Here is a 209,102-nt window from a genome sequence, read left to right as displayed (position 1 = left end):
TTTCAATAATTCCGAAATCAAATATTTTTGATTTTGATTTCTGTACTTTAAAAATGTAGTCTGTCATCTTGATCAAAGGGATAATTAATGATTTTTAACTCCAAATAAACTCCCATTGATTTTTGTTAATTTAATCTCCTCTGTCATCAAAAGTTTATCATTGTTGTTTTAATTCAATACACAATTTTGTTTGTTGAGAATAAATACTAATATCAGCCCCCTTTTTCATGTGATTCTTCTGTTCCAAGAAATATTCGATTAAACGATATTTTGATTAAATAATTTCTTTTTCAAAAAGTAGAATTGATGGGGAAAAAAAAACAGATTTGTGTGTGTGTGTGTTATTTCACTAATATCATAAGATGAAGCAACATTCTATATTACTTATTTTCTTTGAATGAATAACATTTTATATATATCAAACTATTTAGAATGTTTAAGTAGGGAATGAATAAATTATATCGCCAAGATATATCACAGTGAAGAATACTTCAAATAAAATGGGACACAACAAAAGCCCTAGTATCTAAACATTTGCTTTAATAAAATATTGAAAATCTTAAAGTACAACCATAAACTACAAATGTTGCACATGTAATAAAATCCAAAATAAAATTCATTAGAAAAAGCAAATTCAATTCTAAAACAATAAAAAATTGAGATAAACATCTTAAGAAATGACAAGACAATTATAAAAAAGCAATTTTGAAAACTAAGCATATATTCTCAATTACATATTATCAAATATTAGAGCTATCAATATCCAGTGCACATAAAATTTTATCGGTGAAATCTGGGTCTAATAAAATTTCTTCTAGATTCCATCTCTGCCATGTCTTTCCCAAGGAATTTACAATAATACATAAATTATCATGCAGATCACTATCAGGCTGCAGAACAATATGATGCACACCAGAATTTTTTTCTAAATAGGCAATCACTTCATCTCTGTAATTTTCAATCACATTCTTTAAAACTTCTGTTTTAACTGGAATTTTCAATGGACTGCCTTCCTCAAACATGCCGGTTAACCGTTCCTCTAAACAAGCACTTTTTGTAAAATTCTCAGTTTTGAAGTTTAAACCGAGATAATATATATTGCGAGTTATAGCTAAGTATGAAAGAGTTTGAAGCGATAATTCTTGGAGATTTCTAGCTATAAAGCCATCACAGTTTTCACTACATTTTCCAATAGTGCTATTGATCTTCTTAATGAAAAATTTCAGAAATTCCAAAATAAGTTTAGTTGGCGAACAAATATCAGAGCATTTACAAGCCTTTTTATCAGATGAACTGCAGCAATAGATATTGGAACTCGCATGGAAGTAAGCAATGATTCTATCAAAACAACTTTTGCATACAAATTGTTTTTCGCCCGAACCAATATTTAATTTTGAATGAGAAAGCCATTTAAACAAAATGGATTCAGTTAAATATCTACATTCACATGAATCTGATAAATCAAATGAATCACATTTTATAATGCCAGATGAGACACACGATTTAATATCTGAATCAATATCATATACAAAATTGCTATATTGAATTGCTTGGGTATTCTTATTTAATTTTATTTTGATAAGAACATCACTTACTATCCAAGGAAAACTGAGTGCTGTCTTTTTTGCCTTCCCATAAACAATCATATACCAAGCAGACGCTCTTTGATATTTTTTTATTTCAGCATTTGATTCATCATTTTCCATATCCGTCTGCACTTCTTTAAGAAAAATACACCTAAACCTCTGCATAATACTTCTCATGTAAGACTTAATTACTTTTACTGCATCAGACTTTTCTTGTCGCCATTTTTTAGCAAATTTCAAATCTACAAAACCAGTAAGTGCTTCAGCCTCAGTACTAATACCGTATCTATGCAGAATTTCATTGACCATATCTGTGTACATTTGTTTGTGCTTCTCTGCTGATGACTCAAACTGTTCCCAGCCTGGATACATCAAGTCAGAATCATATGGAGTTTCAAAATTGGACATGTCTGGTAAAGTGATTTTACTAGAGCAAGCATCCAATACCCTTGAAGAACGATAAAGAGATCCAAGGGCTCTTTTTGAGTAATAGGTATTGGCAGTTAAGCCTTTTTGCATAAAATCGGGATACTGATCAGGCCTTTCTGATTTCTTCAAGTATTTTGTAGTACCATGCTTGGCAAAATCCAAAACATAGGGATACTGCTTTGCAATATTCATACATTTCCGTGAGAAAATACCATCTTTAAGATAATCGGCCCACATTAGATGTGCATTAGCAAACGAACCAATGCAATCATTTTGAATATATTCACAAAAGAAATTCACCATGTCTTTAAGCTGAAAAAAAAAATTAGGATACTGAAAAATATGTTTAAAATTTAAAATACAATATCTACACTTCAAAAAAAAATAAATCGCTAAAGTGCGAGATTCTAAAAATCGTACTAAACAAAATTTTAATTTGCCCTTTCTCTGCATCAGAATATCTCTATATCTTGATATCACATTTTATATTTATTAATTTAATGAAAAAAAATCTAATATCATGAAATTGACTGTTTAATCCATTTAAATCTCTTGTTCGAAAAAAGAATTATTTTAACATTTAAACTTTCAAAGCATGCACTGCATGCATCTTCAATTTAAAATAAAAATTTAAAGACTTTTCAAATACCAAAATCCTTTTAAGCAGCTATATGTTATACTATTATAATAGGTTTTAGATCCGTAAATATCGACTTTTTGTGTTAATGTGGATTTTATAACTTTTTTCCAAGTCAGCTAATAAAACCTTTTTATAATAATGTAAAGTACATCAATCCCGAACTTAAGTATATTCAAGAATTGATGAAATATGTTATTAAAAATACCCAAAAAAGCTGGGGATATTCAATTACCTCAATTTTATCAGAGATGAATGTTTCTTCATAAACTGGATAATCCATAGGTTTAAAATTTTTTCGTTCAAAAATCAAATCTGGATACCACAGAACAACAAATTCATCTCCGTCCAAATCTGAGCCTAAAACAAAAAGGATTACAAAATTATACAAAATCAAAAAATCGTACGATTCAAAAATATTTTATCTCACTTTTGTACTTTTCATGTAAATAGAAAAATGCTAGAATAACACTTACACAGGTAAAAATACTAAGGAAAGAGAAATTTTTCATGCAAGTATATAAAATTATGTACAAATAATTATTTCTATTACTCTGGCTTTAAACTTCTTATCCCCAAAGAAAAGTTAAAATAAAAGTTAATATATTCTTTTAATTAGTAATCTTTAACAGTTGAGAATTTAATTACTTAATGGCAATTAATGTTTTTCCTCTGCATTATATATTCATGGCTTAAGAACTGGTACTAATAATAATATACACTTAATTCAGAAAAAATATATGTATAATTACTTTCAACCAAAATACATCCTAAAGTAATTTGTGTTTGCATCTTTTAGTCATCTATTTGTCTCTCAAGTTCAATTATTCAATTACATTGCCTCAAATACATCTTACTAATAATGCCCTTTTATTCTAATTTTTTCCCACTAGAACTACCTATCATGATGTAAGTAGCAAACATAAAATTTCAAAAGCATAGAATTGAAGATTTGAATGTATTGTAAACTAGAGTAATACGAGAAAAACAATAGAAAATGTAACAAATAATAGGAAATGTTTGAAATGAGAAAATATAATCAAAGAATTAGTATATTAAATTGTTTGTACTGTGTTGTGCAATTAATTGAAATTGGTTTAATTTTGAGGAAGAAACTAAACAAACTTTAGTACAGCTTACAAAAGTGAATTTACAGTCTCTAAAAAAAAAGGCTTTAGCAACTGCATTACTTCATCAATTTTTTCTATCTAGAGTGAAATCTCATTAAAATTTGTCCAAGAGTTTCCAAGCATCTCAAAATATTTTGAAATTTAAAAAGTCTTTTAAACTAAGAAATAATTTAGAGCTTAAAAGCTTAAAATATTCTCAATAAAAAGGAAAAGTATTTAGAACTATTTATTCTTTTTTATTTATTTATTTATTTATTTTACCAGAAATTTGTGAATTTCCATAATAAATGAATAAAAAAATTATATGCCACTATGATAAGTACAGACAAATTTATCAAATCCAGCACAAAATGATGTGCATCTAATATAATACCTGCCATTTCATCAGGATGTGGTCTTTTGCCCTCAGCAGGAAAAACAATACAATCCTTAATATGATGCAGAGCTTTAACATCAACAGCAGTTAGCTTACGCACATCACCAGGATGAAGACAAGGATTTTTTGTGATTATCACATCACCTAAACAAACAAAATATACTGATGTGTGTATTCATACTTATGTATGGCTTTATTAATTGAGAATCAACAATATATTTGCTCACAAACTGCATGCTTTCATCCCTCTGTTTTTATGCATGACATTATTTTTATTCCCTCATTAAATTCTATTAAATTCACTCATATCATTCTATTAAAAGCTACAAGATGAATTATGCAACCAGCTGTTCTTCCATCATTGATACATCTAACATAATATAGAATAACCATATATATAGTACTAATTTTGTTAATTTTTATTTAATATGAATTAAACATTGACAAATTAATATGAATTAAACATTTAATATTTACTAAATGAAATTAATATGAATCAAACACTGTAAATGTTTAAGAATCACAACTACTGCATAAATAATGTACCAATTTTGCCAAGTTTTATTCCGCATGAAAGCTCGTGACTTTTAGAAGGTCAACAATGGACATCTGCTTCTTCATCTCCAAAATGATAACATAGAAAGAAATATTATATAGGGCGATTCCAAATTCATGGTACAAATTTGGAAGGGAGGTAGAGAAGAAGGATATGTGAATAATATTCACATAAGAAACACAGGACCGTAAACATTTCTTTAGTCATAAACACAGAGTTCCTTATGACTTTAAAAAAAGAAATGCAATCAGTTTTACTATGAATATCAGATACATAAAAAAGCAAAAATAAGTCATCACACTGATATATATGAAGAAATTTGTTTAAAATGGCCTACCGAACATATGAAACCAGCTGAAAATGTCTCTCAAATACTTCACTGCAAACTCCCTAATAAAGTTATTATCACCCCTCCCTCTAGCATAAAAAGTAAGACCTTGGTCAAAGCCATATAGACCACAAGAACACAGATTTTTATATATCTTTCTGGCTGGGAAATCAATTTCTGACAGAACTATAATTTTAGATAACTTATTACATTTCACTTACCTAAGCTGTGTTATATATATATATATATATATATAGTGTTTACATGTATATGAATGTACAGACCAACAGATGGTTAACTCGTTGAAAAATTTGGTTCTAATGTTTGATATGGGTCTATACTTTAACTGCTAAAACTGTGCACCAAATTTTACTAATGCAGGTCCTTTGCATTTTGAAGTTATCATGTTCATTTGTACTTGGATAAACAGAAAAAAAAAATCATTCTTGAATCTAAATCATTTTTGAATTAACATATTCGCAGACAGACATCCTTCCAAAAATGTGTTATTTGAAGGTTTGAATCATAGAGATTGGGCAAAAGCCCAATTTTGAATTTTTGGGCAATTATAGTTTTTTTTCTTTGAACAGTAAGAATACAAAAAAGTAAAAGAATTTTGTTGGCATTAATTTATTTTTGGTACCTTTTGGCAAAAGCAACAAATGCTGTATAAGTAATTTCAGATCATTATAAATATTTTGCTTTACTTTTATCTTTAGAAACTTTGAATCTGTCAGTGTATTCACTTGAAAGTTCACAATTTATGAAATACATATTTTTTGGCATATTGTTAAGAAATCTTAACTTTTGCACAAAAATTGAAATAAAAATACTTAAATAAGTTCACTAATGGCAAATCATTAAATGATTTTTAAATATAACTAACAAATCACTCAACAAAAAAAGCAATCATATGTAGAAAAGCAACAAGGAGTAACTGCCTAGTTGCCATCAAGTTTAGAGATAAAAGCAATAATTTTAGGATAATTAATTTGATTTTTTTTTCCTTTAGATTACAAAGGTTAAGTACTCAGACTAATTCAAATAATATTGAAGAATTATTTACAATTCAAAGACTAATTCATTGGATGTCTTCCCTGCATTGAAATACACTTAACAAATCAGTACAATACAAATTAACTCTGAAGCCATGGCAATTTTGAATGAGAATATTTATTTAAAAGAAATTATTACACAAGATATTGAATTAAAGTTTTCTGAAGGTAGTTTGCAATTCCCATAGAAACAAATATCTATTTATTAGGAAAGATTGAAAATAATTTAAAATGATCGGTTAGTACAATATTGTATGTAGTGTAGGAGTATTGTATGTTGTATGTAGTATGGCTATTAAGGTATGAATAAAAACAGAATATATTTTCATTCAATAATCATTGTAATAGTCATTTTCCTGTATTCATATTTCATTCCAATATTTTCATGCAAAAATATCTTTCCAATATGTTATCCAAAAAAATAACCATGGTGTAGAAATCTCTTTGCATTTAACTTCTAAGAAACAGGCAAAGTTTTTTTAATAACCACTGAATGTTATTTTATCACAAACAATACAAATAGATAATATATAATGGAAGTAATACATTAATTACTATTCACATTATCAATTTGGTGTATTCAACAATGCAACAAAAATAATTATATAATTTTTCACTTTTTTTCCCTCCTTAATCATCAATATACTTCTTTTTTTATTATTACCTTGAAAGTCTAAGCAACCTGACTCTAAATCCATGCCTTAATGTTACAAAATCACATACATAAAAATTTCTAGATTATAAATTAGTTTTTGAATAAAAAGACCAAAGCATAAAATATTACAACATTATTACTCAAGGTAATAAACATGGATTTATTTTAAGAATTTCTCATAATAATTTATCTTTAGAAAATGAACTGTGCAAATAAATATATACAAACTACACCTATTTCAAAATGAAATTTTCTTATTACATACATTATAAAAAGAATTTTAACATACTTTCATAAGTATAATTTCAGACAGAACAGCTTAATAAAAGCCATTTGTTGTTTATATATCAAATCATAATGCAATTTAACTTTATACAATAAGACTTTTTAAACTTATACAGGACCAACACAACTGAATAACAAAATGTAAAAGAAAGATATGAATTACAATATTATCATGCTTTTACACTTTCCAGAAACAAAAAGAATAGCGGCATAAATTTTCAGGGAGAATAAATCATGAGAAACTGTTTATAACAATTCAGCTTAATCTGGGAGGGGGGGGGGATAAAAAGTATCTAAATGTTGGGAGAAAGTTTAAAATGGGAACAAAATGGTATGGTAAAACTACACTAGTTTTAAAAAAAATACAAAAAAAGACAGCAAGAATTATTCAGTTAAAAACAAAAGTTAAATAACACAGTATTGCTTTTACCTTTAAGAATTTTTACAGGTGAATTTGGGTAAGTAGTACTAACACTATATTGGACAAAGACTTGGCCGTATTTTAAAGATCCAGTTTCATCCAATACACCTAGCATATTCCTCCCATACTTTTGTGGAATGGCAATTCTCATACTGGATTGCAATTTCGCTAAAAAATATAATGAACAAGTTATTCTTCATAAAACTAATTTTTCAAAGTTGGAATCTTCACTCATTTTCAATATTCAATATTCAATATATATATATATATATATATATATATATATATATATATATATATATATATATATATATATATATATATATATATATTCTGTATTTATTCATTTAAACACGAAGTGTTCAACTCCTTTGAAATGTTTTGCTGCATTTGAATGCTAAGCTTATTTCATTTATAATAATGAATGTTTAAATACTTAAATGATTATTATAATGATAAAAATTAAGTCAAATTTCAAAATTATTTTAACTGGGCACCTTCACTAAAAGATGTAATTAAATTAATATTTACAAATTTGAATTTTTATCAATTTAACTGAAAATACTACAAAGAGGATTGATAGCCGCCAAATGATGAAAAATTCTTTCATGAATTTTGAACATTTCTTATTGTTGATTGCATTTTAATCCAGGGAAAAAAATATGTAACTATTTTTACAGAAAAACGTTTTTATAACTGTAGGCATGCACTAACACAGAAAATAGAAGAAACCACACAAGGCATTATTCAAACATGGAACAAGCTTGGACATTTTTTTTTAAAGACGAATTTCATCAATGAACAGTGCCATAAAATTAACAAACAGTGCCAAACATTAAAAAGTCAAATAAATTATTAATTAGAAAAATACCTGAATAAATTTATGCAGAAAGTATTTGAGATATTAAAAGTATTGCAGAATTAATACAAAACAAAATTTACCTATTAATAAATCTCAAGAATTATAAAATTCAAATTTTGAAAGCACTGAAATCTGTTTGCCCAGAAATGTCTCATGTATGATTACTTAGTGACAAATTTTTTTAATAAATATTTTCTTAAATATGATTTCTTCATGCATAATATTTTACTGTAAAATTAAAATAAATAAAACAACATTAAATTATATTTTATAACAGTGGACAGGATCATGATCCTTTAAAAATCTCTATATTAAGTGATTATATAACATATTTATTAAAAACTGAACAATTACTTACCAGAATAAGATTTGAAAACTAAAAGCAATAATGATCTGAAGAATGGTTCATTAGTGAGAGAAATGCCAGCTTTATGCAAATCTTCAAAAGGAAAATCCATCTGTAAAGTCTTAGCCAGAAGTGAAGCAGCAGAACTTTCATTCATTAATGAATCTAATAAATGTATCATCATGTCACTTTGCAAATCTAGAAATGTTTCTTTTGGGATCCCCATTTGTTCCAGGATTGTTATAAGGTGTTTATTCAAAAACAGCCTTCCTGCAAAAGTTAAATGAATAATTAGAAAGAAGAAAAAGAGGCAATAAGTGCTAAAAAATATTTAGTAAAATACAAATATATTTAATTAAAAGTAAGTCACTTCTTTTCATATGTTATTTAAAAAAATAATAAATAATCTTCTATCAAAAAATTAATTTTAACAATTTATTCTTACTAAAAGGCTACATGAAATCATGAGCTGAAAATTAGTCAAATATTGACTAAACTGTTGAGGCTTCTTTGAGGTTTGGGGGCTTGTAATACTATATTGTTACAAAATTCTGGAATAAAATTCTGAGTCACTAGTGAGATAATTTATTCAAAAATGAAATGCTATAACTTTTAAGATAGAAATTTCTTTACAGCTATTTAAAAAAAAAAGTAAAAATGGTGAAAATAAGACACAATAACCATAATATCAATTTTTTTATCAGTTAACTTCATGTCAATTACGGTATTCAGGATCTTCCCAAGATTTAAAGCAATTTTCATTTTAATTATTAAACCCATAATGCCAAGATTTAATTATATTTTCTTTTAAATGGATTTCTTACAAAGCTGATTTTAACTAAGAACTTTCTTTAGTTAGCTTCAAAAATTCAGTTGGATTATACACATACATAAACATATATATATCCATGCAACATAAAATGCACTGAAATATGCACGGAATAAAATGCACTTTTAAATATGCACTGAAATCTAAAAACTACAAAGTATTAAGAAAATTTGATAATGGTAGACTTTAGGTTAAACTTTAAAACTGTGTGTGTGTGTGTGTGTTTTATGCATTTTTGGTCATTTATATTCTAATAATAATGAAAATTAAATGTAAATTTTCTTTGATTTATATAATCCTAGCTTAAAGCAGTAGCTGGATGCTTAATGATCAGTTAAAATGCAAATATCTGATTGTCTTTGGGTACATACTTCTTATCAGTATAAAAAAATGTAGATCTTGGTTTACAAGTTACAAGAGATTCTCCTTAAATCAGCAAAGAAAAAAAAATTTTAATCAACTTTTTAAAAAAAAGAATAAGTGAGAATCTCACCACTCATCTATTTAAACACCCACGCAGAAACACTTTTTATACTATTGGTTGCTACGCCTTTTTCTGTTTTTATTGATGCTAAATTTCATCAAAAATTAAGAAATCAAAAATTTAATATACTTCTACTTTTTTTTCTTATTTTAATGAAAAAAGCTGCAGTTATGAAAAGTATTTTACCACATAGAGTTGACCTGAAGAGCACTTTTCTAGATACACTGTCAAATTTTTATATTTCATTTATTTTATTACGCTTTGTAAGTTTTTTCAATAAACTATAGTATAAAAGTATCAGCTTAATAATAATCTTATACTTGGCACTCTCTTATTTTATCACACAAACATCAATTCAACACAAAAAACAAATCAATATGAAATCGTACTGATTTTCTATATGCTTATAATAACATATTGCAATCAAATAAAGGGAAAATCACTTCACTTAACCTTGAGCAAGTGCCATTTCCACTTTTTTAACTACAATGAGTAAGTAAATGAGTAATTTTACAAGTAAATGGGTAATTTTTATAGCATTATATTATTTACTAAAGAAATAAGCAGAATTGCACATAGCAAAAATAAAACTTTTACAAAAGGATAAAGAATTTACTTCAGATCTTTTTTGGAATTTATTCAATTATAATACAATTAGGCTTGAATTAATAGTACTAGATTGCAGCAGGCAAATATAAAACAACAGCTGGAATGAGGAAACAAGTGAATTACAATTACCTACTACAGTGAACTACATGCAGACATGTAAACTTCAGTAGTGTAAAAGTTTTAGAAATGCAATGTACAAGCTGAAAAGCTTTAAATCTCTTCATTTTCAATCCCTTTTAAAATCCTTAATACGTATGCTATATATGTCCAATTAATACAACAAGTATGAAAGTTTTTACGGTTTTAGAAGGAATATATAAATGACTGAGAAAAAAAAATTCCTTAGCAAAGTAAACTAAAAATAGAAACAGTAATAACAATTAAAGCCAAATATTATATATATGTAAACCTATAATTTTTGAAGCAGTTTTGACACTTTGAAATTTTTAAACTTCATTTTTATTCCATCTCAGGAGGCATAATTTATGTACAAGCAGAAGCGACGAAATACATCACACAGAATGACACAAGAGCAAAATGAGGAAAAGCTAATGAAAGATTTATCCCCACAATCATTTTGATAGAGATTTCTTTACACATGTCGATTTTGGTAAGGGAGTTATAGGGATCTTTTAAAAGAATGTGCTTAGTTTGATAATTTTTTATCCCTTTATTCCAAATGTGTGAACTGCTGATTTAAGCACTTTTACAAAGCTTGTTGAATTAATTAAATAGAAAAAAATGGAATTGGATCAGGAAAGAAGAGAACATTTTAGAATGAAATTACTATGGGCTAAATTAAACTAAAAATCAGGAAATTAATTACGTTTAAAGTAGATTTTAAAATATCATTACATACATGCACACACACATATTATATATATATATATTCAATCTGCATTTATATCTTTAAGATTAATTTTCAAAACTGTATGTAAATTACAATGCCTTATTAAGAATGATATTCAACACATATGTAGAAAACAACTGTTAAAATATGGCTTACGTGGTGCACTTGTCTTAACAATTTCCAACTGATCAGATGTTTTACATTCAAATTTGTTCATGCTTGGTCGTATTCCAATAGCTCGCCCTTGTAAATTGGAGTATTCAGCTACCATACCCTTGCAGCCTTTGTAACGAATTTGAAAGGCTGAAGGCTTATAAAAGTGAAATTCATCTTCATCAAGACCTCGATTTTTCTTTAAAGCAGATCGAACCTAAAATTATATACATTTTAATGACATACATGCAATAAAGTTTTAAAAAATAATGAAAAGTAAAGCATGCAAAATTTGAATATATTTCATTTTGTATGCTTAAATAACCTAATTATCATGTAATTTAAAAAGTTTTAATATTAATATGCAATAAAAATTTCATTATTTGACCAACATTTAAAAAAATAAAATATAATAGTGTTGAAAAGTAAATTAAATTAGAAACTAATAATATCATAAAAATTAACTGTTTTTTAAAAAATTCAAAGAAAATTTTAAATATGGTAGAAATGGATATTTTCACCCTTTAAAAATATAGTAAAACACATTTTATTCTACAAACTGATGCAAAAATGAAGCATGAAAACACAATTCATGAAAATATGAAACATGAATTTATTCCTCTAATTTCAATGCTGAACATATTAGTAAAAAAAACATTTGATGAATTTAAAAAAATTAAATTTACAAATAATTTATACCACTAATTTTTATAATATTTTCATCATTATCAGAAATCTATGATGCTACTATTTATCAATAATGTAAATGGAAACTTTATTACATAATGGAAAATTATTATATAATCTTATATAAATGGAAAATTACTATATAATCTTTACAACAAAATATAGTAAAAACTGCAAATAATAGGAAAGAAAAAAAATTGTCTCATGTTTAAAAAAATTTTAATATTTACATATGAAATAACTATTTCATCAAGATGTGGGAAAGTTTAGACCAGTGAACAAAACAATCCTTTGTGTAAACATTTTTGCAGAGCATTTACAAAATCAAGTAGATTAAATTTCAGATTTGTATAACAAGAATTGAATTATCCCTGTCCTGCCTAGGAATTTGGGATAATTTGGAAGACTCACTGTGAAAACATTCCATTATTATATAAATAATTTTGAACAATCTATAACATAGAAAAAGCTCTAACAATATTTTGAAATCAGATTAAATAAAAAAATAATAAAATGAATTGTCCAAAAAAAAAAAGCAAAGTTCCAATAGAAAAATAACTAAAGAAAAAAATGTACCTCATTAGCCAAGTCAATCGATATCATACCAATGCCATCAGAGAAAGTATATCGCTTATTTCTTGACTTTATTTCATCTAAATGGACCTCACTGTCAGCATCTAGACTAACTTGAACCCCTTCTTCAGTAGTTGACAAACACTGACCCATTCTGGCCATGTATTTGGGAACATTTTTTATTGCACTAAAATCACCCATCCACTTCCGAATGGTTGAGGCAGTATTCCCATGCTTGTCCTTAGCATACATCCATAATCCATGCTCACGAAGTTGACTTGACGAACAAGCTAACACCTCATAATTTCTAGACCCAATTGCTATGCCACTATTCAAAATTTTACTGACCACTTCTTTCATGATAGATTCTTTTTGTGAATTGTACTGAACAGCAAAGGTCAATTTTTCGAAATTGTCATCCTGAATAGATACACGGAGCATATATTCAACACCAAATTTTCTGATGATACGATTGTCAAAATGTTCATAGGGTCGAAAAAAAATAACTTTAGATGGCGTAATGATAACACGGCGAACATAGCACATACCTTTAGGAAGTTTGTTTAATTCAATAAATTCACAAAAGTAATTAAATTTCTTTTTAAAAACTGAGTGGAAAATGAACATTATACCTTTATCTACCATATCAGATAAATCAAGTAAGGCCTTAGCAACAGCAGTTGGATTCTTAGATGCACAACGTGAAAGTTCATGCTTTAAATCACTAACATAATTTGATACAAGTTGACTTTTTAGTACTATCTGATGGAAAATAAACAGAGATTTCGAATTTAAGGACCTCCAAGCATATTCACAATTAAACTGATCATCAGAGTCAGCAGAATTTTGGGTACTTGAAAATAAAGGAAATTTTTTAAAGTCCTTCAAAGAATCGTGAATCTTTACAGTATTCATTGACGATAAGCATATTTCTGTCTTATCTGCACGTCTTAGAATCAGTTGATTTATTAACCATCTTGCTTGAAACTTATCTTGGATGACAATCTTTAAAACAGGAGCCTTGCCTATCTTTAAACGACTATCACAAAATGTATGGTTACAAGTACAGCCCAAGCTAAAAGTTCTCTCAAATTTATCTGTACTGTATTGCATTTCTTTAGCTTTAGATATACGACGAGACAGAGGTTCAGAATCTTCCAGGCTAATGTTATCTGGTATAGACTGTTTTTTATTTCGATGTGTTACATAAATTAATGGTGGATGTTCCATGTGCAAAAAAAGTTCTGCAGCTGGCTTAGAAGGATCAACATCAGCTACAATCCTTAAAAGAGAATCGTAATTAATTCTCATCTTGTGGCCCATCTCTCCAGTGTGTGTGCAATCACTCTTGTGCTTATTAGATATATAAAGAATAAAATGTCTTTGTAAGTGTGAAAACGAGCATAAGATTGATGATGAAGATCCTCTTTGACAAAAAGCATAACACTGCACAAAATTCTTCATATCAGGCATAGTTCCAAATGCAAATTCTGAAGCTTTTGCTTCACCACAATGACTTTTGTGACTTAAACCAAAACTGTTGCTTCTCTCAGGTAAGAGCCAATGCAAATATTGATTACTTCTTGCATTGTCACACCATTCCTTACTTATGGATGATGCAAAGCTTTCAATATCACTATTCTTTTGCACATTTTTACAAACTATAGTAAAATTTATTTCATACAGATCACTATCATAATTGAATTCTCGGGAACATTGTTTAACTTCTTCAGAAATAACAGAATGGATAAATTTGTTTTGTTGCAGATTATTAAAAAAGTTAGTAGCTTGAGAAACAAATTCAGGTCTTGATCTTCCATCATCCATAAAACAAACAGTATATTTTAATTTTACTTCAGACATGGTGATTAAAAAGATAGCTAATTACAATTCCCAGATATCTACATAAGATCAGACCTAAAAAAATTATAAAAAGTCATTATTTTAACAACAAATATCCATCACACAAAATTAAATAAAAATTAACATTGGCTACATTTATATATAATCACTAATTATATTAATGCAATGAAATGAAAAGAAAATATATAAATAGAAAACATTTCTGTTCATAAAATATCTTGATTATTATACTATAAGGAATATAAGAGTGTTACCAATTTAAACATTTCAAGAAATTAAATGCTCATAATTTGATATCAACAATGCATTACTGAAATACTGAAGAAATTCAAAGCATTAGAGAACTAATAAATTTTAATTTTTGTATAAAGCAATAAAAAGAGAAAATTATCAATTGAAATTTCTTATATATAAAAACCTTAATATATTTACAACATTATTAGAAAGAGTTTTGATGACACTAATACAAAAATTAAAGAAAATTTTGAACTGTCAATGCAGTTAAAAATTTATAAATTAGGAAGCTTTTACAATCTAACTTAAATTAACTATAAAACATAAAATTAATATAAAAACTGATAATTTCTTTTCAAAACTAAATTTCTAAAAGTTATTACAAAATTCAACTCTACCACAATTTAAATTGAATAAACAAAGCAAGCATGTCAAATAAACCTAATATTTAGGATGTATACAATAATTCTACTTATGATATGATATGATAATATCTACTTTTTAAGAAATATTGAACAATATGACTACTTCCTTCATCTTTTAAGCTTTTTCAAGTAAATTATTTACAAACCAAATACATATACAGGTTTCTTTTCGATTCCTTGGAATATTTCCCTTCTAGTTTCTTAATTTTAATATCTTAGTTATGTAGATTTGATATAAAAAAAATGTCATATATAATTTTCATAATGCTCACCAGTTTTGAAACAATAGCCATTTATAAGTAAACTTTAAATGCTAGAGATAAAAAATAAGTTACAATGATAAACAGACTATATAATAGAAACTGATGAAAATTTTATTTTTGTAAAAGTAAAATTTTAATTAAGTTATTATTTAATTATTAAATAATATTATATTTAATTAAGTTACAAATTATATAAAAGTTCACACATTTAAATTACTAAAATATCTAAGTTAAACTATATAACTGTAATGTATATTATAATACTCTGAAAAGAGTTCAAATGTAGATTTTATTTCTGTTCATTATACAGCAATCTTGCATTTCTTCCATATTACATATTGATAATGAGCTGTTCACTACGAGATAATGATTATCACTCTTCGAACACTATACAAATTACTAAAATTTAACCACTGCCTAAAAGCTAATTTCTAAATCATTAGAAATAAGTATATATATCAGTTTGAAAAATGTTCCAAATCACAAAGAATATATTATTTAGTTTGATTTAATAAAGGAAATCAAATTTATAATTCATAAAAACAAGATTCCCTAAATAAAGACTTCTCCTCCTATTTAGTAAAATAATTTAGCTATATATATCTTTAAAAAAAGTTCAATTCTTCTATTATCAAAACTAATCAAGTTACAAACTGCAAATTTTATTATTTTAGGCCAACCAACAAATGCTTCAAGGAAATTCCATTCGCTGATTGATAATCCCCCTCAAGATAACATTGAAATGGTTTATAACTGTCAAAAATACCAGTATTTGAAGATTTATAGATAGCTGTTTTAGTTATAAAAACACTGCAATTTTTGTTTAAATTGCTTATATATCAAGAAAATTTTATTGAACATCACTAATAGAAGACTACATAAATATTTAGACTTTTTTTTTCAAATATACATTGACTGACTCCAGCAACATAAAATTGAATTTATTCTATTATCAAGCTAGGAAAATATGCTTATCTCTGACAATTTCCCTCTAACTGCTATCTCTGACAAATTCCCTCTAACTGTTGTCCAATTTCTATCTCTGACAAATTAGAAATTGGACAATAATTAGAGGGGGCATTTTGTATAATATTGTGCTTTTAGTTTTAAAATAGGTTTCTGTTATGGGGAGGGGGGGTTGCCAGGATTTATAAGAAAAGCAATTATAACACATATTTTAAGATTACCATAAAAGCATAACAAATCAGAATCCTAAAACTTAGATAGTTAAAAGTTATGTTTAGACTTTTAAAATATTTCTACATGTTACAAAGATCTAGATAATAAAAAACAGTTTTCAGTTCACACCATTTAACAAAATCCAATTCACAACTTTTTATCATCAAATGCTCTATGTTACAGAAGAAGAAAAATTTTTTACTAAAATTAAGGGAATTCCCCCTTGCCGATGAGGAGGGTATTTTCCCTCTTACACCAGAAGGAGATTCCCCTTTCTTGAATAGCCTCCCCCCCCCCTCTTGCTCATTCCCTTTAGTATTTTCCACGGAATAGTCGTTAGAGGCTAATGTGTAAAATTAATTACTTTAATTAATGTTAACTATCGTCTTCTTATAAATTTTGAAATAGTTCCAATTTTAAATCAATATTAAGATTGGGCAGAAATTTAAATGTATACATGAACAGTTTTAATCCATTTCCGCATTTAATTGGGTTTTTTTAACATCATGAATTAAATTTAACTTTTTATAATACATTTTGAATTATATGTCTTTGCATGTAAATAGGTAAAACACAATAATTAGAAATTTTTAGAAATCAATATAATTATTCAACAAACGAAAAGGATTTCAAGCGACTGTAATGGTTACACATCAAAACATCGTTTATTTCTAATGAATCATACTGATATATTGCATTGTATACTTACAGTCGTTCCGCTTCCTGTCATAGATTTATCCATATTCTGATAGTTTTAAGAAAGTAAATATTAATTTTTTCATGCAATATCACTAAGGACATTTAACTACGTACCAATCGGAAGATTTAAATGAAAACATGAACCCTTATAGATAATAGTACAGAAAACAGATTACATCAAGAATATTACTCAATGTTTACTTAAGAATATAACATACAAAAAGAAATTTTGTCATAATATGATATGCATAGAAATAAAGATAACTTACAAAATAAAAAAAGGTAACTTACAAAATAAAAATTAACTTGCCCAGATAGACACTAACCTAAAATGAAACTTCCGAACCGAAACTAGCGCGAAGAAGTTAAAGTTGAGGTTGGTCTTTTACGCGAGTGTTTTTTACTAATATTATCAAAGAATATTTGGATAGTAATTTTAATTGGTGAGATTAATTTTAATAGTAATTTTAAACAGTACAGTAATTAATAAAATTTAAATAGTTTAGATGTAAATAGTGACGTCTTTTTTCTCCCTTCATTTATTAATCCCAAAAGAAGAATTAATTGTATCAGAAAAAATTTATTAGAAAAAAAAATCTGTTTTTAAACATGTTCCAGGATATAAATAACGAAATATAAGATAAGAGTGAAACATCAATCTGAAATTTATTAATATCCTCTATATATTGATGCTTTCAAGATGATAAAATGAGTTAAAATGTTACTTTACTCATTGCAGAATGTCTTGCGATCTTTCTTAAATGATACGCCACAGATTCGTATTATTGATTCGATTTTTTTTATCTTCTTATTTTTGGTTTTATTCTTCTTATTCTTCTATTTTTTTATCTTCTTATTTTTGGTTTTATTCTTCTTATTCTTCTATTTTTTTTATCTTCTTTATCTTGGTTATTTTTCGTTCGAGGTAACTAAATCATAATTCACAAATTTTTATAGAAATAAATATAGAAGTTATTTTTTTTATTTTATTTGTTATTTTATTATTTTTATATGATTTTTTTTTTTTTTTTTTGCATTTGTGTATTTATGTAATAAAATACGTATTTTTTTCGTCCTTCAATTTACAAAATAATGCAATTATTTTAATTTTCATTTAAAAAAGACAATAAACATTTTTTTTTTTTTTTTTTTTTTACTTATGCGTTATCTTGTATTCGAAGTTCGCAAAGAGTAAGTATTAATTATATTCTAATTATTTTGGGATTATAACTGTACACTTAAAATATGCGTCGTCAAAGAAAATTTTATTTTAGAAAGTTTAAGAAATCTTTTCACTTTCGAAATTTCCTTGGATCAAACAAAGTAAATGAAAATAATAAATAAAAAAATGAAGGAAACCTGAACTTATAAATTTGAAATATTATAACCAAAATAATATTTCATTTTAAATTTAATTGCATCCGCCTTATCATTCTTATATAATTTTTTACATCACTTAATCTAGAGGCAGAATTTCAGTTTTGAAACAGTATCATATTTTTAAAAATGTTCTGAAATGTGTTAAGAAATAAATAATGAACTAAAAAAAATCTGATATTAATTGATTCTTCATGAACTTATCATTTTATTCCTCGCGGTGATAAGGAAAATCATTTTATAAATAATAATAAAATGGACATCATTGATCAATTAATTCTTAAAATTGTAAATTGATTCAAAAGTAGAGTTTGTGCGTCAATAAATTCTAGAGGCGAGAAAAGTTTTATATTTCAACAAACTTTTAATTAATTAGAAATCTAATTTAAAAAACTTTCAAAAACACTTTTTTAGCATATACTACCTATAAGTAGTATATAAATCAATATATGTTCTGATTTATTCAATTTTTATTTCATATCAATAGTAATGACACCTTAATGTGCATCATCAGTATTGTCTATTTTCGAGAAAAATCTCAAAATCCTTACTTTATTAAGTATTGTAAGGGGAGAGGATTTTGACAAAGTTTTCCAAACACAACAATTGAGTAAAATATTTAACCACCTGATTTTAACTTTATATGCAATTCAATGACTCTTAAATGCATCATCAAGGATTATATGCCCTATCACTCTCTATTTCTGAAATATATATACGTAAATAATGTAAAATAAAATGTAGACCGAATCTTCAATTTCAACAAATGGAGTGATTCTACTACATTTCAAGCATAGCTAACCAATCAGAATACGCTCTGTTATGAAATCATGATTTAAAATAGAACCTTTTTTTTGTTTTGATGAGATTTATTTATCAAAATAAGTCATAATAACTTTAATAATAGCACTTATATGGTCACCCAAAGCAGTAAGCATTAATGAGATCAATACAATTATGTCGATCAAATTTTATGAGCTGCGTTTTATCGCAACAAAAAATTTAATGAAAATATAATTACTACAATATAAACAAACAAAAGTATTATTTTAAATTGTACTTACACAAAGGTCAGAGTATTCTGATCGGTTAACTATACTTCAAACTGAAAAAATGGTTAAAATCAAGACAAAAATTATCAAAATCTATCCAAATGTTGAGGTTGAGAGTTCGACCAAAGCCTTATTTTCCAATATCTTTGTAAATAGAGGGATAAGGAATAGCATCTATTTTTGATTATCTAGCATCAACAACATTCATTTCAAAAACGATATATCATGGTTGTGGCTTGTAAACATTGTGAGTTTTCTCCACTAAGAATGAAAAGTGAAATAGTGTCTTTTCAATTTCTTACGAATTAAGGGGAGTTTAGGACAGGTGACCACTAACCTTGAAAGTTATGAGTTTTCATATGAAATAAAAATTATCGAAACTTGTTCAGTAGTTGTGGTTTGCGGAACTATGCTGCTGATTTTCTCCATAAAGAATCACAATAAAGTTTTTTTTTTTTTTTTAGATTATTCTCCAAATAATATGTTATAAAAAGAAAGTAAACCCTTGATAGCATATCTAGAGGTCATGAGCTTTCATATAATACAAAAATTGGGGAATTCAGAACTGTAGAGCAGATCATATTTGGGACTGAGAGTTGGTAATTTTTGGTTTTCCTTATTATTTTCAATATATATAAATGATTAGTTTGTGACGTCCATTGTAACGCCACTTTTCATTGCTATTGCACAATTTCACTATCGCAGTCTTTTACTGTATGGTACAAAACTGTTAAATTGGTTTAAAATTGTGTTTCTGAAACATTTAAAGCTTTCTCGTTTGGATATGAAAGGTAATCAATCATATAATGATATGATAGTATTTTTTTAAATAAATGCAATAATAATTGCAATGATTCCAAAAAAATGACACTCTATAACTCCTCTTTTTTAGGGTATGATCTTTTAATTGTAAGAATTTAAAAAGAATACCAAATTTATTTTTTTTAAGTTGAAAAAATTTTATGTAAAGATAATACATAGATTTAATGATAAAGGTTATCATTTTTATTTTATAGATTCTATAATTTAAATTGTATCAAATGAAATAAAACAACAAATGAAACTTACTAACAATAGAGCACGCTAAGGGAATGAATAAACAGTAAGTTCATTGCTTGGTGTAATCCGTTACAAAACTTGATGAATGCTTTAATTAGAAAGATCTTAAAATTGTTTATAACTCATCTTTCAATAAATATAATATATATATATTTTTTTTGTTTAAAAGAAAGTGATATATTAGATTCACAAAGATTAAGCTTACTAATATGATAAATGTATATTTTTAAAGAATTATTCTTCATTTTCTTCAATTTATACACATAAAATCATTTCTTCTTATTCAATAGTGTTTTAAATTAAAAAAAATTATCAACAAAGTAAATTACTTTAAGTAAATGCTAAAAATATCTGAAAAACAGATATTTTCTAAATTGTGATTTTTTTTTCCCCTATGCAAATTGGCTGGATTGACTTTTTTTTAAAATTGGGTTTTAAAAATCAAATTTGTCTATTTAATATTGATAGTATTAGATAGACTTTGTTTAAAATTGATACAAATTGTATTATGATTAATGATGATTTTTTTAAAGAAAAATACCCCCCCCCCAAAAAAAAATCAAGGCATTCTAACTCTGATATCTATGTTAACAATTATTATTTATCTTCTAGTTTCAAATCGATGTTCGCTCTATATGGCATTTATCAGGAAAGCGAGAACCAATTAACATATCGGAAGTTTCTCATTCTTATACTTAGAGAGTAATATTTAGAGGCTGAAAAATATCGTAATCATAAACAACAATTCCGGGCCCCCACGAAAAAAACTGAATGACCGGACCCACGACAATATTGGCGAGAACTTAATCTTAAGGGGCTAAAACTCTCCTGTAGGTGACATATCCTGTCGTCGGTAAGGGGCTCGCTGTCCCTGCACCATTTGTGTACCCGCTAAATCTGCAAAAACCAACCACCGGTTTTGAAGTTTTTCATTCCCATGTGTGAAGTACCCCCTCCCCTTCCTCCTGGTGGGAATGAAAAATATTTCAAAAATATCTAATAATATCATTGTACTTATATACTCCCATCAGCTTATTAAACTACTCATAAAATGTTTTTTTTTTCATTAAAAATTCTTGTTTTGCGTCCTCTTAGTCATTATGATGATAAAATTAGCGAGAGTTTTAGAATTTTTATATCAATGATTATCGTTTATATTTGATGATGTATTCGATGAAAATTGATAAGATGATTGATTGATTGAAATTAAGATATTTTTGATGATTATTATGATGGAATTTTTTTAAAATTCCAGATGCTATTTTACCAAAAGCAAAGACCGGAAAATGATCCATTTTGAAGAATTTTAAAGAAAATTCTGATAAACCTTCTTTAATTTTTTCTAGTCTGTTGTATAGGCAAAAAAAAAAAAAAAAAAAAAAACTAATTTTTTTTGTTTTAAATCTTTTTCTGCCAAGAACTATTTTGTTTTAAATTCTGTTCTGTGATTGTCTTATCTTTGCTTTCACCAGTATTCATCTCCTTTCCCAAGTTTTTTCTGTTCAATTGTATGAAAAATCTTATTTTGAAAATACATTATGCCTTTATAAATAAATTCATATTTTGATTAAGAGGAATGGCTTCTTGATTTTGTTCAATTCTTTATAGAGTATTGAAGCACACATTTCCACAAAAAGCACACATTCCATTTGTATTTTATATGGCGGTCGATATTGAAATGTCTCACTCGTCACTGTAAAAGTTTATATGAATGCTAATTTTCGGTTAAGATGAGGAGAAATATTCAATACAGAACAAATAGTTTCATTTTAATTTTATTGCTATTGCTTCGTGTATATTGTTTATAAAATAACTAGTTTACAAGCAAAGAAATATTACGTAATTTTATTAATTAACTAATTAACCGGATTGCATTTCCATTTTTAGGATAAACAACTAATGAAAGAGAGCATTAATGAAAATGTTTTTGGTTTACCAATTTTTTTCTTTTATCTTTTTGTGTCCGCAAGATGTACTGAAATTTCGCATCCTTTCCTACTAATTGAATTTTAACATTTCAATAAGTGAAAAGCATTTTCTGTTGTTAACTGTTCCACTCTGTTAGTAAAAAAGGACTGTCTAGATAATTGGAGACTTTCCATATTACAGAGCGAAAACCATTTTTTTACTGGCATATCTCAACCAATAATAAAGCAAAATGTGTATCGATGTATATGTTGTCGTTCTGCAAAACAGATTATTGGAACTCCAGTTATGAAATTTAGTTAAAACATACTTTGGATTGAGAAAGCTGAAAGTTATTTTTTAAGATTTCAAATTAAAATTTCAATAAATTGAAAATTAAATGAAATTTTTGTGTTTATCTTTGATAAGTTCCAAAGATATTAATGCCCAAAAATAATTTTTAAGTCATTTTAAAATCCAAAAAATTATCTTTTTAAGATATTAACATAATTGCCATGCTATTTTTTTCTTTAACTTCAACAAATATTTAAAATATTTTTATATGATTTATAACAATACATTTAATTGTAGTTTTAAAATTAAATCTATTTTCAGTGTTTTAACAGACTGTTTAACGGTATTATTTTTTTCATTGTTAAAATTTTCGCTGACAAAGAAATTTGGCTTCTTTGAAACGCTAATTACATAAAAGTCAAATTAAAGTCCATTTGATGGAAAATTTTTCATTTCATTTGATTAGTTTGTTCATTGGAAAAAATTTTCACAGCAGTTTTAAATTAATATTTTCACAAGATGATAAAGGACATTTTAGAGATTCCTTTGGAATAGATTCCACTAGAAAGTTTTATGTGAATAATAAACAGAACACGTGCCAAGCTATGAACAAAATTTCATAGAACTATGAACAAAATTTGAACTATGAACAAAATTTGAACTATTTCAAACTATGAACAAAATTTCATAGAACTATGAACAAAATTTGAACTATTTCATACTATGAACAAAATTTCATAGAACTATGAATAAAATTTGAACTATTTCAAACTATGAACAAAATTTCGTAGAACTATGAACAAAATTTGAACTATTTCAAACTATGAACAAAATTTCAAAGTGTCTTGACAGATTTGGTTCAAATTTGATGCGAATCTAGATTTCCTATGCTAAACTTGTGTACGAAATTTTATCTATCTAGCTCTTTACATTTTGTGAAATTTTGATTTTACTTGTACTTGGGAGTCGGATAGACAGACTTCCTCTGAATGGATTTCGTTCAAAATGTAATAGAAATCTAAATATTTAATGTGAAGACTATATATCAAATTTCATTTGTCGATCTCATTAAAAATATTTATAAGTTATCGTGTTCACAGGCAGAAATAGATGCGCATAATTCCAAAAATGTGTTCCAGAACTCAGAGATATCAGAGAAGTGGAGATTCATCAAAATCTCGAGCTCGAGTCTTTTGATTGTTATAATAATTTCTCTTTTCTATTTCGAAAGTAAAGACGCGAATAAAAAAAAAGAAAAGAAAAGATAAAGAAAACTCAGTTCAGTTTCTTGCATAGAATCTTTGCAATCTTTGTGCCCTTGTTTACAGGAAAGAGCAGTTTTCATCCCAGGTCAAGTCAATGAGGCTTAAGATATAATCTGAGTTTTTTTTTTTTTTTTCTTTTCGGTTTTCTATGTTTATATGTTTTTCAAAATCTTTTTTAAAAATTGCACTGTACGACTAGTATATTCTAAGGAATTTCAATTTTTTTAAAGGAAAACATTAAATATTTTTCGCGGAAAAAAAAGTAGCCAAGAGAAATGTAATTTAATATTTATTGATTATTTATCGCCTCATTTAGCATTTTTCTTTAAAAAAATAACTTTTGAATATAAAATGATAAAATTAAATTTATAACACAAAACTGAAATATTTAAAAGTAAATTGTTTCCCACAGAGGGAAAAAGGAAGGGAAAGAGGGGAAAAGAGCGGCTTCATATTGTGCATTGGTTAGGATCGTAAAGGATTTAAATCTGCCACTGCACTCAACCTACTAATTATCAAGTGTATTTGACTAAAAAAAAGGGGTCGAGGTGGCCTGGTGGTAAGGTCTCAGCTTTGGAATCAGAGGGTTTCAGGTTCGTGACCCGATTCCACAGAAGAACTGTCGTGTTAATTAAACCTCCAAAGACAATTCTTAAATTTTGAGCATTCGGTTTGTAATATACCTATTTTCTGGATACAAGTTAAATCGAAGGGTTCATTATATTAGCAGTTTTTGCTTACACTTATACGAAGTATATACAAAGAGAAAGTATTACAATGGTCGGAAAATACGAACTCGAAGTGTTGGCAAATTGCCAAATCAAACCTTCCTGAGTTCGAAAAAAAAAAAAAATACATTTTTATAGTTATATCTGTCTAGTTATGAACAAGAGAACAAGATAACTCAAAAACGGCTTGAGCTAGACGGATGAAATTGGGTATATTGTCTCTATTCTAAATTTGAAAATTTCTATCAAGTTTTGAATCAAATCCATTCAGAAGAGGAAAAAAACTGTAAAACAAAGAAAGCTAAATGGATAACATTTTATGCACACATTTAACAATTAAAAGTAGATATAAATCTAATTTAAAATTAAATCTGTCAAAGAGCTTACTGACTATCAGTTTTTACTTTCACGGGAATGTAAACGAGATATTTCAAAAACGCAGCGACTGAAATATATGATTTGGTGATTACAGTTCTAGTTCTCTGTGAAAATTTGGTTTTAGAGGGTTGGAAAAACAGATTCACAAAATACGCATTTGATTTTTTTCTTATACTTGTGCATTAACCGCCAAATGACGATTAACCAATTAATTGCCACAGATAACATGTTTTTAAGTCCTCTCGAAACTACTGATTACAATTTAATATGGGTATTAATTATATAATATTAATACATTAATATATTTAACATTATCTATATTAATATATTTATGGAGAGCACGGGAAAAAGTGTCGCTTTAACCATTCCAGTCTGTGCTTAAAATCGTTGCAATACTGGACCACATGGTTTCGATAATTATAAAAATATAGAGTTCTTATTTTTAGAGCGACACAGGTGCGCAATTTATAAAATATGTAAGTAAATACCTAGATTAGTTCATACACAAATAATGCTATTGATACACTCGATTTTCTCAAATTACATATGTAAACACGATATGCATAACCATTCCCGCAGTCGATTGTTATTTGTCTTACTTTGCTATGCCGTGAATGATTTGTTGTGTTATAACGATTGTGTAACATGAATCGTAATGAATAAATCTTATTTGATACTAGTTTTTTGTGTTAAAAATAAAAGGAAAATTTTCAATTTACGTTACTCATCGGAATTATGGGTTTCAATTAAAGCTGGTGTACAACCGATCACAGCAAATTCAGTTTTAAAAATTAATTTAAATATTGGAAGATATAATCATCTATAATACAACTGCGTTTCCTGCATATTTCCACACTTTTAGTATGAAATGGACAAGTTTAATCTGTCCTCACAGATTAATTATTTTTACGTTTATGTGCTAATAAAATGTAAATATTTGTCTATTCGGAAAAAGAATGATGATATTTCTAATAATAAAGTTTTTGTTTTATAAAAATGTACACCACTAAAATCTTATGACTTACATCTTTTCATTCTCTTTTTCCCTGCAATTCTCATATAGTGTAATTTAAATAGAACATTCTCTCATTAAAAAAGTCTTCTTTTCTTCAACGAATTAAAATAAGCAAGATCTATATTTGGCATTTTTGTATTTGAAGTCGAAAGTTCCAAGCCCGCAAAATGAATCGTACCATTACGTTTAAGTAAATAACTTGAACATTGAAATATTTCCCCTCTTACCAAAAGATAAACATCAAAGACAATGTTTTATGGTTGATGCTAGAGGGCGTCCCGGTGAGTCACAGAACCAGTAGCGTAGCAGCGCGCATTCAAAAGGAAACAAAAGCGGCAGTCTTAGTAAGATCTTTCCATTTTCATCCATGTCTGAGCGTACGATGGGAAAGCCAACTTACCTGCAATTATCACTTAGGAAACTGCTCGAGTATAATGTCTATGATGACATACTATCTTATAGTTTAAGAAATGTGTTAATTAATTAAACAGATTATGTTTATTTTCGATGGTGAAAAAAGCATTATTGTGAAAGATCTGGTAATATTTATCTTTCTTCTAATTTTAGCCTAAACATTTAAGTTCTAAAATGTGAAAATCTTTTTCATAGTAGCGGAAAAATAAAAGAAAACGATATTAATATTTGTTTAAATAAAAATCTTTTCAAACTATTACTAAAAAAAAATGCAACATAAAATAATTCGAAATATTTATATAACGAAATTTACTGGAAGACAATCAATTTTGAACTTATGTTAATGATACTCGCCGTGTATTACTGTTTTATTCTAGTAGGTAGATAAAATTTTATTCATTTTGATTAATGATATTAGCAACATTTTGAATGATAAAAAATTGAGAAATAAATTTTTCCCAAGAAGAATATAAAACGTATTTATAATATTTTTAAATTTTCTTCTGATGTTAGAATTTATTGTGTTGATGTACGTAATTCATTTAAAAACAAAACAATAAAAAATATACAACGCGCTACAAACTAAAAGTTATAAAAACCTTTAATATTAAATAACACTCATAACAGCTTTCATAATTATATATTTATGTAATAAAGGACAAAATAGTTTGTTTGATTGCTATCAAAAAGATTGCAAGAAATTGAATGATTATATAGAATCAATATTTGGAATTTTATTAAATAGTTGAAATAATCATTAATCTTTAAAATGAAATATAATGATGTTCTAAAACAATATATATAATAAATGTGACAAATAGATTCGAAAAACATTTTTGAATGAGTTCGTTTCAACTCTTTATTCTAAGAGGTATTCAAAGAGATTAATAATCAAAAGTATGCATATTTCTGATTAATTTTCAACAGACAAGCAATAAACACTTGTTAATATGATCAGATATAAGAAGAAAAACCAAAGTATAGAATTCCAAGCGAATGTTTAAAATTGTTTTTATTGACTGTAATACAACACATTTTATAATCGTCACAATTTAATACAAAAAAAAATCTGAACATGGCAGATACTCGAAACATGTCAAAATCTACAAAATGTAAGTACTATTGTCGTATATTTTTAACACATCTCTTTTCTCACGTCGGACTTTGTGGATTGGTAGTTGGATATGCTATAGTTGGTGCTCTTACTTTTGAATCTCTTGAAGCTCCGTATGAAATAAGTCAAAGATCTACCATTCAAGGATACAGGGAGAAGTGTTTATTGGACGTGTGGAACATAACAGAAACTATGAATGTTCTCTACGAGAAAAATTGGACTCTTTTGGTTGGAATGAGATTAAAACAGTTTGAAAATGATATAGTCCATGCTGTTAAAAATGAAGGTTACGACGGAAAAGAAAGTTCAAGTACAGAAGTGCAGTGGTCCTTTTCTGGTGCTCTGCTATACTGTATAACTGTTATTACTACAATAGGTAAGTAAAGTTTGTTCTTTCTTTTTGTAATGAATTTTGATGAATTTAACTACGTTCGGGACGAATTTTTTTGAAAAACGTTGTAAGATGGAATATTATATTTTTGAATTTTTGCCTAAGAAATATAATAGAAGCATTTATGAAACCAAAATATTCTAGTAAAATGCCAAAAGTTAAAAAAAAAATTGAAAGAAGTGGAAATTTTTTTGATTAAGATAATATATAATGAAAAAGCATGTTAACTTACATTTTTATCAAATAAGTTGTCTAAAATCTTGTAAGTTACTTTAGAAATAATTACTTAGTTCCTAAACTAAAAATAAAGTTGTATTTCTATCCAATCTTTGAACATTAGGGTTCTTCTGATGTTTAACATGAAATTTTTAATTTTTGTTTGCGTATGAAGCATTTAACAATATTTCTAAACAAACAGTTTGCTTTTCCCTTGTTCAGGAAATGAAGAATATACTCAAAAATTATTGCATTAAATTTGAATAAAAATATACATTAAATCTTAATTTATAAAATTTTTCGTAAGAAAAAATCTACCAAAATTTAAAATTTGAAAAAATAGCATTGAAACATGTATTATAAAAGCATAAAAATCAATGTAGCTTCCTAATGAATGGATTTAGAAACAAAATTCAAAGTTTTATGAAGAAAACTGTTCAGAAATCAAAAATGTTAAATAAAATAAAATTTGATATTTTCACAAAAAAAAAAAAAATCGGTTTTTCAACGTAGTCATAAGCTTTAGAACTGAATCTTAAAACTTGATAATCTGTTTGCAATAGTGAAACGCAATTCTAGCATCAATAGGCTCTAAACTTTGTTGAAATCTCTATTCTCAAAAAATGACCAATTGGCATCAATAGGTTTATCCGATGTATGACAATGTTTTTTATTCATGGCAGAGAGCTGCTATCGTTGAGTTTGAGTTATTTTAATTGGTTATTTTATATAGTTCGAGTTATTTTACAAGTTTTACACATTTATGTTCATTATGTTATGGACTCTCTAATTTATTGTCATTTCACTTAAAATGTGAACTTCTTCAGTATTGCCACAGTATTCATAAATTTTTAGTAAAAGCACATTTTAAACCAAAATCTGGCAATATGGAAAAAAGAAACTAAGCCGGATCTTTATTCTCGAACACCAACAATGGAAGAAAAATTCAGAAAGAAATATTTACAGCAACAATGAAAACGATTTTTTTTTTCATTGCAACAGTGGAAGTACGGTTTATAATATACTTAGAAAAAAAATTTATTAGAAAAAAAATTTATTAACTAAAGTCAGACAAAAAAATTTACAGCACTTAGGCTGGTATCGTTGGGGAAAAAAACACAAGACAGTGTAAAAATCAGTTTTATTACTGTTATTTTTTTGAAATTATGTCGGTAAAAAGATATTTCTTTTAATTTTTAATGAACTAAAATTCTAAAAACAATTCTTCAATATATACATTCTAATCTTAAGTATATATAAGCCAAATTTGAGTCTATAATATCTAAAGGTATGTCGTGTTGAGTGTCAATACAAAAGCACAGACGCAATTGTTCAACGTAATAAAATAAATCAACGTATCAATCAATTTACGTTTCAATATATCAAACTTCACTTTTGCTGTTTGTGTAAATGTGCATTCGGAAACGAAATCAAAATAACCAGTTTCTTCAATTTGATCAATTTAACATCTCGTGAAGTCAAATGAGACCTATTTTGTGATTGATTTCTGACTCTCGGATACATATGGATATTTAATCTCACTAAACTTTTAGCGGGAGAGCATATCACTCTGTTTAATTTAACCTGCGTCAATTCCCAAATATTGAGGAATCAGAAATCGAATCTGCTTCGGAAACACTAATTTAATATTGTATTAATATCAAATCAAAATTTCTGAAAGCAATAAATACCTTGTCTTGTAGAATCTACCTTATTCAATCGCGCATTTAGAAGTTTTGGGGCCTTAGGCTGCATACATTATGAAGCTTTGATAAATCGGTCAATTTAGTTTTACATTTCAATACATTTTTAATGTAAATTAACATATTATGAATTTAAATTAATTCTCATTTTAGTAACTTTATGAAGATGTATATACTTTTATTTAAATATTATAAGTCGCCTTTGACGACCTGTTGTTTCGACGGGAATATTGATTATATTTAATTTCAAGTACATCGTTTGGATATAATATCATGTTTATAATTACGCCAAACTGTCAGACATTAAAACCGTGTTATTTTAAATGTATTATTTAACATTTGTTTATTGAGTACATGAACGTTTCTAATGGAGATCTATCTTATAACATTATATTGATATCGGAAATGTGAATGTGCCGTTCATCTGTCTTCTAAATTTCGCTATATTGTAACTTTATTTTTTTTATTCGTCTTCTAAGCTACATATATTTTAAACAGAATATATCTTCTTTAGCTTTCAGCGATGAAAGAAAAATCCCTCGATTAAATATTTAATGAAACAATGAAAACAGTTTGAATCTTAGGGAAACAATATAATCTATTATTAAAAATTAAGCAAAAATACATTTATAAGCTTTTTAAATTAAAAAAAAATGTATAGCTATTAAACTGATATCATTAAAAAAATGATTTAAAAAACGATGCATTCGAAACGATGCAGAACTTATTTTGTGCAATAATATTTTTGAAAGTTATTGCGAGAAAACGTCAACACTCAGCTTAATTTTTATTTAAATAAAATTCTATTAGAATTTCAAAAAACTTTGTCCCAGATGCACATACCCACCCTTCAAAGTAATGTATGTGTCGAATGTGGTAGTTGTCAGTTAAACGGTCTGCCCTGTAGAAGTCCAACACATACACATTGTTTGATATTCATGTTTGTACAAAATTATATTTATTCAGATTTTTCATACATATTATACATGACAAATAAGCATATTAAAGAATATTACCTTTATATTGTATAACGTATTTTTGTTTACAAATTTATTTATTTAGTTTGTTTAGCAAGTAGCTAATAACACTTTTTAATCAATATACTATACTTGAAGTTCCCATTCATTCTAGTTGCTTTGTTTGAAATCCTGCACTAATCTTATTATCACTTCTAATTCAGTTAAATTAAATATAGTATTATCCGTATTAAAACTATATTTATAAACATCGTTATTAAATAACTGAATTCGTTCAATAAAATTTACCTTATATAAGGTACCTTATCTCAGAATTTATTTCATAAAATTCATAAGCCATATTTCAGATTTCAAATTTTCGTATTAGCAAACTATTCAAGTCAAATATATTTATTTTTGCCGAAATTTCGAGTCAATAATTATCAGAAGAAACTGTGATATAAATTAGCTTTTCTAAAAGTAATACGTTTTTTTAAAATTATTTTGTCAGTTCATTTTGATCGCAATATCTATAAAAACATTATTCATTTTTTAAGATAAAAAAAAATAGGTGAAAAATCAAAAATAAAGATGATTCATTTCAAATTTCGTTTCAGTTTTTTTTTTTCTTCTTTTTTTCCGTTTTTTTATAACCTTGATATTTTTGTACATGGATAGAAACGAGATAAATGTTTTGCTTGAATTATTTATAAAATGTTTAAAACGAAATACTTTATCTTAAAACCACGCTTAAAAGGTATAAGTTGTCAGAAGAAAAAGAAATACACATTTCTACAATTTTGTTTCTATTTTTAGTGTATTGAGCAGTCATTATTTGTAAACAGAAAAACATAGCATTTTTATCAATATTAGAAATTTATGTTATTCTAAGCAAATGCTTAGGAAACTGCGGAATCTTTTAAAAGGGCATGGTCAGATTCTATAGGTCAGGTTCAATAGCTAAATTTTAATTTATTAATTATATTAAAATTCTACATCCAACGGGATTTAAATTTATAAATGACGTCTGTCCATATTAACTTTTATTATCTCTGAATCTAATTATATGTTTTTACAAGACGCAAAAAGACATTGTTTTTGTAAAAAGTCATAGGTCTTATGACTTTTTACTTTCTTCTTTTTCTTCATCAGAATAGAAAATTTTTATGTTCTGTTTTTATGTTCTCTGAAGTTATAAATTTTAGTAACATGAGTAACAAATTTGGAATCTTTCATATTCATTTTAGTAAAATATAGTTATTCTACAACTTTAATAATATAATTAAAAAAAAATGTAATATTTTAAACAAAAATATTGATGTTTTTTTAATATAATTGTAGACAGAAGAATTTAAATCAAAAAATTCTTGATAATTTTTACTTGAATTAAAGAAAGAATGTTCATATGTGTCTACTTACAATTCAACTACGTTCTTTTTTTAGATTTATTTCATTTAAATAGCGCGTTTTTTAATCCTTGTAAAGCAATTAGATATTAAACATACTGACTTAATAAGATGGAAGGCCCCCGATTGTTTCATATTTGGTTTCCCAGTAATTCAGCTATCTCTCTCTCACTCTCTCTCTCTATATATGTGGGTGTGTATATATTTACTTGTGTGAATTTATATTTGGATAGCCGGATGGACAGACTTCGTCACGATGAATTTTGTTAAAAATGTGATAAAAATTTATGAATTCTGAGTAGAGATCATATATCATATATCATGTAACCAAGTTTCATTCGTCTAGCTCAAGTTATTGTGTTCCCACACAGTAAAAATTCCAAAAATGAGTTTTTTTGACTCCGAGAACTCTGAAACATGGAGTTTCGTCACAATGTCGACTTTTTTTTTTTTTTGATGTTTAATATATTTTTTATGCTAATATTATTTATATCATAAAGCAATCAAAGCTATTATTTAGTTAGCAAAATAATTATAAATAAAATTAATTAACTATGATAATATTTATATGATCAAAAATACTTCCTTCGAAATAAAATATATTTCGGATATTAATGCAGATCTTCCTTGCCACTATTAAAAGCAAGGAGCGGCGAGCACTTTAGTAGAGGGCGTTGGCGAGATTCGCGGTAAACTGCCAACCTATTCAAAATAAAATCAAAGTGACGTGAAAGAGCAAATCTTACCCTTCAGATCCTCTTCTGCTTAGTGTTAATGACGAGACGATGCGATGATTTTTCTGTCCACATAAGATGGAAGATTGTTTTAAAACAAAGCATCGTAATTAAGTTTTCTTTTTAAAAGAAATGGCACGTAAGTGAGTTCTTACTATTCCCCGACATTTACAAACAGCACGTGGTGAAGGATCCAAGGCTATCTATTTTATGCTGCTGTAAGTAGGATAGTGGATTTTTGACAATTCCAAGATCATTGAAATTTGCAAAAAAATCTGTACTTCAATATTGCTTTCAAAATGCTTTCAATATTGCTTTCAAAATGCTTTACTTATAATTTGGTTTATGATTAGCAAAGTTATTGTTTCGTTTTCTTTCATGCTATAAAGTGGTTTAGAAAAAAAAAAATACCATCGAAAATGGAATGGATAATGCTACTTTGCTTACTAAAAATCCAGTGCATTTTATTACACTTTTAAATGCATCAAACTAATCTCAAGGAAATAATAGACTTTGTATCATATCTTTTCTCTCTATTTAGACCAAAATCTCTTAAGTTTCTTAGCGCACCGATGACTAAGATCTCTGACACAAGCTAGATATTTGGAACAATGTCAATTTTTTTTACACTTTAATTCGCCGTTTACTTGGCAGTAAGTGGAACAAGCGAAACAAAACTGGGGAAGTATGTCTACATGTGTCTGAAATTTGTAAGATGCTTCCATTACAGAAGAAAATATTTTATTTTCTTTTATTCCTATATCCAGATTTTACAACATTTATCAATCTGTTTTTATTAAATTTATATTAAAAGTAAGCATAATGGAAGAAATTTTGATACGGGATGAAAATTTTGAAAATAATCCTCTTCCGTCAGCAATTTATAAAATGTTTTCCATGAATTATCTGTCAGTATAAAAAAAAATAACTGTCAGTAATGTTCAGTACCTGATCCTATAATCTTTATTGAAACATAACCCATAGAAATGAATCGTTTAAGGAAATTGAAAGAGAATTTCAAGGTGGACGAAACAATCATCAAGCCAAAGTTAACTACGTTCAAGCACTACTGCCATTCATTTTTTGTGTACTTGTACACCAATATTTATACACGATCTTGTGGAATAACACTTGGATACATGATTGTGGGTGCTCTTCTATTTAAATCCCTTGAAGCTCCATACGAGACTTTTCAGAAATCGTTTGTCCAGAAGTATAGAGAAGATTGCCTGAAGGATTTATGGGTCATAACAGATTCCATGAATGTCCTCTATGAGCAAAACTGGACACATCTTGTTGACATGAGACTCAAACAATTCGAAAATGAGATTGCTGATGCAATCGAAAGTGGTATTTACTCAAGAAATAAAGATTCCAATGTTGAACAACGATGGACTTTTTCTGCTGCTTTACTATATTGTCTTTCCATTATCACAACAGTAGGTAAGAATTATTTTTTTCATTTCATTTCGAAAATCAAAAAGCAATTAAATATATTTTAGAACAGATCTTTTAAGTTTGAAAATAATCATTTAAGTTAATAAAGGTTTTAATTTTTTTTTTTTTCGGATTCTCTCCGGCTTTAGAAAATTTTGATTTGTGATTAGTTAAACTTTTATTGCATTTTTAATAGAATGGTCAGTTATTAAGAAACAACTTATTTGTTTTAATTTAGGATAGTACTGATTATGGTAATAATTTTAATGCTCTAAAGGAGAAATTAAGATTTTTTTGTCATAACTATATAATCTATTTTCAAATTTTAAAAAAATTTTTTGGTAACCTTTTTTTTTTTTTTTTTTTTTTTTGAAGGGGAGGGAATGTAAAGGTCAATTTTGATTGATGTTTTTTTAGCATCAAGACTTTAGATTAAATTTTTTTAAAAAATTATAACAATAAAATTTTTTTATACACCTCCAACTCTTTGCCACCAACTAATCTGCTAGAATTGTAATCTTCTATCAGGAATATGAAAATGCCGTTATGGTACTCCCAATAATGTATTTTTAAGCTTCAAAATCTGACAAAAATTTAACTCTTACTACTTTAGATGCCTTGAATCTGTTGTGCTGATTGTGCATCTATTTTGGTGCCCCCATGAAAAGAAGGTAAAATTAACATTTATTTTCAATTTAAAATATCAAATTCGCGACATATTTGGCTATTATATTATTATATTCATATTATATTGATATTTAATAATCAGCCTTGATCAATTTCATAGTTAACTTGTTTTGAAGCAAAATATTCTCCCTTTATTCTTCAGTTATTACATTAGAACTTGAAAAATGCATATTAATAAATATTAGAAATAAGAAACAAGAAAAATGGTTCATGGAATAAAAAGAAAAAAAATTAAAAAGTCAATAAATTATCCCTGAAATCGTTACTAGTATTACCTGAAGATGAATTTTCTAACTTTAAATTTGATTATTCTGAGTTTTAAATTCGTTGAAATGAGTCATAAAATTAGAAAGGAGATATAGCACAAAATGATCACATTTTCGTTAGCTTGTTCAGACAACTTTGACTAGTGTTTCAATTTTGCAATGAGTTTAAAAGTTTCAAATTTATATCGTATCTAAATATTATATGTTTGTTGTGAAATAAAATCTGAGGAAATGAATGAATTTATATTTCACAAATCCAAAAAATTAAATATTTAAATCCTAATATAAATTCTTAAATATTAAATATAGAAATTCTAATATAAACCCTTAAATATTAAATATTTAAATTCTAATATAAACCCTTAAATATTAAATATTTAAATTCTAATATAAATTCTTAAATACTATATTAAAATAAATATTCAAATGACAAATTAAATATTTTAAATTCTTGGATACCTGAAACACTCCAGGTATTCTTAATTTTTCAACGAAGGAATTAATTTATATCTAATTTATAAAGCAAATTTTGCAACAAAAAATAAAAAAAAATCACACACAAAAAACAATTTAAAATAATAAATTTAAAAAATAAGTTAAAATAAAAACGATAAATTATTACATTATTCTTTTACTTCAAAGTTTCTGAGTATTAGATTTAAAATTGAAATTCGTGTTCTTAATTTTAAGTGCATGCTTTTTAAAACTCTCTTCAAAAAGGAATTTTTTGTTATCGCGTGTGTGTCATACATTGAAGACTAAACATGAAACGAAATGTTAAAAAAAAAAAAATAATAACTTCATTGATCTATAAGAATAAAATACTTTTAACCTGCTTAACAGGGACGTTCTAGCAGAATCCCAAAGAAAGGAAAATTCTGCACTGAATATGAGTCTTACGAATCCGAGAGGTAATTCAACGAACCATTATTCTGGAATCCGTTAATCTAAATGAATGTATTTTACTTGATGCTGGTAGAGGGCGTTAGCGCCGGCTCCGGAAATATGCCAACGCATTCAAAATAAAATCAAAGTGGCGTGCTGGAACAAATTTTCCTCTTCGTGTCCCTCACAGTTCTAGGTTTATGTGGTGTGGAATACAAACTTCGCCTGTCTGAGTAAATAGGAGAGAGTATTTTTAAAATAATATCTAAGGAGTGTGGATTATTTCTCATTTAAAGAAACTATGGAAAGGAAAAAAAAGGTCGCACTTTGGAATTTTTTTAGGTAATCAAGAAAACACGTGGGGAAAGCTTTTGGATTACTTGTTTGCTTTGCTATTGTTTGCTGAAAACTTTCTTAACTGAAGTGGCAACTAAGTAGTGATATTCTTAAAAAATAACATTGCATATTGGTTCATTTTAACCATACATAACTATAGATTTTTGGACTGTTAAAGACTGGTTGATATTTAATTAAAAATTGACTTCCGAAAAAAAGAGAGGTTATGCGTTTTATGAAAAATGTCAAACTTGTTCTATATGCATATTTTATATTTTTCTTTAATAATTTAAGACAGAATGTATTTTAGAAAAGCTGGTGTTACAAAAAAACTTTAACACATTATTTATAAAACCACTCTTAGATTCCGAAAGTTGAATGGAACTTTTTATAGTAAAAGAGCTGTTTCTGCTAATTAAAAAAATTATGTATATTTCTTAATGTGAAAAATTACAAGTCCAAAAAAAACCAAGTAGAATGTCATGAAAATCTAAATTTGATCATTCCTTATCATATTAAATTCAAGAAATCATAAATGTAGCAATCATTTCCATTTTGATTTAAACTGCAAATGAATCATTTATAGAATCTTTTGAAAATTTCCTCATGTCTTTATTATTATTTATTAGTTATTAATCGAAGAAAAATAAAATTCAAAGAATTCAGTATTATTAGACCATTACTATATTTAACGTTGAATAGAAGCATAGATTAGTTTAAAAAAATATTATGAATAAAATGTAGCTATTTCGTTATAACTATTCTTCATGAACGAAAATTTATTACTTGATGGAGGACCAAAAATGGCTGAAGGATCAAAACTAGCCAAATGTAGACGCTGTGTTCGAATATTTTTCACTTATTTATTTTCACACGTTGGACTTTGTGCTGCTGTAACAGGGTACGCTGTTCTTGGAGCTTTTACTTTCGAATCTTTGGAACAACCGTTTGAGATTAATCAAAGAAATACTATAATAAGGTTCAGAGACCGATGTCGGGAAGATTTATGGAACATAACAGACACTCTCAATGTGTTCTATGAAGAACAATGGAAGTTACTTGTAGAAAAGACATTGAGGCAATATGAATTGGATCTTATTCATGAAATCAAAAACGAAGGCTATGATGGCATGGCTTATGCGGAGGCGGAACTACAGTGGTCCTTCCCTGGGGCTTTGTTGTACTGCATTACGGTTATCACTACGATAGGTAAGAAAAAACATAAAAAAATGTCTTTGTGCATATTAATTTAGTTACATTGTGCTTATAGAAAAAATTTTGCTAAAAGGAATAAAATAAAATAGTATATTCATTGAATAATGTGTTTTAAATCATGGTTTATGAAAGGATAAAAAATAAAATATAAAAAATGTCAGACATTTTTTTTTATGAATACTTCTTTATTTGGAGCAGGACTTGTTGTAATCCTAAACTATATAATAGTTTTCCAAAGGCTATTTCATTTGATTTTTCCTTTTCTTTCTTTTTTTTAAAATTTTTGTTTTATGCTTAAATCATCGACAAAATATGTTACTTTTATTATGAATGCATTTAAATGAAACTATGTATATCTTAATTAAAATGTCTTCGAATAAATATGTCTATAGGTTTGAGAATAATTGATAATTTTTTCAGAAGATTAGTCTTTTGTAATTTTTACTCTTAATTCTAATATTTAAAGTGAACAATTCTTAAATGTAATTTTGATCCTTAAATGAGTTTTTTCTTTCCATTCTGTACTAGTATTTATTTTTTAACTAAAAAAGAATAGAAAATTTGCATAAAATAAATTTATTTATTTATTACATTGAAGAATCATGAAATAAATTTATTTATTTATTACACTGAGGATTCATAAAATAAATTTATTTATTTATTACATTGAATCTATTAGTCATGCTATTGAAAAATAGTCTGCAAACCCTAGGAAAGAATTAGCTCATTACAAAAAAAAAAAAAAAAAAAAAATTGCAGAAATAAGAATGAAATTTTCATCCACTAATTCAGCATTAATAAATGAGCATAAGTTATGCATTATCGTATTTCAATGAAAATTATTCATTTCAACATCATGCAATTTGATTGATACCAAAACATTACATTGAAATTTCAATCAACTCTTATTCTTTCATTTATATTTTTAATTATTATCTCTCTCTACCTTGTCTATAATAAAAAAAAGTTTATCTATTGCTCCATATCGCTCAGCTATTACAGATGTTTGTTTCATTTGATAAAAATGGAAGACTACTTTAAAAAATTTCAAATAGACCCAAAATGAGATTTCTATAATATTTTTGCATTATCACTTAAAATTAAATGATTTAAATATCTAATAAATTTAACAGACGTTATTTATATTTACAATGATGTTTCTGCATTATAAAGTGTAGTATTTTTTTCTTTTTTATAGCATTTATCTAATTTTCTTAATCAATGATATTGAATGGAATCTAAATTTAAATTTAGGAACTCCTTGCCTTTATTAATGCTATTTCGTAATTTAAGAAAAATTAAAACGATGATAATTATTTCTTTACAAATTTCAATGCATGCATTTTTGTTATAGATCTGAATTAGCAATGATTTTTTTTTTTTTAATTTCTGGATTTTCTACAGTAAATTTACTGTAGAAAAATTAGTTATGTTGAAAAATTACTTATAACTATTTAATATTTAATATCTGTGTACATGAAAGAATGAACTGAATGTTGGGATTTCTTTCGCTATTATTACATACAAATAAATTATCCGTTCTGGTGATATGTAGAAAGTTTGATGAAATTCAAAATCTTCCTTTATCAAATTTTATACTCACTATATTAAATTAGGAATGACCATTTCTCAAGATGATATATATTCGGATGACTTATTTTAATTTCAAAATCTACTCTTTTAAAATGAGTTTTCTATAATAATTACATTATTTGAATGAATCTGGAGAAATTATTGTTTTTAAATATAATTTTTATTTATTTCTGAAATAAGGAACTGGTATCATAGCGTTCCATCTTTCCTTTTTTTCTCAAAATTAAAATTTTTTATATTTTGAACATGTAGATTTTCTTGATGTTATTTGTTTAATGTGCTCGCCTTTGATAAGTAAAATTTGAATAGTAATTAACCCCCATTCATAAATAAATCATGTATTTCAATCTTAACTTAAGGAAATGATCAAAAGAATTGTTCCAGAGATTTAATATTACGAAATTTTTGCAATTCTTCTTTTCATATAGAAATAAGTTTCTGAAACTGTATTCTTATATCACTATTTCATTTTGATAAAATTATTTACATATAATTTTTTTTATCTGAAGAAAATTAACTTCAGAAGTATGGTAATACTTAGATGACAAGACAAGCTTGTTCCGTAAGTTCAACATTTTAATCGATGAATTTCTAAAGCGAATTATGGAAGTAAAGGAAGTTGATGGTAGAGGGCGTTAGCGGGGCACCCGGTAACATGCCAAAGCATTCAAAATAAAATCTAAGTGGCGCGTGCTACGAACTAATCTTCCCTTTCACATCCCTCGCGGTTCTAGGTTTATGGCGGTAAGAAATATTACAAACGTTCCCTGTCTGCGTTAATTGGAGAAAGTATTTTTAAAGTAATATTTGCGGCTGCTGTGGAATATTCCTTTAATTAAAAGAAATTTCAGAAGAGGAAGTCATTTGTACCTCAGCCTCTCTTATTTTTTTTAATAATAGAAAGACCACGTGGAGACAAATTATGGATTCTTTATTTCTTTTTCTGTATGTAGTTTCAAGTTTTTCTCTTGTGAGCGTCTATTAAAACAGTGGCATTTTTAAATATTATTCGTATCCAATACGAATACAGTAATGAAACTAGTTTTTGCTGTTATTTAAGTAGATTAACGTATATCCCTTATCGTATGCGTGCTAATATACTACAAAATAATTTGTTGAATTTAGTTTATTTAACTTCAAAAATGATAGAAAAAGAGGGGTATGTTTTTAAAAAATGTCAATTGAAAAGCAATGAAAAATTTTCAGATATGTAAGAATGTAATGCTATAATCAGTTCTTGAAATTGCTTATAGTTAGTCTATAAATTCTAAAATGTGTGCAGAATTTATTAGAAATATAACTGAAGGAATTCTAAAAATTAGTGCTTTTCTGTTATGAAATTATATCGATTCTTAAAAATGTATGGGAAACTTTTCATCATATGCTTTATTTAAAAATACGTTTTAATTTTATTTCTTATAAAATTATATTAATTTAATATTGATGTTGAAAATAATAATGCAATTCAGAGTTTAATTTGTGCATATAAAAATTGTCATATATTAATGAACTGTGAGTGAAAACCAAAGTTAAATAATCTGTAGTATCAGAACATAACAGTTTTGGAAATTTTAAAGTTTAAAAAACGGCAGGATTATATAAATAAAATGATGTAATAATCTGCTTCGCAATTCTAAGCAAAAATGGCAGAAACGGACAACACGTCGAAAAGGGCAAAATGTAAACGCCTTGTTCGAAAATTTTTCACGCATCTGTTTTCTCACGTTGGATTGTGTGCGGCTGTAACTGGTTATGCTATTTTGGGTGCCCTTACTTTTGAATCGCTTGAACAACCATTCGAAATCAATCAAAGATTTTCCATACAAGGCTTCCGACAACGATGCCGTGATGAACTGTGGAATATGACAAACTCCTTGCCTGTTATTTATGAAGAAAATTGGACGTATCTTGTAGAAATGAGACTGAGGCAGTTTGAACTGGACCTTATCCATGCGATAAAAAATGAAGGTTACGATGGAACGACTTACGCAGAACCTGAACTGCAGTGGTCTTTTCCTGGAGCTCTTTTGTACAGCATCACGGTCATTACTACGATAGGTAAGCAAAGGCATGTAAAAAAAAAACATGTTATTAAAGTTAACATGGATAATTAACTTAAGAAAATTGATATTGCACGTCTAACTGAAAAAAAAATCACATAGCTTAATGGTTGTCTTGATCTGAATAGAAATTTTGCAAAAGAGATGCTTATTCATCCAATCGTAAGATTTTTCTTTTTAAATATGTTAGGTTAAATTTGGTTAAGTAATTACTAAAATAAACAATAATTTTGTATGAGAAAAACTAATTGAATTCACATATTTATAAATTACTGAGTTTGTGTAAAAACGTGAAGAAATTTATAAATGTTTAGGGAAATAATTCCAAATCTCATTTAGGGTTTTATTTTATTTTGTAATCTCGTTGATAGTCTTCTTTTTATATATATATAATTATTCTCGTAAATTCAAATTTTATGACAAATGCATTTTTCATAATGAATTTATAAATAATACTTTGTTTACATATCTTTTGCCGACGCAAACAAAATAAATCGACTTTTTAATGTGTTTAAATTTAAAAGCTAGTCAAATTCAACTAATATATGCTCCATATTTTTGTACGTTGTTTCTAGGCCGTCACCTTTCCTTTATTCTATCTTTTACATAGAATTAAAATTAAATTCAAGTATGCCTTTAATTTGGAAATGATGCAATAAATTAATGACGATGTCCCTAATTGCCAGATTTGAAAAGCTCGCTTCTGCATATTTGTTTTAAATGCAGGATGTTTTAAGTGAGATTTCTGTTTTAAATTCCGAAATCAGTTTTTAATGTTTGTATTTGGGTAAGATAGAAGGAAAATAAAGTATTATATTCTTAACGAAATTTTTTTCTGTATATCAGAAATCTAATTTTACAGTTTCCGGTATACAGAAATATGTATAGCTTCTTAGAAAATATTGATTATTACGTATTTAAAGATTAAATTAACTATAATAGATGCTATTCTTATGTAAAAAATCTCTAAAAATTCTTATCTGAAGCATTAGTCAATTTAAACATTTTTAGCGAAATCATTAAATTTGCATTCATGCATTTGCTCTTAGTCAGGGTCACATGAAGAAATATATGTGTCCTAATTACAGTTTCCATGCATGTGTAATTTTCAAAGCACTCTCTTTTTCATTTTTGAATTTTCATATCCTTAAATTTGAAATTAATTTGCAATTAATTATTCCGTATCCGATCTTCTGTATTTTATATATATATATATATATATCCTTTCTCGGAATAGTTTAATTCGTGGCTCTATAATTACATTTTAGCACTAAAGATGTCATGTTTTAAACATTACATCTTCGTTTAATATTGTAGCATTAAAATAATTTTCAAGAAATGTTTCCATCTTTTCTTCAGCATAAATATTTTTCTTAAAATTAGCAACATTTTAAAATCTGACTGTCATTTGTATTCTTTAAACAATATTTTTATATTTCACGTGTTATCCCACTGATTTTGTTGAGAGTTGTAATCTTATTACACTGTTGTTCTCATTTGTATTAACGTAACATAAACGCAATGTTTATCGAAGAAAATATAATGCTGACGTTTGCTGTAGAAAAATAACCAGAGTTTTACTACATTTATAAAATAATATTCTATGTTTTTCACACATAAAGAGTAAATTGTAACCACTGTGTCTTGCAATATTCATAGAACAAAACTTAAATTAATGATGTGTAATATTTGATAAGTGAAATTCCAATATGTAAGCCGATTCCATGGTATATTTCAGAAAACTGAAATGAAAAAAAATATTTTTTAAATAATAAATTAAGAATATATATATATATATTTATAAAAAGATAACTGTTCTCTTCCTGTTACAATAGCGATCTAAATTATTTTTAATGATATGAAAATTACTTTTAATAGGGGCTCTGATCACCTTAATTAACTTCCTTTACATAACAATATTTTTACTTTTGAAATTCAATTATAAAAATGATGAAAAATAGCTATATAAGAGTATTCTTGATGAAAATTCTATATAAGAGTACTCTTATATAGAAAGAGTACTCTTATTTTTTTAATCGTTTGGTAAAATTAATCTTTAAATTATAGGCAAATATTTGTTAAAATTTGTTTTGATACAATTAAAAACATTATATATTTTTTAAACAATTTGTAACGAATTTTGTTGTATTAATAATAGTTAATATTCTTTAAAAAGTATTTTATGTTCCATTGTTTCATATTTCTTTTATGAAGTCATTTTCTTACATTTTCCAAAAGATTTGTAACGTACTTCTCTCTCATGCGATCCTTTTAACATAATATTTTTAAAAAATCATAATTAATTCTACTTTTTAATTGCGTTACAAAACTTGATTTGCAGAAAAGATACATTTACAGGCATATTGAGGAAATCTATTTATATAAAACGCTAATGTATGTGGCAGAGAAATAGCGCTGATTACTTACTTTAGAATGGCAACATTCAAATATCAACAAACCATCATATAAATTTCAGACTGTTTCATTAATGGAGCTGCAAAGTATTAATAGAAATATTCTGGAGATGTTTCGCCATCTCATCGAAAAGTGCATTAAAAAAAAAAAAAAAAAAAAAAAAACATTTGATGGACAAACTTTATAAGCCAATCATATACGTTATCCAGATAATAAAAAGTATTAAAACAATATCTCAGAGAGATGTTTTGAAAATGCTGACTATTCCTTATAGAAAAGTGCACTGACTTATTGAGATTAAAAGAAAATTTAAAACTCAAAAGTAGACTAATAAAAACCTTTTCTTTTTCTTAAATATGGTTAAAAAAATAAGACATAGTTTAAATACGTTTGTTTAAAATATAAGTGTATTTTAAACTAATTTTGCATATTGTTACAATGCTGCTGAAGAATTGTGAAATATTAAGATTCATTCATTAATTTCTTTAAAAAATATATTTCAACAGTATCATTATTTTATTAATAGTAGGTAAAAATGCGATGTAGGTTTCTAGAAATAGTACCTGGTTCAACTGTTCGAATAATATCAGCACGAATTAAGTTCGATTTTAATTGGAGAAAAATAATCACATTCTTTTTTTTTTTTTTTACTTTTTTTTTACTCAAGTTTATTTTCGCTCAATAAATTTTCTTTCTTTTTCTCTTTAATAACAATAAAAGCAACCGAAATATAGCATATTAAATATAATCATAGGTATAAGTTTAGAGAATAAGTTCAAACATTTTTAACGATTTAATTTTATGTTCAAACGCTTAAATGTTTTTCACGACAGAAAATAATTCCTTAATAATGCATTCTGCTTTGATTTTTTTTAGTCTTAGAAGAGAAAAAAAACTACTTTTGTGATAATGTATTAATGCGTTGGAAAAAAGAGTCCATGTACGCATACGCCTGAATTAAATTTTTGTAACTTTTCAGCTTTTAACTAAAAATTTTTAATTAATTAATTTCTGTTTATTGCCGTCTATCGAGAATAGCGAAATTTAGATTTAATTAAAGGGCTTTGCATTAATGTATGTTACTTTTCTAGTGAATTACAAAATAGTCAAGATAGAGATTTTGTAAAATTTATGTCTTGTTTTGGTTTTGCAAGAAAAAGTCGTACTTAATCATTTTTTTTTTTTTTTTGCAATTTTTTAACCATGTCGAAATTTGAATAACTGATTAATATTAAAAGACTAGCTTAGAACAAAACAAAGGAAAAAGATATAAAAAATTCGATATTTTGTTAAAAAGATTTTCTAAAATTAAAGCTAAAAAATGTAAAATAAATAAGAATTAATTTTACGATTATATTTTTTTTAAAAATAATTTTAAAATTTGGATAATAGTTTAAAAAATCATTTGTACTAATGTACATTTCTCTTTCAAAAAGTGATATTTTGTGTTTTATAAAGCTCTTGAAAAAACATTATCCATCGGAAAAAATGTGAATCCATTTCAATTTGAAATCTCACAATTATTAATAAGGGAAGTTACAATTTTCCTTATTAATAGGAAAAAAAAATTTGAGGACCATGGGAAAATCTTTTGTGTGGCATTTTCCCCCTCATTTTTTTCAGTTTGTATTTCAGAAGTGAATAAAAAATACAATATATACTCTTTATATTGCGAAAAATAGAACAAAATTATTGCATTTTTATTTATTTATTTATTTTGTCATTAATTTTACAAGAAGAAGCAGTTAAAATCTTCTTAGACAGATTATATTTTAATATTTTCAAAAATTAATAGAATATATTTGACATTAAGTGAAATCTGCAATGGGTACTTTTTTCCATAAAAAAAGTACAAGCATTGAATTTTTATAGATTTTAATAAAAAATATTAAATTTTAAATGTAAAAACAAATTTGTTTTTAACTCATACTCATACTTAACTCATACTTTTTAATTCATATCTTTTTCTTCCTTGCTATATTCTATTTGAAAAGGTATATCATTCTTCCTGCAGAAATTATTATTTAGTAATAACATTTCCGATTTACATACGTGATTAATGACGTATTTGGAGCAAATTCATTAATTACAATTAAATTTTTATGCGAACAAAATATAGAATTAACTGCATAGTCTGTTCCTAAACATGTGCAATAGGTCTGAATAAGCTGTTTTATTTCATTAATGTTTTTTTTTACAGCAAGTCAATGTTATTAACTTATTATGTTATTTACAGCAAGTTTCATTAATGTTATTTTATTTATTTTTACAAGTATATTTCTGTTACTGTAAAAAAATTAGAATTCGAAAAGGCATATTCTTCCCGCTCTATTCTATCCAGTCTTGATGAAAAACAGTATAAAGTATGTTTCGTTATTTTATCTTCGATATTATTATTCTTGGTATTTCACAATTACTTTTTTCTCCATTGAATCGCCATTGTAATTCAAGGGCTCTATTATTTAAAATTCATTTTTCTGTAATATCGAGTCTAATAATGATGTTATTTAGTTGAAAGAAATTTCAATTTTTTTCCAAAAATAAACAACGTAATTTTTTTTTTATTTTTAAATTTATTTCCGTATTCTTAATTTAAATGTATTATATTTAAATGTTAAATTCTTAATTTAAATGTATTCTTAATTAAATGTTAGCGTATTCTTAATAAAATTTATCTTTAATTAAAATGTTTATTAAATATTTCAACACAGAAAATAAGGTGTTGATTCTTTAATTTCTTTTTTTTTTAATTTCATCATCATTTAATTTAATTTAATTCAAACATCGAATAAATGCTTCATTGAAAACTAATGATGGAAACAAAATTGATTATAAAAGTGTTTTTAAAACAAATATTTGAAAAGACTTGGTAATAAATAATTTTTGATAGATTAAAGTATTTCTTTCTGACTTTGCAAATCGATTCTATTAAAAATCGTTTTATAGCAATGATGATATGATGTTTTATAGCAATGATAATATGACGTTTTATAGCAAATATGATTTTGCAAATCGTTTAGTCATTAGGACATCTTTGAAAAGTTTTTAAATCAAATATTCTTAAAACTGCAGTAGTTTCAGTTTTAAATCAGAATTCCAAAACTTATTATTTGCTCAGTTTGAAACGTTTTTAAATGCTTCGCTTGAAAAAATATTCTCGTAACATTGCAATACAGTTAAATTTTATTTTAAATCAGCAGCGAGAATATTCGATGTTAAACAAAAGCTGTAGATCAAAATAAAATTAACTTTTGATTTATTCCAGTGAGCTGGATAATTTAATATGCAGAATGCATACGACTCGGTACATGTATGAAATCGATTTCCAGCTGCTTTGATAAGGAATAACTTCCTGGTCTAAGCAGTTAAAACAATTTTATATTCTTAGTGCATTTGTGACAGTCATTTGCGCCACATAAACCTGCTAAGCAAAAATTTTCATTACCAAAGCAAAGCACTATTAACTAAAAAGAAACAAAATGTGTTTTTGATATTATGAAATAGACTGGTCCTATGCGTTAAAAGTAATATTGTGCTTGGAATTTAAATTATCTAAAAAGAATAAACTAAATTGGCACTAATTGTAACTACTAGTTTGGTCATAGTTAACTATTATGACTTATCATATCTTAATTGGTCATAATTTGACTGCGCTTTTAAAAAAAAATTTAAAAAAATTCTTTCGTATAATTAATTCAGGGGACTTTCGTATAATTATTTTCAGGGGACTACTATATCCAGAATTAATGTGACTATCATATAACTGCAGAATATTGATAGTAACTACAAACATATTTCTAATTTCAACAATGCATAAGTGTTAGGCAGTGAAAATGTTCGTTCTTAACCTACTTTCTTTCACGGTCTTGCATTCTGAAGTACGCAGTAGATTTATAAAACGGATCATCAAAGTAAACTAAGCTGAGAGGTGTCTTCCTTTCTTGTTGGACAAAGTGGCATCACGGACTCCAGCTTTAAACACTGCTAATTACTATGATTTTCCTCCTGGAAAATTTACTTCGTCTGTCTAGAAGGTCATAAATTCATAGCTGTTTTAAATAATTTAAAAGAGTGTACTTATACAACATTCAGGCTAAAGGCTTTTAATTTTAAGCTTCTTTAAACTCAAAACTTCTCATGAAAGCTCTGAAATACTATACTTAAAAGCATATCCTCGAAAAGAATTAAATTTTTGACATTACTGTATTCATATGCATGCATAAGCACAATTTTGTTTTTGTTTGAATGTGTCTTCAGAATTTTTGCTTTTCGTATTACAATAATTTTTATTATCTTACTTAGAATCCAGATCTACCAAACTATGACAGAATAATTCGTATCTCGAATTTTAATGAAATATATAAGAACCTTTCTGTCCCATATAATAGTAGCAAGTGCATATTTAAACGGGAATTACTTGCGAATGCAACTTAAACCTTGCAACTACGAAGCCTTCTATAAAAAATCAATGTTCCATGGCTTCTATATTTGTTTTGATACGTCTTTCAGTTTTCAGATTAACCTAATGATTACTATTCTGTTTTCAGTTGAATACCAATCCATAATAAAAGTAAGATGGAAAAAAAAGATTTTTTTTTCCGAAGCAAAGATTGAATTGCGACTGACTAATTTTGATGCATAAAAAAAATGAAAGTTTGCAGAAAGGAGCAATTACGTTCGCTGCAAAATAATTTAAGTGCTACAGAATGATAACATCAAGAATTTGGAAGCGTGGTATTAAAATAATTGTCAAACTTAATCTTATGCTGATGTTGATACTTTGAAAAAAAAATTGTGCAAATGCAAATATTATGGGGAAACACTTAAACATACTCCTCTTAACAGAAGAGTAACAAATTTGAAAAAAAAGAAAAATCCATAAAACTAATTTCAATCACTATCAAGCGTCATTTTTTTACAGAAAATAATAAGGAAGCAAAGCTTAATTCGCATCCAAGGGATTCTAAGGTTTTAACTATCTACATGTTTAAAATGCAGTAACGAAATTATTGACAAATCCAGAAGTCCCCTGAAAAATCAAAATAAAAAATAGGTGCAATATTTTTAATTTATTGTTTAATTCAGGCTAGGTTTTTATAAGAAATGTCACGTTCTTGTAATCGTTCTTATTTGTTTAAAAATTACAATTTTTCCGCATTACTTTCTTTTCTATGATTATTCCCATCTCATTTTTGAAACTAAAAGCATTAAATATTAAAATGATTATCGATTATCTAACAAAGAGTTAGGATTTATTGCGGATGCTGTAAACATCTGGAATTAGCTCTCTGATATCTTTTACCACTTATATCTTGTGACTTTCATTTCAGAAATGTTGAAATACAAATACTATATCAGACTTTTACTCACCCGCCTGCGACTCAACCATCAAGGCTATAGAGCTAACAGTAATCTTTCACCCTTGCGAATTTTTTAAAGTTGCAATTACGTTTTTTATATAATTTACATATTTTCCGAAGAGTTTGATATTTTGTGCTTACTTTTTCTCTGCGAGTTTCGATGATCAGCGAAAATTGGGGGTGGGGTGGGATTAAAACGTGAGAAGAATGCAGAAAAAGGAGATAAAATGCAAGAGAAACGCAGATTGGGGGTGATCGTTCGGAAACCAGTGAGGTTCACTGCCCACAGGACTAATTGATTCATTTGAAGACAAAAAGCAACCTTTTCTCCTTTTGAATTTTGAGAAATAAAAGCTGCAATTTGATCAGCAATCTTTTTTTTTTAATTCACTTCCATCCAAAGTTCACCTTCGTTCTCTAAGTGTTTTCCTTTCTTCTTTATTTTTCTTTATATGTTTTCTCTCATTAGCTGCTTATGAATCCCGATTTCACTTCTTTTTTGACTAGTCAGAAATATATTTGGTTAAATAAATATTCATTTCCCTTTATTAAAGGTCTTCTCCGAAAAAAAAAAATGGTTCATATATAATTTTCTGAAATATTATTCAGAGAAAGAGGAATCAATTATCATTAATTATTAAATATAGAAAACGGTGAATATTATAGTTTTTTTTTTTTTTTGAAAAAATTGAATTTTCACAGCTTTAACTGACTGAAAAATTGAACACAAAAAATACGCGTCACCATATGCCATTTTTGAATACTGTTCAAAAGTCTCCAAGCAGGAAAATCCATATTAGAAATAAGTTTAGAATAGGTTAAGAATAAGTTAGAAATAAGTTCAAATTTATTCTAAATGTAATTGGTTATATGACTCAATTGTAAAGAGCACTTTCATTTCCCATGTTTACTTTGCGACGGAGATGACGTACATATGTACTATTAATGGTGCGAATTATTTACATCATTCTCCTGCAAATTTAAAAAATAACTCGGAAATTCTTTAAAATTTTTTTAAGAAATGATAAGATATAGCGATGTTTCGTAACAGCGAAGTTCATATCTAGTTCCCGAATTTAAAAATCTAGTCTTTTATCAGTATAGTAGCATTTTTTAAAAAATTCAATTTTTGATAAATATTTTTAGCAGCCCTATTAATTTCTAAAATAACGAGCTACCACTGTGTTACTCACCGTTTAGTGAATAACAGGCTGTAAAAGAGGCTCAATGCTTGATATAAGAAATATTAAATGCATGCATTAATCTCTGTCCTCCCCTTGTTTCTTTTACACTAGCTTAGTAATACTAACTCGAATTAATCACTAAAGGAATTTGCAGAAAATTCATTTGTTGTGCTTTTTATTTATTACAGATCTTAAATTGCATAGTTTTGAAATGATCAGAAACATTGAACCTCCATTCAGTTTGGGATAAAAGTTTATTCATTTATTTTGAAAATATCCTCTGTAGTCGTGTTCTCTATCGAGTTTCTCTCTACGAAGAAATATGAACAGTTGCCAATGAATCATACTCTGCATTATATATAAACTTTTAGATGAAATACTTCTGTGTCTTTTACCGCAGGTATTTTGTCGGTTTCATTTAAATATTTTGGAAAAATAAACATTATATGAGACTTGTATTAAATGCTCATTATATGAGCATTTAAACATAATATGAGACTTGTATTAAATTTCCTTTAGTTAGAGATGCATCGTTGTGTCATATGTCTTACGATCTCATTAATCATTTATTTCGCTTGTAATATCTGGAAAATATTAACTGGCATCTATCATTAAGAAAAATATTTGAAACGAATTATTTGTATATAAAATATTTGAATTTATTGAAGATTTTTATTAAATTATAAATAATAATAATAATATGATTTTAACAATATTTAATAATAATGAAATTTAAGATTAAACGCAGATCAGCCGCTTTGATCAGCCTTTAATAATAATAATAATATTTTATTGACTTAATAAATAATAATAATAAAATAATTATAAAAATAGTATATTCATATTTACAATTGTTGCTGTGTAATACTAGAGTTTATCTAGTTAGCTTTGTCATTAGCACTATCCCCATCTAGTTATATTTTCGTATTACCTAAAAGCAAATCTGCTTGAAATATTTTTACATATTTTGTTATTTGAATGTCATTGAAAAAACTCAATATTTCCTTTACCATGAACAATAATAAAAGTCCTCTAAAATCCCTTAAATAGGCTTGAAGCGCAAACTCGATTCTTTATTATGTATATGTTATGTTTTACTTTCTCTTATAAGAAAAAGAAAAATTGAATCCACCAAAATTTAGATATCGGATATTTTAATAAATATCGATAGATTTCTCTTTGTCTGTGAATATCACAACTCAAAACCGCAACAAGCTATACAAATGAAATTTGGTATATAATCTCTACAATACAACGAAGCTGAAATCTCTCAATGGGAAGTTTATCAAATCGTCCGTCCGTGCATCTGAAAGTGGTTGATTAAAACCACAATCAGTTATATGATGAAATGAAGCACATGATTTTTATCGCTAAAAATGTAAGTTTTTTTTTTAATTAAACTTTAAACCAAATTCTCCACGACATAGACTGTCCGTTTGTATGTTCGTGTGTTTATAAGTCCCATAGTTAAAAATTAATGGAAGCCAGCTAAATAAAATTTGATATGTGTTTTTGGTATTACATTGCAAAGCTTTATCAATTTTTAGATAAAATCGTTTAAGGGAAGATATCCAAAACTTATAATGGACTCTTTTTACTAAACAGTGTCTCTAAGAAGAAGTATACAAGAAAATCAGTAATATAAAGTTCTAATTAATTTATTCCTTACCCTTTTCTTTACTTTCTCGTATATGAACTATAGAAAAAATATTGTAACTGACCAAAAAAATTTGAGCTCGAAATTTTGACGAATCTCCACGTTTCGGAACTCTCCAATTCAGAAAACGCATTTTTGGTATTATTTGTCTGTCTGTCCACCTGTCTATATATGAACCGCGATAACTTAAAAACACTCTGAGCTAGATGAATAGAATTTAGTGTATGAATTTTGGACCAAATTTGTAGAATTCTATCAATTTTTGAACGAAATCCATTCAAAGGAAGTGTGTCCATCTGGTTGTTTAAAAGTACAAAATCTATAAATGTATGATAAGCACAAGATGTTACGAATTTGATAGATAAAATTTGGCACACATTTAAAATGTAAACTCTTATCAAACGTTTGACCATTTATTGTTCTGTACTTTCGCATGCACGTAGATAAAATAACTCGTAAACGTAATAACTGAAATGATTGAAGTGGTCTTACGACCTTAATTGTAGTTTCATATCAATTTTTTGTTTCAATAAATCGAAAAAAGGCGTCTAAAATACATATTCTCATGATAGATCCATTAAAAATGCAACATCCATGCCAAAGATTTATATTTCATAATTATTGTTGGTCAGTTCTGTTCAAGGTATTTCCGGTCTTAACCAAAGTTCACAATTTTATGCGGTGAAAAGGGAATAAGACTTTTATTATATAGTATGCGAGAAAGTTTCAGGGTGACCATTTCCACTGTATACTTTCTTTCTTTTTTAACTTTTCCTGTTATTTTATAAAGAATATTCGTTGATGTAATAATTTAAAGCAATAGAAAAAAAACTACAATGGCGTGAGTTCAGAGAAGCGAAAAAGTACTCATTATCATTTCATGGAAATACATGAAAAGTAATTGTTCTACGACAAACCTCTTGTATGCCATATCAGTAAAAGTCTGTGAAAGTGAGCGGGCTCTGCATAATTCTGAACGTTATCATTTATGTTCGGAAGTTCTTATCAAAACAAGTTTGTCATTTTCGGGTAAAATTTGATGCAACATTTCTGAGAAGTGATATGACCTCTATAATAGCAGAAATAAAGATAAATTAAAATGCAATAACTTTTTACAACTCTTTCCTTTATGATTTGTGATTGAAATGTCGTCAGATGTGTGACCAAGATATTAACACGAAACAGTATAAATAATTAGATTATAATTTAAACAAAATGTTCGTTTTCCGCCAATTTTAACAGTGTACATGAAAATGCATTTCATAATAATGACATAATAATGTTGACATAGTGAATAAAAAAATAAAAATAAATGTAACATTTAAAAACTATAGTATAATCTGTATAATATTTTTAAACTTTCAAAAGAATTCAATAAATACTTACAGTTTCCTATTAATAATGTATTTCACTTTTTAAAAGTTCTTTAGTACGTCTTTCAACGAACCGCAACATAATGACGTCTTATCGAGTCTTAATTCTTCACACGATATCTTGTAACTTTTAACGAACAATTCTTGCATATATATATATATATATATAATTCTGATCCAATTTTATATTTAGATAAGATTTTGCTTTTTCAGTTTATCTAAGTAGGTGTCTTTCTTGAAAAAACGTGATTTTACACAATTTTTTTTATAAATGATTATTGAAATAAGTATATTCAAATCCCCCTTCGAAATGTGCATAGTGCATTATAGTGGTCAAAATAACGGAATGATGCGTGTGTTGTGGGTCCTCGATTCGATTCGCGCTTTTTTGCTTTAATTTTTTACTTATGTATTTATGTTTAATATTTTTGCTTTTTAAGTTTGTCTCTATATGCGCCTTTCCTGATAAAACAAACATTTTTATAATTAATTATTAGGGTCTTTTTCTAACTGCTGTCAATGTCATATAGTGCATCTCGGAGCCGATTTCACCATGGTTAAACTGAATGTAAGTTCAAAAATGTAGTTAATGATAGATAAACTGTAAAATGAAAACTCTAATATCGCTGATTGTTTCAAAAAACGTGTTAAACTAAATGCATTCATGATTTTTTTTTATTTAAATGACAAGTTCACATGTAGGTGATATTGAAAAATATCCATATATATTCAGTTTGAAATTCGTATCTGAATATTTTCTCCAAAAAAACACGATCGATTTTACAAAAATAAATAAATAAATAAAAATGTTTGATAAAATTCTGTTTTTTAAGATGTTTTTTTACTTAAATAGGGCAATGTAATGACATAATTATACATATTAATTAGATTTAATGATAATTTCAGTACATATTTCTCTATTATTAGAATTTCAAAAAATTTTAATAAAACATAGGATATTACAAATTCCTATTTTTTTTTTCAAATAATTGAACATAACGTGATGACGGAAGCATTTTTTAGTGCAATGTTCGAATCTGAATTTTAATCACATAGCAATACTAATTATTGAATAAATTGCAATAATTTAGAAAATTTTATTGAAATAAATATTAGTTAGAACTATTTTATTGTAGTAATCTTTTCGCACTTTTTTCTTTTATTTTTGAGAATTTTGCTGGGAAGCACCCACATTTTAATTTTGTTTTGAAAAATGTTCTGTTAATTTCTACTACTGTAACGTTTGATTTTAGATTCTGACCAAATCATCCTAAATTTAATTTGTATTCTTAAAATTTTTCACCTAGGTTTATCGATGAATCATCGAATGCATGGACAATATTTTCTAAAATACAATACTAAAACGAATACTGATATACATTGCATCCTAGAACTTCGCTTGGTTCTCTTGCGAAATATTAAAATTGCTTCTTACAGTAGTTTTTTACCTTTGTAATATCGATTTTGGTTCTGCATTACTTTTGAAGCAGCCAGTTGGATTTAAAAACATGTAATAAACTTTTTATTTCCTCATATATGTAGTATAGAGAAAGTAAATTTGAACTCGAGATTTTGAAGAGTCTCCACGTTTTAGATCTCCCTGAGTTCTAAAAACACATTTTTGAAAAATTCGCCTCTGTCTGTCTGTCTATGATAAATCAAAAACGCATTGAGCTAGATGGATGAAATTTGATATACGAATTTTATACCAAATTTGTAGATATCTATCAAATTTTGAACAAAATCCGCTGAGTATAGTCTGTATGTCCGGCTGTTTGAATATTATTTAACACGATAGCTACAAAACGAAGAAAGCTATATAGATGAAATTTGATACACAAAATTAACAAGTATAGACTAAACACCTGTCAAATTTTGAGCCAAATCCAATTAGGGATTGACTATCTGTCCGTCTGTACTGTCAGAAACATGTAAACGTGATAACTCAAAGGCGCATTGATTTAAATATATCAAATTTGGTATGGGATATTTTGACTACATTTGTAATTCTGTGTCATATTTTTGTTTCAATAGGTTGGGAAAGACCCTTCTAAAACACGGATTCGATTTTCGAATACTTTTAGCCAAATGCCAGGGATTAATCGCCAAATAACTCGCCAAAGATGACACGATAGGTCCAGCAAAAATGCTATATTCACATCAAAGTTTAATATTTCGTAACTATTGTATACCAGTATCATGCAAGGTTTTCTCTGGGATATCACCTTTATTAGAGAGTATGCGAGAAAGTTTTGGGAAGACCACTCCCACTGGTTTAAATTTTGAAAACAATAAAAGCGTCGTCGAAGTCTTAGCAAAACCTTGTTAGTAAAGTTACTCATAAAATTGGAAAGAAAATTGCTACAATAAAATTTAGCATGCCATTTTGTTTCGCAAAACAAAGTTCTTTTAAAAAATAAAAAGTTTTGACTTGCCTTTTATTATTTTTTTTCTTGGCTTCAACTGAAGATTGCGCAAGATCAACACATTTCAAAAAGGTAAACACTTTTAAAAGAGGTTGTGATCGAAATTTAAAAATAAAATGAGAACTTGAAGATCGCGTGGGTCACATCCAAACACCTATCAGTGTCAGTGCCCCACCGCAGACACAGCAGATCCAAAAATAACCGAAACAATGACTCCGCCCTTCACAGAAGACGTGCAAGTCAAAATAAATGGATTTCTTTGAATTTAAAATCTGTCTTTCACCTTTGCAGAAAATCTAAATGCCAGAAACTTAAGTCGTCTTTAATCTTTCTCCTATCACTCGTAGTGTAAACACATGCATAATGTACAAATGCTAACGCGTTGCGTTGACACTTCTCTAGGCAGCCATTCAGAAGGTCTTCCAAACAGACACGTCTCATAAAACAGAAATAGTTTTTATGGTTCACTCCCGACTACAAAGTTCTAGTTTATGAACACATTTCTTAGAAATGTTAAATGTGTTTCTGGAAGAAATGTTTAGAACAAACAATTTTTTTAAAACCATCTCCCGGCAGTGATTATTTGTCCCACTTATGAATCAAGAATACATGAAAGAAAAAGAAGTTATTATTCGTAAAAATATTTTCGAAAGGAATATAAAATTGTTATCTTAAGTAGAATTTTTTTTTCAATCATAAGTACCAGTTCTATGTGACAAAGGCGACTGAAACAAAATGTCAGACACAAGTATATTTTCAGGAAACATCAAATACATATTAAAATGTTTGTCAGAGACAGTTTTTCGGAAGAAAAAAACGGATTAAAAAGAAGAAAGAGCATAAATGGAAATTTGGGATTAAAAAGAAGAAAGAGCATAAATGGAAATTTGGGATTAAAAAGAAGAAAGAGCATAAATGGAAATTTGTGATTCAAAGAATTTAATAATAAGTGTTTCAGCCGATACTTTTACACACAATTTTTTTTATTATCCATTTATAAGCATAGAGTATATAAATTTGATCTCCATTACATGTTTTCTCAGAAAATGGATAATAATTTCTATCTCTACTAATAATAAAGATGTATGTGTGTGCGCTCGCGCTTTATGGCTCTCTATAGGATAGGCTGACAGTTTTAATTATCAAATTTGGTACATATATATTTTGGAGAATAAAAATATGCACCTCTGAGCGATTTTTTAAAAATTTTAATTAATTAAAAATTAAGTGAAATTTTGGCTTTTTTACCATAAGGTCCGAAAATATATTGCAGCACAAAAAAAAAAAACCATTTTGAAACGTTTCAGCGTTTTAAAAATTATGTTTTCAATTATATTTTGTGTAAATATATAGTTTGGATAAATAATTAAAAATTTTGTATCTATAAATATTCAATATTTTTAAATTTTGTCAATTTTTAAAAATATTTCTTTTGCCTGATATTCAACAATAAATTACTCTGACCTCTGTATTTCAAACCATTTTTATCATTTCATCAAATACTTAATCAATGATTTTCTTCCATTGCTCAAAGCTAAAAAAAGAAGGATTCTGTTAATTAAGTATGTAGTTTACATGAGGAATAAATTACATGAGGAATACATGAGGATGTTACTTTAAAACAAAAAGAACAGATGAATGAGGAATCGAAAAATTACATTATAAAAAACGCTATTAAGTCATAGTATCAGTTTCTATTGGGAAGGTTGATGAACATAATATACGTAAGGCAATTTGATGCTTATATATATAAAGTATATAAGATATTCAATGACATGAAGACATTAGAGATCCAAATGAAATAAATTGAAACTATTATCGCTGGCAAACCAGATAATGGCCAAATATGAATATTAATTAGAGATTAATGTTAATAACTAATAGCTGTAATTTTTTAATTATGTTTTAACTAGAAATATTTTGTAAAGAAAACTACGAAGGGCACAATTTTCAATAATTAGGCATTAAATGCTGGTCTCTATTCATTAGAAAGCAATTTTTAAATTAGATTATTTCTTCATTTTTCTAAAAATTCATATTATAGAGCTTTTGTTATGTTTACCTTACGGTAATTAATATGCTCTAAGTTTGGGTGTCTTTATGTGTGAAAACGAATTCTGGATATTTTCTTACATAAAGTATCATACTTTCGAATTGCGTGTTTTCTACGAAATAAATCATGCCTTTCCTTTTTATTTTTTACTCTACAAATTACATCATTCACTTTGCACGAATGCAATGCATGTAACTTAAAAGAAGAAGGGGATTATATTAATGAATAATTTACGAAACGGGTAATCATTAATTATTATATTAATGACTTAATAATATTATTCTAAATCACTTATTGATGGAAAGATAGAATTTCTTCTATTTTTTTCAATATTATGCACAGGTTAATACTTGAGATGAAATTTGTAATGAGAATAAATATATAAACAACTTTTCGTATTTATGAAGAGGAAAGTCCAGCCTAGTGTTACAAATCTGTAATTTTGCTACCCGGCATGAATAGTGTCATCCTGGGAAAAACCGTTAAAACCTTTGTAAGATCTGTCCTGCGTGTCAATGACCTGAGAGCTTGGCGACCATTTGGCGACTTGGCGATGAATTTGGCGTCTAAATGGATCATACTGGAAAGTTCGAGAAGTTTCACGATCCATCCAGTAGGAACTGAGATACACACAGATACACCCTGATTGGTCTGAAGATTCTAGCCCTGGCTCCCGGAACTATAAAAGACGGGCACTCTGAAGCTGCAGTGAAGTGTGTGTATCGCCAGAAGTGGTGTGTGAGAGGAGTCGGAGTCGCCGACACGTAGAGAAACTGGAGGATTAGACAGCAAGAAAGCTGCTGAACTAGCAATTAAATGTGCCGCGTCATTACGATTTATTGGCGATATTTGCAGCAGAAAAAAATTTTGTAACACTAGAGAGCGAATGAAGGATATTGTGAAAGTATCATCTAAAAGGTTGGGATAAGAATTATAACAGTTGGTTAAATTGAGAAAAAAACCTAAATGGCATCTTAAATTTTTACATTGTTAAACATTTAACTAACTGTCTTATGATAAGCAATACATATAACATTTCATCACACATATATAACATTTTGTTACAATAAATATTGTAAATAAATGAAAGAATTTTCTAAAGTAACACATACGTTTTGCTGCAGTAGATGGAAGTTTTCAAAAATATCTTTTTCTAAGAATCCCGTTTATGATTGTTTATGAACATTTTTTGGAATTCATAAGTGTTTGTAAAACACATGGAGCTACTGTATTATTAAACATCATAGCCAAATAACACCACTGTGCGTTGTTAAGATAAGAATCATGAAAGTCGATTGCATTCATTTGTTACCTTGCACCTGCACTCTTTGTTACTGTTGCACTTTCATGATCAGATAACACAAGATTTTGTGTCATTTCAAGGAGTTTTGTTATTCTTTTAAAGGAGGAATATATTCTTATAGGTTTTACGATATATCCTTGTGTTCTTTCTGACCGCATTTCTGTCTTACAAAAATCAGAGGGTTTGTTTTTCGGCGGATCATAGAATTTTGAATTCTAAAATCAAAAGAAATTTAATTAAAGTGGAAAATTTTATGTTTTGTGTTTGAGTGTTGATTTTTATGTTGAAGTAATGTGAAAAATCGTGATTTCCATTTTGATTCTTTACAATATTAAGGGGCGAAACGATAAAAAGGGAGAACATTTGTAATCATAAAAAAATTCGATTTCAAGACTTTGATGAATTTTAACTCAGTCATGTCTCCTTTTCAGATACAAAAAACATATTTTAAAAAAATAAAATTTGTGTTCTTGCCTTTGTACCTTACACCTAAATTATAGCTTTGTTTCAAACTTCATATTATATCCTTTCACTAACATAGTTATTTTCCAATAACAAATACTTGATTTTCTTCTCTATACTATAAAACAGTGGGGAAAAGGCAAGATATTTTAAACGATTATTTAATATACTTAATGAACATCTTTAAATAAAATGAATGAATGCAAATGAAATTTATATTTTTAATTGTTAAATTTAAATATTTAATACATTTGTTCGTATGCAAATTTTCCCGTCTAAAACTAAATTAGATTGTAAAAACCATGGAAATCTCATAACAAATACTTTTCAATAAGCACACTTGCTTGATTGAAATATTATTATTATTGGAATTTTAGATGGCAAGAATTTTTTTTACATCAAATAATAGATTCCAAAAAATACCAAAATTGTAAAACTCGGAGAAAAATTTTATAAGCCATTATTGGAGAAGATAATTTTGGACACTTACAGAGGAATTTTATTGAAGCATATTATTATTTTATTACTCCTTATAAACATCTTTATTGTAAATTATGCAAGAAAATCCAAAGGTGAATTCTGTCGATATATTTACTTGTGATATTGGAAACACTAATATCTTCTGAGTATCATTCTAAGATAGAAGAATAATCGTTTGCAATATTTAGTAATAATAAAAATGAATGTGTATATAATTATCTTTATCTCTACTAATAATTTCTATCCCTACTAAAATTAAAGATGAATATGTCTATCTCTAGATGTGTTAGCATGCTACAGGAAAACCCGTTAGATAAGACGACCAAATTTGGCACATATATATTTTGGAAGGTGAAAATGTGAACCCCGGAGAGACTTTTTTAATTTAATTATAATTTTGATTATTTAAAAAAAAATTGGAAGGAAAATTGTGACGTTTTTTCACCATAGCATCCGAAAATATTACAGCACAAAAATGATCCTTTTCCCCATTTCAAAATCTAAAAATTTATCGTTTTAAGGATACCAATAAAAAATTCTCGTAAAAAATTTTTCTAAATTTTTGAAATTTCTTTAAAATATTTTTATTTTTATTTTCCAATTGTATTGTTGTCCTGATATTCAAACATTTTTAAATGTTTCATCAGACATTGAATCATAGGATTTTGTATCATTGTTGCACGTTGAGGAGGAAATATTTTGTTTAGCATTTGGGTAACATTTTGTTTAGTATTTGAATATAAAAAAGTTAAGTTACAGTTCCGTGAAAAGTAGAAAATAGATTATTTCGACAATTACGTTTTTAATAGCTTTATGATGTTATGGGTTGTGGTTTATATTAGAAAGATTTATGTACTCAATGAATATAACATACGTTAGATTATCAAAACAACACACGACTTTAATATCTGTAACAACTTGATATTTAATTATAATTCGTAGGCAGTATTATGGACATGAAAATATGTCGAAGGAGTTTAATAGAAATTAAGTGCAATTAATATCATTTGAGAATCAGCTGGTCCCCAAATGCAGCTAGTACTGAAAACAATTTGATAAACAAGGTAACAAGCTATTTTTTCATCAGTTTTCATCTTCATCATCTAGTATAGGGCGGTTACAAATCAGTATTTGCTCTTGTGCTGTTTCATCAGTTTTTTTTTATTTTTAATCTTTAAGCATCCCTAATGTTATAACTCTCTTCAAATATCCCTTTGAGTCAAGTAGCTTTGATTAATATCGTTTAGGTTAGTTAGATTAGGATTCAAATTATCAGGATTAACTTAATAACATTATAGAATTTATTTTTAGTTTTTCATTTCATTCCATTTTTATAATACCACTACTACGCATTGGAATATTTTCATATTTGTCTTAGGATCAAACCCAACACTCATATCATCAATTACTCATATTGATCATCGAATATTCAGGTGTCAGACGATTTCAATCGAAGTTTTTGAAAATGTGTTTTATAAAATTATGTTTTTAAGGAAACACGAATAATCCGAAGTTTGGACCTGCGTACCCTTATTGGATATTTATTTTTAATATGCGCGTAAAACAAGGCAGATCGTTGAACAAGTTGTGTTTTAATGAAAGGCATTAAATACTTCATTGTTTTTACTTTCCCATATACGTCAACTGCTGTGATCTAGACGGGTAAAATTTGGTATTTAGGCTTAAAACCAAATTTCTATATCCCTATCAAATTTTGAGCAAATTCAATTCAGAGGAAGTCTGACTGTCCGGTTGTTCGAATATAAATTAGCGCTATAACTATAAAACGAAGAGGACGAAATAGATAAAATGCGGTACATAGATTTAACACCATTATTATGGACGTCTATCAAAGTTTCAGTCAAATACAACAAGGAGTTGATCATCTGTCGGTTTGTACCTTCCAAAGCATGCAAAAGCAATAACTCGAAAGCACAATGACTTAAATATATCAAATTTGGTATGTAATTCTGATACTACAAATTTTGGTTGACTCTGTCTCGATCGGTTTGAAAGAACGCGTCTGAAACCCAAATTTAATTTTGAATGCTTTTGAGCACATGCCATAGATTAATCGCCAAAACACTCGCCAAGGATCACATGACATATTCAGTAAAAATGCTAAATTCCAAATGTTAATATTAAGTAACTATTGTACGCCAATGCCATGCAAAGCGTTCACTGGGATAACATCTTTGTTAAAATGTATGCAAGAAACTTTTGGAGAGACTACTCCCATTAGTGTTTTAGTCAGATTGCTACAAAAAATTAATCGAAAGTACAAGTTATCTTTCTCAGAAATATGTAATTTATCAGCTTCTTAAAAAAAATAGTTCTTTGAACGGAATTATAATGGACTTATCTGCATCAGTATTTTGTGAGTCAGCTTTTGTATTTGCTTATCTTTCACATTGCACACGAGTTGGTTAGACCAATTTATGTAACCGTCTGTTTATTTTTTTCGCTTTAATTTTTTATGTTTTGTGTGTTTCCGCCATTATCAGTATCACTTTCACGAACTGCTAACTGATACGTCGCGTACTACAGTCTGAGGACATCTAATCTAGTAAAATATACTCGTCTGCACGAAATGGTGTAAAAATTTTAACTATATGTCACATAACAATAAAAAAGGGCAATGTTATCGATATTTTTCTAAAGCTTTTGAATTCACCGTATAGCACTATTTGTATATATATATGTTTCTTTTTTTATTCATGTCCTTTACAGTGTTGTACTAAAATATCAATAATTTATTTTTACAAATATAGGTTTTATTTTACTATAACTTACAACAAATATGGGAAAAAAGTGTACTTCAATATTTATCAGATTGAACCGATTAATGGCAAGATGTAATTTGTCATGAACTAATTAGTTAACAAGGCCATGAATATGAAAGCACTCCGGATTAAATTGTTTATTTCTCAATTCTCAGAAGATGATTTAATTATGTTCCCATTATCAAATTTCTCTAATTGCATTTCTCATTAAGTATAATTGCTTTCAAATATAATGAAATAATTCGTTGAATGTTAATGTTCATTGGTTTTATTGAAATTCTAATTTTCCAAAATTTTATTTGCACTGTTTATTTAAAATGACATGGTGTCTATTTTTAAGGGTTTTTTTCTCTGTTCAAACCGAGCTAAAATAAAAACTGTCTCAAAGCCAGTAACCAAATGAAAATTTATTACTTACTAGTCGATGCGGCTATAATAAAAATTTATTTTCTTGTTTTATTGCAATATTGTCACGTAGGTTCTTTAGTGTGGAACTCACTGACACACACAAGAAGTAGAGCTAAGCCAATTTATTAACTCAACTCTGAACTGAGAACACAGTGACTGACAGATCTTCTGCTTTTATACTAGCAGGGAAAGTTCTAGAATACTTTTCTGGAGACAGAAAGAAAAGTCCAGAACACTTGTTTGGTAAACTAAAGAAATGTCCAGAATCTGCTGAAACATGAAATAAAGGAAAACATAAAATCAAGGAATTAAATATTTACACAGACTGTGAATCGCATTGTCTCTAGCGGACTTAGATCTCTTGAATAAGAGATCAGTGCTATGACCATTCGGATATGGAGAGTCGATTGCCTCTTTTCAATGCGGCAATATCACTTGAAATGAATTCTCAGTATTTGCAAGATGCAAAAGCACTATTTTCTTGCTCTAAATTTTTATGATCGTTAACATGAAAAATGTCTCTCACCATCGAAGATTAGTTTCTTGCATTGACATTTATTTGATGACGGTTTCAGAGTGCAATAATAATTAAAATATAATTCAGCAGACAGGATGTGAATAACTAAAATTGTATAATTAAAATTATTATAATGTATTTGCTTTATATTTACATATTTAAAAAAGTAAAAGGGAATTTGAATCGAGTATCAAGGCATAATGACGTTTGAGATTTAATTCATCTATCCTTATTGTATTTTTTTTAAAAAAATTTAATTATATAATACTGATAACGTGCAAGCAAAAAAGTATTTAATATCTCCCAAGGGGTGTAATTACGAGTCCATCGTTAAATTAAAAAAAATTTAACATGTACAAAAAAATGTATAGAAATAAAACTGGTATCATTAAAAACGCTTTCTTTTATAAAGCGCCGGTGTAAGAATTATTTTTGGAAATTTACAGACTCCGATCATTATCGAGGAAAAAATTAAACAATTCTCAATTAATATTTCATTATAAATTCAATTGAATTTACTAAAATTCCTTTCTTTGAGGGAATCTACTACCCTAGAAATAAATACGCATTGAATTTGGTAGTTCTAGACCAACTTTCTACCATTTACGGGATTTCTAGATGATATTTTTCATTACGTGTGCATTTGATGCATATTATGCTAGCCAAAAAATATTATCATGTTAAAAATTAGAGTTAACTTCGTTATAGTGTATAGACAAGCAATTTCCATGAATTTTCAACTTTCTTTTTCTGAATATATATATATGTGTGTGTGTGTGTGTGTGTGTGTGTGTGTGTGTGTGTGTGTGTGTGTGTGTGTGTGTGTGTGTGTGTGTGTGTGTGTGTGTGTGTGTGCGTGCGTGTATGCGTGTGTGTGTGTGTGTGTATGTGTGTGTGTGCAATCGCATGTTTTTGAAGAGTTTCGTGACCGAAGAGAGAGAAGACACTTTCGAATTTTAAACTTCGCTTTATTCCATCCCAGGAGGCATAACTTATATACAAGCAAGAAGCAACGAGGTACGTCAATCTACCACACAACACAAGAGCTAAAAGAGAGAAAAGCGAACGAAATATTTATCCCCAGGGATTTCTTTACACGTGTCGATTTAAGTAAGGGAATTATAGGGATTTTTTTAAAAGAATTTGTTTAGATTGGCAGATGTTTATCCCTTAACTCGGAGTGTGGGAACTTGTCGATTTCAGCAATTTTACAGAGCTCGTGGAGCATTAATTAAATAAAAAAGGGGGAATTGGATCAGGAAATAAGAGAACATTTTAGAATTAAGTTGATACAGGTTAAATTAAGATAAAAATTAGGAAATTAATTAAGATTTAAATTAGATTTAAAAATATTACATATATATACTATTTTCTATACATCTAAATAAAATTTCTACAATTAATCAAAGAAGTTTCATGTTTTTGTTTCAAATAATAGCTAAAAAGAAAAACACATAGAAAGAGCACAGAAGTACTCATAAGGAGCTTCTAGTTATCAATTATTTTTCTATTGAAATTCTATTATTGGCTTTTGAAAAAATATTGGCGCCATAGACAAGTGTAAGGCTCAGTTTGGCTCTCAGTAAACCATTACAGTGAGAAATGTGTTGCCATTACACGCTGAGTGATTATCTTTATTTCTATGAAGTCTAACCTGACGCAGCGGATTAAAAGCTGTTAATTTCTTTGGACAGATTTAGTGGCGGTCATGTTGTTCTGAAAAATCTTTTAAAATAATGAATGGGTGACTTTCTTTTCTTCTCATTTGGGATCATGCCAGACATAGTTAAGTGTTTTCTATTTTGTTTTAAATGAAGCACAGGAATTACAAGTTTGACTTGTAGAATCTTGAGAGTATTTGCTTTCTTTTATTAGCGAATATGCCTATAAAAATGGATGATTTAATACATTGAACTGATAATTTTCTATTTTTAGGACAGTATAACAAGAGATTTCTATTTAATAAAAAATTTAGTAAACTGATGTCTTTTATCTCAAAAGATATAAACGAAAGTAAGCTATATTTATCTTTAACTGAAATATATAGCAATAACTAGAAATAATATCTTATCGGTAGCAAAACAAACCATTTCCCATAATTTAATCGTACTCTCAATTTAAACGAATACCAAATGGGGATTGTCCCTTTACACGAGAAATCCCCATTTGACACGCGCTTCTAAAACAGGGTTTTTGACTAATATTGATTAAGAAGCTGGAGAAAACTTTTATACAGCAGAGTATCTGAGAATATAATTTCGCCTTAACAAAGTATGAGAATTAGTAAAATTTTGGAACAATACGGAAACCAAAAAAAGAGCTTTGAAGAACTAAAAAAGAAACTGATAGATGAGAAAATATTATTGTAGTGTACATAACATTTTCAATATGGCAACTAATTCAAAATATAGCAGTTTAAATGTAAGCGAAATGGTTAAATCTTTTATTTTAAAATAAGAGAAGAATCTGAATGTAATTCAATAGTTAGAGATATATCTCTTTAACGACAAATATGGCAATAGAAAAGGAACTAGGTGTAAAATTTACAAGTTTTTAGCTCAACATAACGAAAATTAAGAATATCTAGATTAAAATAATGAATTAAAATAGTATATTTTTAGAAATAAAGCGAAATAAAAATCACGCTGTCGTTGCAACGTTTTAGGGGTATAAAGATATCATATAAAAAAGATGCTGAGTAGTGATGACAAATCCATAATTTAATTCAAATAATGCGTCCTATTTTTGAAGAAAATTGCTTTAAAATGATATCATAGAATATATAAAGCAATTATTATAACTTAAATCTCTTTTGATTCTAGTTCCCTGTTTCATATAACAGAGATTCGCATTACACGATTGTTTTTTAGGAATATAACCATATAACAAACAATTTACTTGCATTTTAATATAGTGTAAAAGAGTAGTAAATGTTGAAATTCATTTAATTGCCTTTGAAATTTTTGTTTGGACTCAAAATCTCTTAGGAAGATTAAAATTTAAAAATGTATGTACACTAAAAGCAATGTTAAAAATGCTACACTTAAAAAATTTAAATTAATGATGAGCACTAACTTTGCCCAATTATTCGATACTTTCTTCTTAGTATAATGAAAATCTTTGAAATACTTTGAGCAATGGTCGGTCATCACTAGCTTGTTGTTTAATTTCAAATCTTTTAACTGCTAGAAGATTTTATTATTTAATTTTTCAAATATTTATAATATTATTTTGATTTAAATCTCATTTTTCGTCCCATTTCTTAGGAACGAAGTTTATAGTATGTACGATCGATTGAACTACTTACTATGCACAACTTTGTACCATGCTCAATCGATTGAACTACTACTATGTAAAACTTTGTACAATGTACAATCGATTAAAATGCTTCTGTGTACAACTTTTTACTGTGCACAATCTATTGAACTACTACTATGCCCAACTTTGTACCATGCTCAATCGATTGAACTATTACTATGTGAAACTTTGTACTATGTATAATCGATTGAACTACTACTATGTGAAACTTTGTACTGCGCACAATCTATTCAACTACTGCTATGTACAACTTTGTACTATGCTCAATCGAATGAACTACTACTATGTAAAACTTTGTACTATGTACAATCGATTGAACTACTACTGTGTACAACTTTTTACTGCGCACAATCTATTGAACTACTACTATGCACAACTTTGCACCATGCTCAATCGATTGAACTATTACTATGTGAAACTTTGTACTATGTATAATCGATTGAACTACTACTATGTGAAACTTTGTACTATGTACAATCGATTGAACTACTACTATGTACAACTTTTTACTACGCACAATCTATTTAACTACTACTATGCACAACTTTGTACCATGCTCAATCGATTGAACTACTACTATGTACAACTTTTTACTACGCACAATCTATTTAACTACTACTTTGTACAACTTTGTACCATGCTCAATCGATTGAACTACTACTATGTACAACTTTTTACTGCGCACAATCTATTTAACTACTACTTTGTACAACTTTGTACCATGCTCAATCGATTGAACTACTACTATGTACAATCGATTTAACTACTACTATGCACAATCGATTAAACAACTACTATGCACAATTTTGTACTTTACAAAAACGACTGATCGCTACGTATGTTCATTTGGAAAGTACTTAGTTAAAGAAATATAAAACAAAGATTAAATGAAAGTTGCTCTTGAATTGGGAAAGAAAGTAATTGTAATAATTTCCAAAGGCATATTTCAAGAAAATATGCTAATTACGAAACATATATAAACACCATCGATAAAATTATTCAGTTATTATTCCAACTTTCCAAGTAGCTTTTTGGATCAAAGATACCAAAACTGCACTTCAGCTTCAATATATATCTCCGAATTCTTATTGTAATAGTATATTTATTTTTACTATTATCTGAGTAATTATCGGTCAAATTCGGCATATATTTATTTACCAACTTCTCAAATTATTCTTTTAAATCATAATTCCACACACCCACACTTAAGTGAGCCGAGAGAAAGAAAGCTCCGAAAAACACTCCCCTCACTTTGTAAATCAAACCGCTCCCTTCAAACCTAAAATAAAATCCTGCACACTTTTAGTTCTTTCTTCTGCAAACTTCCGCATAAAACTATACAAAAAGGCGTGACAGGGGGAGTCAAAACGAAGTTCAAAATAGCAGTTGTACCGCTCTGAAGACATTTCTGCTGACGAAGGCATTTGATGCTGCTGTTTGCTACTGGGGAGTGAATTTGGTATGCATTTATCTCGCAAGGAATATTTTGTGGAAGCAAATGACTTCTAAGCTACGAACAGATTAAACTGTGATAAGAACATTTTTTGTACTAGAGGAACTTGAAAAAATGCTTTGAATAGCTAGCTATATGTCATTTAATTTCTAATTTTTTTTTAGTACTTAAAAGACACAATTAGTAGGTACATAAAATATGATGAGAAAATTGTTAGTCAGAAGCGTATCGATTATCCATTCTTCCTCTCAGAGAAGAAAAGAACGTTTCGGATTTGTGCTCTATTAAATGTCTCCGTTAAATTGAATTGATTTCCATTTATCCAGCTATTTGTTTATGAATAAACAGTTTAAATTTTACAAAAAATAACTGGATTTAACTTTTTTCAAAAAAATTAGCTTTTGAATAAACTTTTATTATATCTTTACTATAGACTAGTAAAACCGTACGAAATATCCGTCTATTTGATAATAATATATGATCATCTGCCTTTTTTATTACATTAGTATTTCACACGACTGAATACTCATTCTCGACTTTTTATAATTTCCGAGACATGACACAAAATGTTTTACAATAAATACGGGAATTCGAGTTGTCGGCAAAATTCTCGAATATTCTGGATCCTTCAATTTGGTCACCAGAATTTGAGAGCATGCAACCAGATGATTTCCAAGGTTGTCGCTAATGCCATGAATCATTAATTCGGGAAATATTACTATATTTTTGAAACTATCTTTCTTACCAGGAGACTTACTGCTCAGGGACGTAACATTAGAGATTCCAAATAGTATTTTTCTAGAACCTGCTGAAGTGCCACTTACAAGTTCATTTAGCGAACCGTTTGTCAAATTCTATTTCCTAATGACACTCTTATGTGGGAAATTGAGGGGACATAAATTGATTATTAAACTAATATAAGTCCAAAAAAATTTTATCAAAGCCATTTAAAGATCCATAAAGGCATCATTACTCCTAATGCTAGCGGAAATCATGTCAAACAATATGTTGTTGATGCTTTCTCAAGTTCAACAATATCAATTTTTACATCAGTGTTTTTTTCAGGCATTTTATATCCACATAGCGAATATCAACCGAGTTATTTTTATTTTTCAAACATTTATTATCTTCAGATATAATATTTTAATCATGTTTTTACTTTCTCGTATACGAAGGATACAAAGAGAATGTATTGTAGTCTTCAACAAACTCGGATTCGAGATTTTGACGAATCTCCAAATTTTAGATCTTCTCGGGTCCGAAACACGCATTTTTGGAACTATGCCTGTCTGTCCGTCTCTCAGTATAAACATGATAAATCAAAAAAAAAAAAAAATTGAGATAGATTAATAAAATTTGATGTATGATCTTTACATCGAATTTTTATATTTCTGGAAAATTTTAAGCGAAATTCATTCAAATTAAATCTGTCTATCTTTCTGAAAACAATAACTATAAAACGAAAAGGGTTAGATGGAAAACTTTTGGGACAGTGATTTATTCTGAAAAGTTTAGAATTATATCAAATTTTGTATCATCAAACAATTGACTGTCTGTGTTTTCACAAGCATGTAAACCCGAGGGCTTAAAGAAATGAAATCAAGTATATGATCTTGTGGCTTCTTTTGTAGTTTTGTATCAAATTCTGGTTTCAATCTATTGATAGAAAGACGTTCAAAATGCATATTCGCTTTTTTTTTTTTGTACATATGTATTAATCGCATTCCAGAGATGAATTGCCAAAGATCGTACGCCGTTAGGCTCTTTCATAACTATTTTTCGCCAACGGCATGCTGTTAAAACTAAACGAAAAAGCCTCGGAGAGATTACACCCATTGGTTTCTACCAGTTGGCCAAAAGGCCAATTGAACATTTTTTTGCTTATTTCTTTAATTTTCATGAGTGCAGTGTTATTTCAGAAAATTCTTCATAAAATTCCGTGCTTCATGGAAAAAGTTACTCAGTTATACGCAAACTAATAAGTATCTGTTTGATACTGAAATTACTATGGACTAAAATTACTGATTTCTAGTAACTTAATTTATAAAAATGTATTAAAATCCTGATAACTTTAAAATAAACCTTAAAACATTAAGAAACCGCCAATATGAATTAAAAACATACATAATAATTTACATTCCTCTTTATTTAGCTGACATTTGTTACAAAAAGATACGACCTATTTTTTGCAATTTTTTTATGTCGCCAGTAAATTAGATTTTGGATTAAGATGTAAATAATATAAAAGTCTGCAAACTTTACTTCTGCTTAATGAATTATTATGGTTTATATTCATTCTATGCAGTGCATCTGTGACTGTTTTAAATAATTTGAAATCAAAATTTATTCTAAAATAACACAAATCTAAATGATTCATATTTGATCTTTAAATATTTTCTAGTTTATTATTGTTCATCAATATTCGAAAATTTCCTACTGAAATCTTCCTAACTTTCACTGAAAATTTATATTTAAGAAAGTGCAATAATTTATTGACATTATTTTTCTAGATAAATTCATAATAAGCTTTTTCCATGTTGCTTATATTTTTTGGTCATAATCATTAATTCACTACTACAAGGTCACTCGCGAAAATTTAGTATTTTCGAACACGCACTATGTCAAAATACGCTAGTTATGCAATTAAATTTACATGCTGTAGACAGCACTACTGAGCTGAAATATTTGTGAGTAGCATATTAATACAGTAGAAAAATTGCATGCAATTTCTAAACATAATTTTTGCTAACATTTAAATAAGAAAATAAAATTCTCAGAAAAATAGCAAATTATCCTGGTATTATTATAAACAACTATTTATCAAATGCCTTAATTAAAAGAATTTAAGAACAAACGAGATAAATTAAATAAAAGTCACTGCCAAATCAGTTTTAGAGATATAAAATATTTTTGAACTTATTTGCTAGGAAATGTAAACTTAAGAATATTTTACATTTTGTAGGAAAATTAATGTGAAAAAAAAATTGACTAATTTTATGTGTAAATATTGCTGACAATGAACAAAACTAATGATAGAAATTGTAAATCCCTATCAGTTTTATCAGTTTTCTATGAAACAGAGCAACTCCAATTATTTTCTTCTTTATCGATTTCTCTTCGGTCTCCTATATATCTTTATGTTACTGTCTTGCAAGAACTGTCTTCACATTATCGATATTCCAAGGAAATTCTTCAGCTTTTTGAAGAGAAAAAATAAATCCGAAGATATTCCGATAATTTTGATTAATTAACATACACTGCTTGACAATTTCTAAGGAACAGTTACGTTTTTCGAAATAATTAAGTATAGACAATGATTGAAGAAATGTACATATTTAGTAGGGAGGATGTGCATTTATTATAGTGCAAAATGGTGCAGATATCGACACATCGAAGAATTAAAAACTTAAAAATAAAAAAGATGCTACTTCGATAATTTCCAAACAGCCCCACAAAAATTAATCTTCAGGTCAGAATGATGCAGACATGAGTACCTTAGTAAGATGTCTGATGACCAGGGGTACTATGCGCATTTTGCATCTATTCCACTAAACTATCAAGAAGTTCTTGGAGGATATTGTCCCACTCCTTTCTCAAGGCGATTTTGAGCTCTTGCACTATTCGGGAAGGGATGGTTCTTTGTGAAAGATGGAGCATCCAAGGCATGTTCAATGGGATCTAGGTCGGGAGAGTATGCAGGCCATTGCATACCGACAATATTTTCACTTTGCAGTGTGCCGATACCTCAACGCTTCTGTGTGGCCTCGCATTATCATCCATAAACGAAAAGTCTGAACCTGCAGTACCCCTAAAAAGACGAACATGATCCAGAATTTCCTCACTCAAAGATGTGAAGCGGTGTTCTGCCATTGTGCATCAAGCCTGCCCACACCATCACGCCTGGGAAGTACCGATCACGTTCACTAACAAAATGTTATGCATAACGTGTTCCACGCTCTCTTCACAGTAATTGGTGGATAGAATCACTTGTCATACTGAAACGAGATTCGTCTGAGAACATCACTCTAGACCAATTTTGGATATCCCAACAAACATGTTCCTTACAACAACGTAATCTCTCACGACAATGGCGTGTTGAAGCGGGATGCAACGAACAGGTTTCCGTGCATACAAACCCACTTGATTTAATCGCCGTGAGATGGTTCTTGCAGAAACATGCATACTGGTAGCAGTTTCAAGGTTTGCAAATATCTGGTCAGGAGTTAAATTTCTGTTCCTTTTTGCCACGAGGGCTACATAGCGATCCTCTAAAGATGTGGTGTTTCTACCACGACCCCCGGCATGCTTTTGCAAAGCATTTCCACCTTCAACGGCCTTCTTAAATAGGGAGATGACACTCTTCACTCTTTGATACATCCATTGCAGCGGCTACAGCGGTGACACTTTGACTTGTTTCTGTCGTCCAACTGCTTTTCCACGATCTTAGGCACTCAAATGACGTCTTGCTGACACTTTACTCTTAATTATTGCAAGAATCAAGCAGAATTTCAGAGAAAAAACTTTTATAACATCCTGCACTACTTTGGGTCAAAATCAAACAACTTGAATTTTCGTGTGAATCATGAACTTGTATGCAATATCTTTTATACAGATAACGAGTCCTGGTCCACCACGCCTTCTAAACTTGAATTTACTTTTATTGGCCAGCTGTCTGAGACGCAATTTTGTATAAATCACTTGTTCCTTAGCAATTGTCAAGCAGTTGATATAAAATTAAATAGAAATTGAATGTATTGTCTGATCTACAACCATCTAGAGAATATATGAAAGTTTACGAACCAAGGAATCTACATGTTGTTACGAAGATGTAATAAACTAAACCGTTAGCTAAAAAAAAACAGTTAAATTTATTAGGATCAAGACACTCACAATAACACGAGACTGAGAACTTATCCATCATTGATGGGACTCAGCTTTTATATATATATAGGGTGTTCGAGAACAATCCAATTCGGATATTTAAGAAAGATCTAGAATCTTCTAAAACTTAGATAAACAATAAATAACATTTTTTTAAAAAAGAATTCAAGTCTTTAGATAAAACATCGTGGCTTGGATTCAAACCACGGATCGACCAAAAAAAGCTGAGATTCTTGGTCAACTGAACCACGACGATTGCTAAGTATTCGTATTTCTATAACAATATTTAAATTTTTTAGACCATAAATGATTATCTAGTGTCGCCGCAATAATGGTGTGATTATTTATAAAAAAAAAAGATTGAAAACTCGTCGGAATTCGCTCCTCATAATAAATATTAAATCTCTTCCTGTATTTTCGCTTGTGAATAAGTTATTAAGAATATTAATGAATTTTAGACATCTACGGAAATTAGAATACATTACAGGTAGGGATTGCAATACCGGACCAAAATTTCAATACCGGTATTCGGTATTTTTTAAATCTTAATACCGGGATACCGGTTTTAATACCGGTATTAGAAATTTCAGAAAAAGAAAGAAAACACAGGTGTTTTATTTGCCAGTTTTGTTAGAGAGTGTAAATATCACAAAAAATAATTTGTAACTTATAAATTATAACAGTATATAATAACAAAAAAGTAAAGGAACATCTTATTTATTTAAATCACAAAAAAAATGTAAATATCACTATTCAGTGTGGTACTATTACAAATTTTTGAAATGTGATCTTAAAAAACAATGCATCAATTGTACTGTCATTAAACCTGAAAAGTAATTTTGTGTAAAAATTACCAGCTGTCAAAAACGCTCTTTTCGGCATCTACGCTAGCTGGTGGTACTGTTAGCAATGAGCGATATATTTTTTTCAAGTATTTGCATCTAAATCCCTCATCTTCAAATAAATCAATTTATCGTCGGATTGTTTTGGATATAGCTGATTTCAGTATTGTATTTTGGTTCGTTGAAATTTATCGCTAATTCTAATTTTTGTTCAAAAGAAAATTCCTTTTCACTATCGACAGTAGTGACATCATAATCTTCAATAATTGAACCGAATTCTTCTGAATGTGGATAGGTTTGTGGGTAAAAAATTTTAAGAAACTTTACTCTAACTTAATCAGATTTGAATTGGTTATTTTGTTTTCTTCTTTTCATTTTTAAAATCATTAGAATTATGTAAATACCATAAGACATTTTCTATTTCGGTATGCCTTTCTTTTGTGCGAGTTTTGAATGTAATATATAATTCTTCAGATAGTGATGTGTGCTGTTCTTTCAGTGACTGCAACATGAAATTTATTGTTGCATTAGCTGTTAATAAATTAAAATCTCTCAGACATAATGTCTCAATTGTCAGTTTTATTGGAAGTAGAGCTGATATAGTTCTGGATATTAAGTCGAATTCACTATCTGAAAAAATAATTTACAAGTTTAAGTCAATTATTGCTTTTTGGATTGGATTTCTCAGTTTCAAAAACCGTTCCATCATTAGGAGTAAACTGTTCCAACGTGTTTTAGAATCTAATATTAACATATCTTCTATTTTATTTTCAGTTAGTATATATTTTAGTAATATATCCTTTTTTATAGGGAATCGTTTAAATATCTTAACAATTTTTCGAACTTTATAAATTATAGGAAGCAATTCTTGATAGGTTAATATTTCATCCTCATTATATCTCAATATCTTCTTCAACAATTACATTGTCATTATCTTCATTGTCAATATCACTCTCACATTTATTCTCTTCTAAGTTGGAATCCGAAGTTTCAATATCCACAATATTTGGATTCTTCTGTTCTTTATTTTTTTTGGAATAATACATCTATTACTCCTAATTGAATTCCATGTGCATAGCGCAACTGCTGATTTGCACCAATCAACTTTCCAACTTTTTTCATAATTGTTGCTCTATCAGTCGTTATGGATACAATATTTTCTTTCAGGGATAATCCATGTTTTGCTAATTTAGATTTAAGCAATTAATTAAGCCATTCATTAGCTAATTAATTTCGCCCGTTAGGGAGACATAAAAACCAAAACGTATACTACATTGCTATGTTCGCGATACCTGAACATATAGTGGAGACAATTTTAAAAATTTCTAGTAAATACCGAAAAACCGGTATTTAAACTTGTGAATACCGGTATTACAAAATTGTACAAATGGCTCAAAATACCGGTATTCGGTATCCCGGAATACCGGTATTGCAATCCCTAATTACAGGACATTATTTTTCCTTTTTCTAGAATTTCTATAATGTCACTTAAATTTTGAAAAAAAAAGCAAACTTTTTTTTTCTATCAGATTTATTTGCACATGACATGCGAGTGCGCAAGCACCTTGGGGATATGTAGAATTTCTTTTGTCTAAGATCCACAAATGCTATGCTTAAACCCTGTTAAAATACAGATTTTACTCTGTTCCATTTGTATCACCTAGTGCAAAAAAATATGCTTGATTTAGGGAAGTTGTATGATTTCCATTCAATTTTTCACTTTATAAAATACGTACTTTAAAATACAACTTGTGTTTGGGAGCATCTCAACTATTATTGTACTTATATTTTTATGTATAATTTGCTTATGTGCTTTAAACTTTTCTTCGTAAAATTTCTTTCCTATGTTTCTTGAATTTATATTATCTAATGCAGGAAAAAATATTTTATCTTAAGTCTCAGAAAATAAATTCAAATCATAACCATCTTTAAAAATAGTCCAAACATTAGTTTTCCAATCACCTAAAAAAATATTCTTTTAAAATTATTCTTCGCTTTAAATCATTAATACCACAGAATGTTTTGGTCAATAGCTTTAAAATACTTGACTTATAATTTTAAAATTCGCTATTTCATCAAATTCAAGTATGTCTTAAATATTTCTTCACTTTAATGGCTGATAAAACAATCTATATAAATAAAACTTGCCCACTTAGATGTAACCAAAGCTATAAACATCCCAAACTACTGAAAGATTTCCAGAATTTCCTTATAATTACTGTGAATCATAAGAAAGATTTAGCAAAAGTTTGAAACGATTAATTTACTTTTTGTTAATTAAACGCTTTGTTTCCATTGCTTTTGCTTAGTATTGTGCAAATAAACAGAAAGGCAGAGTCAAAGATTTGACTATTAGTAAATTTAATTTAAAATTTCCGAACTTTAAGAAAAGAACATTCACCATTTTTTTTATCTTATTGATATTGAACATATCTATTTAGATTGATATTGATTTAAAGTTTCACATAGCTTAAAAAATTACGCAATATTTGTCTAATTGCTTTTAATGGTCAATGAAGATTTTTAAATCCATGATTATATGCGAATGTTTACTTTCATATTCTATGCTTTAAACGCATATTTAAATTGCCATTCACAATGTTTTATTATATACTGCATCATTCTTTAAAACGTATTAATAACTTATGAATAATTCCTGCCGTTTTTAAAAACTGTTTGAGACAGATTTTAACTTTTCTGAAAGTTACGCAATTTTAAAATTGTTTGATGCAAGGAAGTTTTTTCATTTTAGTTAGAAATAATGCCGCTGACGATAGAAAGATTTTGTGTATTATAATATATTATTTAAAATAATCTTTTGCTTTGTAAACGTGATGCTTACAAATAAAATTAAATGCTTACAAAATATAACGTGATGCTTACAAAATATAATTAAAATACTTTTGTTCACGGAGACATTAAGATTCCACCAACTATTAATACTGAATATATTTTTACTTTCTCGGCATACGATATTTACACCATGCAGCCTTCATCAGTTAATTTGATAAGTGATAGCTTTGATCTTTGCTATAATTATTTGTTTACTTCAAATCTTATTCACAAATATTAAAAACAAGGTCTTAATAAAGATGTTTAACGTTTAAAAAGTGGTTAATTATTTAATTAGTAAGTAAACATAGAAATAATGTTTCTTTAAACAATGTCGTATTTTCAGAAAAGTATAACAAAATAAAGCACATCCAACTATTGCTAGCTTTGTTTATGAAAAATAACAACGCAACTCTTAATTCTATTTGCTTACATTTCAATGGAAATTGAATCACAGAAGAAAATAAATTTCTACAATGTTGCGCCTTTTAAACTCTGAAGTATGAAGTTTTTCATGCACGACTGAAGTAACTTCGGTTCTGTCGTCTGCATCGAACGTTCTTCCACAGTTCATGAAGCTCTAAGGTAAACAGAGAGTGATGGGCCGCTTTAAAAATAGAGAATCAAAAATATTGTCTAAAGTATTTAAATAACTTGTCAGTTAAAGGATTCTATTTCTGTATGTCACAAAAGAATTGTTGACTTAAGCAAACTTCCAGCTGGACCGAAGAAGGCGCCGGGCGTTTGCAGCCCGTGTGAAAACTCTCACGTGATCCATCTTAATTATTGAAAATGTTGCTTTCTTCATGCGGTCGTTTGCCAAAACACTCGCTTGATGGAGAGAACATTTCTTAATGATCACTCTTCCTGAGTGAGGAAAGACAGGAGAAGACATCGAGTTTGAAAATACCTCGAAAAATGTCAGACTTCATTCGACAAAATGGCGTAAAAAACGAGTTTGCCAAATGCTGAAAATTATAACCAGACACATTAGCAAAACTTGAAAGAAGTAAGATCTTCAAATGTGCAATGCAGCATGTGAAATGTAAAGTATATTCAGATACGCAATAGTAACGATCTTAAATGCTAAAACATTTTTTCGCGGATTTCAACCATTTTGCATTAAATTATGACATTCCACAGTTCAGTCAACACCATCAGAATAGCGAGTTTGGGACCAGGAAAATCCCTTTAAAGAAATCCATGTACTTTTCTTCATGTCCCAAAGCAGAGTTTTTATTGTTGTTATTGTTTTTTTTATTTAAATCAAAACTGCATCTTCAAATGAAATTCCAAGTTTGTTTTCTCTAAGTTTTGTTTGTAAAGCGAATATTGGGTCTGATTCTAATCTCATTCTTTATCCCATTCTAATTTCAGTATGAATGACTTTAGTGATGTAATCATGTGGGTGCTGTAACATTTAACTTTGATGGTGCTGTAATGATTGTTGCCTAGTTGAAACACTTTTATTTAACACTAGCCGCCTTTGGCGACCAGCCGGTTCGCCAATCTTAATGCTCGTTAAAATTTTAATAATTAAATATTTTATGTAATTCCTACTTTAATAGCTTCTTCATCAAATATTTTAAAGCTTCAAATTTTGAAAGTCATGTAATTCACTCATAATAATATAAAGTCCTTCAGCCATAACATAATATGTATCTCTCTAATTTTCTGTTAGTTCCGGTAGAATTTATGCTTAAAATTAAAATGGAAATGACTAAACTGCAATTAATATAATAATATTTTTTACTGAAACAAAGCATCTTTTTAATAATATGATTACTGATAATAGAGTCACTGAGCGTTTAAACTTTATGGTCACTAAAGAATATCTTTCTTAATTTATGTATTATCTCAAGAATTTGTCAACAAAATTTTCTCAGATTCATCATGAACAGATCGATTCATTAACAATGTTTAATTTTAAATCCATCAAATAATCAGAAAATATAATGAATCGTTTAAAATAATCGGTCGAAAACAGGTTTAAAAAACTACTTAAAAAACGATGTACTTAAAACTATAAGCATATACAAAAAAAATATATAACATAAATACAATTTAATTACAAAAGCATGCAATTGACCTAAAAATAATTTAAATAATTGAAAACAGGTTAAAAAAATCTACTTAAAAAACGATGTACTTAAAACTATAAGCATATTTAAAAAAATATATAACTAACATAAATACAATTTACTTACAAAAGCATGCAACTAACCTAAAAATAATTTAAATCATCCGTTGATAACGGTTGTCATGGCAACAATCAGAACGCGCATGCGTGAATTTTCTTCGCCAGCTCCGGTAACGCAAATGCGTGAATTTTTCTACGCCAGTTGGGGTAACGCTATGCAGATTATACATTTTTAATTTCCTTTATTCTGTGTTATTTTAATTCAAAAGTACTTCAGAATGAATCTGAAACATAGATTAATTAACAATGTTTAATTTTAAATGCATAAAACATTAAGAAAATAAGCAGAATCGTTTGAAATAATCCGCCGAAAAATGTTAACCCTAGCCTCATTACTGTTGGGAGAAAAAAAATTGAAGCCTTACTCATTTAGTTTTTAATTAATAATTAAAATTTCAAAAAAGGGACCCCAGGTGCACGTTCCCGACCTCTAAGGTATACATGTACCAAATTTGATAGCTGTATGTCAAATGACCTGGCCTGTAGAGCGCCAACACACACACACACACACACACACATTGAGCTTTATTATAAGTATAGATTACTTGTTTTAAGTTTGCAAAATTGGAATTTTATAATACATATTTCTCTCGCTTTCTGATATGATATATAATTTTATAAGTTTTATAAGGTGATGTAATATCTTTTATAAGGAATTTTCTATCAAAATTAACCTGTTTATACTTGTTAAATTATGATATCTTAGCAATAAAAGATATCTTGATATCTTTTAAAATCCCCTTTTTTGTCTTTCATATCAAAAAGTACACACATATTGCATTCTTTTTTTTAATACGTGTGTATATCATAGTAAACACATTAGTTACTTTTATGTTAAAGAAAGTATTCACATTCCTCTTCTGATATAAAAATGAATACATTGAACAGTTTTCATAATACATTTAATTTGTTTCAAAATGACAGTTATAATATTTACTATATATTCATAAATTTGAAAAATCAATATCGCTAAAGTCCTTTCTGGTTACATATAAACAAAATAATGACTATCTGCTTCAAGATTATCCAGAACGGATAAAAGTTTTTTTTTTCGAAGTTGCAGCATTCCATCATTCAAAATTAACTAAACAAGATTAAATCTAGGCAAAAAGCGCTATATTTGAAAATATAATAAAATTAGTATAATGCATTTTATGTAAAGATGTCCTGTAGAAATTTTTAAAAGCAAATGCAGTTTTAATATACTTTAAGAAGTTTTGTGCCTTTAAAGATGCATGTGTTTTATCCTAAAGAGGTAATATGAAAACTGCCATGAAATTGCTGGTCAAGTAGTATAGTTTCTTCTATAATTTCTGAAAATAACTACAGGGCCGCTATGTACTGATGATAATATCTCTATTAAGAAACTGAAGAGTTCCAGATTTAAAATCTAATTTCACAGAAGGCATGTCTTGTAAATAGATTGTGAATTTTAAATCTTACGTCAAGAGTCAAGCATCATCCTTCTGTTGGCGAGGGACTGAAGTTTGGAGAGAGCGGTACAAGATAAGGTATCGCCCTCGAAATTATTTGCTCCCACTTTCAAATTTCTCCCAATACCAAAGTACTCTTCTTGTTACTACAAAAAGATGCATTGATATAATATAATAGCTCATTATGTTACTATGAGTCGCAATTTGAAGAACATATTACTGTAAAAAAAAAATCTTACTTGATTATTTTTATCTTCAGGGAGTAGCTCATTTAACAAAATTACTTTATTTAGTTGTGTTAAATTAAGCATATTCGGCTATTGATGACAAATGTAAATATTGTGAAAAAAATTCGATAAACCAGTAATCAAGTTTATAAATTGAAAAAAATATTGTTGATGCTGTTGAGCAGTGCCTGTGCTCGCCATCTTTAATTACTTTTCCATTTATCGCTCCAAAGAATAAACATCTAATCGATATTCAATGTCTATTTTATGCTAGAAAACTTTTCAATCATTATCAGTCATCCCTATATTTTATTCTGTTTCGTTTGTATATCTTATAATTAAATCCAAAAATGATTTGAATGTCTGAACAAAATTCATTTTAAAGTTTCATTCAAAATCAGTACCATTTTTTTTTCTAAAAAGAGGCTACATTAGTGGAAATCGAAAAGAATTTTACTCCCCTGTTTCAAGGTCAAACTAAAATAAATGGTCGTGCCTGGAAACATAAGTTAAGATCAGAAGAGATTTCGTGCCTTATTGAAGGTGGAGCCCTGAAATAAAGTGTGTTTTCTATACTAATTACAACATGCTTTATCTATAATCTGAATGCAAATTTATTCGTTGGCCGATGAAATTTTGTTTCATTTCCTGTCACGACACTTAATAAATTTAGAAGCGAATCTTCTGAAGTAAACAGTTCAAGTTTGAAAATCTTAAAGCAGTAACTCACTGGTAAATGGCATTCGTTTGTTAGGTGAATGCATTTACGCTACAGTTGCTAGTAATCAATTGCAAATCTAATTTGGAATTTTTTTAATTGCTTCTATTATTTCTTACTCATTTTTTTATTGCTTCTATTATTTCTTTGAGTTTAAAAGAATTTGCTAAAAATTAACCTCGTGAATTTTAATTTATTTCTAGTCAGCACTGCTCAGGCAGACAATTTATTTATTTATTTTTTATTTTTTTAGTTTTAAATGGGGAAATTGATATAGATTGCAAACACGCACAGATACACATCATATTTTGTGATTAATAGAGCGAAGACAATATCCTGTATAATTTTCAATAATATTTGTGCAATCAGTATAGGTGTTCTAATAAAATACGCTTCTAAAATAAATCTCCATTAATCCGATACTTAAGCTTACCTGGTTGTCCTCTTGTCTGATATCTGTCGCTTTAATAATAGACTTTCTATTTTTTGCTACTTTAATGGTTTTTTAAAAATAAAATTAAATAAAACGTGCTGATAGTGTAGATTTTTTAAATTAGATTATTATTTTAAAATATACTATCTGATTTATGAAATTTATGTTTTTATCAAAGTATATGCAGTTATCCATAATTCATTGCCAGATTTCCAACTTGGAAATAATATTTGCATTTTGGCAACAAAAATAGAGGTGGGAAAAAAGAAAGAAAAAAAAAGAAACATTTCTAAAGCATAAAAAAAAAGATTCAATGCAATTTCTTTCTATAATTCAAACCGTTCATTGCCATTGAATGTGAGGAATATAGTGTTTGAAATATATCTAAAATACTCTTTACAAAGGAATAAATATTTTGTTCTTGTATGTGGAAGCATGCTTTAATATAAATTTTATTTAAATGTCTTATGCTAGTATTTAAACTTTGCTTTTTTAAAATTAATTTTGAATTATTTCATTATTGGGCATTAAAAATTAACAAGATTTTAAAATTAATGCTTAAAAAAGTTTTTAAAATATAATTCATTTTTATTAATTTAAATTAAAAAGGAAACTGCACTGTCAATTTTTTTTTAAAATCTGCTCAGCTACTGCTGAATAATGAAAGTTCATAAAGCCTTTAATAAATTAAAATAAATACATGTGTAGATATATTATTTTAATATTTTTTAAGAACAAATTTAGCTGTGCAATATTTTTAGCTAATTCTTGTATCTTTGTCTTCAATTTATAATTTATATTCGAACTTCAGGCTCGCGAAAAAAATTTTACATCACATAATATTAAAATTCTGCTTTTACCAGCCGTGAACGGCAGAGAAAATAATGTATGCGGAAAAATGTCTACTTGCTTTTGTTACTCCGCATGAATTGAATTAAATTCTATTTCTTTTTTTAAAAAAAATCATCTCTGTTAAGAGCAGTATACCGTTTCCCGCTGTGTTTCCTCTGATTACTTAGAGCTATAAAAGAAAAATTATTAGAATGTTGACTGGATTTAGATTTTACGAGTAAAATTAAAAAAGCAGGTGATTTTATTCATGTATTAAAATCCAGCGACATCAGTCTTCCAAAAACTTTCTCTCATACTTACTTTCTAATAAAATAGTCACCCTCCACCACCGCAAAAAAATGTGTACCTTGGGGGATGCAGAAAATACCTTGCATGGCACTGTGGTACAACAGTTACAAAATATTAACTTTTGGTGTGAATCTAGCATTTTTGCTGTGCATATATAGTGTGATTTTTGCAGGATTTTTGGCAATTAATCCCTGACATCCGGTTAATAGTACCTCAAAATTGAATTAGTATCTCAGATGCGTATTTACCAAACGATTAAAACCAAAATTTGTCATAGAATTATAAGAGTAATTACAAAATTACATACCAAATTTGATATATTTACGCCTTTGACTTTTCAAATTATCGCGTTTGCATGTTTCTGAAAGTACAGACCGACAGACATTCAACTCCTTGTTGGGTTTGGTTCAAAATCTGTAAGATGTTTGCACTATAGCCGGACAGATCGACTTCCTCTAAAGAAATTTTGCTTTTATAGAAATCTACATATTTGATGTAAAGACCGTATACCAAATTTCATTCGCCTCGTTCAAAGCGTTTTTGAGTTATCTTTTTCACAGAAGACAGAGTGACTGACATTTTCTAAAAATATGTTTTAAAATAGGTCTAAAACATGGAGATTTGTCAAAATCTAGAGTTCGAAATTTTAAACGATTGCAATATTTTCTCTATACTTCGTATACTAGAAAATAAAAAGTTGGACATGTTATAGTTACGCATTGCCAATGAACGAGTTTGTCCTGCTAGTGCCTTGTAATTCTCAAAAAAAAATTAAATGTAAATGATTAGCTTAATATAATAGATTAATTGAATTGACTTATACGTTACTACTCTTAACTATGTGATTTGTGAATAAATTCTTTTTTCAGATTTTTCAAAGGTTTCAAATGCAATTCAGTAACTAAAGTACTAGTGACATAACCTTAGAGTTAAAAATTCCATTTTCAAATTAGAAATTACTTGACCGATTTATAACACCATAAATTGCATCAATATATGGGAGAGCATGTCATGCGTATTTCTTTAAAAATAAATCAACAAATATTTAAATCAACAGACATATACAAATGCGCCAGCATGCCAAATTAATGACTTGTCGGGAAACAGCTCCAACCGAATGTCTCCTTCCCTTCAAAATTATGGTTAAATTTTGCTAATGAATTATTTGCTTTATTTACTTTATTATTTTTTCATAGTTGTTCTCGTTATTTTGCTTTTAGCTACATGTCAAGCGCTTTGCTCATATTTACTGAGCGTAGAGAAATATGATAATAAAATACGAATGTTGTTCTTCCCATATCTTATCCTCGAGCATAACTAGTAACTACGAAACAGAATTGTTTTCCAAAAATGCAGATTTAGTTAGCAAGTTGTTCATATAATATAAATTAAGAAAACTTAATGTAACGTAGTTATTATAGTTTAATTACATAATAGAAAGGCAGTTTTTTAATTATTAAGGGAATGCTGTTTTAAAGCAATCACTTTTTCATGAAATTTTACTATGTGAAAATATTGTCACGTTCTTGAAATGACAAGAGGGCATATTTGGGAAGGATCACTTAAATTTGAGTCATGATGAAATAAAAAGGACGGCACTTGAGCCACATCCACTTAAAAAAACTTTCGCACCATGACAGAAAGAAAGTTTGGCAGATTTCATATACACCAAGCCCGAATCGGATCGCGAACAAGCAACTCTTACTGCCTGATTGAGAGGTCATCACGGCCCTTAAGTATAATAGAGAATATTAAAATATTATTTATATCTAAAGTGAAAATTATAATACAGAACAAATGCTTTTTTATTCAGCATTTTTGCCATTTATATGTTATTTAAATGGAAATTTATATGAAAAGAGAATAGAGTTTATGATATATTATATTTTATATTTTAAATCGAAATTACTATAACCAAAGAATTTTATTTCGCAATAATTCCATTTTTTACTATTCAAAATAATTAATAAAAATATACTACAGAGCCATTAGTGGTGAATTTTTAATTTGTTAGTTGTTTATGGCCGTTGAACCGAGGGAAATCACTAACAGGTCGATTGAAAAGATATTATTAACCAAGTTCTCAAACAAACAAAAAAAAGGCAAAAATTTCATATTTTATTAATTATATATTAGAATAATATCAACATTTTCTTTTCAATTACAATAGGTCAGTTTCTTATCTGTTTCAATGCAGTACTTGATTCTTAATCATCAGAGATTTGGAATTCAAGATTTTGATGAATTTCCAAGGTTTAGAACTCAGAAAAAAATTTCTGAGTTTTCTTTCTGCTAGTCTTCGAACACAGTTATATAAACCCCCGTAAGATAAATTAAATAAATTCGCGCAAATTTTACACCAAAATTAATTCTATCAAATTTTTGACCGAATCCAATTATTGTAAGTTTGTGTGCTCATCCGTGTATGTGTGAGCATAACTGAAAAACTCAACAGGTTAGATAAATGAAATTTGGCATATAATCATGTTTCTAGAATTTTAATTCTAATAAATTTCGGACCGATTCAAAACGTAGACGATTTATCGATCTGTCCTTTCGTGTATATGTTGAAAAGATAAGTCAAAAACGAATCAAGAAATATAAATGAAATTTCGTATAAAGTCTTGAAACTAGTATTGTAGATCTGTATCCTTTGAATCCATTTATTCCAAGGCTCATTTGGCTGATGATTTCTTCGAAGAGATGATCAAAAATTCTATGTACCGATGTGACAAATGCCTAAGACTTTACAAGCACTAATGATTGTACATAACTTCTGCTAAAATATTCACTTTGTTCTCTACTTTTAACTTTTTATGGCCAATAAGACTTGAAAGAAAATGTCCCTTATAATTAAATTAATTTTAAAAATTGAACTTTACAGCTACGGTAAAACGCAATTGCTAGTATTTAAAAGATACTGTAGTGCAAAATTAAATAAACAATTAAAATAATGCTGAAATAATTAAATAATGAACGTAATAGCAATACCACAAGCGCTTTGAAGAATGTCTAGTTTAAAATTGTTAGAACAAAACAAAACAGCACCAAAAGGAAAAGAAAGAATCTATAAAATGCTGTAAAAAACAAATCGGAAAAGAATACTGACTTACCCGATTTTCTTTTTATCAAAATATAAGCAACAGAAAGAAATTTTATTCTACGAAATAAATAAAAATTCTATCCTGATAAAAAAGACTACCTCATTCGATGTGGTAGTGTTAATAAAAGTAAGCAATGACAAATAGTTCGTGCAAACGATTTTCATTTTTAAAAAAATAATTGAATAAAAATCATTTATTTGCAAGTTTAAAAAAAACAAAATAATTAAATTTCAGTTTGTTTTTTTTTTACAATTTTTATGTAAATAATTCTTTTTACTATTCGAAATTATCCTATTAAAAAGAAATTTTATTCTTTAAATAATGTGTACAAATTCTTTTTAGCTAATTATTCATATATAAAAGTCATAAATATCAAAGAACAATAAAAATTACGGCAATAATGAAAACGATATTTTGCTAGCATTAATATTTGGTTTGATTGAATTGGCATATTGGCGATAAACTCTGCGGCACCAGAATGTTAATCAGAAATACAAAATGTAATTCATTCAGCTTTAAATATCGAAATTACTGTAACAAACGGTATCTGAATCACTTTTGTTTTATGAAGTTATTTGATAGTCTTCCTAAATGTGGTTAAATATGTAAATGATTCAATTGTTTAGAATTAAGATAGTGCACGATATCGTATATCAAATTATAGTTTAAGATGTTATATAAACAAATATTTTAATTAGTTTCAAACTACAAGAATAAATATGAAATTCACAGAAGAATTAAAAAGGGAATATTTACTTCGGGGCCTATAATATGTATACACCTACATGTAATTATTATTACGAATAGTGAGTGGAAATTCCTCCCAATACATTAGATGACAAAATCCGAATTGGTATTTCAATCATAAATTGCCAGCTCACTCTAACATTATCTATGATCAAGCCTGTATAGTATTCCCTGCTATAAAGCTAAACACAATATCGTTTCGATGTATACATGAAAGAAAATGGGGAAGATAAGTTGCTAATTCAATTAAAAATGCTCACTCAATATTGAAATTCGTAATAAGTTTTCGATTGAGGCCAAAATTTATGTATATAAAAGGCCTATGCGGAAATGAACTCATGGACGAAATTATTAATCGATACTTGGCAATGGCTCTCGCGTTCAAATTGTTTACATGCTTACCTTGGCATTTTTTTTTTTTTTAGTAGTTGGGTAACACGAAAAATGAAAATGAATTCGTGCAATTTCGAATACAGATAGAAACTGTCGAAAATGAAAAGTTAGGGTAAATTTTAAAAAAATCATTTATAAGAAGATTCAAACAGAATAGAGATATAAAGTGTTTAGTGTACAAAGCGAAATTTTCTTACACAAGAAAATTGTCAATTAATTTCTCCATTTTGAATTAAAGCTGGCCACTCAGAATACTCTATCATTATTGCTTAAGTATAATTTCAAAAAATATGATAAGAATAATTAGATAACTTTTTGCAATAAAATATAGTTCATCAATATTGCTTGACATTATTAAACGAATCTTATTAATTCTCGTTTATTAATTATTTCAATATTATTAGTATCACCAATTTTGATTAAATACACCTTATTAAAATAGAAAAAAAGAAGTAAATTCAATTTTAATTTTTGTTGTTTCTAATGACACTTGGCTTGGACGTCGTCAGCGATTTTAAGCCAAGGGAGCGTCCCGTGTTTTAGTAGCGCCAACTAGGGCCAAGAGTACGTCTTAGCTACTCACGCATCACATTCGCTTGCACAGCCCCTTTTTACAGGTCACACATCTCACAGATAGAATAGATGAAGAACAACCATGCCCGAACCGGGACTCGACGGGGAAGACGCGCTACCCCTATGCCAGGACGCCGGCATTTTGATTTTTAAACACCTTAAATATACATTTTTTTTTTTGTTTTTTTAACATTTACACACACATATATATATAATGTATTCTGAAACAGTTTCGTGGCCGAAGAGAGAAGATAATTTTGAATTTTTAAACTTCACTTTATTCCATCACGGGAGGAATAATTTATGTACAAGAAAGACGCGAAAAAATGCGTCAGTCCACAACTCAAAAGAAGAACAAAAAAGCGAAAAGAGCAAAATATTTTCACCCGTGACTTTATACTATGAGATTCTGATAGAGATTCTTTGACACGTGTTGACTTAGGAAAAGGAAGTATAGACATCTTTTAAAAGAATTGCTTCGAATGACAGATTTTTATCCCTTCACTTGAAGCGTGTGAAAATGCTCATGCTCATCAAAGCAGTTTAATGTATTTAATATCATTACGTGTATATATATATATATATATATATATATATATATATATATTATTAATTTTTTAAATTTTAATTTTAATGAATTAATTTTTAGTAATTGGTGAAAAATTAATGCTCATGCAATTTTAATCATGCAAATAAATAAATAATTTAACTTAGAAATGAATGTATTTATAATATGTTATTACTAGCAGAAAGGCATAACTATATGGCAAATGAGCGAAATGGGCTGGGATGACGTAATGATCCCAAAAGAATAACAATGTGATTCTTGGGGATTGATGAACGGGATAAACAGGGAAAGCAACCTTCTAGTAATTAATTTTGTATAAATGGCGAGTAAATAATTTGTATAAATGGGGGATAAATTTTTTCAGACAGCTCAAGAAAAACTGAGACATTTAACTTAGTAAAATATTCTAATCGCAATATGAAAAATTTATACAAAGTTGCACAATAACAACATTGAACACTATTGTAAAAATATTACATAATATCTTTTTGCTACTAAGGCAACAATGTATTTTTGGCGAAAAAATATTTATTTCTTTGAGAAAGATTTGTACTATTGCAAGACAGTCAAACTTTGCCAGCTTAGATCTTTATCTGTGACGTAATCCAATGCAATCTATTGCACTGCACAAATTTCTTGGAAATTTCAAAAATAGGGCACATTATTTAAGGCTCGATAGAATAAACTTGGCCCCTTTCCGTCAGGTGCGCGTTCGGTGAAATCTTAATTCAAAGTGAATGATAGACACAACCCGTCAACAATTAAAAGAAGCTATTACGCGATGTCAGAACGCGAAATTTCAGGAAACAGGTGCCATCTTTAACTTTCACTTCGCAAGTTGTCAATTAACATTATTCTGAGGCTTGGAGCCCGGCCAAGGCCATGTGCGCGACTCTTTGGAGTATTTTGTGATTACAAAAACGTTTTGCCGCCAAACGCTTTCGGTTGGATTGGACTTCATGCCCTACTGCCACATTTAGAATAAATCGGCGATGGACGAGCTATCAGTTGGCTTAAAGAAGCTATATCCGGACCGTCACTGATTTTAAAATAATAGTGCGAGATGTCCAATAGTTCTTGATATATTTTCAAAATTAAATATAAAAATCTATTAGTTGGTGAATATAAGAGGGACTCACATTTAAATTTTTTTCATGGTGTAGACTTTTTATCCACTAGTAAAAATCTTCCAAAAGTAGTTCCGAAATCTTCACATAAATACGTTGTATTTTCCAAAAACAGCAGATAGAAACAATTTATTTTGCCTCAAAAACTTGCTAAATTATTTTTTACAATTAGCCCCTATATTTCATTATGTGCAACGCTCTTTATAGCATGAACCACACACATTTGGTCCACCAAATTAATCAATCTATTTGTTAACTCTGTATAATATGCGAAATTCATATTAAACTCGTTCTTACTCCATGTGAATTCTGTTTATCGGATATCTTAAAAGACCATATTTATTGTAAAAGTCCTTTTTCTTTAATGTTTAAGGTATTTTTTAAAAATTTGAATTGTTTGTAGGTTTATTTATTTTTATTTAACAAATGGCAATCAGATCACCTGAAATCATTTTTTCGAATTTCATATAATTTGGATTAATACAATATCTTCCACAACCGAATGAGTTGTTGAAGTTCAGTTTAAATAATCTTTAATACTTAATAAATACTTTAATACTTAATAAATACTTTAATACTTAATAAATACTTTAATACTTAATAAATACTTTAATACATTTATATTTTATTCCATTTTCTTACAAAACTACTACTTCATCGCCAAATCGAATGAAAACAGCGTTAATTTGGCATTAATTTATGAGAAAAACTAATAATTACTCATTGTAATATTCAACTATTCGAACAGAAAATAATTTCAAATTTATACTTAAGTTTCTTTTCCATGAATCTCAGTTTCATAAAACTAGATTAAGTCAGGTATTATCAGATTGATTGCAGCTAGGTCAAGTTAAGATTGTTGTTGTTAGTAAATATACAAGATGAGAATGTTCTTTGAGTAAGTACTGTGTTTGTGAAAAGTCTAAATTATTTTCTTGATTTAACATGACAACAAATTCTATGATTTTCTTTTTATTTCAAACCCTCTTGTGTTATATTTTCCTCCGTTAATAACATTACTTTCTCAAATGCCCCACTAATCTGCAGCGTACCCCCAGGAGTATGTACACCAGGTGTTGGAAACTTCTACTCTAAGGTCTTATTCTATGTCTGACTCTAAAATGTATGTCAGTATATAACTCTGTAACGGATCGTATTTCTAAATAATAATTATAAATATCTTAATAAATTCCATCCATCAAATTGAGTCAATTTTCAAAGAACTGTAATAGAAATTATTTGAGTCAGAGGGAATTTGTACAGATCATGTAAAGAGAAGCAAAGAAAAACATAGTTTCTTAAATCGAAACTAAAAAAAGTAAATAAATTAGAATCATCAGAATTATCGTTTGACAAACTGATAAATTATGATAGAAACTAAAATGCAACAAAACAGGCAATGTTTTGTTTTTAGTTGAATTTAAAAGATAAAATACATAAGTTATTCAAAAATGAGTTGCAAAAAGTTTATATATCTTTCCACTTACCATTCATTCTTTCTTCACTTCTTTCTGGATAACATTACGCTTGCAGCGAAAATCGTGCTAATCTTGAAAAGTATGTGTTGACTGTTTGATTGAGTAAGCTTACTTGATAGTACGTTTTAGATTAACCTCTAAGTGAATTTTCTATAGATTTTCACTTATATATATTTAAAACTATAATTTAGATTCCAAACTTGACGCCTTGTAAAGTTTTAATAATTTTTTTTTAAAAATGTGGCAGTTGGGTCTCATGCTTTATCATCGAGCGGTAATTATAACTTAGAGTCCTTCAATGAAAAGTGATGATTTCTGATTATAAAATTATTTCTCGTAATTTGATAATTAGCTAATAAAAATTATTATTATATTTTTCATCTAGTGAAAATTATTCTTAACAAAGAATTTTTTTATTAAAATATTCATTTCTAACTAAGAATTCCGATTTAAAATAAACTATTCCTATTATTTTGGCTGCTTTCTTTGCTTTTCTATTAATATTTAAATAATTGCGGCTAAATATTGAAAAAAAAATGATGAATATAATATTAGCATAAATATGCAATGCGGGATACAAGGTATCCCAGAAAATATGTATATAGTTTAAATTATCAGTTTTCATTCACATTTAAGTAATATTAAAATTTCAAAAGAATCTATGTAAAATGTATAACTTTCCCTCCTACCGCAGATGCCCCAAATTATTACTATTATTTAATCACAAAATTCAATAAACATTTCATTTGGCACTGTGGAACATTCTTGGCCAATTACACTTTTAATTACAAGGGGTGTTCAAATGAAAAGAAACGAAACGACACTGTGGGTATAAATGAAACTTTATTCAAAGTATACACCATAAGTCTCAGCACAACGATCCCATTGATTAACGAGCCGAAGGATCCCTGTTCTCAGAATTCCTGTGGCCGTGACGAGACCCAGTTCTTCACAGCGTCCTTATGTTCGCCGTCCGAGTTGAAACGCTTCCGTTTCAGATTTTTTTTCAGGGGACCAAACACATGGAAATCGCAGGGTGACATGTCCGGGCTGTAGGGCGGAGGGTGGAGCTGCTCCCACTTGAACTTGGTCAGTTCTGCGTGTGTGTCCGTGAAGATGAGTGGAGGCGCGTTATCATGGGGCAAAACCACAACCTCCGTGAGTAGCCTTGGTCTTTTTTCTTGATGGACTTGCAGTCTACGGAGTGTTTCACGGTACACATCGGAGTTAATGGTTCTTCTGTACTCGAAGAATTCAACAAGTAGCGAACCTTGTACGGCGCTCTTTATAAGAGCCTCTGCTCTCTCCTGCGCACATGTTCCGATCTACGCCGGAAACTTCAATCGCATCCCTAGATATCTCGCTACGTTCACCCATAGCGGCATAGATAAATATGTTAACGGTTACGTTGTTACGACGTTTCGTACCTTTTCATTTGAACACCCCTTGTATTTCAATGTCGTCGGGTTTTTGGCATGGATTTTATTTTTAGGTTTCGCCACAAGAAAAAGTCGAATGTCTTGAGGTCTGAACTAGGGTAAGATATTCAATGAGATATCTTCGTCCAAGTCATCTCATCAAGATATGCCCTTACACCACAATCATAGCATTGAGATTCTCCGTCTTGTAAGAAATAAAATTCGTCATCATACCTCAGTGTATACATTTTTGAAATACTCCGTATTATTTTTAAATAGTAATAAAGACTTAAAATGAAAGCATTTCTCCTAAAATTATTCCCAGGGAAAAATTAATAACATTTTCCTTCATGTTCGCACAAAGATAATTCGATTCAGATCCACAATTTTGTTGCATCTTATCGAATTTCATTCTTCTAACTTGTTCGTCTTGAATTTTTAGGTTGATATACACATGAACAGATAAATATAATTCCGATCTTTTGACTGGAAGAAAAGAAAATTCCGAGAGTTCTAAAAAGTAGAAAAATTTCAAAATCTTGATGGCGAATAATTTGGCAATTGCAAGACTTTCTCTTTCCATATTTCGGATTCTACGTTGAACAAAAAAATACCGTGATAAATATCGATAATATTATGGTATTATACCTATATGTAGGATTTTGATACCTTTTTATTGTGAATGCATATTCGGAAGATTTTCAAAAAGTTCATTGAAACTTCTTCTATATTTGATATTTTTGATAAAATTGTGTTCCTTGAAGTTATCACTGTTTAATGAGAACTTCTTCTAAGGTGAAGCAAAATAGGGGGAACAAATGTTGAATTTACCACCATTCACATCTTTCAACATATTTAAATAAAAAAGCCACAAAAACAAATTATTGTGAATAGGAGAAGTTTTCATTCTAATTTATCTGCGATTGATTTTTAATGAAACTTTTTTATTTATTATTAATTATTGTTTCCTTTTCCGTTATTATTTATTTTTCCAAAATTTCATCTCTCAAAAAAATTCTGCAATAAGAGAAACATTTAAAAAACAATTTTTATTTTTTCTGATAGTAATACTAAAAAAGATTTTTATTTTTTCTGATAATAATACTAAAAATGATTTTTATTTTTTCTGATACTAATAATGATCGCAGTGATTTGCTTAGTTAAAAGCTATGCTTTTTATATATAAAAAAGAATTTTAATTGCATTTGCACCAACAGAAGGAAACTAGGGGAGGGGGGAGAGAAATTTACAGTTCTCGGATAGGGAAAATAATAAAGTAACACCGGATTTTCCCTACTGTTTGTTTCAAAATCTGAGACAAGTACTTTCTGACGATTTTACTTCGCCAAGGGGTAGTGCGTAGAAAGATGTGCGATTATCTTGGTTCCTAAATTTACTAATAATCTTTTACCCTATTGCTAAAAGTAAACATCTCCTCCTTTCATTTATCCTCCCATTTTACTTTCTCTTATACGATATATAGAGAAAATATTGTAGCCGCCAAATATATTCGAACTTGAGTTTTGATTGATCTCCACGTTTTAGACCTCCTTGACTTCGAGAAACACATTTTGATATTTCTATCTATCCGTCTGTCTGTCTGTGACAAAGATCATTCAAAACCACTTTGAAGCCAGAGAGCTAAAATTTGGTATATAGAATTAAAACCAAATTTGTAGATTTTTATCAAATTTTGAGCAAACTCTATTCACAGGAAATCAGTCTGCCCGGCTGTTCGAACACGATAACTAAGAGATCCAGATGAATAAAATTCGATACAAATATTTAACATATACAATGTTGACCCAACCAAATTCTACCAAATTCTGGGCCAAATAAACAAAGGGTTGAACATTTATAGGTATGTACTTTTAGATGCATATAAACATAATAACTCAAAAACGCAATGGCTGAAATATATCAAATCTGACATGTGATTTTGTGACTATATTAGTAGTTCTGTGACAAATCTTCGTTTCAATCGATTGGAAAAAACGCGTCTAAATAATAAATTCGATTGTCGGATACTATTAACTGCATGTCGGGGATTAATCGCTAAAGTACTGTCCAACAATATCATAAGTTCAGCAAATTCTGTTTTCATGACAAAGGTTAATATTTAGTAACCATTGTGCGTCAATGCCATGGGTAAGGCATTCTTTGCCCTACCCAAAATCCACATTTTTTTTTTTTTTTTTTTTTTTTTTTTGTGGAGTGGGGGATAACATGTTTATTAGATAGTATAAGAGAAACTTTTAGGGAAAGCACTGCTGTTGGTTTGATGAGATAAGAGCCTCCTGACGCACGGAGAAAAGCGTGAAGGGAGGGGGGCTTCAGAGAATGAACAGTATATCTATTGTAAAATAAACTAAAAGTAAAGTATTATTAAAGCTTCATTTTCCTGCTATTGAAAGAAAATTGCGTTAAATTGTTGTTGGATTAGATATTATATGCAAAGCAAAATAAATTAGTGTAGTTAGCAATACTACAATACCTATATATGAGTTATTAAAGAAATGGAATGTCTTAAAAATTATTTGTTTTTATAAATATTTTAAGTCTTTTATTTTTTATCTTTTTTACACGAGTTTTGTAATATGTTTTTGTTTCTATATTTTATAATTTACAAGATGCACAATAAACCAGTCATATCCTGAAATGCAGTTCGGCAAGTATTTAAAAAAAATAGATGGTAAATATTGTTACGTAGATACTCTAGTGTTGAACTCAATGACTCACACAAGAAGTAGAGCTAAACCAATTTATTAATTCAACTCAGAACTGAGAATACAGTAACTGACAAATCTTCTGCTTTTATACAAGCAGAGAAAGTTCCAGAATACTCTTCTGGAGACAGTAAGAAAAGTCCAGAACACTTGTCTGGTAAATTAAAGAAATGTCCAGTATCTTCTGGAACATGAAATAAAGGAAAACATAAAATCGAGGAATTATGTATTTACATATTTACGTATACTATTCATCGCATTGTCTCTAGCGGGATTCGAACCCAGGTCTCTTGATCATGAGACCAGTGCCACGACCATCCGGCCATGGATATTCGACTGCCTTTCTTCAATGCAGCAATATTTCCCTTTCTTGAACATAACTTTTTAAATAAATCCAAGATGAAATATTTTGAACTTATTTGGTATAAATATAAGTATAATTATAGTAAGTATACTTATATTTATACCAAATATAATGTATATGTTTGGTATAAATATAAGTATACCAAATATAAGTATACCAAAGTAAGTAAATATAAGTATAATAAATTTGGTATAATTATATTTATACCAAATATAAGTATACCAAAGTAAGTAAATATAAGTATAATAAATTTGGTATAATTATATTTATACCAAATATATGTATATATTTTGTAAAGAATATATAATATTCAGGAAAGCTGATATTATGAAAATAAAAATGCTTTTTCCTAACTTCGCATTAATATTGTGAATAAATTGAATATATCTTTGCAATTATTAAATAACTCTAATCATTTTGAAATAAAACTATTTTCATTGAGTAAAACGAAAAGAAAATCCAAGCCTCTGTTTCTACAAAATCCATTGTTAAATTACATAAAGTAACCTGATGTTAAAAACTGGAATTGGTCTAATTTTGCATGGCAACCTATAATCCTAGGCCATGTTTCCAATATTAAATCCAAAATCCACAGAATGGTTTTCAGTTCCAAACTACATAACTAAATATAATTTACAAATAATAATAACAATAATTTTTTTGTAATCATTATTTTTTGCGTAGCAGTTTTTGGAAATAATACAATTATACAGAAATGTCACACTATCGAAAACACTTCATTTGAAGAAATATATTTAGAGAATCCAAAATTTAAATTATTCTTAGATTTCCCAACAAGCTACATTTTTATAAGTCATTTGCAAGTTAAGTATGCTCTGTTAAAATAGCAGATATGATATCATATTTCAGAACTCCCCCCCCCCCAAATTCGTCCTTGATCCATTTTATAAGAATTTGTGATTCATTTCGGAAATTCATCGTTAAGCATGGGTTTGAAGCCTTATCTACGTCATTCTCATTTAACCAGTGTCCCATCCTCCATTAGCTAAATGATTTCCGCCCGTCTAAAGGAGTGTCAGGTGTCGACCTTTGTCTGTCAAAGGAAGATTCGCTGTACTTGTCCAATATGAAGAGTGTTGAGGGCGTAGTTATTGCCGCTAATCAAAATATTAAGATCAATAATCGGATGTCTTATGCTTGTTTGGGCTATGAATTATTTTTGAAATAATTGCTTATGTGTTTTTTCATTTCGGACGCCATTTTGTGTGGTAGCCATCAGAAATTATATACATATGATTTATTTAAATTTTCGTAAAATATGTAGGGAGATATATTTCAGCTTTGTTTGTCTCTTGAGATGACGTTTAAAAGCACTCAAGAAATAACAAAGATATATTATTAGAAAAGTAGCCTCCTTCGACGACCATCTTGTTCTCCCTGATTGAATTTTTAGGTTGTTCAATATTAATGCGAAATGGGCTCTTCACTTTATTATTCGACAAGACTGAAAAACATGAATTTAATTAAATAAGTCAACCCAAATTATAATGTACTTATTTCGAAGGATGCATATACTACGAAATAAAAGCGGAACTGTAATATCCTACTTCGGAATTAATGTCCAAAAGAATTTTAATTTTAACATTTATTTAATTGGCAACAGCATGCGACTGAATGTTTTGATGGACGAGCTTGAATTTCATCTTAACATTAAAAATTAATTATTAAAAATAGTGCATTAAAATTTAAATGTAATTTCTTGAGTTTTAATATAATGTGGAAATCGTGTTTATGAGGCAGAAGTTCTTAAAATTAAGATCATAAATTTCCATAAGTAAGTCAGAGCATTACCTAAAATAGGTTAACCCAAGCATTAGTTAAACCTATTTTAGTCACTTCATTAAACTTTATTTCATGCCTATTTCTCAAATCATTTTACATCTTCTTTCCTCTGAGACAATTGAGTTTTTGATGAGCCCTATTCAGAACATGTCTGATGATATTTTGCAGATTCATTTATTAGCGAAACTTTGAATTGAATGCAAATATAAAAGCGTTGAATTTTATCATTCAAATTTTTCAGACTACTGCGTATATTGAGTGATTTTTTTTTTGCATTTGATTGTTCCTATGTAATAAAAGAGATTTCTTTATCACGCACTTTAGCATTATATATATATATATATATATATATATATATATATATATATATATATATATATATATATATAGAGAGAGAGAGAGAGAGAGAGAGAGAGAGAGAGAGATGGCATGATTCACAGCAATCTACCGACAATTTTTCATAGTTATTAAAAAGAAAGAAACTGTGTCATTTCAAACTAAAAAAATAATAAATTTTTGAACACTTATTATTTTTTGCCATTGTTGTATACATGATATAACAAAATATTTCAAGACAGTAAAAAAAAAAAAAAAAAACTGCATAATATTATTCAATTCTTTTTACTAAATTATCTGGGTCTGAAGAAGAATTACTGTATAATTTCAAGGTTCAATAGTAAAATGCGCTTTTTTTTTTCAGAAAAATGCTTTTAAAAATGAATTTTGCTTAAAACTTCAAATAGTGCAAATTAATATCTTTAACAATTATAGTTTTTTTCTGGCATCTCATTTACTGTTCAATACATTAATAATAAATATTCTTAAAGCAATAAAAAATTGTTTTATTGCTATGCTGGTCGTCTTTGATGACAGCTAGTTCGCTAAGAAAATAAATTGCGTTTAATATCAATTAAATCTGGCAAGCAACATTTCCTCAATGAAATATTTTCATTGAGGAAAATCAAACTTCAATAGATATTAAAACCGTTTTAATATTAATTAGTTACTAATAATCACATGAGTGGTGTTTCCATGCTATATAATTACCCGTCATAAGGGATAATATGCGCAAACGAACCATCTAAAAATTTATTATTTTTTTTAAGTAAATTGTTTGAGTAAAGAAAAACTTCTCTCATTTCAAAGTAATACTTACAATTTCTGGAATATTGAAAATTGGCCGGTGAAAAACAAATATTTTTGCCTTTCAATCTTAATGAATTTTTATTCATGTTAAAGAATCTTAAAGTTGAGGTACCCTTTTTAAAGAAACTCACACAAATGTGAAGGCTTTTGGTTATTGCTATATACCTTAAAAGCTATACGACAAAAAGGGATAAAATTTTAAAGAGATATGTTTTAGTTCTTGTTCTTTTGATTGGCATCAAAATTTTTGTGAGATTCTATTCATAATTTTTCCTGTGAATTTCAAAATTGATTTAAAATGTGAAGCATTTTTTCATAATTTTTAAAATACACAGTTGTTGCTTTTTTTATAAAGCCTTCAATTATATCTAGAAATATATAGAAAAATAGGAATTCTTATTTAATATTAAGAATCCGAAATTTCAATTGTTTATTATTCATAACTCAAAATTATAGAATGCTTTATGTATTCGAGTTATTTTAATCTGAAGAATTTAATTATGCATTCAAATTCTTCAGATTTTACTGGCAAGAAAATATAACCTGCTAGCTAAATTAATGTCAATAAAAAAAAATTCTTTTTTTTAAAAAAAGTTTTTAAATGGAGAAAAATGTGTTTTTCTGAAGTTATTTTTTGGAATACGGTCAAGAGAAAAGCCCAAAATCTCGTTTCATTTTAAATTAATTAAAATTTTATAAAAATCTTTCTATTTCTATCCTCCAAAATATATTTATACTTTGTAACTGTCTAGCCTATAGTGAGTCAAAAAATGCAGACATACATTCTCTTTCGCTTTTAGTAGAGATGAAAGATTTTAAAAGTTCGGATCTGTAATTGAAAATTTATTTGAAAATTCCTTAATATAATAATAAAGATTAACTATAGTAATTTTCAAGTGCTTCATTATTATCAGTTACTTTCATATCACCTTGTTACTTCCCAAAAAAATCTATAAATGAATAGAAAATTAATATCAATAAATACCCATTCATATGATTTATTGAAATATTGAATTTATATTTTTAAAAAATAACATGTTTGATCTATTACTAATATCAAAGATTGAATTTAAAATGATGCACAATTATTATAACTCTAAAGAATTAAATAACTCATAACATTAGTTTAATAACCCCAAAAGAATTAAATTTCAGAAAACTCTATCGCGTTAATGCTCTAAGCAGGCTTATAAATTAATGTATCGTATGAAATTCAAGCTTACTTTTTGTTAATAAAATTCTTCAAACAAAATTTCATTATTCTAAAATACAAAGAAAAAATTTTTTAAAGGAAAATTTTAAAACGATATCGCATTCAGAAGAATATATTACAAATAAAACATTTTTCTGCTAAAACTAGGAAAACTGTATACACTTTGAAGATAAATAAAGAAGGACATTAAAATTTTTTTAGAAATTAGGATTAATTTTTGTAAAAATTATTATTAGTCTTTTTCTCCCAAAAGTAAACAAACTATAGTCAAAATGAATCATTTGATTCTTTTACTGTAAGGAATCTGCAATTCGTTGAAACTTCGATTAATGGAGTTAGAGCTGTCGAACATGCTTTGAAAAAATACAAAAAAAAAAAAAAAAAAAAGGCATTTCAAAATTTCAGAGAAAAAGCTTATGAAACGGTAAGTGAAATTCAAATGCGAATCTGGAAAGCAAGAAAAATCACAAAATAACGCTTGTGTTTACGAAAAAAAAAAAAAAAATTAATGCGTTTCCTGTGTTACTGCTCTAGTACTTATGAGATATGCAATGGCAAAAGAAAGACACTGAGTAAAATTCTAAGCCGAAATCCTACATGTTGGGGAAAAAAAAAAAGGTTACTCTCTTTCACTCTCGCGGTTGTTGTTGTTGTTGTTCCCTTCTTTTTCCTCACAAAAACTAAACTGCCATTACTCTAGATTTCGAAATGCGTATTTTTAGTAGCTTACAAAAAGCAGGTAAACGTTCATCCTTTATGAAAACTCCGTTCTGGCAATATCTTATCGTTCCACGTGTCTACAACAATGTATGCGTTTATCAAAAATCGGATCAGAAAAAAAGGTCTCCTTTTAACAACAATTTTGCTTCTCTTTTGCACCACTGCCTTCTTTCCTTTTTAAATCTACATTAATTCTTTCTTAATGGGTTGAGTTGAGAAGGGGTTGACATTATTTATTGTCACTGTTGGCGGTCTCCACCGTTCAGAAATTGGCGATAATTCAACCATCTCTGCGATAGCAACGAGCCATTGGCGATAACGACGCTTGTTCGGTATTCTTTATGAGGACAAGCGAGGTAACATTTTTAAGTAGGAAGGGAGGAGACTTGATGTTCTTTATAGTGGTGTTTCAAAACCTCTTTACTGAAAATAGTGTGAAGGCCATCGGAACTCTTGTATAAATAAAAAAATATATAAATGTCATAGGTTGTTTACCTGAATCTCATGCGAACGTATTAGAGGTATATCGGTATGTTCTTGAATTTTGACATTCACAGTTCTCATGAAGTAACCCAATTTTCTGATCTTCAGTCTGAAACACCTTTCCGAAAAAGAAAAAAAAAGGATTGATGGGGACTTTGGATAGAATCTAAAAAAAAAACAGAGAAATAATAAAATAGTTATATATATAAAAAATTCACAATGCAAAGAGCATCAAAGAAAATTAAATCAGTATTTTAATATTACATTTATTATCATTTCCTTTAGGCTAATTTATCTATAATGGTCATTTTGAAAAGACCTTATCCTATGTTATTAAAACTTGGAAAGGAGAAGATGAAAACTAGATTTCTTATGTGAGCTTATTTATTAACAGGAATTTAATGGGACATTTCAGAGGGTGTAATTCTAATTCATAATACGTTTTCGTTGTGTGTGTGTGTGTGTGTGTGTGCGTGCGCGTGTGTGCGTGCGTGCTCGCGCTGCAGAAAATTGAAGAAAAAAATTCTAGTGAAGTTATTTATTTTATTGAAAATTAAGTCTGATTAGTATTTTTTAATGTATATCACCTCTGCTAATATCAAAAGGAAAGAAGTGTTCTTGCGCGCGTACGCATGTGCGTGTTTCTTTCCGATCTTTGTATTTCAAAGCCTGTAAATAATTTCTATATTTATTTTCTATATTTCTATTTCGTTAATTCAGTTGATATGCTGCTTGGGTTAGAATGTGACACGTATTTTAATGATGAAAATGATGTACCTGTATTAAAAATTTTATTGAACATCTTTGAAGCATGCCCCTTGGAAGTTCATATATTGGCAAATTTTTTTATGGTCATTCTGTATTATTACCGATTATGTACTACAATATATATTGTATATTTATATTTTAATATGACGCAAAAGTTTTATTTAAGAATGTAATCGATTAATATAAATTTAAAATATTTTATTCTTTGATTATAAATACACCACTTAAAATGTATGAGCTCTTAATAACCAAGTGCTTTTTTTATAGTGATACATCTTTTATGCATATGGATTACAAAGGTTAAATGTTAAATACAAATATTCTGTATCGATTCCTGTTATAATGAGTCCTGAATATTTTGCATCAAAAGTGTTGATATAACTCTAAATTAGAAATCATCATTTCTTACAAATGATTTATTTAGCAATTTATGAAATAAGTGTTTTTAATCTTATTTGCTATATGATTAAAATCTTTGTTAAAGAAAGAATCCCTTCGCGCTTACAACGCCACATCAGCTTATTTCTTTTCGAATTGGAATGAATCTTCCTTGACAGTGACGATGAATAATGGTCTTCTCAGGTGCGTGCTTTTACTTTCACGTCAAGAACTTGACATCGCTATTATATCAACATGCCGCATGTCGAAAACTACAAATAGCAAGACATATTGCATTTTCATCTATCATCAAGAACCAATAAGGAAACATAGCATTTTGGGACTGTATAAAACAATAACAATGTATATTTAGTAATTTAAAAACAAACGTAGCTTACGTAATGCAAGTTTTTTCACAAATATATATATATATATATATATATATATATATATATATATATATATATATATATATATATATATATATATATATATATATATATATATATATATTATATTTATGCTCCTCCCACATAAATTTTGGACCTTGGGTAAAACCGCGAATGGCTTGCATGGCACAGGCGAATAATGATTACGAAATATTGATCTTCGGCGTGAATCTGGTATTTTTCCTGAATTTATCGCGTGATTTTGGGCGGTTTTTAATAGCAATTAATTCCTGACTTGCGGTTAATACACAAGCACTCGAAAATCAAATTTATACTTTGAACTTTTTTTGTCTGGCCGATTGAAACCAAAATTTGACATTAAACTAACTACCTTTGCAATCAGAAGATCGCATAATCAAATTTCATTTTAAGTCACTGCTATTTGAACCATCGCAAACAAGCCAAAGTGCGACTTTCAGGTAATCAACCCTTTGACAGATTTAGTTCAAAATTTTATAAGAATATACATTTCAGATGCTTAACCTGAGAACCTAATTTTATCTATTTTGTAATTATCTAGTTCCCTTGTACTCCAATAGCTAGGCATATAAACATCTTCTGATTGGATTTTATTCAAAATTGGTTGAAATCGGCAAATCTAATATGAAGTCCATATACCAAATTTCATCTTAATAGCTCACAACGTTTTTGAGTTAGCATTTGAGAATAATCAGACAGACATGATTCCAAAAATATATTTTTCAAATTCAGAGGAGTTAGAGATTTGTCAAAATTCGATTTCTTGACGATTACAATACTTTCTCTTTCTATACTTTGTATACCAAAAAGCAGAAAAAGGGATTTTAATTTTTAAAAAACAGATTTATTATATAAAATATACTAACTAAGCTGACAATTATATAACATAAAAATACCAATTAATGATCATCAATATATTGTTTACTTCATAACGAAGTCACTGACTTCGACATGCTTTTTAACATGCGACATGTACCCCAGCCTTTCGGAAAACCGCCGTGTTAGTGAAAAACCAGATTGGCAAATTGCCAGATTATAAAGAAACCACTATATTTTTAAAATCTGTATTTAATTTATTGATTTTAAGTAAAATATTTTACTATTAGGAACAATTTGCAACGGATTTTAAGAATATATCGAAATTTAATTTCTGCGTTTTATATACGACGTTCTTTTGATGTTACTTAAGCTAATAATAATGATGCAGCATTCCTTTCATGTCATTTTCTTCATTCTTGAATTTCATTTTTCTGTTTGTATTTATTTTTACTCATCAGCTAAAAACAATCAAATTTAATTGCTCCTTCTCAAATAACTGCGCAAGACAGTTATTAGAGAAGTCAACTAATAGGAATAAAAGCGGTTAGTGATTATACTATAACTTCCATAAAAATGCACCTTCCTTTTCATTCATATAAAGCAGCATTTCGTATATTTTGTGAAATCATTTCTTCCATTTTATTATCATAATTAATAATATATTAATAATTATTAATTTCATCCATCCTTTTAAAGAAATGCATTCTCTATATAAAACATTGCCAACAATCCCTTTTTGTAGAAGGATTTTTTTTCTTTAATACAGATGAAAACGGACTTTCATAAATGAATTTAAAAATTTATATCATATATATGAGAAACAAATCTAGGAATTGAAATTCACAACTATTTTTGAATGGAATATATACTAATAAGATGGAATACGAAATGGAATGTATACTAATAAAATGGAGTACGAAATGGAATGTATACTAATAAATTGCATTCTCTGTGTTGTTTTCAATGGTAGTTCTCTGCAGAAAATGCTGTTTTCTCATGATTTTTTCCTCCATTTTTTTATATGATTAAAACTCTAGACATTTATACTGGCTTTTGAAACAATTGTTAGTTTTGGTTACATTAATCTCTGTTGGTAAATTATCTTCAGTTTTCTTATTTCATATATTCCATGCTTATTGATATGTTTAAAAGAATGCATTATGACTTTAATAAGTCGAAGTGTGAGAAATAGCATGAATAACATGCGGTTGATTCGAACAGTTCATTAGCGCAAGGTCATTCTGTCGTCTGAAACCGCAAATAGTTGGTATTACTCCAAAATGAAAAGATTCTAAGAATCCATTGAATGAAAGATGTAAGAAATTTCACAAAACATACACGTACGCATTTATACAAGTCAGACCACAAACGCTTTAGTCTAGCTTAGCTAGTCTTACCAAATTTGGTTCTTACACCATTAAACCATAATAAACCATTCAATCAAAAACTCTAGAAGATAATTGTTGTTTGCCTACAAATAAATGAAGAAATTCCAGTCATTTAAGCCTAATTTTATTCCATAAAATTAGGCTTAGGTTCAGTTTGTACAGAAGTCATTCGTCATACAGAGATCATCAACGATCAATTGCATGAATTCTGTACAGATTCTTATCTTTTTTCTAATTTTCAACTTTATGAAGACACTAACTATATAATTAGAATCGAAATTTTATAAAGCACTTTTATTTTAATTGTTTCACGTTTGAATGTTGACTTTCCATTCATTTCTTTACTCCTAGAACTTCGAAATTTGTACAACTGTATGTATCGGAATTGCAAAATAATATTTTTATATCTTCAGTTCTTAACCAAAAATTAATTTCAATTCAATTTTGATTTTATGTGATGATTTGTGTCTCGTGATTAATGTCAAAAAATTATTTTAAGGCTGTATTGGAGAGAGTGAATAATGAATTTTATAAAATATTAGATAAAACATAAAAACAAATTTAAAAATGTTGGTTTTTAGCATACAGTTTCATTAGTGTTCTAAAAAGAAAAAAAACTCAGAAATATAGACATAAAACAAAATAGAAAACTATGAGATTCAGGAAAATGTACTAGGAAGAAATCAAACAATACTGAATATTATAAGAAAGAATATTCATTAAAAATTAATAATTGGTACAATATGAGTCCAAATAAAATTTTCCGATTAATTTAGAGAATCTTTATCAACGTCTTTTAAACTTTTGCAAAGAACAGACTTTTGCTTTCATTATTAGATTTTCTTTACAAATATAATCTTCTTTTTTTTTTTAACTCTAAAGAAAGATTTTTTTTTATATAAAATAAAAGCTTCTTTCTCAATATCTCATGCTTTTAATACTGCTTGGAACAATGATATTTTCATATCTTTTATCATTGAAAAATTAATTATTTAACTAATATCACGAAACAGTTACTTAAAATTTCATTATGTTTCAATATTTTTAATGAAAAACTTTTGAAATAGAACACAAAAATGTCTACAATCTGCAATCTTTTATCTGGAGAAATGTTATATATTTTTATATAAAATAACTAGCCGCCATTGGCGGCCAGTCGGTTCGTCAATCTTAATGTTCGTTTAAATTTTAATAATTAAATATTTTACGCAATTCCTACTTTAATAGATTCTTGATCAAAATATTTTAAAACTTCAAATTTTGATAGTCATATAATTCACTCATAATATTATAAAGGTCTTCAGTCAGAACGTAATATGTATCTCTTTAATTTTCTGTTAGCTCTCGCAGAATTTATGCTTTAAATTAAAGTGGAAAGAATTAATCTGAAATTAATATAATAATATTTTTTACTGAAACAAAGCATTTTTTTATAATATGATTACTGATAACTAGGGATTGCAATACCGGTATACCGGGATACCGAATACCGGTATTTTGAGCCATTTATACAGTTTTGTAATACCGGTATTCACAAGTTTAAATACCGGTTTTTCGGTATTTACGAGAAATTTTTAAAATTGTCTCCACTATATGTTCAGGGATCGCCAACATAGCAAAATATTATGTTTTTTTTTATGTCTCCCTAACGGGCGAAATTAATTAGCTAATTAATGGCTTAATTAATTGCTTAAATCTAAATTAGCGAAACATGGATTATCACTGAAAGAAGATATTGTATCCATAACGACTAACGGAGCAACAGTTATGAAAAAAGTTGGAAAGTTGATTGGTGCAAATCAGCAATTGTGCTATGCTCATGGAATTCAATTAGGAGTAATAGATGTATTATACCAAAAAAATAAAGAACAGAAGAATCCAAATACTGTGGATACAGAAACTTCGGATTCCAACTTTGAAGAGAGTAAGAGTGTGAGTGATATTGACAATGAAAATAAGACAATGTAATTGTTGAAGATATTGCTAATGAGGATGAAATATTAACCCATCAAGAATTGATTCCTATAATTTATAAAGTTCGAAAAATTAAGGTATTTAAACGTTCTTCTACAAAAAATGCCATATTACAAAAATATATACTAACTGAAAATAAAACAGAATATATGTTAAAAATGGATTCTAAGACACGTTGGAACAGTTTACTCTCAATGATAGAACGATTTTGGAAATTTAGAAAACCAATTCAAAAAGCAATAATCGACTTAAACATGTAAATTAATTTTTCAGATATTGAATTTGACTTAATATCCAGAACTATATCAGCTCTACTTCCAATAAAACTGACTATAGAGGCATTATATCGGAGAGATTTATTGTTGCATTAGCTGTTAATAAATTAAACTTTCATGTTGCAGTCAGGAAAGAACAACACACATCACTATCTGAAGAATTATATGTTACATTGAAAAATCGCTCAGAAGAAAGGCATTCCGAAATAGAAAATGTCTTATGGTATTTACATAATTTTAATTTCATTATAATTTTAAAAATGAAAAAGAAAAAGAAAAGAAAAAAATCAATTCAAATCTGATTAAGTTTATAGTAAATTTTCTTAAAAATTTTTACCCACAAACCTATCCACATTCAGAAGAATTCGGTTCAGTTATCGAAGATTATGATAACACTAATGTCGATAGTGAAAAGGAATTGTCTCTTGAACAAAAATGAGAAGTAGCGATAAATAAAAAAATAAAAAAAATTCAACGAACCAAAATTAAATACAGAAATCAGCTATATCCACAACCCTCCGACGAGAATTTGATTTATTTGAAGATGAGGGATTTAGAGGTAAATACTTGGAAAAAGTATATCGCGCATTGCTAACAGTATCACCAACTAGCGTAGATGCCGAAAAAGCGTTTTCGACATCTGGTAATTTTTACACTAAATTACTTTTCAGGCTGAATGACAGTACAATGGATGCATTATGTTTTTTAAGATCACATTTCAAAAATTTGTAATAGTACCACAGACTGAATAATGATATTTACACTTTTTTTGTGATTTAAATAAATAAGTTGTTTCTTTACTTTTTTGTGATTCTTTATATATTGTTATGATTTATAAGTTACATATTATTTTTTGTGATATTTACACTCTCTTATAAAACTGGCAAATAAAACAAAGAAACACCTGTGTTTTCTTTCTTTTTCCAAAATTTCTAATACCGGTATTAAAACCGGTATCCCGGTATTAAGTTCTAAAAAATACCGAATACCGGTATTGAAATTTTGGTCCGGTATTGCAATCCCTACTGATTACAGAGTCACTGAGCGTTTAAACTTTATGGGCACTAAAAAATATCTTTCGTAATTTATGTAAAAACTACTTAAAAAAACTATTTAAAAATGATGTACTTTAAACTATAAGCATATACAAAAAATATATAACTAACATAAATACAATTTAATTACAAAAGCTTACAACTAATCTATAAAATAATGTAAATCAAGTCTGCATCCGTTGATAATCGAACACAATGCGCATGCGTGAATTTTCAACGCCAGTTATGGTAACGCAAATGAGTGAATTTTTCTATGCCAGTTTGGGTAAAGCTATGCAGATTAAAAATTTTTAATTTTATTCGGTGTTCTTTTAATTAAAAAGTACTTCAGAATGAATCTGAAAGATCGATTCATTAACAATGTTTAATTTTAAATGCATAAAACATTTTAAAAAATAAACAGAATCGTTTGAAATAATCGGCCGAAAAATGTTAACTCTAGCCTCATTACTGATGGGAAAAAACTGAAGCCTTACTCATTTGGCGTTGGGGAAAATGAGAAGATTTTTTGGCGGGAAAGTTAGTTTTTAATTAATAATTAAAATTCTAATTAAAAATTCTAAAAAAGGAACCCCAGGTGCGCATTCCCGACCTCTAAGGTATACATGTACCAAATTTGGTGGTGGTAGGTCAAATGGTCTTTTCTGTCGAGCGGCAACACACACACACACACACACACACACACATATACACACACACATTGAGCTTTATATATAAGTATAGATAATATTTTTATAAAGTAATTATTAGGCAACACTAAACTTTATTACGAAATGCAACTTCATGTTTATTAGTTTGTTTATATGATGTATAGATTTTTATTTTTTGCTACAACGAAAAGTGAAGGAAATTAAACAATTAAATTTGTTTGTTTGTTGTACAGATTTGTACTTTTTACTTCAACAAGAAGTGGGATGAAAATTAAATTTCTAAATAATAAAAATTCGTTAAAAAACTATTTTATTTTTATTTTAGTTAAAATGATCATAACATTTGTACCAGATGATTTGAAATTTTGTAAAAAAAATAAGACTTAATCAAACGATTTTTTAAAACCTACGAAAAGCTTCTTTTTTTTTTCATAAGCTATTAACAAATTTCAATTGATGCTAAGTAAGAAGAAAATAAATAAAATTAGTTAAATAGGTACAACATTCTTATTCAATATAAATAGCAAAATTTAAGATATAATAATTGTTTCTTAATAAGGAACATAATTTTTTAATAAAAAAATTATTTAAATAATTAATTTTCTCAATATATCCAATAAAACATTCTTATTTTTCCTTGTGAATGAAGTTTGAAAAGGTATTCAGTAGTATGGACTTCTGTAGCGTATAAACTATTTGTGCGTTTTGCTTTTATTGCTTTTTCGTTTACAAAATATTGAGAAAGTAATAAACCGTAATAATATATTATAATCGTGAAAAATGCGAACTCAAAATTTTGACAAATATCCTTGTTTCTGACCTTCTAAAGTCCGAAAAATCACATTTTTAGTATTATATTTACCTGCCAGTCTGTGAACGCAATAACTCAAAAACGGTTTTGAGACAGACGGTTGAAATTTGGTATATGGAATAACAACGAAATTCGTAGATTACAATTAAATTTTGAACGAGGAAAACGAATTTCATAGGAGTAAAAGTGAGCACTATAAATGCAAAACTCAAGAGATTAAGTTGATAAAATTTCGTACATAGATTTAGCATGTAAAATATAGATACTCATTAAATTTTGAACCAAATCCGTCAGATGGTTTGACAGTCTGTGGTCTGTACTTTCGCATGCATGTAAACAAAATAACGCGCAATGGCTTAAATGAAATTCTGTACGTTATCTTGTGACTGCAGTAGTAGTTTTATGTCAAATCTTAGTGTCAATCGACTGGTAAAAAGATGTTCAAAATACATATTCTCTCAGCAGCTTTAGTAAAAATGTTAGATTCGCATCAAATATCTATATTTTGTAATTCAAATTCCCCAATGCCATGGAAGATATTCATAGCCTTACCCAAGGTCTCTAATTTTATGCGGAGATGGGGGGGGGGGAGTAAGGATTGGAAAGTATACGAGAAAGTTTCGAGATCACTCCCGCTGATTTATATAGACTTTATATGTCAATCATATAATATTGTAGTGAATAGCTTATAAGCCAGCTACGCTACCTGAGAAATTGCTTTTGTATCGTGGTCATGTTACTGGACTGCGACCCCACAAGGTCCCAGGTTCTATCCTCACTCATCACACATCGCCACAATATCATAGTGTAAAATAAATATATTATCTGCCTACTACAAAATTGCGAATTGCTTTAAATGGTTCAGATTTTTGCTTTTTGCAACGAAACTGCATATAAATTTCATTATTTATAATATGTTTGTTAAATGTTACATCGCTGTATAGTCTTAATTACCTTATTGAACATGATCCTACGTTAAACATAAATGAGCTCGTTCCTTTAACTCCACATTCTTGCATTGTCTTTAAAATCCTGTTCATTTTTCTCTCCGCATTAGATGGTAAGGTTAAACTGATCTAAACATTTGTTACGCGTCTTATGAGTATTAATTGATTCATTTGAAAACAGAAAGCATTTAACTTCTGAATGAAAATAGATATTTGATAAAGATAAAGGATTCGATTTCTTTAAGGAATCGTTTAGAAAAAGAATGAGTTGCATAGTGATCATTTCTTTAAAAAAAAATCAGAAGCGTGAATTTAATGTGCATGGATCCTATAAAATTTCAAAAAAAAAGTTGAAGCATTTTCATTTTTGTCAAAATAAATTTTACAAATTTATAGGTTCAACTCGTTGCTTTAAAAAATTGCGAAAATGTTCTGTACTTTAGAAGTTGAACTATTTAATATACATATATCGCATATAAAACTTTTAATTGATTTCAATGTTATATGGGTAATCAATTAAGTTAGAATGTCTATTAATTGAATATAATTATAATTTCGTTATCTAGAAATGTATAGAAACGTTGTCTGTAGTTGTATCTAGAAATCATCCCGTTTTTAGTTGCATAACTTTATTTGTTTCAGGTTATGGAAATATAGCGCCGAAGACAGACGTTGGCAAAATAGTGACTATATTTTATGCTCTCTTGGGTATTCCAATGATGTTGCTGTGCCTCACAAATATAGGTGACCTCTTGGCAAGATCCTTCAAGTTCACTTATTTTCATCTCTGTTTCCTGTTTAGAAAACCCAGACGAACTCACGCTTCTTCACAGAAACAAGTTATAGAACACATGAAAAGTATGTTATATTGCTCCAATATATTTCTTCTTTTTTTGACATATAAATAAATTACAGAATTCTTTAAAATGATTTAGATCTATGTTATGAATCACTACGTCAATTGAAGTTACACAGGATCGTCAATTGAAGTCACACAGGAAAATCCTTTCTTAGCTTTCTTCTAGCTTCTTGTTCACAGTGAATAAAAATGCAAGGAAATCAGACACTACTTTTAAAATAAATAATTCACAAATGAATGAAGACAGGAATACCAAAAAGAAATGTTGAAAGGTTAAAAATAAAAGAGGATTTCTTTTATTACGAAACTTGCAATTTATTTGTAACAAAATTTATAATTTAAATACATAAAATTTTCTATAGTTGGTGCAACCATGCTTTGAATGCTTTGTCGACGCCATTATACCTGAATGGTATAATGGCGTCGACATGTTCAGTAAGTCATCTTGACTGTAGGAGACGAAAAACTATTCTTTTCACAGAATTAAACATCATTTCTGATACTGTGACAGAGCATGTGCAACAGATACCTTGCTAAATGCGAAGAAAAAGTTCGTTCTGACAGCTAAACTGCTGGATACCAGATAGCACACTAAGCATTTTTTAATCAATGTTTCGACCATCGTTTCATCTTATGACACACATTTAATCTTATAAAACACATCTAAAGAAAACTAAAGAATTATCTGTTGGTTCAACTAATGTTGTCAATTAAATTTTGTTATTTTGTTTCATAACAAAAAAAATTGTTTTCTATTTTGCGGATCCAAAGAGCATTATTTTAAAATCATTCGTTTACGTATTATTGATTTTTAAGATTGCTCTGAATTACATCAATTGCTTTAAAAAAAAAAAAAAACCATCTTATCTTGAAAGATTTTATTAAACTCCACTAAATGATAAGAAATTGAATTTTCTTTTAGTTTTAAATTTTTTTTTCTTTTTTTCTTATATATTTTCTTTTTTTCGAGTATAAACAAACTTTCTTCGATGGGAATTGGATGGGGAAAATTTTAAATATAATTTAAATAAAATATATGGTGAACAATTGTTGTGAGATTTTTTCTACGGAAAAGAAACACAAATTTATATTAAACTGATCAATCTCAAAATTGGTCATTAGCAAATTCTATAATCTTATTTTCCTAATACCCTTTTTTATTTAATCATGTAAATAATTTTATTTATTTTATCTTTTTTTAATAAGGCTTTAATTGCACTTTTAATTTTGCTCTCTTTTTTGCATAAATGGTCAGAAAAAATGGTTGCATTTCAAATATATATGCATATTCAGAGAGAAAAATGGATGAAAAGGCGCAATTTTGGTACTGGCCTTTGGCGCCTTTTCAAGTAGGTACGCCACTGGTTACAATTATTATATATGAAGAGCCTTTCGTTTTTAAATCAGTACAACACATCTGCCACAAAAAAAAAAAATTGTTGCTTCTGTTTTCCAATATTTAATTCAGTTTCATATGTATGCAATATTGTTAAAAGAAAATTTCATTCTGAACATTAGCAGATGAGGTTTGGTATGATTCTGCAAATCTTATTCTCTCTTAATGAATTTCAGGTCCAATGGGAAAAGCTGTTGAAGTTGCGACCCTTGAACTTTGCAACGGCGACGAGAAACCACCAATTGGCGATAAGAAATTGCCACTTGGCGACGATTCCTCCACTCTCTCCTCATCACCTACGAAGTCCAACAATGCCAGCATGGTCGTCGTCCCCGATCCATCTCCTGTAGTGATCGAGCGTGTATACAGGGACTCTTCTGGATCTCAAGATCAAAGAGTTCCAATGTACATGGTATTGCTGCTCGTCACCGGTTACATTTGCGGTGGAGCTGTTCTATTCTCACTATGGGAGAAATGGACATTCCTCAATGGAGCCTACTTTTGCTTCATCACACTCAGTACCATAGGCTTCGGCGATCTGGTGCCTGGCTCTGACATCTTCGACACCCAAAGTGGTCAGGCTAAACTCATCATATGCTGTCTGTATCTCATCATGGGTCTGGCCATCATCGCAATGTCTTTCAATCTGGTGCAAGAGGAGGTTATCATCAAATGCAAGAATGTTGCGAGGAACTTAGGGCTGCTGAAATCAGAAAACGATGATGACGATGATTGAATTAAATAATAATTTCTCTTTTTTTTAATGAAAATTGTGTCTAAAAATAACTAAGTTAATTTAAAAAGAAAAAAGAAAACTTGTATTAAACATTTAGAATGTTCTGCGGTTTGTTGTCATAAAATGTATATTACAACACATCGAGAACGAATGGAGAAATATTTAATATAAAAACAAGTGCTCTTTGAGAATGGGACAGGAGTTCCTATTATCCAACAAGGCATGACTGAAAATCCAATTCCTCAGTCAAATAAAATACATGATGGCAAATACTATTATGGATTGAACTCTCAGACACTTCAACTATTCTTTTCAGTAATCATAGTGATAGATTTAGGAAGAAACGATGATGGTAGTAACCGAAGAAATACTTTACTCAAATGTGTAGCAAAAAAACTGACATTTTTTTTGTGATTTCTAGTTATTTTGGGACACAAGATCAAACTCGACATGAAAATGTTTTGTATAGTTCCATTAAATTACTGAATTATGGATGCCCACAATCAAAAATACACTTTACATAGTTGCATTCATCAAAGATTGGTTATGAAAATCTATAACTGGAACCTTAGGCATAAGGCATGGTTATGCTTGTGGTTATACTTAAGCATTGCATAAAGACCATTGGAGACTCTTTTGAAAAACAACATATTTACAGTTAATTATATATTTCTTAATTATCGCAATAGATTTATTCGATAAGAATGCTTGTATATGGCGAATGTGGAACTTTCTGTGTCAAAGCTGGACTAGTTTACAAACGTTGAAAAACAACTTCGAAATGTCTCGAAGTTTAGATTAATACTCTATAAATTAAACGCAATTTAGGTAGAACAGAAAAGAAAGCAATTCATGAGTGATTCAACTGGTTATTAATCCATTTTTGGAATAAATGTATAGTTTGCTTCAGCTTATTAACAATTTCGGGCTATTTTGAATTCAATGTTCTAATAGTGAGGGAAATCGAGATTGCCTGTGCCTTCACAAATGAAAGCTAATATTTAGCTCTTTTTCAATTTATACGAAAGAAAGCACCAAAGAAGTTAAAAACTAATTTTTTTATGTTATTAATAATAATAATTTCTTGCAATGCGTATCCTTAAGAAGTAAGATTCTAATAAAGAATATTTTCGAAATAATTGTATCCGAAAGCTGACTATAACATATTAAACATTTTTAGCTAAATTTAAATTAAAGCTTGAAAGAATAATACATACAATCAGCGAAAGTTTATGATTTAGTGATTAATGTCCAAATTTAAATATGAAGAAGTGCATATTAATTATCTTGAAAATATCAAGCAGGAAAGTGTCCCGGCGATATTCAATTTCTTTATCATTGTAGCCTCTGTTCTAAAGCAACTTCATAGAAGTTTAAAAAAATGTTTTCTTTAAAAAAAGGATCTTATTTTGAAAGTTTACGTTTTTAATTCTTTTATCTTTTTAAAGGCATATTTTATTAATTTTAAAGTTATACTTTGTGAACAAAGAAGCTATCTTTTTTTCTATTATCATTATAATTAATCCGTTTTCATACCTCTTACTTAGAGACATTAATAATTTCTTACAAAAAAATGCATTAATTTGATATCTTAGTTACATTTCTCAAATGTGATTTCTTAAATTATTATTTATTGTTAACCTAGTTGACAAAAATGTTCGTAAATTCTTACTATGGAGCTTATTTTGTTAATAAATTAGGTACTTAATTGATGTTTTTCCGTATTATTTTAAATAATCTCTCGCATTATTAGAAATAAAAAAATTTATTAAATATAATATTATAAATAGAAAAATTTGCATTTCTTTAGTATTGAGCATGTTTCACAATTTCTTGCATTATTTCAATAAAATTTTGGTATAGACAATCTATTCCTGTGTTTCTTTTCACTTGCTGAAATTAATCATTGATATGCGTTTAATTTAACACACACAAACTAAATCAAATATGAAAATTCACTTTTCTATCTGGTTAATATCACTTCATCTTTTTTATCAAATTTATTGAGAGAGATATAAAAGAGGTGAAAATAACGAGGAAGAACAATATAAAATTTAATGGTTATCTATAATTTCGAAGAAAAAATTAAGCCTTATTAATTTCGTTGTTCCTAAATCACTTTTCATAATTTGTTTATAATAAAAGCGTTTTAGTCAAAATTATCACCTAACATAAGTATCTACCGTCTTTGGCGAGCCGTTTGTTCTCCCAGATTATTGACATTTTAGGCTTTTAAATGATTAATAGGGATTGCATTTTTTTTTAAAGCATTTCACTTTTTTATTTGATGAGGCCGAAAATTAGGAATTCAGTTGAATCAGTTTACTACAAATAAAAAATATGTATATTAAGAAATTAAATCAGAAATGAAAATCCTACTGCGGAATTACTAATTGGCAAAAACATACAATTGAGTGATTTGATAAATGAGTTTGAATTCCATCGTAGCATTTAAAAATATTAGTACAGATAGTGTATCAAATTGAATTATTGAATTAAAAATATTATTAAAATTAATGGAGAAAAGACAACGGAAATGAAATTGAAGTAATGAAAATGATATTTTTTAAAATCTTGCTTTAATACTTTTACTATTAAAATTCTCTTTGTAAGATAATAGTTTTGCAAGATATAAACATTCATTTCCGTAGGCAGGTCAAGACACTTATTTATATGGCGATTGTTAAGCCTATTTTTGCCCCCGATTAAATTTTGTTTAAAATCTATTTCTTCTTGATTTATTTTATGTCATCTTTCCTCTAACTGAATTAACTTTATGGTAACACGATGAACCATCTTCAGAAAAATTCTAAAAATATTTTTCAGTTTCTTTAATTAGCTAAGAGAAGCGTAGGATTCAGTCAGTGAAGCTGTAAAAGCGTTCTAAGAAGCACTTGACAAGTTAATTGACTTGACAAACTAATTATTCTTGACTGTTGCCATTCGACAATAAGTAATAAATGTGATTTTTGTGCCACATGCGTTAGCGTTTTATATATAAAGATTTTCTCGTGTTCATAATACAGTGTTCTTAAAAATTCTGTAATCTTCAAATGTTAAAAAAAAAAAAAAAAAACTACTGCTACCACAAGTTCTTTTTTTTTTTTAAAAAAATGAGCCATTGATTAGATGAAATCTAGGAAATAAAAAACATGTTTGTTGGAAATACTAGTGAGAAATATCCAAAATAAAAACGAATGGAATTATTTAATTTCTTTTTAAATCATTGCACATATTCATCAAAAAATTTTCCTTCAAATTCTTGATTTCTCAAAGTTTATTAATTTTTTCATAAAACCAGGCTGTGGTCTGTATTCTATAATATATAACATTATATACAGTGAATGCCACTTGTAATGATCACTTTAGACCGAAGACAAAGTGACCACTACATCCGAATGATTGGTACATCCAAAATGCTTTAAAAGTAATAAAATTCCGTAAGTATTGCAAAGACAGCAGAAAAAAAAATCCCACCAAATCAGTCGTATTTTTTGTTAATTATAATTAGGAACAGAAAAATCGATACAATATACAGGACTGAAATATTCATACCTATTTAATTTTTTTATAATTTCTTAAAATTTATTGAAACAATTTAAAGATTCATTGGATAAAACTTTAATATCTATAACCTTCAGCAAAGGATTCAGCATGGCATTGGACTGATTTTGTTAAAGATCGGAGAGCTTACTGAGTACACGGATATTGCTTTCTATACTGATATTGGTTTCTCTTCTGGCTTCCCTTCAACGCCATTTACTTCAATCTCTATACTTCTATTCCTTCGATTCATTCCTGCATGATAAATTTTTCCATATGTAGGTGTGTGTTTTTTTTAAAGATGTCTCCCAATTAACCTTTTAATCTGAAAAGACTGCTGACTTTTCAGTGAATCTACTTCTTGATTCATCCTACTAAAATTTTTGTATCGAATCACTGAACATCGAAAATCTTCACCTCAAGCGAACAATTGATCATTAGAGCCGATGGATTTTCTAAGTATTTAGCTATTGAAAATCCATTCCTCGCTACTTTGATTAGTCCAACTGATTTATCCGTTGCCACTACAAGCTGTATATATATATATATATATATATATATATATATATATATATATATATATATATATATATATATATATATATATATATATATATATATATATATATATAAAGACTTCCTAGAACTGTACAAACATAGTAATTCAAGTAAGTATAATAATTAAAAATAAGTAAGTAGTATCGTTTTAATCTACGAATTATCTACTATCTGTGTGCATAAAAATCAATCAAAAATTTTATATGATTTTATAAACCGCTTTGAAGTGGAATTGTTTTAAATGCAATGCATGTGAATTTGGAACTTTTCTTATAAACATATATTCTACTTTTATGTGATGTCATCGGACTTTCGAAATTCTAATGCATTTCAAATTGATCAACAACCAATAGAATGAAATTATGTATCTATTTAGTAATTGAGTTTATTTACTTACCGATTCCTTCAAGTGAAAATATTGATTATATTTAATTATGTGCGCATAAAAGTGGTTGTGATTAAATATGAATTAAGTTATTGATTAGATAATATTTCTCAATTTTAAAATGAACAGAAAGTAGTTACCAAAGTTATAACTATAAAACATCAGAATTAGAAAATGAGGCAGCATTAGTATAAATCCATTTAATTCATAAACTTTTGCATAATGCTATTGAAATGGCAAATTTTTGTTGCATTTAAAAAATCATTAGCTAATATTTCGCCAAAGTCCTGTTTATAAATTTCACAATTCAATTCAATTTTCATTTTCTCTCAATTTTTACGTAGTCTTTTAATTTAGTGGTTTCTCTAGATAATTGCTTCCCTAGTATTAAAAAAAAGAAAAATAGCAATTAGTTTTCTGAAGCAAATGTTGAGTTTAAAATAACTTTTTTTTTCACATTTGTGGCAAGAATGTAGTTAATTATTTAAATGCTCATAAAGAAATGGTTTTTACAAAACTTTAATTACATTTTCAACTGAAAATTAGTAAAAGTTGGGACATTTATCTTCAACAACATATGAGCATTTTATTGCATAAAGCTCATGTTTCTACATCAATTAAAAATTCAAAGAATAAGTTTTTCAATGACATCAATTTAATTTCCGAACAAATTTTTCCTAATTTTAATAAACGTCTTAAAAATATTTTATAACAACACCTTTCGTCGCTGTAGTTGCTATATTAATTAATATTCACGACGATTTTAAAAATATCTTTATGTACACTCTATCTTTGCTATATAATTAAGTTATTTAATTTAAAAATTAAAATGAAGATGAATGAATTAAACCTTAAAAATTGTTATGCTACGATTTTTCAGATTAGATGTTCGAATTTTCTTCAAATTTTCTAAAGTATTGTCAACAATGGATATGTCTTAATAATGTTACCTAAACATAACGTCTTATCTGTTTAATTCATCTAACCACTTTTTCTCAATTATTTGAGCTGTCTTAGTTGATTCGGACAATAGAGATTAAAATATATCATTTAATGTGAACATATCACGCCATGATAGGCGAATCTTTCCCAATCTCACCACCACGACGACACCTTTCTTCCAGGCTGAACCACTGTTTCAGTTACTTCTTCAGCTTTATCCACGGTCTTTTTCAAACATTGTTGTCGAATGTTACCTGTGCTTTATCTTACATGACAAAAGAGCAAAAAAAAAAAAAAAAAAAAAAAAAAAATGGGAGGGCACCTATTTTATTACTTTTTATTGTATAGAATTTCCGCCAATTAGTTTAGCCTAGTTACTTCACGTCCCTTTTTTGAAGAACACTAGAGATATGTTGCGATGTACCGTGTGATTTGAGCTGTCATCAAATGACGAAGACGAAATCTGAACCGGACCCACTCTCTAAAATTCCATGTCGCATAACAGGAGAATATTTAATTCCGGAGGGTTTAATATGCGCTAATAGTGATTCTATGATGGAATCGAAGAGTTGGCTAGTACCTTCCTATTCCAAAGCTGAGATTTTACTATTACACACTGCAGTGAAAAAACTATGAAAAGTGTTCTGTAATTCAATGATTTTTTACATAAAAAACATTTTTGAAATCTTTTATATCTGCCTGAATGTACGAACTCGATAACTTAAAATCGTAACAATTCAAGTGAGTTGAAATTTAGTATCTGAATGAGTTTTGATGAAATTTTATATTTTCATCAAAAGTGTGAGTCTACGTAAAAAAAAAAAGGGGGGGGAAAGAAGTTGTGGATATTCTGGGAGTACAAAAACTTTCTTGCAGTCAGCAAGATTCACTCGCTTTCTACTTTGTTCATTCACTCTGCTAGCACTTCTTACTTTTGTATAATGATTGCATTATTTATAGGTTCCTCCACTATCTGTTAAGAAAAACTGAAAAATTCTACAGTCAAACTAATTCATCACCTCTGGTCCTGTGCATCACTATTAAACTTAGTTACTTTATTCCCGCAAGCACTATAATGCTTTTAATTAAATTCCTTTTCTCAACATATTGAAAAGATTCGTTTGTTTGTTTATTTTTCCCTCACAACATTATAATATAAATTTCGTGAAAACTTGTACCTACCTCCGCGACAGATCAATACATTTCAGTAGAAATGCCGATTTTATCGACTTACTGGTTGTCATTATATTTGTTATAGCACTATATCTCATCAAATAATAGTATTAACACTTCATTCTGCTTCGGTACCATTGAATATTGTCCATATAGCAATGAAATCATTTTCAGAAAATCAGATCCGCATATGCACTTGGTATATGCGGATCCTTTATTGGAAAATTCAGAAATAAAAGCAATATAGAACATTCTTTCAAACTTGTACACAAGTTGTTTCAAAGCATTTTCGAGTATCGACGCCTTTGGTGAATTCATAATTTTCTGAAGTTACTCATTGTAAAAATCCACTAAATTTATTTTGAGTTTAATTAGTTATATTAACGTCCTACTTAAAAAAGCAACACTAGGACAATTTTGGGACAATATACGTGCTAACCCTGCATTCCATTGCACATAGCAATGGAGCATTTAGCAATGTGTCTCGGTTTGTGGACAGAAAGGCTGATCATTATATTTTTCATGTTGAGGTATTGACGGGTTACAATAAAGGCAAATTGTTCATATACCACATTTTATTATTGGTTCAAAAAAAGGTTGAGATTTCCAGACAAGCTTTCGCTATGACTACCTGTAAGTCACAAGGTCCGCGTTTTGACAAAGTTGGACTGATTATTAATAATCAAAGCACAATATTTTCACAAGGTCAGTTGTATGTAATATTGTTCAGAGCGAAATCTATAGCTAGAATTAGAATCCAGACTAAAGTATTAAAAATATTGTTTTTAAAAATGCTCTTAGTAAAAAATGAGCAGCTTGCAATATTATATTAGTAAGCATCTTTTAATATTTTTAGAGAAATTTTCATTTTATTTTATTGAATTTTTTTATTTTATGTTTTATTTCTTCATTTCTGACGAAGTTAAAATTATGATGGGAAGTCTTCTGAATTTTAACTAATGCTAAAATATTTATTTTTTAATTCGAATTGAGTGTTTTTCATACCATTTTTAAAATAGTTTATTTCTATTTACTTTTATGGTCTGGAGGGAGAGAATCAATCCCTCAGGAAATCCTACTAACCTGAATATACGTATGATTCAAGGACAAAATCGGGGTTGACAAGCGAAAGTGAACAGAGTTCAGCCCTCTGCTCGCTCACCAAAAAACTCGCTTACTTGTAAAGTTACAAAAAATTATTGACAAATAACGGTAATCAATCATTATTTTAAGTAAATCTTTGTGTACGTTAGTTACTGGATTAATATACGCATTGAGACAATACTAAATACAATTTGGAATTTATCGTATCGCTGATATGTAACAAAGAAATGAATCTTTAAAAAAAATAAAAATTGGTGGGACTTTTTAATTATTTTTTCGACTTATGAATTTTCTTGGAGAGGAATGTACATCTTAAACCAAAATTGTATTTACCAACCAACTTACTACGAATTAAGTAAAAAGTGTGCTAAATTTTATTTTTATTATTATAAAGCGCAAAATTATATTAAACTTCGTATTACAAACAATATGAATTTAAATTTACGGTTTATATCTTTAGTGGAGCGTTTCTCCACACCAGTGATACAAGCACTCGAAAGATATGTCAGTGTTGAAAAGACAACTAATTTTAAAAACAGACAATAATAAAACGGATTTAAACAAGTGACAAAGGATCTGAAATGTTTGGACTCGATTTTAATTAAATAGCATAGCCAACTTGGCCTTGAAATCTTATAAATGGAACACTTTCCAGATTCATCTATCATTGTCATACTACATGAATATCATTTTTCAAGTCAAATTTATCCAATCCTATTAGTTAAATGAAAAAGGTTTAAAGGACAACCAGTGACAAAATATGATCGTATTAAAATCCCATGACCTATATTTCAACTTAGAAAAGTTGATGAGCATGCCAATTTTTTTTAATTTAATCTAAATTCTCGAAATATTTATTATTACTTCTAAACAATTTTAATAATTCATCATATAAATAAATATTAAAGAAATAAATTGGTCACAGTCATATAATTGAGAATCAGCTTCAAAATGTCAGCATTTTCAGACATCGCCATTTAAAGAATCAAAGGTTTTTGAACTTCAATATGGGAAACTGACTGCACGCATGAAAGAGAAATATTGATCAAATAAAATGTTGAATTATTACATTCACAATAATACAATAAATAATAAATTCATAAAAGAATCTATAAGTTTTAAAAACATTGCAATTTAAGTAGAAAAAGATAAAGAAAGAAAGAAAAAAACATTATGCAATTATTTTTTATATTGTTCCGTCAAACAAACTCATCTTATTGCTCATGATAATTAATGCCAAAGGTTACCCAACTGTTAACTACCATAAGTGAGAATCTACTTATATATATCTAAGGCTAACTTACGTGGCAAGGAAATCGCTATTAATACTTATTGCCGAATGGCAACAGTCAAATGTAAACAAATTTCTATTTCACTTGTCAACAATTGCACTCGCTTTACTAAGAGAGCTGCAAAATATTATTAGAAATGCTCCAAAGAGGGCTCGCTGCGTCCCCAATAATTCCATTCAGACAGACGTAATAAAATGTAAAAGTAATCAAGAAATAGGCATCAAACAAAAAGTTTCGCGAATGTAAACTTAACAGTCACTTGATGGGTAATCGCTATGACTTAACTACAGAAGTTGTTGACTGCATCTTCTGAAATTATTACCTTACACACAAAGATAGTTTTTTTTATAATCTTAAAACTCAAAAACTTACCCTTTTAACGATATAAATTTCATACTAATATAAAAAAATATGTTGACTTTGTTTCATATTAATATTTAAAAAAATTGATATATTTTCTTTAGTAGGATTTCCACTCATGCTTTTATTTCATAGAATATACATTCTTAAAATTTACACCTACAGTAATTTGTAACAGATCAAAACAGTTAAATTCCTGTTTTACTGTCGAATCGAATAACAAGGCAAAATTTTTAAAAAGGCATTCCACATTTATCGTTTAATAACTAAATAAGTCAATAATTTGGGCGAACAAACTGACCGCCAAAGTTAGCTGCTTTTGCATTAAAGCAATGGTCAATCTAAAAAAAGACCAATATAGCAACCATGATTAGAATAAACTTAATCAAATAATCAGCCACTTTAATATTTGGCCTTGAAGAGCCAAACAAAACACCTGTACGTATCGGTTAGATAAATTTCCGCTGACTGATACGTATCACATGTTTTAGGGATAACAATATTTCATCTGAAACTTCAAAATAGATATAAAAAAGACTTATCAGCGAAGTGAATGTCTGAGATACTATTCGAGAGCTATTTAGTTTCATTTCCACTATTAAATTTTCTGTACATCTAGTCGGTAATTGAAAGAAAATTGCATGATGGGTAGCAAGCACATGATGATGATGAGAAAGAATGGGTGTACTTTCCAATGGAAGATAGAAAATTTTAGCTATTGTTGGCATAAAAAAGGTGAGAATTTCTTCAGTCCTGTGTTTGCTGTAAATATGAAGGAAGAAACTACTGAATGGAAACTGGCACTTTGTCCAAAAGGATATTCAGATGGAAGATTCATCGGTTTTTATCTTTGTAGAGCATACGACAACAGTAGTGAAGATAATATAGAAGTAGATTTTGAATTTACTTTTCTTTCAGCAGGTCACTCCACTCCAAGACCACTCCATCCTAAATCATTCAAAAGGTTATTTAATAAAGGTCGAATATCTGGTTGTCCGGAATTTATGAAACGAGAAGATTTATTCACTCTTGAAAGAGCTGTGCTACTGCCTCAAGATATTCTTACCGTTCGTTGTAACATGAGGAGAGTGGATGGTGAAAGTATAGAGAAAGTTCACATTTTTGCTCGAACAATGATACGAATTGAACAAATGAATTTTACGTGGGCCATAAAGGACTTCAGCTGCATTGAACCCTATCAGAAAGTTCCCTTCTTTCTTAAATCATCCTCTAAAGAAGTCTTTGCAACACTTAATCTTTTTTTAACGGGTCAGTGTGGGAGCGAAACGATTTGTGTCGAACTTATTTATTCTGGTAAAACCATGAAACTTTTCACGGTACAATCTTGCATACTGAATAATGAAAGCAAGACAATCGATAACACTAGGCAAGAATATTGTTTTGATGAATTTTCAAATAAAGAAAAATTTATATTTCTTTTAAAGAAAAAGAGTCTGATAGAAAATAAAGAGCATTATCTGCCAAAGAATGTACTGTCTCTGGAATTTGAATGTGCGGCTTCTATCGGTATTGCTTTTGAAGGAATCGAACGGATTGAATTGGGACGCAATTCTTTAGTTGAAAACACCAGCGCTCAACAGAAGCGGCCAGATTCTTCTCTTACATTAAAAGATGATTTAAAATCAATTTGCTGTGATGGATTTCTGTCTGATATAATGCTTTGTACGGCAACTAACACATTTCCGGTACATAAGATCATTCTCAGTGCCAGATCTCCTGTATTTATGAGGATGTTCAGTACTGACATGAAAGAAAAGCATGATGAATATGTGGATATCACTGATGTGAGTTCTGAAACCTTGTTTCGTCTGTTATTATATATATACACTGATACTGTAGAAGACTTAACAATGGAAGCTGCGTCTGAGCTATATGAAGCTGCAGATAAATATTCGGTTCTCAGCTTGAAGGAAAAATGCTCTACTTTTATCAAAGACAATTTCAGTCCTTCCAATGTATGCCAGATATTGATTATCGCAGACCTGCACCATGACGAAATTCTAAAGTTAGCTGTTCAAGATTATATTTTGGAAAACTACTACATTGTATTTAAGTCAGAAGAATGGAAACAGTTGATGGAAACTAATCCTAGATTAACTACTGAAACGATGTTCCGCAAATTCATGAAAATATAGGTATTTGGCATTTTTATAGTTTTGATCGTAAAATGTATCGTTCAGATATTTATTCAATAATTGAATATTTAAAATGACATTTTTGATGTTATGAATCGTGCAGACGATGTGTGGAATTCTTATAATTATATATTTAGAGAGAAAAATTGTTTATAATAAAATGAAATATTTTAACCCCTGTTTTATATGATATTACCTGCTTTCCAACATTTTATGGAAGCTTTAAAAAATATTTTTGATTAGCAATTCAGATCTTAAATTAATGGAAATATTTTCTTGATAAGCAAGCATATTAAAAATGCATATCAATATTTGTTCATATTTCTAAAATACAAACACTCTGTTTCATTCATTTTACAAAATTTAACTTTGCTAATAATTAAAGACCGTTCGTTCTAGAGCTTCTAAATTTATGACAAATATATTTTGGCAGAAGAGAATGTGCACTTCAAGCGACCTTTTTTTATATTTGATTCCGTGATAATTTTTCGAAATATAATTGCACAAAGACAATTTTTACATAGTTTTAAAATTCAAAAAAGTATTTTTTAAATGATATTCGCTTTATAATTTTTTCTGAATTTTAATAACTTTCTAAAATATGTTTTCATAATTTTCATTAATATATATCATTGTTGTAATGAAATTCGAACTGTTTTCATTGTTTGTTTGTTTTTTCAAATATTTAATCACTTACTTTTTCTTGTGTTGTTGAAAGCTAGTTAGATTTTGTTTATTATCTGGGTAGTATATTTGAGGAATAAGAAGGTGAAGTTTCAATATCGCAAAAGACAAAGTGCAATTTGAAAATAGATTAACTGAACGTTACATTTTTAATCGCCTTATGATGGCATCAGACTTTCTATAAAAAAAGGTTCATTTACATTTAAAATCAAACAAGTGCAAGTCGATTAAATAAAATTCTTTCGCCCATTAAAATTTGATGCTTATGATGTTTTTTGAGGAAATCATATGGTAAATCAAAGTTATCCTAAACAGACTTGATAGAAATTAAACACAACTAATATTACCGTCAAAGCAAATAGTCGACAAAAGTATCTAATAAAATAATAAAAGTCTTAATAAATGGGCATAATATCATTTCTTCGCCCTTCATGAGGCACAAAAATGTGAGATTATTCTCATTAATATTTTATCTGCACAGCATCCCCTAAATTTGACGCTTGGGGCATCTATGCTCTCTTTTGCTCTTCATTCTTTTTGCAAAGATCATTCTAAAAGTAACGAATGTTTGTTCTTCCAGACACTTCTATTCAAGACAATGAAAGAAAAATTATTTTACATCATATTTTGATATCTTTGCAATTTTTTTACATTATTAGAAGTTTAGATTGAAATATGTTTTTGCACTCTACTAGGTTTTCTATACCTTCTCTATACAGAAATGCCACCAAGATGTTAAACCAGTCATTTAAATCCTCTTTCAGATCGTTGTCATTTTTATAGTGGTTCCTACCGGAGAAGTCCTTCAATTTAGTTAAAAGATAATAATCATCCGGGGCCAAGTCCGGGATACAAGTTGGATGTTCAAAAGCTTTCTGCTTAAAACTGCTGAAGTAATTCTTCCTCAAAGTAGTAGTATGCGGACAAGCATTACAATGAAGAATCACAAAGCCGTTGGACAACAATCCAAGTCGTTTACTTTGAATGGGGCCGTGTAATCGGAAAAGGATCTGATAATCGGCCACGGCATTGTGGGTTATCCTTCTAGGTATGTAACCGATGAGTAAAACATCCTTTAGATACCAAAACACTGCGCTCATAACTCTCATAAACTCCTTGACTTTGTTTGGTTAAATCAGTGATTTTATTTGCTTGACTCACTCACTGATAAAATTTGTTTGACTCCACCCTTCCCGCTCTTTTTTTGTTGTTGTTGTTGTTGAGAATCGGAAATAAGGACATTCTGTTGAATGGCGCTTTGTTCTTGGATTTTTATGCGAAATCCAGATCTAATCATAGTAACTAAGTGCTTCAAAAACTTATCACTATCCTTGTCGAACTGAATGTGAAAAATCAGTGCAGGCCCCCTTTGCTGTTTTATATGTTCAACTATAAAGAATCTACCTGACACACATTTTCCAACTCGAATCACCACTAACAATTTCATAAAGCACTTTGCTTGAAATTTCAGAGAACAAGCTCAATCCATTAATAATTAAGCATCTATCCTGTTGAAATTTTTCATCAATCCTTGTTTTCAGTTCTTCAGTCTCCAGTGAAGGTCGATCTGATCATCTTTTGCATTTATTGATCTGAAGCAGGATGTATCATTTTCGGACTGAATTTTCATTCATTACAACCATTATTTATCTGTAAATTTCGATAAAGCAGATTTTTTTGCATTTAGAATGCATATTACGCTGTGAACTTTGCACTTGGATGGGATCGTTATTGCTTTCATACGTTTTAAAATCGCACAAATAAACAGTACGTGATCGTAGCATTCAGACTGACGCGAATGATTGGAAAGGTCAATGACACGTCAGCGGCGGAGGGAAGGAAGAATTGCGGGTCTGGCCACATCAAAGCGCTTTTTACTTTTAGAATGATCCTTTTACCACTGTCTGAACTCTGCAGTTTATAAAAGTTAAGTTTTTTCAACTATTACATGTATAATTATTCACTGAATATAAAAATTAATTTTTGTATTAAAAAAAGGTCTAATTTTTGTATTTTAAAAAATATGATTCCACAATTTTTCTCGAAAAAAAAATTTTTTTTTAGTATGAAAATAAAGAAACTTCAAAATGAGGCATCCTCTGTAATGTTGTCTTAGAGGCATTTCTAGACTGCAATGAGTTAAATGTCAAATCTTACAGGATAAGGAGTAGCATATTTGCAATCTATTTACATGAGCTAAAAAATATAGGAAAAAAAAAACGAAACAACTGGCATACATAGTAAGAAAAAATATACATTTAAAACTTCTTCCATTAAATTTATTTCAAATAATACAGGTTTATTATACAAATAATCTTGCCTTCTGTTAGGCAGACAAATATTCTAGCTGCTATACATAAAAATCTTGTAAAAATATCCAATTAATCTAATTAAAATCTCAATTATTTAAAGGATTCACAAATATGCGTAAAGCTAATCTCTGACAAGCTCTCGAAATTATTTGAAATTAAAAGCATTTTCGAAAATAATTTTCAATTTTCAAATAATTAATTTGCGGAGAATTTAATTTTTTAGAAATGTTTGCTGAATTTCATCGCAATTTCCATTTTAATTAGAATTAAATTATATTTCCTTTTGATTAAATGACGATAAAACAGAAAAGACATTAAAAAATTCCCCTAAAATTAAATATAAGTTTTCAATCTTTTTCCAATGAAATGCGTTAAAATACATGCTTAATTTTTGAAATAAATAACTTTTTTAGGCATTTATTGCAATTGGCTAATGGGATATTAATAAAAATCGATTTATTTGAGTATTCGAATTTAGAAAAATTGATACAAAATAAACATTGGAAGATAAATTTAGTTTTCAAACTAAAAATAGTAAAGTTTTATCCGTAATATTTAATAAATTTAATAAAGTATTAATTTAAAGTAATTGGAGTTATTTAAAGTTGAATTAAGTAATAAAATTAAAAACAAATAATTTTTAGAAAGAAACTACCAATAATTCTAATTTTTAGCAATTTAAAAAATAATTTCAATAATGGTAAGCAATATTAATAAACAAGCAACATACAACATTTTGAGTAAAACAACTGGGTATTAAAATTTTAAAATAAAACTTTCTAAAAAAATGAGAAATTGAATATCGGTCTTTTTTTTAATTGAATTCATTAAACTGCATTAAATTACATAATTGAATTAAGAAGCTTAAAAAATTATCTACTTACGATTATTGATGACTCTTTGTACCAAAAAATTTATGAATAATGAATGTTATCCAGAAAAATAAATTGAAATAATGAATGTTATCTAGAAAAATAAATTTATTTTGATTTTAATCTTATCAAAATAAATTTGAATGGCAGACGATATTTTAGCATTATGCTAAAATGAAAATTTAAGAGATCAGACAAAAATAATTCAAAATCCGAATGGCAATGTATGCTTTACATCTTCACCTAAAATAATCGGATCGAATTCAACTACGCACGCTTATTATTCAAGATCAGATAAATATTATCAACTTTCCAAAAAGCTCAAAAATCAAATACATATTCCACTGAAAATACGTTATTCTGTGGCAGCAACTGTGGAGCTAATCATATTTGAAAAAAATATTTTGTTGTCATCTTAAAATTAAAAATTTAACCTCCTCCATTGATATCAATTTCATTTAGGTGCAATTTTTCCCACAGTTTTATAAAATTTTAAAAAATTAATAAATAATTTAATAGATGCAGACGATTTTGAAATAAGGAAATATATAAATGATCTGTTGCTAGGCAACAGTGAGACTTTAAACTTGTCTTTATTTAATTTTTAACAGTTCTGTTTTATTTTTTGAAATATTTTATTGACATTTTTTTAAAATTCCTCAAGTTTATTTAGTTTGATTTAACAATTAGTGTCATTAAATTCTTTTGTCATCTTTACTTAAATATTTAAGATGTAATAAATAAAATGCCATGTATTTTACTTTTCTTTTGTTTTGAGAATTATGAAGAAAGACAATTGAAAAAAAAAGTGGCAATCCTTCAACAGTAGAAAAATTAAACGAATTTTTAAAAATCAGCCATAGAATTTAATGAGGGAAGAAAAAAAAAATCGCTAAATTGTGATCAATGTAAATTGATATACAGTGGCTCAAACAATTGAGAGTACACCTTATTTTTGATTGATAAATCCGACTTCCAACACAAATAACACATTACTGAGAAGTGTAAGCATGTTTTTATTTTTACACATAACAAATGGTTTAATTTAAAATTAAAATAAAGAACAATCAACGAAAAATTTTTATTTGAAAAGTTTCAGAAGCAATTCAAATAAACATATGTAGTTTTTTGCCTCAAAAAATTGAGAATACAGAGAGTGTTTGAACATTTTTTAGATGATTATGATGGAGTGTGCAGAAAAAATTGCATTCATATTTAGAATTTTAAATGTTTAATTTGATAGCTCTTATTCTTAACTACCATGCTACATGGTAATTTCCATGACATGCTATTCCCTCATGGCATAGAACGTTTCTGAATTACTGAATAATTGGAAAAAATTTTCTCAAAGAGAAACGTATTGATGTAAGGAAATTTGTATTAAGATTATTTTAAAAAGGGAAAAATCTCATCATGAAATAGTTGAAATTGTTGGTAGAATCCACACTTGCGTCCAGAAAATCATTGTAACATTTTAAAATGAAGGATTGATTGAAAATAAATGTGGAAGAGGAAAGAAAGTTAATTCTGAGTGATGTTGCAAAAAAGAAAATTTTGAAAGAAATCAAGATTGATCCTAAAGTAAGTGCAGTCAAACTTACTGAAGCAACTTCTCAAATCATAGACAGAAGTGTAAGTGCCAAAACTGTGTGAAATGTAATTAGACAAACTGAATATAAAAGTGGAGTTGTTAGAAAAAAAATCATTCATCAACCTACAAAATCAGAAAAAGCGTTTGGAGTTTTCAAAAACTCATCAATTGAAGACCAATAACTTTTAGAAGAAAGTTGCATTTAGTGACATTAGTAAATACAACATTTTTGGCTGTGATCGTATTTTGGCATTTGCACCGTATGGAGAAAGCCCAATACTGCTTTGGATCCAAAACATTTAAGTCCTATAATTGAACATGATGATGACTCCGTCATGGTTTTCGGTTGTATGGCTTCATCCGTGGTCGGAAATTTAGTTTTCATAGATGTCATTATGAGCCATATGGTTTACTTGCATAAAGAAAAGTACCTAAAATTTAGGTTTAGATGAAAATTTCATTTTCCAGCAGGACAAGCACCTCAAACACATGGCACGTAATGTAAAAATGTATTTTCATTGTAAACAGCAGTTACATACGCCACTACAGTTCCCCAACATCAATGTCATTGATAATATATATGTGAGCCACAATTGAAACAGCGATCCAAAAACATAAAATTAGAAACAAAATCCATTTTAAACAAGTGTTGCAAGAAGAATGGCTTAAAATATCTTCAGATATCACCCAAAAGTTGGTCAAGTCAGTATCATGACGTTTAGAGGCCATTATAAAAACCAAATGACTCCAATTAAATATTGACACTTTCTTTGTATGAGATATTACAAAAATTTCATTGCTGTATTTTCAATTTTTTGAGTCAAAAATCTGCATATGTTGATTTAAATTGATTCTGAAACTTTTCAATTTTAAAGTTTTTCGTTAATTATTCTTTACTTTTACTTTAAATTAAAGCATTTGTTATGTGTAAAACCAAAAACATGTTTGCACCCCTCTGTGATTTGTTATTTTTGATGAAAGACAGATTTATCAAGTAAAAGTAAGGTGTACTCTCAATTGTTTGTGCCTCTGTATATATAAAATAATTGACAGATGAAGGCAAATTTTTAATTCACATCATGAAGCTTCTTTATTTAAACATCTTATAAATTATTGCAGTTTGCTCTAAGAAAGCAGACAAAGGAAGTATTTATTGAGAATATGTTTACCAAATTTATGACTTTTTAGAATAAAAGCTCCCAATCTTTTAAGCATTGCGACTTCATACTGGGCGTATTTAATTTTTCCAGAATTGATTGAGCAACACACATTCTATTCTACAGAAGTTTTATGGGCCAGAATGGGGTTTATGGGGGACAAAATTATAATGCAGGGCATGATGAAAACTTCAAGTCCTCATCATATTTTTGCAAATTGTGGGAAACTATATTGGATCTGGTCGTCGCCTGTATTTTGTAAATCCTTATTCTAGAGCATTCGAAACAAACTATCATTGACAACTGAGTAACAGATGGATTTACAGTGACAAAAAGAATTAAAGCAGATTATAATTGTATTAAAAGTACAAAAACTACTATTGTGTTAAATAAAAAACAATATGTATCATCTTTATATTCTCACAGAAATACAGATGAGGTGACAAGGCTGTGACTTCCAAGCCGGAGGGCTCCAGTTTCAAAACTCTATTCCACCAAATGTCCGCCTGAAACTCACCAATCTGATGCAGTAGGCCAAAAGTCCTGCTATTAATGTGGCGCAAGAGTTTGTAGAATTTCAGCATTTGATCCTGTATTCAACATTATTAAGTCCTGTCTTAATAACGTCGAAGACCGATATTCAAATTGGAAGCAGCACTAGAAAATAATTTTTGTGACGTTAATATAATTTTTTTTTTTTTTTTTAGAGAGAGAAACAGCAGCTAAAAGGATGTCAAAATGCATAGTCAAATAAAAATTTATCTTACTTTAATGGTACTTATTAATAATGATAAAGAAAAATTATTTAATAATTTTATCTAAACATTTATTTTATTTCCAACAATATTCCAATAATTTTGGAATAATTAGCGATGGCGATTTCGAATTTGGCAGTGTTTTTGTAAGAGTGATTCCATTTTTCGAGATATATTGAAAATTAATAATTGAATTACCTTCAGACATTTTTAAACTAAGTATCTGGGCCTCATCGGATTACTTTCCAAAGAATCGTCCAGAGTAATGTGTGACAATATTACATTTCTATTTTTTTTTATACTCCAGCTAAAAAACGCACGTTAGTTTTTTTTTTTTTTTAATCTTGAGAGAAGGCAGAGGTTTAGTTGAACAGCAAGTAAAATTCACGAAACAAACACTCTAACTCAAATCAACAATGAAAATAAAATTTTAGTAATAATATCTGTATCTTTTCAATTGCAGTGAAACTGACTGAAAAGATCAATAATAAGACTAATTCAATGCAATAAATGAAGTCAATCCTAAAGAGTAACGAATATATAAATCGGAACAGAAATCATTTGAAATCCGTGCCAGAAATAAAAAAAATGTAAGCAAGATTAATAAATGATGTAAATTTCAACAAATTAAAATAGATCGACAGGAATGGTATACTAAGATAACAATAGCATGCTTAAATATACACGATGATGTTGCCTTAAGCCGAATAAAACGAAAACTAAATAATTTAGTATAATATTTAATTCATGGAAAAGCATTTCTTATATCTTTTGCGTATTAGATGTAGTGAAAGTTACGAATTGAAGGCCAAGTAATAATCTGCCATCAAATGTGTGTTCCATTCTCTTGATATTTTCGCTTCATTAATATAATAAATATCCTGAAGAAATCTTCATCAGTGTTCCTCACTAAAATGGCCCAGATAGTCTAGAAATTTATCCGATTATGTAGAAAATACACCATTACGCCTATATTAGCACCCAATTTATGAAAAATATAGCATATTTCATACTCGATCTTCATAGTCTAACGAGGGGAGGCACGAGTTGGAAAATTGTGTTCGGGATGAGATTTAGTAAAATGATAGCATACATTCAGAATGTTCATTCATGAAAATATTAAAGCGTAATAGCCAGCCAATTTCGAGTAAATGGTCCTCAAACTTTCAGCATAACTCGTATACTAGTGGCCCCGTTGCCGAGACCTGAATCGTATAAAGGACAAGGCACTGGCATAATATTCATGAAAATTGCTCCTGGACTAGTATTTTTTGCTTTTATTTATTTTTTCTTTTCAAGTTATTTTAAATTAATTTAGCAATTTACAAACAGCTTTAATATGTTTTTCATATTTTCTATGCAAAAATAAATATTTATTCTCTCACTTATCGGATTATAATTTAATTTTTTTGAAGAAAAATTATATATATGCATACGTTTTTTTTTAATATTCAAAATTATTTAAATTAGCAATTTAACGATGGCTTTAATTAATATGGAAGTATCTCATCTTAGTACGGAAGAATAAATATATTTTCTCTTAATACATAAATTATAACTTTTTTTTTTTAAAGAAAAATAATTGTATCCATTCACACGGTCGTTGAATCAATTTTAAATTAGTGTTACAATAATTATAATGTTAACTATAAAAGATAATTTAAATAATTATTTTTATATTAAAATCTTATTTTTCGATTTTAATAATAAGTTATTATAACTCAACGAAGCTGTATTTATATCAAATAATTAAAGAGAGCGGCTGAAATTAATAAAATTATGTCAACAAACATTCGCAATATTAATAATCGAAAAGAAAAAGTAGATGTTAAGTTATGGAATGCATAGACAGATGGTTCAAAATTTTTAGTAACATTATACGGTGTGCTTAGTACGGTGCCCTATTCTCTGAAGAAAAACAAATATATTTTAAAGATAAAAGAATCGATTAGAAAACAAATTTTATTTAAGGTTTCTTTGTGGATAGTCATTATCAATTCTGCAAGTTGTCAAAATGTATCTATGTTGTTTCAAATGATTTTACGATAATCAATATTTTGTTCCTTGTATATAATAAAAAAAAAATAATGAAATATGTTTATATCAGTAATTTTATTAATATTTCAGTTATGCTTGTAATTATTTTTCCTACTTAAAAATAAAATTATGATTCAGATATTAGGTGAATGAGCATTTACTTTTGATGGCTAAAAGAATTACATATTAATTAAAACTGTCTGTAATTTTATTTAAATATTTTTTTAAAAAGAAAAATGCATTCATATTTTTAACTTAAAAAAAATACAATTTAGGTATTAAGATAAAATAAATTTATTTTTCAATACAAAAATGAGTATCATATTAAATGGAATCATTTTTAAATTGTTAATTAGAATAATTCTGAATATATAAAAATACATTCATAATTTTTCTACTAAAAAATAGAGAATAAATAGTTACACATCTATAATTTTGCTGTTGAACCCTACCTTAGGTAAAGCCAAAATCTTCTTTTCAGGAAAATGGTATTTGGACAGACGAATGTAGCTTTAATCAAGATAAAAACAATCACCATAACTATCATTTTGCGAACGGTAAAATTCTTTCTACAAGATGTTCATCATCAGTGACAATTTTCTATAGATGTGTGGCCTGGCACTTTTAAAAAGTCGTAGTTGGTTCCATTTTGCACAACAATATACGGAATGGTGATATTTTGTTGATTTGCTTTTAATTGGGCTTATATCTGTACTAAGGAACAAATTGGCTTTTGCAGTACACGGCTCTCGATCTTTGCCGACGAAAAGCCTGTCTTTAGGTCATTAATCATAAACTTGATTGCCCAAATTCAAGTAATATTAAAAGAATGCAACTTTATATAGTTGTTGAATATGTCCTTCATAAATAAGTTTTTAAGCATTTCATTTGATGTATTATCTGCCAATTTTTAAAAAAAATTAATGGAAGTTAATAAATGGGTTTTTATTTCCTGATTTGACTATTTAAATAACCTTTCCCAATATATGTATTAACGTTGACAATTACAATGAAATCCTTGTTCAAATACTGGTCAGAGGTATAGATAATGGTATAGGTCAACAAATTTGCCTTTTAATATCTCAGTAAGTTCTACAGATAATGCAAGAAATAAAACTCACTTCCTTGGCATACCCTGTACATAATCCACTATTCAAGCACATAACAGAGACAAAACTTGTTATTACACAATATTTTTATTTACTTCAAAATATAAAGTAAATTTGACACCAAATGTTTTTATTTAAAGAAAACCTTGGTTAAAAAAGAGTGCACGACAAATCAGCAACATTCATAAGGATAACCACAGGACGCACACACACAACAAAAATCCCTACTTAATATTTAAAAATTCAGAAAAAAGTTAAATAATCAAAAATACAAGTTGTATATCTAATAAATCACATTCTGCATAAATGCATACATAATGGGAAAAAAATTCAGTTCATATATGGAAAAAAATGGTAGAGATTCTGAAAATGCAACTTTGAAAGGAAAGAACTACTTGGAATTAAGACAAAAATAATGAATTATATACTGCATTAATTTTGAAAATGTAAAATAATTTCACTGCACTGAATATTAAACTAATTTTAGTGCATAATATGATAGAAATCATTAAAGACATGCAGAATACAACAGTAATTTGTATTATGAATTAATCACATATTTAATTATAAAAGATTACAGAATATTAATATGTATTAATTTAAAAATTATAAATTTCAAATAAACAAAGTTTTTATCTTATATTAAATAGTGAACACATGTTTATTCTTATAAATAAACAATATGCAAATAGTGTATTTTCATAAATAATAACAGCTATTCATTATTTATGAATTGAAAATATATAAAATACACCTTTACTCTAAACTAAATCTTTAAAATCACCCAAAAATAAAATAAGTACTTAAGTAGATACCAATAAATTGTGAAAACAAAATTGAGATATTTACATAAAAAATTTAGAAACAAAAAGACTCACTTTGATAGTTTATGTAAATTTTTTCATTAACATTTAAAATATTTAATGAGCTAAGTTTCTTGCAAAGACTAATTTAAAATATTAGTTTTTCTATATCAATATTTCTATAAATGCAGTCAGCTGCATATAAGATTTGTCTAAGATACACTTAAAACAATACATACAAAATATGAATTTATAATTTGTGATGGAATTCCTAACATAAAATAGTGAATAAACAAATTATCCACTTATAGAAATGTATAATGTAAAAAATAATTCAGACAAATACCATTTTTAATATACAAGTGCTCACATTCACATACAAAGAATATAGAAATATACAAATTTTCATATTTATATAAAAAATGGTTTTAAATAGAATGAAATGATTTTATATTACAGAAAAAGAAAAATGATTTATGTCTATAGACCAAATATCAATATGTCAAAAACTATGCACAAATACCATAACATTTTAACAACTACTAAGAATAAAGAACTTGCAGTCAATATATGAAATTGTTCTGAATGTGCAGAATTAATAAATAATTGAGGGGGGGGGGCTTGATCATAACTTTCTCTCCAAGCAACTATCATATGGATGGTATTTTAAAGTTAAATTAATTAAGAATAAACAAGTAAAGAGGGAGATTCTTCAAATGTATGATTTATCAAAAGATGAGGGATCACTTTTGACTAGATGAAAGGTTATCACTCAAGTTCTTTATAAAGCAAATAGTCTAAAAGACATTTAGGAATGGAAAGTTTGTGCACATGTTCAGCAGAAACAATTTTCCGAATGCTTATTCTTGAGAGGTACAGAAGAGATTTGATGCAAATTGAAGCATTCCAGAACGAAACAGATCCCTGCCTATTCCTGTAAATAGAAATGAATTCAAAATGAAGTATTTCTTAAAAAGAAAAAAAATATATCCATCAGTTATGTAAGAAAATGCACATTTATCAAATAACTTCATGGTAATTCATAAATATTATTGAAACAAAAAGAAAATATCTTTCGAAATCCAATTATGTAATATAATTCAAATATTTAGTATCATAAAACCTAATATTGTGATAAAAAATAAGGAAATATCCAGGATTTTGTCATAATTCACAAAAATATAATTAGCGAGTTCAATTGCCATTTCAACAAATATAAAACTAATGAAACTACAAGGAAAAAATGTCTTTAATAAATGTAAGACAAGGTCTGCAATTAAAATACATTAAATTTGCAAAAATAACATATAATCTAATGGCAATAAATTAAAAATTTACTATTTTTATATTTCACAAACAACATATCAAACAAATATAACTTAATCAGATTACATAATAAGAAATAAATTGAAAGTAATTGGTAGTAATTATCAGAAGACTTTTACCTAATACCAAACAAAATTTTTGAGCTACTCATAGAAATTTAGAGAAAAAAAATTCTATTTGTTAATTATGTATATTATTGCACCTAATAAATGATACCCTAAATATATAAGCTTAGTTTATAAAAAAATGAAGCTTGTTTTTTGTTGCAAATTATTCAAAATGATCCGAAATTTGATATGCATGTACCCGTTTAACTATATTGATTGGGGGGGGGGGGAGAGATTATCAAGGTAAAATAATAATCACATCTTATGGATAAAGCTTTTTGGGGGAGGGGGGAGGCAAAAAAAAATTTCAAAATTTATAGAAAAAACCTCCAGAAAAAAAAATTCTACTGAATGTGCAAAAAAAATGCAGAAAAACTTGCAAGCTATTTTATATAACTAAGATATGCCAAACATGGCAAAGATAAAGTATGTATGCATGCATGCATGTAAATATTACACTACTATGAACAAAATGCTACAAAAAAAAACTTCCAAATGCCAAAAATATTCTATTCAAGTTATTCAACATTTTTTTAATCCACAGGCAGCCTGCATAAATTAAACTGATATTAAAAAGCCATAAAAATAAATTAACAATACAAAATAAATGATAATATTTACAAATGCTTGAAAAGATTCTTTCAAAATTATTTTATATTTTTATTCTCAACTGCGTAAGAAAAATCTACTTTAATAACTTTTTTGATTGACTTATAAATTTAATTTCAAATAATTAATGCATGATAGAGATCCAATTTTTTTTCACTAAAATTTTAAAAAATTCCTTCTAGCGTATGGAAAGAGTGCAAGTATTTTCACATAGGAAAAAAGTGCCTAAATTTTACTTTTTTATATTAAATCTAACATATTTCAAACATTGCTTAAACTAAACACAAATTATTAGCATAACATGATTCAGTTTGTACTTCAATAAATATTCAACTTTTCTTTATGAATTTATTGTTTTCCTGAACTTAAATCATTCTTTTTAGAAATGCATAGCAAGTAATACCTCTGAAGCTAATCAGAATAAGTTGTCTCCCTGAAACTTTGAGTTCTCTCTAATGAAGGAGTTATCCACCCTCCCATCCAAATATAAAATTATGTACCCAAGACAAATATCATGGGGGTTCAGATTTTTATTTCCAGATACTCATATATGAGAGTTATGGGTTATAGTCTATGCATTTTCCGTAGGTTGTTCAAGGTCGCATTTTCTACCTCATTATTGGTTGACTGGAACTAGTAACGCGGTAGAAAATGTGACCTTGAATAACCTACAGAAAATACACAGACTACAGTATGGAAAAGAAAAACAAAACTTGCACTTTATTAACTGCATGCCATAGGTGAAAATTAATTACAAAACAGCCTATTAGATTATGATTTTTAGCGTGAAATTTTGGAGTATAATACAGAAGCATCATAACACTGAATGTATATCTTGGATACCTTTTTTTCTATATGACTGAAAACAAAACTTGACACAGAGCTACAGTTATAATAAGAGTACATATCAAATTAATTTAAAACACAGCATTTAAGTTACTGTGCTTATTATATATATGTGAAATTACAGATCAGAAGATGGTCAATCTTTTGACAGATATGATTCAAAGTTTCATAAGGAACTACATTTTAGGTGCTAAAACTGTGGGCAAAATTTCATTTACCTCCATTGTTACATCTTTGAATTAGCATTTACATGTATGCAAAAGTAGATACCAACAGATATTTAAACACTTGACAAATTTAATTCCATATTTGACACAGACTTATTTTAGATGTATTAGACTTTCGATGCTAAATCTGTAAACTAAATTTTATTCATCTAACTCCTTTTGCATGCGATTATCATGTTAATATTTAATTAACAGGATAGGATTTCATTCAAAATTTGATTGAAAACTAAAAATTTGGAGTTAATCCATACACCAGATTTCATCCATCTAGCTCTAAATGTTCCAGTTATTGTGGAGCATAATTTCATTTTTCCCGCCCCCAAAACTCAGGGTAATCTGAAAAGTAGGGATTTTTCAAAATCTCAAGCTCGAATTTTTCGAAGACAGCAATATTCCAAATATTTTGCTTATGAAAAGATTTAAAAAAAAATATGAACATTTTGTAAGTTTATAATGATTTTCTATGAATCTACATAACATCTACATACATGACATCTACATAAACTAGTCAAGTTTTGAAACTGTATTAGTTTTTTTTTCCCCCAAATGATACTGTTTCATTATCAGTATTTCAATCAAAAATCGTAATAAAGTAAACAGAATATTTAAATAAGAATTCAGTACATTAAAGTAAGCATGAATATTTCAATCACTCGACTTTTTTTAATAATCCTGAACTAATTACAACATATAAAAAGAATTACTTTTAATTCAATTTTAAATATACAGGGCATTTTTTTTTTAACTGACTGTATTGAAAGACCTCTATAGCTCAAACTATCAACTGCAAAGTCACCAAATTTTGTGCAGAAACTATTGACGACTTGGAAAAAAGGAATCTGCAAAAAAATTTTAGTTTGATAGCACGATGAAATTTTAAAAAGCTACAGTAAACAAATAAATGAATAGCAAAGAATTAATTTTTCCACAAATGTGCTTTATTCAAAGAAATAAATGGTTACAAATTTTTAAAAAGATTTGACCGTTTTATTTTTTGTTTTTATTTAGTAGAATCGCTTTCCCGGGGAAAACTATTAATTGATAGAGGTCCTTTACGTAAATTGTTTCGACTTCTAAATTTGTGAAGAGCAGCCACTGCATTGGATTGATTAAGATAAAAGAGCTTCACAAGTAATGCGTGCTGTACTGAAGTGAGATGCATTTTACATATCAACTGATATGAAATGATTTTCAATGCCCCACTTCTTTTTTATAACTGACAATACTGGCGCTGGTGTCGACTACGTAATCGGGATTTTGCATTTTTTCCCCGTGTTTTATGCAAAATTTTAGCTGTCTTAAAGTGTAAAGTGTCACATTTTCCCCAACTTTTTTTTTCTGCGGATTTCTTTTTCCCAGGTCCTCAATAGTCCCTGTACAAAATTTGGTAGCTTTGCGGCTGATAGTTCAAGCTACAGAGGTCTCTTGAGTACCATCAGTGTTTTTTTTTTTAAAAAAAAAACTATATATCAGGATGACTATGTTATTCTAACATGTAGTTTAAATCACTTCAAAAATATTAAATTTTATAGGCATTAGAAAAAAAAAGATTGTATAGAACACAAGGGACCTTTATGGTCAGACTTAATTACTTTACATACATGAAAAAAAAAACTGAATGCCTTTTTCAAAATGTGTTAATAGGATAGTTTTGAAGAGCATCCCCCCCCCCTTCACATTTGAAAAAAAAAAAAATCATCCTTTTAGATGCTTTAAAGGAAAAGAATTTTGAAGAACATTTTTGTCTCTTTCACATTGTAAATGCATATAATTATTAAAGAGGTAAATAAGTGCTATTTGACATTTTATAGTTTAAAGCTAATATAAAAAAGGGGAATGAAATAAAAATAGTAGGTAATTTTACTACTTTATATAAAACTATATGAATTCAAATATCACTATCCACTATTGAAAGCTGTGTGGCAAAAAATATACTATATCTTAAACATGCACATAGATATTTATCTTGTTTCCAAATTATAATATTTTTTTCTGGGAAAATCAATTTTATTTTTTTAAGTGAATTCATCCTTTTTAAAAAGTCAATTCTGTTTCAGATAAATTATAAATGTATGTAATGTAATTGAAATGAGAAGACCTTAACTAACATATAGTAAAAATAATTATAGAAATGCATTAAGCTATTAAAATAATGATAAAGTATGGCTTTTTTTAAAAAAAAATTTTTAATGAAGCCTACTAAATCACCTAGTAAATAATTTGATACATAAATAAACTTGCTTGAAATATTTAAGAACTGTATTATGTTAAAATCAGTCTATTAAGCATTGCATTAAAAAAACTCTAAATTCAGCAATATGAAAAATATTTTTTTACTTTACTGCTATTTAAAATTATATGTTTTTTCTAAAAGGAGGGTCAAAATAAAATAATAGTGATCCTTCTTATTAACTTTTTTTAAAGTTTAAAATATCCAACTGTTTCATAATATATCCCTATAAGATTGAAACCTGAAATGATATTTATAATCAGTTTTGAATGACTTCTTATAACATTTGTTTAGTTAACTATTGAAATAAATTATACATTTCTGTACAAAATTTCTTAAAGAACAAGCTTCTACAAAAATTATCTGCTTTCTTACAAAATTTAAAGTGTATTTTTAGATAATAACATTTGAAATGAAAACATATTTTCAACTTTTAAAAACTACAGGAATAAAACTTTTCCAATAAATAATAACTCATACCACTTCGAGAAACCTGTTTAAAGTTATATTCAAAATTGTTTAAATTTGTAGCATTTTATTTACACTTAATTTAATTTCAATTACAAAATTTGATAGCGAATGTAGAAGAATGTGCCTAATATTTGATACAAATAATTTTAGTATACTAAAAGTTGACTTTTACAAGCTATAATTAAAGTATCATCTAATTAAAAACTAAACTCTCCAAATAATATTAACATATTTCTGATAATCAGTAGATATTAAAGCTTATTTAACAAAAACTTTGATTAACACATTTCTCGATACATAACAGGCAAATATGTAAATCAAATTACTGTGGACTATAATGTATGACACCACTGCAACAATCCAATGCAGGTAAAACCCCCAATTTCAAGAAATGAAGGACCCAATATCCAGCTGGCTTCAGCACCTTGACTGCTGAAGCGTTGTTAGTGTCTGCCTACGGCCTTCCGAAATGCCGTCGTTCATCCACTGAAATTGAAAATCATTAGAGAAGAACAAAGCTAGCATTAACTTTCATTCTACATCATTCAGCATGACACACATCACAGAAATGGCTCCCCACAGCTGAAAGATTTGGGCAAAAGAACTAACTAAATTATTCGATATCTCTCAGTACATTGTAACAAAGCACATTAAAATTTCTAATTCATTAATCACCAATCTGAAAACTTTTTTTAGTTGAATAAATCAGTATTAATTATATAACTTGTTCATAATGTGCATTTCAAAAAAAAATTATAAACCTTATTACTAAGAATATTTATTAGTAATGGATTTGAAATATCAATGGATTTGAATTAAATTATACAAAATAGCAAACTTTAAATATCCAAACATAAAATATGCCAAATGATTCAGATTTGTTTTGCCAAAAAATTTAAATTCATGAAAAAGGCAAGATGATAATAAAAAGGAATTTAAAAAACTATTTCATGTCCTTTTTATTTAAGAAACATTTTTAAAATTTAGAACTGCTCAAGAAATATTAATGTATATTATGACAATGTACTTTATATATATTTTTTTGGCAATCCTAAAAAAAAAAGTAAAAAGTTTCAAAAATTTATAATATTGCAATAAATTTATAATTAAATTCTGAGCAATTTAAAATTTTCAATGATACATAAGTTATAACAGCTGATTTCACAAAATATAAACAAATCCCTAATTTCATTAGGATAATAACTATTATATTCCAAATGTTTAATTCTTATTTTAAATGTTGCAGCAGTGAAAAGCCATTATTTAAAACAAATACTTTCAACCATTTCAGGCATTCCAACTTTACAGGGTAGTTTGGGTATTGGAAGGATAAGTAATTTTTCTTTTAATTAGGGACATTTTTCATAAGCAGACTGCATTTCAATAAGTTACCTATAAAGCAAAGGTACACACATAAAAAAAACACATTTAAATTAGTAGCGATTTTAAAAAATTGGGATGGATCAAGTTAAAAATTATTGTATTACAGATCAAATGAGGGCATAAAAGAACAGATAGCAAATAAACATTTACAAAAGGTGGTGCAAAAGCATTTAAATCGCTTTAAAAGTATATAAGTGAACTTTAAAACATAAAAGAATTTTTGTATATAAGCATTTTATAGTGCAATGTAATAGCTTTTGTTTAAGTTCCAAATGTATTCAGATCAAACTATATTCAATCTAAATACATATGGTACTATTTAATATGACAAGATAAAATTTCCTTCATTACTACTGATACAAAATTTAAAAAACAATTATCCTCTTTTAATCAATGAACTTCCAAAAAATTGAGATATTATTTAACAATAAAGAAACACTATCCTCAACTAACAAAAACAAATCAATTATTATTTAAACTCATTATTATAAAATTTATATCTGCAATAAGCATGTAATAAATTTTAACTTTTACAAAATATAACTTTGAAAAAAAAAAACGTACTTACATGAACCTGCAAAAATAGCACAGCATAAAAATTTACAACATTTATGTTTATTATCCATTTTTAGTTAGGAAATAAAAACTAATACAAGGGAAATACAAGGACATTGCTTTATGTTAAACACAACACAGATGGAAAGAAGAGAATGTACCTTTGCATTACAGTGACAAAAAAGCAAACAAATATAAGTTTGTGAATCTAATGTTCTTCTAAAATTTAAATGTATCTAATAAATATTTATATTTTAAGTTTCCCCTTTTGATATATAAAATAAGAATTTCATACTGTAACTTCACATATATAACCTACAGATCATATAAAAAATTCAGGAAATAAAAGAAAACATTATTTGTTATAATTGCTATACTATCTTTATTCGACATTTTTTAGTACAAAACTGTGAAAACAGGGCTCCTGCCTTCAAAAATACACAAATCAAAATCAAATAGAATAACTGAAGAAATGTAAAGGTAATAATTGCTTTGTGATACAAGAACATAGAAAAGCTCAAACAATTTTTTAGCAAGACAGGTTAACTATCAAAAAACTCGAAAATTAATCATGTTTATTTTAATAGTTTTTGCATTACTTAAGAATATTTAATCAAATTTATATAATCTTGATATTTAGAGCTTTCTTTAGTTAAGAGATTCAATTATGATTCATTTGTTAATAATTTTTTATTATTATTATTATCAACTACAATAAAAATATTCAGATATAATTTACTATCTTGTATGTTACAACAAAATCTATACTAACGGTAAAACTGAAAAAGCAAATAAAGCAAACAGTCAACATGAAGAAGCAGATTATACAAGCAAAATTACAGTACTATTCAATTTTTTTTTAAAGATGTAATATTATTTGCAATTTGTCGTTTGCTTATAAACCTAATATGATTATAAAATGAAAATTTTAAATAACAATTCTCAATTTTAAAATTTTTATCAGAAGGACATTTTTTTAAACATAATTTCATGAATTTAAAGTTGGGAAACATTTCAAAGTCTAGAAACTAAAAGATTTAAGTTTAAAGTTTCATTAAAAATATTTAAAAATTCTTTGATTTCTTATTTGAATAAGAATAGTACAAAATAAAACTCTAAAACATAAAAAAAGAAACTAAAAAAAAATATAAAAACTTTTTGAGATGCAGGCTGCTTATGCATTCTTCAGACTAACAGGAATAAGGTATACATTAAAATGATATTGAATAATTTTACACATAGAACCTTTTCATTTTTATCATAGGAATAAAACTACTCACCCAACAGCAAGAATGTGTCCAGATGGAGCAAATGTGCAACATAATGAATTTTCAATAGGAGCCATAGCTTCTGGACTTTTTTCTGAAGTGATATCCCAAAACCTTAAGAATCTAAAACAAAACAAATCACAAATTTACTAAAATTCATTTATATTATTCAACAATATTTCTATTCCCATTCTATATTCTTGCTTCCTTCCTTAATAATTTATGCCAATTATGGCAAGCAATTTACAATTAATATTCACCAATTAATACATTATTAATAGATATTTCTTTAAAGTATATCTTTCAAATAAAATGGCACAGCTTTTCCTAAGGTCATAAGGTCAGTAAGAGGAGGAAAAAATTTAAAAATAATGATAAAATACTATCTGGTTATGAAAAAAGCTCTTCATTAGGAGAGGCAAGGGTACTGATATTATGAAAATAATGATATGATATTGATAATATGAAAAGTATTTTTTTATAAGTAATCTATTTGCAGCATTTTTAAAAATAAGTTAAAATAAAATTATTATTACCCATCATCAGCTACAGTAGCAATATGAGCCCCATCAGATGAAAATGAAACATCACGAATCCAAGTACCATTATCGCCACAAGCATAAATGGGGTGAGGTGATGGATAAAGATGACTAAATTAAAAAAAAAAGAAAAGATATTTAATATAGGCAAAGTACCAACTAAACATACATGGTTCCCAACTACTTTTATAAATTGGTCATTTTTAAACAGAAATGGTAATAAAATTAAAGCAAATTTAAAATTTGAACTTCTGAAGTGTGTTTAATCTGTTTTACAGATTTTGTAATAGCGGTTTCCAAAAGAAAACCATTTGAAAAATGGAAATAGCCAATATAAGAAAATTTTACATTGAGAAAAAAGGTTTTAAGCCATATACAATTGCATTTTTTTTAAAGAATAATAAATAAAACGGGTGCTTTATACTATTTTCTAAAATGCATCAAATTAAAAATAGAAACAGCAGACTATCCTAAAAAACTGAATTGTTTTTTTCATAAAAATAATTTGATTTTCTTCAAAAGTTTATAAAATAAACAGTTCATAATATTTTTCATTGTTAAAATAAATTATTTTAATATTTACCCAAATGTTTTGAGCATTTTGCCATTATAGGAGTCCCATAATATAACTCGTGTATCCCAAGATGCAGAGACAATAAGGCAACCATCAGGAGAAAAGGAACAAGCAACAACATCATGTTGATGACCTTGGAGCTTAAATTTCACTTTTAAAGTCTTCATATCCCAAACATAGACCTAAGAAAATAAAGAAAATTGCACGATTTAATGCACAACATAAAATTTTATAAAACTATATATATTAGTTAAATATTGCTTTAGTTTTAATTTTTGCATTCCTTAACAAAGCTGCATAATGGGGGAAGGGGTGGCTGAAAAAAATATGTCCACTATGTTTGTATTTTAAATCTCTTTCTTACTAAACAGGGGAAATTTTAAGAGATAATGTTTAAAAATTAAATACCATTCTTTAAATATTATAGAAATATGAAGCTATAAAGATTCAGAATTGAATACACCCGAATTTATTACCCCAAAATATTTTGGAAATTAATTTGTAATTAATTCTAATTACATTTCAAAATATTAATATTTTTTTTCTTAAAACAAGGACAAAAAATCTATTTGTGTTCTTAAAAGAATCAAATATTACAAAGATTTAACCAATTCATTTTATTAAATATATGATTTTACATTTATTATAAAAATATATGATGTAGAAATAAGTAAGCTCTGCTTCTATCCTTAGAGCTTTAGTACAAAGAAGAAGAAAAAAATTCAAATTATTACCAATTTGCACATTCCCACTGATACTAATGACTTTGCATCAGGAGACCAGCAACAAGAATATATTGGTTTGTTGTTCATTTTCAAAGTTTGAAACATGTTTCCATCTTCATGCAAGTCCCATATTTTGAGTGATCCATCATAAGATGATGACATGAGCACTAAATTGCCGACCGGGCTGAAGGTTAAATGCGATACCAGATCACTATGATCTATGAGCTCTAAAATTAGTTTTCCTGAAATATTATAAAGCACAAAATTAAATATTCACTAAAAAAATCAAGTTAGTCTTATATATATACAAATATATTTTTTATCACAAATACAATGTAAGATAACTGTTTTAAGAATACTTGTTCCTTGTTTGGAATGATACTTATGCAACTGATCATTATCCTGATTTCTCATGAATGCTTCTCATTTATGAATTGTAAATTTCAAAAACCCTTTTTGAAAGATAGATATATTTGATAGTTTTTAACTTTTTCTTTTATAACAGAGGTGAATGCCTCAATTTATTATTTTATCTAATAGTTTAGTTGTAATAGGAAAATTTAAATAAAAAAGCAACTATGTTTTATTTTTCATTTATTTAATTCACTATATGTGTTTGGCCATCAGAATATGGAAAATAATTTATAATAGTGATAAAAAAGCAATAAAACAAATTTTCTCTAAAAGAAAATTTTATTTGAAACAACTCCCTGGAAAATGTTGCATATCATCTACACAGATTAGTTTTATACCTCATTTAGTTATTAACAGCAAAATAATTAGCACTATTAGTTATTGACGATAACTATAAATAATTAATAAAATAAAATGAGAGATATAGATGAAAAGATATAAACTAGAATTAGAAGGATCTATCATTCAATCAGAACAATGTAATGATTCTGGAAAGCCTCAAATATAAGTAGTAAATTCAAAATTTATGTGTTTAATGCAGCAGTCTTCCTTTAAAGTAATGAGCTTGGAAACCTATTAAATCACAAGAACATAAATTAAATGCCTTCCAAACTGCTTGCCACAGAAAGATTCTTAAAATATATTGGACAAATAAAATTTCAAATATTAAATTATACAATAAAACTTCTGCCAAATCTATTTTCAACAAAATTGGAAAAAAAAAAGGGTACTGAACAAGGACAGGACAAACATTTATAATGCTGCCATATAATAATATAAGAATTGTGCTGACATGGGTACTGGATGGAAAAAGAAAGACCAAGAGCCACATGAAAATGCAAGGCTATAAATGAAAAATTCTTTTAAATAGGCCTTGTGGGGAATGTGCCAGAAGATAGTATTAGACAGAATTAAAGATATGCAGTTGTTGCTGTGTCCATAATTTCCCATTTGATGTAATAAGAAATGATTATCAATCATTTATCACAAACTTAAAAAAAATCATCCCTTTTTAATAAATTTATGTTTTTTGAAAACTTGATTTAATTAAAGATTTCAATATGAAATTATGCAAACTTTTATAATATAAAGAATCAAGAATTTTGCAATTAATATAATCAGTGCAATAAATATAGTTTCATTGAACTGCAGATCTGCTATTTCATATAAAAATGGAAACTGCATATGAGCATTAATACTTTTTTTAAAACTAAAAATAAAATATATAAAGTAAAAAGCATAAAGAAGCAAATAAAGACAATATTAAAAACAAAAATTTTTCACCATATACAAGAAGGTAGATCCAAGAAATGTTTTTATATAACATTAATAAATTTACGTTAAATGGAGATCTAGAGTAAGAAATATTTTATGGATCTAAACTATAATTTAAATAGCAATTTAAAAGGAACTAATCTCAAAATTATTTTCTTGGGAAATAAAAAAAAATTCCAGCATTATTTATTTACTATTTTTTAAACCAAATCTTGATACGAGATTGTCTATATTAATTATTTAATAAATAGTCCTTGTTCATTTTCTTATATTAACAATGAGAACATCCATATAATGTATATTTGCATGTTGAGAGTTTCAATTTTTTTGCATAATTGCAGTTGCCATAGCGTCCACCATTTAATAGCCGATTTGATTTCAATTAATCAATGAAGACCTGTGAGGATTATGCTAATTTTATTCAAAAATAAGATAATATGAATATCATGAAACAAGAAACTTGCCACATAATAATATGTTAATGTATATAAAGCATATTTGAAAATTTAACTAAAATCACAATATATAATGCTGAGAATTTAAACCAAGGAAAATTAGGCCTGTCAGCATCATAGTACTCATCTATAAAAATTTCAAGAAATTTTTGGAAAAAAAAAGCATGGTTAAAAGAATAAAAAAACCCCATTTGATACAAAAATATTCCATGTTTTTAAAGAGTTAAAACCATAACTTTAGTTTTAATTAGCATTATGTTTTTAATTTTAATCAGCAAAAGGTAAAGATTAAATTTTAAAACTCCAAAATATCATTATGCCTGACCTAATTTTCAAATGCATACATGTGCTACGAAATGAGTAATCATTGTTAAAATATCATAAATAGAACATTCATTCCTTTCCTTCATTTAAAATTCTATATTTTTGTTGCTGTAATACCTTTTCAAAATGATGTAATTAAAATATAATTCAAAATAAAGTTATGCATTAAAAAGCTTAAGAGATGAAAAAAAAATTATAAACATATCTAGAATAATGTACTACAAGTTAAAGTGTACATATAAATGAATCACAAAATAAAATACCTGTTAAAACATCCCATGTTCTAATACGTCCATTGATATGCCCTGTTGCAAGAACTAGATCTTTGGAAGAACTAAATCGAGACCAAAATGGAGGGGAAGAGCGTTTCTCCAAACTCACTGTAGATAAACCAAATGCCATTGAACGTACTAAATGCCCAGTGTTGATAGACACAGTGTTACAACCAAAGCAATCATTTGCTTCATGCTTACTGTCAATGAGAACCCTGCAAATCAATATTTTACAATGATAATGTAAAAGCTCCAATAGTAAAATAAATTATAATATCATGACATTTTTATTTTTCTATGAAACAATTTTTTTTTTTTTTTATTCTACTTGTGTTTAAGAAAATATATGAATTATTTTCCATATTTCTCCAAAAATATGTGAAAACACACTAATGTTCAATTTCTTATTCTCAGTAATTTTAATGCTCTTGTTTTAAATGATGTTATTCTGAAAGTGAGATTAATAAGTGATACTATTATGGATAAATTGCAAATAAATTACAGAAATTTGTAACTATAGCATGAATATAATAAATATTGTCTTAATGATAATAAAGTGATCATATTATTTACATCAAGTCAATTTAATGACGAAGTAATAAATCCAAAATCAATTGTTTTCAATAATTTTTACAATATTTTATCTGGATAATTACTGAAGAAAAATGTACAATGAATACACATACAAACTTTACCAAAAAGGTTGATCAGCTGTTAAGAATATATGTGGTTATGAAATAATTATAGAACGTAAGCAAATTAATGAAATATCAAAATTAATCTGGTTTCATTGTAGCTAAATTTGCTCTCATACAATGGTTTAAAAACAGAAATGTATTAATATGTCAAAATTTAAACATATGTTTCAGGTCATTTTAAACTTTGAAATTATCAACTATGTGTTCAAAGCTTTTATTATGAAATTTCTAAACATTTTAAGTTTATCAGGCTGGTCAATTCATTTTGACTAGCAAGAAAAGTAAACCCTTTCTAATTTCTATTAGCACAGCTTAGACTTGGGGGGGGGGGAGCTTTTTCTGTTTAAGACAAATACTTTTTCAATTGTTTTATAAATACATCATGTCTGTATATATATAATTAAATGTCTCTGTTTGAACCTTACACCATTCCATATCACTTGATGGATTTGAATGAAATTTGATGTGCATGTTACTCATCACTTATAAAAGTTTAATTTTGTAATAAGAAATTTTTATCACCTCCTTCAAAGTGAGTGAAATAGGAGTAAAATATTTTAAGGTTTTCCCAATCATAACTTTACACCATACCACTATAAAAACTTTTTAGATTATATTAAAATTTAAAAAATTAAGTTTTTAGAGACATTACACCCATAATTGAATAATTAATCTAATTTTTTAATAAATTTTGTACAATTCTTATATTTTCTGTGTGAAAATTAAATATTTTTTTATTGCTTAATCACATCTACCATTTGTATGCTTTTGCAAATGCTAAAAATTAAATTGCCATCTTCATAATTTTCGCTTTCACTTTTATTAGGTACAACAAACACCTTTTAATATATATGCATAATAATTTTAACTTTTTGAAATTTCTTTTTTTTTTTTTCTTTAATTTTGTCTCTTATTTTAGAGCTTTTATATTCAAAATGTATCCAATTAGTACAACGTGTCTGTTTTCATACTTGTTTTTCAGTGCGAGTTAGTAATAGCACAATGATATTTTGTTTGCCATAAATATCATATCATATTCCATTTAATTTTATTAGCAATATCTTCATAAAAATTGATGGAAATTTGTCTTCCTATTTACATGGTTACTGAAATCTTATCCTATTTGCATGAGACTGGAAATAAAAATAAGACTTAAAATAAATTCTTTAAATTTTTAATTAAAATATCGAATAATTAATATTGTTTCTCAGTCAATAAAAGATAAGTATAAATAATTTAACAAGTATACTGAAAAATACTATTTCTCTTTATATGTTTTTATTCTCTATTTTACTTTTATGAATGTAATTGTACAAGCATGCATGCATAACTGTGGGTATTTTGGGTAATTATTTTATAAGAAAAAACAAGTTTTAAAACAATTATGAAAGAATATGAATGACTGTGAAATTGTATCACAATTAAAAACTGTGTTACATGTAATAAAGTAGTAATAATTTAATTCTCATTTTTTAACAAAATTTATACTCAGTATACCAGTTACTTTAATTTGTATAACATTTCTCAATACAAATGAATATAATAAAACCTAAACACACAATTTAAATACAAAGTTATACATACCCTAACTCTGATTTGTAAGGAACGGTGAATTTCTGATGTTTGAATCTGAAACATAAGCATTAACATCAAATTAAATAATAAATACTCTTTAATAAAAACATTAAAATATATTATTTATTATTACAAAATAAAAATATATTTTTATGTTGTTTCCAATGTTTACTTTATGTTGGAGATAATGCATAGATTATTGATGGTGTGAACAATTTATATCATATTTTTAAAAAAAGAAAAAAAGCTGAAAAATATTTAAGGAATATGATAAATACAATAATACTTGGTAAAAACAAATTTCATATCTATTTTCAAATTTTACGATACAAATTTAGTAGAATTTTTTTTACAATTGCAATTTGTTTGTGAATATTTTTGAAGCACTGCTAATATCTGAGATGGCAAACCACCACTGCTCAAATGACAAAATTTAAATAAACAATGATTTCATTAAAGTTCTTACAAACTACATATCAGACAAAATAAAAACTGTGAAATTCTATGTTTAATTATAAAAAAAGGTTTAAAGTTATTATAATTAACAAGACTTATTAATGTTTTTGGAAGCTGGAACATTAAATAAAAAAAAGGAAAGAAAATGTCTATTAAAATAAGGCATCAAATATATACAATACCAGATTGTACGGTTAACATTTTACTATAACAAGTAAATTGTATTTATCTGGCAACTATTAAAAGTTTCATGTCTTATTACAAAGTAGAAAACTTACAAACCAAAGTGAAGAGCTAATTGTCAAAATTCAGTTGTAATCTAAATAAATCTTAGAACTTTACATCCAGGCATTATTATGTATATAGAGTTTATTACTATTTCAATGGGCACCTTATGTCTTATTTATTAGGTAATAAACAAACTTTAAAGGAAATTTAATGAATCTGATATCTGGTTTAATTAAACAGGGTGCATTGTGAGAAACTGCTGCAAAATTTAAATACTTTTAAGCACTAAAGCAAAAAAAAAATTAAGCACCTTGTATGTATATGTAAACAGTGTATTTTCTAAGCATAGGATGTGTTCTGCATTATAATAATGCAAGTTCTTGCTGAAAATTTTTTAAAAAAGAATTAAACTTTCAATTGTAAAGCAAATAATAAATGGATATTTTATCAAAATTAGGCATCTATTAAAGGGTCTTATTTTTAAATCAAGCAATTTTTAAAGACATTTTTACAAAATTAAGAACTTTTAAGGTGCTTAAAAATGGTTTCCAAATTTAAGCACTTTCCATGGTACTACTACTACACACCCTGTTAAATATACAAAGCTATCTTATTTAAATTATATATAACCATAAAATTATAGCAAATTAATCTAAAATTCAATAAATTTTATTGATTAATTCTCACAAATTAATCAATAGTTGATAGCGATTCAAATTACAACATATTTTTTTGCAAATTTTATTTACACTTTTCAAAGGACAATAAGAATGAATAGCTGTACCAATATAAAAAAAAAACTAATTACATAGGTAAGAATGCTCGGAAAGAATGATGTAAACATTTCACAAATACACATTGTCAAAATTAAGTAGTCTTTCTCCCTAATACCCAATACTGTTAATTGTCTACTATAAAATAATTGCTTTATTTTAAATTTTTCTAATCCACAAATTAGGTAAAAGAAATCGGACTAAATATAGAATGCAATTTCTAAGCAATTACACTAAAATCAAGCCAACCAACCAAATCTAAAATCTATAATTTGTCATGTGTGTAGGATAACTACATTTGACAAGAAAATAGAAATTTTAAAAAAATAAATCAGATTTTAGCAACCAAATTTTAATCTTTTGTCAAGCTGATGAAAGGTAATTAAATTATAGGTTTCTTTCAATTTGATTATATTTCATAATACTGATTTGCAATTTCTTTAAATGAACACTTTCTTTTTCTACATAAAACATATAAATATTAATAAGGAGTATTGTATTTAAAGTCTTTTCTTACTCCTAATGTTCTCAATACGACTTTTAAATTCTAAAGATTATAAAAATTATTTTCCCTCTCATTACAGATGATCACCTGTTATTCAAAGTATTTCTGATTGGTTTCAAGACCAAATTACTTCAATTTTTTTCTTATTTTATTTAAAGGATACAATGTAAATGATAGCACAAATTTTCATGAGTATTTAAATGAGAGAACATGAATTGACTTACAAAGTTTGTTTACAAAAGTTCCATGGTATGAGAGTGACAATACAATTTCCAGAAGACCAAGCAAAATATGATTCATCTGGAGAAAAGACACAACACCAAGTTTCTGATCCTGCAGTCTGTAACTTCTGATTTATATGAGTTGGAATTAATTCTGTAATAATGGTAGCCGATGCTAGAAAATTAATGAAAATTTATCAAATTTTTAAAGAAATAATCTAATTAAATAATGACTGCAATTGCTTAATAATGGTTAAGTTGCATTTACTATTTATTCAACTTCTTTTAGACGATTTAAAAAGTAAGCAAAATAATTCAATAGTAAATATAAAAGAGTAAATCAATAGCTCATTAGTAAAAAAAAAAATATATGTATAATCCTCTTAATTTATAAAAATTCACAAAAATTAAAATAAGCTAAGAAAATTATAATTTCATCACAAAAAATATGAAAAGAGGATTTTGAAATAATTTTCTTCTTTTATATTGCCACTGCAGATTTACTATAATAATTTGCGAGACCACATTTATAAATAATATAAAATAAACCTTTAAGCTGTCACCTTGGGCATCATATTTTACAACCCATAATAAGATTTAAAAAGCTACAATGCTAGATCAATTAGATGTTCAGATAGATCTGAAATTGCTAAAACAAAATCATTAAACTTATATAATTCCAACAGTATTTTCACCGCTGTATAATTTGCATTTTTAATTGCATATCTTGCCTCAATTTATAAAAAAGTAACTATTAAAAATAAAACTATCATAAGCATTAGAAAAATTTTTTAAAACAGAAACAGCTTTCATTTTTGCACTTTTCTTATTAATATGTAATCAAACATTTCAGAATCACAATTTTTTTCCAGTATGGTTATAAAAAATAATTGAACTTAAAAATATAATAACTGTTATTCAAGATAGATAAATATTATACATATGGACCATTGAAATTAAATTTGTGAACAAAAATTATTATTTAATAATTTAATATTAAAAGCCAGATAAGTAATTAAGAGAATTTGATAAAGTAATTGAACGCATAAAGCCAAAATAATAATTCATGTATGTATAAAATGAGTTTTAACAAAATGAGACAAAGAAATTTGATTATAAAACGCAAAATAACTAATCATTAAAAGAACAGGGAAAAAAAACTTACATATTTCATTTTTAGAGCAGTTCCTTAGATTTGCCATTAATTGGACTTATACAAAACAAAAGGGAAATAAGATTCTACTTCAAAATGGCTTTGATTATTCTGTTCTAACTAGATATGTCTTGAGAATGTAATATGTACAAATATATGTTCAGAAAAATGAAAGATGGCAGATATTAATAACACTATGTACACATAATTCAGATTGTAACAAAGTTATATATCAGAGTAATAAATATTTCTTCAGTCCAAATGAGGAATTTTAAGAGTGAGATACTTAAATGCAGCAATAAGATAAGAAAAATCAATTCTGCGGCTAAAACTGTTCTTCAACGCCGATGTTTATTTTTGGAATGAAACGCAGTTTAGTACAGCAGTTTTCGGGTGTGTCTGCAATTCTCTTCCGCTATTCGTTAGTTTCTTGAAATTTCTATTTCTATTGGTCAAATGGCAAGAATTGATTAACAGTTTCATTTCTTGCCAGATTCATAAAACATTTATTTATCTGAATAATTTTATTAGAAGAAAAATGTTTGCATGTGTTTCTCTTAATTCTTCTTCTAGATTCACTGTTTGAAAAATATCTGTTTCAAAAATATCAAAATAACATATCATGGAATTTCCATGCTATGTGCTTTGATTTCTTGCTTCTAGAATTTGGTTTCAAAATGCCGTCTGCAAATCTGGTAACAGGTTAATTTTTCTGCGATTAGAAAACAAAACAAACAATTTTCCTTATTATTTTTAGTTCCTTGTTGTAATTGTTTTTCTACAATGTAATAGCCTAAAGGGATAAAAGCAGGAAAGTTAGGCAATATTGTGAAATCACCGGATCAAAAATTTATATATATATTTTTAGAGCTTCTTCTTTTTAATATGTCAGATTTAGAAAAGAATTTCACTCTTCAGGAAAAAGATGTTTACGATTTTGCATATGATATTGCACAAGAATTTGAGAAAATAATAAATACATTGGACACTGAGCAGATTGTACCACTGATTAATAAAGTTATAAAAGTACTTGAATTATTGGAACAGAGTGTAAAGAAAATCGAATATTTAGAGAAGGAAAATTCGGATTTAAAATGTAAATATATTCATTTGAAAAATGAAAAGACATCTAATGAAGGCGAAACACGCAATTTAAAACTCGTAAGTATTTTTATCAATTAATGATCATGTTTAAAAATTATAGTATTCAGTGCTGACTCCTTTCAAAACGTTATCTAATTAGTTAATCACGTTATCTAATTAGTCTGATAAAAAAAATCGTTTGGTGATAAATTCTCATGTTTTGTATAGTTATGTTTTCTGTTGGAGGTTGTACTTGTTTGAGCGCTTAGTTTCATTTAAACTTTAAAGGGTTATTAATGTAAAGTGTCACTATTTTTTCTTGTTATTTTGAGAAAAAGAAAGCTGTTTTTGCCAATCTCACTGTTTTAAACACGTTACAAATATATTTTATGTTAACAAATTTTAAATAATTATAAAATCACTGCTTAGTAATATATTATTAAAGCTTAACTCTGTTTTGTTAAAAAAAAAAAAACTTTTTAACTTTATTTGGAATTGAAGTTATTCTTACTAAGTTATTTTTTTAATCTTTTTTTCTGTAGCTTTTTTTGAAGAATCAAACTAAAATAGCATAGTAAGTGCTTTTTATATTTATTAAAACATACACTAACGAGATAGTTACTAATGGCACTTTAGAATTGTCATGAAGTATGATCAGTTATGTAACATCTATATGTCATTATATGGTCAGGTTTATAAAAATTTAAGGTAACTGCTGATGAATAATACAAACTAACTATAAAATTCTATATTTGTAATTTTTATAATTCAAGTATTTTTTTAATGGAGCAAAATTTAGCAATTCATGATAGTGATCAATTCTTTTAATTTCATATAATTCTAGTCTGAAATGCCCTTCATTGAAAATTTAAATTGTGCTTTTTTATTTATATTTATTAAATGTTGTGTACTGATTATATGAAGCTTTTGCTCAGTTGTGTATAAAAATAATAATAAAATGTCATTAATTTTATTATACTTTGATTTTGTATTAATTATAATTGCATTAAAAAAATGTTGATCAGTTTCTTGAAAAAATTATAGATTAAATTAGAATCTTTTAGAATTAGGATTAAAAAATTATAGATTAGATCAGATAAACAATACTGTAAAAAGGTAAAAATTAATGTATTTGGTACTGTATTTATGGAAGATTAATTGGAGCAAAAAAGAGTTGGCAGAAAGATTAGCAAGAAAGAGTTTTAAAAGATTTGACAATTGTAGTTAAATATCAAATTTTTTTTTATTGAAGTCTAAATATTTTTTTTAAAAAATTAGTGATATTTTATGTGATCAATAAGTTTTTTGATTAAAATCTTTAAATGATTCCTCTTTATGAACAATATTAAAATATTATGGGTAAAGTGACTCTAACAATGTGTGAAAAACTCAAACAAAGGAAATAAAACTGAAAGTCTGCAACTGGTATTTATATTTTGAATATAGGGATCTTTGAAAAAAGTGCTTATTTAATACTTTTTTAAAATGCTTTTGATATTTATTTGTACTGACAAAATTATTAAAAAAATCTGTTCCTCTGAATATAACCTAATTTTGTATACATAATGATACATCTAAACGATTTTGATTACTACTCAAGAAATTAGCTGCAGGCAGCAACACCAAAAGAAATTTATTATGGAAATGACGACCTCTAATTCTTTTGACTAATTGATAAGCCCAACTTAGTGCACTACCATATTAAGTTGTTATTGTTTCCCTTAAATCAAAACCTTATCATCAAAATATTGTATAGACTAAATTTGGTTATTTTTGACTGAACAGATTTCTGACAATCCAAAGTCTAAATGTCTCGCAGCATTTTAAAACCACCCTGTACCTCATATAATGCTAAATAGGTTTATGAAAATTTAAACTGTTGTTTAAAATGATAATTTCATGGCTAACCCAGCATTTGTTATGCTTGGTATAACCATTTTCAAAATATCTATGAAATTAAGGATAAAATTTCTCCCTAACTCCATTCTTTCTTTTCATATTAAATTATGTATTGAAGAATAGTCGAGCTTTTCAGCAATTATACATTTTTGATTGCATGATGATGATGGTTTTTGACTTTCTATTCATTTCTCTTTTTTCCCCTTTTTTATTCTTGTATAATCATGATATTTGTTGATATTTATGGCCCCAATTTACTTGCAGGTTTACAGTCTATGCCAAGATAGCCATACTTCATTATACATTACGGCACTGTCTTGTCGATATATCTGGGTTGCTTTTCATTAATAGCCAGTATCCATAATTATCAACAAATACCATAATCATAAGTGTAATAATTATTTCATCACTAGAAACTTAAATGACAAGATCCTTGTCTAGCTAATACATGAAGCCAGAATAACTGCACATTGTTCAGCTTGGCCTAACCCTGACTTCTGAACACATCCCAAGTCAATAAAAAAAAAAAATCCTTTATAACCATACAGTGCCATATAATCTTTGATCTTCCTCCTTCCAACTAGTTTCCATCCAGGTCATGCAATTCTTGTATTATCATTTGACAGCATTCTAAATATAGTTCCAATCCATATCCAACACCATTTTTTTAATATTAGCTGAAATAAGTTTGGAAGAAGTTTTATTATGCTATTCAAGATTATGAAATTTTATTTGACCATTATATTTTAAGAATCACTACTGTAAAGAAAGACAGCTAGTACTTTCTATTAAACATACTGTTTGTTCTCGGATTCTGAAACACTCAGTGTTTTTGTACATATCTCAAACAGAGTTTATTTAGTCAAAAAAAGGGGATGAGAGGAGAAAGGAGATGTTTTCATTTAGCAAGAAAGTGAACTTAGATTATTTGTGGAAGTTGGTGATGTAATAACTGCCTATTATTTTGTGTACCACATAGTGGCACAGTGCCAGCATTGAAAAATGCTATCGAAATCCTGAAATGAACGGTATGTAATTAGAGTTTACTGCTTATGTTTGAGGCTTTCTAGTATCTGTGCATTGTTCTGAAGGAATTATGGGTCTCTCTAATTATATTATTTATTTCTTCATTTGTGCGTCTTATTTTATCTATTATATGGCATGGAAAGAAAGTCTCTTTGATTTTCTTTTTATGTATTTATGTATTAAAAATACATCATTACTTTTTCTATTTATTTTTATTCATTTTCTTTAACTCACTTTCTGCTTTTTTTTTTTTTTTTTTGTATACAAAGTATTGAGAAAATTCAAACTCAAGATTTTGACAAATCTCCATGATTTAGACCTTCCTGAGTTTGAAAAAAAAATCTTGGAAAATGCCTGTCTGTGACAAAGATGATATTTTGAATTAGATGGATGAAATTTGATGTATGTCTTTTATATCAAATTTTTAGAAAAATCCATTCTGAATCTGTCTGTCTGTTTTAATATGAATTACACAATAACAACAAAACAAAGAAAGCTAGATGTATAAAATATGGTACTAAGATTTAATATCTATGTTGCAGACACTTATCAAATTTTGAGCCAAATACGGTAAGTGATAGAATAGCTATTAGTCTGTACTATCAGAAACATGATAAATCAAAAACCCAATGTCTTAAATGTATCGTATTTGGTATGTGATTTTATTACAGCAGTTGTAATTCTGTGTCAAATTTTGGTTTCAGTCGGTTTAGAAAAAAATGTGTCTAAAACATAAATTAATCTTTATTCGAGAATAAGCAAGAAACTTTGGTAGAGACCATTCCCATGGATTTCTTCATGTCATTATAATTTGAAGACAATAAATCAGTATAATCAGCAAAATGTAAAATCTTTGTAGGGTGCTTATAATTATTTTATAAAATATAAGTTTATGTCAAATTCTGGTGAGAAGATAATGTGATAACACACATACTTTATTTTAGCTGTTTCAGGGGTGTTTGTGCTCCGGGGAAACCCCGGAATTCCGGGGATTTTGAACTTCGATTCCCGGAAATTCCGGGGATCGTCGTTCAAAAGGAAGTAGGAATAATAATGAATTATTTATTTTGATCTGGGTAATTTTGTTTGCTTTGAAAGCAGAAAACGCAAGGTCAGTGTGTGTGGTGAAAACTTTTCCTTTCTTTCTCCAAAGGCAGTGATAATGCGTGAAAAGGGGAAAAAAACTTCTTTTTTGTTCTTTCCTTATTGCGAGTTATGACTCATTCCCCCGGTTCTCGGACATTCTCTTCTGGATTCTTTTCGGCAAGTAGGCGCGGCAGAAAAAAAAGGGAGAGACTTTGAACATTGAACTTTTATAATTAGGTCATTCAATACTTCATAATCGTAATTTTTCATTTCTCCCCCCCCCCCTTCTCGAAACTCCAAAATGTCGGTAGTAAGTCCGTAAAAGTTTCAGGGGATTTTTTGGGGTCCCACAAACACCCCTGCTGTTTGATATTTATCAAAATATTGGCATTTTTATATTGTATGTAAAAAATTTTTAAGCAATTTATTTATTACAGGCCTTTGAAGAGCTTGAAGAATCATATTCCCAAGAATGTACTGTATTGAGAACTTTCATTGATAAGCTAAAAACAGAAAATAAATTATTGCAAAATACTTTAGCTGAGAAGAATGATATATCATCTGAAATAGGTATTCTCATTTTGCAAAAATATAATGTGAAAATATTTTTCTAGGCATAAAGTATCAAATATATTATTCAAATTGTTATGTCTATCATTCTACAGTCTTTTTGTAATATGTTTTAGAAAGAAAAATAAAAAGTAGCCAATGTTTGAATGTCATAAAAGAACATATCACTTACCTACAAAAGAGAAAGAAAACAAAGCAACATAAATTTGGAGTGTACGAAACTCTTATTCTTCTATTCTCTAGTTATACCTGAGATCGTAGCTTCTTCCATTCAGCAATATAAATAAATATATTTATATTGCAGAATGGAAGAAGTAATATAATAAATATAAGATTTCCATTATTTTATAAGGAACATTTGAACAAACCACTTGAAATTAAATACTTTCAGATCTCAATTGTGAGATAATGCCCCATAGAATTCAAACTCTCAGAAATATTGAAATGAAATTGAATGAAAATTACCTACTTATATTAAAGAATAATCTCTCTCTCGTTACTAAAACAGTTAAGCTGTCTTTCTTTAAATCTTGTACTGGTATCAAAATTATCAAAAATTGCTTTTCTTTATTGTAATGTAGTGATATGATCTCAGTTTCTCTATCAAGAAATCTTGAATTTAAGAGTTCAATCTATTAAATAATATTCTTATTATGAGTTCTTAAAATTAATGCTTAAAAATCAATGCTACTATATTACATATTTTTAATTGAAACTAGAAACAGTTTCAATAAAATAAAATTAAGTGAAATTTTTTTAAACGTATTTGAACATGAATATGATGTTTTTAAATTGATTTTACATTACTATAATATTAGATGTATGTAAATAATACTTCCATGCTTTTTAAAGAATAATTTCCATCTTAGTAAACAGCTTCCATAATCTGAAGAGCTTTCATATTTCTATGATTTTTATGGAGATATTTAAATTCTTCTTCTTCTTTTTTTTTTTTTTTTTTTAACACTATGTTTGTATTGGCTATGAACTTATTTATGAGAATTATTTTTAAAAAAAGAATACCATTATATTCATTCCTTTATAAGAAAATACATATTATATATACATTGATATTTCATTTAAGAAATAGAATTATTCAAAATTTGGCATTTTAGCATTTTTATAGTATCTTTTAATTATAGTTCAAATCCATGATTTCTGTAAATTCTGCATTACCATTTTAGTCTTTGATTTAACTTTACAATTGCTAATTATTTCCAAAGGATAAAATAGTGTTAGAAGTTTTATATCTAATAAATAAGGTCTTGATGGTTTGTGCCATGTTTGTTTCCCTTCCTTTTTTAATTGCCATTTATTTATTCATTATTATATAGGTGATACTTATAAAGTTGTTATTGATGACCAAGAAAAACTTATTGCAAAATTGAAGACTAGTTTAAGACAAAGAGAAACTCAGTTAGAGAAAAACTATCTGAATGCTGAAGCTGTAAGTAGATGTAATTGTTGATTTTTATTTTACAATTTAACATTTCAGGAAGAATAGGCTGAGAGAAATCAATTTGTTTTTTCTTTCAAACTGACATTATGAACAATCTGGTAATTTTACAGATTTTTTTCAATGATTTTTTTTAATTGGAGTGTTTATTTTTCAGATTTCCATAATTAAATCAAAATGCATTTAATAATTTTATTGATAAAATTGTAATTTTTTACCACTTTATAACTTAATGGTAAAGCGAATTTAAATGTATTTTTAAAAACTTATATTCAACTTGTTTCAAATTGAAATATTTCATCATACATGTTAACATGGTTAAGGAGACTTAGTTCCCCCAAACTATTTTTTCTGTTTCCACAAAATCTGCTTTGTTTTCCTGCTGTTGTATGTAAGCCACTCAGAATTTAGATTTTTTAAATGTTTTTCCTGTTCAGAGATTTAAAGTTTAACTTTTTAAAAATTGCCATTTAAAAAAACACTTCTTTTCATTCAATTTTCAATATTTACTGGCCAAAATTTTTTTGAAAAATTCTCTTAATGACATAGATCAAATTACTCATCCAATTTTGAATACCTAAGTTAGTTTTGGTGGTGCAAAAAAAATCTAAATATATATATATATATATATATATATTATTTATTTATTTACTTTTGAAAATATACTTTAATTAATATTTTTTTTTAATTTTCAAATTGATATTTTTAAAAATGCCTAATTTTATTAAGTTGATCTTTATGAGTTTACAGAAAAACTTCAAGTAGTTTGAATAAAATGTCTTTGACTTTTAATATTTTATAATAGACCTGATTTCAGAAAGTGCAAACTGAGAAAAATGGATTTAAAGATTCAACACAGTACTGTTATAGTAACGTTACAGTTATTTTTCTCAACAGTAACCAAATATTTTTAATCAAGAAAGTAATGATTTTATAACTTTTTTATTGTTTCCATAATTAATAGTTGCTCTAGTTTAACTTATTTATAATTAGAAAAATAATTGAAATTTTTTTTAAATATTATTATTATTTGATTTTAATGCTTTATAGTCAATATATTCAGGATAATATTTAGTTTTTTTTTTCCCTTAAATGTTTATTAATGCTTAATAATATAAATCATTCAAATAAATTTTAAATTGAAAAAGCATTTGAAACAAACAAAGTTTCTGGAAAAAACAAATTGAATAAGAATGGGTTTAAATGCATCTACACAAACTTTTTAATCACTGTTTTTTATATAAAACAAAACTTTGTTGCAAAATGCAATTGTAAATTCGGTCTTGTAGTGATTAATATTTTAGTCATTAATTTCTTTGTCACTAATAAATTTGCGAGTCAAATATTTAAACGGTTTTTTGAAGCTGTTTTATTTAAGAAATCTGATTTACATCTCTTATTGTTTATAATAAAATATTGTGCCTTTCTATTACTTCCACTTGATGGCACTTCCAAATCTATCAGAATTAAAGAAAGAAAGAAATTATGTTACAATTTTGTAAAAACTTATTTTCTTTTTAAAATGGTCTGAACTTGATGGGTAGATATTACCATAGAAAGGCAAGTGAAATTATCAAATTTGTAATCAAGCATTGAGTAAACAGTAAAATTTTCTGAAAAGTGCTTTACTTTACTTCAAAATAAAAAATTGGTGGCTTAGCAGTAAAAAATATAAAATGAAACAGTAGAAGAGGACATGGCTCTTTATATCACTTTTGTCCAAATGATTTCATATCTCATAAGATATTTGTTTGATCCTTTCGAAATTTTCAGAAAATTCAGACACAGGTCCAAAGATAATTTGAAACATAGAATTCAAAAATTAGCCTTTTCATCAATTTAGTCATTTCATTGATTCAAGTCCTCTTCACAAGTACCATTCACAAATCATTATTTTATTCATATATATATAGGGAGAGAGATATAGACAAATAATTTGTTGAAATGTAGACTGCATGCTAGAATAATAATGGGATGTCAAAACTTAAAATACTGTTATTATAAGTAGTATGAATATTTTTGAAAAGCAATATGATTGAATTTGTCTTTCATATTGCTTTTCAACTGTTATGTTACTGTTGTGTTCTGAATATATATTTAAAAAATGTTTTGTGTGTTATTTAAAATGTCATTCTAATATTTTGATAATGTAAATATTTTCCCTTCTTTTACTTTAGTTGAATGCCAAAATTGATCATTTGATAGAATTAAATAAATCTCTCCACATTCAGTATCAGCAAGCCAAAAATCAAGCAGCTATATCAAATTTTGAAAAAAATGAGTATGAAGCTAAACTTTATCATAAGAAACAAGAAGTACTGTCTTTGGAAGATAAGCTTCATAGATTGAAAATGTCTTTACTTGAGAAAAGTGAAGTATGTAGTAACTTATTTGTATTTTTTAAATTGTGGTTTAGTTCTAATTTCTTCATTATTATATTTTACATATTTTTTTTAATTTACATATAAAATATTATTTATTCATATGTAACGATACCTTGCTATATTTTTTATTGGGATAAATTTCAAATCTTATCCAAAGATCTGTGATTTTGTTTTATCTTTAGGAGATATATATATATATATATATATATATATAATATGCAATAGCAGTTAAAAATAAAACAAATCGAAAATAACCAAAGCCAAGAAGAAAAGATAAACACATAGAAGAGTGAATTTAAAACACAGGTTAAATGAATGGGTATAAGGCTGCTATTCAAGAAACTCTGTGAAATTAAATATTAAATCAGTAATAAAAATAGAACTAGACTGTTAGCACAACAATTGCTCTTCAGGGAATTGGTTCACATTGATTTGATTTCATCTTTTGCTGAGCAATCAGTGTGTTGTCTGTTTTGTTCTATTTTTTGTTTCTACCTTTACTGTTGATTTATAACATTTATGTATGTGTGTGTGTGTATGCATGCACATGTACTAGCCATTCTTTTGCGACCAGCTGGGATTGTTGATTACATAAATTAAAACTTAACGTTTTGTGTAGAAAAAGTAGAATTATTCAAATTTAAAGTTTTGTATGCACTAAAAATATATATTTCACGATTCACATGATATATTAGAGGATGAATCAATAAAAAAAAATAGTATACTACTATGAGCAAGTAAAACATCAAACTAAAAGAATGATGATATAAAAGTGATTAAAAAATATAGAATTTTAAAAAATTGTCATCATTGCGTACTTCTAAAGATAAATGTAAAAGATCAGAATGATTTTTTTATAACATTGTAATAATCAAGGTGTATTAGGAGAAAAATGAAAGCAATTTTCTTCTCATTTACAACAATGAAAATAATGTTGTAAAATAAATTAAATCTAAATAAACTAAAAATTCTGGCAACTAAATTATTATCATTAAAAACATATATATATATTTAATTTTTTGTTATTACAATTCATTTTTATGTTATTATATTTACAGAAATAATCATGTGAGAACAAAAAAAATCTTATTCAATTTTTAATTAATTAAAAATTTTTAAAATAATTCTGGGATGTACATTTTTATCCTCCAAAATACATATATCTGCCAAGTTTGATAACTGCGCATCAAACAATCTGGTTTGCGGAGTGCCAACACAGACACAACTCGTAGCTTATTAGTAAGTTGCAGCCTTTGGAAGCCAATTCATTCACTAAGGTTAATGGTTGCTAAATTTTTTTGATAAATATTTTATGTAGCATGCTCAAGAAGGAAAAAGTGATTTTATAGACATACTATGCTTTGAAATTTAACATTGAACTCTTTCTTAGCCATCCTTACCATTTTATGAATATTCCTGATTTTTCTTTATTATTTCTTTATGTTTTTTTTTATTATGTATTTATTTTAGTTTTTTTTTTTTTTTCATTCTATTTTGTAAATTTTCTATATGGTTATATGAATTTTTGGATGTATAACTATTAAATATAACTTTATGGATATGCATTGATAATTTTCATCTTGTTTTTTAACTATAAGAAATTGTAAATTATGTATGTGTTAATTACTTCAATTTCTTATTTTTCCTTCAAACTGTGTATATGTTGCATTTGTATTGTTTCGTACAAATTCCCTGGATACATTATCATAAATTGTTACTCATAAAATATATTATAACAATTTAATATATAGTATATAAATAGCAATTTGCTTTATAGCAAAAATATTTGTAGAAATATTGCATCTAAATGTAATATTGCTATGTAGAAATATTGCATCCAAATTCCTTTTGAAAATGATTAGCTGCTGGAGGGTTAAACAGTGATAATTGTACTGAGCATTGGAAATTTATTTAACTTTTAACTTAAGATTTTTTCTTCTTCTTCTTTCCCCTTCTAGAGCTTAAAAGAGAGTGAATGTAAATCTGATGGTGAAAAATTCTACTTAAATGAGGAAAGCTTAAATTTTTTGCTGCAAGAGCAACACGAACTGAAACAGAAAGTTGCAAAATTGCAAATGGAACTAGCATCAGTTAAAAACCAGAATGAAGAGTGAGTAACACTTTTTTTTTGTATTTGTGTTTTTTTATGTACTCATTCATTTAATTGTAGTAGTTGCATTTAATTTAGACATTGTTTGAAATAAAATTAAATGGAGTTGTTTCATTTTGTATTCATTTCATTATTAAATGCATCAAAAAAGTGAATGTGTTTACTATTAAAAAATAATACTGTAGAATATATAATTGCTGTAATATTACAAAAAAAATAAATATTAATAAAAAGAGTGATCTGACTTTTAGAAACTTTGTTTGAAGGTCATGTAGCGATTCAAATGAGCTTTTATATAATTAAGTAATAAAATGATCAGTACATCTTAAGTGAAATGTAGTAAATCTAGCTTTCTTACAAAATAGTGCTCTCTTCAATTATACTTTGAATATAAAATAAAAAGTTAATTTATAAATAGTAAATCTGTTACCTTGTGCTCTTATCTTAAAAACTTTTTAAAATTTTCTTATGTTATTTATTTTGTTAATTTTCTATGTATGAATAGTTATATTTTGCTGATTTATTTATTAATTTCAATCTTGCCTTTGAAGGGAAAAAAATAAGTGAATACATTTGACTTACCTTAACAATAACTAACAAATTTCATAATGAAATTATAAATTTGATATTAAAATTATTCCTTCTTCAAATCTAAATGTTTGTGTGTCTTAACTAGTATATATAAAAGGATAAATTAAACAAAGAAAAATTTGTGTGGAAATATATTTGCATATTTAACACAGAATTTATTTTTTCCAGATACAGAAAGAGGCTTAACAATATATCTCATAACCAAAATCCAAAAATTGACAGTGGAAGAGGGCGTATTCAACAGATGTAAGTATTATTAATTTCGTTCTTGAAAAGCAAAAAAGAAGTTGACCTTTATTAATGGAAACATATATCCATTAATAAACGTCAACAAATAATGGATATCCTATATCCATTAATAAAGGTCAACAAGTAATGGATATCATATATCCATTACTTGTTTTGTTTCTTTATCACATTTATTTGTTGTTTTATGAAACAATGTTCTATTTTTTTCATTTATGTTCTTCAGAAATATTCAATTCTGTTAATAGCAGCCCCCCCCCCCCTCTCCATTTAAGCGCTATTTTTTATTTTTTCTAAAACAAATTTAATGTATATTAAAATTATACACTTAGAGATACACAACATTAAAAGAAACAGATATAGTTTTAAAGAATTTAAAATAACTTTCATGCACCTTAGCATTAAAAATTAGAAGTTTCTGAATTTGGTGAATTAAAAACTTTGTTAAGTTGGTAATTGCAGAAGACTAAAAAGCTCCAGATATTACTTGAACACAAAAGTAATGTTTTGCCAAAATTATTATTGTGACTACAAGATATGGATATCAGTGCTGATTTAGATATACTGCTAGAGAATAGAAATAAAAGCCTCTCATACAGAAATCAAAATAAGTTCATTCACTATATTCATAGTATTTTTTTATAATAAAAAAAAAGTTGCTTTGAAGTTTATGAAATAAAATATATGTAATAAATTAAAATTACTGTACTTAGATTATTATATTTTGATGTCAAACTTTGAAATTAATTACTTCTTAACAGTTCAGTTTTAAATAAGCACTTTATCTGAATTAAATTTATCTAATTTCCTACGCTAATTTATTTTAATTTCCTAAACTTCTTGTGATCTAATTCCTATAACTCTGTGTAACATTAAACTGCAGTACCATGTGCCTAAAATTAATGTTAATTCAGCTATATTTAGATAAAATCCCTTTTCAATATATATATATAATTTCTTAAGACTTTCTCATTGTCATCTCAGCTGCTACACAAGTGAACATGTCTCTAGGATTCCTGGTCGTTATTTAAATAAATAATGTTTAAAGGCCTCCAAAAGATGAAAATATTATATAATAATAAAGAAAAAATAAATCTGATTTTAAGACACTTTTCTTTTAAACCTTATTTACCAATATATATATATATATATATATATATATATATATATATATATATATATATATATATATATATATATATATATATATATATATATTCAATAACAGAATTTATTCATAATTCAGTATTATTAATAGTATTGCTATCTTCACTTCTCTTTAGTTTTCATCTTTTTCTTGGAGTTATTAACATCAACTCTGGAATGTGCTGGTTTAGAGGAATCTGATGATGATGCAGTTAATTTTGAATTTTCTGTTAATATAGCTCCTATTTATCCTCTCTAATTACATAAATTATTTTTCTGTTTGACTTTTTAATTAGATTTTATTTTAATTAAAATTGAATTTCTATTCTTGTATTAAACATTATAATCAAAATAACATTTTTATTTTATTTATTTATATGGATTTTAAAAAGATTTAAATTTTGTTAAATTTTTTTCTTAAAGTTTTGAAATTTTTGTTTTATTTTTCTTCTTGTTTTAACAATGATTTGGTTTAAAAAATAATTCTTTTATATCTATTATAATAATAATTCTTTTTTATCTAATATATCTTTAGATGTATAAACATTCAATTAATTTTTCATTATTGAAAACTTTCAAAATAGTTTTTCATGAGTGTTGAATATCATTTATAAACATGTTTTGCCTCAGGAATATTGTTTTCTATGATATTTCAAATTTGTTGTTATCTTTTTATTGTGAAAAAAATTGCTTATATTTGTTTCTTAACCCTTTGATTACTAATGGGAAATTTATGTCCCATCTGTAATTAACATTCTTTGTCAAAGGGTTAATGAATTTTATTTTATATTTATTCCGTATTGTAATGTCTTATATATTTTTGTTAATAAGTAAATTTTTTGTTTTTTGAAGCTAGAAAAAATTTTGAATTATTTTTATATATCTTAATTCTACATAATAATTTAATATATAATATAATAATCTAAGGAATTTGTACCTAATTTATATTTAAGGTCAAAACCAACACTGAAAATATATATTCCGTCCAAAAAAGCAACATTTCACTAAAGAATTTTAACTGCTACTATGGTAAAATATTCGTAGGAGAATTTTGACTATGAGTGTTGTTGTTTTTTGTGTATGTATGTATAGTAAAAATAATTTGAAGTGCCTAATGATATAAGTATGTTTTATATTTATTTTTTTATTATTGTAAATCATGTGTAACATCTTTATTTTTGAAATAAATGTTTTCAAAAAATTCTATTTTATTCATTTTAATATCAATCATTTTTAAATATCACATAAAAGAAAGCAACATATATTGGAGGGAACACCAGAGACCATTTGAGTTAGATTAAACTGTTATCATCAAATATTTATTTAAAACAGTCTTCAGTTTATTGGTACCAATCCAAAGTTTTTAGTTTTTCAAGTCTGTCCCATGCTTAATTTTTTTTATATAGATTTTAATTATTCATGATATAAATTACTTTTAAGTATCTCTAACAAAAATTAACTGTTTTCTTTTAAAGTATACAAATTTAAATGATTTTTTAAAGTTTTTTTTAAAAAAATCTGGCTATTAAAAGAGTTGAAATTAAGCTTAGTGTGATATTAATAAAATAAGAATTTTCTTTGTTTTTATTATTTTTCCTAAAATCATTTCTTATGTATTGATTGATTGAGAAAAAGAGGGCAGAAAGAATTAAATATGTTTACTTTGATGTCTTAAAAATGTTTAATGTTCACTTTTCATATAGTATGCATTATATATAAATACTGAAGGTTATACATTTTTGAGAGACAATGTATCTTATAAAGAGTAAAAAAGAAAAGAAGTACTGTTCATATCACCACTTCTATATATTTCAAATAATAAAAAAAACCAATCACTTAATTTCACTTAACCAATTTTGATAATTTTATTCATCCATTTTCGTGATAAATTGAAAAAGCATTATTTCATTGTACTTGCTATTTGAAGGAAAACCCTTGACAGGTTTTCACAGTCACAACCAAGATACTGTCTGCTAGTGACAAAGTTTCTTCCCATCAAATGTCTAGGTGGTCGCTATAGAAACAAGTTACATTATGCAAGATCTGTTTCAAATAAGAGGAATCTTATGGAAATCAGAGTTTTATTTTATTATTATATGTCTCCATTTTGTGTTGGTAAAAGATTTAATGATCATTTGTCTTCTCACATTTTCAACAGCTTTACCTATCTTTATATTCATTTAGCATGTTTTCTTCTTAATTTGTATTAACTTTTTTCTGGTTAAATTGCATTTCGCCATTTATTAATTTTTTTCTTTTCTATAAAACATTAATTCTTTTTTAATATCCTTTCACTTTAAGAACCAGCAGGAGTGTTCTCTCCAAAATTTTCTTACAAACTCTCTAATAGAGGTGTTATCCCAGAAAAAGCGTAGCATAGCATTGATGTACAATAGTTACAAAATATTACCCTTTGGTACAAAATTAGCATTTTTACTGAATCTATTATGTGATCCTTTTTTGCGATTAATCCCTAGTATACAGCTAATAATATCCGAAAAATGAATTTGTGTTTTAGACAGATTTTTTGAACCGATCAAAACAAAAATTTGGTGCAAAACTACACATGTGATTACAAAATCCATATCAAATTTGATATGTTTAAGTCATTGCATTTATGAGTTATTGCATTTACATGTTTCTGAAAATACAGACCAATAAACAGTCAACTGTTATTTGGTTCAAAATTTGATGATGTCTAAGCTATAGATTTAAAATCAGTGCTGAGAATTTTATTTATCCAGCTGTCTTTGGGTTATATATAAAGTTACTATGTTAACATATATTTGGACAGACAGATGTCACCCGAATGAATTTTGCTCAAAATTTTATAGAAATTTTATGCACCAGTGGTCATAGTGCCAAAAAAAAACACACACACACAAACAAGCGGATATACGAATCTGTGTTGATCTATTAACTGAATTAGAACATTTATTGCAAAGCCTATCTGATGGCATGCATAAATTATTCTTTGACGGATTTAAGCAATCTAAAATATTTAGCATCATTGATGCCAACTATGAGTTTTGGCAAATAATGTTGTACCCTTTATCTACTTCGCTAACTACCTTCATTTCTCTGTTTGATCGATTCAAATTTAAATTACTTCCATTTGGAATCAATTCTGCCCCTGATGTATTTAAAAAAAAAGAGTTAAAGAATTCTTCAAAAATCTGACTGAATTAAGTGAACTTATTGATGAATTGCTAGTGTATGGGAAGACAAAACAAGAACATGACAAAACACTATCAGGTTTTACAAAATTTAAAGGATTCTAGGAAAACAAATTAATTAACTTTTTAAGCATGTCATTTCTTCTGATAGGATAAGCCCCTATCCCCGAAACGTAGAACCACTAAAGAGAAATTCACAACTAATTTCATAGAGCTCAAACGTTTCCTGGGCTTAGTGCACATTTCTAGAAATTTGTACCAAATTTAGCTGACATGGCAAAAACTATTATATGCAGAGCTGAAGGGAAATACAGGCTGGAATTGAGATCATGATTTAAAGAAAAAGCCATTTGAAAAAATTAAATAAAATTCATGCAAACCTCTAATATTAGTTTTGTATGATTGCCAGAAGCCAGTTTGAGTGCTAGTGCATCATCTTATGATATAGGAGCTTTGCTATGTCAACTACAAGACAATAACTCTAAATGTCTTTAATTTATGCGTCATAGATACTTTCTGCAGCTGAAAGATGTTATGCCCAAATAGAGGAAGAAACTCTAGTGATAGTCGGGGAATGTGAAAAGTTCCATGACTACATTATTGGTCTTATGGCAAATATTGAGAATAATCACAAACTTTTAGTTCTCATTTTCATGCATAAAATATTAGATTTTCTATCTCTTCGACTTTCACGAATGAAACTGGAAATGATACAACATTTGTATCAGGTGCAGTATATACTTTCTAGATAAAGATATGGTAGGGGAAACCCTTTCAAAAAGACTAATAAAGGATAGACAAGATGAAGAAATAAAAACTTATCTTTAAATTATTATTACTGCTCTTCTGGCCACTGATGAAAGACTATTAGAAATTAGGCAAGCGCAGCAAAAGGATGAAATGTGTGTTGAGCTAGCTGCCTGAGCTATTAAAAAATATTGGCCTAAAAAATTATCTATCCAGTTGGCAAAATATTTGAAATATTGATATTCTATCAATATTCAAGATGGATTACTTATGATGAATGAAAACATTATGACAATCACAGAGTCAGAGACAATCAAGACCTTGTGCCTGCATAAGTTGTTTGAATAGCAGATCGAGAAACCTATGGGAAGATAAAAGCAAAGTATGCTGCTCCCAGATTTTACTTAGTAGAAACTCCTTCAATCTTCTCGACCATTATATTATGACCAAAATTATATTACGAGAAAACTGTCAAATCTCTCAAAGGACTCATCACCTGTTTCACTTCCAAATAAAATGCCAACTTTCCAAAATTCATCTCCTACGCAACTTTGACAACAATAGTTTGACTACAACAATTTGTTGCGTAGGTGATGAATTTTTCCGTCCCTGTCCAAACACCGCCGTCTACAACAGCTGGTATCCCAAGTTTCGCCGAATAGATTTCATAAGAAGTGGGCAGACAGTTTAGACCCCAAATAAGCTTACTATGTAATTGAGAGGGAAATGAAATATGTGTGAGCGGTTGTTCAGAACCAGGGTCACCAATGTGCAAGTTGAGGTTCGAACGCGCAATGTTAGGGTTCATAGCCGAGTAACAAAGCCACTAGACAAAAGTGTACACTCGTGTCCGGAAGTTGTTATCTGGCTTATGAAGTTACCACCACAATATGTATTGTGCATAAAGTATGTTCTTCTGTTGTAGCAACATTATAAATGAAGATCGCAGATCTTGTATCTTCGTCCCGTATATAAATTCATTCATCTAAGGTTTGACCTTGTATCTCGTTTTATTCTAACTAAAAAAATGATCATTAAACAATATTCTATGTCAGATTTTTGTTTCAATCCTTCGGAGGAAAGTTGTCCAAAATGTGTATTCAATTTTTTTCAGTACTCGTATGTAAACCGCATGTCAGAAATTAATCACCAAAGATCGATATTTCGTTAATATTGTGTGTGTAGTTAGTGCACAAGTACTGCTTTTCTTTATTATATTACGAAGTACACAACTGTTATGTGCAGGATTCTGAAAATGAAGATCTGAACACTCGTGACATTCACTGCATTGCCCAATGTCGATAATTTTATACGGAAGGATAAAACCTTTAATAGAAAATATGCAGAAAAGTTTTGAAGTGAGTATTATCGCAGGTTTTGAATTTGTTTTCAAAAATTATATGTAATAATACCATTTATTGCTAATTTGGCGCTAAGCGTACCAATGTAATAAGTTTGAAGAAACTTTCTATCAGCCTGAAATTGTACTACAGTAATCTGTTCCTATGGCGACATAGACACTTGAAGAAAAGGAGATTTAAGGCTGAGAGAATAGTACCGATTTCGAACATTTTCATTTCACATGAATGTTCATGAGCCCTAGATACATCATCTACTGTCACTTGCTCTCTTCTCTTCATTTTCGAAAGATATAGTAAAGTAAAGCTTTCATGGAGTGCTCAAACTCAATAACAGGTCGGATCTGTCAACTAGACAATTTGACCACTTTAAAGTACAGGTTGTTGTTGTTATTACTTATGGCACTTGCCATAGACAAGCGCGCTGACGAAGTCAGCGATTTCAGCCGAGTTTGTGCAGTAGCTTCTAAGGGTAAGGGCCCCTGAGCACCCGAGGGCAGAAGTCTGACTTCTAGTTCTTATTGAGATGGCACTCACACACTCGCTCGTACAACCCCTTTATACAGGGGAGCTCTTTCACACACTTCACAGATAGAACACCGGGTAAAGAACAACCATGCCCGAACCAGGCTTTGAACCCGGGATGCCCAGATCACGGGAGGTAACCAATCAGAATACTCTGTCATTATTATGCATAATTTAAAACAATGTTTCGTTTGCTTATACTGTATGTAATTTTATTATATGTAAGATGTAGTTTATCGAAGTTGAGTGGCTTGAATAATAAATCAATCTTAATACTAGCTGTCTCCAGCTACCATTTTAACACTTTTAATATAGTTATGCCGACCACTTTTGTTGAAATAAATCTTATCAAAACAAGAGGAAGTACTATTTGATGTTAATGACACCATAATAATGATAGAGCATTCTGATTTGTTAGATGTACTAGCAAAGTATAGAAATTAATTGGTGAAACTGGTCCAGTTGTTAAGATTGAAGGCTCAGTAAGTTTTATTTTGCAGTATCACTAGGAATGAAGATGGATAGGGCAGATTACCTTTATGATGTATCTGAGAGTCATAAGCATATATATAAAATAAAAACTGATGAAATCAATAAATTAGATATTTCATTTAGGGTTTGTTACTGTCGAGATTTTCCCACACGGAGAATGTACAGTGAAATTGTATTTTTTAAATTTCTATTGAAAATAAAGAATATTCGGTATTAGTAACATTTGATGACCATGTATAACTTTCATATAAAGTAAAAATTGGCGAATTTGGCACGGAAATTCTGACTTGGGAAAGGACTTCTTGATTTTGCAAATAAATTTTTTTATGCAAAAATATTTTTTATGACTAACTGCTAACCGAAGGCTATTAGTATTATATTAAAAGATAAGTTAGATTGCCACTTGATTTATTTGTATAAATATGTCACTAAATGCGAGAGATCAACATATGAAATCATTATCAAAGATGTTTTCTAAGAAAATTCTCTTCATTTAATTTCTCCAATTAAATATTTTTATTTCAACTTCTTTTTTTTATGTAAAAGATGACTTGAAACTAATTTTTCACTTGTGATTTCACAGATTTCTGTATTAAATGCAACCGACATTTTATTTTTTGCCACTTTTATATAATTAGCCAATGTAAATCATAAAATTAATTGAAATTTTATAATCTATTTAAAAATGTACATTATTGAAACCAAACCAAAATATAAATTTGTCCACACACATATATTTTAGGTGTAGTATATGGGATCGAAAAGCAATAAGGGTGATATTGGCAAATGTTTATTAAATTAGAATAATGTTCCATATTGAAACTACAGAAAAGTTGTTAAAAAGTATTTTATCCAAATATAACTAACTGTTGTTACAAACTTGAAGAAAAAATTAAAGGTGATTCAAACCTCTAATCCAAAAAGCATTGACAAAACATATTAAGCTTGACTCATCTTTCTGGTCTTTCTTCAATAAGCTTCATTTCATCAGCTATTGTATTCTATTTTTGATATTTCTTTTTAAATCATGCAATTTACAGGGAAGCCTATTCCAAAAGAATACTTCCAATCATTTTAAAATCATCCAATATTTTCACATATGGTAAAGCAGTAGCAAGTAATAAATGGTATACCTAATTTTTATTTTGTCTTATTTGAAAGAGAATGATTTACTTCTTATTTAAAGTGCATTAAAATTAAATGAATTCTATGGAAGTGGGATTTAGACGAGGCAATAAGACAAACTGGGAATTAAATTTCAATTTATTTTTCCCATGGGAGGATATGATTAATACATAGGGAGACAAAAACAGAGCATGTCTGTTGGTATCGGAACATAACAGCAAAAGTTTAAAAAGCGGAATATGGATCAGAAAATAAAATTTTTTAACTAACTGAAGTTACTTTATTTTAAGATTAAAAAAAATTAAGATATCATTACATTAATTGAGAGTATAGAATATTCCAATAAGGTTTTTTTAAAAATATTATTTAATATGTATTTTTAAGTAATATAAAGTCAAAATAATTCAATTAACTTTCTTGTCTAAACCAAACAGCCTACAAATAAGTATTGGTTTGATTTTTTTAAAGTGATTTTTATGTACAATCTTTTATAATCAGAATGGGGACAACTCAAAATAATCACTTATATTTGTTGTATGCTTATTTTTTAATGCCCCTCCTCCTTTATATTTAAAAGGCTAATATTGCGATAAAAATAATTGAAAGCTAATATTTTAAAGAGAAACAAATACAAGGGGAATTTTTTTGTATAAAGCAAATCCTCCAATCATTCCAGCTCTTTGGGACCCCCCCCCCCCCCAAAAAAAAATAAGATGGTCAAAATATTTCTATCTTTATGTAATTAAAAAAAGTCAATGATCATGTCTTACCTTTTATAAATGTACTTCATTATTTTTCTAAATTAGTAAAATTTTACTAACTAATACATTAGTATTAATACAGAATTCATTATTTAAATACAACTAATTTGTAATATTCAATTAATGATATTCTTTTAAAATATTTTTTTTTTTTATCTTTGCATTTTTTGCCTTTAGATTGTCTAAATTTACATCAATCAAAAATTAAAATCACAAATTAGGATTTTTTCTTCAAAAAAGTTCATTTCCTTAAAGTTGAAAACTTTAAAAGTAAAGTATACTTTAGTCATTACATTTTTAAAAGACTCCTTCTAAGACGATTTTCACAAGAAGAAAATTATTCATATATCAAACTTTATAAAATTATGATCTGAAAAAAAAATGTTCACATAAAGTAGGCCTTAATAAATCTTGAATATTTTATTCACATCACAATAGATTTATTCATTATTATGTACAGCTAATTTACAGCTATACATATGCATGTCTAAACATTTTAATTAAAACAGCACAATAAAAGTCTACAGTACACTTAAAATTTAAAATAAATATACAATTAAAAATACAATAATTTCTTAAAATTATGTTTATAATTGTCACCATAATAATTCAATATTTCACAAGTTTAAGTAATCCATCAGGACAAATATGATGAACAATGTAAGGATGAACAAAGTGATTAATGTCAAAATTCCCATTGAGGGACGCATAGGAATGTGATGTATGATTACATGGTTATCAATTGATATGCTGAGCAAAGAAGTCTCATGTCCACCAGTGATTCTACGAGATTCATCACGAGTTGGCAAAAACTCCAATCCCGTTACGAAAATTCCATGTACCTTGTCTATATTGTAAATCTGTTGCAAGCTAAAAGCAATATATATTTTAACACTACCACTTTGTGTGCCAAGTCCTATGAAGTGCCCATTGTCACTTATAGCCATAGCAGAAAACAAGTCAGTACCTGCTGCAACTATTTTCTGTTGATCAAAATTCTTTGTATCCCATTTAGCTATATAACATTGTGACGATGGTTTTGATGGAACTGGATTCAAAGTTGCAAAAAGGGCTAAATCATTCTTATCTTCAACTATTCCAAATCTGCAATTTCTAAATGTATACTTAGCACTACTTTTAGTAGGCAAAATGTATTTTAATTCCAATATTAATGAACCATTTTCAAGGCTCCACACTTTGCCACGGCCATCCCTAGACACACTAACCATTCTTTTACCAAGAGGACAAATATCCAAATCACCTACATCAGCTTCATGAGCCTCAATGTCATAAACCTTATTAAGTTTAGGATGCTTCCAGATTCTAATATGCCCGTCTGCTCCAGCAGTGGCTAACAAACTTGCTGAATTTGAGAACCTAACCTGCTTTTGATAGAGCTCAGCACTGAAATCAGTTTGAAAAGATTCCAAATGTTTTATGTCAAAGCATAGCCTGGAATGAATCACATTAGCATTTGCATCTGGTTTTTTACAGTTTAAATCTGGACTAGACTGATCATCGGAACATTTCTTATTGGGTATAGTTTTATTTTTCCTTTGAATAACTTGGTTTTGCTTTTCAGGTTCTTTCTTTTTAATTTCTATTCCTTCATCCGAAATGGAATGCTTTATTTTATAAACATGACAATTCCCTTCCATACCAGCAAATAATAAAAAATACTTCCCAGCATCAAATACAGTGCAATTCATTATAGCTTCACTTCCCGTTTCGAAATGTGTGACTGATTCAGCTCGGCATGTTGTTCCACTATTTATCAATTCATATATTTGTATCACATTAGGAATACCAGTCTTTGCACTACCACCTCCACCAGCCACAAGAATATGACGCTCTGTTAAACAGTGAACAGTGTATAAAGGAAAATTGACTCTGGCTAACAGCTGATTCTGTTTCTTTGAAAACATTCTGAAGCAAGTCTTTAATCCTAAAGAAGAAATTATCAAAATTAAAAACATGACTAGAAAAATATTTGCTTACTTAACTAATATTTAAAAATTATCCCTAAAATCTAAAAATTAAAAATTTAATTTTTTTTCTTTTAAGAAGTTAAAATAATAAATTATAAATCTCAGAAACAATACAGTATTAAAAGAATTTATTCATAAACGAACTCTCAGAAAGAATTGCTCAAAATTTAGTAATTCAGATACAGGCACAACATATGTGCCATTGTATTTTACCACAACTTTTACTAATTTTTTTTTTCTTTTACATTGGGTGTGTACTTTTACTGCCTTTTTCAATGGATACTTGAATCTTATTGCAGTCTTCCCTTGTTTATTTGGTGATTTTTCAGATTATGCCAAGATTGTCAAGTTCTATTATGCAATCCTTGTGATAATATATCAAGGCAATGAAATCTGAGAACTGCTATAAGATGCAATTATCCTTAAATACAAGCATATTTTAAAGAAAATTACAAAACATAAGTAAATCAATATCAACATTTTATTTAAAAATCATTTATAACATAAATGCAATACGTATATCTTTAGCTAAATCACTTAACTAAAGAAAAAATTCAATCAAACTTTTTTTTTTATTACAATGAAATCTTGGCCAACCCAATATTAAAATACTTATCATTTGCTTATATATTCAGTCATAAATAGCATACAAGTTGACTTGACCTATACATAATTTTTAAGAAAGTACCATTTCATTTCAAACTACTAACTATTTTTCTACAATTATCAGTAAAAGTACTACAATAATTTTAAACATATTATTAATATTAATAACTCAGTTTACATATCAATTTCTAAAATAGTCGCAAAGAGCATGCCACAACAAATAACTATAAAGATATACAATTACAAATTATTTGAATGTTTAATTTGCAACAATTAAAATTAAAGAATACATTACAGGATTTTTCACTAACAATGGACAAACATCGGAATTTTGCACTGAATATAATTATTGTACAATATGTGTACTGAAAATAGTTATTAAAGTCATAAAATTTTGCTATGAATAATAAAAACATTTTTTAAATAACCAAGTTCTTAATTCTAAAAAAATATTTAGAATTTTTTGGCCAATTTTAGCGTTTGTTTCAGTTATTTCTAAATTAGCATCTAGTCATGTGTTATGTATATAAATATTAAACAGTATTTAAATTTGTGTGTTCCACATTTAAAAGCATTTTATAAATTAGTGCTGTCGGGAAGTATAATAATATCTTTAATATAAAACAGACTTTACATAAAAAGGCGTAGATTACCTTGTTTTATCTAACATTCAGAAAATAAAATACTTTAGTCGACAAGTTAACTATTAAGGGACATACTGCTTCTTAGTTTTAACAAAATTACATCATCGATTTTTGCGGTGATTTTAAAATGCAGAAATAGTACTTCACCAAGATAAAGAAGTCAAGAAAAAAAAATACTAAAATTATTTAAGTTAAAGTATTTATATCTGAAAGTTTAAAAACTAAAAGAAAGTCAATTTAATATACCTTAAAATTTTTACCAGGATGAAGAAGTTCAGTTTTTTTGACGTGTTTGTTTATAATTTGTGAGCTGTGAACTAATTTCCTTGTTGCCATTCGCTTATAAGATGCATTGAATCGTCATACTTGACAACGTCACACTGAGCAAACTCAAAACCCTGAATCAACAAAGTAAATAATTTAAAATATAATGACAAAGTAAAAAATATATAAATAAAATATTTATTCTTAATATCAATAATTTTCTTTCTGAACATATATTGATGAATATAAAACAAACTGCAATAATTTTTATTTTCAGTATGAAATTTAATTATGAAAGATTCGTATAGGAAATCACCAAGCTTCCTATTTTTTACGACAAAATTACTGCAAAAATATTGATCGATTGAAGATCCAAAACGAAAGGTCTTGAATTTGTAAATCATACCCAATGCGGACGTTAGACGAATGCAGCAGAAGCTTAACAAGGGAACTCAACTCAACAGCAGATAGATTCGGTTTCGAGTTTGAGGTCATTTCACCCTTAAGTGTGTGGATAACAATTTAAATTAATTAATATTTCCAAAGCAGTACATATATCTTGATTAACTAAATATTTCTAATTTTACATTCAATTTTAAGTTTTTAATATGACTACTGCTACGGGAAGAGTAGGTGACTTGAGTGAGGAGCAAATGAATGCTTTAGAAAGTGTAAGAAATATAGTCTTTTTTTTTTTTTTTTTTTTTTTTAAATGCTATCATTATTTTATGCCATTATAAAATTGTACGAGAAATGTATTTGATTTATAATTAATTTAATTTTGTAACTTTCCAGAATTTTGAATTTGTTTATTTAAAAATAAAATTAAATTTGATATCTCAAAGCCTATGATATTCGATTTTAACACAGAATGTGTTTTTGTGTTTTATCTTATTTTTCATAAGGTCAATAGAATTTAGGCGGAAGAACTTACAAACGCTATAATGTGCGTTTTTATTTATTACTAAAATGTTAAATGGAAGTCAAGATTAATTTTGTTTTTGAAATTATATAATTTGATAAAATTCATATATAATTTATTGGTGAGTGTAAAAGTAACTACTGTAAGAGTATAGTTTTAATTTGAATTTATTTTCATATATTACTAAATTATTAAATAGTTTACTAAATTATTAATACTAAATTACTATGCTTTTTTATAACTAAATTTTATAGAATTTAGAAATTATGTCGAATAAATCTTTATGCATTACTAAGACAAAAAATTTTTTTATAAAATTTAGAAATTCTGTCCAATAAATCTTTATATATTACTAAGACAAAAAAATTTATTATTAATAGTTATTAAGAATATTATTAGCTATATATCAAAATTTCTTTATTTTCAAATTAAAAATTATAACAAAGTCCAAAATAACATAAAATATAACCTTATTCACATTCTACAAATTTGAAATTTAAAAAAAATTTCATGAATAAATGTGGTGCAAATTAAGCTTTTATACGGTTTTGTATCAAAAATGTATCTTAAGAATACTGTATATTTCCATGTATGAGAAGAGAATTTTTGGAACTTATCTATTCTAAATTTAAACTATGAAGGTCAACTTGTATATGGATCTGCTAATGCTCTTAAAAAACATAGGTATCTTTCTATTTAGTCAATCTAAACCAGTCAATTACTAAATATCATTAGAAAAGTACTTTTGATTTCTGTTATTTATATTCAAGAAAACATGAATTCAAAATGAAATATGTGACATGTCAGAAAATGTGTTCATCAGTAGTATGAATTTTTCTTTATAAGAATTTCTCTTCTCATTCATCTTTAAATCAAACTATAAAATGACAAAGAGTATATGACTAGCACAAATATAGCACTTGACAGCACAAGAATGGATAAAAAATGTGCTAGCTTTAGATAGGTTTATTCAAGCACAAACTGTCGTCATTGGCATCTGGCATTGTACATTTTAGTTTATTGATTGAGAAATATTCTGTCGGTTTTATCATCTTGGTTATATTTTTGTTCTCATGGTGACATATTTGAAGGATTTTTTTTCTTTTAGTTTTAATTTATATGTAGGTCTTAAATTTTGTGTAAATTTTTGAAGAAAAAACACACAGTTAGCATATATTTAGAAATATGTTATAATCTTGTTATCTTTAATGATTTTATTTTCTATGGTTCTTAAAATTTTGGAACTAATTTTAATGCTGTAATTGATAATTATTAATTATTGAATAACTGTTTGTTGAATTTGCATTATGTGTATTAATACAAGAAACTACATATTTCCAAAATGTTCTCAATATTCTGAATATCATACAAAATCATGAAGATATTTTGACAATATTATTCCCTATTTTTTGCTAATAGGAAACAGCTAATTCTAGTCTTGCAATTATCTGTTATCTCTTATAATATAAAAGTGGTGGGATTATGATGCTTGATTGCTTTAAATATTTTATAAATGTCTTTCAGCAGGGAGAAAAGTCTCATTGCATATTAATTGATATTTTCCAATTGTTTATCAGATTTTTTATTTGTCTGTTTGATTGCCAAGTTCTTTTATGTTTATTGTGAGCAAGAAATTTAAAAAAAAAAATATTTTAGGGATTAATTTATTGGAAAGTTATATACTTTATCCTTTATTATCAGAATTTACAACACTGACAAAAAAAAGAAAATTTTTGTATTAAAATATTTTAAAAAACTCTTAATTATAAAGTATATGTGAGTATTTGTGTTCTGCAACCTAGATTGTATGATCTAGACCTGCCAAATACATATACTTTGAAGAATGATAATGTGCATTATTAGAATGATTTTATTCTATTAATATTTAAGCGAGATTTTGGTATTTTTCCATGATAATTCTCAAAAATACTATTGTAATGAATTTTTACCTAGTTAAAAAAATTTTTTTTTCAATAATATCAATTAAATTACTGTAAAACTTTATTCTTAATTTAGATAACTTTAAGGATGTTTCTAAGTGGATTGTACAATATTTTTGTCAGTATAAATGATTGTTGCTGCTAATTATATTTCCTTGTTACAACTAATATTTCACTTTGATTTTTGTTTCCTGTCAATATTAATGATTATAGTATTATTTCCCATGTTTAATAAAAATTTTGTTTGTAAACATATCATTATTAAAAAATTTTATTAGTTTAGCTATTATAAATGATGCTAAACTTCAGAAGTAATAAATTTTGAATTTTTTTTTAAATGATGCATGCATTTTTAAACTTTTAAATTATTGCCTTTTAGTTTTACATTCTCCTTCTTTTTGTAGTATACTGGATTTTTTTTTTTAAACAAAGAAACTTTTGATTGAATAATCCTCAGATACCTTATGTAAATCACAAAATTTATTTTTTAGTGTACATACCAAACTTCAGTTTTAAAAAATTCAACTCAACTTTGTGTAATATGTTTGTTTTTATTTATCTTGTAACTTCAAACCACCAGTATCCACATATGTACAGAATATTACAGAAGCAGACGTTTAGTTTTATTAATGTTCTAGTAATTAAACAAATATTATATGAATATGTATGTAATGAATGTATGTAATATTTTTACGATTCTTTTTTTTTTTTTTTTTGCAAACTTATTTCTTTGTCCACTAGGGAAATAATTTTTTAAAAAATGTCTATTTGTGGTGTTTTCTGAAAGCATTGGCCTTAGGCAACTGTCTAGTTGGAAATCTGTCACTAATCACTTCTAGTATGGAATTAAATACATTTTTGATGAAATGATAGAAAGTTAGAGAGGTGATGACACAGTCATAACTCTGACGTCCTCTAAACAGTGAGAGTTAGATGATTATCAAAATTTAAAGCTTAATAGTACTTTGCTGAGGAAACAATCAAAATCAAATTATAAAATTTCTTTAAAAATGATATATAAATAATAATTCCAGCAAACTGGTTGGTCGCTAGAATCGGTATTTAGTATAAAAGTAATCTCCTTACCTTTCTAACACGTTTATTCGTAATATTGTTGTAAAAATTTTACCATTTGGTTTCATTGATATTAATTTTTGACTTAGTAATATTTTATGATTGTTTTAATAATGTTTTATGAAATAAAGTAAGTAAAACAGTGAAGTTAAAAATGAATTTTTGAACTAAATTTTGTTTCCAAGTTTTCACAAGCTCTTAATAAGGAAAGGGAAAGTAGTGTAATCACACTAGTAAAGTCGATTTAAATAATTGTCATTAACCCTACATAATGCATACCATTAATAATTTTAGAATTGTATATTATAAATAACGTTATAATTCTTCTTTTTTCCTAATTACAAAATTAATAAGCTGCTATAAACTTTTTGAATTCTATTTCAAATTAAGTAGGGGTACTTTTCTGTTAGCCGGGCTCAAATGTCGCCAATTGTGAACCAAAGGCAAATTTGGCAGAATTCTATATTATTTGGCAATTTTTCGCTTGCACCCGACTAACGGATTGTGAACCAAACACGAATTTGGCGTAAGAAATTTGGCAAAATTCTACATTTGGTGATTTTTCGCTTGCGCCCGGCTAACGGTAAAGTACCTAAGTAGGTTATGAAAAATAGTTATTGTTCTTACAATTTAAAAATAAAAAACTCTTCCAAGAAATTTGTGCTACAGTTCTTTTTATTCTTATTAAGAGAAAAATTGATATTGAAATTCTTCAGGAAATATAGAATTTTCTGAACTAATAATTTTATAACTATTCCTGATTGAAAAATTCTACTAAAATTAAATGAATTAAATCTTTTCATATCCCTTTCTTTATAAAATAGTATCGCTTAAATCTTTCTTTTATATTAAACTATATCTTTGTTTGTCTTTATTTTATCAGGACTTTTGTTTCATGCTTCTCAAACATTCTGAATTTGAGTATAATACTTGATGATTTTGAATTCTGAAAAATATGTTGAGTGTAATAAATGTAATTCTCATTCTCTTTGAAGCATATTTTTATGGTATTTAATTCTGTTAAATATTAGAATGCCTAATATTTCCTGTACAAAATTTTTCACATGCTATTTTTCAGCTATTAAATTTGAAATACTACCTAATTTTTTTTTACTTTACTAATTTAAATTGAATGATTTAATTAAATGTCTTAAATATTTCTTTGCAGTTTCGATCTTCTATGGAAGATATCTTAAGACCAGAACATGATGACTATTTTTGTTTAAGGTGGCTCCGAGGTAAACAGATTTAGTTTAGATTTAAAGTGTCTTAGTTACCAGTTTGTTACCTTTTACTAATCTAAATGTAATAAAAAAATGTTTTTGCCATTGTAATGATATGTTTTAAAATCCACATAAGCATTTGCATGTTCAAAAATTTCTATTCTTTTACTAGCCTTTTGTATTTAAGGAGGAAAAATTGATCAGAATATGGTTCATGTTTATCTTTGTCTGAGTTTCTTTAAAAATCTAAATGCATAAAATTATAACTTGTTACATATAAGTTGATTAGACAAGTTTAAATATATTATTTTAAAGCTATCATATTATATTGCATTTTTGTTTATCTTATTTTGCCATGATTTTTTTGTTTGACCTAATACTTAAAATGAAGGTTTAAAGACCTTGATCCAAGCAAGTCTGTTCTAGTCTTTACTGTAATATTTTTAATTTTATTTTTATTATGATCTATATTGTTATATATTGACAACTGAATGATGCTTTAATTATGTTTCGTTTTCAGCTAGGAAATTTAATGTTACTGATGCTGTACAGATGCTTAGAACTGTAAGTGTTGTCTCTGTATGATTTTTATGTAACATCTTTTTTTATGACATTTTTATTTCTTTTTCATATATTTTGTAAAAGGACTTTTGCTCAACTAAGCAATATTTATAAATGAAGTTCTTTGAGTATATATTGCACATTTGTACTTTCTAGAATTCAAAATATAGCAAATAAACACTTGGAGAGATAGTATTTTTTTTTTCTAATTATTAGCTGTATATTGGCATTTTTTGTAAATTTTAACTTTAGAAATATCATTGCATTAAATTAACTGTTTTCTAAGTGGCAGATTTATGTTTTTGAGTATTTTTTTAAATTCTATTTTCTTGATTTTAAAAATCATTTAGCGTTAAATTCTTTTACTTATTTTCATAGTTATTATTTATTAAAAAGATTGTATTCCTTTATTAATTGTATATTAAACATATAATTTTTGCAAAATTTCTGTTTTATTATTCATTTTTTAAAAATTTAACTATAATGTTTTTTAAGGAGTTACAAAACAGCTAAGCTATTCTCGTATTAGTGTACTATTTGTTCAAAATTATATATATGACCAAAAATATTCTAGTATATAGTTTGAAAATTTCCTGTTCACACAATTAATATTTACCCAATTTGTTTGTGTCTATTAAGAATTCACTTCTATCTTCTAAAGTAACCTGAAATATCAAATGAATGTTTATTTTTTAAAAAAATTAATGCTAATTCATCCTTTTGTAAAAAAAAAAAAGACTTAGTTTTGATTTTGAATGATCCATATAAATACTAGATTTCTTTTTAAATATTTCATGTAATGTTATAAATTATGTTGAGAAATTCATTCCATTTTCTGCAGTATCAGATCATTTGTTCTTTAAAATAAAGTGGTGAATGCTTTTTTTCTTATAATTAAATGTCTTAGATTAGATTAGTTATTAGAACCTTATTTTGTTATTTTATATAGAAGAAATATATTAAACTATGTCTTGACATTTTGCACTTTTTTTTTAAATTTGCTGCTTGAAAAAATATATTTGTAATTCTTTAAATTTATTTAAAATTAGAACTTTTATTTGTATTTGAATAAAACTTATGGCTTTTGATACCAACTTATTTTTTACCTAGAGTTTACAATGGCGTAAACAGATTGGAGCTGAATCTCTAATTGATGACTATGAACCTCATGAAGTACGATTTTTTTTTTATTAATGATTTATGATTCATAATAAATTTCACTTTTATGATTTAAAACAGAGTAAAAAAAGTAATTTTGCTTTAGAAAAATATTTTTAAATGCTTATAAAATGAACAGTCAATAGTTTTAAAGCTTTAATACATAATGAAAATTTATAAAATGATGTTAAATAAGAAATTTAAAGAAATTATTTGCTTTAATCAAATAATATTTAGTGTTAATTCCCTATGTAGACAAATGAAATATATAATTGTTAAAGTTTAATTTTAATATAGGAGAAGTGGATTTAGTTTTGGGTTATATTAAAAGATATTATAAAGCTTACTTTTTATGCACTACTGTTGTCTCATTAATGGATCTTAAATTCTTGAATAAGATAGGAAATATTCTATAAGGATTAAATGTAATTATAAATATTTATTACTGAACCTATTGAAAGCAATTTCGTAATTTCATTGAAAACTATTGAAAGAAAGCAAAATTTTTGGCTTGGTCTTTTATCTTATAAATTTCAAAAGAAAAAGAGTTTGATATGCGAATTTTGGCCGTTGCCAATCTTTTCTATGTAGTTTGAAGGAAGTGGGAATAAGGAAATTTGCCACCACAACTGCTTATGAATTTTCGACAGGTAATACTATTCTTCTCACTATGCTTAGGTGAAAAATTGAAATGCTTTTTGTATTATGTAGTTATAACATTTATAACTCTTGTAAAAGGATTTCAAATTTATTTTTAGAAATGTCCCCAGTAGCAAGATTGACAAAATATCCTCCTATTGGTTCTCAATTGATTTTATTTTATATTGCTGAACATAAAGCAAGAATATTTTATTTAAATGCCTATCTGATTTTTATATATATAGTCTGATGTTTGAAAAACATTCAACAAATCTTTGCTCAGCAACAATGTAAATGTAAAGGCAAAGAAAAAGGGAGATTTTCAATGTATAATCATCGTTTTAGGGATTGGGGCTTTAAATGAGCAATATTAAATGCAAATTTAAAATATTTTCTTCACACAATTGTTTTAGTTTATTTGTTTGAATATAAATAAAAGTGTATTTATATGTATTTGTTTCTTACATTGCTGTTGCCAAGCATTGGTCTAAGGTAAAAATCTTTTTAGGATAAAAAAAATGTTCATTAATTTTGTTGCATTTAAAGTATAAAGTGAACACTCGATGATATTCATATGATATTAGCGCCTACTTGCAGCCATGCATTGGCTAATAATAAAGGTGTTTCTAATCTCTCAAAACTAATTTTGAACTGTTTGACTAGTTTTTGATTCATTTACTATAAGATGATTATAATAGGTATCCATAATACTCTTTACTTAATAAATGTTTGCAAGTAGTAAGTAAAAAAAAATGATGGCCCTTTTAAATGTAAATATTAAAAATATTTGATTTAAATTTATCATTTTAATTTCTAAAATTATAATATTGTAGTCAACACTGAACCATGAATTTCAAAATATTGTACACAATATTAAAAATATCAAATTCAACGCTTATCAAAATTAAATCATTGACCCCTACTTACTACTGATATTGAAAACTGTTATATTAGGAAATTAAGAAGAAATGTATGTCTGGTTTAGATTTCTATATTTTAATGAAAATATTAAATGTTAGCCAGCGTGTCATAATATAAAATGATAGAAATTGTTAAAAAGTGAACTCTTCTCTTATGTCATCTTATGGGTCGAAATATGTTTGATACAAAATTTGAAATGAATAGTCTTTAATTATGATAAAAAGCATCAATATTATGAATTTTACTGTGTTACTTCTTACTAAATATGTTTATAATTACCTCAAGGCAGCAGTGTTATAATTTATAGTAATTTTATTTTTACTCCAAGGTACTTGCAAAATATTTCCCAGGTGGTTTAGTTGGGCATGATAAGGAAGGTTGTCCTGTATGGATTATACCCTTTGGTCATATGGATATTAAAGGTAATTATTTTTTAAAGTCCTTTTTTGAATATCTTTTACTGAATTTAAATATTTGTATATATTTGCATCATTTATTAATTGCATTGAAAGTATTCATTATATTTTTAGTGAATAGCTACTGTAGTTTTCTTAAAATATATGTTTCGAGTGAAAAAGTATGTAAATGTCTTTTAACCATAGATAAGCTTTTAATCATTTTCCTCATCAGCAGTGTCTTGTGCCTTAATCCCCAATCCAGAATCACTGATAATTTTTTTTAATCACATCTTACTAATTATTTTTCCTCTCAGAATTCAATGCTCTGTTCTTACTCTTTCACTCTGCAGATTTGGTGATCAGTGAAAATGAGGGGAGAAATCCCTAAGAGTAAAAACACAAAGAGAATAAAGAAAATTAATCTGTAAGCAAGAATAGTTTGTCAGGTCTTATTGCACATGAAAACTTTTTTATGTTTAATTGATTGTTTGATTTCAGGACTGAAAGCAACCTTTTCTCACTTTGAATTTAGAAATTATCGGCCTTTGTTTTCATAGTATTTTTCTTTTATTACTTTCCTGCTATTTCTCATTGGTGTCAAGAATTTTTGTTTCAATTTCTGTTGCCTTGATGAAAATATATTTGGTTTATTGAATATTCATTTTCTTTTATTAGAAATTATGTCCAAAAAAGGTACCTAGATAATTTTCTAAAATGTCGTTTGTATAAAAACTTTTGTCAGAAAGAATTAATTTTTATTAATTATTAAATATAAAAAAATTTTAAACTCTTCAAATTTTTAAAAAATTATATTTTCACGAATTTTATGAATTTCACTTAGTGAAAAATTGTATATAAAAATACAGGTCACTCTATTCTAGTTTTGAAATTAAAGTCCTTAAGCAGGAAAAATCAATAACAGTAAAAAAATTTCATGCATATTCTTAGCATGATTGGTTAAGTGATTGTAATGTAAAAAATCCATTGTCTGCCTTGTTTACTTTATTTTGGAGAGGGATACTTTATCTTGTTCTTGTGTTCTTTTGTTTACTTTATCTTCCATGGAGTGTTGATGATGTGAACGACTTATGTCATCTTCTTATAAAAGTGAAAAGCCATGAAATTTCTGAAAAACTTATAAGAAATTTAATAGATATAACAATGCTTGGTAAAAAGAAATTTAAAAATTTGGACTACTGATAGGAAAAGAAACATTTTTTTAAAAATGTAATTCCTTGATAAATATCTTTTACATTTCTAATTTTTGATATGAAAAGCCATGCCAGAACCTAGCACATATTTGTCTTCTCAATTTGGCAGACTTTAATTATTCTTTAATTTGTGTTTAAAGATGTGTATATCTGGATTAGATATCTGTAGTGGCCGGTATATGAAAAAAAAAAAATTAATAAGGATAAAGAAAATGTAAAAACACTGGTTTTGATATGTCATTCATCCTTATAAATTATGTTGTAATTTTTTAGGTATGTTTTATTCCGTGAAAAAATCGGAATTCATCAAATATGTTGTAAAATTGATGGAAATTAGTGAACAAGATATGAAAGATCAAACAGAAGAAGTGAGTAAAATATGTGATTTCAATTTTTTTATAATAAAACTTAAATCTTTTAAGAGCATATAAGTTATGTGGGGAATATTGATCTATTAGATGTTTTAACTTTTGACTGAAAAAATAGAAAACAAAAGATTTCACTCCTTTTATGAAAGTGCTTTTTTTAGTTTTTTTACTGCTTGGTTATATTTCCCTTTTTATAAATTATTTGTGATTTTTAGCTTGGCAAGAAAATTGAGACTCATAGCATTATTTTTGACATGGACAATTTTACAATGAAGCAAGTTGCCTGGAAGCCAGGTAATAAATTGTTCTATTTATGCAGTCATAGTATCCAGTATTTCAAAGCCTTTATCTTATGAAAATATGATGGGAAATGAAATAACGTGGTATTTATTAATCTTATTTGGAGTATGTTGTTAAGGTTTTCAAAATCATTGAAATTTTGGGTTAAAAGTGTAATAATTTTGTTTCACCTGATAAAACTGTATTTCATACCTTTCTTATATTGTTAGGCACATTTTTCTGTATTTTTCTTATTAGGAATCCTGGGCATAAAATGTTCATTTTTTTCATTTATTAAATGTTTTTCATTGGTTCATCTCCAGTCTTCTCAAAGGAGAGGAGGGTTGTTTAGTATATTTTTTTTTCCAGTAGAAGCAAACTTGACTCCTGTACTAGGGGGAATGGGATCTTGGCCCTCACTCTCTCCTGAGAAATTTTATGTTCTCTAGGCCTATTACACTTTGGTGTAATAATGTCCCTTTGTTGTTGATGTTACCAATAAACCATATAAAAGACAACATGTGTCTTCAAGTCATTTCGCCCAGACCATAATCTTCTCTTTTAACAAATAGGAAAATATTCTATTGGTAATTGATTTCATAGTTATGTATTGCTTCCCAAGCAGTTTGTCCTCATTTTGCCATTGATTAAATATATTGTGACGTAAATTCCTTATTTAAAGATGACATAAAATTATTATATTTTATTCAAAAAATATCTTGTCATCCTAAGTGAAACAAATGAACCAAAATTTTTAAAATGTACAAATTTCCTTTCCAATTTTATAAAACTTTTAATCTTGATTCAGTTATAATGAATAACAAATTTTTTCTAATCCTGTTTTGCATTATAAACTTTAATACATTTAGCCTTTAGTTTGGGCAAAATATGGAATGTTCCCTTTGCAACAGCCTTTTTTTGTGGTTTTTACTTTAATAGTTCAAAGCTAAATTATTGCAGTATTTTTACTCCTAACTTTAAAATTGTTGCTATTGTTTTCCATATTTTATCTGACTTGTATTTCCAATGAAATTATTTCTTTTTGATTTATATACAATGTTGTATTTATGAGACTCAATATTAGTTGATTAATTTTTCATTTAATATTGTTGATTCAATTAGGAATTAATTACTGGAAAATTAAAAATTTCTTCCCTGAAAAGTAGTTAGCAAATATGCAATCTTTAATACAAAATTCATTATTTATAAAGAAAATTATTATATAAGCATACAATAATTATTGTTAATTTAAAACTAAATGTTTAAGAAAGTTAATGTTAAATAATGTTTAAGACTTATGGACTAAATATTTAAAATTAGTTTTCTCTAAAAATGATTGTTTTAGAACAAATTATTGCAAAATTTAATCTTATTGTATAAGTAGGAAATTAGTGAAAGTAAAATTAATCAAGGAATAAATAACTCTCTTGTCTTTTAATGTACAGTGTCATATTTTTTTTTATTTGCCTTTCTCTCCAATTTTACTTTACCCCCTTCTTTAATGTTACAAACTTTAGTATAGCTTGGAAGTAAATTTTTTCACCATTTCTGTTTGAGTCTGAAACATCAGAATTGCAATTGTAATGCCCTGTTTCCTCTTCATCTTATTTATAATTTCTGTATGTTTTAATGTTTGTAAGATGGCAACATAGATTATTGTTTTGATAAAAATAAATGAGTTGTGTTCTTTTTTCTTAAGCATCGTGTTATCTAAGTTTGCTCATTTAAATATTTAATAGTTTATTACAGGTAAAAGATTAACATAAAATATCCACTACATTAAAGATTTGGACGTGATTAATTTTCTTGTGCTTCTAATCCCTGTTTAAGATAGGGTATGAATAGAAAATATCTGTTGGCAAAAGTTGATGTCATACAAAACATACCCAAACCCACATCTTCCACCGGCTTGCGCATGTTCTTAGGTACGATTAGTTTTTATCTCTGCTTCATCCCCAAATGCGCCAAGCTTCAACAACCTCTAACCTCATTACTCAGTGGAAGATGCAAAAATAGTAAAATACCGCTAACATGGACCAAAGATATATGCTATATCTCTCGCATGCAATGCTTCAGATAAAGCTGTAGGGGACATCATTGATCAAATTGACCGGGAAGAGATGTGTCCTTTAAGTTTCTTCTCGCCTTTCTTAACTGACACACAGAGAAAGCACAGCACATATGATCGAGAACTTTTGTCCATCTACACCACAATAAAACATTTTAGGTACATATTAGGGAGGAGATCTTACAACATCTATGTAGACCAAAAACCTATTACCTTTACTTTTCAATGAAATTTATACAAAGCCTTTCCCAGATAAGCAAGGCAATTGAGTTATATTGCTCAATTTTCAGCGAATATTTGTTTTGTCAAGGAAGAAGAAAGTGTTGTTGTAGATGCTCTTTCCAGAATTATTATCTTCACACCATCTCTGATTACGCAGCTATTGCAGAATTTCAAGATGATGAAGATTTAACAATTTTAAAAAACAACCCAAGGCTGAGAATGGTCGAGATTAGCATCATCATCACTTGTATATCTTATTTGAAGAATAGAATCACTTTCAAGATATAAATTGTGGATATAAAAACCAAACCAACAAATATTTTAGATTAAGATGATTAAAATTTTTAATCAGTCATTAGTCAACAGAAGTAGTTATACTTGAAATTTTTTAATCTAAGAATACAAATTTGAACTTGGAATTTTTTACTTGTTCTCATATCTCATTTTAAAGGTTTATGTTGATAGTATTGATGGTATAGTTAACAAATTTTCAATTATTGCTGCTCAAATAAAAAAAGAAAAATATTCTTTTAAATCAGTTGTTAAAAAAAAATTTCTGGCTACATCTTTATATATAATTTCTCACAACTCATGTTTGCGATTTCAGCTGTTGACATGATGACTCATCTTGTTAAGGTCTTTGAAGATAACTACCCAGAAAGATTGAAAAAGGCATATGTTATTAATGGTAAGCATTTACATTGCTATCAGTTATGGAATTTTCATGGAAAATTGTTTCTAATGTTTATTTATTTATTACAGCTCCTGCATTTTTCCCAATGGCATATGCACTGATAAAACCTTTTTTGAGTGAGGAAACTGCTAAGAAGATACATGTATATGTCAAAGGTATATTAAATGGTATTTCAATTACTTTTTGTTTAATATAATGCAGCAAAAATATCAAAAATTTATGTATGGATAAATCTTTTCTCAACTACATTTTCTGATGTTTAATTTATATGAGAATTCCATTCCTTTTTATTATGGCTTCCTCAATTCAATTGCATCATTAAATAATACTCCATATATTCCTCTCAAGCTTTGCTGAATCAACAATTTTTTTTCTACTGCATTGTAGTAGAAAAATCCTATTCTAAAATTATGAAATCTGGCATTGATTATGCTTTTGCCTTTTTTCCTACTTCTATTGGAATCTCCATCCACACTTACTCTTTTTTTTTTCCTTTTTTTTTATTTTTAATAATATGCTTGCTAAACAAATGGGACTCTTTTTAATCCTTAGTGTTTGTAAGTCACCTCTTACATGAAGACAATGCTTTCTTAGTTGTGCCATGTATAAAAAATCTGAATCTAAAAAGGCTTGATTCAAATCAAAAATTTGGATACTACACTTTTTAATTTAAATTTGTCTGACTTCTATAATAGCATCATTTAAAGCTAAGATTCTATTCTTTCCCTAAAATATCTTCACCAGAAATAATATATGTTTAAAATCTTAACTAAACAGCATGTCTTCTGAACTTTTACTCTTTAAATAATTGGAGATATTTTATATCAAGATTTTTTTCTGTTCATCTAGAATAACTTATTTAAATTGATCTGCACATTCATAGTTCCAAGCAGATGTCGGAAAACTATCAACTTTAATTGGCATGAGTCTCAGCATTTATTGTAACATTGGTATTGACATTTATTGTAACTTAATATTTTAAAAAATCTTTGTTAATTGTTAAATTTTAATTTATAGAAAATTCCAATTTCAGACATTACTTCAATTGAAATTGCATGAATTTAGAACTTTAATTTTATTCATTAATTCAAATATATAATTTTTATTTATTTTTGTGCTGTTTTATTTATGATCCTGTAGTATTAAAATATTAATAAATCAAATCTTGGGTAGTACCTTTTTAAAACAGCAATATGTAATAATTTTTTGTATCTTTAGAAATTTCTATACTGTTTTTAATTTTTTAAAAATTTGTATTGAAAGATTGTACGAATTTTACTCTTTATCACAATTAAGATGTCTAGGGCAATCAAGGAGATTTGACATTTCTCCATTTTAATTGGTTTTGATTAAAAGGTAGTGGTGTTTAACTACATTTTTATTAATTTTTAAAATAAAATATAGTCTTTTAAAGTATATTATTAGAAAAAAACTTCTTTGTAAAATTCACAAAATCAACAGATATGATGTAGTGGGTGTAGGGTAAAACAGTCCTACAGATTCAATAACAAAGACGTTTACTCTATACAAACATACAGATCACAAAAGAAGTTGAATATATAGAAGAACAAAATTTATAGCATACAGCAACACATAGCGAATTGGTAGTAAACAAATGTGATACCACAAAGTGGTCAGAGAAAACTCACTAAGTTGAAAGACTTCACACAAGTTTTTACATCATTCAAACATCTGCTATTATCCACTATCTATCCACTTCAGCAATATTGCAGATGCAATGCTCAACTCATCACTGCCTGATTGCTCAGCACATGACTCAATGCTGTCTCAGTACTAGACTACACTACTTAGCACATGACTAAATACTCAATTCACTTATCACTTGAGCTCAACCCAACTGATCGATTCCAGCTAAATCAATATTTTTATAGCTTTCATATCAGGATGCATAAAATTATGGAACCATTTCATTTATTTGCATTCTAATAGTCCTATTCTGAAAATTCCTTGATATTTCATAATCTTATATTTTGTCGCCAAATCATCGCCAAAGCCTGAGGTCATTAATCCAACATCCTTTTACTACTCATCAGAGCTGTCCATAAAACTATTTTCCTTACGATGGAAAAAAACCTGTGCTGGAAAGCAATATTACAAATGCTATATCACAAAACACTGAGTATAAAATGTTGAATTTTTCTAATACATCATATGAATATTCTTTAGTTTATTTTTTTATTTTAAAGGAATTCTGTTTTAATTTATTTTCCTCCTTATTTACATAATGAATTTGATTTTATTTGCGTTATTAGAAAAACTTATCAGATTTTTATTTGTGTAAATCGAAATATATTTGACTGGTTCTTTAGCATATATTTTATAGATGCTCCTAATTTGTAATATATTTACTATATTTTCTTTTCAATTAATTTTATTTGCTTTTTGTTGTAGCTTTTTATCTTTTGTTTGCTTTCATTTTTCTGGAGAATAAAATTTTGCTCAAGAATGTTTTACAACTGACTTCTTTAATAAGATAAAAGCAATTGTTGAAAAGGTAAGAAAGTTATTGTAAGTCATTCAAATTTTCATGTTATTATGCTCATCAATTTTTAACCTAATAAAAGTTAGAAAGAGTATTCTAAGAATAAAACATTTTCAGATATTTTCATACAGTTATATTTTGTTATTCTGTGAATTAATTTGTACTAATGCAAAGATTCCTGTAAGTTTTTTTTTTTTTTTTTCAAATAAATTGCAGTTTTGTATCTCTAAATTGCAAGTGCTATTTGTCTTTTTTCTTTAATTATTTTGAAAAATCTTTAATTATTTTGAAAAATTTGTAATTAAAAAAATATTAAACTTTGGTTTTAGATTGACAGTATTTTTTATTGTACAGTGTACTTTTTTTTAGATAATAGTAGTTACCTTTAATTTAAAAGAGATGTGACAATAGCCAACTTATGGGAGTGCCAGAGATTTCGCTCATGATTAGCTTTCAATTAATTAACAAGTCCCTCAAAAGGCCCCTTATGAAACCATGCCAAAAAATTAAAGTACATAATTTTATAATTTTATATACAGATTTTGGTTTATAACTCTTATCAGCAGGAAAAATACAGATAAGTTAATTGAAAGAATATTTTCAGAAACATGGAAAAGTGCTGTGTTTGAAGATATTGATCCAAGTGAGCTGCCTAGCCAGTGGGGAGGAACTAAACCAGATCCTGAAGATAGGCCTTTGGTATGTAGAGTTTATTATAAAATTTATTGAAAATTATATCTTCTCAATTTTTATCCTCTTCAATGAGGTTTGTTTCTTGATAACACTTTAACTCTTTTAAATGTATTAAATGAAGATTTATTAAAATCCTCATAATATTTTATATGAGACCTTAAATTTTTGAAATTATATATCTATATGAAATTTAAGTTTTGAAAATGAAGATTTTTGTTCCATTTAATTTTTTATAGATTGATAAATTTTGTACATGCCATGATTTTGAAATTTATGCAGAAGAAAAAATAATTTTTTATTTGAAAGCTATTTAAAAAAAATTAACCATAAAGATTAAAGTTATCTTAAATTATAGTTTAAATATAATATCCATCTAAAAATCCACTTGAATTTTTTTATATATAAATATTCAATATTAATATGCTTTTCAAATGCAAATGAAATGACCATGAGAATATATATGCAAAATGGATTGTCTTTTATAAGAAAAGAAAAAATTTTGAATTTCTTAAACTATGTGCAATTTTTTTTCAATGAAGTGATAACTTTTAAGAACAAACTATCAAATTTCTTAATAGGTTCTTATGGGAGGGCAAGTTCCTGCCTCATTTTACACTGCCCCTAGTCGACGTTTGTCAACAGATACTGATTTAACAAAAATCACAGTTGAGAAAAAATCTGTCTATCCTGTTGAACTCACTGTAACTGATGTTGGCTCAACTCTGACTTGGGAATTTCAAACAGAAAATTATGATATTGGCTTTAGTGTTTGGTTTAGACCAGAAGGTGGAATTGCAGAGGAATTGGTCCCTTTGCAACGTGTCAATTGTCATTTGGTACCAGAAGATGGAATGTTAGTTTGTGACAAACCAGGAAAATGTAAGTAAATGTAGAATGATTGTTCTTTCTTTCAAAAGTGTTATAGCATGTATTTTTTATTTTATAATTTCTTAGAAATATTTTGAAATGAACATTTATTCATTTGAAAAATAGATATAATTTGTTTAGCTAAAATACTGAACATTTTAAAGAGTAATCATAAACTTTTTGGTTTTAAATCATATAATGTATATTTTAAAACTGCACTTTTGTTACTACAAGGAAATGAAATTATGTGTATTACTTTATTCTTGAATTTATTATATTTAGTTTTATTTCTTTGGGAATAATTTTTTAAATACTTTAATTTTTTTGTTTGGTTATTCGTTGTTATTGGCCAATCATTATTAGTTTTATTTAATTAGTATGAGATTCTCGTGCATTAAATAATGTATTTGCAATAGTCGTTTTTTCTTCAACAAATAATCATGCAATATTCAAATTTTTGCCTGTCCTTCTGAAATTTGGAAAAACTAAAGATTAGATAAATTATTGCAAAAAATAATAAATAATGCAAATAAAACTTTGAAATTAATCCAATCATTGAAGCTGATTATGCTTTATACATCTGTTTTATTTAATAAATGTTAGAAATAGCCTTCAAATAATCAAAAGATAATATTAGGCTCTGTATTTACTTAGCAATGATCTTCAATACTGACAGTACTCGTAGTACTAATGATAAGATGTAATAGGATGTTTCTTTTTTTTTTTTTTTCTGTTGAAATATGGTCTGTGGTGAATAAAAGTCCCCCCCCCCCATAGAATTTCAATTTTTTTTAAAAAAATCTAAATATGCATATGTAAATAAACCTTTTCCTTTCAGGTTGGATTTAATTTTCAGTTTATTAAAAAGTAATATAATTCACTTGATATTTTTCTTTTGAAACTTCCAACTATAATTCTTCTTTCAAAACAAAAACAAAAAATACTGTACATGCTTACAAAATTCATTATTTTCAATGAAAGGGAAAACAGTTGAATGGTAATAAATGAGCAATGATTATCAGTTGATTTTTCTTTCTTCTCCACTGAAAATGTTCAGAACATTCCAGATACATAAAATAATGCTCAACTGCTAATGGAATGTGTACAATTTCCAGAATTTATTAGTTCAATTTATTAAAACAAATTCATTAAAATTTTATAATTTTGACTAATGACTTCTTGAAAATAGTCTATATAATATAAATTAGTAAATGACATTCCAGTGAGAAACAAGCAGTATTTAATAATTCACCAGTTAAATTTTAAATTTAAATTAAATTAATCAGAATTTATAGGTAACTCTCAGTATTCAGAAGAAGAAAAAAAGGGTTTGGGGAAGCCAAATCTCAAATTGCATGCTAGTGTTGATGTTATTTGCTGTTTTTACTTGCATTTGAACTTATTTATGTTTTTATCTTTTTGTCATTTTTTAAAGTAGTTATTATTGTATATTTCATCTAATATTTCTCATGTTGTCTCACTAAAAAAATATTCTCTTGACTACTTATTAATTGTAGACTGTTTTTATATAAAAAGTAAAAAAGTATTTTAGGGTTTATATGTTATGCATATATAATATATAATTTTATATCAATTTACGAAAATCTTTTTTGTTGAATAAAAGTTTGGGGATGTTGTTTTGGTTTAATTCACTTAATTATTGTACTGTATCGGTAAAGTTCTCAATAAAAATTAAAACATATATTTCTTGAAAATATTTATAATTTGCTTGCAGCATTCCCCATCTGCATTCTTTTCTAAATTTTTTCCTATCCCAGTATAATAATTGAACATTTCTTAGCCATCATGACTGATATATTCATTATAAATATCAAGCCTAATATGCGTCTTTTTTTTGGGGGGGGGGGAGTTGAAGAATCCCCAAGAATTACATAATTTTCTTATAGTAAGAACATATACCTTTATGTTTTTAAGGTCCTGTAAAATTCAGTGCTTCATTTACGTTTCTCATTCTGAGAAAGCAAACAGATAAAAAAAAAAAAAAATTAAAGCAAATAATGAATGACTGTATGAAAAAAAAATCATTCAATGAGCCAAAAAGCAAAAGTACATTCCCTTCTCTAAGCTAATAAAATGCTTTTGATCCTAACACAAGAATTAAGTATTGTGGTATCATGGACAAAATGAGAATTCTCAAAACATAAATGCAATAAATGGTGCTCTGATGGAAGTGGAAAAAAAATTCTGATCGTAACTTCCAAAGAGTAGCAATTTTCAGAAAAGAAAAAAAAAGTTATCATTATATTTGTTCTTTATGATGAAGCCTGAATGCTTTATAGTAGAGTTATTCAAATAGCTAATTAATACACTATACACTAGTTATCCAAACAAGTTTGGATAACTGGAATTATTTCTTACCGCTGTTTATAGTTTAATTAAAAGTTTACGTAATTCCTTTGTCTTCAATAAAGCAAGAAAAATAGAAAATTTCATTTATGATTTCGTGTAATTTGAAGCTACTGGTACGAGAAAAGATGTCACATCTGAAATTGAACACGAGTAAGAAACTGGACTATCAGCCCATAAAGAGTGTCAGCTATCGGTGCATAAGCATCTTCATTATGAGGAGAAAATAATTTTAGTTTATTTCTATCTACAGTAATTTACATTATATCCTTTACATTCATTACATAACATCCTCACCATTACATTATATCATTTTGCTTTTATTATTCTGGGAAATATATATAATTTAAGGACTAATGAGAGATTCTTGGAGCTATTGATAAGAAAGGTAATGATGAAATTTTATCAAGATCTTGTCTTGCAGGATAACTACTGCAAATAGGTAGTTTTCATATAAGGCACGTATTAAAAAAATCATATAAATTATTAAAAAATAACAATAAATATGATTTTTTTTGTGCAATAGCTAAAATTTTTAATATAATATGAAATGTATAAATATTAAGCTGTATATTCTCTTTCTCATTCTATTCTTTTTAATTCTTTTCAGATATTTTGAAGTTTGATAATTCCTTCAGTTGGTGTCGACGTAAGCATATCCTGTATCAAGTCCAAGTTATACCTCCAAATAATGGGAAAAATATGAGTTATAACTAAGCAAAGAAAATATATCATTAATTTCATATTTCAGTTGTCTCTCATAATTGTATGTTTATCCATATTCGTGTTAATTATATTTGAACAAATTCCAGTGTTTATAGTTCTTGCACTGATGAGAATTAATATTTAAGTGCATTGTTATCTTAAATTAAAACTGTAAAACCCATTTTTCTGTAATTGTTCAAAACTTTAATTTATTATTTATTTAGGTTTTTAAAAAATAACCAATTTTTGATGCAAAGTTGTATTATGCAAAATATATAACAGTTGTTTGAAAAGTAAGGTACAAGAGTTTGTGTTAAAAAAGCATTGTTAAAGTGGAGACATAGATGTTTATCCAACTTTTCTTGCAAAAGAATATAGTTCATTATAAAAGTTATAAATTAAAAATATATCTGTACTATTAGATTTCATAGTAGCATATATTGCTATGTTTAGTGTATTTCTAAATTTTTTCTTAAATTGAAAAGCAGTAAATATAAAATATTTGTATATGTTCGGTTGCAAAGGAATTTTCTTATTTATTATACTATTATTATAATACTTTCAAAAGCAATAACATACTTTTTAACTATTCATTCATTAGTATTTAGTTTTACATGTTTATATGTTATTTGAACTAAGCAGCTTTTAAGTATTAAAGCATATTTGATGTATATTTTCTAATTTAACAATTTTTTTTTTAATATATTCTCTAAATCTATAAATTTTGCTTGTGGTCTGTAACTTAGTGATTAATTTTCAAGAAATTTAGCAAAGAATTTTTATGATTATGGCTGTTGGATTAAAGAACAGTTTTTTTTAAGCCTTTTCTTGAGCTGAGTTTTAATTTCATAAAATTCTGCATCTTTAGTAATCTTTTTTGGAAAAGAAAAATGTGTATTTTAGTGTTAAAAAAAAACTTAAATTAGAAGTAAGATTTTTTTAAAGAAATATTATATTAAAGTATTAAATGGCCTTAGAACAGTAATAAATTATAGGTTATGTTGATAATGTTTGTTATATAGAACTTATGACAGAGAAAATAATTTATATATTTGATTATTACTCATTAATTGAAGGATTTGTATCGAAATTGGTGTGGAAACTAATTTCATGTATTTGCATTGTTAATCTAGGAAAAATGGTGTTAGCATAAAAGTTAATTTTTTCACTCTCTCATTGGTAATATTCTTAAGATATCATTTATTACATAATGATTTAATGTACCTTACTTCTTAGACTATTACTTGCCAAAAAATGTTAAGTGTCTAATAATATAATAAAAATAAAACTTATTAGACTATATTGTAATATTTATTGTGAGAATGATAATTATATTTATTGTAATGTTCATTTATTTTTTCTGATTTAATTTTAGAAAGTTAAAATCTTTAAAATGTTGATTGGGTGATAACTGTTATAGATGTCGATTGTATTTATGAAAGAAATGCTCAGTTAATATAAGATTTAATATTTTTTACAAATTTTAAAACGTTTTATAATTTTTTTATTTTAAAAAAGCAATACAATTAGTAGAATAGTATTATTTAATGGTATGTTGAGAAATTATTTATTTTGAATTGTTGTGTAAATCCAAATGATAAGTACGTGAAATGTTTGTTTCTTATTTTTCTTTCTATAATTTTAAAGCTGAGAAGAGTATGTTACTTCAAAATATTTTATTAAAAAATTCATTTTTATTATTTAATCTAAAAGAAATTTCATAGTGCAACTAAATGATGCAGATCAATATAATAATTTAAATCACATTAAAAATCTAATGTATTTTTGTTTATTAATTTTTATTTTTTTATTTTGTTTACGGTTAGCTATAGTTAGCTTTATTGTATACCTGGTTATATATGGTTCATTTGGTTACTAGGAATGGTATTAAAAAGTCTAGGGGGAAAAAAACTGTACAAAACAGTGCCAAATTTCTTTTTTAATGTTTTGAAGTTTTGTTGCTTATAAAATAAAATGTAGATATTCAGCGCAATTTTTTTTTTGCTTGTTAATAACAAATATTATATTTATTATTATATTTGTTATTAACTATAATATGCAACTACTATGTTGATGGGGGGAAAAAAGCATGTGATTTATTTCTGGAAATTAAAATGAAATATATTAATCATTTACTGCTAAACTTTTTACTTGTGATATTTTATAGTAGAGCAAATTTTATATTAAAACTAGAGATTTATGGAAAAAGTGTAAATAGGTTAAACTGTTATAAATTGTTAGTAAAACACAACAGTTCTAGCAGTGGATGTTTTGTTGCAAATTAGTTTCATGTTTAGATTTTTCAGCTTTTTTTATGTCAGAAATCTAAAAAATTATAAATATTTAACTCAACTTTTATATAGGTTCTATATGATGTAGAAAAAATGGAAATCAAACTTATGTGCATTCTTAAAGATTTTTTTTTTAATTTTAAAGATACTTTTAAAATTAAGATTTGGATTTATTTTATACATTTTTGGTGACTGAAAATATTAATTATTGGTGCTTGATTGAATAGCATTTAATATAATTAAGATTCTGATTCATATGGTTTCAAACTGGGTAAAAGCTATATGACTTGTGAACTATCATTGCTAGCAGTAGTTTTATTGAAGTAAATGAATGTAATAGCTAAAATGTTAAAAGCTATGTTATTGGTGTTTCAATATCCATACAAGAAATAATTATTCTGAAAATCTGAATGTATTGTCTTATGGTGTTTAATAAAGTGATAAAGCATTCTAACATTGAATTCTATGATGCTACTCTTTGGTGTGTCATTTTCAAATTCTTTCATATCTGATGAGTGTGCTATATGTGCCGTAATTGTTGAATATTGTGCACATTTCCTTGTGTAAGAAATACTATTGTTCTAATCTATACTACCAATATTGTCTGATATTTTTCAGTGTCTTTGGGTGTATAAAATAAGAAATTACAAGGTTATGTGTATGTACATGTGATGTGAATATTAACATAATATTCATTGTTAAAAGCCTTACCCATAATTTAATCTGACTTGAGGCTTTAATTTCTCTGACTTTTGCTTTTCTTTATATAAGAAAATGCTTGTGATACATTTTATATCAGTTTTCTAATACAAGCATCAATTGTATTTGTTTTAAATTCTTTATTACAAGTAATACTTTAAAATTAAGCCTTAGCTATTAAATTAGATTAATAATATTTTCGCAAAGCTTCTATATTATTTTATTGTGATGATACATTTTTATAATTAGTTATCTATTTTTTCACTTCTTGCATGCCTTAAGTTTTTAAAGCACTGTTGTATAAAATGTTTAATCTTATAACTATGCATAAATTTACACTTTGGCTCTTTTTAACTATTTTAATGTGGTGATAGAAATGTTGAATATTTAATGTCATATACTAATTATATATGCAGGTTAGTTTTCCATTTTAGAAAAGCACAAAACATGGAGTCCTTTTAAGTCAGTGCTGGTGCCATTTTTTATAATCATAGGTATGCCTGCAAAGTTGAATTTTGTAGCGCATGAGCTCACTTAATTGTAAAATTTGTTGATGTTCATACTTCAATTTAAAAAAATTGTTACTGTACACTAGTAATATACATTACACTTGAATTGTTATCCCTTATACATCTACATTAAATAATTATAGTTTTAGAAAAAATATTTGTTACCCCATTTTTTTACACATCAAAATTAAATCAAATGAATTGATACTGAATGTTACTTTTTATGCAAATTTAGTTATATGAAAAAAATATCATTGTATTGGGTATAATCTTTTATGGAAGGCTTGTTATATAATTCTTTGTAATGAAAAGAGAAGGTTTTTGTTGGAGAATGTAGTTATTAATTTTTTTGAATAAATCATTAAATTCTTTAAAAAAATGTGTTTAATTTAACTTCGAATATAAAATTTCAAACAATACATTTAGAGTACCCTATTTAAATTTTCTCTTTTAATATATATGAATTTATCATAAATGTTTAATAAAGTGTCTTTGGTTTCTTTTAGAAAACTACATTCATTAGTATGCAAATACTTACAAAGCATTTACATTAATTTGAATGTAGAATATAATTCAGTTAAATGATATTTCTTATTTTGATGAAAATAAAAGAACATTAGATTTAATGTATTTGCAGTCTACCTCACTGAAGCAATTATAAATATTTTCTGAATTTGTTAGAAGTTAAAAATCAGTGGATTGATAAATTCTCAAAATCTGTATCATTTTAAGAGCTTTTTAGGTATGTCTTCAGAAATATCTGGCACCAGCTCTGCTTATAGTAAATGTGCCACAAATGTCCTAGAAAAATCAATTTCTTCAGGAGTTTGTCGCCTCCAGTGATAAACAACAACGAATATTATTCCAAGTTTCTTGAGACTATAAATATTAAAATATTTCATTGTATCTGTGATGGTTATATAAATATATATTTATTATATATATATAAATCTCTGTGTGAAAATGCATAATTGTTTTTCCAATTTACTGCTCCATAGTAAACGAATCTTGTATAAATATTTCACATAAGATTTGTTTATAAGATTGTTTCTTGTTGCATTGTTTGGAACACTTGTGTATTTGCTGTCATTATTGTTAATAATACATGGGCAAAGTGTGGCTAGAGCAATAAACTCTTCCAAGAAATCGATTTTTTCTTCATATACATGATAACCGAAAGGAATGTTACAAATTGTTTTTATTCTATTTCATAACACTAGTATAATAATTTTGTTTTATTTTTCTTTTAATTTCATTTATATTTCTTACTATTTTCTACAGTTTCATGCTTTTTTTATTGCATTAATATTTTTTGTATTATGGAATATTTTTGTTTCATTTTCATTTTAGAAAACATGGAAGTTAGTCAAAATTGTTTCTCTTTACTTAAATAAGATAACCAATCCAATTTAAAATAAAAATTTTAATTTATCCGAATTTAAAAAAAAAAATTTGCAATCTGTGAATAAAATAGTTATTAAAATTTAGCATTAATACATTTGAAATTGGAATAATTATGCTTATTTTGTTTCACATATTAATTTTTCTAGTACCGGATGATATATATCTAATTAAAAATATTAACACAAATTTGTAATAAAATATTTTAGAAGCAGAATTACTATTCAAAATTTCTCAGAGATAGTTATATGGCTGCTATGAACACTTTAAAACAAACTAAAGTAGGTATGAATTAAAGTTCAAAAATTTGTTTTATTTGTGAAAATAAAGGGAAAATTTAATATATAAGCACTAAATTAAATATCGAATAATTGGGCACATAATTAAATCTTATTAGTTATTTAATGTTCAAATTATTTCATAGCAAATCTTGTCCATTATGATTTTAATTCCTTTTTAAAAAATTTAAAATAATAGTTAAATATAATAATTAGTTACATAAAATATTTTTCTTGTAAAGTTTTTTTTAAATCAATATATAAAAATAAAAGATTAAATCTACTTACGAAATTCACATTCAAATTATTAGAATAAATCAAATCTCAAAATTTCAATTACAAAATTCTTAGAGGAAAGCCATCTTAATCTTATACTATCTTAATTGCCAAAAAAGAAAAAAAAAATTGCAAGCATGTGAAAATTTTTCTATACTTAAATCTTCTTTGATGATTCTTTTTTTTTTTTTTCCCTTAATGTTCAATAATTCATTTTGTGGTAAGAATAGAAAAAAAAATAATGAATGAATTTTTCTTTAACAATAAGTTAAATTGATAGTTTAACATTTTATATGCTGGTTAATTACGCTCCTGAAAGGCACACTATATGGAAGACAACAGCTGCTGGACTTAAAAGTAACGTATGCTCTGAAATTTAATAAATCTAAATATTTGAAATTAATTTATAAGAATTTATCATTTTAAAATTTAAATGTGGATAATTTGGTATCACTTTTAGAATGAAAGTGACAATACTAGATCTACAACCCATTGTTGCAAAACAGATACAATTAATTTTCTTAACCAAAATCTGATTAATTAGAATTATTAATTTCTTTTAGAATATCTTTTTTATTCTTAGAAGTTTTTACTATCAAGATCATAAAATGTCACTATTGTAATTTTGAACTTATTGGTAAATATGGGGGGGGGGAATCATATTTCCTCAAATGATGCAATGTAAACTAAAAAAAAAAAAAAAAAAAAAAGTTCTTTAATTTAAGTTTTATAAATGAGAAGAGGAAAATTATGTTGATTTTTAATAATGTCAGAAAATATTGTTTTCTCCATAGATATTCCAAAGAAATTATACATGTTAGTAAAATGTTTCATGTAAATAGTATTTATAATTACTAAACACAGTATCATTTATTTAAAAAAAAAAACAAAAAAAAACTAGTGACTTAAAGACTTTAATTCTTCCTTCATATATCTAGGAGGAAATCAATCATTTCATTGTTGGCTACCGTTCAGGAACAAAATTATCTTTTGAAATGTAAATAAAATATAACACATAACAATGTCAAGTTTTAAACAGATTAATTTTCATGCAAGATGCATCATGGTGACAGAAAGATCTAAGCAAAGTTTTCATTCTTATTTCTGTATATTTCTACTAAATAATAATTATAAAACTCAAATTATAATTTTTTGTTACTTTTTAAATCTGATGCACTTTTAGTCATATTTTCATTCAATAATATCATGAAACTTTGGCGAGCTGTCAATGGATTTGTGTTCTTTTATTTTAGATTACTTTCACA

At 27.3% G+C, this 209,102-nt stretch overlaps 7 protein-coding genes across 15 annotated transcripts; 4 read left to right on the top strand and 3 right to left on the bottom strand.

The window, feature by feature from the left end:
* Nucleotides 1-547: 547 nt before the first annotated feature.
* On the bottom strand, nucleotides 548-17,869 carry LOC129972502 (uncharacterized). Of its 2 annotated transcripts, none has more exons than XM_056086657.1 (8): nucleotides 17,806-17,869; nucleotides 12,855-14,768; nucleotides 11,595-11,808; nucleotides 8,679-8,936; nucleotides 7,468-7,626; nucleotides 4,156-4,302; nucleotides 2,888-3,012; nucleotides 548-2,327 (listed from the first exon to the last, which is right to left on the bottom strand). In XM_056086657.1, exons 2-8 carry the CDS (start codon nucleotides 14,712-14,714, stop codon nucleotides 741-743), a joined length of 4,350 nt encoding a protein of 1,449 aa, XP_055942632.1. In that variant the 5' UTR covers nucleotides 14,715-14,768; nucleotides 17,806-17,869; the 3' UTR covers nucleotides 548-740. The 2 variants fall into 2 exon arrangements, with proteins under 2 accessions (XP_055942632.1, XP_055942633.1); XM_056086658.1 differs by lacking the exon at nucleotides 17,806-17,869 and adding an exon at nucleotides 17,525-17,622.
* Nucleotides 17,870-27,841: 9,972 nt separating this feature from the next.
* LOC129972336 (two pore potassium channel protein sup-9-like) lies at nucleotides 27,842-115,981 on the top strand. Of its 5 annotated transcripts, XM_056086440.1 has the most exons (4): nucleotides 27,850-28,113; nucleotides 28,225-28,491; nucleotides 111,897-112,112; nucleotides 113,686-115,980. In XM_056086440.1, exons 1-4 carry the CDS (start codon nucleotides 28,077-28,079, stop codon nucleotides 114,243-114,245), a joined length of 1,080 nt encoding a protein of 359 aa, XP_055942415.1. In that variant the 5' UTR covers nucleotides 27,850-28,076; the 3' UTR covers nucleotides 114,246-115,980. The 5 variants fall into 5 exon arrangements, with proteins under 5 accessions (XP_055942414.1, XP_055942415.1, XP_055942410.1 ...); XM_056086439.1 differs by having other exon boundaries at nucleotides 27,842-28,491; nucleotides 113,686-115,981; XM_056086435.1 differs by lacking the exons at nucleotides 27,850-28,113; nucleotides 28,225-28,491 and adding an exon at nucleotides 33,881-34,964 and having other exon boundaries at nucleotides 113,686-115,981.
* Nucleotides 115,982-124,151: 8,170 nt separating this feature from the next.
* Nucleotides 124,152-134,502, top strand: LOC129972955 (TD and POZ domain-containing protein 3-like). 2 transcript variants are annotated; one of them, XR_008784918.1, is made up of 3 exons: nucleotides 124,152-125,758; nucleotides 127,207-127,490; nucleotides 132,801-134,502. XR_008784918.1 is itself a non-coding variant. In XM_056087282.1 (2 exons), the coding sequence occupies exon 1, from the start codon at nucleotides 124,244-124,246 to the stop codon at nucleotides 125,756-125,758; it is 1,515 nt and encodes a 504-aa protein (XP_055943257.1). In that variant the 5' UTR covers nucleotides 124,152-124,243; the 3' UTR covers nucleotides 132,801-134,502. The 2 variants fall into 2 exon arrangements, 1 of the variants encoding a protein (XP_055943257.1); XM_056087282.1 differs by lacking the exon at nucleotides 127,207-127,490.
* Nucleotides 134,503-137,201: 2,699 nt separating this feature from the next.
* On the bottom strand, nucleotides 137,202-156,712 carry LOC129971425 (WD repeat and SOCS box-containing protein 1-like). 2 transcript variants are annotated; one of them, XR_008784799.1, is made up of 10 exons: nucleotides 156,300-156,712; nucleotides 155,138-155,309; nucleotides 152,961-153,005; nucleotides 150,670-150,893; nucleotides 147,948-148,180; nucleotides 147,223-147,395; nucleotides 146,637-146,750; nucleotides 146,113-146,223; nucleotides 143,221-143,380; nucleotides 137,873-138,012 (listed from the first exon to the last, which is right to left on the bottom strand). XR_008784799.1 is itself a non-coding variant. In XM_056085180.1 (9 exons), the coding sequence occupies exons 1-9, from the start codon at nucleotides 156,334-156,336 to the stop codon at nucleotides 137,847-137,849; spliced, it is 1,275 nt and encodes a 424-aa protein (XP_055941155.1). In that variant the 5' UTR covers nucleotides 156,337-156,712; the 3' UTR covers nucleotides 137,202-137,846. The 2 variants fall into 2 exon arrangements, 1 of the variants encoding a protein (XP_055941155.1); XM_056085180.1 differs by lacking the exon at nucleotides 143,221-143,380 and having other exon boundaries at nucleotides 137,202-138,012.
* A 124-nt stretch (nucleotides 156,713-156,836) lies between these two features.
* Nucleotides 156,837-170,285, top strand: LOC129971426 (RILP-like protein 1). Its single transcript, XM_056085181.1, has 7 exons — nucleotides 156,837-157,448; nucleotides 161,819-161,951; nucleotides 163,286-163,398; nucleotides 165,585-165,782; nucleotides 167,750-167,901; nucleotides 168,661-168,738; nucleotides 170,022-170,285. Exons 1-7 carry the CDS (start codon nucleotides 157,173-157,175, stop codon nucleotides 170,083-170,085), a joined length of 1,014 nt encoding a protein of 337 aa, XP_055941156.1. The 5' UTR covers nucleotides 156,837-157,172; the 3' UTR covers nucleotides 170,086-170,285.
* An 8,188-nt stretch (nucleotides 170,286-178,473) lies between these two features.
* On the bottom strand, nucleotides 178,474-181,677 carry LOC129971600 (prolactin regulatory element-binding protein-like). 2 transcript variants are annotated; one of them, XM_056085522.1, is made up of 2 exons: nucleotides 181,553-181,677; nucleotides 178,474-180,013 (listed from the first exon to the last, which is right to left on the bottom strand). In XM_056085522.1, exon 2 carries the CDS (start codon nucleotides 179,991-179,993, stop codon nucleotides 178,686-178,688), a length of 1,308 nt encoding a protein of 435 aa, XP_055941497.1. In that variant the 5' UTR covers nucleotides 179,994-180,013; nucleotides 181,553-181,677; the 3' UTR covers nucleotides 178,474-178,685. The 2 variants fall into 2 exon arrangements, with proteins under 2 accessions (XP_055941497.1, XP_055941498.1); XM_056085523.1 differs by lacking the exon at nucleotides 181,553-181,677 and adding an exon at nucleotides 181,316-181,414.
* A 345-nt stretch (nucleotides 181,678-182,022) lies between these two features.
* On the top strand, nucleotides 182,023-202,889 carry LOC129971645 (SEC14-like protein 2). Its single transcript, XM_056085596.1, has 12 exons — nucleotides 182,023-182,241; nucleotides 186,675-186,744; nucleotides 187,250-187,293; nucleotides 188,401-188,463; nucleotides 190,337-190,430; nucleotides 191,891-191,985; nucleotides 192,201-192,279; nucleotides 195,162-195,242; nucleotides 195,317-195,403; nucleotides 198,356-198,450; nucleotides 199,023-199,323; nucleotides 202,289-202,889. Exons 1-12 carry the CDS (start codon nucleotides 182,179-182,181, stop codon nucleotides 202,393-202,395), a joined length of 1,179 nt encoding a protein of 392 aa, XP_055941571.1. The 5' UTR covers nucleotides 182,023-182,178; the 3' UTR covers nucleotides 202,396-202,889.
* The last annotated feature ends 6,213 nt before the right edge of the window (nucleotides 202,890-209,102 follow it).

Source organism: Argiope bruennichi, chromosome 6, assembly GCF_947563725.1.
Source record: "Argiope bruennichi chromosome 6, qqArgBrue1.1, whole genome shotgun sequence".
NCBI classification, from domain to species: domain Eukaryota; kingdom Metazoa; phylum Arthropoda; class Arachnida; order Araneae; family Araneidae; genus Argiope; species Argiope bruennichi.
Note: the sequence above shows the minus strand (reverse complement) of the source record. Positions and strands in the feature narration are given on the sequence as shown.

Bases quoted from the DNA above. Each gene is read 5' to 3' on its own strand.
- LOC129972502 (XM_056086657.1), bottom strand. From the start codon at position 14,714: ATGTCTGAAGTAAAATTAAAATATACTGTTTGTTTTATGGATGATGGA. The intron at 8,937-11,594 runs GTAAGCCATATT...TAACTTTTGCAG, and splicing joins TGTTAAGACAAGTGCACCAC to GAAGGCTGTTTTTGAATAAA. The intron at 3,013-4,155 runs GTATTATATTAG...TTTTTGTTTTAG, and splicing joins ACATCCTGATGAAATGGCAG to GCTCAGATTTGGACGGAGAT.
- LOC129972336 (XM_056086435.1), top strand. From the start codon at position 34,508: ATGAATCGTTTAAGGAAATTGAAAGAGAATTTCAAGGTGGACGAAACA. The intron at 34,965-111,896 runs GTAAGAATTATT...TATTTGTTTCAG, and splicing joins TTCCATTATCACAACAGTAG to GTTATGGAAATATAGCGCCG. The intron at 112,113-113,685 runs GTATGTTATATT...AATGAATTTCAG, and splicing joins AGTTATAGAACACATGAAAA to GTCCAATGGGAAAAGCTGTT.
- LOC129972955 (XM_056087282.1), top strand. From the start codon at position 124,244: ATGATGGGTAGCAAGCACATGATGATGATGAGAAAGAATGGGTGTACT.
- LOC129971425 (XM_056085180.1), bottom strand. From the start codon at position 156,336: ATGGCAAATCTAAGGAACTGCTCTAAAAATGAAATAT. The intron at 146,751-147,222 runs GTAAATATTAAA...TTTTTAATTTAG, and splicing joins AAAATGCTCAAAACATTTGG to TCATCTTTATCCATCACCTC. The intron at 146,224-146,636 runs GTAATAATAATT...GTTTTGTTTTAG, and splicing joins GCTACTGTAGCTGATGATGG to ATTCTTAAGGTTTTGGGATA.
- LOC129971426 (XM_056085181.1), top strand. From the start codon at position 157,173: ATGTCAGATTTAGAAAAGAATTTCACTCTTCAGGAAAAAGATGTTTAC. The intron at 157,449-161,818 runs GTAAGTATTTTT...TATTTATTACAG, and splicing joins AAACACGCAATTTAAAACTC to GCCTTTGAAGAGCTTGAAGA. The intron at 161,952-163,285 runs GTATTCTCATTT...ATTATTATATAG, and splicing joins TGATATATCATCTGAAATAG to GTGATACTTATAAAGTTGTT.
- LOC129971600 (XM_056085522.1), bottom strand. From the start codon at position 179,993: ATGTTTTCAAAGAAACAGAATCAGCTGTTAGCCAGAGTCAATTTTCCT.
- LOC129971645 (XM_056085596.1), top strand. From the start codon at position 182,179: ATGACTACTGCTACGGGAAGAGTAGGTGACTTGAGTGAGGAGCAAATG. The intron at 186,745-187,249 runs GTAAACAGATTT...TTTCGTTTTCAG, and splicing joins TTGTTTAAGGTGGCTCCGAG to CTAGGAAATTTAATGTTACT. The intron at 192,280-195,161 runs GTAATAAATTGT...TTGCGATTTCAG, and splicing joins GCAAGTTGCCTGGAAGCCAG to CTGTTGACATGATGACTCAT.